At 42.2% G+C, this 215898-nt stretch overlaps 7 protein-coding genes and 1 long non-coding RNA gene across 11 annotated transcripts in view; 5 read left to right on the forward strand and 3 right to left on the reverse strand.

Annotated features, from left to right (window-relative positions):
* Positions 1-4370, forward strand: part of LOC117246783 (transmembrane protein 100-like) — a 6202-nt gene extending 1832 nt beyond the window's left edge. Inside the window, exon 2 of the mRNA XM_033610756.2 lies at positions 1792-4370. Within this exon, the coding sequence (XP_033466647.1) occupies positions 1835-2308 (474 nt within the window). The 5' untranslated portion in view covers positions 1792-1834 and the 3' untranslated portion in view covers positions 2309-4370. The remainder of the gene's footprint in view (positions 1-1791) is intronic.
* Positions 4371-19913: 15543 nt separating this feature from the next.
* smim36 (small integral membrane protein 36) lies at positions 19914-32660 on the forward strand. The gene is made up of 2 exons (XM_033610790.2): positions 19914-20607; positions 27323-32660. Exon 1 carries the CDS (start codon positions 20122-20124, stop codon positions 20467-20469), a length of 348 nt encoding a protein of 115 aa, XP_033466681.1. The 5' UTR covers positions 19914-20121; the 3' UTR covers positions 20470-20607; positions 27323-32660.
* An 8071-nt stretch (positions 32661-40731) lies between these two features.
* On the reverse strand, positions 40732-60316 carry hlfb (HLF transcription factor, PAR bZIP family member b). Of its 2 annotated transcripts, none has more exons than XM_033611604.2 (4): positions 59915-60316; positions 57208-57570; positions 46551-46765; positions 40732-43152 (listed from the first exon to the last, which is right to left on the reverse strand). In XM_033611604.2, exons 1-4 carry the CDS (start codon positions 60045-60047, stop codon positions 42937-42939), a joined length of 927 nt encoding a protein of 308 aa, XP_033467495.1. In that variant the 5' UTR covers positions 60048-60316; the 3' UTR covers positions 40732-42936. The 2 variants fall into 2 exon arrangements, with proteins under 2 accessions (XP_033467495.1, XP_033467494.1); XM_033611603.2 differs by having other exon boundaries at positions 40732-43155; positions 59915-60180.
* A 12147-nt stretch (positions 60317-72463) lies between these two features.
* stxbp4 (syntaxin binding protein 4) lies at positions 72464-151961 on the reverse strand. 2 transcript variants are annotated; one of them, XM_033610627.2, is made up of 22 exons: positions 151461-151961; positions 140101-140174; positions 139814-139909; positions 139631-139700; positions 138116-138190; positions 133687-133772; positions 132020-132173; positions 130460-130592; positions 129134-129240; positions 128287-128512; positions 127921-128002; positions 125239-125321; positions 123421-123517; positions 123099-123223; positions 119242-119331; positions 118664-118729; positions 105690-105869; positions 100329-100445; positions 99692-99741; positions 94472-94611; positions 75797-75854; positions 72464-73305 (listed from the first exon to the last, which is right to left on the reverse strand). In XM_033610627.2, exons 1-22 carry the CDS (start codon positions 151514-151516, stop codon positions 73152-73154), a joined length of 2319 nt encoding a protein of 772 aa, XP_033466518.2. In that variant the 5' UTR covers positions 151517-151961; the 3' UTR covers positions 72464-73151. The 2 variants fall into 2 exon arrangements, with proteins under 2 accessions (XP_033466518.2, XP_033466520.2); XM_033610629.2 differs by lacking the exons at positions 72464-73305; positions 75797-75854 and adding an exon at positions 93373-94312.
* Positions 148066-148766, reverse strand: LOC144459430 (uncharacterized). Its single transcript, XR_013488409.1, has 2 exons — positions 148703-148766; positions 148066-148332 (listed from the first exon to the last, which is right to left on the reverse strand). It is a non-coding gene; the product is annotated as an uncharacterized LOC144459430 (long non-coding RNA).
* Positions 151962-155597: 3636 nt separating the features above from the next.
* On the forward strand, positions 155598-159340 carry LOC117247603 (hydroxycarboxylic acid receptor 2-like). Its single transcript, XM_033612189.2, has 3 exons — positions 155598-155743; positions 156343-156999; positions 158306-159340. The coding sequence occupies exons 2-3, from the start codon at positions 156583-156585 to the stop codon at positions 158999-159001; spliced, it is 1113 nt and encodes a 370-aa protein (XP_033468080.2). The 5' UTR covers positions 155598-155743; positions 156343-156582; the 3' UTR covers positions 159002-159340.
* Positions 159341-159470: 130 nt separating this feature from the next.
* On the forward strand, positions 159471-168622 carry LOC117247016 (neoverrucotoxin subunit alpha-like). The gene is made up of 3 exons (XM_078163391.1): positions 159471-162482; positions 164019-165500; positions 165889-168622. Exons 1-3 carry the CDS (start codon positions 162446-162448, stop codon positions 166443-166445), a joined length of 2076 nt encoding a protein of 691 aa, XP_078019517.1. The 5' UTR covers positions 159471-162445; the 3' UTR covers positions 166446-168622.
* A 581-nt stretch (positions 168623-169203) lies between these two features.
* LOC117247350 (poly [ADP-ribose] polymerase tankyrase-2) lies at positions 169204-211168 on the forward strand. Of its 2 annotated transcripts, none has more exons than XM_033611859.2 (30): positions 169204-169342; positions 171632-172000; positions 173276-173391; positions 173480-173588; positions 178392-178487; positions 178614-178650; positions 179564-179639; positions 181496-181590; positions 181901-181967; positions 182960-183037; positions 183916-184024; positions 185647-185768; positions 186068-186159; positions 187248-187326; positions 187517-187688; positions 188271-188353; positions 188658-188803; positions 190568-190733; positions 190850-191069; positions 191419-191528; positions 193379-193567; positions 193787-194129; positions 194796-194878; positions 194998-195118; positions 195280-195377; positions 196945-197019; positions 198462-198567; positions 199002-199188; positions 200972-201128; positions 209945-211168. In XM_033611859.2, the coding sequence occupies exons 2-30, from the start codon at positions 171655-171657 to the stop codon at positions 210005-210007; spliced, it is 3741 nt and encodes a 1246-aa protein (XP_033467750.1). In that variant the 5' UTR covers positions 169204-169342; positions 171632-171654; the 3' UTR covers positions 210008-211168. The 2 variants fall into 2 exon arrangements, with proteins under 2 accessions (XP_033467750.1, XP_033467751.1); XM_033611860.2 differs by having other exon boundaries at positions 188274-188353.
* The last annotated feature ends 4730 nt before the right edge of the window (positions 211169-215898 follow it).

Here is a 215898-nt window from a genome sequence, read left to right on the forward strand (position 1 = left end):
GTGCGGTGAGGAGGGACTCAGGGAACTCTGCAATGAAATCAGATTAAATACAGCAGTGTATGTGAAACACTGGGTTGCTGTTTGATGCTCGCACATATGCCTGTGCTCATGTGGTGGGAGGGGCTTAGGACAGAGAGGAGAGAGCTGCAGACGGAGGGTGTGGTTTCAAATTCAGCGGGGATTCCAGATTTCTGCCTGCCCCAGCTTTAATTAGAGAAGAGGACATCTAAATATATCTTATCGTAGTGTCTGAATCTTTCATTGATCATCAGTGTGATCTGCAGACTGAGGTGGGTCAACAACGTTCAAAGCTCAACTTTGTTTAACAATCTTGATGTTTAAATGTAGTTGGTCTCGTTCCTCCTCAAAATTTCAGGGCTTTTTAGAGCATAGAGTTTGCTTTTTTTTTGGACTGCTTCCCCAGAGGTGATTGGGCAGTAGCTCCAGAGATGGTCAGCATAAACCCCCCAGTGTTGATGTCACACATCTGCATCTGTAAAACAGCCAAAAGGAACATCATCTCTCTGAAATGACCTGCGATTGGAGAAAGCCTCCCGTCATGGGCGAGATTTGCTAAAGACTGAAAACAGAGCCAAGAGGAGGTGCAGAGTTTTCTCTCAGACTACTTCAAGTAAAACATACTTTTGCCCAATGGCGCCAAAATAAAACTGCCTACCCAGCTTTAAAAGACTTGTTATAGACGCAGCCTGACTTTTAGTATTTTATCACTTCTGGGTTTTTTTTACATTTTGTCTCATTTTCATTTGATAACTTTCAAACCACAGCACAGATGATGACTCACCTGACACAGTGTCTGTGAAGTTGTGTTGGTTTCTGACCTGCTAACACACACTGTGGGTTCAGTTATTCGGGCCATTGTTACTAATTGTCCCTGGTTCATGTTTATGATCACATTTGAGTGAGACCCTCCCTGTTTGCTGATCTGCTCTTAATGAAATTTCAACGCTTCCTCCATCTGTTTCACATTAAAGTATAGTTAACAGCAGCTGAACATCATGACAGCAGCAGTCACGCTTGTAGACATTGTAGATGTGGAGTTAGAGGGAGGAGATGTTTGTCAGCGCACAGAAGTGGTGTGATGCTTCAACCTAAGTGAAAAAGTAAAATGTTACCAGACTAAGACAAAACTTGGAGGTTAAGGACTTCAAGTCAGAACCATCTTGTATGTTTGGAAATCATCTCTCTGTAAAGTCTTTTCTTCTACAGTTGATAAATGACTTAAACATCCTATTTTTTAGTTCTACTTTTGCAAAACAGTAAAACGCTCACATTACAAAGGCTGTCATTGTTATGAATACCTAAATAATACAGGTTATCACAAACAGCTTTGCACATACACTGAATGAAATTAATTTGACATATGACCCGGGCCTAATGGCAAATTTACTGGTTTTCAATCTGAGTTTTAGCAAGATAACGATATGTGGTTAGGTTTAGAAAAAAACCCATCATGGTTTGGCTTAAAATAAGTTTGATTGTTACAAAGATAAAATAATGTCACGTGGCATACATCATGTGACATATGTCACTAGCACAGCATGCTACACATCCTGCACACTACGTTGTTATTGGATTAACTTTATTGATTTTTTGGTTTCACACGGAAAAACAAACAGCAGGCTCCTGGGTGAAAGTCCAGAGTTTGGTTGTTCGTAGTCGAGTAAGTCGCTTAATATTTGTTGTAAAAGGCTCTCGTCTTGTGAAAAGGTGTCTTTTTTATGTCCTTTACAGGAACCAGAATCTTTATCGCCTCTTTAATTCTTTTTTCAGCTAGCTGTTCTGTGATTGGCTGATTGCTGACATCAGTATCAAGATGGCCCACCTCTTCCTCGCCAGTAAGATCGCCATGCCCGATGACCTCCACAGCAAAGGTGGCTCCAGAATCCCCAGGGGTGCCGTGAGGATGCCGACACCCATCTCTGCTGAGAAGCTGAGCCGGGAGAAGGCAAGAAAGGACCGCAGCATGGTTGTGACAACCCACGTCCCGCACATCAACGAGGTCCAGCTGACGGCGGCCACCGGCGGCGCAGAGATGTCCTGCTACCGCTGCACAGTACCATTCGGCGTGGTTGTACTCATTGCCGGCATCGTGGTCACAGCGGTGGCGTATACCTTCAACTCCCACGGGTCCACCATCTCTGTGCTGGGGCTGGTGCTGCTGTCTGCTGGACTGGGCCTGCTGGGATCCAGCGCCATCTGCTGGAGGGTGCGACTGAGGAAGAAGAAGGACAAGCGAAGGGAGAGCCAGACGGCACTCATGGCCAGCCAGGGATACTGCGTGGCTTGAGCGGCGTCCAGTCCTGAGAGGAGTTCAGGTTTAAGTCACACAGTGGTGGTTCACATGATCAACTTCAGGGAGACAGTGAACATGAACGCATCGCACTTACAACACAAAGTTTAACAGAGGCATGAACTGATGAACTTTGCTTATCGTAAAGAGATGGAGCTTGTACTCGCTGTAGGCAGTGATGACTCTGAGGCTGACGCCTTGAAGGAAGAGATGATGGTCAAAGTGAAAGACGGGAATTTGGACACATGACCACCTGCAGGATGATTCATTGCAGAGACTTCCCACTCCAGACTGGGGGTGCTGGATGACAGACAGGAGCTAAACTTTAGGATGAGTTCAATAATCGATTCTTCAGACAGTTGATAGACTGAAAGTATCGATTCATCCAAAAACAGTTGGCAGTTTATTTGATAATAAAAAGGTTAGTTGTTGCCCCACAGAGCTCATCCATGATGTACAGTATCTCGACCTAAAAGCTGCTAATATGCTATAAAAGACTTGTAACAAGGTACTCTGTTGTTGATGTTTCTCTTTCTGACAGTTTCTTCATCTCTGGTAAACTCCACTTGTGATCTCAGCAGTTCGTACATTTCTCGAAAAAATTTGTTTCTCTGTCTGCAAATATTTTATCTGTCTTAGCCCAGAAGGAAATGTTGGCATTGTGCGTTTCATATGTATCATATCAACAGTCTGATTCTGTCATGAGGAGATGAAGGTGACCGTTGATGGTATGATATCTAGGTGAGACAGCTGCTGGCTGCAGACCACTGCAGAGCAACATTGTTTGTTGTTTAGCGAGTCATCGCTGCATTTCCAGCAGCTTTAATGCCACCAAATGTGGGTGTTTTTAGGGCGCCACTGCTGCTTTTCTACCGGGGATAACGCAAAGAAAAGCAGTTGTTTTTTCCTGCCAGGATGGTGCCACCAAAAGGGGGTATTTTGACCAAAAATTTGATCTTGTTCTAGCCTTAATCAAGTGTTTTTTGTGCCTAAACATACCCACATGTTAACCATGGTGTTGTTGAAACATAAGGTTTCAATATTTTTGCTTCATAATAACATGTAAGTGTTATCGTATCCATGGTTTTCAGAAACGTACAATGCCAACATTCATTCTGGTGATTGGATTGTACTTTCTGGGAGAGCAGAGGACATCATGAGAATTGAGTGTCTCTTGAATGAGTCCTAAAACCCAAAAATGAGTTAGCATTTTAGCTCTCCTGGTTCCGTATCTTAGAGTCAATGAGTTTTATGTTAGATGCTTTAAATGAGGTCTGACTCAAGCTGAAGAGACTTTCATGATTTGTTCTATGACATAAAATACGTCAGTAAATATCCTTCTCATGAACTCTGAAGCTTTTAGGTGTCTTAAGGCCGGATCACACAGAAAGCGTTTTAGCAGCTGGAAGCGCCTTTTCATAATTGTTTTTAATGAGAGTAAAGCTTTTTGCTCACGGTTTTTGTGCTCTAGGTACCTGGCGTTTTTGCCAGAGCGCTCTGAACTTACTCAAAGTGGAAAAACGGCCCATGTCATCTCTTATACTCATACCCAGAGCTATACGGCCCAACAATAGACAGCAGGTTGTCAAAGTGCCCCTGAGTCATCCTAAAATATGCCTGGAAACGTCCATCATGGAGGAGAAGCTCCTGGACCAACTGGTGGTACTCCCCATGATGCAGCCTCTTTTTTAGGGTCTCATGTACCCACACAGATCTCTGTTTATCTGCTGACTACAGAAAATGTCGTCCCTGCAGTACCTTTGAAGACACAACTCATTGCTGTATAACAGGTCATAAGAGTAACGTTCTGAACACTGAGCTCACAAATGGGTTTAATCTCTGATATGCATGCCACTTTGTATGTGTAAACTAGTGCACTATGATCTAAGTGATGAAAAATAACCAAATGTATTCCACTGTATTAAGAAGTTCACGTAGCTGTTTAACTGTTTAACTGATGGTTAGCTTATAACTCTCTTTTCCCAGTCTTATTTATTCAACAGACGTATGAGTGAAATATATTTGTTGTATTAAACTCAAGATTCAAGTGCCAACGTGAGACTTCTTTTTAATGTGCTTTTTGTTTTCAGAGCAGGTTGAGGACAGGCTGGAAAGTAAGAGCAGCTCGGCTGTTATATTTAGTTGTGTTTATGTTGCCTAGCATCCTACAGACACACGACCAGATAATAAACCAGGGAGGGGGGGGTGCGGGGTTGCGTCATTTGGAGGAGGAGGTTGTGTTGACGGGTAACGGTTACGACACGTTGTCACTTCTGCAGTGCTAACTTTATCTCCACCGGAGTGCAGCATCCTGGGAATGTGAGAGGCGGGAGGGGGGAGGGAGGGGGGAGACACAGACAGAGTGGAAAGAGAGTGGATGCAGTGTTGCATCACCTCAGTGGAACCTCAGTCTCATTCCTGCAGACACTTCTGAGCAGGTTCAGTCCCTCTCTCAGTGTGACGATGGATCATCACCTGCTGATGATTTAATATCACTTCTAACTCCTCTGTCTGAACTCAGCTGATATGAACACATGAATACTGTTTATCCAGTTTGTTCCTCTCTATTTGAAAAGTGTTATTAGAGGGTTTGAACTGATAAAAGCTTTTTCATTTCCAGCTGTAAACACTGGTCCCTTTTATACCGCCTCTTCGAGGCAGGAATTTCACGCAGTTATGCCGCCTCGCCCTTCTGTATAAAAGGTACAATGGTGGAACGGGGGGGACGCGTTTGTCTCGCCTCTAAGCTGACATCTGCAAAATGACGTCTGTATAAAGAGACAACCGTCAGGATGGGCTCATGGGCGGCACAGGTATGATGTTTTGATGATGTGTTAGGAGTTGAACACATGCCACGTTTTTGCCCTCACATTCATTGTTTTCGATGTAGACACGCAGCAGGCACTCTTAGACACCTGAACGATGGTGATGTGACATTCCAGACCGACTATTTTTAAGGGTGCAACGGCTGCATCCTGAGATAAACTGAGTTCAACTTTTGGAACGCAGCAGCGTGCACTGCATGTCATGTGACGAGGACCAGCCAATCACAGCCGACAGATATCTTTCCCTTCTTTTGTAAACATCAGTCTGTGATAAGGAGAAGTTGATCATGTTGGTGCAGAGCTGTCAGAGCTTCACATCTGTCCCACAGACGATAGGCCGACACAGAAGATCAGCTCTGCATTCAGGATTTCAGGTAAATAGGCTATGATGTGGTGCTTGTTAACCTGTCGCCGCACTCTTAAAAGCTGGCACAGAAAAGGCACAAGAGTAGCACCCAGCGCCTAACCTTGCGTTTTCCTCGTCGTTAAAGATGCGGCATGTGTACAGCTCTTTTAAGGCCCAGACAAACTAAGTTCAGAGAACTAGTGACCCAAAGTAACCCTGTTGCATCGTCTAATGTCGCCCTGTCTCAGCCACAAAGTTGTGCCATTTGCGTGTCACAACATTTCAATATTAAAATGTCTTTTTTTTCCCGTACTGTAGCTAATAGCACATATAATGGTCAATCTTATTGCATTTGATTCATATTTTACTTGGTTTTTAAAGGGAGGGATTCACATAAGGCTTCATATAAGTAACAGGACTGAGTTTTTAGCATAGCATTAACAAATACATGAAATACAGCCACGCGACATCAATGCTAATAGCATGAGAACACTAAGCACCTTTAAGTTTACCAAAATTATCTGTAAGCCCCCAAAAACATAATATTATCTCAGAAATAATTAAGGCAACAGAACTGTACGTTGACTTCATCAGTCAAACTTGCAATATGTTAAAAATACAGAAAACAAGGTGAGAGAACCGACCTCTGGTCTTCCCATGGCCTTCACGAGACTTAAATGATGCTACTTCCTGTTGATCATGTGACTTATGGAAAGTACCAACGTTTTAGAGGGGGGAACAGGCCCACAGCAAAGCCAATTTTTCCCAGTGGCCATTCATGGTATTGCAGCAAAACAATGCCCTGGGGCCCAACAAGCATTTCCCCATAGACCACCATTATTAAAGAGACGTCTGTTAAACTGTTGAAAGGACACCTCCAACTGCAAACAATGTCAATTATGACTGTTTTTATTATGAACTGTTGATCCATGATAATTTATATTAGTAAAACTTTAAAGGAAACAAGAAAAGTGATTTTAAGATCTGTGATGTCATCAGAATGTGAAGTCTTATTGACTTCACATTCTGATGACATCACAGATCGAGCAGGAACTCGCCAGCACATAATCAGTGGGCAGCGTACCCCAGTAGTAAACCCGAAAGCTAGATACATGTTATCTGATATCGAATTATTATTCTAGATCTGTGAGGTAAATGTGTTAGGGTAACTGGACTGGGTGAAAATCTGAGAACATGACTGGAATCTTTATGTGAAAAAATGTTTTGTAATGTCTAGATCTGAAACAAAGACACAGAATAAAACATTAAATATTGGATTTTAATCATATTTTACATGACGTATGTTTAAATTGCAAGTCAGACAAAGTGCAGGAAACTTTGCTTGATAATATAATATGTTCAACAGATACTTTTAATGCATAACTTTGCACAGAATGTCCTGTGTACGCACTGATTTGGCAGAATGGCCGAAAAATGTGTTGCTTAAAGAATGTATTGATAATCATAATGTCAGAGGGCTCCCTTAGGATTTGATGAATGTTTGGAGGAAACTGAAGTTATACATCATATGTTGAGGATAAGCCTCATTCTTTTCTCATAATTATAACATAGTGATTAAAATGACAAGAATGTGGGTCTTTGAGGGTTAAACTGAGGAGAAAACTGAAAACCTCTTAAACATTGATCCATAAAATTATCCATTAATTAACCTCAAATTTTCATCCTAATTGAATAAATCAGCTCATTTAAGCTACAAATTAAAGTGTATTTTCAGGTTTTATTTAAAACTAAAAATATTTGTCCGTCAAGCTAGCTACGCTAGCATAGCTCAACCACCTGGGCTCAGTTGGACTTACGTGTTCTCTGCTCCTTCCTTCTTGATCCATGGTGGAAATTGGGAAATTCGCAAGTTGGTGGAAATTCGCAAGTTGAAATCGATGTGAAATCGCAACACAACGCAAGGTTGGAAATTCGGTGTTGTTTAGAGCACCACATATACACTCATCATACACTCCTGTGTGACATACCTCAGACACGGCTTGAACCCTGATCTCTACGTTGGTGGTCGGCGTCCTTAACCACTGGACCATCTCCATCACCAGTGATTTTAAAGAACCAGAGACAGAAAGATCAGACTGAAGCTGCAGAAACTTCACCTTCATCCACCTGCAGAGAAGCAAAGTTTATAGACTGAAACATGTTCTGGTGTTCTTTAAGGTTGTTCTAGTGCTTCCTTTAGGATGTTTCAGTGCTCACTGAGGAGGTTACAAGGGTCCTTTGGGAGGTTCTAGTGCTTCCTTTACGATGTTGTAGCGGTCACTGAGGAGGTTCAACAGGTCTTTAAAACAAACTAAATACTGTTGACAGTGAAACAGATTCACACTGACAAACTGAGAAACTCAGAAGACATGCAGCAAAGGGCCACAGGCTGGAGTTGAACCCGGGACGGTGCAGCAACAGCCTTGTCCATGGGGCGCCTGCTCTACCACTAAGCCACCGACACCCCAAATTAAGGTGCTTTTTAAACCTGTAATTATATGTTTTACTGCTGTAGATGCCTCTTGTTGTCAATCTTGAGTAAAGCTAACGAACTGAACCTGTATCAGTTTAAGAAAGTTTAAGAAAGACTTTCAGAGCTGAGACTGAGTCATGTCAGATTAAATCCATATTTTAGTTAAAGGGCAAGTTTTTAGTGAATTTTAAGGTATTACTATTGTTTTAAACAAAAGCCGTAGCTGCTAAATGCTAACATCAACATGCTAACAATGCTAACATGCTGATGTTTACCATGTTCACCTTCTTGATTTAGCATATTAGCATTCTAACATTTGCTAATTAGCAGTAAACACAGAGTACAGCTGAGCAACAAAATTGCAAGAATAAAAGTTGGCATTTTATGTTTCTACAAACCAGCCATCTTGCTTAGGTGTCACGCCATCCATCATCCCCTCCACCTCTTAATGTTAATTCAGCTCATAAACTATGTCACTTTAGAAACGTTGATATGATACGTACGGTTGATGTGAATGTCATTAGTTCTGCAGGTATTTGGCCATAAACCAAAGCAGTGGACACATTAAAATGTTGACCTGATGATGGCGCAAAATGGAAAATCTGACGATCTCCAAAGTTAGTGGGATTTACTGTCTTGTAAACATGGGCAACTGTACGAAATTGCCTGGCGATCCATGCAATAATTCTTGAGATCAATGCAACCGTTTCCATGGCCACAAACTGTCAGGTTCGATCACATTTCTAAGAACTCTTCCAGAATGCCCAGTTTGAGATATTTACCTGTTATAATGATGTTTTGTGGCAGAATGAACGAACAGTGACTCTTTGTGTTTCTGTGCTGCTTTGTGTCGCCGCAGGCTGTGTGAGGACGGTTCAGAGGGGAAATCCCGACCCTCCCTTCCCTTCCTGTAACCTAACACAGTGACCAGCTGAGTGACCAGAGGTGCAACACAGTGGCAGTATCACCCCCTCCTCCCCCATCCTCCCCCCTTTAAACACACCCCAGACTCTCAGCCAGAGAGGGCCTGGCACGCAAAGAGACGGAGAGTCGGCACGATGAAAAGGGATCAGCCGGAGAACAGGAAGGTGGTTTCTGTTCCTACACACCCTTTACCAAAACTTTGAAATAATTCCCCTGCAGGCGTGTGATTGTTCTGTCATCGGGCCTCAAGGTTGGCCCGAGGCTGAAGAGACCTGGTTCCACACCTCTGAATCAAGGCCCAAATAGGTCAGTCTGCTGTTGGTCATATAAAGTTTTCCTCTTACTGGGGTGGAAATAAAGTCGTCAGTTTCTACAGCTTCTCCAGTTTATCTTTTGAGCTCTCTTTAAAGATGGCTGCCTACATGATATCAGCTAGTAACAACAGAAATCTCTGTTATCGCTGTTTATCTGCAGGGGACCATCCTGTGTGGTCAAAGGTTGTTCTCATTAACTTCCTCTTTTCAAACCACAGTCATCACTGCAGTCCAGTGGAACATCCAGTGCTTGTTGTTAAAGCTGCCCCAGTTTGGTCAGACTGACCAGCTCGTTCTCACTCCCAACACATTCAATACCACTGCTTAGTCTGTGATGTCGGCGTCAAACACCGAAGCATAGAGGCACCTTTTACAACGGTATGATACGCACCAGGCGTGTAAGTTTTAGAGGCAGCAGGGAACAACTGCCACTTTGTCTGATGTCGACATCACACAGATGCACAGATGCATCCTTTATGATACCATAGACTGTTAAAATAATGGATGTAGCTACCGTCACGTCACCCAATGGTTGTGGACTCCCGTTTTAAAGCCTGGAGTTTGGCATTTTGGCTGTCCCCATCTTGGATGTTATGGAGCCAGAAGTGACCATATTTGGACAAGAAGCTGGTGCTGTGGAGGAGTAAGATGTGGATCTGAAATTAACTATAGAGACCGAACTGTTTTCTGTACCAAGCTGTAAACCAACCCATCCTCACTCTGACCTCGTCACATGTCCACATCTGGTCATGGACTTTCCACGTCCACATATGACGTCCAAGGTACCCTGGGTGTGTTGGTTGTTGATGTTCTGGGGCGCCGTGTCAACTTCAGCCTGTTACATGCATTGTCTGTTTTCAAAATACACTTCTGTTTTCACAGGAAATGTACAGTTTGCACACAGCCACGTACGTGGTTGGGTTGAGGAAAAACGAACAGGGTTTGGCATTACAATCATATGGTAAACAAACACTGGCCTCCCGGATGAAAGTCGGTAGTTGGTGGACCCATCCACCACCCTACTTGGACTTTCACCCCTTCAACTTTCATTGTTGTCCTGTTGTGTTTACCCCTGACACAGCCGGTGACTGATTGTGTATCATACCGATGTGAAAGGACAGCTTTTTTTGTCAACAGCCAACGCCAGAAGTCACTGACTAAGCACCGATATTCAATGACATCAGAGTGAGACCGGGTTGTATAAACATTGTTTTTGGTGAGGATTCTCAGTCATCCAGGTCATGGTAATCGTAAGTGTTAATATCGTAGGAAACTGGAGTCGTTGACCCACCTGGCCACCATGTGAGTCGTAAGGGTCAGGTGGGACCAGGGGTGGATGGGTGTGAAGTCGTCTGCTGAGGGATCCCAAGACTGCACGACTCACATTGTGACCTTAATGACTCTGAAACCAAGAGCTCACGTGACCCCTACGACTCTGCAAGGGTTCCCGCCCACACAGGGTTTATAGCCTGCAACTTCGTACCAGTCATTTAGAACTGAAGAAGCTTCTTGGATGAGAGGCCAAACGTCTTCAAGAAACGCAAGCAAGTCCTGTTGCCTATGATATAGCACTCATGGTATAAACATTGTTATTTTGCTCTTGGAGCCAGCCTCAAGTGGCCATTAGAGAAACTGCAGTTATTGGCACTTCAGTGTTGGCTTCATTTTTCAGCACCAGAGGTTGCTACTTGTATGATACGCACCGGACGGCAGCAGTTAGTAACGGCGCCAGCAACCAATGAGTAACCAATAACCAAACAAGTGAGAGAGTCTGTGTAGAGAGGTCGGGAGGGGTGATGGTTGTGTCAAACAAACCTCAGACTTTCAGCCCGCTGTTTTTTTCTAAACCTAAACGTGCATTTGTTGCCTAAACCAAAGGAAAACAACCTAAAATCCAAGTGTTCTACCTACATTTAAAGTTTATTTTTCAAAAAGAAAATCGAAGACTGATGCAGGAAGTTACTTAGTGTGTCATATTTATGTGTGTAGGTCCGCTGACGGGGTCTGCTCATAATTCCGACATCCCATTATTCTGACATCCCATTGTTCCGAAAATGACCCATTGTTCCGAAATCTCAATGTTTCGACATCCCATTGTTCCGATCATATTAAACCCATTGTTACGAAATCCTATTGTTCCGAAATCTAATTTTTCATTGTTACAAAATAACTGTTTCATGGTTAAGGTCTGGTTAGGTTTAGGCACAAGAACTACTTGGATAAGGTTAGGAAAAGATCATGGTTTGGGTTAAAATTATAACTTTCAACATCGTTTCTACTTCCTCAAAACAGGGCGACCGTTGTCGTCATGGCAAGAATAAACAACACGACAACACAGTCTCTTGCTGCTTTCCCTTGCTGCTTGCTTTTTCAACTTTTTGCATTGCAACATTGATATTTCGGAACAAAGGGACTTCAGAACAATGGGTTTAATATGGTCGGACCAATGGCATGTCGAAGCATTGAGATTTTGGAACAATGGGTAATTTTCGGAATAATGGGATGTCGGAATTATGACATGGCACCCCGCTGACGAAGTGGCTCTTTTTGATAAGTTGGGATGACAAAGTGTTGGACTGACATGTCATGTGATGAGATGCACCTTTACTGCTGTGACGAGACACAGTTAAAGGTTGATAAAGAAAAAGTTGCAGTCACAGTGCATCTCGCTGCACTGCAAGATTTGAAAAGCATATCCTGCTTCTGCTTCACCAGTCAACTATATACCCAAGAAAATTAAGTCAAGCTTTCTGTGGCAAGCTTTCCTCCAAATATGTAGTTTGCAGAAGAACTAGGCTTCATATTAAAATTCGAAATTAGAATCTTGCTTTTGTTGACATCTGAATGAAGTGGAAACCCATTGCTGACAAACCTACTGTGATTTTCAAATGTTACATGTAAACTGCATACATGACGTGCAAGAAGTAAAAATGGCTTCAGTATTTCTGCTCTGATGACTCATAAATAAACAGACTGGAGGATTATTTACCGACACAAGCTCAGAGTCCTTGAAGTGGTTCTGAGGTGAGAACACAGGAAACATGAGAGGAAACTGTGAAGCTGAAGATGAAAGAAATCAGGTCAGTGACAGACAGTATAAAACAAGGCAAGGTCACGCTGTTGTGATTGTTGTGAGGAGCTACAGTTCGTCCTTGTGGGGAAACCAGTCTTTAAGAAACAGAGCATTGATTCACTGTAACATCAACAAACAATCGACAGCTGAAACACTAATGAATTTCTTAAACTGGATCTGTTTGTGCTGCAGCTCATTAACGTCAGAGAGCAGGCGGAGGGTGTGTGGGTTATCTGCAGAGGTGAGCTTTAATTACCTGTCAGCAGACAAACTGCAGCTGCTGCTGACAGGTGGCTGAGGCCGTAATGAGGCTGGATGTGGAAGATGCTGTCAGTCAGAGCTGCTGGGAGGCAACGCAGCTCGTTACAGACCCAAACCCTCCTGTTTCCTGCAGCTAAAACTGGAATCTGATGGGAACACGGAGCCATTACAGGAGTCACTCACTGCTACCTGCTGATGTAACAGCTGATGAAATTAAAGGTGTGAGACGTGATGAGGTCACCGGGATCCAAACTCACAATGTAGTCGAGTTAAAAAGTTTCAGCATGTGTTCAGAACTCACAGAGAGTTAACAAATAATTCTGGTTTATCACCACTTGGAGCCTGCTTTCATGTGTCGTGTTTGATATAGTTTACAGAGGTTTAACAAACATAAATACATTCATTCACTCACTCAGATGTAACAGATGCTTTGTGGCTGTCTCTGATCAGTCATTTTAAAGTACAGCTGATCTCTTAACTAGTAGTTCAGTCAGACAACTCACTTCTTAAATGTTTATTTCAACAGCAGAACACAGTTCGAGTTTGACGTCTAGACACCGGAGCCTGCAGGTGGATGCCGGGGTGGAGGTGGGGCTGAAAGAGCGAGCAGCAGTACCGATGCAGGGCAGCAGTGGCTTTGACAAGGCAAAGGGAGAGCTGGGATAATTTTGCAGCTTAAACAGACCGCCACTTTGGGAGGGTATGTTTTGTAGATGACATACCCCTTGGAAATATCATACGCCGCCAAAGACTACACTTCCACTGTTACGCCGACGACACCCAGCTATACATCTCCACCAGATCCATCACTCCAGTCATTCTTTCCACCATCACAAACTGCCTGACTGACATCAAATCCTGGATTGACAACAACTTCCTGAAACTAAACAGCAACAAAACAGAACTCATCATTACTGGACCCAAAGCTTGCCTACCCTCTCCTCAGGACTTCTCCCACCACATCGACAGTCATGATGTCATTTCTTCCTCCTCAGTGTGAAACCTCGGGATCATAATTGACCCCACGCTCTCCTTCAATTCTTCCATCACCTCAACATTGCCAGTCTCCGCACCTCCCTCACCCACTCCACTGCAGAAATACTCATCCATGCCTTTATAACCTCCAGACTCGACTACCGTAATAGCATTCTCTATGGTCTGCCCTCTACCAGCCTTCAAAAGCTGCAACACATACAGAACTCTGCTGCCCGGTTACTCACCCGCACCCCTCCCCAGGGACCACATCACCCCTGTCCTCAAACAGCTTCATTGGCTCCCTGTCCAATACCGCATCCTCACTGACCTCCTCCACCGCCATTACCCCACCCACTGACTTCGCTCCACTGACTCCAACCTCCTGACCCCCATCACGAGAACCAAGCACCAAACCTTGGGGGACCAAGCCTTCGCCGCCACTGCCCCAAGCCTCTGGAACTCCCTCCCACTCAACACCAGAAATGCAGACTCCATACAGACTTTCAAATCACTGTTAGAAACCCATCTGTTCAAACTGGTTGTTTGGGAAAAGATCGTGTTTTGGTGGCACAATCAAGGCTGAAAATGCAGCAATGTTGCACTAAAAAACAGTCACTTTTCATGGCACTATCTCAGCAGGAAACATAGCAAAAACACACGCCTAGGTTTCATGCCATCCACCACCCCGTCCACCTCTAGATGACAAAGTCAGCTCATATTCTGCATCACTTACGAAATGTTTTGGCGACCAGGCTGCCGACAACAGAAACATAATTGTGACTCTATGCTGGACGCTAATCCTCAGACCAGGGACACCCTCTGGTCAAAGTTACAAAATACGAGCTCTCAGTTTGCACTTTGCACCACAAAATATTGATTGCAAACATTTCATGGTGATGTTAAAATGCAACACACCCTGAAGGAGCAGCAGGGTGGATGTCGATGTGGTTCAGTGTGTTGTCTGTGAGACGGAGCAGCTCCAGTTGGGTTGTGGTGGGAAAGATCCTGTGATAGAAGCTGGTTTGAGCCTCTAAAGGAGACCAGTGGGACCAACAATGACACAGAGGCCCCAGAAGGCCCCGAAAGGCCCCATTAGCCAGGGAGAGGCACTTCCTTTCATCCGTCAAATATCCATTTTTTCCCCTCAAACTTTTTCTCTGCATCTGTTTCTTTCATTTGCTGGCGTGCTGATGGATTTAGAGCCGTATTGAAATAATAGGGTGTGCGTGGAGGTCCCAGTTTGTGGTGGGTGCTGTGACAGACGGGTGGGAGGGTGCCGCCTCAACGCAGGAAGCTCACATTGTGTTTCAGAAGAATGGCAGCACCATGTTGACTGCCATCGTGGCCCGCTGTCGCTCCTTCAGTGGGTGATAAGAAGACTGAAGGCTGCTCATGAGAGCCTTAATGACTTCACTTCCTTTAAACAACACAATGCTCTGCAGCCTGTGGGCTCACTGTGAACACTCAACAACTGCTCATGAAATTAGCTTCAGATATTCATGTTTCCTTCTGGATGTATTATAATAACTTTGGTGAACCAGGCTAGCTAAGCTAACCAGCTGCTAGCTTTAGCTTTATATTTAACGTAGAGTTGTGACAGAGGTGTTGATCTTCTAATATCAATCACAGCAAGAACACATTTCACATAACGTCAACGGATTCCTTTAACTTTTAATACACGTGTATGCTCACTCACATCCCAACAGAGTGAGAGTTATACATCAGACTGTGTGTAGAAAAGTGTGTGAAAAAGAAAATTAACGGACACAATATGTAAGTTTTCTTTTGGGGCTGAATATATATAAATAAAAAAAGTGTCCCAGTTTCCTCACAAGATGATGTGATACGTTTTTTGGTCCATCTGTCGTCTGTTTTCTCCGTCTTCCATCAGGCAGGAAATAAAACCCTCTGCACATGCCTGACTGTGCCAGGAATTAGCCTGATTCCCGATCAGACTTTATCTGAAACATCTGCACACACACACACACACACACACACTGTGGCAGGATGGCCTTGCAGTGACCAAGGCTGTCTCATATTAAAAAAAGAATCACATTTGTTTTCCATGAACAGCCCAGAGCCTCTCAAACTCAAAGACAGGATCTTTGCATCGGCTGCATTTTAAGGATGCTACGTCACTGAATCCCACCAAAGGACTTATCTGATGTCTAGGATCCTTCAAATGATCCTAAGGACTGAGTCCTACATTCAGAGAAATGGTGATGAATGAGCAATCCAGTTACTGAAACCAGGGGCAATGGGTGAAACTGACCTGCTATTAGAATGCTTTAAGACTGTAGAGTGATCGACTCAAGGCGGCTGATGGTGTCACCTGACACTCACCATCTCTTTGTGGTTGTTAGAGATCAGAAGCACAGAGAGTTGTTGACTAGAGATGATACACCGTCTCGTGGTGGTCACTTCCTGTCGACGTTACAGATCAGAAGCACAGAGAGCTGTTGACTAGAGATGATACGCCGTCTCGTGGTGGTCACTTCCTGTCGACGTTACAGATCAGAAGTACAGAGAGCTGTTGACTAGAGATGATACAGCGTCTCGTGGTGGTCACTTCCTGTCGACGTTACAGATCAGAAGCACAGAGAGTTGTTGACTAGAGATGATATGCCGTCTCATGGTGGTCACTTCCTGTCAACGTTACAGATCAGAAGCACAGAGAGTTGTTGACTAGAGATGATACGTTGTCTCATGGTGGTCACTTCCTGTCAACGTTACAGATCAGAAGCACAGAGAGCTGTTGACTAGAGATGATACGCCATCTCATGGTGGTCACTTCCTGTCAACGTTACAGCAGTGATTCTTCACACTGATGCAGTACATATGAGCTGACTGTCATTGGAGGGGATGGTTGACAGCGTGACCTTGGCAAGATGCCTGCCAAGGTGCAGATCACAGTTCAAGACAAACAATAAAACCGATTTTTTCTCCACAATGTTTCCAGCAGTGTTTATGGCACCAAACCTGGGCATGTTTAACTGACCCGTCCCTGCTCTTCCAGCGGCTTTTGTGCCACCAAACCTGGATGTTTTAAGTCAATACATTCCTAATAACCAAGTGTGTTTCCTGCCTAAACCTAACCACACCTTCACGACTGCATTGTTGAGAGATCTACAAAATAATGCACAAATGAAACATATCCATGGTTTACAGAAATGTTCAGTGTGAAGAGTTGAGCCTCTGTGAGACCGGACGTGAAAGAAGCATCCTTGACTTTAAGAAGCAGTGTCTGGTTTTGGTTAAAGAAAGTGAAAATGCAGAATCTCTTATTCTGCAGCACATGATTTACATTCAGCTCCAACATCCAGTGCCACTTGTAGAATCATCACCATCATCTTTGTGTCTTGATGCAGAGATCAGTTCTCTGAGGTGTCTGCTGCTGTTTACAGCGTCTCTTACAGTTTAGTGGGTCAGGCTGATCTCATACCATCAGCAGGTCATTCCAGCTTGTTTGGGTGTCCTCTCTCTCAAGTCTAATATCCGCTTTTGCTATATATTTCCTGCTCTGTTATTTTTACCCCGCCTTTTTATTCCCCCGGCGCTTGCCATCTGCTGTCGAGGACAGTAGTTAGGTGTCCCTGGTTTGAAAGGTATTTCCTGATTCTGTTGTTTTACAACATTTTTTAAAGGGACTGGATATCCTCTTTTCATTTTTCTGTGTTTTATTTAGACAGGACCAGGGTTGAGAGGTTTACAGACAGTCTGCAGACATTCACTTCTAATCTGAGCACTTTCTGTAACAAGCCTCACTTGTTGACCTGTTTCTTCATTTCGGTCGCATCGAGAAAACATTGTGATTTGTGTTTGAGTGGAGGCTTTAACACGAAGTCTGTCTGAGACACACGAGAAGCTGCAGCTCTGATGCATAATGCAAAACAGATGCAGCATGAATTCAGGCAACATGCAGCAGCAAGCTTTAATGTGGAGCCTCGTCCTGCTCCGCCTGCACTGTAATGTGGGTGATGGGGTCACATGACATCATATACACAGTCTATAGATTCAGTGCTGTGATCTGTGGTGGTGCTGCAGCAGCTCAGGATCTCACAGACCATGTTTGTAAGCTCTGCATTACTGATGTTTGAACCCTCCAACAGGAAGCAGCTGCTGGGTTTGAATGAATAAACAGAAGAAGAAAGTAGTGAGCATGAGCAGTGAGAGCCAGCGTGGCAGATAAGACAGAGAAAAGAGCGCCACCTAAAGGAACTCAACAGGAAGTACAAAGAAGACTTGTATGATCTCTCTCCACTGTATAGATTTATTTATTCATGCTATGTAAATAATGTTTTTTCAGCGTCCTCCTCCTGCACACTGAGATAAGTAACTAAACATATGGTCTTGATACAGATTACAGAAATCCTCCTTTACTCTTTCTAATCAAATCCATACAGACTTCAGTAAGAAGCCTCTTCATCAGCAGATTGTGTTTGCAGGGGAAAACATGCTGATTTAACCCAGGACCTGAAGTGAGCCTCCCAGACTATGTTCAGACCCAAGTGCTTCAGATTACAACTGGCTGAAACCTTTCTAAGGTCAAAGGTCATACTGCTGCTTTGCATCAGGGCTTGTTTGCTGTCTTTATCTGTGATGCATTATTTATTCTATTCAAGTCTTCCTCTGCCTCACTTTTAAAGCTCTCCAGCCTCATCTAATTATGAAGACGTGTTAGAGCCACTGTTCAGGAAAAAAACAGAGTCACAATATTTGTTTTTAAAAAGATGTAATTTTGAGAAGAAGGGTTCCTCCTGGTGCAATGGGCCCTGGGTTCCTCCTGGTGCAGAGGGCCCTGGGTTCCTCCTGGTGCAGCGGGCCCTGGGTTCCTCCTGGTGCAGAGGGCCCTGGGTTCCTCCTGGTGCAGTGGGCCCTGGGTTTCTCCTGGTGCAGTGGGCCCTGGGTTCCTCCTGGTGTGGTTGGCCCCGGGTTCCTCCTGGTGCAGAGAGCCCTGGGTTCCTCCTGGTGCAGTAGGCCCTGGGTTCCTCCTGGTGTGGTTGGCTCTGGGTTCCTCGTGGTGCGGTTGGCCCAGGGTTCCTCCTGGTGCGGCAGGCCCTGGGTTCCTCTTGGTGTGGTTGGCTCTGGGTTCCTCCTGGTGCAGTGGGCCCTGGGTTCCTCCTGGTGCAGTGGGCCCTGGGTTTCTCCTGGTGCAGTAGGCCCTGGGTTCCTCCTGGTGTGGTTGGCCCCGGGTTCCTCCTGGGTTCCTCCTGGTGCAGTAGGCCCTGGGTTCCTCCTGGTGTGGTTGGCTCTGGGTTCCTCGTGGTGTGGTTGGCTCTGGGTTCCTCCTGGTGCAGTAGGCCCTGGGTTCCTCCTGGTGCGGTGGGCCCTGGGTTCCTCCTGGTGCAGTGGGCCCTGGGTTCCTCCTGGTGCAGAAGGCCCTGGGTTCCTCGTGGTGCAGTGGGCCCTGGGTTCCTCGTGGTGCAGTGGGCCCTGGGTTCCTCCTGGTGCAGTGGGCCCTGGGTTCCTCCTGGTGCAGTGGGCCCTGGGTTCCTCCTGGTGCGGTTGGCTCTGGGTTCCTCCTGGTGCAGGACCTGGCCTCATGTGTCCAGAGTGTGTAGGCAGTTCCTGGATGATGAAGGCAGTGATGTCAATGACTGGCCCTCTTGTTCCCCTGACTTAAATCCAACTGAGCACCTGTGGGACACTGCCAAGTACCACCACAGACTGTCCAGGAGCTCACTGATGCCCTGATCCAGGTCTGGGAGGAGATCCCCCAGAACACCATCTATCGACTCATCAGGTGTAATCATTACTACATGGTCATTACTCTGTGGTTTGTACTTGGAGTGTTGACTAAACTCTATATTAAATACAATGTGCTATAACTGTGTTAAAGGTTCGAGTAAGCACTGTGATTCTGGTCACCTTTCATCCAAATATTTGACTTTATTCTACAAATGAATTAGGAAGTCAGACAGGATGGATGTGTCGTCAGTCTGGGATGAAGCTCTGCCAGTAAAAAAAAAAAAAAAAACCCAGCGGTCATTACCGGGATTTTCTAACATGCTAACAACAATACTCTTAAAATCACTTGTTTCAAGCAGCCTGTTTCTGTGACGCTCTGTGCTTTTAATCTAATTTGATTTCAAATGTAAAAAAAATAATCACTCAGAGTGACATAATAAAGCAGTTGTTTAATACCTATTACATGACTCCCAAAATCTCCAAAGTGACGCTCGTGGCAAGCTGACAGGTGTGTGTTCGGGTGCCTTCCTCCATTTTGCTGAGTATCATTTTGTCACTGTGTAGTTGGGAAAATCAAAATGGTGGCTTAAGTTATTAAAACTGAGCAGCTTTAATCATTGGCTGCTGAAATTCAAGGTTGGAGGAGCAGCGGGGATTAACGTCCTTTAAAGCACAAAGCTTCATCTCCACTCTGGCCTGCTGTCACTGCCCCTCTCTCTCTCTTCCTGTCAGCTGATCCTCTCATTTCATCTCTGACACCATCCTCTGCTGTCTTTTGCTCTTTCTCTCTCTCCTGCCAGCTGTCCATCCTTCAGACATCACCAGTCTTTTTTTCTGCCTCTTCTCTTTCCCACAGCTCCTCTCTCTTTCTGTTGATTTCCCCATCATCACTTTCTGTCTCTGGATCTGGGGCGAGATATGAAGCGGCACCATGGGTTTCATGGAATTCTACCTGGAGATTGACCCCGTCACCCTCAACCTCATCATCCTTGTTGCCAGCTATGTCATCCTGCTCCTGGTCTTCCTCATCTCCTGCATCCTGTACGACTGCCGGGGCAAAGACCCCACCAAGGAGTACGCCCCTGACAACACACCGGCGCCGCCCAGCCAGTCGCCCATACGCCTGGTGGTCATGCAGAACTCGCCCGCCTCGTCTCGCTACGAGCCCAACAACACGGCTGGACACGGAGAGCTGCCGACGCCAGACCTGAGCCGGGACAGAGGAGAGAGGGAGCGGGAAAGAGAGAGGGAGAGGGAGAAGAGGAGTACTCTGGTCTGAGGAGGAGGAGGAGGAGGAGGAAGATGGACAACCATGAAGTGCTGTTGTATCACTTTGTTCAATGTTTTTAGTCCTGGACTCTTTATTTTTACTTTTTAACATCCCAGATTGAAGAGCTGCTGAGCAGATCAGCAGGAGGTAAGCAGCCAGAAGGGTCCACAGAAAACCTTTCACAACCCGACCCCAACCCCCAACCCCCAACCCCCACCTTCAAGTTAGCAAACGAATTTAAAACATTTATAATAATTTAGAAAATGAACTTACATATCCAAAAGTGTGTTTCCATCAACTGGTTCGGAGTAAAGAAATTCAGCTCTCCAAGGCATAGTCTTGTCAGAAGTTGGAGGTATAGGCTACATTTTACTCATGGCTGTAATCCGCCTGTTAAGAGAAGAAGCTTTGAAGGAAACATAAAATTATCAAGCCACCTCAACCATCTAACCCATCTATGAGAAAGGTCCTCAGGAATTTGTTTCAGTTGAGCAACTTTTACTTGTTCTTTCGTGTTGGTTAGTATTGGTCATGTTTCATGCTGTTGAAATACGAAGACATGCTATTTCATTATGGGAATATCCAGTCAGACACAGACAGTGGAAACAGATGATCAATCATACAAGTTAAACATTTGCTACATCAGAACTTACTCAGCGAAGGCGTTTCCATATTCCATTTTTCACATCAACTCAAAAACCATCTTAAACCTGTGTAAAGAAAAAGTTTTATTGAATTTTGCTATTTGTGTATTTTTCTAAGCTTTTAAGTGTCTCTACTGCAATACTTCAAAATGTACATAAAACCACATTTATGGAAACACAGCTAATGTTATTCAAAGTGCACAAAAACATAAGCAACAATTTGTTACAACAATAAACTTATTCAGCCAGTTATGGTCTGCCAATCATTTAGCAACAAAATGACAAAAGACTACTAACAATTATTTCTTATCAAGCTCGTGTTGTTAAATAATTACAAAATCAGAGTGTGTGTGTCTTTTAGTACTTAACTGGTGACCATCCAAAATGTCACTGGGTTACATCACATCCTGGGGACCCAATCGAGGTCTGCAACTAATTATCATTTTTAATTTTCATTAATACAGAATCAGAATTCGGAATGGATTTATTGCCAAGTCAGTTTTCACTTAACAGGATTTACTTCGGTTTTTGGTGCATACATTAAACATGCAATAAACATATTAAGAGGAATAAAGACACGGCAAAGTGCTGCAACACTCAAGAGGTTAAATATAGAAAAGAAAAATAAATTACAATTAAAAATGCAAAGATAACTTTAATTACTGATGAATTGATTTATCTGCAAAAAATATTTTATGAGACTCACAGTGGTACATTAAATATCCCTTACATTTGCAAAATGTAAATTAGTTATCTTTTTACTTTTTTGTTAAAAATGACCTCAATGATAAATCAGTTATCTCAATTTTCTGTCAATTAACTTATCAATTGTTTCACCAATAACCCAAACTTGACAGCTCACTGACATTGTAGGGACGTCAAGTGACATTGTGGGGACTTAAACTCAAATTGTGGGGACTCATACCAGAAGACACACTGACATTGTGGGGACTCGTGTCAGAGAGCACACTGACATTGTGGGGACTCTTGCATTCTGGGGACTCCACTACCCAAACTGTTTATTTTACAGTTTATTCTCAGTGATGAGATGAAGACTAGAATTGCTTTAGCTTTAGAATTTACAATAGATGTTGTGAGAAGAAAATCTTTCAGCTTGAGAGGGCTTTTTCGGGTTAAAGTCACACATTTGTGTGCCAGAATGTTGTTTGTTGAACACCATGCTTCAGTGACCATAACAAACAACAACTCAACACTTGTATTTACCACTCTGGTTGCTAAAGAGGCTCCAAAACAAGAACAGAAGTACAGGATGAGGGGAAACTATTTTGGCATGAAAATTGTTTATGAAAATGTACAGTCAAAGAGATTAGCTTTTTCTCTGAAACAAACCACATCTGTTAAATCATCCTGCATGCAAACATCTGTGTGTTTTCAGATATCACAGTTCATTGTGTGTCAAGGGCATCTGTTCATCCCATACATACAGAACATGTCGTGCCAGTGTTCTGTATGTTCTGTATGTTCCAACTGTAATCCATCATGCATTAGCAAATGCATGGAAATCAAATATTACTATTATGTGTCTGAGTACAAATCACCACAGCACTGAGCAGGTCTGAACAGCTGATTGGTCCCATTCTGTTATAATCAGATTAACAGCAAATCAAACCCTGATTAATTAGTGTCAGGCTGCAGTTGGTTGCTGATCTGTTGGCATCAAATGAAATGTATATGCTTTTTAAAATTCTTTACACACGTTCTCATCTAGTTCTGCTCCTGTAATTTATTCATAGTGTTTACCAACTCCTGCAGATGTAGAAATAAAATGGCAGATTTAGCCTAGAAGTCCTCATCCTTTACTTCAACATGATGGTTTAAATTACTGGAAAATGTCCAGCTGTCAATCTCCACTCATGCTGCTGCAAATATCTGAAGTGTCTTTTCAAATATTTTAATACTGTTGCCAGTACGACACCTTAACTGCAGTGCAGATATCAACATGTTCAATATCTATCTTTAAGAAATGCCCACCATTTTTCCACAACCCCTATTTTTCATTTACAACATAACCCAAACTTCTCCATACATCGGTATTAATGTTGTCAGTACCTGAAAATGCTCATTATATTTACAAGATTCTGATCTGCATCTGGAAATATCTGATCACAGTAAGACTGAAGCCCTTTTTAAATAGGATTTTTTTGTAAATTTGCAGGAAAGCCCAATCAGTCTTTTTTCAGCATTGGCAGTATAAAAACAAAATCAGGGAGTGCAGCAAAATGCCACCTGCCTACTTTTGTTTATACAGAATGTGCCTTTTTCAGGGCAATGGGGGGCGTGAGCAAGTAACAAAACGTGTAGCTCAGCGTGTGACGTAAACAGTGACGTACTCTGAGGGAAGCCGCTGAGGACAAGGAGGGCGCGCAATTCCTTGTCTCCCCAGTTGCTCATCTTTACAGTGTCTGTCAGGTTTGTGTTTCCCTCTTGCTACTAGCTGCTCACTAATTCCTGCTATCAGCTGTTTCCTGTTTATCCACCGCCAGTGGCTCGCACTTGCAACGTCATCAACAGCTCCTCCCACAAGTCATCAACAGCCCCTCCCATGGCAGAAGGGTGCCTCATTCTTTTTAAACCAAAAAGGTTCCGCCAATATGTCTACCCTACGAGGAGGAAAATTGGGCACCGCGGATCACCTTGCCAATCCGGCTCTGTGTGTCTAAACGCTCGCAGCTTGCCGGCAAAATGGCCCAACATTCGCTGAAAATCTGGCAGTGTAAAAGGGGCTATAGAGTCTTAAAAAAATCCAAATCTTGTTTGGTTGTATCTTATCTCACCCCTGCCGCAAGACAAGAACTTGCTTTGTACAATATCTATGAAAATGTTGGCATTGTACATTTCTGCAGACTTTACTAGCCTGGTGTAGGCACACATTCTGACAAATGAAGGCCTGTCTCAATTAGAAGCCAGGTCTGGTTGCTAAGCAGTTTATTTTTATAGACGTTCTTTTAATTTATGAAACCAGGTCGGGGAACTGAAATCCTTGAGTGCTGTAAAAAGAGTGTCTCATGCTCACTCTCTCTGATGTCCTGTCTGTCGTATTCATACTGGTTCATATAAACAATTTGATTGATTTTCCCATCTTTGCTGAACAACAGTTTTGCATAAATGGAATTAAAGGCCTCTCCCATATAGATCCCAAATATAGGCTTGTTACTGTGCGTTGAAACTTTACATTTCAAAAACCCTGTAGTTAACGTGTGGTTATGTTTAGGCACAAAAGTCATGTGGTTATGGTTAGTGCCCGGTTTTGGGGGCACAATCTTGGCTGGAAATGCAGCATGTCTTTGTAAAAACACAACCACTTTGCATGGCACTATCCCTGCTTGAAAAAAAAGCAGTTGGTCACAACAAAACACCCACATTTGGTGCCTAAAAGCTGCTGGAAATGTAGCAATGACTCACTAAATCACAACTGATTGTGTCGTTTGTTGGTCTTAAAGAGTGGTCTGCAGCTTGGCAGGCGTCTCGTCCAGGTGACATGGCTTCCCACCATCCCCTCCACCTCCCGCTGACAGTCAGCTCATATACTTTGACAGTTTAAAAAACACTGATAGGACACGTGAAATATTCAAATGCAATGTATCCTTGACTGCAGGAATGTACTGTGCCAACATTTTCTTCTGCTGCTTGGGTTGATGAATTTTATGGCTGAAGTATGTTTAGGGTAAGGCAACTAAAACACTTGGTTAATGTTAAGGAAATGTTCTGATTAATAAAAACTGATATTTGCAGGTCTTTGATGGGACGTGAACACCTGTTTGGTATCAAAGTCCGATGCTCTACTTTCTGTTACTAAAAACATAAGTGATTGAATACAGAAAGGAATGGATCACTTGTACCAGATCATTTATGATGTTTAAGTGTTTGTATTTCCTCACTTTGTGATCTTGAAAACTTAATTTCTGGTCAGAGGATACAGTGTTTAAAATCCACGGGCTGACGTACAACAGCTTTAATTTCCTACATGTAACAAGCCAAATGTCACATTTGCTTTGGCGGCCCCAAACACAGCTGCTCATGTTCGGCCCCAAACTGAGAAACATTTCCTGCAAGAAGGTAATTACTTTGACAGAAGAAACATCGTGTTTCAAACATGGTCTGAACATTTCTGGTAAATCACTTTAAACCTCTGTGGAACGTTTACGTAAAGCTGTCCACATGCAGCGCTACGTCAATGCCCCGCCCACTGGCACATGGTCTCCGGATGCTTTGCAGTTTAACCTCAGCAGGTGGAACTCAACAAAACTCTTCAGGTCTAATAACATCAGATTCATGCCAACAATAACACAAGAGCTCATTAGGAAACAAATGAAAAAAGATTATTGCTGTGAAAAAGATTCACGATTGACTCCCAGATCGAGTAATTTTGCTTTGCATCTTGTAATTGTGAAAAACAAAACAACTCAAGAGAGATCTTTATCTCGTCTGAGAAAGAGAAGCAGTGCTACACGTGGCTAGAGCTGAGTAAAATGAACTCTTTACCAGAACAAGAACCAGAGTTGTCTCAAAGACTCAAACAAAACAAAAAAGTGAGTGTCGACTCACGTTTCTTTTTCAATAAATGTTAATGAGACTCTTCCTAATTAGCAGTAAAGACAAAGTAGTACTCTCACTATCAGGTACACAAACAGAGTACTTCCTTTATTTATACATGGAACAAAAAAGAGGCAGCAATCACTTTTTCCTCAAAACATGTTGGTAGGATGTGAATTTAATTTATAGGAGACTGAGTTTATCCAATAGACATTGAGACATTTCACACTGGCACAAAAAAGGTGCTCGATAAATGATCACTTTCCATTAATGTTTTCAGCATATTTTGTGTCAGTCCATCTCATAGATGATAGAATATTTCGCTGGATAATTAAAAAAATTTTGACCTGCTAGTGGCACTACATTAAACGTCAGAGGACAATACAAAGAAATTAGGATTCATCGACTGGGGACCATGAATATCTGTACAAAATTACATCTCCATCTGTCCAAGAGTTATTTCCAACCCAATTGGTAGACAAACTGTTAACATTGCACATTCCTGTCATTACCTCTCTCAGTGACAGCTTACCAGCTTTGAACTATATCTGGAAACACACTGACTTAATAAAATTAATTTTAGCTGGCTCGGACCACTCTGCAGAAGGAAGGATGGCGAGGTGTCTCCCCTCCCCCCAGACTCTGGACCCTGAGGTCCCAGACTCTAAGCTCTTCGTCCTGCTGCATGAAGGTCTCAAACCAGTCTGTAAATCCTGCCTGACCCCCCCTCCCCCCCTCCCTCCATCACTGTGATGAATCTAGCCAACATAAACCCTCACTGGACAGACAAATAATGAATGAATGGACAGATGCATGCTCGTCACTCATCCCTTTGACGTATGTTGGACAGTAGGACTAACCCTTTGATGGCCTCTGAGGAGGGTTAAAGTTTACACATGTGGCAGCAGATGTTGCTGTTAACAGAGATTTGTTGGCTGGTGTTAAAAGAAGCTGAAAGAGAAACTCAGCTGATGTTTGGAGGGAAATCCTCCAGCGGAGACACAACAGCACGAAGGAAACATCATCTGTTTCTCTCATATGGAGAAAAATATTAAATATCGTTACAAGGTGAATGATTCACCCGAGGCTGGTGAGTTCTGCGGGTTATTTTTACAAAGCAAAGTATTGGCAACATTAGAATTTTGATCTGATGATCGTGCTAAATGAAAAGTCAGGAGATCACTAAAGTCAGGAGGATTCATCCTCTGGGGAGCATGCATACCTCCAAAATTCATGCAATCCATCAAATGATTGTTGAGATATTTAAGTCTTGTTCATAACATAAGTCTGACCAATTGAGGACCAACAGATCAACGTTGCATTCCCTAGAGCAATGCCATTAGCATTGAGAAACATTTAGAGCTGCACAATCATCTAAATATGTTATTCTAATAATAGAAAGACATTCAAACAGGTCCTTTTCTGAAGCTTTACATCAGTTTTGTTCAGTTGTGCATGTTTATTCTTGACTCTGAAAACGGCAGTCGAACATTTCATAGGTTTTCTAGAGCTTTGGCTGAACCTCGAGGTCAAAGTAGTTGATCAAGCGCAGTTTCTAAAGTCAATAATGGACTTTGGACATCAACCTTTATGAAAACAGACTGGCTGAAATTCAAAAGTAAAGTTATTTGGTTCAAAGTTAATTAGTATGGTCCTTTTTTCAGGTTTTTCCAGGGACTTGGCCACACCTGCTGAAAAACTCCCAGAAGCCCCTTCAGTTCCATCAGCCAGTAGACAGCCTGCATGTTCAGCCTGAACCCTCAGAGGGACTCGATCACATTGCACCAAGAGACTGCTGAGGACCAGAGGACATCCTTCACTGATCGATTTATTGATTGGTTTGTTTGAGTGTCCTGCACCAGATGTTGTCCAGCCCATATGGGCTTACAAGACACAAGACAACAACAAGTCTGACTTCAACCTGCTCACTGAGGTAGAATTATCTGCTCTGACACTGGAGACATTTAGACTTTGACTCTGCCTCATCAGGACCTGCGTGTTACCTGCAGAAACACTAACACAGGCCACAATGTGTCTGAGACCTGAGATAACTGGGACTGAGGTGTTACTGGATAGTGGTGCCAGTGGATCAGATGATGGATACAACACAGAGCAATAATATTACTCTGTTAAAGAAAGACAGATGTTGTGGTCAGTAACAACAGCTGGAACTATCACAGACAGCTGTCTGATCAAAGGTATTCTCATGATTTCACAGATACTGGGCCATATTTAAACAACCTACAGCTCATAATCTAAAGTGCAGTTAGGGTGTTACTCATTAAACGCTGCATAATCTGGATGCAAAGTTTGGCTCAAGGGGCGAAGGGGTTGTATTTAGTCTCTTTATTAATCAGAGGTGTGTTTTGGACATGACATGAATTCACAAATCACCTCCCGTTACTTTTAATATGGTGCATTTACATGGCAGATTCAGTGAATTGGAGAAGCAAGCGATTTTCTGTTGAGAGCAATGCAGTCAGAGCAGTGATGTCACTGTGGCAGATATTGTGGGACATTTAAGCAGCTAAGCTAAAAACTGCAGTTAACTTTTAACTTGTGAAATGATCAGTGAAGTTACACTGCTTCTTCTTCTCGTCTGTAATTGCACACATGGGGAGTCAAACAGCAGCTCCGCAGCTCTGCTCTGATCTCTGCTACGTTTACATTTTACAAAATGTGTCCCTGTGTGTGTAACGAGCATACATGTGTTGTGAACTTGCCTATTTAGGTACATCTCACTATCTGACTAATGCACCCAGTAAGTTTTTGTTGGTTAATGCATCAGTTGCTTTTTGCTGCCTCTAATTAGCAACATGCCAACAATGCACCTGCCCACACCTCATTTTAAGACCCACATACGAATGGGCACACAGATGGGCACAAGTACATTTGCTTCTTACACAACCTGACTGTGAAATGACGACTGCATCAGTCTGAAACTAGCAGCGACAGTTGTGCTACGCTACTTTGTCTTCCTGCAAAACCAACTGCCGCTCTGCACCGCTCTTCTCCTTCGTCACTGGATATCTGTTAAGTCCACTGTGCTAGCTGTGGCAGGTTGGAGCAGTGAGTGGAAATAATGGGTCTAAATTCTGGAAGTAACCAGTTACTGTTATGACAACACCTGACCCTGAACCCCAGGGGCCGGTAAAGCCCCAGCTTCACCTTGTGTCATTCTGTTTCTGGAAATTTGATTAACTGAAAGCTTGTCAGGGATTTTTTTCATGAAAAGGCCCTCAAAATCTAACACCTGTATAATTTAAATTTTCATTCATTCATTCAATCATTTGTTTTCTGCAACTGCTTATTCTGTTAGGGGTCGTGGGGGAGAGTCACTAATTAACCTACATGTCTTTGGACTGTGGGAGGAAGCTGGAGCAACTGGAGGAAACCCACGCTGACACGGGGAGAGCATGCAAACTCCACACAAAAGGGCTCCTCCACCCCAGGGTTCAGACCCCCACCTTGGGTTTGAACCAGGAACTCTCTTGCTGTGAGGTGACAATGCTAACCACTGCAGCACCATGCCGCCAATTTAAGTTTTCATTTCTGAATAAATGTGTTTTCATCGAATTACACAAATAAATAGACACACAAACAACCTGGGAATAGATGTACCAAGTGTATTTGTGTTTGGCAAAACCAGTCACTCAAATAAATGTTTGCATTGTGCATTTCTGCAAACCATAGAAACATTACGTTTGTATGCTCTTATGTGGCAGATATGTTGAAACAATATCTTTCTTTATGTTTCAACAGCACTGTGGTTAATGTGGTAGGTTTGGGCACAAACATTACTTGGTTAAGGTTAGGAAAAGATCAGGTTTTGGCTTAAGATACAAAGTTTTGGTTGCACAATTCTGGCTTAAAATGCAGCAAAACAGTCCCTTTTTGTGGCACTATCCCCGGTGGAAAACAGCAACAGAACATTCAAGTCTGGTGGCCAAAAAGCCGTGGGAAACACTTGCTAAAAAACAACTGATCTTGTTGTTCGTTGGTCTGCAGCTGGGCAGGCATCTCTCCAAGATGTCATGCCATCCACCATCCCCTCCCCCTCCTGATGACAAAGTCAGCTCAGATACTACAAATGTTTGTCACTTTAGAAATGTTGATATGATACGTAGGAATGTTACTTATTTGTGATTTGCATCACGCCAATATTTTCTTCTGGTGACTGGGCTGCTTTGGCTGGTGGGATATTTGGGGATATTATAGACCTAAATTTTATATATATTTTACAGTCAGGATGTCTCTGTACAGAGCAGATACAGATTTTTTTCTGACTGAATCTAAATGTCAGATAATTCTACCTCTCCACATTTGTACTGTGCACAAAAATGGCAAACTGGCTTAATCCGTCTTCCTTCCTGAAACGACCAAATCCTCCTCGACCAAAAAGACTCTCGCCTCCCACGTCAAGCCGTCCCCTCTGCTCATTGGCTCTGGCACCCTGTGACAGATGATCCAACCCCGAGTCTTTGGAGGACTTGTTCCACAGAGGCCCTCACTGGGACAAATCCTCTTACATAAAAAAAAAAAACAGCACACAGCCAGCTGAGCAAGCCACCAATGGCTGCATCCCATCCATAATATGAATTGCACAATTATCCACCCCCCTCCATATTCCATGTTTGTGGATTATATGGTGACTGCCGCAGAGTATTAGGAGCATGTATTATGTATTTGTTTTTGCCCTGTGCTTTTTTTTTGTCCGTGGGGAGGGTTACGTAAGCTTCAGGTTGTCAACAGGCTGAGATTTTGTCGTGTTCAGGCCTGACCCGACGGCTCATCTGATGCCTACATGAGGCTCAGAGACCGGGCTCACCACCGCAGCACGCAACACCCAAGATCTGACCAAAACCTGGATGAGCAAACCCCATCAGTTTGTCCGTCAGAGACATCAGTAATCCAGACTACTGGGGACAGAGTGGCTCTCTGAACGTCAGACACTCCATCACAGACACAAAGTGCTTCTGATAAAAGCTCCTGACAGTTAATGACTTTCAGACATTTAAAACGAGTTCCTTGTTTGAATGAAAACACCCAAAAAGCAACAGCTAACGTTAATCTACCAACGGCTCCACTCTTCACCTTCAGGGTGTCTTGTGAACGCAGTTGGTAATGTCTTAAAATTATTGTAACCATAGAGCACTAATGAAACCACTGTTGTGCATAAAAGATGTAAAACATGAATGTATCGTTGTGTTTGTAAACTGTCAAATACAAACTTGTTTCGGCTCAAAATCCGAAAATCTGTGCTCATGCATTAATTGTGCAAAAACCTTTTAAATTAAATCAAATAGACTGAAAATAGCTTGAATTCACATTTGTGATGTTAATGTGTGACTAGATTTGTTTTGGAAAAACACATGAAGTCACGTTTGTTGCATTTATTTGTCAAGGATCATGTGCAAAAACCATTATTGTGATACAAAGCAACTCAATCACCAGAACAAATGTTGACATTGAAACGCCACTACAAAATATGCAGTTTTATTGTTTGCGGGTCTGAAACAGTGTCTGCAGTTTTGTTTTCATATGAAAAGCAATGCACCCAAATTCATACACATCCCACGTGTTTTGAAAGGCTCTGATCATGTGACCAACACGCTGACGACAGTAAACAAACACGTAGTCTCAAGCACAGGCAGGTTGTGGTGGATGGGTCACAAAAAACAGAACTTTCCCCAGGAGTCACATGTTTGGATCCTTGTGAACTTTGGGTCGATTTAGGGTACATCCTCACCATCTTTCTTCTCCTAAACCTAACCTCCGTAACATTATGTTAATTATGTAACTTGTACAGTTACAGGACATAAAATCATTCAGGAGGCACAAATTTGTTGGATATCATACGAACTGTTCTATGAGAGAAAGTTGAGGAGTCACACCATCCACCATTCCCTCCACCCCCTGATGACTGAGTCAGGTGATATATATGTAATCAGAATTACATTAGGTTAGAAACATTGATATGAAACATGAAACTGTGATGTATTCCTGGTTTGCAGAAACACACAATGCCAACATTTTCTTCAGGCCTCTTGGCTGTACAAAGAGAGGAGATGCTTTGTACCAGATTTATGTACCAGCAGCTTCATATCTGTCGACCAAGACCGGTGTTTGGACAGCGACTTCAGGTGTCAGACACAGACAAATAAGCTGTTCTTTTACGTTGGCATGATACGTAGCTGTTTATTGTGTAATGGACAACAACGAAAGTTAAGGGGCGAACAATCCGAGTCGGGTGGATGGATGGGTCCAACAACCACTGACTTTCACCCTGTTCCCTTACGATTGTAAAGCCAAACCATGTTCTTTTATCCTAAACCCAAGTGCATGTTGTTAAAGGGAAAAAATGTCAGTTGGCAGTTGGCTTTTATTTTGAAAGAGACTGTATGCAAGCTGTACATTTCCTGTGACAACAGAAGTGTATTTTGAAAATAGACAATGCACGTAACAGGCTGAAGCTGACACAGTGTCCCAGAACGTCAACAACCAACACACCTGGCTAGCAGACCTTGAGTATATTTTTAATTCAAATTCAGTTTGAGTTTAATTTAACAACAACAAAGCCCAGTGTAAAGTGCAACAAACGTCTGTGTTGCAGAGTTACCTGTCCTGATGCCAAGTCCACTGACACATGCAACAAGCTTGTGTCATAACCTGTTCCTGTTTATTGATCTGCAGAGACAGATACATCTCCACACTGACACGTTGGTTAGCTGATATAAGAGGTGATGTAAAACACAAAACGAGCCATCCAGGGTGAAATCAACAGGAAGTGACCTGAGTCTGGGAAGTTTCATCTGATAATTCTTTAGAGTAACGTCTCTGGTTGTTTGTCTTGTTGAGTTTATCACAGATGTACTGATTAATTTGAAATATTCTTGTATGCTGCTGCTCATACTGTTGATTTCCGTTTATGTGCTGATAATATCCAGATCGAGTGGATTTCAACACCCAAATGAACATTTAGTAAAGTCTGGTTCAAACCAAGTCGTCTGACGTCTTATTGTCTTTATTACAGGAGGGCGGGGCATAACCTTACACATCTCTATCATCCTCTAAAACTGTGCTATGTGTTAGGCAACAAGACAGTTATTAAGATGATATATCAGTGACACAGACAGCTCAGTTCGGCCCAAATCGGCTGAAACACGTCCAATTTCGGGGGTCACTGTTTGGCAGTATTGAGATCAACTGTGTCACCACTTAAAGAGTCTGTGTTACACTTTACCCCGTGTCAGGTTGTGCCCTGCTCTCCTTCAGATAAAATAATGGGTAACACTTTACTTGAAGGTATCTACATAAGGGTGACATGACACTGTCATGATATTGTCATAAACATTATGTACATGTCATAAACATTTATGACTGCTGTCATTAAGTGTCATTCAGTTTTTGTAATGACAAGTTGACATTGTTTGGGTTGTCTTGATTATGACAAGTTGACATTAATCAAAGTGACATTACCAGAAGTTGTCTTTGTCATGACAATAATAATCATTATGTCAACTTGTCATAAACACAAAATAAGATTAAAGATTGTTAATGTCAAGTTGTAAGTCTGTGGATATTCTCATTTATCCAGGTCAATTCCATTCTGGCAACAATTAAATCGTAGGCAACTGGACTTTGATTTTGTCTAGAAGACGTTTCGCCTCTTATCCAAGCGGCTTCATCAGTTCTCAACGCATCAGTCTGACTAGTCCTCACTAGTCTGACAAACAGTGGAGTGGAGGTGTACACCCACCACCCTCATAAGACAATACTTCGTTAGTGGAGTTTCGCTGGACCATTGTTTGGGTCAGGTGAGTCACACTAGTGAACGACGGTCGTTAGGAGTAGGGTGGGGCCACTGGTGAGCAACAGTCGTTAGGCATGATGTGTGGTTACCAGTGAACGACTGTCGTTGTGTTTCTTTGAGCCACTTGAGGTTAGTTTCGGGCAGTCTTTGTTGTTCAATCTCTTAGGTACAGCAGCAAGGGCCGCATTGTAAATGGAGGATAGTTGGTGTCTCAGGCCACCTCCCCTGTTTAGAGACGGTTTCTCTATTTTAACGTAGATGGATTCTTTCACCCCTCGTAATGGTTAACCATTAAACAAGCGCATGGCTCAACACAGAAGGGCAAACTCTTCAGGTCCAATTTCTGCTGTTTATTTACATCTAAAGGAGAAGGCTCACTCCTTTGAGGACAGCAATGTGAAAATCTTGGACAGAGAGGACAGATGGTTCAAAAGAGGGGTGAAAGAATCCATCTACGTTAAAATAGAGAAACCGTCTCTAAACAGGGGAGGTGGCCTGAGACACCAACTATCCTCCATTTACAATGCGGCCCTTGCTGCTGTACCTAAGAGACTGAACAACAAAGACTGCCCGAAACTAACCTCAAGTTGCTCAAAGAAACACAACGACAGTCGTTCACTGGTAACCACACATCATGCCTAACGACTGTTGCTCACCAGTGGCCCCACCCACTCCTAACGACCGTCGTTCACTAGTGTGACTCACCTGACCCAAACAATGGTCCAGCGAAACTCCACTAACGAAGTATTGTCTTATGAGGGTGGTGGGTGTACACCTCCACAGAGGTTAAAAACCTGAGTCTTACTCCACTGTTAGTGAGTCAGACTAGTGAGGACTGGTCAGACTGATGCGTTGAGAACTGATGAAGCCGCTTGGATAAGAGGCGAAACGTCTTCTAGACAAAATCAAAGTCCAGTTGCCTACGATTTAATTGTTGCCAGAATTAATGTCAAGTTGTTATGACAGACATCCTCTGGTAATGTCATCCTGGTTAATGTCAAGTTGTCATAATAAGGACATCCCACACAAATTTAACGTCAACTTGTCATGACAAAGACAACGTCTGGTATTGTCACTTTGATTAATGTCAAGTTGTCATTACAAAAACTGAATGACACTTAATGACAGAAGTCATAAACATTTATGGCATGTACATAACGTTCATGACAGGCTCATGACCGTGTCATGTCATAGCTATGACAGCGTCATGTCACTCTTATGTAGATACCTTCAAGTAAAGTGTTACCAAATAATGTTTAATAAAGTTTTAAAGTTATTGTGTGAAGACGTATGTGACCACAACTTTGAAAAGGTGCATTTAGATTTTATTTTATCCGATGTAAATGGAAAAATGTGCAAATCACTGAATAAAAACTGAAAACCAAACAGTTGTGTCCAATACAGACTGATTAAAGGAAGAAGTTTTAACAGATAGGAAGTGTAAAAACAGGCAGTGAAACCTTTTAAGGCTCGTCAGCTTTGTTATTTTCTGCATTTACTGAAAACCTGCAAGGGAATAAAACACATTTAGCTCCAGTCATTAAAGAGGAAAATGACTCCAACATGTCCTGGTGCGTCAGGACTTCATTACATACTGCCAGGCTGTTCTTTCACACTTTTGTACATTTCATGTTCTCCCAGATTTTAAAGCAGCACTAAAAACTCCTCTGCTGTCACCGTGTGACACCGTGAGCTTGTAGGATTAGCAGAATATCCTAATCTGCTCCCTTTCACTTTGAGAAAATGGTATTACATAACGACAATTCCAACTCAGCGGGGTGCTAAAGAGGGTAAAATATGAGACAGCATGAATCAAAAGAGCCGAACATGTCGTGTTCTCTCTGGGAGTTAATCTGGTCACAGAACATGTTCTCTTGTCTCATGTGTTCATGTATCATCACACTTCTTCACACAATTAGAAAGATGTTTTTAGAATATAAAAGAAAGAAATTACCAGAGGTGGGACCGAGTCCTGAGTCGAGTCCTGAATTTTGAGTTTCGAGTCAAACAAATCATAATCAGCCAAATGTGACGCCACTTAACAAAAGCATAAAAACAAATTTACAAAACTCATGAATGCTTTGTAAAAAAAACGTATTTGTTAAAACAAGTTTGTTCAAAGTTGTTGCTTCTCTGTCTGAAATTTTGGACCTGCGTGTTTTGCATACTGCAATTGACTTTTAGTTGAACGACAGTAACTTTCCTCCGTCCTCCATTTCTCACAAGTTTCACTGTTTTTGGTCATTTTATGTTTATTATTTCTGAAGGGCAATGAAACACTGAAATGACCAAACAAGAAAAACAAAAGGAAAGAAGCCCAAACGTATCTGGATCATAAAGAAATGAAAATACAGAAATAACAGCAAGAGAAAATGCTGCTTTTATAAATGTGATGTTACCTTCACCTTCTGTGTAAATACATTACATCAAACATTTGATCTGCAGAGTGTCATCAGAATTATACTGATTTTAAATTAATGCAAGAACCATGAACACTGCAGAGTATGAGCTCGTACAAAGACAGCAACCAGACTTTACTGGGGGACAGACTTTAAGAGGCAGGGACAGCATCACTGCAGTGTGTCTCATCTAACAGAGGGAGAGGAAGTGAAGCTGCCGTGAGTCTGAAGGACAGAACGAGGCTCAGGTGTGTTCAGTGAAGAGAGGAGGGACAGGTGTGCAGAGTGAAACACAATCAGGTGACTGACAGAGAGACTCTGAGGACATCTGGTGGACAGCAGAGGAATGACAGAGACAGGAGGTTCTCACTGCCTGATCATTTTAACTTCACTTTGATGAGTTTAATTTATCTGCAGATACTTTTAAAATTCTGATTTCATCGCTCTCTGGAGAAAGTCATGTTCGAGGAGGGTCAACATATAAAATGACAGCTTGATCAAACTTCAAATCAGACCTCTAAAATCAGGATTGTTCCATTAAATATCAGCAGTGAATAGACGACTTGACTGAATATAAACTTGCTTTGTATTGCAACAGTCTGTTAATGTCCCTGTGTGAAATGCTGCAATGACACAACACCATATGTCCTTAAACGAGCACGTCCTAAATAACAGTGTCTTATTCCTGTTGCTAAAATTGGTCAAATTTGTTTCCATATCAAACTACAAACATTAATAAGCATAAATAAACTTGATTCAGTCGTACAATGTGATCAGGTTTTGTCCCTTGTCCGCTTTTGTGTCGAGATCGGCTGCAGACTGACTTGGCAGAGATGGTTGCCATCTTGTTTTTACATGGATTAGAGTATTGTGCTCTTACTACCACTAGATGGCACAAAGAAGTGTCCATGACCGAGGACAAGAGGTCTGAGTGAAGCAGAATGACGTATAAAATGCAGCAATCCAAGATGTAACACCCTCATATGAAGACGTAGGGTCTCAGGAGGTTCAGTTCAGTAGTTCTTGAATACATCGTCTGATGCACCTGAACACATCATCAGTGATGTAACCTGGGGTCATTGGGTGTTTCGGGTCTTTCAACATCAGACACCCTTGCTCAGACGCCCTTCGGATCTCCAGATCCAGAGCCATCTCGAGGCTTTCTCAGCTGCTTCGGTGATGTTCTTGATGGCTCTGTTCCTTGCTGTTCCCGTGATGCCCAGTGTGCTAAAGGCTTTGTGGAGTGAGTGCCCCACAAATCCTCTACTGCCAACCTCGATGGCATACATCTTGCCTTCCAGCCCTGTGCTCGGCAGTTGATGACCAGGTGTTCATATTTGGTCCTCTTCCTCCCCCAGGTGGTCCTCCCATGGCACTGTCAGCTCCGTGATGATGATGTTCTTGGTGCTCTCTGAGACCAGAAGGATATCTGGCCTCAGGTGAGGAGGTCGCTGGGCTAGGTAGGACATCATAAAGTGCCCGAATCAGGAAGGTGATGCGGTGTGGCTCAGCCTGCCAGAGATCCCTCCATGTGACTTTCCGGTCCATGGCCCTCTCCCATAGTGAGGTATTTGTACTTCACTTGAGAGTATCATTTTTCTGCTGCTTTCTACTTCTACTCCACTACATCTCAGAGGGAAATATTGTAATCCACTTTTTTACGTTAGGATTTGATGCATTTGCAAAATCGAAAATGTGCATATTGAGTCATTACAGTCTGCTGTGCTGTAAGAATATTCCAAATATCTTTTTAATTATAATTACATGTTTCAAGTACTTTCAAATTTTAATTATTGATAATTCTAGTGCAGGGTACCTTTTTTTGTCTCAAGATCGTACAGAAATATTTTTTGGAGCTGATTGAAAGAGGAAGTGAAGGAGTTTTATTTTCCACTCTGACCAGTTTCAGTCTTCCTTCTTCCTGTTTGAAATAAATATGAGAATGATTTGTGGGGAGTTGCTGCCATCTAGTGGCCATCTTTAAAACTCCATCATCCTCCTGCATGTTGGGACTCTGATGTCTGTCTGTTCTACATTTTGTTTCCTCACTTTCATCACTGTTAAATATGAGATATCACCAGTGAGTGTTGAGAGGGAGACTCTAAGGAGGGTTCAAACTTCTAACCAATAGATATCTTCTCTGCTGTAATGTGCCGGGGCAGCAGGGTGAAGACAGCTGATGCTAACAGACTTCATAAGCTCATCAGGAGAGCTGGTTCTGTCCTGGAAGTGGAGCTGGAGTCTTCAGAGGAGAATGCTGAGAAAACTGAGTGACCCTGACCTGAGGAACCCACTGGTTGCTACTAGTTGTGAACATTAAATTGTTTTCTGTACTTAGTGTTACTGTAATTTGAGGCGTTCTCTGGCACAAGAACTTCCTCATCAGTTTTCTTGTGCTGCCTCCAGACGTCTTTCTGAAGTATTTAATTTTTTTTGAAAAACATGGGAAAACGTCCAACAAATTGCAAAAAATTTATAGATTCAGAAATTAAAAAAAAAAAAAAAAGACAAGGGAATAAAGTGCAAAAACTAAATTATTAAAATTATGTTACAGATTTTTTAAAATAATCTTAAAGCTCTTCTTCCAGGTCATTTCTTTGTCATTTTCAATTGTTCTTGTTGCAAACTTCTGTCCCAGACTTGTATCAAACAGTCCAGACTGTAATCTACAGAGCTGCTTCACACAAGAACAAAACCGAGCCACAGACTGGATTTGAACCTTTATTTATTTATTATTATTTTGATCATGAGAACATAATCAAGGACAAATATAGGAAAAAATATCTTTGAACGAACAGAGGAGAGCTGCGCAGGCTCTGAAGAAGTAGAGAGATAAATCACAGCAAACAAACGGAACAAGAGAAATAAAAAGTGCTTCAGGTTGGGTGAATACATTCCTCTGGGCCAAATGAAAAAACTGTACATACGTAAGCATATGTATATATATATATATATATTTATATATATGGAGGAGAGTGTGTCGGAGCACCTGGTGCAAAAACAACCCACCAGCTGAATCAGCTGATGTAGCACCTGCACAGGTGTGATGGAGGGTTTGAGGTATTTCAACTACGCTGGGAGGAAAAGATCTCGGAGGGTTTCTGTAATGCCCATGCATCGCCCAGACTGGTCGGGCACGCCGTTTTGGTAATATTTCTGAATATACTTATATGTGTAATATACTGCTTATATTCATGTAACCCTTTCCAAAATACACAGGAAATATCTATGTAGGAAAACAGACTGTACAAAAAAACAATATCTCTGTATAAACATTAAAACCTTTAATATATATCAATATATCATTTATATACTGTATTCTTTTGGTCTGTAGTAAAGAGTACTAAAGTGATTCCACAGTAGAAGACGACAACACTCACCCAACGCACTGTTTCAAATATACATTCATGTCTCACTCGGCCACCAGGGGGCGCACTCGTCGCTCAGCTACACTTCGGAAATATGCGAGAGAAAAAAAAAGTTCATGCCAAAGCCGTGAAGAACCATCTATTGCACACGTTTGGTTTCTGAAGGAATTTCAAAAAGACCCGTTCAAACAACAGCGAGTCTTTAAACTGACTCTGTGTCGTCTGAGAAACATTTCAACGTCTGAGCTCATAAAAAACCTCTCAGGACAAAAGCAGAGTGTTTTTAAGGAGAGAAATCAAATATCACATTTTCTTTTTTTGCCTCTTGTTTTTGTTTTCTGGAGATGAAGACCTTGGTTGTGTCAAATTGTGTTTTTCCTTTCCTGTATCACGGCAGACTGCAGCCGCACTGTGGGCTGTTCATCAGCTTTCACTTTGTCCTCAACACAACACACAGACACATTAGATTCATCTGTCAAACAACATCCAAAAAACAGAGTTCTGGAAACAGCAACGTTCATCTTCCTGCGTCACTGTCTCTGTTGCATGAGGGTGTGTGACATCAGCTGTGACACCACCTGGCACGTCAGGTAACCGTTCAGTTTGTGCCAACTAGCTCAGCACTGTAGAAATCTCTGCACACGCCCTCCTCATCCTGTTTTCAGTCACATCTACCGTCCGTTAACGAGACCAGTGAGAGCGAAATACTTTGATTGTGCCAGCAGGACGTTTGGACAGTAAAGTAACTAACATGACTCACATTTTCAAAATGAGAGCAAGAAACTCAAATTAAATTTTCATATGGAGGCGGCCCCCTGAGGTCCTGAAAGATGATTAAAAGAAGATAATTGCACACACACAAGAAAATATCTTGTGCTCACAAGTCATTCTGTCGCACAGAACAAAAACAATCTTGAGCGTGCAAAATATGATCTTGTTCTTATTTTGCAAACACAAGTTATTATCTTGTTTGCACATACGATATTATCTTTAATGCGCAATAATGTTTGAATAAATTATCTCACATAAAATAAACGATCTTGTTCACACAAGATATCCTGTATTGTGCATGAAGGATACAACCTTGTTCACAAAAAGTATTTATTTGAGCTTGCGAGACACAATTTTGAATCTTCAGGGAAGAAGTTATTATTCACACAAGATATAAAATCTATGATCCTGTTTCCACAAGATATCATTTCACAAGCACAAGTTATTAACTTTAAGTTGCACAAAAACTGATCTTGCGTGCACAACTTGTTTAGGTGGGGGTCCTCTATCTGAAAATCTTGAGCATCAAACACTTGATTTCCTGCATTCTGGTTCATTTTAATAAACAAGTTTTTACCTTTTCTGCATTTATTCATGGTGTAAATGTCTTTACTAATCTACACCTACGCTTGTTTGCACAAAATTTCTTGCACACAGAAATAATCTTCTTCATACAAGACATTCTGTTCAAATAAGATCATCCAATTTTTACTTTTTCTGAATTTTGTTTTTTTTTTTTAAATCCGTGAATGAAACCTGGATCTCTACATCACTGTGATGTGTCCAACAGTTCCTCCCGGGCAGAGAGGCGGCGGTGCTGAGATTTCTACAGCGTCTGCGTCACATCAAACTCAGGACTTTAACACGTGGACAGTGAAGATTCACAAAGGTTCATAAAGCTCGTCTCCAACGCAATGAGACAAACAGATAAACGGGTCGATACAGTCGATGTACAAACACTGAAGATACTGAACTGAAGGGAAAATGTGTTGCTGCAGTCTGGATCCACCTCAGATCCACCTGTCTGTCTGTTGGCGTCCGATCGTCAGACCTGTGAGTGTGAGCTGAAACTGTACATGAGCCTGAGCCAGACTAAGAGGCTGCCGGGGGCCACCAGGGGCCCCTAAAACAAACTTAAAGTGTCGACTCTCTTTGGGTTCCTCTCTGAACTGCTTGTCATGATTAAAGTAAGAACAGATACACTCCCTGATGTTGTTACAGCACATTTGATGATTATAAGAAAAACATTTTAGGGGCAAATTTGGGTTATAACAAATCACGAGGGTATAAAAAATACATTTCGGGGGGAGCTATACATTTCTTTTGGCATTTTGGGACACTATATCAAAATCAGTGAGTGCATCTTAAAGTCATCACATCCTTTGCACTGTCCATAAATATCCATAAAAATACTGCTGAGGGCCCCAAAAAGACTTCAGTAGAGACGCTGATTGACCAATAGCAGAGCGGCAAGAGGCGGACCACATTCATATACAGAGTCATCAGGAGCAGAACGAAGGCAGGTATGTACATGTGAACAGGTGCAGTGTGGGACCTGCACACCTCGGGGGGGGGGCGGAGTCTGTGAGGGTTAGGGGTCGGCAGAGAGCGAGGCATCGGTTGTTCTAAAGTGCCATTATTGTACACTGGAGGCGGAGGAGGAGGAGGGGTCAGAGGTTAGATGTCAGGTGGGGCGGCAGTTTAGTGTTAGTGACCCAAAGAGGAGTCCATGAGGAGAATTCACAAAGAGACGTGTGTGTGTGTGTGTGTGTGTGTGTGTGTGTGTTTAATAATCCTGAATAATGGGCTCAACTCACGGCCGTCGCTCAGGAGCAGCTTTAAGCAGCTGCTGGGTGACTGTTACCATGGAAACAGATGACAGGAGTTAGCTGGGATGTTATAAAGACGCTGATAACACTCCTGGCTCAGACAGAGAGAATAATCTGGTGCCAGAGATGAACAATAAAACCCGCGGAGTCATCTTCAGTGCTGTGCTTCTTTGTTTCTTGTCATCTAAAATATAAATCTGGTGATATTCTGTGTTTCTCTTCATCTTCAGACGAACAGTGAATGTGTCTACGAAGTTCTCTGCGTGTGTGCGTCTACAGCCCGACGTTTTGGTCCTCTGTGCCACAGAGACAGGTCTGAGAGCAGCCGTGACTGGGCAGGAACCTACTGTTATGATCAGTTCGCGGGGCGCAAGATGGCGGCTGTTCAAACGCACATATTTGAAATTTTAAGATGCATGACGACGGGACAGGATTCCACGTCTGCTGATGAAATGACCCACTCAATAACGCCAGACGCTTGCAGGAAGCTAGCTAGCAAGGTCAATAGCAGCTAGCAGCCTTTTAAAGATCGAGTTGACGCAAATTGCTTTTGTTGCCGGATGTAGCCGAACACTAACTGTTCGCCCCACTTGTTTCATCACGGCTCCAGTTAAGAATCCAAACTGGTCCCGATCTATTGGAATCGTCTGCCTCTGAGCTTATCGATTCCTTTCATTGATGCCGCCATGTTTTTATGCACAACAATGACGTCAAAATTCACACATCTCACTGCTGAACACTTTCAAACAGAAGGAGTCACGGCAGAGAGGAGGTCCAAAGTGTTGCTGAGAAACACAGAGTAACACCAGACGGATCGTTTCTCTCCCTCCATGTTTACATTCATATAAACAGTGCACTGATTGGTCCACAGTATAACCTTCACCGTCATGTCAGACAGGATGAAAAGCTGAAATATATTTAAAAGTACATTTTTTGCATCTAAACCTTTCAGCTGCCGTGAGCGGAGCCATCAGGAGTGTGAAAGGAGGGTCGCTGGTGGATCAGGAGGAGGCAGGATCATCATCTCAGAACGCGTGTTGGTGTATACGTGTCTATATATATGTATATGTGTATATATATATGTGTGTTTGTGTGTCCTCACAGCGGCCCGTGCTGTGCCTCGTACTTGGCCAGGATGTTTTTGGTGCGTCCCAGCTCTTTCCTCAGCTCGGCCACCTCCTGCCTCAGGGCCGAGTTCTCCTTCTCCAGGAAGCCGGCTCGGATGGCGATCTGGTTCTCTTTGAGCCGCCTCGCGTCCCGGGACCGTTTGGCCGCCAAGTTGTTCTTCCTGCGCCTGGCCCAGTATTTGTCATCCTGCTCGAAGGACACAAGGGAGGAGAGAGGAGACGAATACTTCAAAGAAAGATAAACATGGAAGAGGAGGGAGGACTTTTGTTTTTACGACCTGGGCTAGTTTTTAGTTTGTGTGCTTACCTTACTGAAAACCTTCACAGTTTATATTTTGTGTCACTTCTTCCTACTTTTCACTGCAACTGCTGCACAACAGCTTCCCTCAGGATAAGTAAAGTTTTGTATTATCTAATAAAGATTTACTAGAAACAGTCACGAGTCAGGAGTGGAGACACAAACTCACAGGTGGTGAACTGAGGCACATTTTCCCATATAAAGGTTTTGTCAGTCTGTTCAGCACAGAGCTGGAATCAGAGGCTGCATCCCAAGTCTCTCACTTGCATCTTTTCCTTGCGTCTTAGTCCCTCATGCAAGGAAACCATGCGAGCAGAGAGGAAACGGGGTAACATGTTTTGGGAAAATATCCTTTCCTCTCAAAAGACGTCCATTTCTGATGATGGTGTCACAGCTCTGACAGCTGCACACATGTGCACTGTGCTGCAGGGTTGCAGTGATAAACCAGTTTCAAGGTATATCGTGAAATAAAAGTTGATGGTTATGTTACCATGTACATTTGCTTGTCTACGGTATTGGAAAAGTTATTTTCTAAGGGGAGACTTTTTACACAAACCTTTCTGTTTTCAGTCCTTTAAAGGGATAGTGCACCCAAAACTGAAAATTCAGCCATTATCTACTCACCCATATGCCGAGGGAGGCTCAGGTGAAGTTTTAGAGTCCTCACATCACTTGCAGAGATCCAAGGGGAGAGGAGGTAGCAACACAACTCCACCTAATGGAGGCTGACGGCGCCCCAGATTCAAACGTCCAAAAACACATAATTGAAACCACAAAATATCTCCATACTGCTCGTCCGTAGTGATCCAAGTGTCCTGAAGCCCCGACATAAAAAGTTGTTTGGAAAAACGTCATTTGAACTCTGTTTTTAGCCTCATTGTAGCCTGTAGCTCAGTGTACAAAGAGGCAGTTAGAGCTACATTTGACGTTGAATCTGGGGCGCCGTCAGCCTCCATTAGGTGGAGTTGTGTTGCTACCTCCTCTCCCCTTGGATCTCTGCAAGTGATGCGAGGACTCTAAAACTTCATCTGAGCCTCCCTCGGCATATGGGTGAGTAGATAATGGCTGAATTTTCATTTTTTGGTTCACTATCCCTTTAAGGCTCATTCTGACTGATAATAATATAAATTCTGTGATACCATGACACCGCATTTTTTCTGAGAAGGTTATCGTACCGTGAAATTCTCACCGTACTGTGCTGACATTAATAAGGGCACACAGTTATCAGTGGCAGAGCAGCAGTTTTTTCTCTCTGCACATGAAGAACAACCTTTTATATGGTTTATATGATTTATAAATTATTTGCCTCTGTATTTATTGATATTCGGACTGTAAATTCATTATTCAGTAACCCAGAATATGATTACGGTGTCTTTTGAACACTTGAAGTTATTTATTCGGCCAAAATATTTCAGGGAAAATTGAAATGATGTAACTGAAATGTCCGTGCTGTTGGGGACATTATGACAATAAATGATGAGACAGCCTCTCTCTGACTTTGATTGTCTCCATAATAAATGTTAACGGGGGAAAATAACAGATTGTGAAAAAAAACAGAAGTCATTTTTCACTGGATGGTGAATCAGAAAAAAAAGAAAATATACAACTTCGGAGTGAAACCCTCGAGTTTAATTTCTTGTCTGTCTTCACTCTGGTATAACACTCAGATGATGTTATGATGTATCAGATCAGTTGGATTAGCTGCAGCATCCAATCAATAACTGATCTAATCAGGGAAGCCTGTTGGCCAATAAATGTCCATGCTCTCATTAATGCTCAATCATCGATCCTCAGAGCAGAGTAAGAGCTCTGTGAGGGCCTTTAAGATGGAGCCAAAGAGTCACTTCTGGTTTAAGAGAGGATCGAGGCCGAGGGAATGTCAAATATGAGACTTGGGATGGACCCGGGATGTAGTTAGCTTAGCGTAACGATGGCCTGGCTCTGTTAAAGTGTAAACCTAACAGCCTCTAATGTTCACTGTAAAACACAGTTTGTGGTTTACTATTAGATACATGCTGAAGTTATTTCACGTACTGTATATGTATTTATAAGGAAATATTTCATTGTGGTTTTCATGTTTCTCATTTGTTTAAAAATAAAAGTAAAAGGTATCTTTCTGCCCCCTGGTGGTCAAACGTCACACATTGCTGCTTTAATGCAGCTCCTATAGACGAGGTGTGGAGCCTCAGCGTCTCCCTAAAGCCTCTGCAGAGCTGCGTTCACAATCAGCTCCCAGCCGCTCATCACTGGACGGCAGCCACAAACAGATCCACTTTTTATTGGAACAAATTAAAAGCTAAATCCTCTCAGCCTGACCTCACAGCGGAGGAGACGGGTGGCAGGATCACGAAACAGCTCTGCTCTCTCATTCAGTCTCATTTAAGCCTCTTAACCAGGACGACACGCCCCCCCCCCTCTCCCGAGCAGGACCAATAGCAGACAGCGAGTTCTCTTCCAGCATGCTGTGCAGGGTTAAGCTGAGTCGATAATAATCAGCACTAATGGTTCTGTCTGCATGTCAGTCAGTCTGAGCACCGGTCCTGCACGTCAGTTTCGACTCTGAGACTTTCACAGATATGTGAATGCTCCGGCCGCTCAGGATCTTCCAGTGTGACGTCTCTGACTGATGAGAGATCTCTGTCAAACTCTACAAACTAGACTTGAAACTTGAACCTTTCTACCCTTCTACCTTGTTACCTCTCCCTTCATGCAGACACTGTGTACACATTATAATATCGCACTGAGCTGCAGATAACAGAGCAAATATCGGTGTCATGTATGACGTGAACGCAGCATTAGAAAAGGAGTATTTTGGTTTTGTGATATGCATTGAAGCAAGGAGGCGTCAGTGCCAATACTTTAGTGCCTTAAACCTCAGTTCTTTCTAAACGCCAGAAAGGGGCACGGTGCAGTCGAAAGAAGAAAATGTACATTTCTGCAAACCACGGATACATTACATAAGTCATGGAGTAGTAGTAGGAGGACAAGCTGCAGGGTTGCCAGGTCCGCTTATTAGCCGAATAATTCACTAAAGTTCCTTTTATAACATCAATGTCTTTTCAGCTTTATGAACCTGAACTGTTGTAATTTCAGTGGGTTGAATTGTGTGTAGTTTTTACTGGAAGGTTGGAACACAATTTCACCCTTAAAGTGAGTCAAGGTTATGACATAACAATGCAGGCAGGAAATCAGGTTGTGTTGCATAACGAGATGATTTCAATCTTTTGAGAGTTTAAAATAAAATTCAAAAAAAGACCTTGATCTTGTCAGAACCAACTCCAAATTACCTTCAGGTCCTCTGGGATGAAGATCTTGCGAGCTTTCTTGATCATGGGCTGTGGTTTCAGCTCCTCGGCCGAGAACTTGCGTTTGCGCGGGTCGAACATCTCCTGACCCGGCACGCTGGACAGAGCCAGGTCGGCCGGGTCGGGCTCGTACCCGACAGGGACCTGGATGGAGTCTGGGTCGATGGGGCTGGGAGTGTTTCTGGAGCTCGGGAGGCCTGGAGGAAGAAAAGCCAAGGTCTTTGAATAATGGACATCAGAGCGTCACAACAAGATGCATCTCACACAAAGTCCTGCGGATCCAGAGTGAGTAACAAGGAAATGTGTCTTTAGAAAGGCACAAAACATCTTGTCAAGGGTGATCAGAACAGATGACGTTCACTGTCAGCTGAAGATACCTGAAACGTCTATCATGACCTTATAGTATAGTTAAGATCTTTTGAAGTTGGGTTGTATGAGGTACTTAAACATAGTCAGTGTATTATCAACAGTAGATGGAGGTTGGCACGCCCTCAGTTTGGAGAAGCAGACTGCAGCACCGACAGCTGCTGGTCTACCGCTGCCTCGATCAGTTAGTTAGTTTGTGTTATTGTAGATTCACCAAAGTCACACAATAACACAAACAAACGAACTGATCGAGGCAGGACTGTACAAAGAACATCATATGACTCCACTTCAGAATATCCTATCTATCCCTTTAAGTTGATATTAAATGCGTTTGATGAGCAAATAAAAGTTTCCCAAACTGAACATGTGACTTCACCACTGCTCAGAAAAGATAAAGAAGTATTGCTCTTCCTGTCTAAGGCAAAACAATCGCTGGCCATTTTTAAAATCATAATCAACATAGTGACAAACAAAAAACTAACAAGCAAACACAGAAAAACAAAACAAAACAGCTACTTAAAAATAGGAGAATATTAAAAAGGAAATTAAATGAAACTGGTTAAATTAAAAGGTTGACATCATAAGATCTCAACCCAAAGCATCTAAACCATTTAAAGTATTAACTATTACTCGATAATAGTATTAAATAATCACAAGATATAGAAGGAATATCTACATTTATATTACAAAGATATGGTATTATATTATATTCAGAGGACTTTCTGTGAGGCTGCAGTGTGGAGCTGCGGCCAGCAGGAGGCGACAGACCTGAAGTTAAACCATTAATATAAACACTGATTTTAAACCAGGTTTGTCTGAGTGAGCAGCTTCAGGTGAAAAACCAAAACTCTTTAGCCATAAAGGTGTGACAGAAATGTTTCTGGAGCAGCTCCACGTCTTTCTGTCCTTAATTGTCCTCACTGAGGAGTCAGCCCTGACCTGCTGATACATTCACTGTCTCCTCTCTGCTGTGACGAGGTGGAAAACGTGGGCAGATCAAACTTGTGAAAATCTAAAGAAGGTGAATATATATCCATTCACCTCTGTGTGATGAGGAGCTACAGACCAAAGACGTGCCATGGGTTTAAAGGACATTTGCTCTGCTCTTTTTGCAGAACAGGGAGGTAGTTAATGACATTTACAACAATGAAATCAGCCGTCACTGTGTTTTCAGTGTTCTCCGTCATCTCTGAAGACAGACAGCCATTATGTAACACCAACTGTGGGTGTCTAAATTAACACACCATTTTAGAAGCAGCAGAAGAATAAAGGCACCAGCTGGTTTTAGCTTGAAATTCAAAGGCACTGTAAACACCTCAGTTTGGTTGAATACAACTGCAGTAGAAATAAAAAATGTTTTATGAAATATTAATGTATTTTATCAGCTGTTACACGCGTGAAGTTTCCTCCAGGAAATAATCCTTGCCAAAAACCACAGTGTCTTTTCAACTGCATTGTCACATCCACATCTTTTTATTTGCTGCCACTGTGTCTATGCTGTATTATGCTGTATTAATTATTTTAGATTTATTATGATGTGACTTTCTGTATTGATGCAGTGTGATGTTTTTATTGTATCTGGTGAAACCAAAGGTGAATATCTACCCTCTGCTCAACAGTGTTCTATAATATTTTATTCTAACGAGCAGTTAATGTTGAGGGAGTTTGTATTAAAGCCCATTTGTGCCATAAAAAGAAAAAAGAGTGAGTAAATAAAAAAAATAAAAATATGAAATGACAAAAACAGTTATGGTAAATAAAATTACTGTAAGCAAGTCAGATCAGTTATAACAGGTAATAATAAGTCATCTTAATTTTGACTTAAAAACTCACATTTTCAGTTGTAAACTTGCAATTTGGTCTGAACCTGATTTATTTTTTCATGATTTCAACTGCTAAAACTTTTAATTCTAATAAGAAGTCTTAATTTTGTTATCATAGATATAACATTTTTTACTTTTATCCTTTTAAAATCTAATCTTTTTGGTGTTTCTTTGTGCAGAAAAGGACCATCCATACCGTCTTCCATGCATTTGGCCTCCAAGGGAAATTACATTTAGAAAGTACAAACACATAACAAATATTTGTTTTTATGAGTCAAATTTTAAGACAAGTGATGTCAGCGGAAACAAAAAGGTGAATAAGCTGTACACCTGAATGGAGTTGCCCCTCCCCCGACTGTCTCTTTCTCTCTATGAGCCTGAGAAGCAGTTCTTGGAAGAGACTATTTGTTTTTCCTCTCCAGCTGGTCCTGCAGAGGTCAGGGCAGGTGTGGGTGTGTGTGTGTGTGTGTGTGTGTGTGTGTGTGTGTGTGTGTGTTTTCACTTGTACTTGCTACATAGTGAGGACCAAAATGTGCTTTTTAACAACAGCGAGAGGACATTTCTTTATAAGTGTGGACATTTTGGCCTGTTAAAAGGTCAAGACTTTGTTTAAAGGTCCTGGTTAGAATTAGGTCAAGGTTAGGGACATTTAGATGTGATGGGTACAGTTAGGGTCATGGGCCAAAGATATAAGTACAGGCATGTGTGTGTGTGTGTGTGTGTGTGTGTGTGTGTGTGTGTGTGTGCACTCTTGTACGGTAATTTTTGTGAGGACCAGTTCAAGACAGTTAAGAAAGAGGACATTTTTTCAAAGTGAGGACTTTGTTTGGTACTGACTTTGGGCCACGGGAGCCCACACTGTCGTAAGCAAATGCACCACAGGGTATTCAAACACTTGAGGTCATGTTGAATACTATTTTGACTTCACATAGCGCAACTAACGAGGTAGCGTAACCGTTTCTGCCTAAACCAAACTGCAATCAAAAACCAAGCAACTGACTGAGCCTGTAGCAAATAGCATTGTCTGCCTGAACATGGTGCATGCCTGATGACAGTGCTCCAAAAATCTTTTATTTCAAACCATTCCCACAAACAACATCCTACCAGTGTGACACCTGTCATTGTGCAACCACAGAATCACCTTAGCCACAGGCCCAGTAAAGAAAAGGTTTAAAAAAGGACTGTTAGAAAATTCAGACCGGGTTACAATCAGGTTTAGGTTGATTTTAGGGTGGATTTCGATGTTTAACCGCACAATGGAATCACAGCTCCCTTCAAATGTATTAGTGACGTTTAAACCGACCGCAGCTCTTCCTCAGATTTTTGCCTGAGGACGAGCTGCAGCTGGTCCTCCATCATGTGCTTCCACATGACTGAAGCACATGATGGATTCAGGTTGACACATGATGATGTGCCTCACTGCGTCAAAACGTGATGCTGACAGACGTCCTGACATGTGTGTGTGTGTGTGTGTGTAACATGAGTGTGAGCCGCTGAGTCGTGGTTCCTGATGTTTCCCACAGAGCCCAGCTGGTCTCTGATCCCTATGTTTAGAGCTGGTTTGAAAATATACATCCTACATTACTGTTATTATTTTGAACCTCAGACAGAACCATGCTAGCAGTTTCCCCTAGCTTTCAGTCTTTATGCTAGGCCAAGCTAATCACCTCATGATTCCAGCTATGTACTGAACACACAGAATAAATCTGTTTCACAAATATTCAATTACTCCATTTAGCCAATAATTTAAACCACTGATCTGGAAGAGAAACTAAATATCCATCAGGCCAGCGGCTCCCACCTGATGGTTGGGACCCCTCCAACAGGTCACATGATAGATCACAGGGGTCTCAACAAGATAAGAATGAAGATAAAACACACTTATACTACAGAAAATGACATGTTTCTGCTTTTTTCTAACCCTTCCTACTACTCTTCCCCTTTTCAGGCCTCTAGAAAGTATTTTCTTTAATGCAGAATCTGTACAACTGTGAGCTTGTGTGAATTATTGAAGATACATTTGAGTCTTTTCACCTCTTCTTTTCTCTAATCAGAACTTGTACAAACACTGTTTTGTGAGATTTTAGTGAGTAGATGTAGAGATAAATTTCTTCTTCATCCTGCCCAAGACCAGACCTGCAAATGATGAGCTGGCAGGCTTTAATTTTCTCTTCTCGATTCAACCCAGTCAGCTGGAAAAAGCTTGATATTGTATGTTTCTGCAAATAAAAGATACGTTAAATTTGCAGGTTATTATGCAGCAAATACAATCGCAATACAACCTGATTTTCATGGCACTATCCTGGCTGGAAACGCAACAATGGGTTGCTAAAAATCAACCATGTTATGTGAGTAAAAACCAATGGAAACAAAGTGATGACTTGCTAAATAACAACTGCTTTTGTTGGCACTATCCTGGCAGGAAATACAGTGATGTCTCCATGGAAGAACAGCCATGACGTTGGTAAAAAGCCGCTGGAAACACAGCAATGACTCATTAAAACACATCAGCTTTGATCTATGTTAGTCTTGAATGGTGGTCTGGAGCCTCCAGAAGACAAAGTCAGCTCATATACTGCGTCACTTTAGAAACATTGATGTGATACATAAAAATCTAACAGGTTTGCAGAAATGTAAAATGCAAACATTTTCTTGGTGACTGGGCTGCGCAATCCTACATTTGGGGGATTTGGGTTGTGAAGTCCTCTTCAGAGCCCCAGAGAAGCTCGGTCCAGTGCCGAGTGGGATGACACCCGTGATTGAAAAAGTCACTTTAGAGTCTTGAACTATGCACTTCTCACAACAATATCAAAGCAGTTTGTGCAGGTCAGAGGTGACTCCGAGATGAAAGTGTGAGGAAACATTTCAGGTTCAGGATGTGGCTGTTTGTGCTGTTTGAGTCCGTCCTCTCTCTGGCAGTTTGTTTTTCATTACTTGCTGAACCCCGGGTAACCCTGGTTGTTCCTGCTTCCTTATCTGCAGGACAGTCACAGGGCCATGTGGGAATACAAATATGCCAGATTATGCCCATAGATTACTCAGCTATATTTAGACATGAGAGCAGCAGATTACTGCTGGCCTCTGCTGGGCTGAAGCTACAGTGTGATGCTGTGCAGGGAGCCGTGACCGCTGATGGGAGAAGTTTCAAAATCTTTCATGGGAGTCAAAGTCAGTGGAAAAGTATGAACTTTACTAAAATGTTGCAGTGGTTTCAGAGTGAACATATTAATGGGAATGTGAGTTTATAGTCCAATACAGCTGTCTATATATGTCTTTGTAAAGATCGTTAAATGTGTCAATGAGGAGGTTTTTTTCACTGTCAAGGTCTGAAGGATTACATTAGTTTAGTTTAGTTTAGTTTATTTTGGTCATTTTTCAACTTATACAACTTAAAAATACAATACTGAGACATTACTTTTGAAGCAGTGGCGACAATTGATTTGTTGTGTTAGCCTGACTAAACTCAGACTTTAAAATTTATGTAAACATGTTAGTCTGACTGAAATCGTAATAAATCGAATTTCTCAAAGTGGGACTAACACACCCAGACAATGTGACTCCTGCATGTATACAGTGAACCAGAGCAGATTAATCAGTAATCATAGAGCAGATTCTGGAGAAGCAGACGACGTGCTTTTCAGAAAAGTTTAGGAAGGAATCACAAGTGTTTTGTCCGGGAAATGTGTCATACACAAATTATTATTCAAAGCAGGATAGTTTAAAAAATCAGCTCCAGTCTCGACCTTTAAAAAACCATCAGATGAACTCCTGCAGCTGATTCTGAAAACACAAAACATGAACTCTACTCTGGACCAAGCGGAATATCCCTGTCTGAATCACACACTTTAGCCCTGTGTGTGCGCGTGCTTGTGTGTGTGTGTGCGTGTGTGTGCGCATGTGTGTGTGTGAGCCACAGGGTTATTAGTTGATGTGAGTGTAAACACAGGGCTGGAAACTTGGTGTGTGTTGATGTGAGGGTTACCGCCCCCTGGCCTACTTTTGCAGAGAACACTATGTTCTTAAAACACTGATCTCATGCAGGGACAGGCGTGCACGCACACACACAGGCGCACGCTCACACACACACCAGCCGGTCACATGTCTCTGCATGCTGCGAGAGGGCGGCTTGTTTTCTTTCTCTATAAACATGAGGAACTCAGAGCGAGTAAAAGACTTCACACGGAAGTTTTCGCCGTCACACGCACACATGTTGTTACACGAGTGCGTACAGACACACACACCCATACTGAGGCCAGGACATCTGTCGAGGTGTTGAATCTGACACCTCTCTCACTCCTGGCGTCTGGGGTGGACATGTTTTCCTCACTCTGCGCAGCAGCGCAGAGCGAGCGTTACTACTTGCAGAGTTTCCCCCCATCTGAGATGAGATCTGAGCACACCTGAGCTCCTCTCACCTTTGCACTGTTTCACTCCTTACGCAGCATTTCTCTGGCCACGAGAAGGTCAAGGATTTAAACTTTGCTCTCTCTGATCTGAGAGTGTTTTCTGTGTGTGGTGAAAGAAGGTGACCAAAGATTAGAGTGCAGGACGGTGGGGTCATGTGCAAATAAATGTCTAGCAACGACGTGTAAATGATACGAGTGGACGTCAGAATGAACGACACGGTGGCACTGACATCACTTTATGACACACTGACCTCAAGGAGCGAGATATCTTTTAGATATTTTTGGATGTCTTCCTTTATGGGTTGGGGGAAAAAATCAATACAGTAAAGTATCGCAATATTTTGTGTGGCAATATTGTATTGAACAGCAAGTATTGAAATATTATTCCATAAATTATTAATGCTGCAAATACAAATTAAACTTTTGCTCGCCTACAGACTGAAACTCTATCTTATTGGATAAAAACAGACATTGACACAGTTTTTTCTTAATTTGGAGCTAATAAAATGTAATAAATTGCAATATATATCGCAATATATGTTATTACAATACTCAGTATCTTGCAAAACATTTAAAAGCGCAATAATATTGCATCATGACCAGTGTATCATGATAATATCATCTCAGGGGGTCTCTGGTGATTCCCACCCCTAACTTCCTTTGAGGATTATAAAAGAAGCCAAAGTTGTTAAAATGTTAACGTCTGATCACGAGCAGCCGAACTAAAACTACATATCTGACAGCTGTCTGATGAAACAAGAAGTAAAAAATACTACAAATATGGCCAGACATTCATGACAACTTTACTTTTACAGGGTTTTGTATAAAGGTTTTTGACACAAGTATTGATGCGATATCTTGGTTTCGGTACCGACAGTACAACAATACTTATTAGATCCCTTGCTTCTCTACAAAAATCACGTTTTCTCTTAACAAAATAACCTGGAGGTCTTAAATGGTTACTATTATTTAAAACACAAGCACCTTTATCTAAATCAAATACTTAATAATTGGCAAACAAAGTGATTTGGCTCCAGCGTGATTACTTCTTGTTTTGTTTTTTTAACTAAACCACTGGCATGTGACAGGATTTAAAAAAACATGTACAGTAGCTAAGAATCAAGCTGAGCTCAGTAATGTCTGTTTGTCTATCTAAACTTTGCTAACGTGACTAAATAAGCCATCGTGAGACACTGGTCGTACCCGTCTGCGTGGGCTGACATGCTGCTTTTTATTTCATATAAATTCAACTTTGAATTTGTTAAACAAAGTCTTTCAAAACTTATATCATTTTTACTCAGGCAGACTGTGGTCTGTATCAAAAGAGTATAAAATGTTAATTTTATTAATTCGCAGAATTAATTGTATTTTTTATTTGTTATTAATATCTCTGGTTTTTATCATCCTAATAGTCGTCAAATCCATATATTTTTTAGTCTAAAACAACCTGGTCTCACTCACAACTTGTCAACATCAACACTTGGTCAGTGGCCCTCACCATCAAAAAACAACTCATCGAGGCACCTTTGGTGTCGGTAACAGACGCAGCGGGCGCCACCATTTTTTTGATGCTCTGAGCAACTGCCGTACCATAAAGAGCGAGAAAGGCGGAATGGTCAAACAAACTCCAGACTTTCACCCAGGAGACTGCTCTCTGTGTCCTGTGTAACAGCAAAAGTCAACCAAGTTATTCTAATATGTCATATGTATATATGTATGTCATGTGGTGTTACGTCACATTATTTAAGCCAAGCATTATGTTTTTTATCATACTCTAACCACATGTCAGGTCTGCACATTGTTTCCCTTTCACACATGTAGCACATAAAATGAGCCTGTGTGTGTCAGACCTGATCACACCTGCTGGATATACTCTGTATGGTTAAGCGAAGGGTGGTGCCTGCATGGAGCATGCAGGGTGCAGCGCATGATGCAAATTACACCGTGATCCCTTAGCGTGTTTGTAATTGTATCTTGCCATTTTATTAATTTGTCTGTTTTTGGCCCTTAACAACAGAAGTTCTTGAACCTAGCCGTTTCTCCAGTTAGACATTTTTGCTGCTAACGATTCTTCTTCTTCACCTGCTGTTAGTTTTCCTCTGGTTTTCCATGAGCCGCACACGCCTTTGCTTGCAGTGAATTCTCTGGACAATGATCTGCTCTATTCACATTAAGGACTTTGTACTCAGGAGCTGGCAGGGTTCTTTTCATTTAATGTCCGACTCAACTGATTTGGATATTTGCGTTCTCACGTACAGCTCCTCCAGGTAATGTCTAGATAATTTCAGGTTTGCAGTGTAAAAAGGCGTATAGTTCAATGTGCGGGCCGCTGCCCAAGTGTCGGTATTTGATGAGTTGGTTTGGTGTGAGACTGTGTTCTCTAAAACTGCTGAAGCCTATAAAGTACCCATTGTGTGTAAGTTTAAACTTGTAGAATCTGAACAGCCCTCAGGGTGCTAACACCAGTAGACATGACCTCAGTGTTGCTGTAGCTACAGCCCTGCTGAGAGTCCTGCTATTAGACCATCGATTTTCATCTACAGCTAAAAGTACAGAAATCATTTAATCTTAAAGCTGAACTCATGTGAACTCATTTTAACCGAATCCTCCTCCTCGGCTACGAATCAAACTGTTCCTCGAGTGAGATATTTAGCCGATTGATTTTTCTATACAAAGACCAAATCCCCCCTGCAGCCCTGAACGCCTCCTGCCTTTTTTCTGCTCAACCATCACTGCTAATCACTCAGGAGGACAAAGGCTTCTTACTCCTACTGCAGCTACAACTTATCATGAAAGATGTCCTTTTGTTTTCAGCCTGAGATAACAAAGGGGAAAACTGGTTGTTCAAAGTAATGCTTTGTAGTGGTGCTCTGGTGGTGCTTCTTTTAGTGTTGAGTGAGACATGCAGCCTTGATTTCACTGACTGCCCTGCTTTTCAAGACTGGTGGAGATTTCTGAGCCCATAGAAGAGCGTGTGATCACTTAAAAGAACATGTCTGTGTTTTAGCTCGTACAAATTACGTAACCTTCATATTTTGCTGATCATTTTAAAAACATGTTGTAGAGTTTTAGATTTCTAGGTGTATTTCTCCTTTAATTCCAGACATATGTTGTTTTCCATTCACACTGTAATGCACATAAGTCAATTAGCAGTCTCTTAAACTACAGCAGAAACAATTGGTCAATTAATCAATTAGTTGAGCGGTTGATTGACAGAAATTTACTGGGAAAAGTCAGGTTTTCTTACAGTCATATGATACTGTACTGAATATCTTTGGGGTTTTGAAACACCAAAGAACTTTCGCTGCATCTTTAAGAAAACATGCGACTGGGTTGAGAATGATGACTGGCGTTATAAGAGTATAGCTCAGTGCGTGCTAGGGAATGCGTGGTTGAGAGAGATGGTGGTGACTGCGCTGACAACACACAGGTGTTGGCATTCAGAGCAGCAAAGAAAAACTGTGGTCTATGGTGCACGGCCTCACCTAGACTCATGTGCTCGCAACTCTTATTTATCTTCCCATAAAAATAAAACAAAACAAAATGTTTCGCTTTCCGCAGCATTTATGGTAATGCTGGGCAACTTTTCATCATTCACACTTGTTCATTATTGTGTAGTTCCTCAGGGATCATCCTTGGTCCTGTTATCTTTCTCCCTAAAAATGTAATTTCGCTGCTATGCTGATGACACCCTGCTTTATCTGCAAATAAAACAAAAACAAACAGGCTTATTTACAGCTTCTAAAGGACTGTCTTTAGAGTAGGCCGTAACTTTCCTCAGCTGAATGAAACCAAGATATTTTTTGTGCCTTTACTGAACCAACTGTTGGTAACGTTCTGTAATGAACGTAAAACAGAAGTTACCTTCAATGGAAAAAATATGTCTAAAACACAGCAGTGTGGTTTGCAAATCAAATTCTCCTTTTAAGTTTATACACCAGTGGAAGTAAATGGAGTAAAAATTGCACAAACATCATCGTAAACTGAGGCTGGAATATGAAAATGAATTATAGGAGAAACGGTGTGTGTGTATTTCTGTGTTACCTGCTCTTGCGGGGCTGCTGTGCAGGCAGTTTGGAGAGACGACGCTTGTGTGTACAGAGGTGGAGGCGTGGTTGCTGAGGTCCATCACAGAGGGTGACGACGTGGGCGCGGCTTGGGACATAATTGGCGGCTGGCGTGGCGGAGCGTGTGGTTGGTGCTGGTTGAGTTGGTGGTGGTGCTGGGAGGGGCTGGAGGGGATGCCGTTCTCAGACAGGAACTCTTCCAGGTCCATGTACTCCAGCTGGAAGGTGTCTCCATCGTACGGCAGAGTCTTGTCCCACAGCGTGGGGCCGAGGAAGGCTGACTGGGGGGCGCTACGCTCCTCCTCAAGGTTCTTCTCCTTCTCCTGCTCCTTGCTGAAAGCTACACGAGGACAGAGGGAATGAATCAGTCAGTGCAACTCAAAATAAGAAAATCCTTCTGTTTGGGTATGGATCTTGGGATTTGGATTATAACCTCTTAGTTTCTCAAGTCCAATGCTAGTCCTGCCTTAAAGGAGCCCTGAAGAGTTTTTGATCACCTGCAGCTCCGTGAAGCATTTGGAAATTATATTGTTGAGCAGGTCCACATTTTGTGGCATCTCACGCTCTACTAGCACATGACACAGATTTAGAAAATGTTGGAATTGTATATTTCTGCAAACTATAAATAAGTTACATTTGCACATTGTATATCAACATTTCTAAAGTGGCATGTCACCTAGGTGAAACGACTGCCAAGCTGTAGACCAATGTTTGAGACCAGCAAATAAGTCGTTGCTATTTTTCCAGCAGCTTTTAGCCTCCAGACGTGGGTGTTTTTTAGCGACCAGTCATTGTTTTTCCAGCGGGGACAGAGGCACAAAAAGTGGTTGCATTTTACTGAGATATCGTTGTGTTTCCAGTGCCCCCAAAACTGAATATTTTGAGCCAGCACATGACCTTTTCCTAAACATGACCAAGTTTTTGCTTTGTTTTTATTTCGAATCTGAACTGCATAATAACATGCAGATGTAACATATCTGTGGTTTGCAGAAACATAATGCCAACATTGTTTCTGGCAGCTGGGTTGCCAAAAAGTCCTCCAAACTAAACAACCAAATGTGATATTTATCACTGCTTTCCAATATGAAACTCTGTACTGAGCATTTTCTGATCTAACAAGATGCCATTGTTTGTCAGTGTCTACCAACACCATCAAAATTCCAAAAATGACTCACATGACTGTTTTCTACTTGCCATGATTAAGGTTTGTTTGTGTTTTCGTATGTAAGAGTTGATTATAGTTCGGAAAAGATCATGGTTCACATTTATAAAAATATTTGGGTGAGGGCAAGAAATGAACACTTATACTGTGGCTTTATGACTGTAGATTATAATATATGGGTGTCACCCTGTTCTTGCTCTGGTTGCTACAACAGAAGCATGTAAACAAATGCTGCTTTTGTCTCAGTGACACTCAGTCCTGCTGATGATTTCATGCTGTTCCACTAATCGCCAGCTGGTGGCGGTAATGTCTCTGGAGCAAACATAATGCAAATTTTTTTTTAAAAATATCATATACATCAGTTTTGCAGCTTGAATAAATAAAGTTAACATGAGATTAATGCATCAGGTGAAAATGATGAAATTTTAGGCACAGCTCATAATAAACAATGGCACCTGGACATCTGTGTCATCCAACAAGAAGACTGAAATGCTTTTCATTAGCAGTTAAAACCTAAAACAAGAGGGATTATGGGTATAAAGAGGCAGATTTCATAATAGGAAACTCAACATGAAGTGACGAGGGAGTGTGTTTCTAGTGAGTCGCCAAAACTGGTGAAGAAGACGGTTTAGATTTTACAGTTTAGACAAAGAACTTGAAACATGTTCACAATACTTCAGACAATGTCAGACCTTTAATGTTTCCTCAGAACCGTCATGGTTCCTCACTGACAGCGAGGTGTGTCCTTGAACACAACACTGGACCTCTATCAGCTCCACAAACCCTGACCTCTGACCTTCCTATGAACAGACGCATCTTTCCCACAGGAATCAATAAGTTTTCCACTGTTTATTATTATTGATTATGAGTGTTTTTGTGACACTTCACAGACACATTTCTGCATGTTTGTCACCAAACAACCAATATTATGACTTTACGCTCCACATTTAAATATGCTTCAAATGCATGCACTGAAATATCTGCTAAAATTCCAGCAATAAAACCCAACCATTTTCAGTTAATGAAATGACAATTAGGTTGGTCACAAGTGTCTTTGGTGGGAGGGGTTTGGCTGTGCAGCTCTCTTGGCAGGCACATTTAACAAACATTAATATTATAATTACATTACAGCTCATCTGGCCTGATTTTAATATATATGGAATGAGCGTTTATAATATTTATATAAGGCACTTAATTCGCACTGCTCCTCTGCACATTTCCAAGCATATTTCTGCCTGGACTGCTATGAAAAGTTTATCTGCGTGAGACTCAGAGTTAACCTTCCCTGCAGCTTTAGATACAGGTTCAAAAAGACTAAAGAAAAGTGCAGAGACACACTCCATGCTTGGAACGCAGCTCTGACAGCTCAGCGGCAGCATGACTGAGATTCCTCGTAAATCAACTCTCTTTAAAACACCCAACACTCCATGCAGTCAACATGAACAGTAAATCACAGCCTAATAAAAGCAGACAGTAAATCATGTGTTGAAGCTCTGCGGCACCGTTTCTCTCCCAACTTCACCTTCATGATGTAGCGGCAGCTTCATCGGGTTCTCCAGCAGAGACTTGAGCACTCCGTGCGTCGCTGAGGGCAGAAAACTTGGATTGAGCGGGATGGGATGTCGGGACATTTTCTCCATCACGCCTCCTTGCATCGGGCGAGCCGGGGTCCGAAAAAACACAAGTGAAGAAGAAGAAGAAATAAAACCAAAAGGAAATGTGGGGAAGGAAAAGTGTGAATGTAGTTGGTGAGTCCTCGGCTCTGCAGCTACATGGAAACACTCAGATTATAAAATGATCACAGCCCTTAGAATAAAACCCTGTCTGCTGGAATAAAAACAATAATCGGCGCGGGACGTGTTGTGGGCGCGTGTGGCGGTGCCTGACCGGGCTGCAGGAGGCGGACAGACCGATCACCGATCCCATGTGTGAGACCGGAGGACTGCTGACGTCAAACACCCGCCTCTCTACCTCCACACCCCTCCTCTATCTCTCTCCGCCTTTCCTCACTGCTCACTCAAATCTGCAGAGCTGACCATTTATTACAGTCAATTAATTTATATCAATTATTATTAATATTTTAATTATATGTGAAGAAATATGTGATTTCTTTAAGTAACCCTAAGGAGTCCTCCCAAACCCTCATATTAATTAATAGCTGTATATACAAATTCAAGTATTTTTTTGTGTGCAGCCCAACTTTCTGTCCATTTTACGCACACAAATATTCTTTTCAAAACACAATGCCTTTGAAATCCTAAATAATCCTGACCTCACAAAATGTTATTTATCATAAATTATTAATGTGAATAATCTCCCAACTTCCTTTGATCAGAAGAGACGCGCGTGTCTCTCCTGTAAAGAGTTAAAGCGCGCAGCTGGTGACACATGAGTGCAGAGACCAGCTGACAGTTTTGTTGTCTGAAGCCTCCATTCATGAATTTATGATATTTCAATACATATTCTTTAGTTCTGGATGATTAATAAGTGAGGACACACACACACACACGGACACACACGCGCGCACAGCCTTTAGAGAGGAATGCTGAGTGGGCCGGCTTGACCTACTTTTATCCAATGAGAAGCCGCCGTGTCCCGCACTCCTCCCCCTGCTCCCCCCTGCTCCCCCCCTGCAGCCCGGGCACATTGAACCTCATGTGCTCCGGAGGAGAGGAAAACAAACCGAAAGGAGAGGAGGGAGGGAGAGGAGAGAGGAGAGGTGGGAACAAGAGAGGGGAGGAAAAAAAAGAGAGGAGAGGTGGAAACATGAGGAGAGAGGAGAAGAGGAAACAAGAGAGAAGAGGAAAAAAAAGACATAAAAGGAGGAAAGAAAAGCGGACGAGAGAGGAGACGAGGAGAGGAGAGAGGGAGAGAGGAGAAGAAAGGAAAGGAGAGAGAGAAAGGAGAGGGCAGGAGAGGAGAAGAGGGGATAAGGAAACAAGAAAGAGAAGTGAAGGAGGGAGGATGAGAGGAGAGAAGGAGAAAGGACATGAAAGACTGATGCAAAAGGAGAGGAGAGAAGGAAACAAGAAAGGAGAGGAGAAAGATGACAAGAGAGGAGATGAGGAGAGAAGAGAGCAAGGAGAAAAGGAAAGAGGAGAGGTAAGGAAAGGGAGAGAAGAGGAGATGTAGAAAACGAGGAGAAAGGAGAGGAGGAAACAATAGAGGAAAGAAGGAGAGGGTAAAGGAGAGGAGGAGAGGAGATAAGGAAACAAGAAACAAAAGTATAGGAGAGAGGATGAGAGAGAGAAGGAAAAAGGACATGAAAGAGTGATGCAGAGGAGAGGAGGAAACAGGAAAGGAGAGGAAAAAGATGACAAGATGAGGAGAGAAGAGAGCAAGGAGAAAAGGAAAGAGAGAAGAGGAGATGTGGAAAACGGGGACAGAGGAGAGGAGAGGAGGAAACAAGAGAGGAAAGAAGGAGAGGGTAAAGGAAGGGAGGAGAGGGGATAAGGAAACAAGATGGGAGAGAGGATGAGAGGATGAGAGGAGAGGAGGAAAAAGGTCATGAAAGAGGAGACAAGGAAACAAGGAAGGAGAGGAAAAAGATGACAAGAGAGGAGATGAGGAGACAAGAGAGCAAGGAGAGAAGGAAAGAGGAGGAGGGGAGAGGGAAGGAAAGGGAGAGAAGAGGAGATGTGGAAAACAAGGAGAAAGAGGAGGAAACAAGAGAGGAAAGAAGGAGAAGAGGAGAGGGGATGAGAGGAGAGGAGGAAATGAGTGAAGGGAAGAAAAAGGACATGAAAGAAAGAAGCAAAAGGAGAGGAGAGGAGGGGCCTCATGAAAACACTGTGATGGTGACACGTATGAACACTCTGTGAGGCCGTGACTTTATCAGGTATTTAACAGCAGAGAAATATTAAAGGGATATTTTAAGGTCATTACATAACAGCTAAGTGACACATGTACACTCTGTGTTTGAGTGATTGTACTGGCCCATATCATCAGACCTGTCTGTACATGTGAACATGTGAACATGAGATGGCTCACTGTGACCACCTTCAGTCAGACTCCTCTTACATCCAGCAGCCAAACACCAGATGTGACACCGGCTGGAAAAAGAAGAAGAAATCCTCAGCAGCCCTGACAAATCCCTATCAGCCCTGCTCTCATTAAAACTTCTTTAGCAACAGCGGTTGCTACAGCACGGTGATGTTGTGACGACCTTTGTGAGCGAGGAAAGTAGGACAGGGCTCAGACTCACTGAGAGGTGACTCGGACAAACGCAAAGCTCTGACTCATCCCTTTAATACGCACGGTCGATCTGTGACCCACTCGCTGTCACCACCTGCAGTGTCTGTATACATTAATGGTTACACCTGTTAGAAACACCGTCTGCTGCTCTGCAGACAGATTTATGGGACATTCTGAGCAGGTGTTCATTTTAAAGCTGCTCTAATAAATATTACACACCAACAGTACATCAAGTGACGACACATCATGTGAGTCTTCACCTACAGTGATGTTTTTACTTGACAAAATGCAGTCATGGCAGATTTGCACAGGATTGAGATCACAGATTACATCTACAATTATTACTAATGACTAGAGGTCCCCAGGTGAGACTAATCTTATGTGACAGCCCACAGTGCTGGGCTTAAAATGTGGTTAGGTTTAGGCACAAAAGAAAAACACTTGGTTATGGCTTAAAATATCCAGTTTTGGGGGCACACTCCCGACAGGAAACGGCAAGGACTCGCTGTAAGGCTATTGTGCTTCTGTGCATGTCTCATGTCTACTGGATGCTTCTCCGTCACATCACGCTCACGTCTCTCCATCATGGTTCAGACTTTCACTGGCAGACTTTCGTGAAGCAGCGTGTTCTTCAGCACAACACATAAGAGTCTGCATTACATTAAAGCCTCGTTTCCACTGAGCGGTACGGTACGGTTCAGTCCAGCATGTTTTTATTTCCATTTCCACAGTAAAAGTTGTGGATGGTACCAACAGAGCTGTTCCTTAGCGTCCCCATGTTTGGTCCTCCCTCTGTTGGGGTACCTAGCACACAGATCTGGTACTAAAAGGTGGAGCTAGAAACCCTGCAGTCTGATTGGTCAGTAGAGGACGGTCACTCTGGTTTTATGTAACCTCTGTTCATACATCAGTAAACTACAACTATAAAATGAAAGAGAAAAAAATAACTTCATTCACTGGGCCGACTGCCGGCAACTTTTAAGGTGGAACGTTAACTTGTAATGTTACTCAATGCATGAGTTGATGACGTGAATCCATCAGCACACCTTAAATTTCACTGTGACAACTTTGAGCATCACTTTAGTTTTTATATGACACACACTTTTAGTAATGACTTTAAAAATACAGATTAATTTGGAGCGGATTATGTGAAGGTCATATATTCTAATCCTCACTTCCTGTGGGCTACAGCAACACTAAACCCCTGAGCTTGCCTGAGAAGGACTAAATGCACAAAGCTGCTATTTTTAAATATCCCATGGAGAGAGACTCTCACTGCAGCCTGTTCTATTTTGTTGTGAAAATGTGGGCGTGCAGCCTCGTTCTGTGGACGATAAACCAGGTGCAGACTTCCATCTGTGTCACCGCTGATGAGGAAATACAGCGAGTGCTGGACGGAGCAGTGAGTGACAACAACCCCGCCCACATTTAAGAGGACTGTCTGAACAGACCGAGGGTCTAGGTACCATGTCTGAAGGGTCACTGCTGGTTCCAAAGGTGCTGGACTGAAAGATAACATTCCTTCCTTTGCTTCAGACAGACATAAAAAAGCAAAGATAGTTTTGTTTAACACTAAGTCAGGATCATGCTTCAAAGGTGCAGAATGCGCTGGAAAAAAATGACTGTCTTCGCTAAAAATGGTCATATTAAACATGTTCTCACCCCAACTCGTCAAATATCACTGCTTTGTCAGTGGACTTCCCCGTCTCCAGGTAGGCAGGTATCCTCCTGTGTCTGTTGCTGATGTTCCTGGACAGCGTGTCAATTTACATCTGTTACATGCATTGTGTCTTTTCAAAATACACTTCCATTTTCAACAGAAAATGTACGGTTTCTGCACATTAGATGCATAAAGTCTTTCTCTTGGTTTATTTTCTCGTGCAACAAATGCAAGTGGTTAGCTTTAGAAGAAAACAGGATGATTTGGATCAGAATTCACATGGGAAGCAAACATCGTGCTGACTAACAGAGCAGCAGTATCTGGCAAGTTGGGAATGAGAATCAGCTGTCAGTTAAAATTAAAATATGAATTTAATAGTATTAATCTGGAACATCTGGGATTAACAGAAATTCAAGGCATCCTGTCACGATCTTAAATGTTTAACAAATGGATAATCTGATGTGTACGGTAGTGCAGAGTTATCAGGATTAATTAACTGGAGATTGGAACAAATGACCAACAGACGTCACCATCTTTAGCGCCAGGACACCAGTGTGGCTACAAACACGGCTAAAACCTAATCAGTCTCTTTTATTGTCAGAACACAAAGATATTAGTCCTCGTTATGACACAGAATATGCTGTAAACATGGCAACAAGGATTCATAACTGGGTTTCTAGTTATTCTTTATCATTCGGTCAAAGTCTGGGCCACAGAGAGTCTACTGTGAAACTTCCAGAAGAGTAAATTGGATTTTCCTCCTAAACGAAGGGATTTGCCTCCAGTCCAGTTCATGCTGAGGAGCTAATTTACCACAGGAGCTCAGTTACACAGAAGCCCTTGTTTTGTGGGTCACTTTTTGTTTTTTTATAACCCACTGTAAACAGCAGTGTGGTCATGTAATCCCAGTGTGAGTGTCGTGCCTGCATTGCTCTTTGAAATTCTGATTTACATAACCAAAGCTGGCTTGAATGAGCTCAGTCAGAACCTCCTGGTACGTCTTAAGACTCAGCGTGGCCGAGCCAAGACCTGCTAGACGCTTATTAAGACCTGTCATCACAAAGAACTTAAGGAACAGAGATGTAGCTGGAGTCATTCGGGGTTTTCTGTTAAACTCATCATCAGTGACTTTGTTAGGCGGGCCAATCACTGGCTGACTGTGATCTGTTTGGGTCAAGCTTTTTAATCCAATCCTCACAGAGTTGTTGATGCCGTCTGTGACCTTTGAGTTCTGCAGGTTGAATCAAGGAAAAGAGGCTTTGCAGGTTGTGTAACTTTGCCGCTGATTTGGTTGTAAAGTGTTCAGACACGAGCAGAGAGCAGGACTGTGTGTGTGCATGAACAGATGATCTAATACAGGCAGTGTCTCGAACGCAGCTCCAATTCTCTATAAATATCTCAATGTTTTTTGTCCACCGCAGCTCTATCAGGACAAAAATCATGAACCTTTATCCAGATAACATGAGGTCACAGGTGGTCAGGATGGAAATGCACAAAGCCTGGAAGCCGCAGTAAAATGGACAAATTACTGCGTTCAATGAGCAACTTGTGCTCTCAAATTGTAAATCATCCACACTTAGATAAAAATCTAACTTAAGAATTCTGGAGCACATCTTGGTTACAGAAGCACAACATTGTAAACATAATCACTATTTCATAAATCTAAAATAATCAAATTTCATGACATTGTTGAATTTCAAACAGCACAATTTATGTGCAAAATTAGGAATAAATCAGCACCAATCCACTTACAAAACATGTTTTATGAAAGAAAGGGAGGGTATAATTTAAGGGGAAAGTTAAATTTCAAAACTTGCAGGTACCGAACAACTGTGAAAAGATTTTGTAGGACAATCAACGGAGTAAGATCATGGAACAGACTGAATGTGGAGCAATGTTCAAACATCACCCAGTTTAAAAAGAAATACAAACATATGATTTTTACAAAAAACGGGGAAGAAAGGGTTTAACTCCAAGGGTATGTAGAGATATATAGTCGCAGACATGTGTATATAGTAACTGCATTTATATCTATTTATATAAAAAAATAAAGTATATTGTGACTGTATGTATAACTATTTATAGGTAAGTTATCCGTATATATGTACCTTGCCTTTGTCACGGCGTCTGATAGCGATGCACAAGGTAACCTTTAGTGTCTCTTTGTGGAACATGTGGTTAATGTGGTGAAATGGTCGCAGTCAGGTTAAAGCAATAAAGCTACATAATGTGAGTGAAGTGAGTGCATATTGATCATACATACACAAACAACAGTCTCGAGGGTTGAAGTCTTGTTTCGTTTGACCCCTCCACCTCCCCATACGCAGACCTTCTTGCTTTTTCAGTTGCTCTCAGCGTCACATGTTGCTGCAGAGGGTTTACGCTGAAGGTAGTTATAAGCTGTGTCTCATAAACAGGATGCCTTTGTTGTCGATATCAGATGCTGAGGGGCATGACCACACAACAGCTTTTGACGATCTAGGAATGAGGACGGGCTGAATATAATTAGGCTGACCAGAAAGAATACTGTCTTACACTTGGGTCAATATGGTTTTGTAGGATACAATTTGTTATTTAAGGGAATGATGTGTGATTTTAGGACAGGAAACAAATTCAAGGACATGAAACTACTGATCAGAATTGTCCTATCCGGCTCCAAAGACTCGAGATGTTACAAATTACAAATGTAGATTTTTCTCATGCATCAGTTGCTCCACAACAAACGCTAATGTGAACTGATGTTTTCACGCCGTTAGAGATGTCTCAAACATCAAAAACAAAAGCAAACAAACCATCAACTGTGGTCATGCAATCAGCTTTGTGTTTAGATGTTTATGAGTGTGTGTGTATATGTGTGTGTGTGTCTCATGTCATTAGTGTTTCCAAGCATGGCAGATATTTATAGCTGCACTTGCTAGCGCGAAGGGAAATCAATACTTGGAGCCTGAGGCAGGAAGAATATTGGCTCGGCCCTTCCACTTCCAGCCCTCGCGCACACACTATAAATACTACCATTCACACACACACACACACACACACACACACACACACATTCACACACTCCAAGAGCGCCAAAGCCTCACACTTAATAAATGATTCCCCCAATGACTTCTTCACCCGCAGCTCAACAGTAGAATAATCTTATTATTACAGCCTTTTATTTTGTTACTTTCGAGTAAAGACGTCAGCAGAAGAACAAAACAGAGAAGAATCGGTTTAAAATCCCACATCAAATGGAAAGACCTTTTCTATATCGATCTGACTCTATGACATAACACATGTTACAATCCAATAATAACTCTAATATGTGGTACAGTGCGGCTTCTGAGGACACAGTCAGCAAATTGTTACAGGGGTTTTATGAGTTCTTTAAAATGTTTGACAGTGTACCATCGCTCTCGTCCTGAGCTTCTCAAGTTTCATTTCTCCAGGTAAAAGTGAAGAAATGAAATCAAAGAAAGAAAAATGTAACATATTTGAGAGAAATTTGGTGGAAAAAATTGTAGTTATTTGTGTCTCTGAGCCAGAAGTGAAGTGCTGCAGTTGGTTCATAAACATCAGTGCTGAGTTCATTACGACACATTACTACATTTGGTAAAGACTGTCTACAGCTTGAACACTGATTCCCTCAGTGTTCACGGCTCAGGTTTTTACTTGGAGCTAAATTATTGGAAGAGGTCTCCTCCTCTCGCAAACAAACAGATATGGTGATTTAAACTAGTAAAAACACTGAAAAAATAACTTTCATGTTACCAATCAGTGTTTTTCCAACTCTGTTCGGCTTGTCAGAGACAGGCTGCTGGTCTAATGTGTGCTCCCTCGTTTTCTCTGATAACATCCAGATGTTCAGGAGGCGAATTATATGCAACACATTCATACTACGACCTCGTCACATGTCCACGTTTGGTCATGGACTTTCCACGTCCACATATGACGTCCAAGGTACCCTGGGTGTGTTGGTTGTTGACGTTCTGGGACGCCGTGTCAACTTCAGCCTGTTACATGCATTGTCTGTTTTCAAAATACACTTCTGTTTTCACAGGAAATGTACAGTTTGCATGCAGTCTCTTTCAAAATAAAAGCACTACGTAGGTACAACACCGTGAATTGACATTTTTATTTTAAGACAAAACATGATCTTGTCCTAAACATGACCAAGTGTTCTTTGTTCCTAAACCTAACCACCTGATTACCACAGTGTTGTTGAATTAAACATCTGAGCTACATAATAACGTACAAATGTTGTTTGCAGAAACGTATATATCCAACATTTTTTCTTGAAACAAACCCGGTGGAGGAGTGTTATAGCCTTAATTAGGCTACTTTCCCCGGGTCTACCTCCTCTGTGGTAGTATAGGTAAGGTAAAGGAGGTTGTTGGGTTGGTGCGGGGAGCACCTGGGGAGACCTGGCATTGGGGGAGTGTCTCTGGGATGCCAGAGATCACTGTCTAGCCTCCTGAAGGTGTCGTGGGACCAACTAGACAAAACAGTGGTGAAAGGAGGTTCCCACCTGATGACCCCAAAGATGTGTTAGTTATCACTGTTCACTGGTCTGTATAGTTAAGCCTTGCCATGAGCGCAATAACAATAACGACAACCGGCTGCGTATCATGCCAACATGAAAAGACGGCTTTTTTCGCGACACCAGAAGTCACTGACCAAGTGCCAGTTTTTGACATCTTCGGAGTGAGACTGAGTTGGCAGAGGTCTAATCCTCTGCAAAAAAAAGGATAGGATGAGTTGAACCAGTAAAAACACTGAATACATTGAGGTTTTCCAATGCTGCCAGGCATGCTAATGAGTGCTTACCCTTTTTCCTGTTAACTTAAGATCCAGATGTTCAGGAGTTTTTTAACAGGAACCGAATTATCCGCAGAGGTCTCTTCTTCTCCCAGAAAAAATGGACCTGGTAATTCAACAGGTAAAAATGCTGAAAGAGCAGTTTCACTTAAAAAAAAAAAAAAAAGTGTTTCAACGACACTGCTCGTCACGGAGGGACTTCTAACTACAGTGGCCAACACAAAAATATCCCTGTTTAGAGCCAGTGTTTAGTCTGTTCTGGGCTACTGTAGAAACGTGGTGGTGCAACTTGGTGATCTCCGTAGACGAGGACCTGCGCCCTACATAAGCATAAACTCATTCTACGCTAACATAAACACAATGATTCTTATTTTCAGGTGATTATACACAAAAGGAAACATACTTATTACATTATATTACATTACAACCAATATTTCCCTCCAAATCCTACACACTGGACCTTTAAGTAAATCAGATTTTGTCATACTTGCACTTTTATTTTGAAGCTAAGAAGCTCAAACCAGAAGTCTGAATCTGACAGGCTGATCCTTCCATTATATTTCTACCACTTTATAAATACCACATGTTCTCGTTCTTCTGTCTTGATTATAAAAACATTAATTAAGGTTGAAAATAAACGATTGAGAACCAGCTCCATCATCTCTGTCTTATCTCCTCTGTCAGATGGGAGAGCTGACGTGTTGACTCGCCGCTGATTACTCTCAGTCTTTCTACCCTCGAGCCACGACAGAGAAGAAAAACACGTCTTGTTAGTTTGGACAGGCTTGTAGCAGCAAACTTCAGGCTCTATTGTGGCCCTGAAGAACAATTCAGAGCCAGGAATGTAGACCTTCTCAGAATAGCCTCATGCACTGAGAAAACCTTCCTGTCGCTGGGAATAAAAACATGCCGACTGTTCAGCCTGAAAGGTTGTAAAGGCTGGGAAGGGAGCAGAGACAAAGAACAGAGCACAGCTACTCAGTCCAGACAGACTCAAGTGGTGGAGAGGAAAAATGTTCGAGTCTCAAAGAGTTCTCAAGATATCTTCCTCTTAGGTTTGAATTGCATTAAATGGTGTTTATGTGATGAAGGTATCTGTGTGAAAACAGCCTATGTGACCTTTAAAAAATGATTCATATAAGTGTTTTCAGCTCTATAGTGCTAAATACCTGCAGACACTCACCGCTGAAAAGAAGTGTTATCAACATACTTATACATTATTTACAGTTAATATTCTCCTGAAAAGATTATACGAACATCTGAAGTACACTCTTTGTACTGTAGTACTGATGTAAATGCAGCTTTATCTTCCAGAAAGTATCAGGTATCTGTTAGAGAAAGTAAAGATGATTTCAGGGTTGGTGCATTACCAGTACAGATACACGTAGAAATTCCTTGCATTTTACTATTTAATTACAAAAAGCATTATTTGAAAAACCCAAATGGTTCTGCTGAACCAAACAATGCTGCAGCTATAAAATCCATCACTACCTGTCTTTTGTAAACTTTGTTTTTATCGAACTGATCTCAGTCACCATTGGCAATGGCTCCTCCTCTGTGACTCCTCTGACCTGTGGTGTTCCCCAAGGATCCATCCTTGGCTCCTTTTCTTCTGCATAAAACCAGTGAAGAAGGCAGTTTTAAACATGTTTTTTCCTGTCTGTCTGACAAAAACTGCTGAGTGTCCCAAAGTAAATCAGAAATAATCCTCTTTGGTCGTCCAAACTCCATCATTATTCTACAAAACCACCTTGGCCAGTCCTCTTTCTTTCAATGAAGAATCATCTCCAAAATCAGGTCCGATCTCTCTCAACATGATCTTGAGAAGGTCATCCATGCTTTTATTTCTTCATAGTAAGACTGCTGCAACTCCTTGTCTTCAGGGTTGAGCCAAAAAGTCATCTCACGGCTTTAGCTAGTGCAAAATGCAGCTGCTTGGCTTTTAACTAACACTGGAAAACATGACCACCTCAGCCCCGTTTAGGCCCCTCTTCACTGGTTACCAGTCAGTTTTAGAATTGATTTTAAGATTTTACTGATGACTTTTAAAGCATTTCATGGCTCTGTCCCCAGCTACATTGTTGAGATGCTGCTCCCCGATGAACCAGGGCGCAGCCTCAGATCCTCAGGCAGGGCCCTGTTGGCTGTTTCTCAGTCTTGGCTCAAAACTAAAGGTGACCGAGGCCCTTCAGTTCTGGAGCTCCCTGCCTGAGGATCTGAGGCTGCTGATCAATGACATCTTTTAAATCGCTTCTTAAAAATTAATCTGTTCAAAAAAGCCTTTTATTAGTTTTAGCAAACTGCTTATTTTATATATGTCTCATTTGATTATCTTTATTGTTTTTATCTTGTGTTGTCAGCGGTTTTGTATTCTTTTATTTATTTTATTTAGTTTGATTTGATGTACCTCAGTGCAATCGATAGGGCAATTAGTTGCCAATCTTTGCTAATCTACCTCAGTGATGGTATTTGATAAGTAAAGTAAATGGGTGAGCAATCAGTTTCTAAAGTTAAATTAGGACAAAACTGAAATTCTGCTGGTCCACCCTAGAACAAAAGCCTCAAGTCCCACATTAACAAGATGGCGACAACATCATCAACAACATCACTACGGCATGTCCATTTATAAATGCCAAAGATGCAGAGAAATTGATTTGTGTGTTTATTCCAAGCCAACTCGACTACTGTTATGAACTTTTTACCGGCCTCCCGAAAAAGCAGGAACCGCGGCGATGTCTCTGTAAAAAACAACTGCTGTTCATGGTACTATTCCCACCGGAAAAACAGCAATGGGTTGCGAAAAAACTCCCAAGTTTGGTGACTAGAAAGCCACTGGAAACATGGCAATGACACGCTAAAACACAGCCAGTTTTGTTGTTTGTTAGTCCTCAACAGTGGTCTGGAGCTTGGCAGCCATCTCGCCTTCCATCCCTTCCACAGCTCATATACTGCGTCACTTTAGAAACGTTGATATATACCTATGAAACATAGAAATGTAACGTGTCCAGAAACATTCAATGCCAACATTTTCTTCTAGCGACTGAGCTGCTAAAACCAGCAAGAGGTTTGTTGCTGGTCATCGGACCAGATTTACATTTCACCAAATTTGGACTTAAAGCAAAATAGTTGATGTCAACTTCGACCACATGAGCAACTCCACTTCTGTTGAATTTAGTTTGTAAATTGATCATGTTTTCTCACTCATAAAGGGAAGACAAAAATCTCTACTTAAGTCCTGCTGATAATCGATAACATTGATAACTGTGTCAGCCATCAATGAGCACAACACCAGAACTATTTGGATCAGAGATGTAGATGGGAACTCAAAGGTCTGGAACCAGGACAAAAAAAATCCAGCAGAAGACATCTAGCAGACAGGATGTGGAAAAGTTTTATGAATCGAGGCTGAACCACTGATGAGTTGCAGCAGAACTTTATTCAGAAACGTTTTGAATTAATATCACTTGTAGACCTAAAGGGACTGAAGCTTTACAACCACATTACTTCCTAGGGAAAGAACCAGAGACCAGTAAATCCAAATTTCCCCTGAAGGTTTTTTCAGTTAAAACAAAGACACTGTCCAACAGAGAGAGAGAGAGAGAGAGAGAGAGAGAGAGAGAGAGAGAGAGAGAGAGACATTTATGGACATATTTTAAATGTCTCAGGCATCATTCTAGACACACCTCCCCAGTATTCAGTCTGCCATATTTATTTATAGAAAAACTTAGGAAAGACTTTGATAAAACATCAATACCAATGTGAAGCTACAGCCAGCCACTGGTTAGTCTACCTTAGCATGAAGACTGGGTGCTGATAGGTGGATTTAAGTTTGGACAGAGTCAGGCTAGCTCTTTATGCTAAGCTAAGCTAATCAATCTAAACATCTGCAATAAAGCAAATAACCATTTTTTTTTTTTACCAAATGTCAAACTGTTTCTTTTAATTTAAATAATGTTCTGTGGATTTGAAACTAAACATTTTAATATATATAACTTTAATTGGGGCTATGGGAAAATGTGACCTTCAGAAAACGTGTACAGATAAAAACGTCATGTTGCTATGGTAACACTAATGACAGACAGGAGGGAGAGTCTGCTGCAGGTTTTCACATCTCCGTCTCAATGGACGGGCTGGGCTTCCGGTCGGTCACCTCGCCGTTTCTCTGTCCCTCCAGCTCTGAGGTCTCCGAAGCTGCGGGAAGCAGCGTGGTGCCGCTACTCGTCACAGGGAGGGTCCATGATGTCGTCTGGGTCACATGACTGTCACGGGTCAGAGTAACACACAACAAGGTATTGAATGTGACAGATCACCAGACAGACAGCTTCTTGAGGCCTAAACTGCTTCCTCAGACATTTCTCTGGAAGCTCAGTGGTCAGTGGAAGTTCAGTAATTAGTGGTGTGGCAACTGTCATGGAAAAAAGAGCAAAAAAGTCTGCATACGGCCACCAGTGGGAGGGGAGGTGGATGGATCAACAAACATTGTACTTTCACCAGGGAGGCCGCTGTTCGTGTCCCGTCAGAAACCAAGGGTCAATGGAGTTATTTTAATAAGCTAGTAGTGTGCTAGTCTGTTTAGCATGTTAATCTAGTGACAAATGTCACAGGACCAAGGATCACCCTTTGGGGCTGAAAAATGAAGCCAATGCAGAAGTCCCAAAAACTGCAGTTCCGCTAACGTCCACCAGAGGCTGGCTCCAAGAGCAAGTCAGTCCCCACAGACCCCCATGTTAAAACTTTACAGCAGAAATAAACATGTTTACAACCTGGTACAAAAAACAGTTTTGGTCTCTATAGCTCACCATTCAGTCAGATCCACTCCGGGCTCAACCACATTGCCAGCCTTTAGCCCAAACATGGTCACCTATGGCTCTAAAAACAACTTATTCTCACCCCGACCTCGTCACATGTCCACGTTTGGTCATGGACTTTCCACGTCCACATATGACGTCCAAGGTACCCTGGGTGTGTTGGTTGTTGACGTTCTGGGACGCCGTGTAAACTTCAGCCTGTTACGTGCATTGTCTGTTTTCAAAATACACTTCTGTTTTCACAGGAAATGTAGTTTGCAAACAGTCTCTTTCAAAATAAAAGCACTATATTGGTACGTCGGTTCTTTTCCTTTAACAACAAATGCACATAGTTACATTTAGCCAAAACACACACGTGGTTGGGTTTAGGAAAAAAGAACAGTCTTTACAATCTAACAGGAAGTGAACACCGGCCTCCTGGGTGAAAGAACATGGTTGTTGGACCCCTCCACCACCCTTCCACCTGCCCTATTCGAACTTTTTGCCCCCCTTAACTTACATTGTTGTGCAGCCACTTTTCCCCCTAACACCACCAGGCGCCATTACAGAATAACAGCGACAAGTTGAGTATTGGGAGGCCCACTATTTTCCTCAGTGTCTGACGCCAGAAGTCACTGCTCAAGGCTTCAAACTGTTAGTCCACAAACCAATGGGTGACATCATGGTAGGTACATCCATATACAGTCAATGCACATGATGTATGTCATGTAGGTCACATGATGCTATATTGCATTAGTAAAAAGGTTATTTTAAGCCAAACCATGCTTTTTTTTCTGAATCTAACAACGTTCCTTTGTTGCCTAAGCTTAAGTAAGTAACCCTAAAGCTGCAGACACACCAAACCGACATCAAAGAACTAGCGGCGATGAAAGCCAACTGTTGCGTCGTCTACGTCGCCTCACGTCGCCCTGTGTCAGTTGCATTTGAACACACTACACGGACTACATCCGACGGCCAAGTGGCATGTACGCTCTGCGCCTGCGTGAGAGAGAGCAGAGTGAGAGAGTGGTACATCCTGTCAGCCGAGGGGTTTCCTATCTGTGCAGCCGAGCACCACAGCACCTCCACGGACTATTACATCCGGACGGTCCCGGTGTTTCCTCCGCAGGCTCCACTTCACTCAGCTGCCCGATAAACCCGCTGCTTCTTCCCACTTTAACCTGAATAACAAACCAGGGCTCGGTGCTCCGGTTGGATCCAAACGGAGAGCTGGGGCTAGCTCGGAGACTAGCGGAGGCTAACTGGCTGTGCTTCCCTCTGGCAATGCTGCAGCTAACGCTCCGCTAGCCGCTCCCAGCTAGCTCCGGTTTGTTATTCAGGTTAAAGTGTGAAGAAGCAGCGGGTCTGTGGGGCAGCTGAGTGAAGTGGAGCCTGAGGAGGAAGCACCGGTTAGCCCCGGTTTCACTACAGACAGATTAACTCGCTACAGGGGTGAGGAAATAAAACCTGAACAGCCAATCAGAGTGATCTCTCTTACTGACAAGCTCCGCCGCCGATTCAACATGCTCAATTGGCCGAAAAGCCACCGATGCCGATGGGCCGACGGTGCGGGACACACCGCAAAAACTAGGGCGACAGACGCTCGCCGAAGGCCCGACTTTGGTCGATGGCTGACCGTCGGCTTCGTGTGTCAGGGCTTTAAAACACAAAGTTTATAACCTACACGTAAACTGACAAGTCATCGCTGAACATCCAAAACTGATGCAGGAGGAAACCTAGCGTATCATATTTGTATGTGACGGGCCTTTTGGCGATGTGGGGGTGAGAATGTGTTGGCAGCTGTTTTTGTCAGTGGAGTCTGGTGAATTTGAAGAGAACATAGATGAGGAACTGAAGCAGTTAACGGTTTCTCTGTCAGAAAGGGTTGTCTAAACGTCAAGGTAAAGCAGTGAAAATATTCTAAATATAGCGTATACTTCAACTGATGTCTGAGTCCTCTTACTTGATGTAGTACTTGACTCCATCTGCAGTGTAGGCCTCCTCCCAGCCGTAAGGCAGACCTGCAGGGGGGAATAAAAAGTCATCAAACCATTCAGTGGTTGTCAGGTTTATTGAGGTTTGTTAGCCTCACTTTCCACGACATTCAGACATAATCAGGCCAGCAGATCACCACACACTGCTCACACGTGTCAAGTTTCCATCCAGCCTCTTTTCCCTGAGAAGCTCCAGTATTTCACAACCCACAGCGAGAGGAGTCTTACTGTACTTTTCCACTGTCTCTCTCCGCTTACTGTACGAGCTGGAGGATGAAAAGTCTCTTAACCCCCATTCAGCGAACAAAAGGGGGCAAAGTTTCAAATGATGCCCCGCAGATATGAGCTCGTAAACTAAAACCAAACATTTCACACGTTCAGAGAAAAGAGGGATTGTGTTGAATACTGTATCAGTGACCCAATGACATGATACACAACATGATACATGACAAATGATGTGTTATGACATGTACGCTCAGCGCAGTCACCAGAAGGAAATGTTGCCAATATATGTTTTTACAAATCATTATCATATCAATGTTTCTAAAGTGACGTGATATATGAACATATGATTACATATATGAGCTCATCAGAAGGTGGAGGGGATGGTCGATGGCGTGACCTTTCTGTCACTGTTCGTGAACTCTCTCTTGCCTCCCATACTGTCCACAGGAAGTCAAATGCTCCCGTGTGCTTCATCACAATAATCTTCATGTATGTACACAGAGAGCACAATGAGCTTCTCACCGCTGGAACAAAGACACCCGAGGCGAGGCGGGAAGCTGCTTTATGTCGCTGCGAATAACAGTGTGTGAAGCTCGGCGATACATTTCACAGACCAGGTTTCAGCCCGTCAGTCTGAGCGCTGACAGGAGGGCCCAGGGACAAGAGGCAGGTGTCAGGTGGTGAAAACATGTCTGTCACAGAGGGAGATACGGTGAACTGAAGAGTGATGACCAGGTCACTCACAGGACTCGCAGGGTTCCTGGAAAACCTGAAACTCTGTACATAGGAAGGTTCTTCTTCTAGGTGAAATGGATACAGGTGTGTAGTTCTTATTTTAAAATGACCATGTGAGAATTAAAATACTCCAACACATTGAATTTAGGTTTAATTACACTGAAGGACAGAATCTGGCTGATGTGAGGCGTCTGTTTGTTTGCTTTTCAGGCACTTCAGTATTAATTAGTGTCAAATCGGATATCTTGGGGCATTTATAAATATCTGAGTGTCACAGCTGTAATTACAACTTGTATGTTGACATGGATGCAATTTGCAAGTTGGGAACTCATAATAACTCATAATTAACACCTTTTTTCAATGAACTTTCAAAACTTTTCTATAACTTTATATAAGTAGTTTAAAATAGGTATATCTATATATCAGTCAGTGTTGGGGGTTACACATTACTTTTGTAATGCTTTACAGTAATACAGTAATATATTACATTTTGGTATAAAGCCTACATCAGGTGCAGGTCTGTGCACAATGTGATGACATGGAAGACAGAAACCGTAACTTTCTGCTGCAAAAGAATGACTGGTCTAGATATTATGGTTCTGATTTTATATCCATTTAAAGGGGAACTAATGTTTTTCCAACCTGGGCCCTATTTTCCGATCTACTTTTGTCTAAATGAGTGATAGGATGTTCACTATGTGACATTTCTCCAGTATGAAGCTAGGGCTGACCTGCCTGCAGCCCGTGAGCGTGCGCTATATTAAATAATAGGGCACTCAGACAGCGTCAAACAACGTCAAAATACGTCCACTAAAAGTGCATTTTTTTCACACAGACAGGCTCGGATTGTTAGTATAATTATCTGACAACATAACGGAAAGGAGAAATGAACATGTGTGTTTACCTTTAGCTGGATTCAGACATGTTCCTCTGCCTGTTGCTGCTCCCTCTCTCTCCTCGTCCGCGCTTCAGTTTCAATGAGCTCTGCGTCCGTGTACGTCCGTGTACTCCGTGTTCAAATAAATACGGGCGCTCATCAAATTCAAATGGCTGATCCAGATCCAGCTGGTCAAAATCGGGTACAAATTCGGACATGTTTGTTGTGGCAAGTCAAAACACTCACTCAGAGAGTGAAAGTCTGGCTCTGAAATCTCACGTCTCGCGAGATTTGAGCTGTTGCAGGAAGTTACCGCTGGAGTGACCATACAAATGCCAGGAGTTAGGAGTAGTCATGGCTGAATTTTACCCAATTTTGACCAACTGGATCTGGATGAGCCATTTGAATTTGATGACTGCCCGTATTTATTTGAACGTGGACGCAGAGCTCATTGAAACTGAAGAGCAGACGAGGAGAGAGAGGGAGCAGCAACAGGCAGAGGAACAGTTCAGAACAGTGTGAACTTTGAGTCATTTTAAGGTCCTCACCATGTTTCCTAAACCTGTAAATGAAACATGGTGAGGAGTCAAAGTTCACACGTTTCCCAACAACTGTCTCCTGGGGAAAGTCCTGTGTTTTTTGACACGTCCATAGCCCCAGCTTGCCTCCCTACAGACTGCCCAGGACAGCTTCCTTGTTTACTCCCGGCAGCACATCGGTCACATGATCGCAGCTTTACAAGACACGTGGGTTATGCATGATCTCATTGAAACTGAAGAGCGGACGAGGAGAGAGAGGGAGCAGCAACGTATTTTGACGTTGTTTGACGCTGTCTGAGTGCCCTATTATTTAATATAGCGCGCACTCACGGGCTGCAGGCAGGTCAGCCCTAGCTTCATACTGGAGAAATGTCACATATTGAACATCCTATCACTCATTTAGACAAAAGGAGATCGGAAAATAGGGCCCAGGTTGAAAAAAACATTAGTTCCCCTTTAAACGGCATCACAACACAGGATGTCGACTTTTAAAGATATCATATGTTGATGATGTCACTTCTTGCCATCAGGTGGTCTTTTTGTATATTTAAAGCCCGAGTACACAGTTGTTTTTTAGAAAGGGTGGTTCTGTTTTATAAATGTCAACAGTTGCAGAACTGTGTGCACGAGACTCTGACGATAGGCAGAACTAAATGCAGACACAAACTCAATCACCTGTTTGCATATTAATATTTCTCCATGCTCCACTCGTCTGTTAGTGAAAATAAACGCAGAAGAAGGTTGTGTTAGTTCTCCAACAATACCAGAGCGTCCATTGTTATGAGGAACTAGATGACGTTTTAAAAACCAAACCATCAGGTGTAAAGAAGCAGAAGAATTAATATGTGATTAACTCCGCTGAACTGAATTCCAAGAAAAGTCATCGGGTTTATCTCAGAACATTAAACTAGTCATTTTTCTGACCCACCTGGGAGCTCTCTGTTACTTTAGATGACACAATATTCAGCATGTTTTAAAGAAGTATTTATATTTCTACAGTCAATTCAACAGTCATTCGTTCCTCTGGTCTATATCAGCAGGTCACACAGAGCCGATGGTGTTGTTGTCTCAGATCAGAGGGTGTGTTAGTATTGAGGTGCTGCCGTTCAGGTCACTTATGAATGTGTCAGTGCAGCACAGAGGCCACGGCTGCAGGAACGCTGCAGAAAGTGTCTCCAGGGAAACACATTTTCACAGCTACAAGGCTGAAGTCTCGTTACTGGACTCTGCTGCGAGTTGAAGGTGTAAATAGACAAAGCCTCACAGATCGGAGCCCTTGTGTCTGCAGGGACATTTTGAAAAAGAGATGAAGCGTCTTCTGCTGTAAAAATGTTCAATTAACATCAGAGGAAACTGGAAAAAAAATACCCCTTTTGAAAATCCTCCTTGTGGTTTAACTGCTTTAGTTGTTGGAGACCACGGCCAAAAAGCAGTGTTTGGACCTTTATATTATTTTAGTGTCTCCATTGTATTGGCATTGTCTCTTTAATAAAATCTCTCAGTCTCTGTCGGGACTGAAAATCAGGGGCTGATCCTCAGAGTGTGTAATAATAAAGGGATTTAGATGCTTGTTGTGCAGGTTAACAGGTTTAATAATGTGAAGAACAATAAATCTATTGATGACATCTCACTGAAAACCTTCGTCTGAACTCAGACAGTTTAGTACCTTTTTGGCATCTGACAAAGGAGCTTTAAAGGGATAGTTCAACATTTTGGCAAATTCGCCTATTGCCGTAATCCCTATAGTCATATGGGTAGGTACATTACCTTTAATTGTCAGTGCCTGCAGTTCTGAGATCGGTGGAGCAGAGCTGCCCACTGAAATGGAGGTGAACGGTACAGCTCCCTCTCTCCCTCAAAACTAATCAAATACACCATCAAATGACTCCAAAATGCTCTGGTGGACAACACATGGCTTGCGCATTCCCCACGCTATGAAATAATAATGTATAATTAAGTAACATTACGACACATGAAGCAAATACTCGGAACTACTTTCTTGAGTAAACCACTGGGCGGAGTGACACAGTGCGCACCTGAGACAGTGCCATAGTTCTTGCTTGTAGCCGTTTGCAGTATCGTCAGCTGGACACACCAGAAGGTTTGAGCAAAGTTTACCAGTGTTTTTGTAAATCATGGTTTACACATGCATTGTAAAAGGTTGCAGTAACAAGCAGGCAGGATGAAGCAATGGCTATTTGTGCTAGACATCGACCCCCACACGCCTGTGGAAACGGTCCGGAAAATGTTTGTGTGCTCCTGCCATTTTTTACCGGAGGACTACGCTGAAAGGATGGAGCGCAGAAGCTCAGGAATGGTTCAAACGCTTTTCTTGAAAGATACTGTCATACCATCTGTCGACATCACAAAACGAGCAGACGTGGTGAGTGATCGTTGTGTATTTTGCTCAGCAAACCCTCCACTGTAACGTTACCTCCATGTTAAGTAACATTAGCCTACAACCCAAGCATGGTAAATAAGGCTAAAATGCAAATGTTGTTGTGGTTATGTTATGGATAAGTGCTTGCCCAGAGCATATAGTGAAGTGACTGGCATTACTTCTCATTGTTGGGAATAAACAGACTGCTAGGGAACATTTTATGTTGTTGTTCCCTCAGGAATTGTGGTGATTTATGAGTGTGGAGTTAGCATGTTCTCCCCGTGTTCCGGTGATTATTTTGAGGTGTACTCTATATTTATATTGCACAGGTGTACCTAATAAAGTGGCCAGTAAGCACCACATTTACACCACCGGCTCTGGGTCTCCCCTCAGCCCCTGGTTGCTCGGCAGCCTCAGCCTCTCTTCTTGCTCTCTCTTCTTCCAAAACCTGTAACTCTTCCTCTGTATATTCTGGCTTCTTCTCAACAAACTTGTTGTTTTGATGACGGGAGTAACTGCACTAAACATACACTGTTTGAAATCACTCCGCCCAGCAAGTACTGTATGTCTGGAATGTAGTTCCGGCTCTGCATTTGGCTTCAAAACAACTCTGTCTCGTAATATTACATTATTATTTCATAGCATGGTGAATGTGTAAGCTACAAGTTGTCCACAAGAGCGTTTTGGAGTCATTTGATGGTGTATTTGATTAGTTTTGAGGGAGAGAGGGAGCTGTACCGTTCACCTCCATTTCAGCAGGCAGCTCTGCCCCACTGATCTCAGAACAGCACGCACTGACAATTAAAGGTAATGTACCTACCCATATGACTATAGGGATTACGGCAATAGGCGAATTTGCCAAAATGTTGAACTATCCCTTTAAGACAAGACCTGATTTAGCTTTAATGGGTAACTTTGATATTTTCAACACGTTCTCATCCCAACTCATTTCACGTCTAAATTTGACATACTCGGTACCCTGCTGTGTCTGAATTTATACTCATTATACGCATTGTGTCTTTTCAAAAATTTGCTTTTATTTTCACAGGAAATTTACAGTTTCTGCTCGTTAGATGCATACAGTCTTTTTCAAAATAAACTTACAGCGGTGGTGAAAAAAACAACTCGTATATAGGTTTATTTCCTTGTGCATAAATGCACGTGTTCAGAAAAAAGTTCAGAAAATAACATCATGGTTTGGCTCAACATTCACATGGAGAGCAAACAGCTGCCTCCCGGGTCATTTTAAGGTCCTCTGCATGTTTCATTTCCAGGTTTAGGAAACATGGTGAGGACCTTAAAATGACTCAAAGTTCACACGGTTCCCAACAACTGTCTCCTGGGGAAAGTCCTGTGTTTTGTGACCCATCCACGGCCCCAGCTTGCCTCCCTGCAGACTGCCCAGGACTACTTCCTTGTTTACTCCCGTCAGCACATTGGTCACATGATCCCAGCCTTACAAAACGCATGGGTTATGCATGAATTACTGGTTCATAATTAAGTGGGATATGTATGAATTTGGGTTCATTACTTTTTGTAGGAAAACGTATCAACAGTTTAAAAAAACAACTTGTTTCTCGTTAGCAAGACTTGGGCACAAAACAGACCAGACAGAGCAAGCAGAAGGTACAAAGAAAGGTTTCATTTCTCTGTAGGGTCCTTTCTGTGATGTTGCAAGACACTCATAACAGTCTGAGCCTGTCAGTGTCACAAACAAGCGCTGTTACTTGACATAAATGAATGAGGCGCGGCGTCCCCCTGAGTGGTTACTTTGCAGCCTGTTCTGCCGCTGCAGGCTGCAATAATCTCTCTCAGTACTGGACCAGTTTCAAAAAATGTTGTTCCGATTAGTTAGACACATAAACATGGGAGAGCAGGATCCAGCTCAAAAATACCACAGTTTCCCTTCAATGGCAAGTACACACACTTGTAAATCCACCTGCATGTACACACTGTACCATGGACACTGACTCATCCAGCGAGATTAACAACACACATACACACACACACACACACACACACACACACACACGCTTTCTGGCCTGATTTCGCTGCTTAGTTTCACCTCGTTCACTTCTTCTGCCTCAACTGAACTCTTATCTAATGAATTAATTAGCTGTCTGTGTTGGAAACAGTTTGATCTGTACCACTGCACATCCACATCAACAATATAAAGGCTCTTGACTGATCGTTTAACTTCAAATACACCAAGGGGTCCAGACTGTTCAGTGTGAAAATGTTCCTGGAGACAGATGTCAGAGGAGCATCAAAATATTTTGTCAGGAGGAAACAAGGAGTTAAAGAGACTGCAGATTAAACGCTGTCAAACCTGAAACTGATAAGTGGCCACAAAGAGCTTTTCTGGAGCTTTTTAAGGAGGTTTGGGCTCAAGTCTTAAAGCCGCCGGGTTTCATTGGCTCCTTATGCCTGGTGTTAATTTACTGCTTGTCTTGTCAACAAATCCAATAAAACGACACAAACCAACAATATGTGAGTCAAACAATATGTGACTGTTCTCACTTCCTGTCTGTGGCTCTCAGCTTCAAGCCCAATCGCTCCTACTGAAGATGTCAGTCTTTCAAAAAAACAAATATTTATGCTGCATTCAAATGCCCCTCGGATGGACCCATTTCCCGAGTTGGGAAGTCGTTCCTCCAACTTGAGTGTGTTCATTAAGTCATAATGTGTAAACAACATGGACGTACAAAGAGGATGTGTTGTATTTATTACTCAGAACGTTTCAACGACAAAAAACTGTCAGAAGCTTTTTTGTCCCAGACTTGTTGCTGCACCTGTACAGTCCCATAAAACCCTTAAATACTGCTTTACATGACTAACGCTAATAAATACATTTTCTTACTAATCTAGGTCACAATAGTTACAACCTAACATTGTATTACAAACTATATTTGAGCAACAAATGACATGCAATATGTAAATTAATAACATTTACTTTCGTCCCATTTGTTTCTGCGTATATGACGTCAAAGTCGGTAAATCGTGTACCCACATTTTTGTTCTGATTTGAGAGGCCGTTCATGTGAGTTTTCCAGCCTGTTCTCGTTCCCAACTCGTCAAGTGCCGCTGCTTTGTCAGTGGACGTCAGACACAAGCACACAGAGGCGCTCTTTGCAGCCATATGATACGCACCAAGCGGCGGCTATTTCTGACAAGGTGGGCAACACCTGTAGTATAAAGCATGAGAAAGTCTGCATAGGGAGGGTGGTAGTGGAGGTGGATGGGTCAATCAGACTACGGACTTTCACCTGTTTGTTTCCTGTGCAAAACCAAAAGTCACTCTAGTTATTTTAGTAACAGCTAGTTCTAGTATGTGTAAAATGCATGACGTTACATTATGTAAGTAACAAATGTTCTTATTTTAAGCCAAATCATGATGTTTTTTCTAAACCTCAATATCTGCTTTTGTTACCTCAACCTGAGAAAATCAACCGAGAAACACAAATGTATTTTGAAAAAACCCACAGCATGTAACGAGCGAAAATTGACACACCATCCCTGAATGTCCAAAACTGAAGCAGGAGGGTAGCTAGCATGATCTATTCTTACAGGTAAGTTCACTGCCCTGATGAGATGGCATCAGAAATGTGTCGGAATTTTCTCAGTCGAGGACTCATTTTTCTGATTATTCAGACACCACGTGAATGCAGCATTAGTTTTAATTATTTTAAAAAGTTTCAGTAATTTCCTCAAACAGCTGCTTGTTGTGGTTTCTATCAAACAAACAGGAGGCAAAATAAACTCCAGTGTGTGTGTTCATGGTAATGAAGGAACAACAGTGTGGCTCACTGATGTGATTTAACAGTGATGGAGGAAGACGAGATGTCAGGCTGTAGATACACACTCTGCTTTTGTTGGTTTGAGTCTGAACATGAATCAAAATGTCAAATACTCTCAGACGTTTTCAGTTATTATTTTCAGTCTGCTGTAAATCTGGTGTATTTTGTGATGCAGGTCTGTTTTAATGATGACAGATACTGGAGGTCCGGCATCACTGTCACTGATTTATACTGGTGCAGTTGTCATGGCAACAGAAACACAAAGACACTGGCTGTTATGACAGATGTACCCGACTGTGTCTGTGAACTCTGACAGTCCTCGATTTTAAAGTGATTTTAAAGAACGATTCCCTCTGGAGCTGCTTTTTTATCTGCCGCTGAAGGTTGTGTGATACGACTGAAAGCTCCAGAACGGCTACTAAATGGACCTCATGGTGAGATTGTTTTTTTCTCAGTGACGGAGAACAGAAGAAGAAAGGAGACTTTTTACTGCAGAGGAAAAACTTGAGTTGTAATGACACAGTCAGTCGAGAGTTTGACACCTTCGACAGTATCTGTCACATTATGTGATATAAACTTAACTTGTCACCTTTCACATTTATCTCATCAGATGTTTGATATCACTCACACAACCTAAAACTTTTACAAAAATAAAATTCCCCCAACCCACCCATAGTTACGTTTAACCAACACACACAGTTGGGTTTAGGAAAAAAGAACAGGGTTTGCCTTTATATTCTAACTGGAAGCTAATACCGATCTCCCGGGTAGAAGTTGGGGTTGTTGGACCCATCCACAACTCCTCCCACTCACGCTACTCAGACTTTTCACCCCCTTAACTTTGGTTGTTGACCCGCCACGTCTCCCCCTGACACCGCAGGGTGCCGTTAAACAATAATGGCGAGCAGCCACCTATCATGGCCACGTAAAAGGATATCTTTTTTCGTTGGTGTCTGACTCTGGAAGTCATCGCCCGAGCAGCAGTTTTTGACAACTTTGGAGTGAGACTGGGTTGGTAAAAACACAACTGAAGCACCAACAGGCAGACATATAATTGTAAGCCTTAAGCCACGTCAAGAGGAAGAAGAAGAAGAAGAAGAAGAAGATTTATTTATTTATTATTATTTATTTTCATTTAAAATGTTCGAATTATACGTTTCTAAAAACCGTGGACACTTTACATTTGCATGTTTCATACGTATCCTATCAGTGTTTCTAAAGTGACATAGTATATGAGCTGGCTGTCATCAGGAGGTGGAGGGGTTCGCCAAGCTGCAGATCACTAGCCATGTTTCCATCAGCCTGTTTAGATGCGCATCTAGAAGTATCGCATCGGAAAATTATGATGCCAAAATTCGAATTAAAATCCCCTGATTCGCACAAACTAAAATACGCTCGCTTTAGCTGGGTTTTGGTTGATTTGAAAAAATGTTGATTCACAAAACAGGGAAGGGAAACAGTTATGTTTGAATTAAGTCTGACGTAGCGCACTTCTCTCCATGGTGATATCCACACCCCGGGTCGGGAAGGCGGTAATGCATTTACAACTGGTTGCCAACTGCCAGAAAACGTAGAAGAAGAATGCGAGACTTGTTTTGTTTCCAGTTCTGCGGAAAACACACAGGATTCGTATTTCTTTTAATGCGCATTTCCCAATGATTCCAATCACTTTTGGATGGAAACATAGCTACTGTTTCAAACCAACAACACTGGTTGTTTTTTGATGTTTTTTAGAGGTGTTTGTGGCACCACACCTCGGTGTTATTCAGCGACCTGTCCTTGCTTTTCCACCAACTTTTGTGCCACTAAACACGTTTTTTATTTATTTTTTTAAATCCAAAACATTATCTTTTCCTAACCATAACCGAGGGATTTGGGTGCCGAAACCTCATTTAGGGATAGGGTAAAACAAGTTCACCACAATGTTGTAGAGAAACAAAGCTTAAACATATCTGCAACTAAATCATTTACAAATGTAACCTATCCATGGTTTGCAAAATAATATACACATTTTTGTGTAGGAGAAAGGCCAAAACTTATGGAAAAATCGTCATTTTCAAATATACCCATGTACGTTCAGACAAAGCCTGATGTGAGTTTGAGAGGCCGTTTACACGTACACGGTGATTTTGATAAACGGAGACATCTTCCTTCGTTTGTGCCCTTCGTTTACACGCAAACGGAGATTTCTCCTCTGAAAACGAGTCTTTCTAAAAACTCCGGCCAGAGTGGAGATTTTGGAAAACTCCGGTTGCGCGTTTGCATGTAAACTGAGATAAACGCAGATAAACGGAGTTATAGGCAGCCCACGTCACAGTATGCGCCGGAACTTGCGCCTGTGTAAAAAGTGCGACCTATGTTGCTATGGTGACAATGGGTACATGGAAGGCTTGAGCTTCTCGTTACACTGCCACCTACAGGTATGGCATGCTCTTGTGTATATATACACGGGTAAGTGTAAACGAAGATCTTTTTGAAAACGGAGACGGTGAAATGTCCGTTTATGAAAATAGCCGGCAACGTGTAAACGGCCTCTAAAAAGGTGCCACGGCTCCACCACTGCCTGAAGTCTACTCTTCCTCTGCCTGTGTGTGATTGTCTGAGTGGAGACAGGTGTGCTGGACTCAGAGCTGAGCCCCACCAGCTGCATGCCATCCTGTAATGAAGCTCTGCCACATCCACCCTGCCAGATCCTGGTACCTGCTCAGTCACTCTGTGTTTCCAGCCTGTCTAGTTCATATTTGCTCTTTGCTTGTGTTCCTTCACTGATCCTGTTTGTCCTCTCACTGCAGTCCTGTCTGCTCAGCTGCAGCCTCTTCATCTCATCACTCCTTCTGCTCTCTGCTGCTCCTGCTCGCCACAACTGGCCATCAGCCCAGTCCCCACACTTCCAGTCGTCCCTCCTATCCAGCTCACATCACATCTTTTTCAACCTTGCAATACACTATCTTATTAATTCTCCTCCAGTCTCCTTGCATCTGGTGTTTCTCCATCTTTGGTGGAAGTAAAGGGTTGTGTAGTTAAATAAGTCAACAAAATCTACTCAGAGACAAACCTCAATCAGTAAAGTAATAATGATGTTCTATCTGCAGGACGTCCACATGTTTAACAAGCAGCTGATGATTATGTATTGTGTTCATATGCAGGTGTCAGAGGCTGATTTATTAAATCAAACAAATATGTTTTGCTTTTGTTTTGTCTGGAAACTTTGTCTGGTGTGAAATATTCCAATCAATACACACTGTTCAATATTCTGCATTATTAATGTTGACAGTTCAGCAGGTTGGTGCAGTTCACGGTCACTGAGGTCGAGATGATGAATGGAGCCAGCATTTCCTCGTTAACCAGCGGGTTTAAAACTGTGAAGTCTCACAACAGCATTAGCGAGTGTGTTTACAGCCACATTAGGATCCTGGTTTCCATGTTGGGATGTGAAGTTAACAAAGAACATGAGGAACCTGGTTATTCATGTTCAACATTTTAATAATATTTCTTGGACTTTTTTATTTCTTTTTTTGGAAATTTCAGTAGTGTTTTTCAACATTTTTTCAAACATTTTAATAATATTTTTGGGACATTTATTAACATATTTTCCAACATTTTTCTGATATTTTTTGGGAAATTTCAATAGTTTTCCTTAATTCTGATAATTTTATTAATTCTATTAATGCAACCCTCTTGTGTTGTGCTTCACAGTTGAAGTAATAACCCGTGCAGCATCCTTGCTCACCCAGTCTGGGAAACTATCATACACCGTAGCCTGTGATTCAGTAGGCACTGTCATCGTACAGTCTGCAGACATCATACTTGATGTTGTACCCAAGTTTATTAGATCCATGTCGCACAGTGTAGCTGCACTAAACTTATAAGATTGCTAAAATCTCTCAGTCTGTAGGAGGATTAACAGTGATATCACTGAGCCATCTCTGATTCTACTTCTATCATTGTGGTTGAAGCTCTGCAGACGTGAACATTAATCAAAATGCATCTAAACCTCAGTTTTCTTTAGATCTTACACACAGATGAAAGGAGCAAAGAAGTGTTTCTGCTCGGAGTAGAGAACCTTTAAAGGTCAGAATCTGCAGGTTTTATCCACTTATTTCTAAATGTTATGAGCGATGAGTCAGTCGTAATAAAAAAAGGCTTTTTATTGTGTAACATTAATCAGTTGGAAACACGTTGGCGGTAAATGTGTTCGATGAAGGGAAAAAAAAAAAAAAACCCAGACAAACATTCATCATAACCTAAAAATGATTATGTTTTGGTAAGTAAGCATTGTAGTCGCATATGAGTGTGAGTTCATAGGGGACATGGTCTCCATGGAAACGGTGTCCGAACTGCTGCCTGCAACGAGAGAGAATGAGCTGGATGTGACTGAAACCGCTCCGTCTGATGGCTTATAATGCAATCTGTCAGGCAAGGAGTGTGTGTGTGTGTGTGTGTGTGTGTAGGTGGATGTTCTGCTGATCATATTAACTGGCAGTGAATGAAGACAAAGGTTCCTGCAGTTACAAGCTTTACGATTTAAAAGCAAAGGACGTATCCAGGCAACGGGGACTGTGATGACAACGAGCTATAGGTGATTGTATACACACACACACGCAGGCACACACACATGGCAGACGTGCACAAACTGAGCAAGCTGGCTCAGAATGACCCACTTTCTTTGTAACTTGGATTGTGTTGCTCCCTCTTCATTACCTCTAACAGGACATTGTGAATGATAGCGGACGTCTCCACTCGCGGCCTGTGATCCTGAATCACGGCTGTTAATTATGTAACTGTGCCCACGTCCTCCCACTGATGGAGGGAAATTAGGTGACTGTGTCAAAAACCCACATCCTGCCTGCTGAATACAAACTGTGTTGGAAGACCTTCAACATCAATATGAATTCAGAAATATATATAATCAGTGATCTCTTATTGGAACAAATGAACGGATGTATGAGAGTGTCTGTGGTCAGTATCAGTCACTGTGTTCCGTCAGGAGCACAAAGATTTTAATTACATTTTTTATTAACATTTAACCAAAATGATCATCTTTCCCTAACCTTAACCAAAGTGCTTTTGTTGCATAACCCTAAGACAGGAGTCTGGAGACGAACCCAAAGATCTGGTATCAAGATATTGAACTTTGCATACCCACCTTCCTCCTCCTTGCAAAGTTTGTGTGAAACTTGTTAACATTATCCATGGGCAGCGAGTGCGTTGCCACAGCAATGTAATTAGAAAAGTTTACGTTTTGTGACATACAAACGTAACTTCTAGTAGAGAAGATTGCATAATATTAAGTGTATTTCCATCCTGCTCTCAAACAGAAATGGTCAAATACCTCAGCTTTGTCAGTGACACCTGATGCCACAAGCCACCTTCTGTGACAGTATCATACGTGACGCGACAGTATGATACACGAACAGGTGGCGGCACCTGTCATGGCAGTATACGTCACTGGATAGAGTCAGTTTGAAACGCTGCCAGTAACAACATAATATAAGTAGCTGGGAAATCTCTATAGGGCGGCATGAGGGGGCGTGGATGGGTTCAACAAACCTTCCTGTTTGAATGTAGAGCCAAACCATGATGTTTTTTGCTAAGGGTGCTTTCATACCTGCCCTGTTTGGTTCGGTTCAATTGAACTCAAGTTTGTCTGCCCCCTCAGTGCGGTTCGTTTGGGCAGGTGTGAACACAGCAATCACACTCAGGTGCGCACGAAAACAAACTAACTGACATCACCTCTTTGAGAAGGTCTCGCTCACAAAGGAACTCTGGTGCGGCTGGTTTGTGGTGAGAAGGTGTTCCGACCTGGATGTGAACCAACTGCAGTCACATGACACATTGTTTGGGTTAAACATGAGCATGTTACAGTCCTGGAGGATTATTAATGTGCACCTCCTCCTGTACTGCCTTAATATGCACATTCAACACATCCAATGCATCAAAACATTGTTTTCTAGTTGGAGCCGCGCCTCGTTTTCAAACTGTATGGTTTGACTAAAATGAACAATGACAGCAATATAGTCCACGATGAGCAGCGCTAAAATCAACCTGCGTAGTTGTCCCTCCATTGTGACATTAGAAAGTGTCACATTTATCTTGCAAGTGTACTCTTCTTCAACGTTTGCTTTACTTCCCAGTTCCTTTTGGCTACTCATCAGCTGTGTATACCGGAAACACTTAAAATTCCCATATCCTGTAAACTACCAACTGGCCCCATCACCTCACCACCGGATCTGTATATTTCCTGGAAACCCTTCACTCTCCGAGGCCCACCAGAAATAAATGATGGCTGTGTTTATGTACTGTCAAAAGAAGAAAGACCACTCTGGAGATTTAATATTATTTAGCCAAGTGGCTCTCAACCAGAGGTCCAGGGAGCCCAAGGGGTCCTTGGGGGAGTTCCAAAGGGTCCCCAGAAAAATGGGAAAGAGTTTAAGAGTGAATATTATGATCACAGGTTTCACTCAGGTGTTAAAGCAACACTTACCTTTCTGGAAATTTGACACTTTTCTTTGTTTAGGTTAAAATGCTATTAATAAGCTGATGACACACTAAAATGTAAGTGAATTCCACCAGAGATAAAAACTCATAACTACACCATTCTCATATGGATCTAAGAAAACTCCGACCAATCATTGCATTTGGACCAAAAGGGAAATCAGTTGGCAAAAGAAAGAATAAAGCAGAAAAAGCTAACACTAAGAGAGAACTCGATGCTGCAAGAGCCAAAACTCGAGTCAACATCGGCTCTGCCTTCGAGCGATGGCGAAGACTGATGCAGCTTCATCCTGAGCTAAAAAGGCACGAGATGGTTGCAGAGTTTCTGCTGGACAGGTATTTTTAGTTTGCTTCTAATATAACATATAACATATGACAACATGGCATCCAGTTGCTAATGGCTAACGTTAGCCTACTGTAGCGTAGCCTCTGAAACATTAACGTTATCTTCCTTGTGCGTTTCCACTTACTAGTAACGTTAACGCTACTATCTAACGTTAGCACTGTAACCTTATTCTAAAACTCATCAGTCATCACTGACTCCAGTTGAGTTTTAAAACTCTGGGGTTGCATTTGACTGTCTTGGCTGTAACGTTACACTCGCTCTCCTCTTCTGTGTACCTGACGTTACCATGCCAACGCCTACATCTATCTTAGACATAATGAGGATGTAATGGAGGAGGGGGAGTTGCCGGAGAACTGTAGTTGAGAACTCTGGTCTTTATCTTATCTGACAACTAAAATCTTTTCAGGTGGAGGTCTCTGGAGTGAAATCTTATCAAACGGGGGTCCATGACCTCATGTGTATAAATTTAGAGGTCCTTAACATTAAAAAAAAGACTAAGAATCAACAATTTAGCCAGTTAATGATATATCTTTGCTGTGGATAGTTTTCAGAAACATGCTGTTCCCAGTTATCTTTGATGCTTTGAAACAGCTGAACACATATGATCCATCTGTCAACATTTTTCCAAGGGACTTTCACATGAGAAAACATTTTCTGTTGGTGAGTTCAAGGACATTTTGACATCTACGCTCTGAGTCAGCTGAACAGAAACGTTTTTAATGAAACAACTGACAAAATGATGTTTCACACTACAATTATTGTTTGTCTTCTGGCTTTGTTCTCTCACAACAGTGCAGGGATGACAATTCGTAATCAACTTGTGATGAAATGGTGATAAAATCAACGCAATATTTGACACAGTTAGAGCTTCTCTTTACAAAGAAGAAGTCATGATATGTAGATAGCTTGTTCCACAATATTTACTCAGAAAAAGATGGTGGACAAACAGCAAATAACTCCACACATGATGAAAGCGTCTAAAGCGTCCCATCGGGCTGGAACTGTCCTTCAACCCCTGCTGGTGTCAGACCACGATGGCCACATTCCTACATGAATATCATGGCTCCTTTACCCTCTGCCTTCATCCTTCCTGACTTTGTGTTTGGATGTGAGTGAGGGTTTTGGGAATTCCTCCTCTCGTATTATTTGATGATGTTTTGATTTGTTGGCTAATCTACGGCACAGACACGAGCGTTCAGCCTCTCAAACACAAAGCTAAACACTGACTGGATAACAGAGAGTAGTGAGACAGAAAGCTACAGTAAGTTGTGTTAACTTGCTCTGGTATGGATTGTTAACTACAGTAAATGGCAACCACATGATGTTGTGACGGTACAGTTTCATATTGCTTTATATTGCTTGTTATATGAAGGTATTATTGATGCTACAGACACAGAGGTTGGGATACACTGCAAGGACTACACCAACGGTTTGCCCATTGCTCACTTTACCCTCCATCTGACAAAGTTTCTGTTTTTGGTGTACAGTATACGCAAGGCGAGCAACTCGGTAGCCATCTTGGTATCCGGTATCTAGGTATAATATATCTATGGTCCGTCAACATAGACCTCCATGTTAAAGGGATAGTGCACCCAAAAAAGAAAATTCAGCCATTATCTACTCACCCATATGCCAAGGGAGGCTCAGGTGAAGTTTTAGAGTCCTCACATCACTTGCAGAGATCCAAGGGGAGAGGAGGTAGCAACACAACTCTACCTAATGGAGGCTGACGACGCCCCAGATTCAAACATCCAAAAACACATAATTGAAACCACAAAATATCTCCATACTGCTCGTCCGTAGTGATCCAAGTGTCCTGAAGCCCCGACATAAAAAGTTGTTTGGAAAAACAACCTTTGAACTCTGAACTGTTTTTAGCCTCATTGTAGCCTGTAGCTCTGACTGCCTCTCTGGGCACGGCGCTCATGTGTGCACGCTTGGACACTTGGATCACTACGGACGAGCAGTATGGAGATATTTTGTGGTTTCAATTATGTGTTTTTGGACGTTTGAATCTGGGGCGCCGTCAGCCTCCAGTAGGTGGAGTTGTGTTGCTACCTCCTCTCCCCTTGGATCTCTGCAAGTGTTGTGAGGACTCTCAAACTTCACCTGAGCCTCCCTCGGCATATGAGTGAGTAGATAATGGCTGAATTTTCATTTTTGGGTGCACTATCCCTTTAACATGTCCAACAGGAGTCAGAAATTCAGTTTTTCTCGTAAAATTATTTAGTTTTAACTGTTTTAAACCTGTTTCCCTAAAGATTTGCATTGGAATTATTGCAGTTAACTACAACTGTAAGTGCTCTGTGTTAACCAGGCTAGCAGCTAGCATTAGGGTTATCTCCACTTTCTCGTCCAAATATGGTCACCTTTAGCTCCAAACATTCAAGATGGCGACAGCCAAATTGCCAAACTTGAGGCTTCATTGGGGAATCCACAAACTAGAGGGTGATGTCACAGTGGCTACGATACCTTCCTCCATTGTGGATGGCTTAGTCTCTTAGTTTCCTCAAAGGTCAGAACTGTCGAGTTAGCTTTTGGTCAGCAGCACAATTTTTTTAACATCACGTATCCTGAAAATTTAGCAGGCAGGCCAGACAGTTTTGGTGCCAACACTGTCATCCTATAATTAATTAAGTGACCAATAGGCAAACATTTTTAAACGTTCATGGAGTCCATCAACTTTACAATGGTCTCCTTCCAGTGTTTTAACCTGTAGAAACTTATTTCAAGTCTCTCCAAAGATAAACTAATCATTGTTTCAGACAAAACGTCAGTTCAAGTGACGAACATCCTTTAAGAAAGCAAATTAAATACATGTAATCATTCCTTTTCCATATTAATCAGGTTAAAAGACTGGAATAAAACCACTGTTTGGTGGGTATTGACTATTCAGAAACTGTCTTGTGATAAATGTACAAACAGAAGAGTGTTTCATGCAGAGTTAAGACATGAGTCCATTGCTAGCAGGTACTGAGGAGATGAGGAGTTGTCAGGGAAGAGAGAGTTCAGGTTCAGCTCAGGTTGGCTGTTGATGTCCTGCAGACGTCTCAGAGCCTTGCTGACAGTTGGATCCTCTAGAAGGTCAGCACTGAAACGGGGAGGACAGTTAACTCACAGCAGCAGGTTGGCAGGATCACTTTGGTTTCAGCTTCATCCGGTGGGAGTCGCATGCAGGGCAGCACAGAAACAGAGAGGAGGAAGAGGACATGCAGACCTGCATGCGTGGAGGCGAGCAGAGATCACTTACAGTCGACCTCCAGGATGGCTCTGACAGTCCTTGTGAGCTCTTTTGCCTCCTGGGCGAGTGTGGCTGCTGTCCAGGGACTCTTCTTGTAGCGAGGGGGGAGGCTTGACGATGATGACGATCCAACTTTAACGTCTCCAGAGCTGCAAAATAAGACAAGGATTAATTAGCAGTGAAAAACAACTTTGACCGCAGACAGCCACAGGTGGAGCCATCATGGTGGAGTCGGTGGTCCTACATGATGACTATGGAGGTTTTTCCAAATAAAGAGCCAAAGTCCCAACGCCATGTCTAGGCTAACAACTGTCCGTTTAGTTTGGGCTCTGTCTAAATGTTGGCAATGTCCATTTCTTCAAACAACATTTGTACGTTATTATGTAGCTCAGATGTTGAATTCAACAACACGTGGTGAGGTTTAGGAACAAAGAACACTTTTAGGACAAGATCATGTTTTGTCTTAAAATAAAAAAGTCAATTCACAGTGCTGTACTGACGTAGTGCTTTTATTTTGAAAGAGACTGTATGCAAACTGTACATTTCCTGTGAAAACAGAAGTGTATTTTGAAAACAGACAATGCATGTAACAGGCTGAAGTTGTCACGACGTCCCAGAACGTCAACAACCAACACACCCAGGGTACCTTGGACGTCATATGTGGACGTGGAAAGTCCATGACCAAACGTGGACATGTGACGAGGTCAAAGTGGGAATGTGTTGTTGTAGCAGACCTGCAGTGGTTTGGGAGTTTTTTACAGATATCTGAGGCCAAAAAACAAAACGCTTCTTCCGCGTGTTTAGGGTTGACTTTGGGGACACAAAGCAGACCTGTCCCTGAAGATCTGAGAAGTCTGGATGGTTTGTAGTGTAGCAGGTCAGAAATGTATCTGAACATAAACCACGGAGTGCATTTAAAACTAGTATTACTAGTATTTTGAAATTGATTCTTTGAGATACAGGACGCCAGTGTGAAGACATCAGAGGGGTCAATAAAAACACCCACACTGGTGTCTAAAAAGCTGCTGGAAAGGCAACAACTGGTTTTGTTGTTTGTTGGTCTCCAACAGTTGTCTGGTAAAAGAAATGATGATATGATACATATGAAATATAACGTATCCATGCTTCGCAGAAATCTACAATACCAACTTTTTTTATCAGGTGACCGGCTCTGTGTATTTCCTGGGATCGCTCACTCATAGGCCGACAGTACACACACACTCTCAGCAACATGCTAGCTTGTGTATTTTCTGGAAATACTTCAATCCGACAGGTTCCATTGAAAAACAGTGAAGAGTCGCCAAAAAAACACCCACGTCTGGGGGCTAAATGTGGCCGGAAACACAGCAATGACTTGCTATAAAACAGTTTTGGTGTGTGTTGCAGTTTAACAGTGGTCTGCAGCTTGGTGTCACACCATCCACCTTCCCCTCCATGGTCCTCTTATACGTCACTTTAAAAATGTTGATATGACATTCATGGTTTGCAGAAACATGCAATGCCAACAACGTTTGTTTATTTTTTTTGTTTGTTTGTATGAAATGCCCAGTGCTGTATTATTATTTCAAATTCTTAAACAAGTAAACCACTATTACCAAAACCAAATCTATCGCCTGCTGAAATAAATATTTTTGTGTGTTGAGCTGCCAAGAACAAACAGAAACAGACAGTTTAAAAAAAAAACAGTTGCCACCTGTTCTGTCCATGAGAGCCTCTCGTGCTGGTTTTACTGGTTTGGAGGAGCGACTAAAAGCTTTAAATAACACTCATGAAGCTGCTTGTTGATGTGGGTTGGTCACAGCCTGATGAGTAAACTCACACCTCCAGGTGTTTGACTGATGGAGGGAGCTAAAAACACTTTCTAAAGCTGCTGAAGTGACCACGTCGCCATGGTTGCAGCTGTTAGTCGGTTCACACTCCCATCAGTAAACACTGAGGTCGCTGTAAAACACAGACAGGATCAACCTCAGGATTTTATGCTTTATTATTTATTTCTGGAAATAAAGACTTAATTTCTCCACCCTCTCTCCTGAAGGACGTTTCCTTTCCTGCACACCTCTTTCTTTGTAACAGCGCTGAAGTCAGGGTGACTAATGGCTTTAATGAGAGTGATATTCAGCATCATTAACTGGGAGTGAGTGGGCAACACAGAGACATTCATTGCCAACAAAGAGGAGCGACGCCTGCTCCCTCGATGAATCGAACCATTGGACAACCTACATTTGCTCTTATGAGTGGCCTAGAAAAGGATGGACAGGTGAATAAAAAGAAAAACACGAGCAGGGGGTCCCGTGGTTACAAAACACAAGTGGAGATGTCCCACTGACCTGGACTGAAATAAAAGGAAACCCCACAGGAGGTGTCATAGCTGGGTGACTTAATAACATGACCAATTGACCTGATTTACAGGATGTGACTTACACAACCGAGCAGAAGGTGCTGATAATGCCATGTTATGGTTCACTAAGTGCCAGATCAGAACTCAGTACAAACGAGGAGACATCACAGAGTCGTTTTACATACAGTGGAAAAAATACATTACAGGTATAAATCCTGCTTCAACAATATAACTGAAGAGGAAGTCAGAGTTAGGATGGAAGGTTAAGAGGAAAGACTCTTAGAAAAAAAATAAAGAAAGAAAGGAATTAAGGAAGGGAGGAAGGAAGAAGGAAATGATTAAGGAATGGAAGAAGGACAAAAAAGGAGGAAAGAAAGACAGAATGAAACAAAAAAGAATACCAAAGGATGCAAGAAGGCTGGAGGGAAGGGCGCTTAGAATACGGCGAAAGGTATATGATATGCAAAAAGAAGGGAAGGAAAGAAAAAGAAAGGGGGAGATTTAAGAAATGAAACAAGCAGAACGAACGACACAAGAAAACTGCAAAGACAGATGTAAATGTAAATGGTATAAGGACAGAGGGATGGAAGGATATTCAAACAATACAAGAAAGAAAAGGAAGCAATAAAAAAATCAAGGACAAGCAGAAGGTAAGAAAGGTGAAAAGAAGAAAGAAAAGAAAAACCTATAGTAAAGAATGGACAGACTAAGGAAGAAAGCAAGAAGGAAAGGAAGAAGCAACAGAAGGAAAATTAAAGAACAACTGAAAAGGAGGAAAGAAAGAAAAAGTCGCAGAAATGGAGGTTGGAGAGAAGGAAAGGAAAGATGGTAAAGGGTACTACAAGGAGACATGACAGAGTGAGAAGGTAAGGAGGCACAGGATTGAAGGAAAAGGTTCAAGTAATTGAAGAAGGACAGAGGAAAGGAAGGAAGCACGGAAGGAAGCATGGACAGACGCCCGATGTAGAGATATGAACTGTCTGACATGCATGCCTCCATGTCGGCCATTAAAAGGTGATATTGCACACCTGGTAACACCTGAGGGTTTATCTAATACCTGGAACAATCATTGGCACCCCATATGGTTCTTCACTCCTCCAGTAAATAGGAATGACCTTAGATACGACCTAGCAACGGGAGATATTCTGCCCAGCTCAGGGTGCCCTTTGGCCCAGCTATTAGCCAGAAAGCTAGCGTTATGCTAGCAAGATTCAAAGTCAATAACACTGTGTACAGTTGACAAACAGTAAATATAATTTGACAGGATGTTTGACGACAAGACTTGTTAGCTATCAGCCATGTCACTATCCCTAAATCAATATATGTCAAGATTATCATGAGTAAACGATACGCCATGTGTGACGTTACTGTCGGCAGCAGTCTGAAGTAGTGAGTTCAACAGCAGATGATTGTTTAAGTTCAGAGGGGCGGAGTTGTACCTGCAAGGTGTGTTACAGTCTCCATCCAGTCTCCCACACTCAAGGACTAACATTACTCTGTGTTGTACATCAATTGTAATCAGATTACAGATACTGATATGATTATGTAGCCGGTACATTGATTTATCACAGTAAACAAACAGTTTCAGAGGAAATACTTAGCAGGTGTCCATTATCAGTTTTTAACGGACACCCTGCAGCCAATCAGAATCGAGTAAGTTAAGGATGTGATGTTATTCGTTGGGTGCTAATTTGTAGGATATCACACGAGCCATTCTATGAGGATGCTTAGATGGAATGACAGGAAAGATATAAGAAATGACAGATTAGAGGGAAGGAGGGAAATTAAAGAAGAAAGAAAGAAAGAAAGAAAGAAAGAAAGGATAAAGGAGGAAACAAAGAAGCAAAGAAAGACTGAGAGGAAACAAAAAGAGTGCTTCTGTGATAATTAACTGAAGCTGCTCCACAGACCGCAGAAGCACGGCTCGCCTGTGAGGGCACCACGTTGCTCAACATCATTTTACATGGCTGCTCTATTTTGTTTGTTTGGGGTTTTTTTTGTTTACGTGCAGCTCCGTGTAAAACATGATAGCAGTTTGTTTAAAAATAATGACAATGAACATGTCATTGTACCCGAGGCAACGTGAAGCAGCGGAGCAACATGTTGTGTTTTCACATTTCACATGAAAATAAATCAATCAAACCGATGCATCCTGTTGTTAAATATAGTCCACACTTCCAAACTCTGCAGAACTACCTGCATTATCACTTGGTAAAACTCAACAGACACACACACACACACACACACACACACACACACAGTGAGGCTGGCAGCAACCACACACTGCGGAGACGGAGTCTGTGTAGCAGGTAAAAAAACGCCTACATGAGATGAGAAATTGAATTATGCAGGGAAGGAGGGAAGTTAAAGAAAGAAAGACAGAGAGAAAGAAGGCAATGTATAGAAGGATGTACAGACAGCTGTTCTTCTTCTTCTGTGGTGTTAGCTGTGACCTCACACTGTCACGGCAGGTCAAGACGTTTCATAACACCGCTGCACTCTGCGGGCGACCATTAACAGGAGTGTTCTACCTGTCTGAAGTGGGTCAAGCTGGACCACTGAGTGTGTGTGTGTGTGTGTGTGTGTGTGTGTGTGTGCGTGCGTGCGTGTGTGTGTGTGTGTTTAAAGTGGGCTAATGGGCTCCGCTCTCTGCAGGATCTCTCATTATGTGACTCCAACGGTGGGTCAGACAATCACACACACACACACACACACACACACACACACACACACTTGCACATACACACTGTACTAATGACCTCATAAACTCAGGTAAAGACACACGTACACACACCACCACATTGTATACTACTGTAAACACACTATTACATATACTGATCAAGCACACAGAATCACACACACACACACACACACACACACACACACACTACCTGTAGCTCTTTGTTGGTCCGTGGCTTTCAAGCAGGAACTCTTGAACGTTCTGCAGATAAACAAAAAAACAAACAAAAAATTTGACTGGAGATCTTTTATTGTTTCTTTTCTCTGCTCTTTTCAAACGCACCACAGGTCATTACATAAACTATAATCCTACTGGAGTCAGATTATAGTTTAATGGAGTAATATCTCTTCAACCAAAGCTAAACAGTCATTTGAAGTTTCTTTTCTATCAAGTGTATCAAACACAAATATTTCATCGACTGCCATCCTTCCAGGACAAAAGACATTGTCTAGATGTGACAGAAATACACACGTGGTGTAATAAAACACAAGGAGTCTCTGGTTACCATGGACACAACTAAACCTTTCGCCAAAGTATAAACTAGAAATGCTCTTTAAGTTCGAGTGACACCCTTCAATAATAGCCGGCACCCAACCATGAACCAGGCTTAATGAAGGAACATGTGACCCAGTGTGGCTCACTGATGTGATTTTATGACACAGAAGAAGAAAATCTATCAGACTATAGATACTACACTCATTAGGAGATACGGTAACGGTTGGTTTGAGTCTGAACATGAGATTTCTTGACAACCAGAACAAATACAGAATAAAAGTTAAACTGTCTACCTCCACAAAACTCAGCAGTTTTCCCGTTGACATCTCAAAACCCTTTTTGGCAGCTTCGCTCTTCCGTAGTTGACACTCCAGGACGGCCATTCTCTTCTTCAGCTCCTCCGTCTCTTCCTGGGATGAAAATGGGAAACACTGGTCTTCATAATGACGTCATGATAGTAACATGAACATTTGGAAGTTTTGAGGTGTTGGTCAAACAAAACCAGACATCTGTAGACGTCAGCTTGGACTCAGGGAAGATGTGAGGAGCATTTTTCGCTATTCCCAGACATTTTACAGACTGCTGAGACTACTGAGCAGATTAATGCATAGCACAAAGGAAACAGTTCGCCTTTTTAGGCATAACTGTACAAAACCCTCAACAAAACATTTAATGGTATGTTCTCTCACTCACTACAGCTGATCTCCTGTCCTCCCTCCGGCCTGCCCCTCACCACTGACTCTGTGCACACGGCACAGGAGGAAAGGCAGAGAACCTGCCATGGTCACCTGATATCAGACAGTCGTCAACTCGTTACAAAAGGAGTCCACATCATGAAGAGAGGAAAAATCATATTTAAAATGGAATGAAGGAGCATAAGGGAAGTGATGCCAGCTGGAGCTGAAGTTTCACTTTCAGCAGGAAGTCTGCCAGTATTGGAAGCCAGTTTGATATAGTGACCAAACCATGTAATTACAACGTCCAGGTCCGTCACATGATGCCATCAGGCCCAAAAAGCCTTTTTCCCATTGACCTACACTGGGAAAGAGACGTGTGTAAATCAGCGGGTGTATGTTTTATGCCCAGAGAAATGATTTGTTTCATCATCAGGATTTAATCCATTTGGCCTGATAACATTTTGAAAGACTCACAGAGCAGAAGGATTACATTTTTTTTATCCTCACTCAAGTTAGCGGAGTACTAAACTTAAAGTTAGCTGCTCAGTTGTCAAAGCCTCTAGTACACCTGTGCTACTGACCCCACACTGGAAGATCTGGGCAGTTTGTACCCAGGGACTCAAATGTTTTTGGCTTCATGTGTCACTGGCCCCGCCTCCACTACTGTATCCAGTTCTCTATATACATCCATGGATAAAAACATGCTGTAGTTAAAGCCAGCAGTGTTGACAGAGCTAACAGTCAGTATGTTTCCAGTCACATTAAAGTGGAGCTACAGTTACAGCTCGATTAGGACATTTAACTGGACTACTGTCCTTGTCCCAGTATACAAGCACAGAAGGGGAATCCATTTATTGAGCCAAGTATGTGCGACTCCTCTATGATAGCTGGAGATATGCCCCCTTTCAGCTTGTTAGTATTGGACCTTTTCCCTGTTGACCTATTACGTCACAGACAAACAAGTTAGCTACGGTTAGCTAGCAGCTAACTGGTACCATGGTGGACAACTTTACAGCTCTGTACATTTCAAACGTGCTTTATGCTTAACTTCCAGGTCATAGCACAGGGCAGAAACTGTGGAGCATGCTCAGAGCGCCTCGGCCAGTTTGGGTCCGATTGACGGTATACATGCAGCAGTCACATGATCTGGGTGTGTTAGTCCGACTTTGAGAAATTCGATTTACTACGATTTCAGTCGGACTAACACAATAAATCATTTTTTCTCATGTCATGTAAATGTACTGAGAGTCACCCTGGGGGATCAGGAGGGTGGGCAAGATACCTCTGCAGTACTACCATCCTGATATCGGCACACATGCACTAACATGCATGCATGGATGGACCGGCTGACCACAACAAACCACAGAGAAGCTCAGATTACAACACACACAGAGGGAGGGAGCGTGACTTCATTCTCTGCTCAGGACACTATCACCTCCAGCACCCTGAATGAACCCTGACATAAAATCTTGTGCAGAGCTGGAGGATTACTGTTGCTAAACCATGTCTTGTGATTATGCACATACTGTTTTGACACTGTCAGAAGATTTCCTCAGAAAAAGCCTAAGTCAGCACTTTGTTTTCACCGTGTCACAATATTTACAACGCAGCAGAGGAGAGGTGCATCTTTCTCTCTGCTGATCTGTTAAAGCTGATTTGGCTCGTGGCGTCGGCTCGGCTTCCTCTGCTCGCCATCAGCAGCGAGCCTGCCGCTGCTGACCTGCAGGTTGCTACCCAGATTTTTACAAAAATAACCTGTCGGAGAGATTGGCGACGTCAGAGAGGGAAGCAGCTCTGTCACTGAGTAAGACGGAGCAGAAACACTGACCCAGATTCACTGCTGAGGGCGGAGGAAGAAACCAAAATGCGGAGGGACAAAGGGAGGGCAGAGAGACAGAGTCAGACAAGGACAAAGAAAGATATTTTTGCGACGATATGCTCTTCAGTGGCTTTGCAATAGAGAGCATAGATGTCTACCATTTATTAAAAATAGGATAAACAACAGTCTGTTTCAGTCTCAGTTGTTTCCAGCAGCAGTAGATTCAGTTGAAGACAGTGGATCATTTAGCAGCTAAAAAGAAAGAGATCTTTCTCATGAGTTGGTGGAGGGTGTTGGCCGAGTGCAAAAACACAAATGCCACCTTAGCTGAGAAGCTTCAATGAAATGGCCTCATGAATCAGAGTTACTGGCCTGCAAATAACTGTAACTTGCTCTATCATTTTCAGTCACATTGACCCTGAAACACGCTGTAAGTTTTAAACTCAGTTAGACAGAGTCTTCGGTTTTTAATGATATTAGAATTCTTTTTGTAGTCCAAATATTACGCAAAATAATTGTTTGGCCCATGTCCAAGGTGAACAACTTGGAATGAAAAGGCACCAGCTAGCTTGTCATCACGCCTTTACAAGCTTCAAAATTGTTTATTTACTATGTTCACATAAAAGTAGCTGATGAAAATGTGAACTAATTCATATTGAAGGTATTTTTCCCCAAACTTTGCAAAATTTGCTTCAAACTTGCATTTTTTTCTTGACCACAAGAGGGAGCTTGCCAAACAAAAATAATAATAATAAAAAAAAAGGACGTGTCATCTTAAGCGACAACCTACAAGTTTATAAAAACTTCTGGTCAAGGATTATATGGATGTAAAGTGAAGACAAAGGGTCCGTCCCAATACTCACACTTCCCCTCAAAATTGACCCTAGCCCTTGTTTTTGCATGTTCCCGCAAAGGGCTAGGATGTCCCACACTTTCGGGAAGTGCTTTTCAGCCCTTAAAATCCCCACTTAATTTGAAGGGCCGTGCAATGCACACTTACGAACTCATCTCAACTGAGGGGAAGATTGAATTTCCCAGGTTGCATTGCCAAACTATCCAGCCAGGCGAGTTTTCCAGGAGCATGGCAGCCTCCATGAGAAAGCCATCGCACAATTTAAGTGCTATTTTCACAAATAAGCATGCAAAAATTCCAAAACATGTCGAAATACAGTACAGGCCAAAAGTTTGGACACACCTTCTCATTCAATGCGTTTTCTTTATTTTCATGACTATTTACATTGTAGATTCTCACTGAAGGCATCAAAACTATGAATGAACACATGTGGAGTTATGTACTTAACAAAAAAAGGTGAAATAACTGAAAACATGTTTTATATTCTAGTTTCTTCAAAATAGCCACCCTTTGCTCTGATTACTGCTTTGCACACTCTTGGCATTCTCTCCATGAGCTTCAAGAGGTAGTCACCTGAAATGGTTTCCACTTCACAGGTGTGCCTTATCAGGGTGGAATTTGGAGTGGAATTTCTTGCTTTATCAATGGGGTTGGGACCATCAGTTGTGTTGTGCAGAAGTCAGGTTAATACACAGCCGACAGCCCTATTGGACAACTGTTAAAATTCATATTATGGCAAGAACCAATCAGCTAACTAAAGAAAAACGAGTGGCCATCATTACTTTAAGAAATGAAGGTCAGTCAGTCCGGAAAATTGCAAAAACTTTAAATGTGTCCCCAAGTGGAGTCGCAAAAACCATCAAGCGCTACAACGAAACTGGCACACATGAGGACCGACCCAGGAAAGGAAGACCAAGAGTCACCTCTGCTTCTGAGGATAAGTTCATCCGAGTCACCAGCATCAGAAATCGCAAGTTAACAGCAGCTCAGATCAGAGACCAGATGAATGCCACACAGAGTTCTAGCAGCAGACCCATCTCTAGAACAACTGTTAAGAGGAGACTGCGCCAATCAGGCCTTCATGGTCAAATAGCTGCTAGGAAACCACTGCTAAGGAGAGGCAACAAGCAGAAGAGATTTGTTTGGGCCAAGAAACACAAGGAATGGACATTAGACCAGTGGAAATCTGTGCTTTGGTCTGATGAGTCCAAATTTGAGATCTTTGGTTCCAACCGCCGTGTCTTTGTGAGACGCAGAAAAGGTGAACGGATGGATTCCACATGCCTGGTTCCCACTGTGAAGCATGGAGGAGGAGGTGTGATGGTGTGGGGGTGTTTTGCTGGTGACACTGTTGGGGATTTATTCAAAATTGAAGGCACACTGAACCAGCATGGCTACCACAGCATCCTGCAGCGACATGCCATCCCATCCGGTTTGCGTTTAGTTGGACCATCATTTATTTTTCAACAGGACAATGACCCCAAACACACCTCCAGGCTGTGTAAGGGCTATTTGACCAAGAAGGAGAGTGATGGAGTGCTGCGGCAGATGACCTGGCCTCCACAGTCACCGGACCTGAACCCAATCGAGATGGTTTGGGGTGAGCTGGACCGCAGAGTGAAGGCAAAGGGGCCAACAAGTGCTAAACACCTCTGGGAACTCCTTCAAGACTGTTGGAAAACCATTTCAGGTGACTACCTCTTGAAGCTCATCGAGAGAATGCCAAGAGTGTGCAAAGCAGTAATCAGAGCAAAGGGTGGCTATTTTGAAGAAACTAGAATATAAAACATGTTTTCAGTTATTTCACCTTTTTTTGTTAAGTACTTAACTCCACATGTGTTCATTCATAGTTTTGATGCCTTCAGTGAGAATCTACAATGTCAATAGTCATGAAAATAAAGAAAACGCATTGAATGAGAAGGTGTGTCCAAACTTTTGGCCTGTACTGTATGTGTTATGTTTCTGCATATGCATTGTTATCTAGACGTGTTGAGTTTGAATTTGAATGCTTGAATATCGCTAATTCACGATGTAGCCCACATGAATATCTATTCCGTGCAAGAAGCCTACGTCGACAATACGCATGACGTAGGTGAATACGTCTGTTACGCTAATTTGCATGAAGTGGCGTCCCAATTCGTAGGTAAAATTCCCTACCCCTCAACACTACCCCTTCGTCACTGAGGGAAATCTATCTAGTGAGTGCACTTGAAACCAAGGGGTAAGGTCAAGGGAAGAGAATTGGGATTGGCCCAAAGACTAAACTGAGTCAGCTTTGGTTCTGACAAACAGTCACGTCGGTCACCTTGTTGGTCGGCGCCGGCTGCTCCACCCTCTGAGTCTTCAGCTCAGCGATCTCAGCCTCTAGCAGGTGGATCACCTCCTCGTAGTCCATCTCCATCCCCCTCGCCTGCTTCTGAGCCGCCTCGGCCAGCTGGATCCGAGTCCTCAGAGCACGACTCTCCTCCGCTCCCAGTTTCACTTCCTGCCGAAAGGTTGCAGAGGAAGGAGGAAGAGGAGGAGGAAGAGGAGAGAGATTCATCATCACAGCTCAACAAGTGAACAGATTACTCAGCAGAGTATCATCGGGGCCTCTGCGGTGCATTCAGGGTCCCGCTCAAAGCTTCTTAACCCTCATACATTTTTCAAGGTGCTGCAGTGGTGATTTTGAATTCTTGGTGTCAGCGTGAGTTAGTGTGATGAAGCTCTTTCACTGGATCAGCAGTCGAGTCCCAGCAGGCCTGTCAGCGCCCAGCATACTTCTATCTTTGATAAGGTTACAGAAGTTTAAAAAGATGCATCACTGAGAAACCAGAGCAGAAACAGTGATGTGTTTAACTACTGTTGCTCCTGTGATGTGAACCTGATTTTCATACATTTAAATGTGAATTTACTGTGATATGAAACAGAGAAAAGTCCTGAAATGAGAAAAACTAGAAGCAGAGAATGTTTTTTTTCTGCTTCATAAATGACGATTATCAAAATGACTTGGTCAGTTTAATAAATTTGTCAAATCCTGTACCTGCTGAACCTTTCTAAAAGCCCTTTAATCCCCCTTTAATCAGTGTTTACTAATGCAGGGTTCAGACTACACAATATTTTTGTCTGTTCTGACAGTCACTGTCAGATCAGGTGATTGTGGAGTTAAAATCTTGCTGTGACTTGGCCGACAGACATGACAGACTACACTGGTCCACGACCAATCATCTCTGGTCGTCTTTCACGATGTGCGAGATGTCATTGGATTATTCTTATCCTAGTCTTCTTATTGTTATCATCATTATTATTTCAGTTACTGTAGCTGCTGACATCCAGCCGAAATGTTATTGTAATAACGTAAAAAAAAAAGTGCCACCAGATGGGCGGAGCAACATTTAAAGTACCTTCAAACAGAATCAGCATTGGTCTGCGCAGCCATGAACTACGCGACACTGCCTCCACGATCTCTAGTGGCACAGCTCTGTTTTCATGTGTATCCGTAAGCTCTTAGAAAACATGCACAGATACACAATCAATGCAAATCTCAGATAGAAGGCTCCATCTGTCTCTGTCTCCGACTACATTCAGCATAAATGAGCCCTTACACTGTGTCAACACTACGAGCAACAACTCAACGGCATGACCAGCTAAATATTCACAGAGTCGCTGTTGAAGTGTTGCTCAAGTGCTCGGTGACACAGAAACGTCATCACGGGCTTGTGTGAGTCTTGCTTCACATCAATAGTGAACCCCATTTTAACGTCACATTTGAGGCCAATTCAACTTTGATTCGTAGTGCGTCACACCCATCTGCAGCTGGTATTACTTGTTGGGCGTCAGTTTGAAGCTTCATGTCAACAGCTTCCATTGAAAATGACTTATAGCCTGTTGATGTGTCACTCGTAGTGTGAACGCAGCATTAAAAACACAACCTGATCACTAGAATCAGACTGTTCTCACAAATTATTGATTATAAATCAATTATGTTTTCCTGCGATAAGCAATGCAACCACATGTGCTGACTAACCACTAAGCAGGCAGGTTGGGGTGGTGGATGGGTCACAAAGAAACGAACCTTTGCGTGGAACTTTTCCCTGGAGTTGTGTGTTTGAATCTGTGTGAACTTTGAGTAATTTTAAGGTACGACCTCACCATGTTTCTTTCCCTAATCCCAATCACAGTAACTTTTACTGCTTTAATTTAACCTCCGTAACTTTATGTTAATTACAAAACTGTATGTTAAGGATGTAAAGTCATTCGTGGGGAGCAAATTCTTAGGATATTGTACGAACTGTTCTATGAGAATATGTTTCCAGAGTGCATGTTGGCATTGTAAATTACTACATATGTGTTATGTGTTGAACATGTGGTGGACAAGATCATGTTTTGGCTTAAAATATCAGGTTTTCATGGCACTATCCTGGCAGGAAACACAGAGAGCATGTTTGGTGGCTATAAAGCTGCTTGAAACACAGCGCTGACTTGCAGGTTGTAGGTCTTGAACTGTGGTCTGCAGCTTAGCAGGCGTTCACTTCGCTGTCACTGTCATAGCTGAGCTGTCAGCTCATATGCTGCTTAAGTTTAGAAACGATATGAATAGTATTAAACGTATGTAACACATCTGTGATTTGCAGATGATGCCAGCATTTCCCTGTAGCAGCTGGGCTGAAAAACTATAGAAGACTAAAATACCATTAGAATATAACATTAAAATTTAAACAGTTATTTAAATTGTTCAGAAACACATATTTCATTTGTTTTAACTTGGCATTGTTATTTTATTTTATTTTATTTTATCTTACGTGCTAATTTTGTCTTGATTGTAGGTATCATACTGAAATAGTGACAGAGTAATAATGTATCTTATCCAGTGTTTTTTCACATCCATTTCATATTTGCACTTTCTAAAAGAATGGCACTGGACCAAACAAACAATTTCTAACTCTACCTGGTTATCTTTAATCACTTTAAACTCTCAGTAACTGTGTATAAGGTGGTGAAACCAGTGAAACCAGTGACTCTGTCCACGTGGTTTCAACAAAGCTCCACTTCACAGTCAGTGTTTGAGGCCAGGAGGGAAAACCAGCCCTCAGAGTGGAAGTTACATAACTGAAACAGACACCCGCAACAATTAAGACACTGTAACCCCCCTTGACTGGGAAGCAACCACTCCCAGTACTGTTGGCACACTGGCAACCAGTAACTCTAACCCTGTGGTAGTGAAACAAACACTAGAGCTTCTGCAGCGCTGCTCTCGTCCACAGTAAAGTGATCCTCAGAGGTAGCAAAAGATAACAAGGCTTTACAAATGAGTCGTGAATATTGTCATGCAGCTGAGGGAGCATGAGTCAGCACTAACACACCACTGAAGACACAGAGACGGACAGTTCTGCTCACAGTATTAGTACTGTTAATATTTCACTGTGAGTATAACTGCTGTCCACATACTTCTGTACACTTTTCATGTCCTGGTTTGGGCCCTGGAGGCTCAATTTGTCTCTTTGTTGGTTTTTCCATCAGAAAAGTTGTGGATAGTACCTGATACTTTTTTGTTATCACCTCGGTCATAGTTCCAAGTGAGCTGATCAGTTCTAGAAAGTGGAGTTTTATTCACTTGACCCAGATTTTTTTAAAAAAAGGCAACTACACCATACACTATTATCACCCACCTACAGTGCAGTCTTGGGATCCCTCCAGACGACTTCACACCCATCCACCCCTGGTCCCATCTGACCCTAACGACTCACATGGTGGCCAGGTGGGTCAACGACTCACATTGTGACCTTAACGACTCTGAAACTAAGAGCTCACGTGACCCCTACGACTCTGCAAGGCTTCCCACCCACACAGGGTTTATAGCCTGCAACTTCGTACCAGTCATTTAGAACTGAAGAAGCTTCTTGGATGAGAGGCGAAACGTCTTCAAGAAGCGCAAGCAAGTCCAGTTGCCTACGATATAGCACTTATGAATACACACATCATAACATTGTGCAAATAATGCAGCGCCACTGAAATCATCTATGTTTCTTACTGTTTTTGCTTTGTCTGTGACCCCAACGTCCCCCAGTCCACCCACACACACTTGACATGTCACCACGACACACTAAATAGCTAGCTAGAACCCAGTGTTGGGCTTGTTACTCTAAAAATGTAGTTTTATTTAGGTTCGGGAACAAAGACCACGCCTTGAACAAATCCCATTTCCGCCCAATAGTATTTAAGCACACCTGATGCATTCTCTCTCTCTTCGAGACATTTCTCACATCCCACCTGCCCAGTCCCTTTTTGCCTCTTACATCTTTTTCTCTGCTCCTTTCTGCATACAGGAACCAGTGGGGGCTCTATCTGAAGCTGAGCTCACGAAGAGGCAACTCCCCCATCCAGCCTCACTCCCGGGATCCGTCCTGCGTACCTGCGTACCGACCCAACACATTGACCATCGTGCTCACCTGCTACCCAGGAACCCAGCCTTCATCCCTCAACCCTTAAGGCCCTGGCACACCAAGTCGATGGTCGGCCGTTGACCAAAGTTGGGCCACCGGTGAGCGTCTGTCGCCCTAGTTTTTGCGGTGTGTCCTGCACCGTCGGCACTTTGGCGTCAGCGGCTTTTCGGCCGATTGGGCATGTTGAATTGCCGGCGGAGCTTGTGGGTGAGAGAGATCACTCTGATTGGCTGTTCAGGTTTTATTTCCTTGCCCAGTCCTCACTCTATATCCCTTGATCTTTACCCCGTCATCCCTAACCTTTCATTCATCTTTTCCTCCAGATTCATAATCCATCATACGCAATAAATCATTCAAAATCTTTACCTTGTTGGTGTGGTCTTTGTTAGTGAAAAATGTAATGTATTACTCGTTACTCTTTTCAAAAGTTATTTTACTTATTACTCCCTGCCAACAGTAATTTGTTACAGTACTGCTTATATTACTTTTCTGTTACACCCCCAAAAAATTGGTAATTGTGCATCGCTGGTAAGTGTAGCTGAGGCTAGATAGAGTGCAAATTATTATTATTATCATTATTATTATTATTATTATTATTATGCTGTTGTGATGTTGTATTTCAGGTCAACAGTGAGGTGATAGCAAAGTACAAGTAATTAGTTACACTACTTGTTACTGGAAAAATGAATATTATTACTGAAACGCGTTACAGGTGACAGGTTGGTGATATCTCAGATGAAGCCCAGGATGTTGGAATGACATGTTCAACAATCACATCTGGAGACAAAAGTCCAGGTGTCCACATACTTTTGGCAATATAATCTTCATTTTAGTTACTTCTGCCTTCAAATGACTCGCACTATACCAGAATAAGCTTCTAAGTTTTCTCCAAAGATCAGCATGACTGTTACCATGTGTATTTCCACAGTGTCTAAATATTTTCTCTCATTAGAGCAGCATTTAGAGGAGCAGCCCTGATGGAGGTGTGAGCTCCCTCTGTGTTTCTCTCATTGTTTTGTCGGCACACACACATGCATGAAGCAGTGATCTTGGCAGCCTCGCTGTCCTCCTGCGACGCCATCATATGTAGGGAGCGCTAACAGGACACACATGAAGCAAACGCAAGACATGTTTATTTCTGAACTACACTCGGAAATCACAAAATCACACACTGCGTGGACACACACATGCACACACTTGCACACACACACACACACACACACACACACACACAGAAGGAGTGAGAACAGTCCATCTGCTAGCTTCACTTTTCTCAGCAGGACTACGTGCAATTTCAAAATTCTGCAAATCCTTGTTCCAAGAAAAAAGGCTGTGTGTGTGTGTGTGTGTGTGTGTGTGTGTGAGGAAAGAAATGAGAGAGAGTGACTGAGAAACACAGATAGAGGAAGATAACAGAAGCCCACAGCGATGATAACTGACCAACCAAACACACGACACTGATCACGACTTCAGAGTCTGAAATGATACATTAGAAACCGGAGGTGTTCATAGCTGATTGTTTCATAATAAGAGTTGCATTATGTGCTGTTCTGACATTTTTCTTTCTGTTTCTGGCGTTTACATTTTAGTTTTTAAACGCACAATGCAACAGTTTTATGTCTGACATGCGTCAGTCCAGCGGGGTGGATAGTGTTGATTTTAAAAGAAGGAAATGGACATTAGGCAGGGCAGGGGCGGTTCGAGGACATTTGGAGGCCTCGACTTTCTTTCACATGAAAGACATCTTCAAGAAAATAATCAAAAAGCCTCTTTACTGTACATGATACATCATAATTCTCTCTCTAATATCTGTTTTATAGTGCTGTGAAAACATCAACACATTTCTCCTTCAAACAGCTGATTCATTCAAGTTTCTCACCAAAAATTACATTTTACAAGATTACAGTGAACACATCATGAGAAGGTTATAATTTTCCCAGTACTTATTTTTACTGAATAGAGCTCGAACGCTTCACAATGTAAATCAATGCAGCCTCCATGAGTTGTTGGTTGTGTCCACTGGCTGCTTAGAGGTAACAATAAGTAGCTGCTAATTGCTAACAGCTATCTCAACTAGCTCTATTCTGCCAATTTCAACACAGATTTTTTTTTCAGCATGGCAACGTCAAAAATTACATTAACACTCTCTTCTGAACTCTCCAGCAGATGGTTGCACCATCATTTGCTTGACTACTTAGTTCTGCTGTTTCAGCTGCTGATGCCTAAAGAATCCTGTATGTCCCAGTGCAGTCGCCAGAGGGAAATATTGGCATTGTACGTTTGTGCAAACCACATACACGTTACATTTGTACATTTCATATGTATCATATTAACACTTGTAAAGTGATGGTGTGACACCTAAACAAGATGCCTGCCAAGCTGCAGACCACTGCTCAAGAACAATGAACAACAAAACCAGCTGATTTCTCGTAAGACATCGCTGCACCTTCCAGCAGCTGTTTTTTTCTGAGACATTGCTGCGTTTTTTTGTCAGAATTTTACCCCCAAAACCGGGTATTTCAAACCAAACATGGATTTCTCCTAACAAAAGTGTTTCTTTTCCTTTTGCCTAAACCGAGCCACATGTTAATCACAGTGTTGTTGAAACATGAAGAAACATAAAGTTTCAACATGTCTGTGGTTTGAAAAAATTTACTGGTGCCAACATTTTTTCTGGTGATTGGATTGTAGGTCCAGAATGTAGAAAAACAAAAGCTATAAACAAAAATGTATTTGATGTCACACCAGCAGCACAATGACTCACATTTCACTCACGTGACCTCAAATGGTCTTTTTACCGACTATTTCAAGAAGAAGATACAGTTTATTTATACCCGAGGGGAAATTCAAGTTTTTTCACTCTTTTGTTTTACAAACAAGCCTGAAATACACACACATGCACAAGCAAGACCTATACATGCATTAAATGGAGGGATGTCAGAGTGAGGAGGCCGCCCTTGGACAGGCACCCCGAGCAGTTGGGGGTTTAGCGCCTTGATCAAGGGCACATCGGCAGTGCCCAGGAGGCGAACTGACACCTCACCAGCTACCAGTCCACGCTCCATACTTGGTCTGAACATGGACTTGAACCAGCCACCCTCCGGTTTCCAAGCCAAGTCCCTATGGACTGAGGTACTGCTGAACTGCTGAACTGCTATCTTAGCTTAGCTTAGCTTAGCTTAGCTTAGCTTAGCAAGGCTTCAGCAGAGGCAGAGTAGGGGTGACCGAACACATAGCAATGTCAGCATGACTACAGAGTGTGTGTATCATAGTGGCACAATATTCTTATGGAAGCTCAGCTGGTTGCAGCCATAAGAAAATGTTGCCATTGTACGTCTCTGCAAACCAGAAATGCATCAAATATGAGCGGACTTTGTCATCAGGAGGGGGATGGTGGCTGGTGTGACACCGAGTCGACACATCCACAAAGCTGCAGACCGTTGTTCAAGAGTGGGTTTTTTCCAGTGTGGTGGTGAAAAGGCCTAGAAATGTGACAGTTAGGGTCAAGTTAGAAGAAGAACATGTTTACCTAGATTGAACAACCTTGGATGAGACAGAGTGACGAGAGTAGAATGTTCCAAAACAAACATTGTGTGACATCGGAGCAGAACAAGCTGTATAAGGTGAAATAAGTGAAAGCTCTGGAAAGGTATGATGTCTTTTAACTGTTGTGTGGGGCTGTCTCATTGTTGCAGTTGTAAGCTGTGTCTTCAATAAACCCCCAGGGCTGTACGACCGACCTCGAGCCATAGAGTCTGCTTTCAACAACAGACACGACACGAGCATCCAATTGCCCCCTTTCCACTGGCCTTTGGCCTTTGGACTGAGACCACAGGGTGTTTTTTGGAAACATATGTCACATATCCATAACATGCCACTATTCTTTCTGGTGACTGGGTTGCTGTTGGAGTGTAGAGATGGAGTGTGATTGACTCTGTGTGTGTGTGTGTGTGTGTTTGTCTGGTCTCGCCTGGTTGGGTAACTAATGGATCCCAGCATGAGCTCCCTCACTCCAGCTGTGGCCTCGGGGGGTCTGTGGGGCCTGAGAGGCCCCCCATCTTGAAGCCTGACCTCCAGCTCTAATGAGGGAGCGTGTCACCCTCCAGCTCTCCCTCGCTGTGCACAAGCTGTATAGAGTGGCAGTTAAAGAGCGGCGGCTGGTTGTGTTTCAGTCCTGACCTCACTGAGAAGCGACGGTCACATTTGCATTTGCGGCAGTTTCTTGCTTTGTTTGCCTGTTATATAATACTGATGTAATGTCTCTGGCTCTGGGCTGCTGGTTTCACTGAAAGACATGACAGTGCCAGAGAAATGCCACCCTCAGAGGAAGGAATATTAAATGCACTTGAGGTTATTCAGGAGTGTGTGGACTGTGGACTGTGCATGTGTGGAACAGTAAACTGGATGCCTTTTTTTTGCACCATGTGTTTTTCTAAATTTTCCATGTGGTTCAGCCAAATACCAAAAACAAAGAAGCTCCTCTTCCTGCTGTCAGGAAGTAACCATCATGTTTTCTTGTGCACTTATGAGGATACTGCATTTACCACCAACCATTTACCAATGATTGCTTCCATCCTGGCTTTAGGCCTCAACTACTTTTGACTTGAAAAGCAACTTATAAGACCAAGGTGTGTTAGATGAAAAACTCAGACTGTTTGAACCGTTGGCTCTTTTATTGGATGTCCAGGGGTATTTGGTCTTTTGGGGAAGCTTATAAGTACCACTGCAGATGTAATGGAGATGCAATAGCCAGTGGACCCTGCAATTAAAACATTGCAAATAATAAGAACAGAATTATCCACTTTAGGTGCTCTCTTTGCAGCATTACAGGTTTCAGATCTCAGGCTAAGCAACTAAATTACTAGCTGTGAGGACCTGCAGGTATTTGGGGATGACTCCTTGAGAAATCCCCCTCAGAGGATTAAAGTTTGTCAGCTTATCTTGTCTGCACACGCTCATTAAATATGCAGAGAACACCACAGAGTGCTGAACCTGGAAGTCAGGTAGCTGTAATCTGCGTTGTGATGCAGCCCGGCTGGATTTAAGCAATTAAAAGTCACTGTTCCTGATCAACCTCTGCAGCTGACTCAGTCGCCAGAATAAATGTACGTTTCTGCAAACCATGGATATATTGTGTTTTCACTTTATACTTTATGTAACATGCTATACTTTACAATTCAACAATGCTGTGATTAACATGTGGTTACAATTATGCACAAAAACCACTCGGTTACTGTGAAAATATCACATTTTGGCTTAAAAAATACTCACTTATTGTGGCACAATCCTGACAGGAAATGCAGTGATGACTCTGTAAAAAGCAGCAGCTTTTCTTGTCACTATCCCCACTGGAAACACAGCAATGAGTCGCTATAAAAATGTTTGTTGGTCTTAAATAGTGGTCTGCAGCCGTTCTTAAACCTTCATCGTAACATGAGGTCTTTGTGTCAAATGAACAGTGTTGTGCTAGTTACTGAAAAATAGTAACTAGTTACCGTTACTAGTTACTTCATTAAAAAGTAACTCAGTTACTTAAACCAAAAAGTAATGTGTTACTGATAAAAGTAACTTTTTAGTTACTCCCCCCCCCCAAAAAAAAAACTCGACTTAGGACTCTTGTCTTGGCTCGCCATCACCATCACGCGCACTAGTGTCATCTATACTCTGAGTACGTCCTGGCTGTAGATGACTGAGTGGGGACGCTAGAGGGCGCTAGGTGCTTTTCTTTTTTGCAGTGTAGTTTTTCTAAGCCACAAAGAAGACAAACTCAGCCCTGCAGCCCAAAACATTTCCTAACTGTATTGGCTCATAGCTACATCGCCTAAGCAACGGTGGATGGAGTTTAACAAAGGGACTGTTAGACTATAACTTGACAAAACAATTGAGCGGTATAGCAAACATGCGACCGTCTTCTACAGTGGAGTCACTCGCTGTCAGGCAGCTAAACGTTTTACAACTACGGTACTTGGATACAAATATGGAAAATGAGCTAAAGAGAACATTTGAAGAGCTACATGATGATGTCAAGTCTGTCGCCCACCGCAGACATTATCTGTCCACAACAAAAGCTTCCTCGGGATAACAATGGATATCACGTCACTGGATATAACGTTACTGGGACTAAAAATCTACAGAAGCGCTACCGCTTAATGTAACGTTACAGCACTGTGGTGAGGCCAGCAGGTCGACAGTGACTTCAGAGATGGTGAGAGACGTGTTTCATTAAGATGCTCTGGTAAGAATTGTTCATATACCTCTATCTGACTTGACTATCTTTTATTGTTTAGGGTTAAAATGTTTTAGTGAAAGGGAACTTCAGTTTGTGAAGGAATACTGCATGCTGTGCGCTGTTTTAAAACCTGGCCAAAAATAACAGAGTAACGCACCGTTTGGTAACGGTAACTGAGTTACTGAATTTAAAAACTAATATGTTAGAGTATTAGTTACTGTCAAAACTAACGGCGTTACTGTAACACATTACTAATAACGCGTTACTGCCCAACACTGCAAATGAAACACTTCAGTGCCTTTTTTTTCACCCTCATGTCACAGCAAACAGACACCTGAGGACGGAAGAGTTTACACTTTCATGTGATCAAACCCTGTCCCTTCAAACAGACATCAGCTCTACATAAAAAAACACAGCCTCCTCGTTCACCTTAATGTGTTTGCATGTGACAGAGAAGCTTGAAAAAATAAGACGCTCACAGGTAAAGCTTTAAGACTGGATGCTGAATCCTTAATGTAAGGAATAATATCAGGACGGCGCTCAGATTTGAAGACTTAACAGAAAAGCTCGAACCAGCTGTGAGTTCCTTCACTGTGCAGGAAGTATTACAAATCGACTTCTACACAATGACAACCGAGGGATTAAAACAAATAAGCAAAATGGCCACAAACACCTATGTACTACACACTGAACCAGCTGAAAAGGGGTTTCAAATTTCTCATTAACTGATGTTTCTGGCATTGTGACTCTTGGAAAACTTGAGTTTCCTTCTCAGCGTGATTTTTCTTCAAATCGTTTCAGACCCAGAGAGGTTAGACTGTTCATATGTCACAATAAAACATCAAAGATTAGAGAAAAGCTGATCATAACCCTCGACTGCAAACCAGAGTGTCCTCAGCAACACCAAACTAATTCAGTAAACCTTTAAACACTCAGGAACTTTGGCGAAGAGGAGACAGAACAGGTGCATTCAAGACAGTGCAGCTGCGCACAGGACTTAAAAAAGGCCTGAACATGAAGCGTATGCTCCCTGTTTCTGCCCCTCAGATAGGAAATGTCCCGGCCGAGTCTTTGTTGCCGCGGTGCGTCTGTGAGCCGAGTCTAAATGTGGATATCGATCGTTTTATGCAACAGAATAAAAGTTGAGAGGCAGCGGAGTGGGAGGGAGCCGGAGAGGCTGAGACCCTTCAGCTGTGAAGCACAACAAACACACACACGAGGAGGAACCCTAAAAAAGACTCAACGGTCGCCTTCCACTCCTCCCACTGTCAGCCTGCTGCTGCTGTGTGAGTGCGCCTCAGCCTCCCACACACACACACACACACACACACACACACACACACACACACACAACAATAGGAAAAGAGGAAGGAAAGCTCACGGTGAGTTTAGTTGGTCTTTTACCGCAGCTTTAAGAGTGTGTGTGTGTGTGTGTGTGTGTGTGTGTGTGTGTGTAGGCATTTGTGCTTTACCTGCTGATCTATTTTGATAGAAGCACCCCTTAAGAAGCCCACACATACACACACACACACACACACACACACACACACACGCTCTCCCAGCAGGTACGAACCAACTATAGAAACCCAATAAACTCACTGCACCGTTCACACAGCATCAACATGAATGTACCTTTATGAACATTGTTATTGATGACGAGGTCGTTCTTTACTCCAGAAGGAGATTAAATATTTTTAGGAGCAAATTTTACATTTTTTTTTCTTCAGGTTTTCTGAAGAGGATCCTCTGACACCTAAATATGTTGCTCACAAAATGTGTTTATTGTTTTTATGCCTGTTTGGTGACGTTTTATCCGACATGAAATGGACTAAAATTCAAGTACGCTTTTACAGCAGACAGAAGGGTGTACAGTCTGTGTTTGAAGGATATATCCAGGATGTCAGACTGACTCAGCAGCAACAACAGGTTAAAAAGGCAAAGATAGTTAGAAGCTAAAGCCGAACTATAGGCTACAGATCACAGTGTAAAAGTGAACCACCACATCACTGCTGATCGCCACACAAGACAATGAATATAAAGGGAAACTTTGCTCCCCCTGGGGCCACCAGCTCTTGGACCTCCACCGCCAGATGGGCAGGGATCTCCAGGGTAAGTCAAACAACGTTCATCTGCACACACTGTGATGACACACAGCTGGTTGAATATGAGCAAAGTCTCCCTGCTTCCCTTCACTGGTTCCTGTACAGCAGGGTCGGTCTTTGTTTCACTGTTATAATCATTACAAAGCAAAAACAGCATGTGTATGCATTCAGTAGGCTATATCTTCAGTAGCTAGCTAGCTAACCCTACACTTTTCAGGGTTTAATTTTGGTTTTGGAACAGGGAAGAAACGTATATCTGTTTCCAACCTCTCCAGGTAACGAGCGTCATTTTGGCCAGGCCTTGCTCATAAAAGAGATCATTTGATCTCAAGCAAATCTGCCTGGTAAAATAAAGGTTAAATAGAAATAAAATTAAAATCCGAAAACACCAGCCTGAAAATGAAGCCAGTCTGGATTGGAGGGGCGGGACTTAGGGAAGGGTCAATTGGTTTGTTTTTAGCCACCTAGAAAAAATATATCAATTTCCAGAAACATGACCCGTGTCTCTGCATCAGGTATGACTCACCTGTTTCACTTTGCTGAGCTCCTCCTCCATCTGATGGTGAACTCTCTGAGACTCGACCAGCTGCTCCTGAAGATGAGGAACAAACAGGAAATCAACAAGTAGTACACAAACCACAGACTGTATAAACGTTACAGTTAACTTCCATGAACTGAAAATATACTTAAGTAGCAACAGCTGGCGCCCACCACTGAAAGTCCCTTAAATATGTACAACTTTAAGCTTTGACAACATTTAAACAGGTGACTTGTATAAAAATTCAGCTCCTGTGCAGTTGTCCTCAATGTTGAAATTATCTGTCGACACCAAACTGTTTTTGTACCAGGCTGTAAACATGTTTATTTCTGCTGTAAAGTTTTAACATGGAGGTCTGTGGGGACTGACTCGCTCTTGGAGTCAGCCTCAAGTGGACATTAGAGGAACTGCAGTTTTTGGTGCTCCAGTGTTGCCTTCATTTTCAACCCTGGAGGTTGCAGCTTTGATACCAGCAGGTCAAGGTCAGGTTATTTAAAGGTGAAATTGATTGATGTACTTCAGGTGTGTGTGTGTCCGTGTGTGTGTGTGTGTGTGTGTTGTTTTACCTGGAGCCTCTTGATCTCCCTCAGCGCCTCGATGTGCTCCTTCCTCAGCCTCTCCATCTCCTCCAGGTCCTCCGAGTCTGACTGTGACGACTGCACACAGACATCACATAAACTCTTAACCACTCAGACAACCTCAACATCTAAAAATAAATTCATTTTAAGTTATTTAAGTTACATCGCCACCGTATTTCTTTTCCTTAACCAACATAGCTTTATGTGTTCGCTGGGCGCTAACTCATTCGATATCACATGAACTGTTGTATGACGATACGCTGAATTATTTTAGGGGGGTGGAACCTTGAGTCCAAATAGAGTAATTCATTTAGGGTACACTTAATCAATAAATGTGTTTTTTATATCAAATTATTATTGAATAGCATTATAAACATGCTAAAGAAAAAAACAACAACTTTCGAGCCGCCATCAATCACTCTGACCAACAAACAGGCATTATTGAGGACTATTTTCAGCGGTGGATGAATCCACATTTGGTGCTCTGATGAATATTTGTGGCAGCAGGACAGTGTGTGTGTGTGTGTGTGTGTCAGTGTGTTCTTATTGATACTGTGTGACCTCGGTGGTGTAGAAAATCTTTACACCCTGCTGATTGGATGGTTCATGTGTCAACAGATCGATGTCGGAGCGACCACATTGATGTGACTCTGAGCAGCGTACCGGCACATCACCCACAGCTGATCGTCACACATGACGATGACAGAGGCCTGATGACTCTGATGGTGTCACTTCCTGTCATGTGCTGCATGTAGACACTCACACGTTTATTTATCCTGCTGATTAAACAGAGTTCTTAATGAACCCTCTGTCTGGTTTCTGATTTAAGAAAACAAGAAATATTTTTACACAAAAAATGACTTCAAGTGGTTTATGGTTTCAGCTGTTCTTTTATAAATTGTTGAGTTGAATTTATCACCAAACATCAGATTTCATACCTTAAAAAAAAACATTATCAAGATCAATATAAGTGCCAGGTTGCACAAAACACCTTAAGTTCAGATTTTCCTAAAGTCCTTGTTAAGGTTCCCTTAAAATAAAATCAGTTGCACAAAACACTGTTAAGTCTTCTCCTTAAGGTTTCTTGAAAATGCTCACTCACGTTTTCTCCTTGTTTCAGTCTTAAATTAAAGGAATCCCCAGACCATTGCACAAAAGACCTTAGCAACCAAAGTAAGGGGAAAAAAACCCTAAGGAACCTTTGACTTTATCTTAACTGCTTCATGACCGAGTTTGTGGTGATTAATAAAAAACTAACACATCCTGCGAAGAGTGTTCGGCAACGATTTTCTTTTCTTCCTACAATCATTTTCTGTTTTCTGTATTTTGGATCAAATTGACTTTGCAGTTTGTGCTCTCTATGACTGTCTTCCGCCAGAAGTTTAATCTTTTCCTCCTCTGACCAGTAAGATTTTCTTATCTTCCTTTCTTCTGCCATTTTTTCACTATGCCGAGCCACACAAGGGCAACTTTGTGAGACGATAACAGGCGTCACAAACGTGAGTCCAAGCAAACAAACAATCTCCATGGAAAGTGTTAACATTAAATCTCTTTCAACAAAGTAAATGAGTTAGCGTCTTTCCTTAAAGGGAAATTTCGGTTTATTTCAACCTGTCTCCTATCGTCCTAAATTTGTTTCAAGAGACTAGTGACATAAAATAATAGTTAGCATGTTAGCCGTTAGCCTAGATACAGCCGGGGCGCATAGTAGCGTCAGACCTGTTAAAACATAAGTGAACGGGCAACCTTTAAGTGCAAAGTCAGTCCACTAAACAAGCTTTTTTTTCCACAAAGACCGCCTCATATCGTTAGGATAAATGTCGGAGAACATGTAGAAAACGACATGTAAACGTGTTGTCTTACCTTACCGGTGTGCTGCCATGTTTGTTTACCATTTAGCTCTGCTTTCCAAAGCGCGGCCGAAATATATCTGGCGAGCTCTTGATAAAGCCCAGCTGGATACTACTCCAGGTGGAGGTGTCTCGTCCTCGGTCACATCCAGACCTTGAAAATAAGGCTGCAACCGGTCCCATTCCTTGCAACAGAGGCATTCCTCTTCTGTGGGCACTGGGGCACAGCATTCACAGGCACACCACCAATCTCCAGAGCTACGCAGCCTTGCAGCAGCCATTCCTCCTCTCTCGTCCTCTACCTGTTGCACCTCTCTCTCTCTCCTCCTCCGTTCTTCAATTTCACGAAGCTCTTCGTCAGTGTATTCTGGCTCAAATAAATAAGGGCGGCCATCAAACTCTGCAAAATCAAATTCCTCCTCCACAAAGTCGAAGTCTGGCAAAAAGTCAGCCATTATTCTATAAATCTTTCATAAAATAAATGAATTAACTTTTCAGGCTACTGTCCGGTTCTGCCTTCCAGCTGTTGCTGCTTGTTCTCGCGAGATTTCAGGCACGGTATGAGATCGCTGCTTGTTCTCGCGATATTTCGGCCGCGCTTTGGAAAGCAGAGCTAAATGGTAAACAAACATGGCAGCACACCGGTAAGGTAAGACAACACGTTTACATGTCGTTTTCTATATGTTCTCTGACATTTATCCTAACGATATGAGGTGGTCTTTGTGGAAAAAAAGCTTGTTTAGTGGACTAACTTTGCACTTGAAGGTTGCCCGTTCACTTACGTTTTAACAGGTCTGACGCTAATATGCACCCCGGCTGTATCTAGGCTAACGGCTAACATGCTAACTATTATTTTTATGTCACTAGTCACTTGAAACACATTTAGGACGATAGGAGACAGGTTGAAATAAACCGAAATTTCCCTTTAAGGAAACCTTTTATAGGATTCTGTGCAACTGTGCAAGTTCCTCAGCTGTGGAGAAACTAAGCCTTGAGTGTTATACGAAAGGACAAAACTTAAGGGGTTTTGTGCAACCTGTCCTTGAAATTTAAAGGCCTACTTATGGACAGTTGAGTAAACGTACTTAGTTACATTCTGCTATGAATATCTTATTTTTTCATCAACCTTTAGCCAACAGTTGAGCATCTCAGCTGTTACAGTAAGACCACCATCTTTAATTTTCACACTTTCACAAATTCAGTCACCACAATCTTTCGTTGTTCTTTCATCATCATCAAATTTCTCAGGGATCAATCAATCAATGCAAAGATTATTTAGAACATGTGAATTTGTCCCAGCCAAATAAAAACATGAAAATAGCAGAGAACTTTTATTTCAACGAACTGCTAGAACCCGACTTCTAGATGCAGCCGTGCCTCCAGTAAAGTACAATGATTGCTTTCTGCCATAGAACGGAAAGAAGATGAAGCAACTATGCGTGGTTTCATTTGGGAAGTACCATGTCATTTCCACCATACGTTGATGCAGGAAAGGCAAATAATTGGTGCATAAAAATTCACCAGAGTGTGTTTGTTGTTGGAAGAAAAAAACGTCAATTCACGTTGTCCCGATGTAGTGCTTTTATTTTGAAAGAGACTGTATGCAAACTGTGCATTTCCTGTGAAAACAGAAGTGTATTTTGAAAACAGACAATGCATGTAACAGGCTGAAATTGACACGGCGTCCCAGAACGTCAACAACCAACACACCCAGGGTACCTTGGACGTCATATGTGGACGTGGAAAGTCCATGACCAAATGTGAGCCGAAACACCAAATAAGACTGAATCTGGGGTTGGCTTCTACTTTTATTTTCACTGGCGAGCGTGTTTGCAAAAATTAACCAACAACCCTGCAGAGTATACTTTTAATAAAACCTCCCGGTTCTGGTTAAGAGCTAAACTATAGAGGTGAACTGACTCTGTTCGGTGTGTTTTTAAACCATCTGAACTCTGTAGTTTGTGACCCAGCAGCAGATCTGTAATGAGCTCTCACCTGTGCGTTGGTCAGTGACTCCAACAAACTGTACAGGTCATCAGACGTTAACCTCGACCCTGGCTGGCTGACGGTCAACTCCTCCAGCTGAGGCTTAAACAGCTCCCTGATCAGGCTCTCAAAATCTACACAAAGTACACACAAGTATACACATGTGCAATGTTGCTTCAGGGTGTTTACAGATCACATTCTTAGCAGATAAACCTCTCATCACAAACACTGGTTTAGGGTTAAATCTGTAAATGTGACTATACGTGATTTATTTCAGGTTAAACAGGGGGAATGTGGGAGTTGAGGGTGAGGATGTGTGTTGCAGTCTTACCTGTGAAGGCCACCGTCCCTGCTGAATCAGCTCGTAGTCTGGACCTGAGCGCCTGCCGCTGAGCGTCTGTGGGTTTCAGACCGAGCAGATCCAGAGCCTGCACACACACACACACACACACAGATCAATACACACAGTGGTGACGCCCCTGAAACAAACATTGACATGCTGTCACCATCTAATGAAATCCCTGTACCGCCCTGATTTAAGGTCCATGTTTGAGATGACGGGGAAAAAAATAAAACATTTTAGGAGTCAAAAAAGGAAAGAAAGTAAATCTTCAACTTAGCTGACAACATGATAATTAGCAGACTTAGATATGCATGGTTTTCAGTGGACAACAGAGGCTGTGGCCTGAGGCAGAAACTGACCTACAAGGCTGGTTTTCAAAGTATTAACACACATTTATTAACATTATAGAAACACAGCTGTTGACTCTGATCCTCTCTTAGCGTCCAAATCTTTCTGTTCAGTTACAAACAATGACATTAAATTTATAGAAAAATGCACATTACAAGTTCCCAAATCTTAAATGTTTTACTTTAACTGACCAACAATTTAGAAAACCCCAAATTATTCCTTTTAAAATGAAACTCCAATCACCACTTTGTAGTTGTGTGCACTTAACAGAAGATCTATACAATCAGCACAGTTTCAAGATTAGAGTCACCAATTCAGTATCTGACCAAATGTCTCCCCTTCTGTTCCTGAGATATGACGTTAAAACATGATGATGTCACAGTCAAGCTGACCTTTGACCTTTTGGATGTAAAATGTAATCACTTCATTATTTTATCCTGTTAAATGTTTGGGTGAAATTTTGTAGTAATTATCTGGTCTTGTGCCTGATCTGTTGGGCCGGCTACTCCCCCGCCGTTGGATGGTCTCTGGAGTAAGGAATCCCGGGTGTGCGAGAGGGTGTACGCCCCCTCATCCCGCTTGCTTCTTGATTTCAATTACCTCTTTTATCCAACGTTTGAATTTATTGGTCTCTGATGTGATTATTTTGCCCTTGTCCCAGTCCATGATGTGGTTATTTCTCCTGCAGTGATCTGTGATAAAAGAGGCAATCGAAATCAGGAAGCGGGCGAGCGGCACCATCAACCAGGATAAGAGGGCGTGCACCCTCTCGCACCCCACAGACCATCCAACGGCGGGGGGTGTGGCCAGCCTGACAGACTCTGATAGCTAATAAATGACACGTCAGCAACACGTCGGATGACACTTCTGAGGAAGACTGGAGTCACAGCTGAAACTGTCAAGCAGGTAAAAGAAACATCTCCGACACTTTGTTGTCTGAAGATAAGAAAATTCTAAATTCTTCTAAAAAGAAGAAAAAATGAATCAAATCAATCTGTTCTGGAGTTATAGCTAAAGACATGTTGAGGTCACAGTGACCTTGACCTTTGACCACCAAAATCTAATCAGTTAATCCCTGATCAAGTGGACATTTGTGCCAAATCTGAAGAAATTCCCCAAAGGTGCTCTTTGGATATCTGTATGTTCTTCACAAGAAAGGGACAGACAGGAAACCCAAACCATAATGCCTCCAACCAGAGAGTGTACCCTAAAATGTTAATCAAGTATCAGATCTGTTTTGGGTTAATATTTCTGTCAATCAACAAATCAATTGATTAATCACATCAGCACTAACAAAACCTGATGAGAGAAAATACACACAGGACTGAAAGCTACAGTGAAACAGAGGCTAACCTGGTAGTCGGGATGGACTCTGGATCTTTAAAACAAAGAGTACATATATATATTATAAATATGAAACTAAATCACACACACACACACACACACACACACACACACCTGCTCCATCCTCTCCAGTTTGAGGCGACAGCTGGTATCAAGGGAGCACTTCCTGTGAGAAGGCTGCTGACTGCTGGTCGGCTCTGCGGACAGAGATAAAACTTGCCTTAATTAAAACATGTCTATCAGTAAACAACAATAAGGTCACATCAACACAAACATGTTGTCCTGAGCAGAACACTGAGCTTTGGCCTCATAAAAGAGAGCACGACTAATCTTATCATCTTATCAAATCTTTTTTTGCTATTAATGAGCTCTAAATAATACAGATGTCATCTGTCATGATTCTGATGCAAAGATTTGTTTTATTCTGGCTTGTTTTTTTAAAGATGCCAACCCTCATGACAAAATTTGACTTTTATTGGAAACAAAAATAAAATAAATAAATAAATTCAGTCTGATTATGAGGCCAGACTGATGTCTACAGACGCTGTTGCTCTGTGAAGCTGCAGCCACCAGCCCAGTTCAAACCATGTTGAGATGACGAAAATCACCTTGCTCGGCACGATGTTACATTATCACACCCTCTCTGTTTCATCTCACATGCAGATACTTGGAGAGATAACGTGCAGAAATGTGTAGGATGAAGTGTAAACGGGTTGTGCTTCTTCAAAAATCAATAACACCAGTATTTTTGGTTCCAGCTACATTGTCATCGCAGGTCATCATCTTTCCAAGCACCAGATAATGATGGTACAGAGGTGTATGTGTGTGTGTGTGTGTGTGTGTGTGTGTGTGTGTGTGGAATCTTGCCTCAAGGCATATCTGTCATATTAAACGCCTGAATAATAGATCGCTGGAACGCTCTGTGCTACAGGAATCAGTGGTGCTGCAGGTCAGGCTATTCTCACAAATTTTTTGTATGTTTTCCTATGAAAAGCAATGGACACAAATTTGAGGTATTTTGAAATGCTGCAATCACCTGACCAATGCGCTGACAGCAGTAAACAAGGAAGCAGTCCCAAGCACTTCTAAGGAGGCAGGTTGGGGTGGTGGATGGGATGGGACACAAAGAACCAGTCTTTCGCCTGGGACTTTCCTCTGAAGTCTTGTGTTTGGATTCCTGTGGACTTTGAGTCATTTTAAGGTACGTCCTGACAGTGACATCGGCCATCCTTGAACCTCTCACACTGTGCGACATAGGACCACCATTTTACAACCACCACCAAAGATATCACCACGTTTCTTTGAACAACCAAAATTGCACACTTTGCAACCTGCTTCCACCCCAGCTCCTCCTTTTCCTGTTGTGTCTGACTTATCAATGTAATTTCTGTTTGTCACTGATGCTGCTCTGCTCTGTTACTTTGCTGGTACTTTGCTGCTGCTCTCCCTGCCTCAGGCTTTCCACGCAGGCACATGGAAGGGCAGAGAGGTTTGCTCTGTCTGCCTTAACTGTTTCCACGTGTGAAAGTTCATAGCAGTGTGGTCTCTCTGCTTTAGGTTTTCCACGCAGGCACATGGAAGGGCAGAGAGGTTTGCTCTCTCTGCCTTAACTGTTTCCACGTGTGAAAGGGCATAGCAGTGTGGTCTCTCTGCTTTAGGTTTTCTACATAGCTGCGTGGAAGAGTGTGGAGGTGTGTTCCATCTGCCTTAAGGCTTTCCTCATTTGCACGTGGAAGGGCGAAGACGTGTGCTCTCTCCGCCTTTGGCTTTCTTAGGAGAGGCAGAGAGGCCATAACAGGCCTTACTGCCAAATATAATACTGCAAATAGAAATAAAGTTTTCTTTGACTAACACAGTTACATTTTAATTAATGTAAAAATACTTTTACTTGAGTGCAATATTCTATACTCGTTCCACATCTGGAAAACCATACAAACAACACAGCATCAATGTTTGCAGTCGTTTTCCATTTCTTTTGGTTTGGGTGTCTCCTCGGTAGGAGGGGTGGGGGGTGTTTTACACTATCTCAAAATCTGTCCACTACTCTTTCTGAGGTGTTTATCTCCCTCAGGCTTCCCACAAATTAAACCAAAGCTTAATAATCCAGATATTCCTACAGACAGGTTTAGTGGTACGACTGAAGCGAATGTTGGAGGTTCTCTAACACAGGTATCTGCCCTCAACGTCCTCCATCGTCTGTACTGGAATGTCTGGTGATCACTGGTGTGACGTCGACAATCCACAGAGATGCACATATGGAGAAAGACCTCAGGATCCCTCTCACACACAGAGACAAGATGATGCTTCGGACCTCTGCGGCCAATTGTAGGCCAGACCCCCCGCCTGCCTCACTTCCTCCTCTGACAGACAGCCAACCACACGCCATCTGTCCCTGTCCTGCTGCCTCCTCCTCCCCCTTCATTCGTCTCCATCAGGACGGCTGCCCGGTTTTCATTTGCACCTCATTTACACCAGTTCTTAATGTCTTTCAGTGGGTTTTTATTCACCTGTTTTTATTTGCATTTTAAAGAAAATCTAAGCAAGAGGTCGAGTTAAAGTGTTTCCTGTCTGAGGTGTGAAGTTGATAAAATTAGTATCGGACTGAGTGAATAAATGATGCCGTATATGAAGTATGAAGCTTTGACTGGAGCTCTTTCAATCACCTCTTCTTCCTCTGCAGTGGTTTAATGGCACCGACTGGAGAATTAGCTTCACCAGATGTTTATATATAACATATTAATATTCACACAACAGGAGTGGATTATAACCATGAAGTAGAGAAAGACAGATTCATACCAGGGTTCATATCAGTGATGCTGTCACTCTCTGGTGGGGAGGACACACGTGTCGGCTCTGTTCTGACTGCAGACACTCGCACCTGCAAACGTTAACACAACATATGAATAATGGGTTGATAAGAGTGTGTTCACATGTGTGTTCATGTGTTTGTGTGTGTCATGACCTCAGTTTAGTGCAGTGAGAGCGATAATGCGCCGATTTTACAGAAGGTGGTGGTGTAACATGAAGTCACATATATTTGTAAGATGATTTAATTCAGGTTGAAAGTTGATCCTAGTCAGTGAGACCAATTTTAAGTGCTCCAGAGTTTATTCAAGACTAAACCAGTACAGCTTTTATCCTGGTCTGTACTGAAGCTCACACCTGGCTGACGTTGACCGCCGGCAGAGTCTCACTGGCAGGGTTTCTGCTGGAGGTGATTTTGGTGACCACGGCAGGCTGAGGAGGCATGGCCCCCAGCCCCGGGGGCCTCGTCTGGGGCCCACCTCCACCACCAGACCCCTGCATGGAGATGGGGCTGTGAGGCCCGCTGCTGGAGCTGGAGGAAGACCGCCGCCGGATGAAGGCGATTTCCACCGTGGGGTCTGGTCTACAATACAGAGGACAAGTCGCTGTTTATAACGTGATGCATGAAGCATTTTTAGACATCCATTCATAAAGTTCACAACAGAAACAAGAGTATTCATAGCTTTTGTTTGCAGTAGACCAAATTTAACCCTTTTTCTCACAAATATATAATACAGAGAAAAAAAGGAAAATAAAAAAAGTCAAATTTCTAATTTTAAATATTAAACACTGAAAATGATATTTCTGACTATCCAAGAAAGTACAAAATTGAAATGTAATGCAAAGACTCTTCTACCTGTCATCACTGATGACGTCACAATCATTTAGAAATTGATGTATTTTATGTCTTGTTAGACTATATTTCAAAAAACGAATTCGCAAATTAACTGCCCCGGTAAAGTCTGTGTGATTTCTGATTCACTCTAAATAAACTAATGACTAAACCTGAATCCACAAAATACATACATCCGCAAACATCCATATGCAGTGTACTATACCTGCCTTTAAGAGAAGATAATCGCTTTAAGTATGTATGTTCAGTCTGTATAAGTTTATCATGGATTTACAAATAGCTATTGTCATTGTATAGAGCCAAACTTTTGAATGATTTATGCCTTTGAAAAAGTCTCCAGGTGTGTTGGACCTGAGTTTGGTGCGTGTCAGGATGCTCCTGGCCTCCTCATATGTCACTCCAATCAGAGACTCTTTGTTGATGGACACCAGCTGGTCTCCGACCTGCAGCCTGCCATCCTTAAACAGCACAGATACAAAGAAACCTTCAGATCCTGCTGTTCAACAAGCTAACTGGGCTTCTGGGATGAAGAAAAATAATTTATGTTTTTGGTGACATTATCTGTGTTTTGTTTTGCTCTTACCCATAGTACACGGAATTACAACAATCTAAACATGATGAAATAAAAGCAGCTGTGACATTATCGATACAAGATATTTGCCTTCAGGCTGGACGAACATGGATGACCAAGTAAGTAATTCACATTTGACAAAGAAAATAAATAAATATATCATATTAATCAGTGAAAGTTAAATATTTTGTTTAAGATAAATCTGTTTGTCATCTGCATAACAGTGGTGGTGAATTTTCTGCTCGAGAAAGTTAGAAGTGGAAACATAAAATGAAACAAAAAAGTGTGGAAAAAAGAATGGAGCCTAGGGGAACACCACAGGTTAAGCAGGGTTTATACTTTTGCAGTAAATCAACACCATACCTACAGCGTAGGCTCTGCGTAGATCCATACTAGTCTATGTTGTAGCCTAACATGCACCTCCTCAATAATGTATCTCCACGTAGTGGCAACGCAGACCTCCTGTTCATTTTTGTAAACTGAAAACTATTGCCCTCGATGGAAACAAAGCCTATAATTTACTCTTATTTCACAGATAATAAACAATAAATGTTGAGACAGTACAGCCCCCACAGTATTTTAAGTGATTTGTCTTGGCTTCATATGAGTAGAGGAGATCTGCTGGCTGCTAGGCTAATTTATGCAGTGTAAAATGTAATAAGGTTATGTTAATGTAAACAACATGGGTGTTTATGAAGGAATAAAACATTCCAACATGCTCTGGATTTTCCTCATAACTTTAGTGAAGTCCGAACACAGATCAGTGATTACACTTCCTCTGTCCTCTCCACGCTCTACTCTCTCTCCCCCTTCTCTTTTTTCCCCAAGACTAAATATATTAAACTACTGTTATAACTTTTTTTAAATGTTCTTTTTTTTATTTCACTGCTTTTTATTTCATTTGATTTTAAAGGCCTTTGTCACTGCGTTTATTTTGTTTTCATAATATTATGTTAAGAATGTTTTCTTAATATAATATATATATATATATATATATATATATATATATATTATAAATGTTGTAAAAAGGAAATGATGTAACATCACACAGTCCAAATGACGTCAATACTTTTGTTCACATTAAAGCTCTCAGTGAGGACGCTGACCTTCTGGCAGTCTCCTCCAGACACTATTTCCTGAATGAACACCATTGGTCCTTCTGCGCGGTTAGCTCCGCCCTTGATGACGAGCCCCAGGCCTGTTCCCTTGGATACGCATATCAACTGAATGACACTGTCACTGGGGAGAGAGACAGAGAGGATGACACTAAGCATTATTAAAAGCCACAAAGCCATGCTGCCGCTCACATTCAATCCCACCGTGACATAATCTCTAACCCTCCTCCTCCTCCTCCTCTTCCTCCTCCTCCCCTCTATGTGTATCTCTCTCTGGTCTTCCTACACTTCCCTGTGAAATTGCTGAAGATGCTTTTCACTATTTTTAGCTGTTGCTGTTGCTCCAATGCTGCAGAAATACAATTTAACAGTTTACATAACCACCTTCTAAAAACACAAAACAATAGAGCTGTTATTTGAGCACACACTGCATGTACATGTAGTTTGATCACAGCAGTGAATCCCTGAGTGGTTTTAATTTGTTCCCAGTTTTTGTTTTATGGTCTCTTTTCCTGTTTTGGAGAAACGCAGAAAAAATAGACAATATTCATTCATCTGTGGTCTCTCAGTCAAAAGCTTAATTTAAGCCAAATTTCTATCCATGACCTCATCACATGTTTCGGTGATGAACTTTCCACGTCAAGATATGGCGTGCAAGGTACCCTGGGTGCATTGGTTGTTAACTTTCTGGGACACCAGACGTCAGTTTTCATACAGTCTCTTTCAAAATAAAAGCACAACGCTGGTACAATGCTGTAAATTGACATTTTTTTCCCTCAACAACAAACGCACATGGTTGGATTTAGAAAAAAAAGAGCAGGGTTTGGCTTTACAATCAAAAGGTAAGTCAGTGGTTCTTTGACCCATCCACCATCCTTCTGCCTGTCCTATTTGGACTTTCGTCCCCATAACTTACGTTGTTGTCCCGTCACGTTTCCCCCTGACGCCTCTGGGCATCGTTAAACAATACTGGTGAATGGCTATGTATCATGCCAACATGTAAGGAGGTTTTTATTGTCTGTGTTTGACGCAGGAAGTCACTGACTAAGTGCCGGTTTTCAACGACGTCGGATAGAGACTGGGTTGATGTATGAGCGCTTTAATTTAAAGACTTACATGAAATTTAACTCACAGTCAGAGCTGTGATTGGCCAGACTCCTGACAACTACACTATTGGCCAGAGGTTTTTTCATTTAATTGTTTACACACTGTTACTGTTGTAAAATGTTTAACTTCAAAGATGGCTGTCTTTAAATGGAAGTAATGGGGAAACTGTGAATGTTAAAACAAAAAATGAATAAACTGTAAGATGGAATTAAATCAGTCAACAAACTGTAAAGTAAACCAAACAATAAATTATTTATTAATTGACTTTACTCAAACACTGCACAGCATTTTTATTATCCTGTCGGGACCTTTCTGACTTTGTAACACTACTTTATCCAAACTTTTAGGATTGACAGAGCAGAGCAGGCCTCACTGTAGAATCCATAAGAACAGACAAGTTATTTCTATAAAGGTTGAAATGTGCTGCAGCCGTGTGATTCCTACCTGAAGGCATGCGTGGGAGTGTGCACAGTGTAGGGGGGGTTGGCAGAGTAAGAGGAGGCGTGGGTGTAGGCGGTGACCCCCTCTTTAGGACTGAGGAGCTGGGGGCTCTCTGATCTGGAAGAGGAGGAGGAGGAGGCCGTGTCTGTCAGCTTTCCTGAACAGAGACGAGAGAAGAAGAAGAAGAAAACGGGAGAGGTGAGCAGGAAGAGGTGGGAGACAGAGAAGAAGAAAGAGGGAGAGGGAAATAGAAAGAGAGTAGGAGGGAGATGGAGACGGAGGGAGGAGGTGGAGAGTGGTGGATGATGGGACGAAGAGCGAGATGGAGGTGGAGAGACAAGAGAACACAGGTTCAATCAGATCACTTTATTAATATCAGTAATCAAAGATTTCTAACTGTGGCATCAAACTAAAATCACACAATAAAGTGGAGTGACTGTCTCATATTTCTGTCCCTGTGGGGACACATGTTAAACCCTGAGAGAGAGGACAGTTTAGACACATTCATTTTGGGACATCTTTGTAAAGTAAGTCAAATAAGAGGAAATACAGTATTTTTAAATTAGGACATTTTTTGCTGAGTGAGAATATTTTTGAGAAAGGGAGGACATTTTTTGAAAAATCAGGACATTTTTGGAAAGTGAAGCCATTTTGGAAAAGATAAGACATTTTTGCAAAGTGGGGACATTTTTGGAAAAGTGGGGACATTTTTGAAAAAGTGGGGACATTTTTGGAAAAGTGAGGACATTTTTGCAAAGTGGGGACATTTTTGGAAAAGTGGGAACATTTTTGCAAAGTGGGGCCATTTAAAAAAAATGAAAACAATTTTTGCAAAGCAAGGACAAAAAGTGAGGACATTTTAAGAAAATCAGGACATTTTTGGAAAGTGAAGACATTTTTGCAAAGTGGGGACATTTTTGGAAAAGTGACAACATTTTTGAAAAAGTAAGGACATTTCTGAAAAAGTGAAGACACTGAAAATCAGGACATTTTTGGAAAGTGAAGACATTTTTGAAAAAGTGAAGACATTCTTGAAATTATAAGACATTTTTGCAAAGTGGGGACATTTTTGAAAAGTGAGAACATGTTTGAAAAGATAAGACATTTTTGCCAAGTGGGGACATTTTTGCAAAGCAAGGACACTTGAAAAAGTGAGGGCATTTTAAGAAAATCAGGGCATTTGGAAAAGTTTCCCATTTTTACAAATTGAGGAAGTTCTTACATAGCGGGACATTTTTAGGATATTTTTGTAAAATAAGGATATTTTTACAATGTGAGGTCAATTTTTAAAAGGTAAGGATATTAACTGTGTGAGAACATATTTGCAAGCTAAGAACATGATCCGAAAATCAGGATTTCGAAACATTTTGACATTTTTGCAAAGTGGGACATGTTTGGAGGGTGAGGAGTTTTTTGCAAAGTGCAGACATATTTAGAAAATGAGAACACTTTTGCAATGTGGGGACATTCATGAAAAGTCATATTATTTTTGGAAGCTGCAGACATCTTTAGGAGATCAAAACTTTTCCAGATGGTTGAGACACGTTTGTAAACTGTGGACATTTTGTGCCGTCCTCACGTCTTCAAAGCGCTGCTGTTTAGGCTTCAGGTTGGTGTCAGCTGTGAGTGACTGAAGTATAAAAGTATCTGGATGTGTAGGTGTGTTTTACCTGTGGAGAGCTGAGTAGGAGAGATTCGTCCTGAAGCTGTGATATTATTGGAGCCGTACTTTTCCATCAGCTCAGCAAACTCCCTCCTGAAGGACACACACACACACACACACACACACATGTGTTATTTTGTCTGCTTATACGTCCCTGCACGTGTCTTCACTGCATTACACAATAAAAAAAAATCTAATGTGGGTGATCAAGTTTTTGAATTAATGTACTTGTTTTGAAAAGACGGCTGTTTTAGTTCATTAAGATCTTAATAACATTTTGATACTGTAGTGAAGTTACTCCTTTATATTAATAAACATCAGGTGAAAAGACTGATGAGTCAAAGATACTGAAGGTGCAGAATAAATTAGCATCATGAAGCTTTAATGAAAGACAACAAGGATCTTTCTGCTTTTCCTCCAACATATTTTGAAGAAGAAATATTTGACTTTTTCTCTACTTCAATCTGCTAGCTGGTGCTCTGCATTAAAAACAAGAAACATAAAACATATTGCATCTCTGTCTTTCCTCATTTCATTTCCACCCTTCATCAACTGATGTCAAAACATGAAAACAAGATTTTTATCACTGCTTTTATTTTGGATGCTTTACTTTCACTAAATTATGAATCTGACTGCGGGTTTTGACAGCTGAGGTGGATGCTTTGAGGGAAGCAGGCAGATCTGTGGGTGTTTGTCTCCCTCACATGGACGTGGAGGAAACCTGAGGTCACACCATCACGGTCTGATCTGAATGTGATCCTATCGGCTGTTAATGCCTCTTAAACAGGACCTGCACGGTCACTGAAGCTAAACACTCAGAGGTCAGAGGTCACAGACACTGTGACACCTGTCTGACCAGCGAGCAGTGCGAGGAAACGTCTGGATTTAAAGCATCAAAACATTAGTTTATATTGTGTCTCATATGACAAGTTCAGACTCCACGTTTGTTTTTCTGTTTCCATCCACTGAACCTGTGAGGACGCCAGAACCAAATCCCCAAGGGATGATTTCATCAGGGTGTCCTCACAGTGACCGGCTGTACCTCCCGGGAGCAGCTGCACATAATAATCATAATTTGCTTCAAGTGTGAAACAAATCGCTGCAACAGTTGAGGTCGAGCTTTGAGGTGAATACCTGACGTGTCGACACAAAGCTGCTTTCACGCGCACACACACACACACACACACACACACGGTCTTGCCACTGCTTTGGTTGCGTAATAATGGATGAAAATGAAAGGACTCCTCTCTCTGCCAGAGGTTGGACGACCTTTCCTCTGCAGTCACAACAACACAGTCGCTTCCTATCAACTTTTTCAGCAGGCTGCACCTGAAATAACCTTCCGTTCCTCTCTCATCCACATCTGCTCATTTCCTACATTTTCCTACATTTTCTTTCTCTGATGCCTTCAGACATTCTTCTCCTTCTCCTTCACATCCTTTTTTCTTACCACCATGTCACACCTCTTAAACGAGTCTAAAACCACCAACACACACTGAAGAAGCAACATATAAAATCATTTAAAAACATATAAAACAGCGACAGGTCACTAAAAAACACCCACATGGCTGAAAAGATGCTGGAGAACACAGTATGGACTCGCTTAAACATGACCGGTTTTGTTGTTTGTTGGTCCTGAACAGTGGTTTGTAGCTTGATCAACCAGGTCTCACTCCCATGTCATCAAATACAGCCACTTGGGCAGTGACTTCTGGTGATGAAAAAAGTCATCCTTTTCAACATCCGTTGTTGTGTAACGGCGCCTGGCAGCATCAAGGGGAAACGCAGCAGGACAACAACTCAAGTTAAGGGGTCAAAAGTCCAAGTAGGATGGCAGGGAGGGGGGACAGATGGGTCCAACAACCATGGACTTTCACCCAGGAGGCCAGGGTTTGCTTCCCGTGTGTTCATGAAATGAAACCCAGTATTTGTATTTTTAAAGTTTTCATACACCCCTTATAGTCAAGAGGCATCATGGTCCCCTGTGAAGCTTAGCAACCTCTAGTCGGTGTTGCGACCCCCAGGTTGGGAACCAGTGGTTTAAACAAACAAGATATAATTAATAATAATCCAATAATCTCTGTGCACTTTAGAGGTGCTTGTAGGTGGATTTTGTCACCTTTGGACAGAGCCAGGCTGACCGACTTACATGGCATGGGGCTGTACTGTGCAGGGCAAAGTATCCTTAGGATTTAATTTATACCAGTCTGCAGGTCATGATTTACGTCCAGTGCCGATATGCAGTGCTGATGTAGAAAGTAGTGTAACCTTTATGTGTCAAAATTGTAGTCACAGTAGTAGTAAGGATGTGGAGGTGAGGGTTTGTGTTTCTTCGGGATTTAGACTTGTCTGAGTTTCAGCTTCAAGAGTTTAAAAAAAAAAGATGTATTTTGTTGTAACATGTTGATGGTTGGGAAGCAACAGTGGGATTTGTCATGTTGGTTTAAAAACATGACGATAATAATCCCAAGCGATGACCTTAAATCACAGAAAACGACTGCAGTCTGCCAAGCGTCCTGCAAAAAGTGCAGCCAGGAAGTAGCGCGCTCGCTGCTCTTTGTGCTGATCTCTGTGTTGCTTTACATCTCTGATCAGCTGGAGCTGTTTCCCTGAGCATAGACCCCGTGGACAGACAGCAGAGCGTCCCTATTGTGTCACTGTGCGTTTGTCTCAACGAGGCAGGCTGACGTGGAAAAGCACAGGGGACAGCAGAGTGCCAGGTCAGTTTACCTCCTGCTGGTGAACCACAGGAGCGCTGCCTGTCAGACGCACACGTTCACCTCAGAGTTTACACAAAGGACGGATCAAACCAGTGACATGCTTCACTTCAATGGGCAGTAAAAGCTTGAAATAAGAAGACCCGTCTCTCATGTGGCCTCTGAAACATCAGCTGGTGTCGGGGAACCATCAGATTAGGAATAAAAGATGAATCCTTGGAGAACATATTCATGAAAAACCTTTTTTTAAACACTAAAGCCGGACTCTTCCTCCACACACTCTAGGATTCTTCAAGAAAAGCTTTTGTAAGAGACAAATTTAAGAAGCTTAGAGGCTCCTTCTGATTGTTGACACATAAGTGAAATTATTTACACACACCTGAATGTGTGAGAGGTGTGCTGGAGGGAAGAACGAGTAAAGAACATCCTGCAAACATTCACTTTTATCTTTTTAAATGTTTGACAAGTCATCCTCACTGACACATTTTTGTAGTCACTTCATCATTTGATTTCAAACAAACCCACATTGAAACAAGGAACATTGTACCTGGCTCAGTTGGAAAAAAGACATGATGGAATTAAGGCCGATGGGAACAGGGCTTTGAACTGAATAATGGTGCGTCTGCGTCTCCTGCCGTAGATCGACTGTTGACTATATTAATATCCAGAGGGAAGTTTTTTAACATCACAGCAGCCAGATACATTAAAATACATTCAAAACGGAAACTGTTCAGTGAAGCTGAACCCAAAACAGAAAATTTTACACCCCAAAATGTTTGAAACTTAAAGGTCCAGTGTGCAGGAGGTATCTGCTGGCAGAAATGTAATATAATATTGTCAGTATGTTTTATTTAGTCTATAATCACCTGAAATTAAGAACTGTTGTGTTTTTGTTACCTTAGAACGAGCCGTTTATATCTATATAGGCAGCAGGTCCTCGTTCTTCGTCCTATGCTCACGGCTCGCCATTTTGCACCAGACAAACCAAACATTGGCTCTAGATAGGGCCATTCTCTTTTTTTGCATCAGCCACTGTAGTTAGAAGCCCCTCCACGATGAGCAGCAGTGGAAAAACACTGATTTTTGGTTAAAGATAAAACTACTTTATCACCTTTATTGCTTTATTCTAGCTAGGGGTTGGTAGTTCATACGTACAGAATAAAAGTTAATGGCTACTAGTGGTGTTCCTCAGGGCTCTGTCTTAGGTCCCCTCTTACTTATCATCTACCGAATACGTCTTGGTCATTTTTAATCACCTGGTCTGTTTGTTTTGGAGAGACAAAGACCTCTGTGGATAATTTGGCTCCTGGTAAAAACCTACTGAACATCTAGATCTTAAGTTTTCAAAGAAAAAAGGAGAACACACATTAGCAGGGGCTAGTCAAATGGCTCAGCCCTGACATGCCAAGCAGCATTGGAGAAACACTGATTTGTGATGTCAAACTGCTTTATTGTTGTTTTCACTGGTTTAAATCAGCAGGTGTGTTTGTTTTGGAGAGGAAGAGACCTCTGTGGATAATTCACCTCCTGGAAAAATCTTCCTGAACAATGAACACTGAAGGAATTCTAACCAGGAGAAGTTTCAGCGGGTTGCAATCTGCAGTCCTCACCACTAGACGCCACTAAATCTCCTTAAGTCTTACACACTGCTCCTTTAAAAGATCGAGAACGACCTGGGGTGTCAAAACATGACAGTGAGGTTTTATTTTTTTGTCTCACCTGGATTCATCGTCTCTGGCAACCAGCAGGGACATGTGATTAGAGAGCGAGGCTGACCTCAGGATCTCCACCGCCCTGTCAGAAAACAGGATGAAACATTTTTACCTGGCGTGCAGGTGAACATAAAGTATATAGGTAGCTCCAGCTCAGTCACCAGAAGAAAATGTTGGCATTGTACATATCTGTAAATTACAGACACGTAACATTTGTACATTTAATAGGTATGTGAGATGACTTTGTCATCTGTAGGTGGAGGGGATGGTCAATGGCCAGACCACTGTTCGAGACCAACTAACGAGACCAGTTGTTTTTTAGTGAGTCATTGCTGCATTTCCAGCGACATTTTAACCACTAAATGTGGGTGTTTTCTAGTAACTCATTACTGTTTTTCACTGGGGATAGTCCCATGAAAAGCTCCAGCCGTGGTTGTGCCACCACAAGTGTTTTCTGTGCCTAAACTTAACCACACGTTAACTGCACTTGTTGAAAAAGATGTAATATATCCATGGTTTGCATAACCTTACAATGCCAACATTTATTCTAGCTATTGGGTTGGTAGTTCATACGTACAGAATAAAAGTTAAAAGCTACTAGTAGTGTTCCTCAGGGCTCCGTCTAAGGTCCCCTCTTACTTACTACGTCTTGGTCATTTCTTCAGAAAATCTGGCATTCATTTCCAGTGCTACACTGATGACACCCAGCTCTATCTATCTACCAAGCCTACATCCACTCTTTCACCCAATTCCCTCTCTGACTGCTTATTGGATATTAAATCTTGGCTCTCGTACAACTTCCTCAAACTTAACAGTGATAAAACCGAGTTTCTCCTTGCAGATACTAACCACTCCCCTTCCTACCTGTCTGAACTCCCTCATATCTACACACCCTCCTGTACTCTTAGATCCTCCTCTGCAGTCCAGCTCACATCACCATCTGCTCTCCTGACTACCATGGGCTCTAGATCCTTCAGCTGTTTTGTCCCCACCTCTGGAACTCTCTCCATCATGACATTCACAATATTGACTCCCTGTCCTCCTTAAATCCCATCTGAAAATACACCTCTTCAAGCTGGCATATTTGGTCTGATTTAATGGTGACACACATATCGAGATTTGGCTGATGATGACTTTATGATGATGATGATTTAATACCTCATTTTTATAATTATGTTTTTTCACCATCTTAGTTAAGCATGCAAACTAGCTAATTAGCAGTAAACACAAAGTACAACTGAGGCTGATGGGAATGCCATTTTTTCTGCAGGTATGTACAGACTGAAACAAGGAAAAGTCAGGCAATCACAGACTAACATTCCTCCTCTGAGCACCATGAATGTCTGAACCAAATGTGGTGGCAATACATCCGGCAGTTGTTAAGATATTTCAGTCTGAGCCAAAGTGATGAACTCACAGATATTGTCATCCCTGAAGCCAAAAATACCTCTGCCAACACACACACACACACACACACACACACTCACTGATAAACTGCAGCTGCAGCACACGTCAAACTCACCTCTCATTGGTCACTCCTATCAGACTGATGTTATTGACATCTAAAATCAGGTCACCTGACTTAAGCCGCCCTGGAACAGAGAGTAACAATCAGACAGACAGACAGACAGATCTGTTGAGGGAGGACAATGATAACAATATTAAATTCCCCCTGTATGAGACAATTTACCAAAAAACTACCTACCATCCAGAGCTGCCAACCCACCAGCTACCACTCGCTTTATGTAGATGCCAAACTCTTCCCCTGTCAGCTCTCGGTAACCCCCGATTATCTTCACACCTGTGCACAGAGGAGCTCAGGTTAGTTAGGAAACAAATGATCTGATGATACTTTTAGCACCGCTGTCTGTTGTTTATACATATGCTGTTGTCCACACCATGTTTCTACACCCTGAGCTGCAGTTTAGAGACAACTGAGACTATATTAACTATGATCCAGAGGTCAGAGAGGTCAGGAAGAAAGATGCTCACCCAGTCCCTTCTTGCAGTCACAGAACTCCAGCCTCTGTACAGGTCGGTTGATGCCGTGCGGGCCCATGATCGTCCTGGCAACAAGCAAAAACACAACGGATTCAAAAACATATCAACATCCTGCCTCATCCAAAGCCTCTCCCTCTCCTCTCCGCTCCACTGCACAAAATAATCAAATCATCACAGGATTTTGTTATTTTCTCCCCCTCTCTCTCACCCTCCCTCCTCCACCCAGCCACATCCAAACCAATAAAATCTGTCGCCTCTTAACAGCGGTTGAACCGTGCAGTGACCTGGATGTTAGGAAGCCTCAGTAGACTTAAATAAAAATTTTAAAAAATCAAAGGAACATTACAAAGCTGTTATGATCCTTGACAGCCCCTTGGTGACACAAAGACTGTGTGCAGAGAGATTTGTGGGTGAGAAGGTTCAGATTAAAGCTGAAGAGATTCCTCAGATGAGGTTAACATGATGCTGCTGTCTGCTGGTCCTGTCCCGAGGCTCAGCTCACCGTCAGAGCAGAGCTGGTCTCACATGCTTACGTATGTTTGTGTGTGTGTATGTGTTGAGACAGCATCTACTGTCGTGGACAGACTCACTTCACAGGGCCGGCACAAGAGTGTTGCGGGGTCCTGATTAGAATTTGATTCCCCTCCACCCCCCATCCTTACAACAAACAAAATCACAAACTCGTGGCACACTGCAGAATTTTGGCAACTTCTCATAAACCCAACCCCCCAGCTAAAACGTACACACATCTTTTGTCCCAGTATTAAACAACTTTTGGTTTCACGTGGAGAAATTTAGGGGGCTTTTACCATGGGTGTGACAATCCATTCATCTGGATCGATATATCGATTAAATGATCAATGATCTAATAACATTGATGCAAAGTGAAAACATCTATTCATATCATCATCTTTAGTTTATGCCTTCATTTGGACAGTCTGTGTCACCGTCAAACAGCAGCAGGTAGATAGCAAGCAGCAGAGAGAAAGCAGCGAGGAAATACGTTCGATTTTGGAGAAAACACAAGTCAAAGGACAAAGCACATGCTGTTAAGAGATAAAATACGATGTAACGTTACCTGCCTGGCCGCACATCTCACTCTGCTAATTTTTTGCAGCAACATTAGCTGTTCTGAAGGCTGAAAGGAGAGGAAAAGTCTGCTAGCCGATAGGTGACTTGCAAAAAACAATTGACATGTCTATGAACCTTGACCTTGTTGTTTTATGGCTGTTTGGAGAAGTTTGCCTTCAGGGCCTCAAGACAGATAACCCTAAAGTTCTATGAAAAAGATCATGGTCTGGGTTAAAATGACAAAAAACAGGGCTCTTTGAAAGAAAGCTATGAAGGCTAAATTATCTTGTGCTGTTTTATGTGTGTATCAGTTTAAGTAAACTTTACTGCACTTAAGCAATTACAATTATTTACATTATGTCTGTGTTGTTTTTATCTTTTATGGCCAAAACCAAAAAAAGAAAGGGGTGGCGGCATCTCCTGTAATCTATTAGATTAAATAGGCAGATAATATCATATCGATCACAGGCCCCTGACTCACATTGAATCTAAATCACATTGTGGCAGACTTTGTAATATCAGCATATTTTATCATTGCCCAAAGAACTGATATAATGTCATATTGTGATTAAACTGGTGATTTACACCCCTCAAGCTCAAGCCCAGATCTGGGCACACGTTACCCCAAAGTACAGTTTGCGTGATTAGTGTGAACACTGTGTATCATACCCAGGCATGGTGCACCTGTACACCTGTGCTAGAGTCCACTTGAAAAGTTAGTCTAGAGTACGGTTCATGTGTTCTTCAGTGTGGTACGGGATTTGGATAAGCAAGGATGTCAGCTGAGAAGGTGGTAGGGTTCGAGCCAAAATCATGACTGAGAGAGTTCAGTTTTACTCGTGGTCTGAAAAAGGCAGAGGTCAATATGAGAAAGGTTAGAAAGAGAAGGAGAACTTATCCAATTAGGGATCAGACAAAGAGGAAAGAGTCCAAAAAGCAGGCAGGGATCAGAGACAAAGGCTGGAACGCTAAGTAGCAAGAACGTCCAGAGATCTGGCAGAGAATGAATTGAAATGTAGTGGTGTTTATACACTGCGAGGCTTAATGAGGAAGTGAGGTCAGGCGCAGGTGGGTGGAGGAGGTCAGGTGATGGGGAATGGCGGGAATACAGGGATTACTGCAGGGCAGGAGGGACTGACAGGAGCTGAAACTAACAGTAGAGTTGGGAGATGGCAGGGAAAAGACATGAGAATGTGAGTGCAAGAGTTGGCTGGTATTGTTACAAAATTTTAGTGAAGAATACCAAACACCAACCCTATAGCCAGAAACTAGAATTACCGCCCCTATAATGAAATTGGAAAATATTTTGTTAATGGAAATTTGTGTAAAAAGTCTCCCCTTAGAAAATGACTGAATTAAAGGGGAGATTCTCCGTCCAGTTGCATTTGCTCCCAAATATTGTAGATAAACAAATGTACACGGTATGCTAACCGTCATCTTTTTTATCACGGTATACCTTGAAACTGGTATATCGTTACAACCCTAGACGTATGGCACAAACAGACAGGCTGACAGGCTGACAGGCTGACAGACCAACGGACCGTCGATCGTCAGACGGACAACCCAAAAACATAATTCTACATCTCTACATCACTTTTGTACGTTATTATATACGGGTAGATAAGATGAAACTTTCCGTTTTGACAACGCTGTGTTTAACCTGTGACGAGGTTTTGGCACAAACCCACTTAGTTATGGTTCGTAACAGATCATGCTTTGGTTTAAAATATCCAGTTTTGGTGCCACTATCACTGCAGCAACACGTAGCTAAAAAGCACCGATGTTTTGTGGCTATAAAGCCGCTGAACACGCAGCAAGGACTCACGAAAATACAACTGCTTTAGTTGTTGGTCTCAAACAGTGGCGTGCAGTGGTCCGCAGCTTGGCAGGCATCTTGCCTAGGTGTCGCAGCCCTGCAGTTTACATTCACTCTTTACCAGATTGTGTATTGTGCTTCCGCTTTGGCTTTCCAGCCATCTGTTCTGCCTCTCCACCAGCCTCTGCCCGTCAGTCTGGTCCCTCTTAGATATGTTTGCCTGCCTGGTTGTGACTCCCAGGCAGGCAAACCAAACTTGATTTTTGGAGCAAATGTGAACTTTTACTCATCCTGTCTGTCTCTGAGTCGTGCATCTGGGTTCCAACCTGTTTCCTTGCTGAGCCATAACAGATTTAATGTTCATGCATCTGTTTTCCAACAGAATCCTTGTTGCTGCTCACGTTCTTTGAGAGCCTTTTGTGTCTGATCTAACTCTGCTATCAACGGTCAAATCCTTGATGTAGGCATCTCTGACTGACCCATCTTTACTGTAGTTTCATGAACCTAAATCCTGAATCTGCAAAGCAACTTGTATGTCCAGTCATCAGGTAAGTACAGAGTACAGTATTTCCCCTCTGTGGATGAAAAGTAAAAAGTCTCCAAATGGAAAACATAATCCAGAGGAATGGAGCTGTGTTCAGGGATGTTTGAGAGCTCTGATAAAGAGAGCTGTTGGCGCGGCTGCTATCAGGACCAGGTTACATACTGGGTGTTATGTAAGGGATAATGTACAGAGAAGTGGATGAATAGAGATTCCAAGGTGAGGCGGAGGTTACCCTGATCTCTCTGGAGAGGCTTATTTTGAAATAATAACATTATCCATCTTAACATACAGCCAACTACCAAATACATTATGTGACTATATAACGTCAGAGACATGGAGTTGATTTAAAATGTAAAGCCGAGACTTCCAACAGGCTGAAGGCTTCTCAAAGTACAAGCATGAGTTTCTCTCTGAGATGAGTGTCACCATCGCTTTAGATTCTTTAAACCTCCAGAACATTACCTTTTCTTTTCCGTACTTAAACAAACCTTGATTCTGAATTTTTAGCAGCGCCCTCTTCCTGTCGGTTCTCCTGACTTTTATGTTGCACTGATCACCACATTCAATTAAAGGCATCAGTGTGCTTCAGACAAAGTGCTTGTTGAATCATCTATTACCTCATTTTCACTGCATGGTACAGCACGGCTCCTTCAAACTGGACACACTCTTTTTTTCTTTGCTGTGGATGGTACACCATACACTGTGTACGCTAAGCCGTTTGCTACATCATACACTACACTGTATGCTACACACTTAACATCATACACTACACTGTATGCTACGCACATTACATCGTACACTACACTGTATGCTACGCACATTACATCGTACACTACACTGTATGCTACGCACATTACATCGTACACTATACTGTATGCTACGCACTTAATATCGTACACTATACTGTATGTTATGCACATTACATCGTACACTATACTGTATGTTACGCACATTACATCGTACACTACACTGTATGCTATGCACATTACATCGTACACTACACTGTATGCTACACACTTAACATCATACACTACACTGTATGCTACGCACATTACATCGTACACTACACTGTATGCTACGCACATTACATCGTACACTACACTGTATGCTACGCACATTACATCGTACACTATACTGTATGCTACGCACTTAATATCGTACACTATACTGTATGTTATGCACATTACATCGTACACTATACTGTATGTTACGCACATTACATCGTACACTACACTGTATGCTATGCACATTACATCGTACACTACACTGTATGCTACACACTTAACATCATACACTACACTGTATGCTACGCACATTACATCGTACACTATACTGTATGCTACGCACATTACATCATACACTACACTGTATGTTACGCACATTATATCGTACACTATACTGTATGCTACGCACTTAATATCATACACTATACAGTATGTTACGCACATTACATCGTACACTATACAGTATGTTACGCACATTACATCGTACACTACACTGTATGCTATGCACATTACATCGTACACTACACTGTATGCTACACACTTAACATCGTACACTATACTGTATGCTACACACACTACATCATACACTACACAGTATGCTACGCACACTACATCGTACACTACACAGTATGCTATGCATACTTTATATCGTACACTATACTGTATGCTATGCACACTGCATCACACACTACACTGTATGCAACGAATACTACATCATACACTATGCTGTATGCTACATCATACACTGTGCTGTATGCTACATACGTTTTATCGTATACTATACTGTATGCTACGCACACGACATTGCACACTACACCGAATGCTACGCATAATACATCATACACTATACTGTGTGCTACACACATTACATCGTACACTACAGTGTATGCTACGTATACATCATACACTATGCTGTACGCTACGCATACTACACTTACACTAAAAAAACTATGTAGTACACTACACCATACACTACAAACACCTTTACATACACTATGTTGTACACTACAAACACTACGCCATACACTATACACACTATGGTGTACACTGTGTACACTACACCGTACACACTGTACATTACGATTAATAGTGTTCTATTCACGACGTAAACGGCACCAAACACTATTTATTCTGCACTATACACACTTCAGCATACACTACATACACCAGAGCAAACACTACGGTATGCACTGCATACACTATGTTGTACACTACGTCATACACTGCATACTCTCCATTATCTCTGCTGTTACACTACACACACTAGGTCATACACTACGCACACTACACTGTACACTACGTACATGACATCATACACTATACATGTTATGGGCTTGGGTTTGGGCTTTTAGGGAGGGGCCAAAATACACCGCAGCACTGGATTTATAACACAAGACAAACTGAGAGCATAATTGTTGGAAGCCAAAATCATAATGGAAAACAAAATTTGATCAATCACAGCTCTAAAAGGAAGTTTTTTTAAAAATGTTGCAAACAGCAACACTTAAAAGCAGGGCTACACTTGTCATTTCAAATGTTTAAAACTTTTTATAATCCTTTCTTTCTTAACATACATGCATAAACTAAAGTGCTGTTGATAGAGCCATGTCATGGCTTTTGAATTTTGGAAATGGGTCCATGCACAACTCACTGTGTCCTGATGTGCATAAACCAAAGGAGACCCAATCCAAAACAGAGCTGAGGCCTGTAAGACCCGGTCTAAAATAGACCAGAGGATAATTAGATTCCCTCAGGTTTAGGACACATTGACACACAGACCTGAGACTGACTGACATTAAGAAAATGGACCTGATTATTGTTTTTGGACCCGCGTCACGTCTTGGATACGCAGAGGCAGCAGCAGCTCCCTGAGCCCCATAAACAGATGACAACAGCCGACAACGTGCACCTGCTCCCTGCTGGGACAAGAAGGAGCAATTAAACTGATCACTTAATACCTGATAATCTGCATTACCTGCCGCAAGTGATTAACATCACACGCAGGCCGGCTGCCAGGGGGAACACACACAGTAACACTACTGCAGAGCCACCAGGTCAGCATGAAGCAACACTGACCAGTCACTTTGTTTTTTAAATCTATACCACAGAGGAAGAACAAGAGCATTTATTTTATAGATTGAGACGAAGAATCAAGAGTTTCACAAATAAATATATTTGTACAGATGTGTAAATATTAGGGACGTCAATGGGTAACTGTTCATCGGTTAAGTTAAGCATGTCTGTCCTTGACAAAGTTTAATTCAGCTACTCTTCAGTTTAAATGCACTGTACACCACCCGTGCCACAAATTTGTGAATCCTAGGACAGCAAAGTAATGTCCCACTCTATGCTCTCTACGACTGGCTAGTACCTGTTGCCCTCGTTGGTTGGATTGGTTAGGTTTAACCAAGAGGAGTGGGATTAGCTCGGGCTGGAGTGTCAGGGTAAGCCGATTAGAGGCAGAGTAAGGCGGGACATTCCTTTGCTATCCTAGGATTAGAAAAATTCGCACTGGAGTGTGGTGGGAGCTAGCTAGCAGCATCGCTCATTCAGCGATTATCGCAAAGACTGTATATAAAGATGGACAACATGATAGCTACCCAGAAGTGAAGCTGAAACATCTTGATCGCCACCTGGTGGCTGGCTGCAGTATGGGTCATAAAGCCCGCCCTCTCTGTGTTAGTGGATGGGACATGGGCCAAACTAAAAACTCAAAGTACTCAAATACAGTTTCCCAAAGGTGATTTTGTCATTTAAGGTCATTTTTATCACGCTGATGTTTGTTCAAGTGTTCGTTTTTCTGATAAGTTTGGCTTTTAATAGTTTAATGCTAAAAAACGGGGATTTTACAACATGATTGACAAACTGTGTGAGCCAGTTGGTGGGCTCGCATTCAGTGGTGCTGCTCATGATTGGTCGGGGTGGGTGTATGGGCGGGAAACTTGATACTGGTGAAATCGCTATTGCACAGACTCTGGCTCCATAGATATATATACGTAGATGCTGCATTCAACGGTGCTCCTCATTGGAGCGATACGTCAACGCGGCCGCCATCTTGCCCAGGTGGAGCCGCGCTGCCTAATGCATGTATGTCTATTGAGGCAGGAGATTATTTATGATTAAAATCATCATTACTCGCTGAATTCTCAACCGATTTTCATGCGGTTTGGTTTGTTATAATTGTCAGACATGCAGTTATGATACAGGATACTTGGTTAAATAAAAAATGCAGTTGTTCATACCAAAATATTTGATCTTATGTAGATAAAGTAACAGTAATAGTTCTACAACACATTTAAACTAAACTTTCCCCATGTAATAAATATTCTTTTTTCTTACTAGATGTACAATGCCCACCATGATGTCATTTAATTATTAATTTTGACTATAAATGTTTATTCACATTTCACACAATGTGCAAAAAATAGTGTATCAGCAGGGTTGTGCTGAGCTGCAGTGCAGATTCTGATTAACAAATGTTGGTTTTGTACAAGTGAAAATAAATGACTTAGAGCTGCATGTTTACACAAAATTTTGCTTTAATCTCATATGTATAACACCACAGTGCTCATGGGAGCCTGGACACAGAACTGTTTACATTATTAGGTCATATTTACAAAAAATACAGTGTACAGTAGCTAGTATTATTTTTAGGAGTCTGCCCAGTCCTGTCGAAGTCCTCAGGTCTGAAGTGACAGCTGCAGATGACTGAGGAGTCACTCAGGACAAAGTCCTTTCTCCTCACTGCTGCTACCCATGCCCGTCTCCTATCTGTGTTTTTTGGGAAACTACACACAAAATAAGTGTGTCAGAAAAACGCAGTTCCACATAATTTGTAGTTACAATTCAGGCCACAAGTTAACTACTAACGTTATACTGCGTTATGTCACGTTGGTGCCATGAAACAGATAGTTGACAATTTGGAATAACACACACACCGACATAGCTGTTTGACAAAGGATCATAATTTTATAAGTAATATATAAATGTTAACCTTTTTTCATTAAGTTGTGTGACATAGCGTTAGCTTAATTTGGCATTAGGACCAGATCAGGACAGTTACTTTACTTGATTAGCTTAAAAGAAGGATCACTTTTTGAGATATATATCTCATTAAACATGTTCGTAACAGTAAAATATTGTAAAACAACTTCTTACCTGTGGAATGTTATTCCCTTCTGCTTGGTTTTAACACTTCTTTCGTTCGTACACCCAAATGCAGAACAAAAATGTGGCATTTTTGCCGAGTCTGACACAGGTCTGAACCGGTCAGAGCACCTAGGCAAGATGGCGGCGATATTGACGCATCCCACAAGCCAGGATGCAGCATCTATGTATATATATCTATGCTCTGGCTCTGAACGACGTCACCAGAACAAGATGGCAGCCGTATCTGGGATCTTTGAGCTTCACTTTTGCACAGTTTGGGTGAGTGGAGACGCACTGTCCGTCTTTATATACAGTCTATGGATTATTGCTATAAACACAGTCCCAACCCAAAAGTGTTGCTGTGGAAACACTGTGCCCTTTTTTTAAAGATATTTTTTGGGCATTTTTAGCCTTTATTTGATAGGACAGACTAGCGTGAAAGGGGGAGAGAGAGAGGGAGTGACATGCAGCAAAGGGCCACAGGCTGGAGTCGAACCCGGGCCGCTGCGGCAACAGCCTTGTACATGGGGCGCCTGCTCTACCACTAAGCCACCGACGCCCCACACTGTGCCCTTTTTCCGGTCTCCCATCATGTTCCCCTGGCGAGTAAGCAGCTCATTTTTTAGCCGCAAACCCCCTTTAGCATTGTTAGCACAGTTAGCAGTGTCAGCCTGACATATGCTGCTAACATACTTAACAATGCTAAAGAGGTTTTGCAGCTCAGAATGAGGCCGTTGACTCTCCAGGGCGACCTCGGGGAAGATTGGGTCACCAAGTTCAAGTTGCATATGATATAACACTTACAATTACCATGACCTGGATGACTGAGAATCTTTACCAACAAATTGGGTCACCATATTTCTGCAGTTAGTTACCAGCTGTAATCTCTGAATAAGCTGCAATAAGCAGCACCGTTAGCTAGCTCCCACCTGACTCTGTGATACACAGTGCAGAGTGGCCAAGGCTAACATTAGCGAACCAGTAGAGACTCAAGTATGGGCAATATGTTTCCGCATGTTAACATGGCTAGCTGGCTGTCTATCAGCAAAGCCCACAGGAAAAACATGGATAGTGCTTTCAAATGCGGCGCCGAATCTCACTGAGTCAGTGGAGCGCCGGGCTGAAAGGAGAGTGCCTCTTGTATTTCACATTGTACATTTTGTTTTCTCAAAAATTCACCAGTAAGGTCCTGGTTAATAGCTAACAGACTATTGGAAATAAAATGAACCAATTACTGAGCTTTTCTGGAGCTTTTAACCACATCTCCCTGTCTTTATCAGAGAGTGGAGTTTACACAGTGACCCCCACGTGACCTCGGGAGTGAATAATTTTCGAGTCCAACAAAGGGGACACAAGAACACATTTGAAGAGTTTTTAGTGTAACATTCATGTGCTTTTTTTGTTTTTCAAGGAAAAACAAACGCAACATGAAAATATGGTTTCCACAAGATGGCAGCAAAATGTTTAGAGTGTTATAATCAATATAAATAGATATCACAGAATGCATTTTTGTGCCTCCTTTGAAGTGTGTCTACATATTTAATGTCTTTCTGTCAGTTTTCCTTCCCTTCCCGTGTGCTCAAGAGTCGAAAAAAAACCAAGACGCCCCGAAAACAAGAGGGGAAAATAAAAAGACGAGACTCCCCGCGGTAAAGCGCAGCAGATGTTTTCGTAGAGATGAGTGATGCAGATGGATCCACTTGCTGACAGATTAACACAGGATGCTGTGAGGTCGACAGAAGCTGCTGCAGCTTCGGTTCAAACAGGATCACAGAGTGATCGCAGGAGAAAAGATCAATCAGTCAGTCAGCTGAGTCAGGAGCCACACCATACCAGATACTCATGGTATATACTTTGTCTTAGCTTACGTGAATGTATTCACCTTACAGTAATAAAGATTTCTATACGTTATACTTTGTTTTTTAAAAAACAAAACAAACCTTGTAGTCTGTAAAATCAGTTTGAAGAAGCAATATGGCTGCAACTAAGAATTATTTTCATGATCAATGTGTCTATCGATTATGATTTTAATCAACTGTTGAATTAATGATTGTTAAAAATGGTGGAAAATAGTTCCTGCTGCAGCTGTTGGCATTTCCAAATTACTTGTTCAATCCCATTGACTCAAATCCAAAGTTAATTAATATGTAGTGACATGACAAAGAGAAACAAACCAAATCCCTCCCTGAAACCAGAGTTTTAGCATTTTAATAAAATAATTAAGTTAAATGATTGATCAGTTATTATCAGAGTCCCTGAAAAATTAACATTTTGGAGATACACAAATTTTACCAGACGACAGCCACATCCAGCTCACGTTGAAGGTAACGTATGAATCTATGAAAAAAACGCTTTAACTCCGGCTGTCAGATAAAAGTAGGGAGTCAAAAGAACAAAATGTCCCCCTGAAGTTAAGGAGAGGAAAAACAGAAAGTCTCAGAAATAGAACTGTTCTGAATCTGAACTGGATTAAATGTAAAAAATGTTGGCATCTCCCTTTAAATCAGCTCGTACACACATGACCCAGAACTGCGCACAAGCATGTGGACTTAAAGTCTGAGGCATCTGCCGGTAAACAGGCTGTAAACCTAATTCACCTCTGAAGTCTGTGACCCGCATGAACTACCGCAGCAGGCAAGGATCGAGGACGAGGCAGAAAAACAAAAACCACATTAAAAGAGACAAGTTTCAAAAAAGAAGAGAAGGAAGGAAGGAAGGAGGAAAGTAAGCAAGGAAGGGAGGAGGAGCAGATGGGTAATTAGCTTACCAGTAGAGGAGAGACACCCTATCGAATCGATCTGCGTCCTGAGGGAGTAATGGCATCGCACAATGGTCCGAGACCCGAAAATAAAACACCCAACCAATCACACACAAACACACACAAGAGTTACGGCGCCATGAGACAGCAGCGGATGGTTCAGAGGAGGAGACGGGATGAGAGGAGACGGCGGCGGTGGTTCAAACGAGGTCGGTGTGTGTGACCGGAGTGAAGAGGAGAGGGATGGAAATCCGCCTAGACAGGGAGAGACACACGCTTACCTTTACTCACTAATCCATGCTGATACCCGTCCGTCACACACACACAACATAAGCACATGCAAACACACACACACAACATAAGCACATGCTCACGAACGACACAGAAGACGAAACTTAAAACATTTCTGAAGACGTGTCCTTTCTCCAGCTGCAAGATTAGAGCATTATAGTTAAAAACACTGGAAGGAGCTTAAATGTCTTAAAGTGTTGCCTCTTTGGAGTCTCAGAAATGCACCCGCAGAGATAAATCACCTGTAAACACGACGCCAACGAATCTGCAGCATTGCTGTTTAAAAGTATTGAGCCAAGCAGACGGCTGGATTCTGCACACATGGATTGAAATTCAAATTTCATTTGACTGAGTACACAAAAGGCTATGAATCATCAGTGGAAAATGTTTGTGAGATTAAAAAGACAGATGGGAAGCAAAGAAGGGGAAGAGGAAGGGGAGAAAGTGAGAGCTGGGCCAGCTTTAGTAGTCAGGGATGTCTTGACCCAGTCTTAAGGATCGTATTGAGTTGATCTGGGCATATTATATTGGATCAGTATCAGCTGATTAAATCCTGATCAAAATCTGATTCTTACTTCACTGAACTCGTCTGTGTTTGTTTACTCCAGTCTGCTGGTGGAAGTAGACTGAAAATAAATCTTCCATCATCCATTTTCAACCACTTATCCAAAGTGAGGTCTTGGGGGCAGCAGGCTGCGCAAAGCACCCCAGACGTCCCTCTCCCCAGCAACACTTTCCAACTCCTCCTGGGGGACCCTGAGGCATTCCCAAACCAGATGAGATATACAATCCCTCCAGTGTGTTCTGGGCCTCCTACCAGTGGAACATGCCTAAAACACCTCCAGCGGGAGGCCCCCAGGAGGATCCTGATCAGATGCCCGAACCACCTCAACTGGCCCCTTTCGACATGAAGGAGCAGCGGCTCTACTCCGAGCTCCCTCTGGATGTCTGACTCCTCACCCTTTCTCTAAGGCTGAGCCCAGACACCCCACGGAGGAAACTCATTTCGGCCACTTGTATCTTCAACCTCATTCTTTCAGTCACTACCCAGAGCTCATGACCAAAGGTGAGGGTTGGGACGTAGATGGACCCCTATTCAACACGACGTTTCAGCGCAGCGCCTGCACCACTGCAGAAGCCACACCAAACTGATCCATCTAAAGCTCCATTCTACCCTCATTCATGAACAAGAGATACTCTTCCCTGAGGCAGAGGGTGTTAATCCACTGGTTTCCAGCAGAGAACCATGGCCTCAAATTTGGAGGTGCTGACTTTCATCCCGACCGCTTCACAGTCGGCTGCTAACCGCCCCAGTGCATGCTGCATTTGTATCATGACTGTTTAATAAAGATAAACAATTTGACAGCTTCCCAAAAGTGGAATCAAAACATCTTGATGGTCCCCTGGCGGCTGGCTGCAGTATAGGTCAGTATAGGTTCCGCTGAGTCTAGGATGTCCATGCTACATTCCAATATCTCTGTTGGTGCCTCACGACAAGACCGTCATGGCATGTCCCCGACAGTAGGCGTCTGGCAGTCGGGTTCTATTGGCCGGTGACCGGTGGCCTACTGCAGCAGCGGTACGGCTATGACAGCCTCAACGGACCACTCCAACACTCTATGGTAGTAAAGTAGTTCTTACAACAGTTACAGTGGCCAAGATCTGATTGGAAAAAGTCTTGAATTACCACTCATTTCCACTGGATGTCCACACCTGGTAAGCTCAAAGAAGGGCATGTCTATGACAACCAATCACATCTGTTAAAAGAAAGCATCATACCGAGCAACATGGTCGACCACACCTCCTCACTGAGGTCAAAGTTTCTGTCCTTTCCTTGCTCAGATGTTCACACATCTACAAAGTATTTTTATATTCAAATAAACAATGGTTGTAATTATATTGTAACAAGAATATTTGTACAGTTTAATCAAATCAGTTGGTAACTATAAACTTCACTTTATCAAGATAAGGGGAAACCTGACACTGAAAAAAAACAACTGAATTGTACGGAGCCATATTTTTGAACTGTGATTCAGAGACTCTGAACAGTGATTTGCTGGTGTGTCACACATAACAGCAACAACTGTAATCCTGTGATTTCAAAACTTCCTCCACCATTTGTACATTTGTACCCAGACAGGAAACTCATTTCTAAACTTTGAGCACCGCTTGACCTGCAGTGCCTCAGCAGTGACGCATCGGGGACGTCGGTCGGCAGGAAGAAGACAGGAAGTGTGATAGGTCACTGTCACAGAAACACAAAACCATTTTATTTGGTTCCTGGTTGTCTTGAGATCTGGAAAAATTTTGTTGAATGCGAGTCTTTATGGCGGCTTTGGTTTGCTTCTTTACCTTTAACCAGTGGTGGAGACTCAAGTCCTTAATTACAGTTTGGAGGTATTTGTACTTTACTTGAGTATTTCCATTTCATGCTAATTTAAACTTCTACTCCACTACATCACAGAGGTAAATATTGTACTTTGTTCTGCACTACATTTATCTGACAGCTTTAGTTACTTTACAAATTCAGATTACTAATACAAAATATAATCAACTAATACATTAGGATGGACTATTGTTGATTAAGTATATGAAGTCATTGAAATGAGCTCGACTTTTACTAGCTGCAACATTAAAGTGATGAACACATTAATGCATCAATAATTATAATACCATCTTACTATACTGTATAATGATGAAAACTCTGTCTGTGTGTCTGTTCCATGTTTTTCTCCTCACTGACTTGGTCAATCCATGTGAAATTTGGCACAGTGGTAGAGGGTCATGGGAGGATGCCAATGAAGCAATATTACATCAATTGGCCAAAGGGGGGCGCTATAGCAACCGATTGAAATTGCAAACTTTGAATGGGCATATCTCATGCCCCGTATGTGGTAGAGACATGAAACTTTGCACAGAGATGCCTCTCCTCATGAGAGGAGATTTAGATTTTCCGCCATTTTGAATTTTTTGGATCTCTTCTTAGGAAGTTTGAGCGATCTGCATGAAACTGGGTGAACATAATCTAGGGACCAATATCTAAAGTTCCCTCTTGGCAAAAGTTGGAAAACTTACTAAAACTGAGCTTCTATAAGGCAATGAATATTGCGGAGGGCGTGGCTCATCACATAAAGGTGTATAACATCTCAAGGGTTTCACCCATCACCACGCAACTTTGTAGGCATATGACCACACATAATCTGAGGGGACCCCTCCATTATTGACCCCATCAAACAAAATGGGGGCGCTAGAGAGCTCATTTCTTATCTAGGCCTAACCGCCATATGGATTTTTACTAAACTTGGTAGATATGTATAACAGGACGCCTCAAGGTGACTGGAGAAATCTTTCAGAACGTCAACAACCAACACACCCAGGGTACCTTGGATGTCATATGTGGAAAGTCTACGACCAAACGTTGACATGTGTCGAGGTCAGAGTCAGAGGGTGTTGTTTATGTATATGACAATAAAAAGAAACCTTAAGTTAACAGAATAAAAAGCACTGTTTTTCAACACCTAAATAATATTATCAATTATGATAATAATAAATATCTAAAATAATTATAACATAAGCTATTATTATTATTGTTATTTTACGATATAGTGTTGTGTTTTTTGTTGATATTGTTCAGGAAATGCTGAGTTCACCGATGTTGATTCGGTTTAAATGTAATGAAACTCTGTAGTTGTGCATCTACAGATGAAACGAATGTATTTTATATATATATATATATATATAGCATGTTAGTGAGATTAGTTTTGCTCCTCAGCCTCTTAAAAAGGAAAAACACCCCTGGTGAAATGTCTTAAGAAATAGGCATCACGCAGGATTTCTGATCTTCAATGTGTCGCTGTACTATGTGTACCAGTACGACTGTGGTAACAGCCTGACAACTGACGGGTGATGAAAGTCGACCACACAGGAACCTCCTCCTGCAGCGGACATACAAATACACAGACGGAGGTTTATGAGCAGTTCATGAATGAAACGTCAGAGTGGTGAGTTCTGAATATTTCAGTCATTTAATGTGTGTAACCTGTATACATGAGATTAAAATGGCAAAGAGGTTAAATAAGAAATTACCTTTTCTTCAGTAGAAACTCTTTAATAAGCAACATGCTGCAGTAGATGTAATGAAAGGTTTATATATTCTACACATTTTAAATATATATTTTCATAACAGTTTGGTTGTTGTTGAAAAGTATTTTATGATTTATGGTTTTCTAATGTTTCTAATGTTGCGAATGAATATTACATTTCATCATTAAGGTTATATCCTGTATGATAAGTTTGTTTGTGATAGTTTTCAATGTCCAGAGTTGTAACTGTTTTTTAATTTGGTAAATACATTTTGGAAACAAAAAAGATGTTCAGGTGCAAATGTAAATATCTTTAAAACTGGACTTTATATTGAAAATAGATCATGATAAATCATTTTATCAAGACTTACTTCTCTTAAAATGTTCTGACGATGTTTGATATCAGAATCATGTCACTACGTTTGGTATAAAAATGCCTTTTCATCTGTCCTGTGGAGAAGTTCAACTAGGTCATGTTCATGTACACACACCAACATACTCTTTGTTTTTTTCAACAGATTAAATTCAACAGAAAAAAAGAAGGTGAAAAGAGGAAGTGCTAAATTTCCCTAATCGAGAAACTTTCCTCGGTGTGGTCACACAGTTATTTTCCTCCTACTTAGTCAACCAACAAACCCACAGCTGAAACTAAAAATAATCTCTTTCTAGTCATCTTGCCAAATTCTGCCACCACACTGAATCATCTACTCTGCTTAGAAGGAAGTTAATGATACAAAATTAAAATTCAATCAGCCAAAATGCTATCAGAGCCAAATGGAAACATCACTTCCTCAGTGTTGAACATGACGACCCCGGCCCCTGGTGGTGGTGGTAGAGGCGGCGGCTGCCCACCGGTCGGTATTCAACTAGAGGGTTTGATCCTCCCTCCAGTCCTCACCATAGACGTGGTACTGGGGCTGCTGGGAAACATCATGGCCCTGTGGATCTTCTGCTTTAAACTGAAGTCCTGGAACCCCAACAACCTGTTCCTCTTCAACCTGGTCATCGCCGACTTCCTGGCTCTAGTGAGTCTGCCGCTGAGGATCGATGCCTTGCTCAGGGGCTACTGGGTGTTTGGAGACGGCCTGTGCCGAATCAACCTCTTCCTGATGTTTTCCAACCGCTCGGCCAGCATCGCTCTCATGACCGTGGTGGCAATTTACCGCTACTTTAAGGTAACCACTAGTTCCAGGAGTTTAAGGGCATTGTTTGTTGACTGTTTCCCAACTCAACCCAATCGCCAGAACAAATGTTGGCTTTGAATGTTTGTGCAAACCACATATATATTACATTTTTGCACATTATTATGTAGCGGATACATTGAAACTTCACACTGAAACTTTACTTTTCAACAATGCTTAACATGTGGTTGTGAAAAGATCATATTTTGGCTCATAATCACCATTTTTGGAGGCACCAGCTGAAAAAGCAGCAATGTCTTGGTAAAAAACAACTACTTTTCTTGGCACTATCCTGTGACAGGTCAAAACACCCACATTTGGTGCCTACAAACACGCTGGAAACACAGCAATGACTCATTAAATCATAACCAGTGTTGCTGTTTGTCTGCAGTAAAGTACATTTACATTCAGTTAAAGCTTTGTGTGGAGTCATCCATCCACTGATGTTCAGCTGAGACACTCAAACGATAGAAAGCCAAAGTCTGCTTCATTTTCCCAGGAGCCTCCCAGGAGACTTTGAAATATTCTTTTTTCAAGTGTAAAAATAAGTCATTATATTTAATCCAGTACAGTAGCTGATACTCATTAATCTTTGCTAATTTAAATAAACCCTGTATGAGAATATTCATGCTGCTGGAACAGAAGCTGGTTTATAAACACAGCAGCACTTTGCTGTTCTTAGGCACCGTTCATATGTTTTCCTGTGAAAAGTAATGCACCAAAATTTGTACATATCCCACATAATGATGAGCCATTAATTTGTGTCTAACCCAAATTTTGGAAGACTGCGATCAAGTGACCAATGTGCTGATTAAAGTAAAGAAGTACAGACGGAATTATCCCCATAAAGGCGGATTTATAGTTGTGTGACAGCTCTACGCAGAGTTGTGGGAATTTATACTTGTTCAATAGTATGTCTGTGTCACTGCAGTTACACCTTCAAAACACTAGATGGCGGTGGGGCTACAGCATAGGGTATGCTTCTACGCCATAGATACGGCATCAATTTGACCCACAAGTAGAACTTAATACAGGACTTTCCCCAGTGGACTTGCGTTTGGATCAGTGTGAACTTTGGGTACATTGGTCACCATGTTTATTTTTCTAAACCTAACCGCTTACACTCAGTATGTAACGTCATTTGTGGGGGCTTATTCATAGGATATCATACAAACCGTTGTATGAGGGCAGGTTTCACTGTGACTCTATTCAGTCATGTGACAGTATAATATCAGCTCTTTGACACATTTTTGCTCCACATGGTGTGAAATGACGCCCCATCACTGTGCTCTTCCTCCAGGTGGTCCACCCTCACCACCGGTTCAACCGTATGACTAAACGTCAGGCTGTATTCGTGTCACTGTTTGTCTGGCTGCTGGTGATGAGCCCTCGGGTTCCCATGCTGGCTTACAACCACATCAAGGGCAGCGGCGACAAAACCCAGTGCTTCTTCTTCACCTCTTACAAAGAGGCATTGCGGGCCATCATCATCCTGGTCGGCATGCACCGGATCCTGACGGTGCTGGAGTTCTTCATCCCGATGGCCATGCTGCTCTTCTGCTCCATCCGGATCTCCAGCTTCCTGAGGAAGCGACAGATGGGAAAACCAGACAAGGTGCGAAAGGCAATGCGAGTGTGCATTGCCATCGTCGCAGTGTTCATGGTGTGCTTCTTACCCACCACAGTGACGACCATCGGGTTGTGGGTCAACCGCTCGTACTTCCCGTCGGACTGCGCCACCTTCTACACCTTCACCCAGCTCACCATCGTGTCTCTGGGGCTGAACTTCTTGAACTCGGCCCTGGACCCCATCGTCTACGTCTTCTCCAGCTCCATGTTCAGGAAGGCCCTGTGCAACTCGTTGCCCCGCGCCCTGCGCTGCAGACAGGATGCAGGCAACCAGGAGAACGCAGTGTCCTCGTCAGGAACTCAGTCCACCACCCAGCAGGAACTCAAGTCCATGACAGCCGACAAAGACAGCGAAGACATGGAATGAGCTTCTCCTAAAATAATGACTGTAGAAAACGTCTCATCTTGTTATTGATTTGTGTATTTTACAGAGTTATATCTGTTTTTGTATTTTTGATTAGGGATGCACCGATCCGATATCTGGATCGAATATCGGCGGCGATATAATCAAAATAGATGTATCAGGTATCGGAAAATGCAATCTATACCTGAGGCGATCCTTTCCCTTTAAATCTATTGCGACGTGAGTTAGGACATACGTCATGGAGCGAAGGAGAGAATCTGCTGTGTGGATGTATTTCACACTATTTCAACTGCTGTTGCACAATTGTTTATTTTTCTTAAAAATAAATAGTTCATCATTGAATTAATCTGTTTCATCTTGTTTCATTTTATCTTCCGAAAGAACTGTGTAGTCATCAATGCCTGATGCCTCTAGTCTTTTCTGTACTACAAAGTATATAGCTTTTTAGGTCAACCATGGTATCGGATTGGTATCGGGTATTGGCTGATACTCAAAGCATCAAGATCGGTATGCTTTTAACTTTGCTTTATTACTTTAGTAAGGACACAGAAAAAGGTCCATAGCATCCACATCAAATGAAAAAACAATCATCTATGTGCAAAAGTATGATATAATAATATAATATATATATTAAAAAAACAAGAAATGCCCAAGTTCATATAAAAAGACAAATTCAATAAACTGTGGCCACAAACAGGCTGAGAGCCAGTGGCCCCACATTTGACTGGCACTGCACCATCATGGAAGTTTTAGAAGCGGTCTCATTCCATCGTGAAAGGCCACATTAAGTCTTTGTTCTTCCTATAGGAGCGCCATGAGTGGGCAGTATACAGTGATGTACAAAATGCTCCATCTTCACATTAACGGAACACATGCTGAATTTGCGAGCGAGCATATTCACTTGCACGTACAACCTGTGACACTGTCTGTGGATATCTTTGTCATCAGATAAATCATTGACAATATAATGACCAAGATATTTAATCTCATTACAAACTTTAAGAGCAAGACTTCAGGAAATAATAATTTTCTGTGTGGTCATAATTTTTTGGTACTGATGTTTTATATTGGTCTGCAGTGATCCGTCAGATGTTCTCTCTCCTCCTCTCGGAGTGTATGCATTGAATTGAGTGTGACTGGATGTTGCAAGGCAGGTGGTGTGTGCTGATTGGGCTGTCCGAGGAGATTGCTGTCACTGGATTGGCCCACTGCAAGACAGAAGATTTTTAAACCACCAGCTGATCGAAGCTCTCCCTTCCTTTTCACTCTTCCACTACCAACAGAACCAGAACTTAGATTATGATTGTGAAACTGTTTGTGAGTACCTGCAGGCAAAACTTCTGAATCTGGTAAACTAGTGGGTGTATTCTGATAACTTTGTCATCTAGGAAAGTTATTTGGTCAGTTTTGAGTAGATGGGTTAATTATTTATTATCAGAGTTATTAGTGGATTTTCTTGTATTCTTTTGTTGAGCACTGTAAATAGAGCACTTTAAGCAGTTTTAGTAAGAGTGAGAAGCCCTTTTTGTTTGGCACCGCCATGTTCTCTTCTCTTGTTTTGAATGGTAGAAGTTCAGGTTAGAAAATTGTCTTTTGCTTCACTTTTTTTTTTTTTTTCGCAGGGTAAGTTTAGAGTCCATTAGTATATTTTTGTTTGTTGTTTTGGGCACTGCTCAACTCTGAAGACGAATAAACTGCTTTCTTTGTTGTTTAAAATACTGTGTAACTGGCCGTCCTTGGGAGTGGGAAGAGTAGGGAGGTTCCCTTAGACTGGGTACATAACATCTGTCTTCTTTATTTCTAACAATCATAATGTTGCTCTTTTTGGCGTTATACTTGTTGTCAAAATCAGCACCTTAGTCTGAGCAAATCTTCAACAGCTGTTGTAGGTACTGATCTTCTTAAATTCTTGATTTGCCCCTAAATTTTCCCCTCAAGGTGGGACATTTGAAAAGAAAAACTCTTATCTTAGAGAAAATGGTGCCAGAGGCCACTTGCTGTAATGTTGTGGTCTGTTGGCGGATCCCAGGCGACGCTCGTGAGGAGAAGGAAAGAAAAGTAAGGAAGTAAAGAGGTAAAGTTTGCCTCGTCAGGGCAGAGTCTGTATGCACAGGCGTGCAGTCAATTTATAATCATCCGTACTGATAAAGGGAAAAAAAATCTTTTTACTCTATCTTGGAGTTTTGCAAATTCTAAATCATTTGAAAAGGGTTCTCAGTGCATCATCATCCAGCAGCATGCAGCCAAATCAGGTGCCTCCAAGCTCAAGGACAGCGATCAGTGTGCTCCAGTCTTTTCCTCTCGCCTGGATATTAAAAATCATATTGTTCCAGCTCAGTGAAAAATTCAAATCTAAACTCTGTGGCTCCATTATTCCTTCACATTGAGGTATTCTTGTCATCTGTTTGCATCATTTTAGACACATTTTTTTCCACAAAAATCATGGTGACATATTTGGTGTCTTTGGAAACTACTTTAGGATCTTTAGGAACAGTTTTGTGATGTCCGCTGTTGGTTGAGCAGAGTTTCTGAGATTAAACAGAGAAAATGTTCATAGAAGCCAATGACAAGGTGCAGTTATCAGAGAAAAGTCTGAGTGTCAAGTTGTAATCAAAACAAAGTAAAATCTCTGGCTGTGTTATCTTCTGTTTTGTACTTCACTGCACTTAGACGTGGGCCTCATGAGTTGATGGATAATGTGCACCATCTAGTGGACAGATAATTCACTACACCAGCTGATCTTCCCCTCTCTGCTCTCTCACACGTTGAACCAGTTTGGCAGCCTCAGATCACATGAACACACGCAGACAGGAATGCTGCAGGAGAGTTATCAGTTTCTCTCTTAACGGTCCCTTTAGATTCAGTAAAGGTCTGCAACCTAATGCAGATCTGTTTTTTTATCCAGCTTGGCTTGGTTTGCTTTGTCTCTTTTGTTTTTCTCCTCTCAGGAACAAGTCCAAGCAGAGTGGAGGTAATCAGCGAGAGGAGGTTCACCTGGGCTGCTGGTCTGGGAAGTCTTTACACCTGCCTGCTCAGTCTGTCGCTCTCAGCTCCTGCATCGTCCCCTCAGTATTAGTCAGTCCTTCACCTTGTTCAGAACGCCACTGCCAGGCCCCTCACAGCTACCCCGGAAAAGAGACCATATCACATCTATTAAAGCCTCTTTCCACTATTCTCCAGTTGGAAGTTAAAACTGAGCTGATTTACACATCTTTACCAGCTGAAGACAAACTGGGTGGAGACAGTTTTTTGTCTGTATACTTTGGACTGGAAAATACTTTCAAAACTAACGTGCTCTGGCGGTTGTGACACTCATTTCCTGGATAAAAGGTTGGAGGCTGTATCACTGTACACTGACATCTGCTGTTAAATTTTTACCAACAGTGAGAAGACTGGTCCTCGATTGACATAGCGGTGGCTGCCCTGGGCCAACCATTTACCTTAGGAATGCTGTATGATGGTCGGAAAGATGAACTTATCCCAGGTAAATCTTGACTGGGAAAACGGGGAAATAAAATAATTACTTACACAGGTATCTATCTGTCTGTGAGTCACCACACCCAGCAGTGATGCTGGGTGTGGTGACTCACCCTCAGGCAACCCTAACACCTAGAAATTATGTTTATATTCACCTGATTTACAACAGCAAATATGTTTTGAAGGAAAAGTTACACCAATTAGATTACGCTTGTTATCGACATAATGAACACGTTGTTAATGAAAATATTTGGCAAGTTAAAAAAAATTGAACATTTCATTTGTTTTCAACCAAAATTTCCTTTCTTGTAATACAGTATCGTCCTGCAATGACTACAGCAATATTCAGATTTTGATGGTTATGTGAAGGCACTGGCAGCACTTGGTTGAGGGTAGGGAAAGACTGTGGTCTGGTTTAATACAAATGAAGTTAGTAGTGACTTTTGTGTTTATTATTTAAAGAAAACAGTACATTTTCATTAACCCTAACCAAAGTGCTCTGGTGCCAAAGTCTTGAGCTTTATACACTGTTCTTGAATTCCTCCACAACATGGAAGAGTCTGTTCAATTCCCACACTTAATTTTGGACCATTCAGCACATTTTAACCAAAAATAAAATGGGTTCGGAACCTGAAAGTTGGATTCCAGCTGGAATAAAAAACAGCAGGTTTTCCTTGATCTGAACAGGCAGCCTTGGCAGCATCAGTGGGCATGTTATATTCGTGGTTGGAAAGAGAGGATGGAGTCTATGAGAAGTCTACATCTTCTTTATGGTCCGCCATCTTGCTACTACTGATTACATCCATTGTGCAAGTCCAAGAGTCCTGAACAGAAGAGGTTTAAGAACCAGAGCTAATTTAGGGGGAAAGGGGTACCTGTGATTCTTTTGCAGCTGGTTCACTCAAAGAAACTTTGTTTGTGAAAATATTTCATGCAGGGATTTAGTACCATAACAACACTTCCACAGATGTAATGATTTGTTTACACTGTCAGCGGGATGAGATTGATTTTCCTTTCCTAATTCTTTTTCATTTTCTTTTTGTTGTACTTTGCAAAGACTATGCAAAGATGTCTTAAGAATGTGAACTGAATATAGATTGAGGATGGCAGATTGTAATCTTGGTAGAGCTTAAGTTGAATAGAAGCTTAATGCATACAAGACTGTCATCCACATAAAAGTGTATTACATAAAAATATAAGTGTATGTGCTTGAATTGTTTATGCAGAGTGTAAACAGAAAAGGACCTAGCACAGAACCTTGTGGTACCCCCTTATTTATCCCAATGGAAGTTGTTTTGAGATTGTATACAGATCACCTGAATTCTATCAGACAAATAAAAATATCTTTTACTGATTCTTTTATCATTTATATTGTTTTAACTTAGTTTAATGTATTTTATGTCTTCTATTCATTTTGCATATGTATTTTCAAAAGATCCACGTTAGCTCTAAACATAAGTGAATATTTACAAAATACAACTATTATTATTATTATTATATTATTATATAATTTTGCTTGCTGACACATGCTCTGTGTCTCTAGGTTTCACATTGTGGGATGAAGCAACTCTTCAGAAGAACACAGTTACAAGCTCTCAGCACAGTAGTGAATTTGAGATAACAACATCTGATTGTATTGAAGACAAGTCCTCTCAACTGGACATTGATGCCTCCCTAAAAGGCAGTTTCCTGTGTGGGCTGATCAAAGCTGAGGGATCTGCCAAGTATCTGAATGATAAGAAGAAATTCAAGAATCAGAGCAGAGTGACATGTCAGTACAAAGCTATCACCAACTTCAAACAGTTGTCAGTGACTCACCTCGCAACCATGAGCCCCCAACAGATGGATGTTCTTGAGAAGGGCTTTGCAACACATGTAGTCACCGGCATCCTTTACGGTGCAAACGCTTTCTTTGTGTTTCACAGTGAAAAGTTAGATGCCAGCAACGTTAAGGACGTCCAGTGCAGCATGGAAGCTGTAATAATGAAGATCCCCTCATGTAATGTTGATGGGAAAGTAGAGATGAAGCGGAGTGATGAGGAAAAAGACCTGACCAAGAAATTCTCCTGCAAATTCTATGGAGACTTCATTCTTGAAAGCAACCCTACAACATTTGAAGATGCAGTGAAGACCTATGTACAACTTTCAAAGCTGCTGGGAGAAAATGGAGAGAACAGTGTTCCAGTGAAGGTCTGGCTGATGCCACTGAAGAATCTGTATCTAAAAGCTGTTGAGCTGACGAGTGGGGTCAGCGTTAGACTGGTGAGAAAGGCTCAAAAAGCTCTGCAGAACCTGCATGATCTGGAAATAGGATGCAATGACTTTCTGCAGGACAAAGTAGTGAAAGATTTTCCACAAATTCATGAAAAGCTGAGCAGTTTCCAGAAACTCTGTGTCTGTTTAAGATCTGCACTCGAACAGACCATGGCAAAGAAACTTCCATTGATCAGGACAGGAAAGGAAGATGAAAGCAAATTAGAAAAGGTCTTCGATGACGGAAACAAGACACTGTTCAGTCATGAGAAATTAATCAAGTGGATGGATGATAAAGAGAGAGAATTCAATGTCATCAGGTCCTGTGTAGAGATGATGGAGGGAACAAAGATCGTCCCAGATCAGTCAGAGCTCGACAGACAGGTTCTTGCTCCAAGTGTATACGATGTTTTGTGCTTTGTTTTCACCTCCCTGGAAACTACTGACCCCTACCTTCAGAAACTTGCTCACTACGTGGATCTATTTAAGTTAGACAGAACCTCGGGTGCCATGCCACCTGCAAAAGAACAGTGGTACTTCTCAGAAGAAGTGATAACCACAATGAGAAAAAAAGCCAAAGCTTTCCATGATCTTGCAAAAGCACTGAAGAACAGCAGCAGATTCTGTTTCCTTGTAGCGGCCATTGCAAATGAGAAGTACAAAGGGGCAACCATCTACCACTACAAGAACAGCATTCTGGTCACTGAAGACTTCTCACAGCCTGATGTCACTGATGTGGAAAATGTAACAGACAGAAGAGATTTACTCTGGTGTAAGTACTTAATTTTTATTGTCAGACAAATAATAACAAATTACTCTCTTTCAGAAACCTGATTGGCCGTAACCTTTATTACTTACTGACTCTGTGATGCTTTTCTTGAAAATACTCTTGATTCACATTTGAGTTCACATTTGTTCAAGTTCGTCAAAAAATACCCACAATCCAAAATGTTCATTGGTGGCTGCAACTGTTCCTCCTGTACATACTGGTGGCAAAGAGATCACTTTCTAAAGCAATTTCAGTTAAAGGAGCTGTACATGACATTCAGAGCATATCCACAGCCCCATTTACACTGCCTGTTCAAGGCAGGAACGTCGTGCCATTATTAACTTGGACAAATGCTGTAAACTGTAATCATGACGTTTTGTTCTCTCATCAGACGTCTGCGATCTCACCCTGGACCCAAACACAGCAAACAACCACCTCGTTCTGTCTGAGGGAAACAAGAGGGCAACACATGGACCACCACAGTCGTACCCTGACCTCCCACAGAGATTCAAAAAGCTTCCTCAGGTTCTGTGCAGGGAGGGGCTTACTGGGCGCAGTTACTGGGAGGTGGAATGGAGTGCTGGCAACAATGAAGATGTTGCTGTGGGTGTTTGCTACAAAGGACTGTTCAGGAAAGGAAAAGGCAACTGGTGCAGGCTTGGATGGAATGTCATGTCCTGGTGTTTCGGCCATCGATGGTCCCCACTATCTCCAAAGGCTACTCTCTATGCAGAGTATGCTAACGAGCGCCACTCTTTCCCTTTTCCAGCTACTGGCTGCACTCGACTGGGAGTTTATCTGGACTGGCCTGCTGGCACTCTGTCCTACTATAAGGTCTCATCTGACACACTCAGTCACATTTACACCTTCTCCAGCGAGTTCTCTGAGCCTGTTTACCCAGCCTTCTTGATCTTTCATGATACCAACTATGTGTTCCTGTCTCTGTAAACTTGGCACCACACCACATCAGTCTGCGACAGATCCAAAGTCCTGCCTCCCTGAATTACGGCTAAGTCTGACAAGCTTGACATAAGGAAACATGGCCATGCCGGTTCCATTTTGCCAGGTGCTGCTTCAAGAAGCCATTAGTCAGGACTACAGTGTGCAATGGAAGGATATCTTTGTGTTGCTCCTCTGTCCCAAGGCGTCCCCCAGAGGTCGGTGCTCGGTCCTCTCCTATTCGTCCTCTACATGCTCCCCCTTGTTATCATTCACAGCCATGGTCTCAACATCCACTGCTATGCTGATGAAGTCCGACTCTACATCTACCTAAATCCATCACCACTAGAACTCACTCCACTCTGACCACCTGCCTCTTTGAAATCAAATCCTGGATGCAAGCCAACTTTCTTTAACTGAACTTTGAAAAATTTATCATGATCATCATCGTTCCCAAATCCCTTATGAAAACCACTCACAACTTCTGTCTCAGCACTGATAACTCTACTCTGCATTCCTCCTCACACATCTTCAACCTCTGAGTTATTTTCAACAGCAACCTCTCCTTCGAAAAACACGTCAGTCAAATCACCAGTACTGCCTACTGCCACCGAAAAACAAAGCTCGTCTCCGCCCATCACCCTCCCCCTCTGCTGCTGAAACTCTCGTCCATGCCTTTGTCACATCCAGATTTGACGACTGTAACTGTGGCCGGCCCGATAAAAATCAATAGCTTCGATTAAAAACTACATATAAACACAAAAAATGTTTAAAAATTAATGCAGAGACGATGCCACCTAGAGTTAAAGGAGCCCAAGGTCTTCATACAAGACTGTGTGGGCTCCTTTAAAATCAGGGGTGACCAGAGTTGAAAAACACAACTGAGGAACTAAAGAACTTATTACATAAAGCTGTAAGATGATTAAAATGTCTCTTAAAACCAAAACACCAAGATTTTCCGCTCTCTGTCTCCCTGTCCCACAATGCATTCAAATCGGTCCTTCTCTTCACTCATAAAGCCCTCCATAACCACGCCCCCTCCTACCTCACCGAGCTGCTCCAACGCCACACTCCTTCCCACAGTCTCACCTTAGCCTTCATCTTTTCTTACAAACAATAATTCATGTCATCTTAAAAATATGTCAGCGACCAACCTGTCTGTCCCCTCCAAATCTCGGGGAAAGCTCACTAAAGAAAAAAAAGGGCCTCACTGTTACTTTAGTGAACAGAAAATAAAATCATAAAAAAATATACCTCTGAAAAACGGTGAAGGACAAATACTCTTTAAAACATTTGAAACTAAATACAAAGTGCAACACCTGAATGCAGCATCCGACTCTCTGTGGTGCATTCAGGTCCAGTGCAGGTTGCTCATGCTGATCTGTGTGTGTGTGTGTGAAGCTCTGCTCACACACTGCAAACATGCGCAGAACACAGCGCTCCCTGCCGCACGACAGGAGTGCCGTCTGCAGAGCCCACAGGCCGGGGTGCGCTCGATTTCTTCTTCATATCACACAGTGGGGCGGGGCTTCCCTTTCAAAGCAATTTGGGATTCTTTAACTCTCAAAAACAGCAAAAGAAAACCAGTTCACCAGAATTATTTCTACACTTAATTAGGCTGATACCATAGATCTAATGTCAATTTCTTCATACAATTTTCTGAGTTTTAATAACATAAATATAAGTTTATCAGCCCAATATGAAGTCATATTTTATCTACACATAGATTATTATCCCTTTTTGTCAACATCCGCTTTATTCCCTCATTGTCTAGGGTCCCACAGATATTAATGATAATTTCTTGATCAAATATACACAAGAAAAGGAAGTATTTTTGTTTAATATGTTGTATGGACTTTTGACTTTTTGCAGCTCTGAGACCAAAAATATAAGTGATGTGACATTTTCAGTGATGACATCATCTGTTCCAAATCATGTTTATAAGTATTTCTTAGTCAATTAAGTATCAATCAGTAATTTTAGGTCTGTTTCAAGCTGATAAAGAGGACATGAGGGTTAACCAGGCCTCATATTTTTAAAAATGGACATACTTGAGTTACTGACTGTACAATAATTTGATTGATAATTAAACTGTGCAATACTTTTTCAATAAAACGCATTCATACTGGACATTTTAACTGATATTCTTATTTAATTCAAATTTATACTCTTCTTATTTATATTAAACACACTTACAGATCCCACTTCTCAGCATTTTTATTTTTTATTGACACTGTGGTTAGATATTGAAGTGTGATGCACGTATTTGTACTTATTTCTTATTTTCTCTTATATCTTCTACATTATAGCATATATTTATACACTTCCTATTTTTTTATTTTTGCTATTTTTCATATCATTTCTTCATGTTTATAACGCCTGTAGAGCAACTGTAACGTTATCCAGTTTCTACCTGGGATCAGTAAAATATTTCGGATTTCTGATTAAAGAATAAGTATCTACAAATTGTACTTTAGCAGGATGCTGTACGTGAGTACATGCAGGTTTTACACTGTTTTATAATCAGTGTTTTCTATTTGAGAAGATGAACAGTAGCTCCGCCCGCCCGGATAGACCCAGGTGAACAAATGAAGCCGCTCTTTGTGCTTGTTGTGGACGGGAGGGTGGCTGTTCCATACGTTGGTCCTCATCAGCTCATCTCTCTGTGTTTTAACATCCGTGTTAGCGTCTCTTCCTCCAGCCTCTCCTTCTCTCCATCCTCCCCGACGAGCCGCAGCTGGAGGCGGAGGAGGAAGATGATGGAGGACCGGAGCGTGTCCGCCTGTCTGCCGGGGAGGATTTAACGCAGCGAGGGCCAATAAACGGAAATAATATTCTTCTAATATTCCTGTAATATCCCTGTAAGAGCGCTGCAGGGTCTCCCGGTGTGTCTGCGGTGCTCCACAGTGAGTTTACATCAGGCCTTTTGTTTTGATTCCGCCTTTTATCATTATTATCATATTTAAATGCAACATTACTGCAGGTTTTCTGTCTCATCATCATAATATTTAAGGGGCTTTTAGTGTATTTGTCCTGCTCATGTTTGAATTCTAGTATTTCCTTATCTCCTGTGCGATCACAGCTCCAGTAATATCACAGTCACACTCCTGTAGTGTGATGTTGTGTTATATTTAAACCTTACAGCACCAACATGATCTGTATTCATCTAAAATCACAGCATGTTCCTGTAATACTCCTGTAATATTCCTACAGAGGCGCGTAGTGTCATTATATAACCTGGATGTGATATTCTACACCTGTTCATCTTATTGTGCCTCATGATGGGATCCTTCATCTCAGTGAACTGCACTTTACTCCATTATTTCTATTTTATAATTTATTCTTCAACTTTACAGCATTTCAAGGGGAAAAATTCCACTTTTACTTCACTAAATTGAACTAAAATGACTTTGCAGGCCATGATTTTTTTTTCATAAAGAGCATGATCCATTTGTACAATTATTTTATTTTATTTATTTAACTCATATTTAACCAGGAGAGTAACTCTAGCTACAGTCAGATCTCAGTTCAGTCAAAGTATGAGGGGAGTTACCCAGTATGGCTTTATGAATGAACAAATACCAGTGACTGAGCCTGTGAAAGGTCAAAGGTGGCCGACCCGCCCTGGAGTAAAGCGTACAGTGATGAGTGCGGGCTCTACAGTTTGTAACCAATCTCAGTGCACTATGATATGCAGCATCTAACGTGCAAATAATATGCATTGTTTATTAAAATGTCTTATGTGAGTCTGTAATGGAGCCCATTCAGTCCTATTTTCTTTAAATGCATATTTCGTAAAATTAACTTTTATCTTTCTGGACTATGGTTCAATCATGTGCCTCGTTTTTTCCTGTTTCAAGCTCCAGATGCTCATTTATAAACACCCAAGTTAAAAAAGTGCACTTAAGTACAATTAATTCAAGTATACTTAGTACACTTCCTTGAAAACATAATATAAGTGCTATTTTCGGAGTACTGGTAAAGTACTTGATATGTGTCATTAGTGCTACTAAGACATACTGAAATACAATTAAGTGTATTTGACTATTTTCTACTTCAGGTTTATTTCAGAACAGTTTTTTTTTTTGTTTTTAAATGTTTTTACAAAAATATATTAGTAATGAAATTAAATTGTGTTGAATATATCTTTCAAATTAAAATTTCTTTAAATTGACAGTAACTTCCAAGTGCACTTAAAGGTTCAGTTTGTAAAGTTTAGTGGGATTTTACTGGCATCTAGTGGTGAGGACTGCAGATTGCAACCAGCTGAAACTTCTCCTGGTTAAAATTCCTTCAGTGTTTATTGTTCAGGAGGTTTTTACCAGGAGCCAAATTATCCAAGGGAGTCATTCATTTAAAGGCATAGTTTGACATTTTATATTTAATTCTTTGTTGCTGAGAGTTAGATGTTCAGATTGGCACAACTGTCAACTTCCATTCCATTTTCAACCACTTTTCCGGGGCCAGGTCGCGGGGGCAGTGGGCTGAGCACAGCGCTCCAAGTGAAGTACTTTTGCCAAGTATGAGAGGCGCCCAGGGGGCATCCCGATCAGATGCCTGAAACACTGTACATTTAATATGAAGCAGCCATTTAGCCTAGCTTAGCATAAAGACTGGAAACGGGGAAACAGCTAGCCTGTCTCAGTCCAAAGGTAAAATCTATCTATCCAAATCTCATGATTTATCCCTGGCAGGAATGCAGCTTTAACCAGTATCCCACTATCACTAAGAACAAATTACTACAAATTATATTCAGCTACAAAATGTTGGAGAGGATACGCCGTCACGTCTCGACAAATTGATCTAAATTGGCAGGTTTTCAGAGCACTGCAGATCGGCATATTGCAAGTAGTTGCAAGTTTCAAATCATCTCATCACAAATCTTTGGTCTGAACATGTTATATGTAGTTTGTTTAATTTGCACAAAATCAAAGTGTTAAAACAACAAGTTGCGGTTTTACTAAGGTTATACAAAAATTTGCCTCATGGTGATGTCAGAACTTCCAGCCCAGCTCTTTCCCTTTTTTCCAGTCTTTATACTATGCTAAGCTAACTGTCTCCTCACCTTAGCTTCATATTTTCTGCACAGACATGGAAGTGGCATCAGTCCAAACATCAAATTCTTAGCAAGGAGTGTTTTTCAAAATTTGTTTCACTATCCCTTTAACATAGAAGTGTTTCCTGTCTCCCTGCAGGGAAGCGGAGCTCATCGTCCTGCATGGCCTCTGTGGCTGCAGGGTTCTGGGGTTCTGCTGCCTGCTGCTCACACTCCAAATTCTCCAGAACCAGCAGTCTGAAACTGGGACGAGGCCGTTCACCACCGGCCATGTTGTCCAGTCGGAGATGTTCAGGTGTGTCCGGTCTTGCGGGCGGAGCGGTGTCCCCGGGGCCAGTGGTGGCAGAGGTTGTGGAGCCAGGTGGGGGGTCGGGGGAGGCCAAGAGGGAGCTGTTTGAGGCCTGTCGGAGCGGAGACCTGGAGCGAGCTCGCAAACTGGTGACGGCCGAGAACGTGAACAGCCGGGACACAGCGGGGAGGAAGTCGACACCGCTGCACTTTGCTGCAGGTGAGATACACTGATGATGTCTTTACGTCTGTTGTGTACTTCTCTGTTTACCGTTTCATTCATGTCAGGTTTGGACATCTTAAAATATCAAGAATAAAAGCCACCTATGATCTGAATGAGAACAAAAGTTTCAGTTATATACTGACGACCTCCTTCTCTTTCTGTCAGAACTCCTCTCCTAACTCTACATTATTCATATGCTAATTATGTCAAAAATGTCTAACTGGATAAAATAATGAAGTGATGACATTTTACATCTAAAAGGTCCAAGGTCAGCTTCACTGTGACATCATCATAATTTAATATCATATCTCAGGACCAGAGTGAAGCATCGAAGATTTAAAATATGTAGCTTCTTTGCAGCATCATGCATTCTGGAAACATTGTCTACTGTATCTATCTGTCTGTCCGTCCGTCTGTCAACTGTGACTGTTTTTCACCAGCTCATGTTAAAAATCATGGAGTCATATTTGATATGTGAAGTTTGACAAACAAATCAATCAAGTAGTAAAAGTAAGTGTCACACTGCTGCGTCTCAGATCAATTCTCCGTATTTCTGACCTGGAGAAAGTCATCCACGCCTTCATTTCCTCCTGCCTCGACTATTGCAACTCATTATATTTTACTCAGTCCCATTTATCCAGTCTATAAATAGCAGCAAGAGTTTTAACAAGGTCAGAAAAGAGGGAGCCAGTTACACCCGTTCTTGCCTCCCTACACTGGCTGCCTGTTAAGATTCTGATGTTTGTCAAAGTGTTAAACCGCCTCGCCCCCTCTTACATCACAGAGCTCCTCTCCCCGTATCACACCGTGAGAGAACTGAGATCGTGTGACCAAAGACTTCTGTCTGTCCCGAGGTCCAGGACCAAGTGTTACTGGGACAGGACTTTCTCTATCTCTATCGAGTTCTCTTCCTCCCTCCATCCAGGATCTCTTTCACAATCATTTGTAATGATGTCAAGATCTTTCATTTTAAATCCAAAGTCATTTTTCAAGCAGCTGAATAAATGAATGAAGTCCTGATGTTTGCTCTAGGTGCTTCACCACCTTGATGATGATGGTTTAATGCTGAAAGAGCTTCCTCCCTGTAAAGCCTCGATCGTTACTGCAGCGCTCTGCTTTACTGTAAATTTACTGAATAATTTATTGTGATAGAACAAAACGAGACACAAAGACGTCTGAGGGCTCCGGCAGTATATGAATTATAAACTACAGAGCTTACGAATGATTTGCGACTTCTGAGAATTATCCAGTGAACTCTGCCTGTCTCCTCAGGTTTCGGTCGGAAAGACGTTGTGGACTTCCTCCTCCAGAATGGAGCCAACGTGCACGCCAGGGACGACGGAGGGCTGATATCCCTCCACAACGCCTGCTCCTTTGGGCACGCTGAGGTACAACACCTCACCTCCGACCTCCACCTGTAAATTTTCCTTCAAACTTCAAACACATTTTCAGTTTGGTCCTGCTGTTTTTGTGTAGGTGGTGAGCCTGTTGCTTCACCACGGGGCGGAGGCTAATGCCAGAGACAACTGGAACTACACTCCACTCCACGAGGCAGCTATCAAGGGCAAGATTGACGTCTGTATAGGTACACACACTCATACTGCACCAACACCTCCACGTACTTACAGTACCAGAACCTCAGAAGTATCCTGAAGTAAGGAACAGCGGGAAACTGATTTAGTTGCATGCAGTGCATTTGTGAATTCGCCAATAAACAGCCCAGTTATTAAAATGAATGTTGACACTGTACGTTTCTGCAAACCACAGATACATTAAATTTGTATGTTGCATACGCATCAGATCATATGTAGTTCTGATTTCATGTACATGAGGTGTCATCAGGAGGTGGAGGGGATGGTCGATGGTGTGACATCTAGGTAAAACGACTGCCAAGCTGCAGACCAATGTTTATGACCAACAATCAACAAAACCGGCTGTTTTTCTTAGCAGTTTATTGCCATGTTTTCAGCTGCTTTATAGGCTCCAAACATACATGTTTTTTAGTCAGCCATTGCTGTGTTTCATCCAGGGACAGTGCCACAAAAAGCAGTTGTTTTTTATCAAGACTTCACTGTGTTTCTGCTGGGACAGTGCCAAATAAGGTGGTTGTTTTTTACAGGGACATCAACGGCTTCTCCAGCTGCGATTTTGCCACCAAAACTAGGTACAATAAGCCCAAACATGATCTTTCCTAAACCATAACCAAGTAGTTTTTGTGTCCAAACCAAACCACACGTTAAACATGGTGTCGTAGAAACATAAAGTTTCAACGTATCCCCTACAATTAACTTTAGGGCTAACAAAAGCCAGAGACTGTGTCGTATTAAGTATCCGTGAGCTGTTAATTCAATACATTCGACCAAGCAGAAGAGAGAAGATAATGTTATCTCAGAGCCTCACAGTGCGGAGTCTATCTTCTTGCATGTGTCCAGCTCCCTGTACCACAGTAGCGTGAAAGTCAAGAGCACTAAGCAAATTCTGCAGCAAAATCTGGGGACCAAAATGTCACCAGGTGTACACTGCACAGCACACTGACTAAAAAAAAACAACTGCTAGGCTTAAAGCAGTCTCAGTCGACTGAGGGGTCTCCGACTGATGATTCAAATCTCCGACTTTCAAGGTGCAGCCCTCGTTAACTTCAGGACTGATTTTCAGACTCTTTTGATAACCTTTAGGGCTCAACATGGTCTGGCCCCAGTTATATAGCTGAGCTTCTGAATCACTTCTCCCCAAGTTGTGACCTGAGATCCTCAAGCCTCTCCTCACCAGTCGTCCCTGAGGCTTGTAATTCTCTGCCTGAGGAGCTAAGGTTGTTTTAAATCATTGTGTGAACATGTTTTTATAGGAAAGCTTTTCCTTTTGATGCCTGATTTGTAACTTTTGTTTTGTATTTCCTTTTGTTCTCTTTTTGCCTGTCTGCGCACAATTTTTCTGAGCTCTTGACATTGTTTTAAATGATTGTAACTGTAGAGCGGTTCACAAATTGCGTGAAAATAATACAAGAAAAATAAAGTTATTAATAACACACAAATGTAAGATATCTGTGTTTTGCAGAAAAGTATAATGCCAACATTTTTTCTGGTGTCTGGGTTGCAGTAAACCCATGGCATTACAGTTACACCACATTTTTGTGCATAAGAAGTTCATAATGCCGACCAGTGTAAATCATATCTTGTCAGTTCCAGATGTCGTTGTGTCAGACAAACATTACTGCTGGATACTGAACAATACTGTGCTTTAGTCAAGCTACAGTGATGGCAGAGAGGTGGCGCCCATGACTGGAACACACCTTTTAAGTGTCACTGCTGTTTGAAAACTGTTTTGAACTTTATTATGTTGCTGATGCCACAGGAAACCATCTGGAAAGTTTGCACTGCTCGCAATAATTAAAACAAAAGATATTGCAGGTGACAGGTAGCAGAGGGGTGGGGAATAATGTGACAGAAGGAAAATTATACAACTATAACTCAGCCAGGGAAAGAGGTTGCAGCTATCTCAGCAACAAGTGTCTCTGTGTGGAGTCTCCTCAGGACCAGCTGAGCTTCTTTTTGCTGCAAAATAAACTCTGACAGGAGGAAGGCTGATAATGTGACAGTGAGAATTTTACATGCCTCAGTCACTTTTACGAAAGTCAAAATTGCAGATGCATCGAGTGTTTGTGTCAGCCGATAAGTAACAAGACATGTTTGATGTAATTCAGAAACAGTGTCTTAATTACATGGTTTGTCCACCAGAGAGCGCTGTCTTGTCTGTTTTGTAAAAAGTCAGTATGTATACTCATGAGAAAACAAAGGGATCAGTCTCGAGAATGTATGTTCAGTGTTTATGTTAAAAAATGTATCAGCAGATACATTCAAACCACTGACAGGTGAAGTGAATAACTTTGATTATTTTGTTCCAGTGCATTGTTCTGCTGGGAAACCTTTGGTTCTGGCATTCATGTGAATACCACCTGACGTGTTCCACCCACTCAAACACCGTTGCAGACCAAGTACCCCCCCTCAAAACATCGCTCAGGAATGGCCCAAAGTGCCAACCTGGCCTCCAAATTCCCCAGAACCAAAGGTTTACCTGTCAGTGGTTTGAATGTTTGGGCTGATCAGTGTATATATCTATATCTATATATCTATATATATATCTATATATATATCTATATATATATATATATATATATATATATATATATACATATACGTACATATATATATATATACATATATATATATATATTTATATATATATATATATATATATATATATATTTATATATACACAGCCAGGTCCATAATTATTTTGACAATGATACAGTTGTCATCATTTTGGCTCTGTACACCACCACAATGGGTTTTAAATGAAACAATGAATACCTGCTTAAAGTGCAGACTCTCAGCTTTCATTTAAGGCTTTTTTCAAAAATGTAGTATGAACCGTGTAGGAATTACAACCATTTCTTCACACAGTCCCCCGACTTTAAGGGCTCATAAGTATTTGGACAAACTAACATAATCATCAATTAAACAGTCAGTTTTAATACTTGGTTGCAAATCCTTTACAGTCAATGACTGCCTGAAGTGTTGGACACATAGGCATCATCAGATGCTGGGTTTCTTCCCTGGTGATGCTCTGCCAGCCCTTTACTGCAGCCGTCTGCACTTCCTGCTTGTGTTTTGTGTGTTTTGCCCTCAGTTTTGGCTTCAGCAAGAGAAACGCATGCTCAATTGGATTCAGGTCAGATGATATGACTTGGCCATCACAGAACATTCCTTTTCTTTGTCTTAAAAATGTCTTTGGTTGCTTTTGCAATATGCTTCAGGTCAATGTCCATCTGCACTGTGAAGCATCGTCTAATGAGTTTTGAAGCATTTGGTTGAATCTGAGCAGATGATGTAGCCCCAAACACTTCAGCTTTCATCCTGCTGAAACTGAAACTAAACTAAATTTAGTTTTAAGGGTCTAGTGTCACTCATTAATTAATGCCTCTGCTAGAACACTTATTTTTATTTTATTTTATATATTTTATTAACCCTTTGAAACCTGAGCAAATTGGCTTGATTTCTTTCAAAAGCACAGGAAGAAGGCCCAAAAATTAGTGGAAAGAGAAAATTAAAAACAAGAAAATTATTTAAACAAAAAAGAAAAAAAGAAAGTTTAAAACAAACAAGGAAAAGTACTTAAAAATTCTTGATTTGAAAAAAAAAAAAAAAAATCTAACCTAATTTTGAAATATGTAGTTTTTCCCTAGCTTTGTTTAACTGGCTTAAAAAAATGGAATCTATTCTTTTTTTTGCAATTTGTGGGACATTTCTTACCAAAATGCTCATTTTTCCCCATGTTTTTGAAAGAAGCTCCGGGTTCAACGGTTTAAATACCTGCAAAATGTGTCTGAAAGCAGCACAGGAAAAGTGATGTCGCTCCAGGTTTCAAAGGGTTAATCTCCCTGAGGGGAAATTCAATTTTTTTCACTCTGTTGTCATTAACACACAGGTCCGAAATATGGGATTTGCGTCCTTAATTCAGTCACTGACACGTGACGCGTGTTATTTGTTGGTATTATCATTTTCCAGCTCCTCTTACCAGATTTAAATGATAACAATAAGTAAGCCAATCACAGCAATATGAAGGTAGCCCCTTTTTTGTTTTGTATATTGGATGTTTTTTTTTAAATTAATCTTTCACATAATAAAGCAAGAACCAGACAGGAGGTTCACACACTGTATTAGTTTTAATTGGGCAGAACAGTCAATATTAAGACACAAACACAATCGTCTCTCAGGTGACTGATGTGCTTGATTAAGAGCCAACCCCCTCTCAGGTGATACTCCCTCCCCCTCTGCATCAGATTTTGCAGCCTGCATCACAATTAGGTTATTTGCATCACTATCATTTTTAGGTTATATATGCCTTCACCATGGAGACACTGTGGTGTATTTATGTCATTTTTTTTGTACCAACACAGAATATAATATGTTTTTTCCAACACAGAACATTAATTTCAACTTTAGAATTACAACAATATTTAGCAAGTAGAGCAAGACGTGCTTTCCGGCCACCAGATGGCGCTATTTTCATATCTCATTAGAAATTGGAATTGCTGCTGAGGCTGTCAGACGATAGACTTTATTTATGATTTTATCCACTTTGCTTCAATCGATCACCAAAATTGTATTATCTGTTCCTTGTCACATTAGCCACCTTTCCTGAAAATTTCATCAAAATCCATTTATAACTTTTTGAGTTATTTTGCAGACAAACAAACAGACAAACAGACGAACGTTGGCGAAAACAAAACCTCCTTGGCAGAGGTAATAAGTTACTACATCAAAAGGGGAGGCTTGTTCCATCTATATTGTAATAAACATCTTTCGTGTGTGTGTGTGTGTGTGTGTAGTGTTGCTGCAGCATGGTGCCGAGCCGACCATCAGGAACACAGATGGTCGGACGGCTCTGGATCTGGCAGAACCGTCGGCCAAAGCAGTTCTGACAGGTGAGGAGCACAACGTGTCCTGAGTTTAAAAACACTGGTCCTCACGATGATAGAAGAACAGACTTGTAACGTGAACACGCTGACGATAAAGACACATTTTTTTGTCTGATTTTTACTGTTTTTCAGGTGAATACAGAAAAGATGAGCTTCTGGAGAGTGCGAGGTACAGTAGATTTAATCTAAATTAAGACCGTTCTCGTCTGTAATCTGGTCAGATTTAGGCTATCGGGTTAGATCAGATCTTGAAAAGATTCTGAAATGAGATTAGATCATGGAATCCGATCTTGATTTTGATCCGGATCAAACCTTCAGTTGTGTTGCTCAAAATATTTTGGTAGGATCAGGATTCCTTTGATCCAAGAAACCAGGATTATTGTTTTTGTATTTTGCACATAATTTGTTTAAAAGTAATAGTGATAAAGTAGATAAAGTTAACATTAGACTATCTGTAAAGCCTTTCAGTAAGTAAAAAAGTAAAAAGTAGTTTGTCCCATAATTCGTCCTCAGTATTAAACAAAAATGATTAAATGTTTCAATAATGAAGATATACACCCATATATCAAACATCGATCCAAATTAGTCTTCACTGAGTTCAAAAGAGAGACTGAACCATAGGGAAGTGAAAGGGTGCCCTGTGCGTCACTATGAGATGCAGAGAGGCGTGACAAAGCGTCTATGTTTAATGACCAGGGAATGAGAACGGGTCGGTATATCTCACTGTCTGAATGACTTCATATCTGAGCTGCACAGAAGTAAACAGATTTATAATGAAATCTACCTGATCAGGCTGTTTACACACACACCTCTCAGAGTGTTGTTCACTGGTTCGCTGTTATCAGAGCTGAAGCTGTTAGTCAATAAATCAGTTATTTTTCAAGAAAACAAATGTCCTCAGTGACTCCAGCTTTTCAAATGAAATGATTTACTGTGTTTCTTTGTTATACATGATGTTTTGAGGCGATATCATCTTGACACATCTACATGATTGATGGAGAAAAGAAGTGTCAAGTGAATCAGTAATGAAGGTGACTGTTATTTGGATGTTATTCATCAACATGATGCTGATGTCTGAACAGGAGCGGTAATGAGGAGAAGCTGATGGCTCTGCTGACACCGCTCAATGTCAACTGTCACGCCAGCGACGGAAGAAAGGTAAAAAGTCAACTCAGTTATTGTTTTCTTTCTTTTCATGATTAGATTTTGATTAAATTTGAGTCGCAGCAAAACGCCAGGCAGATTTTGTAGACTTTGTATAACAGTTTTACACTTTAAGAACACACCTTTTAAGAGATTTCTAAAAATGTCTCCATGTCTCCATACAGATGATGTCAAATGTTTCTGGTTGCTAGTTTGGGTCTTATAATGTGCAGACACACTTAATAAATCTAATCAGATCAAGGTTATTGCGATCTGCACAGCATTGACTCCCAGCCGGGGGTACCTCTACCAAAAAGGGTACTTCTACAGCTGGAGATGCGGAGATGCGTGGAAAGATTGTAGAACAGCTCAACTAGAATTTATGATTTGATTAAAAGAAACAAACACATTTTGAGTCCGCTGTAAAGGTGCGGACACACCAAACCAACATCAAAGAACTAGCGGTGATGAAAGCCAACTGTTGCGTCGCCTCACGTCGCCTCATGTCACCTCACGTCACCCTGTGTCAGTTGCATTTGAACACACCACACGGACTACATCCGAGGGCCAAGTAGCACGTACGTTCTGCGCCTGCGTGAGAGAGAGCGGAGTGAGAGAGTGGTACATCCTGTCAGCCGAGGGGTTTCCTATCTGTGCAGCCGAGCACCGCAGCACCTCCACGGACTATTAAATCCAGACGGTCCCGGTGTTTCCTCCGCAGGCTCCACTTCACTCAGCTGCCCGATAAACCTGCTGCTTCTTCCCACTTTAACCTGAATAACAAACCAGGGCTCGGTGCTCCGGTTGGATCCAAACGGAGAGCCCGGGGCTAGCTCAGAGACTAGCGGAGGCTAACTGGCTGTGCTTCCCTCCGTCATGCTGCAGCTAACTAGCCGCTCCCAGCTAGCTCCGGTTTGTTATTCAGGTTAAAGTGTGAAGAAGCAGCGGATCTGTGGGGCAGCTGAGTGAAGTGGAGCCTGAGGAGGAAGCAGCGGTTAGCCCCGGTTTCACTACAGACAGATTCACACGCTACAGGGGCGAGGAAATAAAACCTGAACAGCCAATCAGAGTGATCTCTCTCACCGACAAGCTCCGCCGCCGATTCAACATGCTCAATCAGCCGAAAAGCCGCCGACACCAAAGTGCCGACAGTGCGGGACACACCGCATAAACTAGGGCGACAGACGCTCACCAACGGCCCGACTTTGGTCGACGTCCGACCGTCGGCTTGGTGTGTCAGGGCCTTAACACTGAACGGCTATGTTTCCATGCTCTTGATTTAGTATAATTTCACTCGGACTAACATGTTTACATGTGTTTTAAAGTCTTGTTTTAGTCATTCTAAGTGATGCTGTAAGAAGTACATGACAGTGATTAGTTGATTATTGATTCGATTAAATATTGCCACATTATTGTTATTGTAACATTCATTTTTATATCCAGGTCTATGTCATTGACAGTCAAATAACTGTTAAAATAAACTCTCAAGTTCATCTGTTCTTCAGACAGAAACACCAGCAGGATGAAGGTGTTTCCAAAACAACAATAAATTATGGAAAATGGTTTTTCAGAGTTTTCGTTTCTTGTGTTCTGGCACCAGAGGACCCAATGTGAGCCAGTTCTGGCCTGTATATGTCCTCCAGATTTGGCTGCGAGTCAGGTGGTGCAGATTTTGGTCATTCATTCAGCTCCAGTTAGCAGGTCTCAGGCCAGTTCTGGATCAGTGTCAGCACCTAGAGTGTAGAGGATTGTCATGTCATTCATCACAGTTCTGTCACATGTCTATTAGCCAGTGTAGCTGGATGGATGTAGCAGCTGTTGGGTGAAGCAGTTTGGGCTGGTGCTTCTGAGTGTCCTCTCTGTTGTTTCAGTCGACACCATTACACCTGGCCGCCGGCTACAACCGCGTCAAGACTGTCCAACTGTTACTGCAGCACGGTGCGGATGTGCACGCCAAGGACAAGGGGTACGACTCTTTTTGTGTGTGTGTGTGTGTGTGTGTGTGTGTGTGAGAGAGAGAGAGAGAGAGAGAGAAAGAGTATCAGTGTGTTTGTGTTGTAGTACTGTCTTTGTGGGGACCATGATTTGAAACAACGTAGCGAGGACATTTCTGCACAGTGAGGACATTCTGGCCAATCCTCACAACTTCAAAGGGAAAATTGGATTTTTAATAGTGAAGGGCACAAAATTCTGCTGCTGACAAGCTTTAGTATCATCATGAGCAGCAGCAGTGTGTAAAAAGCAGCAGTATCGATACAGTGTCCTCTGTCTTTCAGAGATTTGGTTCCTCTTCATAACGCCTGTTCATACGGTCACTATGAGGTCACTGAGCTGCTGGTGAAGGTACGTTTTCTTTGTTTACCTGTTGTAATTTTTGTCATTGTTGTCATATTTGTATAATCTAGTGCATGTCCACTGGTATTTTTTCTCGAAAGGGTTTTACGGGGTTTGTTTCCAATTTCAAATTATGGTAATTGTGTGTCCCTACACTAGTAACTTGTGGCTTTCAGAACTGATTTGAAGATTTTATTGATTACTTATAAAGCCCTGAGAGGCCTCGCTCCAAGTTATATAACAGACCTTTTATTTATTTTTACTATGTGATGTGTATTTTATTTTATTGCTTTTATCTTGTTTTATTTGCTTTGTCTTTTATTCGGTTTTGTCATGCACTTTGTAACTGTTTTGAAAGGTGCTATATGAATAAAGTTTATGATTGATTTATTATTACTATTCTAAGAAATCATAAATTGTACATCGTAGAGGACTCTGGTCAGATGTATAATTTTAGATTTTTGGCTGCTTAAAAACAGTTAATTTACCTTGTTTTTATACAGGAACTGAAATTGTCCTTCACGGCTTGACAAAATACTTTGAATTTCCTGTGACTTCTCCACAATTCACATTAAAAGCCCCCATGTTTGTCCAGTTGAATTGTTTTAATGTAAAGCAGCAGCAGTAGGAAGCATTGTGTTAGCATTAGCAGTAACTTATCATCAGGAGACCTAACAGTAAACAGTAAAGCTGATTTCAATCAGATGAAATATCAAACAGTAACACTGATATAGGCTGCGTCTTTTCCTGTGTGTGAAGGCAATCTGAATCCATGCTGGAAAATGTAATACCATATATAGTATCAACATGTGGTTTGATTTGATGAGAATCTTAAGTATTATAACTTTGTTAATGATGTGCTCAATAAACTCAGTTAGACATCATGCACATGTGAAAATGATGTTAAAAGCAGAGCAGTGCAGTAATTCTGTGTGTAGCTCACAGACGACAAGTTTAATGTTTCCGGTCATTAAACTAATAAAGCTTCTCTCTGTGTGCAGCATGGAGCCTGTGTTAACGCCATGGACCTGTGGCAGTTCACTCCTCTTCATGAAGCTGCCTCGAAGAACCGTGTTGAGGTACAGGACGGCGCTTTTCTAAACCCCACTTTACTTAATTAGTTATTTAACTAATTACAACAGCCACATGATGATCCTCGCTCCACACAGGAGTCGCTGTACGCAGCAGGGTGTGTCTGATATGTTTTCAGTCTCATTTTAAAAGCAGCAGGAGTCTGACCTCACAACAGTGATCAGAGTCTGACTGTAGTCTTTAAAATGCCGGCAGGAAATTCTGAAGAAAATGTTTCATTAATTCCTGCAGCACAGTTAATAACACACATCTGTGCAGATTTGATTTACTTGGAGTTTTATTTGCAGTGGAGCAAAAAGTGTCGTATTTTCCTCTGAAATGTGCTGAAGCAGAGGCATGAAATAGCAAATTGGAAATATTCAAGTTAAATACAAATACCACAAAACTGTAATTCAGTGGAGCAGGTTGGTGAATATGCTGCGTTACATACCTTCATTGAATCTTAACATTTTTGTTGTTACTGACTGTTTAATTTAGTAATTTAAGTAATTTAAGAAACTATGGTTTCTTTTGCTAAATTAAATGTTTAAACATTTTTAATTTTTAAAGTTCCTAATTTAATAAATTTCTCAAAGTAAGGTATGAATAACACATTTTTGGTATTGATGCCACAGCTCAGATATTGTACTGGCAGTAGTATCAAAACATTTCAAACAATATCAGACCGTAGTTACAGGACATGTATGCAGTGTAGAAGTTAATATGTGTAAACCTCATGTAACAAAAGCATGTTAGTATCATCTTATTTTCTATATTAATGCCAGAATTCAGTAACAGCATGAGTTGAATATATGTATAATAAAAACACTTCCAGGTCCTTGTTCTTGTACTCTGCCGGTTGTGACTGTTTGTATTTTGTGTTTAGGTGTGTTCTCTCCTGCTGAGTTATGGAGCCGACCCCACCTTCCTCAACTGTCACAATAAAAGCTCCATTGACCTCGCTCCCACCGTGCAGCTTAAAGAGCGGCTGGCCTGTACGTTCTGTTTACCTCCATTATCTTTCTTACTATACTGAAGGGTGATGTGTGTAACTGTGCGTTTAACATGTGTGTAAATTTATTTAACAGAACTGCCTCAGGGTGCAAAATTAATTTTAGTGTAAACTGACGTATTGTACAGTACCATATTGTATCTTATCGTATAGTATGGTATTGTATCGCACCACACACCACCGCAATGCAACAATCATACTATATCCTAGTGTATCATATCTCATCATTTCATATCGTATTGTTTCGTATCATATTGTTCCATATCTTATTGTATTGCATCGCACCATACCGCATTGCACTGCACCACTCTGTACCATACCATGCTTTGTCGTATCGTACTGCACCGCACTGTACCGTATTGTACATATCTGCAGCGTGTTAGGGGCCATCCACACTGAGAACAATAACTGTGACGATAAATATAAATATATGTTTTAAAAATTGTTCCAACTCAAGTGATGCAAAGACCACACCACAATTATAACAACCCAATCACCAGAAAAAAATATTGGCATTGTACGTTTCTGCAAACTATGCATGTTACAGTTGCATGGTATTTTGTAGCAGATTGGTTGAAACTTTATATTTCTTTACATTTCAGCACAGCTGGGGTTAACTTGTGGTTAGTTTTTGGCAAAGATCATGATCATTGGCTTTAAATACCTCGTTTTAAAGGCACAGCCTCTTGAAAAACAGCAATGACTCGGTAAAAAACAGCTTGGCAGGCATCTCACCTCAGTGTCATAGCATCCGTCACCTCCACCGCCTGGTGACAAAGTCAGCTCATATCTTTACGCCACTTTAGAAACGTTGATATTGTAAGTATGAAGCGTACAAATGTAACCTATTCATGGTTTGCAGAACCGTACAATGTCAGCATTTCCTTCTGGCAACTGGGCAGGCTATAACAACAACAAAAAATATTGTTGGGATGACATTCAGAGCGATGTAATGAGCGATAGAAACACTGACAGCCACCCAAAATCCATTAAAAAAATACAGGATGTCACCTTTAGTTTTATAACGAAATATTAGGCAGCAAATTTCACATTGATAAAAGCAGTCTTTGGCCTCTTTGACAATCACCAGGATATGATTGAACTGATGCTGAAAGAAAGTATGAATAAAATTTGTCTTCAAAAGACTCCCATAGCGCTTTTTGAAGAATTTCCTGAATTCAGATCCTTGTGGATTTCTTTTTGTTTCTCTGCACAGCTTATATCAGTAACAGGTCATCAACATCCATTTTCCTAAGATGCCAGCACAGCTGCAGCGAGCAGCAGACACTCGAACGTTATTGTTCATCAGTGTGGATGCTCACATCACCATAGTTATTATTCTTGGTGTGGACGGCCCTTTAGGGATGTAAATACAGATACATTGTTCAGATATGAAGACATAACGCGGTCTGACCTGATTTGAGAAACAAAAACACCTGATAGAAACATCACATCACTTCTTCTCTTCTTCGTCATTACTCAGTCAGAGCTGAAAACACCTCGATACAATCAGAGGGATTCACTCTTTACAGTGGAGTCAGGATCTCTGACAGTCCTCTCAGTGCATCATGAATCGTTAATGTTGTTGACTGTGCTCTCTGACAGATGAGTTCAGAGGTCACAGCCTGCTGCAGGCAGCCAGGGAGGCTGACGTGCTGCGAGTCAAGAAGCACCTGAATCTGGAGACCATCAGCTTCAAACATCCACACACTCAGGAGACCGCACTGGTAACATGTAGACACACAGATGATGTAATATGGATTCATCACAGCTGCTTGCGAGCTTCAGTGCACCTTTAAAAACTGTCTGCTCCACTATCGTGTAATTATCTCAGAGCTGATAAATACCACTGGACTGCATCTTAAAATTTAAACATTTAAAGATTCACAATTAAAGTTCAACTAACTGTCTTTATTTTAATTTACTGTAAATTCTCAAGCAGTTAGTTCTTAAATGATACAGCTCATAAAATAAACACCACCTCCCACTAAAAACATGTGTACATGTGTGTGTTTCAATACCTCAGCATTGTGCGTCTGCCTCTCCGTACCCAAAGAGGAAACAAGTGTGTGAAATTCTGTTGAGGAAGGGTGCCAACGTCAACGAGAAGAATAAAGAGTGAGTATTGACAAGTCTGTGGTTTAGTTCAAGCTCAGATCACACTACACGACTTTCAAAGTTGTCATATCGCTGCACAGTTGACACTACACCACCTGCTGTCATGTAGTCAGGAGTCTGATGAACCACCGCTCAGGCTCTGCAGGTGCTTACTAGAAAATATCAAAGCTAAAAAAAATGACAAAGCAGCATTCCCAGGAAGTTATTAGGCTTATAAGTTAAAGAAAGATTACCTGCAGTAGTCCACCTTCCACCCTCTCTCTTTCTCAAACACACAGACACAAAGACACTGTGTAAAGCGTCACACCAGTGCTTGTCTCTGTCCTCAACCCGTGTCTTGCGCTGTCATTGGCTGTAGCTTGGAGATAAGGTCCCTGACAGGTTCACATATTTAGTCTGCAGTGTGTCATGAGTCTCTCGGCTTGCTTCTTTGAGCAGTTCACAAGTGGCGCTCAAGAGCCAATTTGCAAGCACCGAGCCGACGCAGTCAGTGAGCAGAAAAGCAGGGCTAGTGTCATGTTGATATTAAATAACATTGTCTGTAGATAATAGAAAGCACTGTGATGCCTTGAAAACCTGCAGCATTCTTCAGTGCTTTACAAAATGCACATATTGATTGCACCAACAAAAAATAAGAATTAGACTTGATTTATACAGAAACAATTCCTGTTTTCCTCTATCTTGTAGAAAGAAGATTGTGGAAGCAATCTGTCGTTGCTAGACTATGGTGATGTAATTTATTGCCGTGCAGCAGCCTCCACTCTTATGCCTCTAGGTGCTGTTTACCATTCAGCCCTTAGTTTTAAAACCGGAGGCAGCTGCCGCACTCATCATTGTTTTCTTTGTCTAAAAGTGGGTTGACCTTCTCTTTCTATTAGAAGAGACCAGCACTTGATTTTATTTCTTTATAAAAGACTCAAAAATTGCCCTTGTATTTGACGTCACTTATTGGCTGGAGAGCTGCAACATATAACGTGTTCACAAGAGTGGTTGGTACCACGGGCTCCTAATTATAACACAGATTTGGGAAAGATTGCTTTTAGATTCTTTGCACCTGAGCCTGTTGTGATGTCACTGTGCTCCCTCAGCCTGCTGACCCCTCTCCACATAGCGTCAGAGAAAGCCCACAACGACGTCATCGAGGTTTTGGTCAAACATGAAGCCAAGGTGAGCAACCTGAACATGTTGAGCAAGCTGAAATGTTGCTTTAACGTGTGGCTGTTAACGTTCTTCAACAATAAAAAGTTTATCTTCTTTAAACTGTCTGTTACTGCAATAAAACTAATTTGATCCCTGAAGGACAAACATTGTTAAGAACCTGAACAGATGAGGCTGACCTTCCTTCCCCTCCCTCCAGGTGAATGCGGTGGATCACCTCGGCCAGACGGCGCTGCATCGAGCTGCTCACTGCGGACACCTGCAGACCTGCAGACTGCTGCTGACCGCCGGCTGCGACCCGCTGCTCACGTCACTGCAGGGACTGTCAGCTTCACAGCTGGGCAACGAGAGCGTGCAGGAGATACTGCAAGGTGTGCGGCTCATTTTAGACACTGAGTTCACTCTGATCATCCCAGATCATTAGTATCAGGATAACAGCATTTACTAGGAGTGCACCAGTAAATTACATGTGTCAGTTTGGACATACGCTCTCAGGATCCAGAGCTGGAGTGCTGCGACACACCAAATATTAACTGCCATTGAAGTCAGGCTGACAGGGCTGTAATTATCAAACATAACTTAGATTGTAAACCTTTGCACCTGTCCGCACTGTGTTCACGTGTTGCTCTGTGATTTCAGTTTCTAAAAGCTTCTTGTCCACAGCGACTGCAGCTGAGGCTCATGGGTATCGTAGTTTTTAGAGCCATCCAACAAACTGAAGAACCTGATTTCTCGGAAACACCTCAGAAACCTTCAGTGCTTTTATCCATGAGACCCCTGTGTGTGTTTATTAGAGAACATTACAGACTTTAGATGGAAAAAAAAACTCAAAATGAGAATTAACAGTGAAAAATAAATCCACATCCAGACACTCCTCTCACTCTGCAGCTCTGCAGAGAGCCGTCAGGTGGTTATTAGTATTGTTTAATGGTGTTATATTTCTTATTTGTCAGCAGAGGGAGTTTTGATCGGGAACTCTGAGGTGGACCGACAGCTGCTGGAAGCCTCCAAAACAGGAGATCTGGACATTGTCAAGGTAAGAGAGATGTAGCTTTAACTCACCCTCTGGCAGCCATGTTCTACTGCAGTTTCATTAACTGCAGGTTTGTTTGGGAACTTGCGCCTCTTCACAACAATATTAACTGTATTGCGATGTTGTGACTTGTGTGAGGAGCAGAGGAACAGGTGTAACTCTGAGTGTCTGCAGAGGAGGAGAATAACACAGTTAGTTAAAATTACCCCTAAAAGAAGCTTCTCAGTTTGACTGTCTGACAGCTGAATGTTGGTGGATGATAAAGTTTGTTCATTTCATTCTCTTTCTCTTTCCGTCCCCTGTGTAGAAGCTCTGCACAATGCAGAATGTGAACTGCAGGGATGTGGAGGGTCGACAGTCCACGCCGCTGCACTTTGCCGCCGGCTACAACCGGCTGGCTATTGTCCAGTTCCTGCTGCAGCACGGAGCCGACGTGCACGCCAAGGATAAAGGGTGAGGACGATTATTCTGAGAGTGGTGAATAAGGCCGGCAGAGTTCTTTAAATTCTTTGTTTTTTCCATTTCGGTCCTATGTTGAGTGAGCGTGTCCTCGCTCTCAAACGGCTGTGAAAGAAACATTTCGACGTTTCTTCTCTGTGACCTGTGCTGGTGATCAAAAGCAGTATTTTCTTATATGTTAAGCAGTGTACTGCTACGGACAGGGGCAGCAGCAAAACATATGTTAGCCCCCTGAAAAAGTCAGTATGAGTTTAGTGCGCACTACATCTGGAATATTTTCTCAGCTTTACCTTAATGTCAAATAGTGATTTCTGACGGGGAGCTGACGCCATTATCTACGCTCTCTTCAAAGCCAGACTCCATTGGGAAAAAAAACAACTAATTTTGGATCGCTGAACACAGGAGCTGCACGGATCCAAACTAACCCTGTTGAAATACCAAAGTCCCCAAAGTCAATAACACAAACAAACTTAAGCCCAAAACACAATGCCGCGGGTCAAAAAATATGTTATTTTCAATGTACAACCCCACACACCGGCGGCAGCTGATGTGTGTCAGTGCACCTGGACGTGCCTCCCCTATTTCCAGCCTCACCACCCCCTGAATTAATTGCATTTTCCTACACTTTCTGCTTGTACACACCAGATCCCGTAGCAGCTCTTGCGGCAGCTCGACTCCTCTCCTCACCACTGCTTATAAAGAGATCTCTGTAGCTGTGTCTCGTGTGTGATAAAGAATGGATGTGCAGAGACTCGTTGTTAAGGTCGAGAAACATCCCGAGCTAAACAACCCACAGTCCCATCATTATAAAGACAGAGGCCAAAAAGATACTTCCTGATGAGTCATAGTTCTGGAGATCAGCTCTTCAGGTGAGAAGTCAAGTTTAATCAGTGGCTGTCCACACATGACTTTAAGCTAACGCAGAGGAGGAGGAAGTGCAGATCTGTAAGTAAAAGTAGAAATAGCTTTGCGTGGTCGTTTGTTGATGAGCGGCAGTGTGACACGTCCAGTGTGTGCTTCGTACATGACGCTTGGTGGATTTTTTTTGGGTGGCTAAAATACGTTTTGCTGCTGCTCAATTCCACAGCAGTAAATTGCTTTGCTCCTGTGTCAGTGCTCCTGGAGGAGTGCGACTGACATCTACTGTAGGTAATACACTGACTATGGACAAGTACCACATACAACCCCACTTCAAAAAATCCAAACTGTTTCTTTAAATACAGCTTTTATTTGATAATTTACAGAATGTGAAATTGAAAATACTCAGCTTAAACTCCTCTTTCTCCCGCTCACTCCGTCACTACCACTAACAGACACCCAGTGGTTTACTCCATAGCGAGCAGTTATCTGACTCTTTCGGACACTTCCTTATCATCCTCATTTTGTGCCATCGCTGACAGCTGCAGAGTCTCGTTGAGTTGGGGGGTGGTTAGCAGAAAGAAGTGTACACATACATGCCATTCATGATTTTTGAGGCTCTACATGGAGCAAACATTGACACACTCAGGGTGGACACATAAAATAGCAGAGGGTAAATATAGTGCAGTATATTCTGAATAAGGAGTTGAACGTATTCTCTAAGATTTGGCAAATTGTTCTTGAAAATAAGGTTGAAGTTAGAAAGAGAAAATATCACAGCGACAACCAGTGACCAAGGATGACTGTGTTAACTGTAAACTGTTTCACATCCCTGTTAAATTATTACATTACATACACACTAGCACAAAGTGACAGAGTGTGTCTCTGTGTGTGTGTCAGCGGTCTGGTTCCTCTCCATAACGCCTGCTCATACGGTCACTATGAGGTCGCTGAGTTGTTGGTCCTCCATGGCGCTGTGGTGAACGTGGCCGACCTCTGGAAGTTCACACCGCTGCACGAAGCTGCCGCCAAGGGCAAATATGACATCTGTAAACTCCTGCTGCAGGTATGCACACACACACACACACACACACGCACACACTAACATGGGCTCGTGCTCAGACAGGTGAGGGTTTATTGTTTCAGATCAAAGCTCTCACTAATGTTTCCTGTTATCTCCAGCACGGTGCTGACCCGACCCGGAAGAACCGGGACGGGAACACCCCTCTAGATCTGGTGAAGGACGCCGACACGGACATCCAGGACCTGCTGCGGGGCGACGCCGCGCTGCTGGACGCCGCCAAGAAAGGCTGCCTGGCCCGAGTGAAGAAACTCTGCACGCACGACAACGTCAACTGCAGAGACACACAGGGGAGACACTCCACACCGCTGCACCTGGCTGGTACTGAAACACACACACACAAAAAGCTGTTCGAAAAAGTGCGGACAAGACAAAATGTCCTCACAGTGCAGGTCTAGACCTCAATCTGGACCTCCAAAAGCTCAAAAGCTAGCACAAGAGGACACACATTCTCCTGAGTGTCCTGCAGTCTTCTGACTGGAGCTTGATGAGTAAATTATAAGCCAGGCAGACTGATACAGTTATTGCACATGTAGTCAGTTTAACTCTGCACTTGCTGGGACTAAATTATAAAAAACTGTTTGCAAATTTAACAATTTGAAGCAGGACAGACAGAAATATTTTTTTTTAATAGTGCACCTAACTCTCCCTCCCTCTGTGTGTGTCACAGCGGGCTATAACAACCTGGAGGTGGCGGAGTACCTGCTGCAGCACGGAGCTGAGGTCAACTCTCAAGATAAAGGAGGACTGATTCCTCTGCACAACGCTGCCTCCTATGGGGTGAGAGGGGATAACACACACATACAGCAATGCAACATGGTACAGTTGTTCATGACAACAAAATAGAGGGCTGTTCTTGCGGGAGCGGGCGGTTTGAACTTTGCTGCGGGCGGGAACAGGCAGCTAAAAAAACACTGTGGGATCGGGATGTAGCCTATAGCGACAGGATGGAGTTAACAAATGATGTGGAAAAGAAGCTCAAACAAGGTCTGAAGGCGCACTGAGCCCTCTACTTCCCAGCGCTCTCAAAGCTGGCGCGTTTCATCTTCAGTATCCCCGCATCCAGTGCACCTTCAGAGCGGGCCTTTAGTGTCTGTGGGTGCATCTTGGAAGAGAGACGCACGGGATTGGGACCGCAGTCGGTCAGCAACATTCTCTTCCTCCACAGCAATATTATGGCCAAGTGATTCATTTGTTAAATTCATTTGTTTCATTCGTTAACTTTGTTTATTTTATGTTATTTAGTAGTGTTATTTGAGCCACTCACAGTAGTTTTGTGTTTTCTTCACCCCGCTCCTGCCCGCTCCCGCTGAATTTCTGACCATTACCGCCCACTCCCACAAAACTCTGAGAATCTATGCCTGCACAATAACAGAGATGCATTGATTTTGTGTCTTCTCCCGTCCCGCAGGAGAAAACACGTCATTTTATAGGCTATTAATAAAGAGATTCATGGGGTTGTTTGTTTCGTTTCCCTGGCCTGCATGTCTTTTGACGCGCTGGTCAGGAATAGCGCTCCTATTTCACTGTTCTCATTTAGTTTTTAATGAAATAAAGGCTGTTTCATATTCTGTTCTCCTCCTCTGTATTTATTTATTTTTCTACCTTTATATAATCACGCAGTGATTGAGGTTAAGGTCTCTTTTCTAAGAAAGACCTGAATAAGAAACATTAATGAGATAAAGATAAAGCCTATGCTCAATAACACCGGCATCATCACGCCTCTTTATATAATTAACAAATAGCAATCCAAACACCAACCTGAACCAAACTGTGAAAACTTTCGACTAATTTTAGCTGGTTGCCTGTGGGAACAGTTTCAGTTTCTGACCAGACCGCTTCATCTTGAGGAGGGTGTTACTCAGCTCTGGCTTTGTCCTCTTTGATTCAGTCCTCTGATTGATGATCTGATGATTGAAGAGACTGAAAGTGGGCAAAAGCACACACCCTTGATGAGGAGTGAAATGATACGTGTGTGTGTGTGTGTGTGTGTGTGTGTGTGTGTAGCACTCCAGGCCTCTTGTCTAGTCCGATCAGCAGAGACTCATTTTCTTCCCTCCACCTCTCTCACAGCTCATCCTTGCATCTCTTCATCTCTTACATCACCTCCATCACAAACCACAGTTTTGTATTTTATGACCTTGAAGTTCTCTCCGTTCGTCGGCCTCTGATTTTTTGGGGGGAGAAGAACAAACAGGTTTTATTTAAACAAGGCGGCACAATGAGAGCTGTTGAGCTGAGAACAGACGTTTGAGGACTGTTTGTGTCTGAAGAAAGAGCTCATGAATGAACCTTCATTAATATAGGCTTATATTTTATCTCCAAGTGCATGTCACACACTGAGCGAGCCGCCTGTTAATGACGCTGTGGGCTAATGGGCATGTAGCTACTTCCATGTTTCAGATGATACGTCATGTTTGTAGTCGACCAATGAAGATGAGTTTACATATCACCTTGGGTTCGTCTATGTCTGTACTCCTGTCTGCTTCTCCAAACTGGAGGCGTTATGACCACACTGCTGCGCCTCACAGCAGCCTCACAGACTTTAAAATGAAACTGATGAACACGACGAAGATGAACTTTTATGTCAGACTCATTCATTCAGTTTTCTTCCTGTATTTATGTTCCAGCACGTAGACGTGGCCGCTCTGCTCATCAAGTACGACGCCTGCGTCAACGCCACAGATAAGTGGGCGTTCACTCCGCTGCACGAGGCTGCTCAGAAGGGCCGCACGCAGCTCTGCGCCCTCCTATTGGCTCACGGGGCAGACCCCACCCTCCGCAACCAGGAAGGACAGTCATCGCTTGACTTGGTCACGGTCCGCCTCTTTGATTTAAAGGGACAGTCCACTGAAAAACATACAGAATGATCTCAAGATGGATTCTCTTAACTTCTCTTCCTCCTCTCTTTTCCTCATTGTCTCCCATGTTCTCCACCCCTTCTGTATCCTTCCTTTCCTTTTCATCATTCACTCTTTCTTTTCATTATCATCTTCTGCTTGCCCCCCCCCCCCCTCCTCCTCCTCCTCTTCCTGCAGGCGGATGATGTCCGGGCGTTGTTAACCGCCGCCATGCCTCCCTCTGCTCTCCCCGGCTGTTATAAACCTCAGGTCATCAGCGTGGCAGCGTCGGCCTCTGGTGCTCCACCCATTGCCATGGTCCCACCACTTCTGTCCTCTTCTTCCTCTTCTTCCTCCTCCTCTTCCTCCTCCTCAGGTCTTGAAGCCACAGCAGCGGCTGCGACCAACAGCAGCGCCACCGCAGCTTCTAACACTTCAAGCTCGTCGTCTACACCGCAGCCCTCGTCTTCTGCGTTCCCTGAGATGTCGGCGCTGCTGTCGGCGGTCGAAGGCTCACTGGGTGCTGAGAAGAAAGAGGAAGGTGAGTGAATAAAGAAGTCCTCAAACCTAAACAACTTCAGAGTTGTTTCCCAAAAGACTTTCTGATGCCACCTCTGTTTTAACGTTTAGATCTTAGTTTATACAAAACAAACTACTTGGTCACTACTTTTACTGATTTTTGCTGGTGCACCAAAAAGGTCCCATCCTACCAGAGCTCCCGATAGCCAGTCCGACTCCGGCTTTTAACCCAGCAGATATTGGCACTTGCAAAATTAGGACGTCCTTATTTTTATAAAATCTGACTTAATGAACCTGACTCAACTGTGAGCATTCGACTCGAAAGTACAATCAAATGTCCAGAGCCTCGGGCCCCCGACAGCAAACGCTGTCCCCTTAAGTTTTCAGCCTCTGGAACAGACAGACAGACGACCTCTGCTGCCTCAGAGGACCTCAAAGTACGTCCTGGTGTGTACGGTGCTAAGAGGTTGGAGATATACCTTGGACAGAGACCATGAAGTGATCAGCAAAATCTTAAAATCTATTGTAAAAGGGAGGAAGGAAGTTCATTGCTGGTCATTGTTGACTGTTTGAGATTGAGAAGTCGTACAGTGAACGTTGTCTTTGCTAGAAAACTCCTCAGACTACATAAAGTGATAACATCAAATTACAGCTGTGTGTGTGTGTGTGTGTGTGTGTGTGTGTGTAGTTCCAGGAGTTGAGTTCAGCATCTGTCAGTTCTTGAAGAATCTGGGACTGGAGCATCTTCTGGAGATCTTTGACAGAGAGCAGGTGAGATCAGCAACACAAGAGCAGCAGAACAAGCTGTGAGCACATCATATGGCAACTTTAACAATTTCATCACTAACGCACGTGTGTGTGTGTGTGTGTGTGTGTGTGTGTGTCTACAGATCACTCTGGATGTGCTGGTGGAGATGGGTCACCGTGAGCTGAAGGAGATCGGCATCAACGCCTACGGACACCGACACAAGATCATCAAGGGAGTGGAGAGGCTCATCAGCGGGCCGCAGAGTGAGGACACACACACAGTCACACACACTTGAAGATGTAACCTTTAACACGCAGTTTAATGCACATCACATTACTCATGTCTTCTTGTCTTCCTGCATCAAATGAAAAGTGAAGTTTTATCTTGATGTGTGTGTGTGTGTGTGTGTGTGTGTGTTTGTCAGGTCTCAACCCCTACCTGACGTTGAATACAGCCAACAGTGGGACAATCCTGATCGACCTCGCAGCTGACGACAAAGAGTTCCAGTCGGTGGAGGAGGAGGTACGAGCTTTTTCTTAAACAGGTTCTACTGCTTATTATAAAAAGAAAAAGAAAAGCCTGAAATTCCACCTACTATTCAACCAATCGATCAGGCGATGGGAAAGAAAAATTATGCTTGTTACCTGTAGGTCAACTAAATGAGTGAACTGTACGTGGAGGCGTTGTGTGTGTCTGTCACAGGGCTCGACATCAGTCTGTGTTCAGGCAGGTGGAATGCCTTAGGTGAAAAATAAATGTGAGGTCTACTGTAATATTATCTGAGAATAATCTGCGAACTCCAATACTGGGGGCACCCAGCTGAGCTGTGCCTCTGTAGCCCCTTTTACACTGCCAGATTTTCAGCGAATGTTGGGCTGTTTTGTCGGCAAGCTGCGAGCGTTTAGACACACAGAGCCGGATTGGCGAGTTGATCCGAGGTGCCCAATTTTCCCCCGTGTAGGGTAGACATATTGGTGGAACCTTTTTAGTTTTAAAAGAATGAGGCGCCCTTCCGCCACGGGAGGAGCTGTTGATGACTTGTGGGAGGAGCTGTTGATGACTTGTGGGAGGAGCTGTTGATGATGCCACACGTGCGAGCCACTGGCGGTGGATAAACAGGAAACAGCTGATAGCAGGAATTAGCGAGCAGCTAGTAGCAAGAGGGAAACACAAACCTGACAGACACTGTAAAGATGAGCAACTGGGGAGACAAGGAATTGTGCGCCCTCCTTGTCCTCGCAAACGAAGAGGCCATTAACCGTCAGATGACGGGGACGGTGAAGAACGGGCCGACTTATGAGAGAATCGCTGAAGGACTGACCAGCCGCGGCTTCCCTCCCATGTCACTGTTTACGTCACACGCTGAGCTACACGTTTTGTTACTTGCTCACGCCCCCCATTGCCCCGAAAAAGGCACATTCTGTATAAATAAAAGTAGGTAGGCGGCATTTTACTGCACTCCCCAATTTTGTTTTTATACTGTGTGTCAGAAAAGTCTGACACACTGAACACTACAGAGGGTGACACTAGCGATGAGAATTTGGTTGAACAAGAGTGTAACAACTCACCATTTTCATTGAGTGATTTTTAATTGTATTTCATGCCAGCTCCTACATTTTCTTTTCAGTTCAATTTTTTTTATTGCGATTTTTCAATGTAACAAAAGTGCAGTGCTGAATGGTCATTGCAGGAATGTGAGGTAAGCAGGAGCGTGTATCAGTGGCATCTATGAATCCAAAGAAACATGGACTGATTAATCATAAATCAGGGTGAGAGAGAAAAAAATAGAAAAGTACAAAATAATCCCTCCCCAGTCACTGCCAGTGTACTGAAGATAATATTAATTAACTGTCACACTGAGAGTCTGTGTGAGTGAATGATTAATGTGCAGCGAAGTTAAGCTGCACCGAGGAGTCGAACCTTTACAGGGTCTGGAATGATCAGATACTGATTTTTTATAGACATCAATAAAATGAAAGCGCAGTAAGAATGTTGTCGGAGAGGGAATCGTCGTCCTGCCTTCTTCTTCTTGTGGTTTATCACATGACCTTCAGATGTGACCAATGAGAAGCTTGTTTTTGTTGACCAGATGCAGAGTACAATCAGGGAGCACCGAGACGGCGGCCATGCTGGAGGAGTCTTCAACAGATACAACCTGGTCAAGGTAACATTTGTTTCTATTCAGACTTTATCAAATAGAATTAAAATAACACAGAGATCACAGTTAAAGTCAGAGTGTGAACTTTGTGTTTGCACTGCTGCGAATGTCAAACACACATACAAGAAGTTCCTGTGGTAACACTTTACTTTAAGGTATCTACATAACAGTGATATGACACTGTCATAGCTATGACATGACACTGTCATGAACCTGTCATGAACATTATGTACATGCCACAAACGTTTATGACTTCTGTCATTAAGTGTCATTTGGTTTTTGTAATGATAAGTTGACATTGTTTGGGATGTCCTTATTATGACAACTTGACATTAAGCAGGATGACATTACCAGAAGATGTCTTTATGTTAATGACAAGTTGTCATAAGACAAAGACATCTTCTGGTAATGTCACTCATGTCAAGTTGTCATAATCAAGAAACCCAAACAATGTCAACTTGTCATTACAAAAAATGAATGACATTTAATGACAGCAGTCATAAATGTTTATGACATGTACATAATGTTCATGACAAGTTCATGACAGTGTCATGTTGTAGTTATGACAGTGTCATGTCACCCTTATGTTGATACCTTCAAGTAAAGTGTTACCGTTCCTGTTAAGAGTTGGAAATGTGTCACTTTACCTGCTTTGATTGATATTTTGTGTTTAGAAGAAACATTTCAACAAGACAAAACAGATCTTCTGTAACTTATTTGATTACATAGTCCTTTGTGTTTTGTGACAGTGACTCACAGCACCTCAATGAATCTGCAGTTCCTTTTTGTCTAATTCAGGCAACAGATGTACAAAAGTTTCTAAAATTCAAACTTTGTTTTGTTTGTGGACGTTTCTACTCACTCGGAGTTGCTGTTATTCACAAACTAAAGAAATGATGAGATGATTTTTCTGTACTTTTTACTGGATATTTGATGCAAACTTTGTCACATTGTTAAGAATTTTGTTGCAGAAATACCCTGGATTATCATCATATTATTTTAGAGCCTTATCACCCACCTCTAACATAGCTTGAAGGCATCATAATGTAACTCAGTACAATCCCTGGGATGATGGGGTTTTAAGTTTTGAGGACAGCTTTTTAGCCTGCGCAAAATCAATATGACTCAACAGAAAAACATCGACCACTGCAGTGAGCAGTGAATGTCATCTTATTCGTCAATAGGCCGACGGCAGTCAAAATGGCGAATATGCAGCTGAAAGTCAGTGCATCCCTACTAACATAATTAGCACTAAACACAGAGAACAGACATTAACATCTGGACAAAACCAGTAGTTAGTTAGTGGTCCGACTGACCAACATCTATCCATTCAGTCACGTGCAAGAAAACCATTTGTATTAATTAACTGATGTGTTCCTGCAGTCGCGTGATGTCCTGATCACTGTCTGCACCTCCAGTTGACCTGCGTCTGACCTCTTGTCTTTCAGATCCAGAAGGTTTGCAACAAGAAGCTGTGGGAGAGGTACACTCACCGCAGGAAGGAAGTTTCAGAGGAAAACCACAACCACTCCAATGAGCGCATGCTCTTCCATGGTCAGAATATTAACTGTATTATCAGTAGTAGCAGTAGTATTAGGGTTAGGATGAGGAGAAACAGTAATAACAATGATAATGTGTAGCAGTAGTAGCAGCCTGCAATACTAGTAGTTGTTGTAGTGATAGAAGCAATAGTGGTAGTAGAAGTGTCATAACAGTAGTACAGTTAGTCATGATAGAAAAGCCAGTAATTACAGTTGTAGTAACAGTAATACTAAATAGTGCGTGTAACAGTAGCAGTACAGGTGGTTTGGGAGTAGTGGCAATAATGGAAGTAGAAGAGTAGCAGTCATCACATTAGGTGGAGCAGTGACAGCAGTAGTACTGGTAACAGCAGCAGGAGAAGTCGTAGTAGTAGTAGTAGCAGTAGTGATAGTAATGTTCATACCAGTTGAATTTGTATCGATGGCACTGTGACGTTTCCCTCCCAGGCTCTCCGTTCGTCAACGCCATCATCCACAAAGGCTTTGACGAGCGTCACGCCTACATCGGCGGGATGTTCGGCGCCGGGATCTACTTTGCCGAGAACTCGTCAAAGAGCAACCAGTACGTTCACGGGATCGGAGGGGGGACAGGCTGCCCGCTGCACAAAGACCGCTGCTGCTACATCTGCCACAGGTGTGCCTACAGGACTCCTCCCCCTCACAGTACAGCATGTTTCACTCTTTTTGTTAGGCGTTTTCAAGTGAATGATTTAAATATGTCAGTTTAACAAGTCTTTGTCGAGATTCACTTCATTTTCAAAGCTGCCTTAGTGAGTTTCAAACATCAAAGGAAAACACACATTCTCACATTATTAACAAAACTGACCGTTCTCTAAACCCCACCTCTAATCAGTGTCTGTCCAATCATTTCCTTAGCAACTGTAACTACGTGTTAGGTGTTTGAAGGTCAGGTATTTTTTATTATTTTTGGAGACTAATTATAGTAGCCTAATCCCCAAATGAGCAGTGCCGTTAGCTAACGTTAGCTTCCACCTGACCTGGGTGGTGCTCAGTGCAGAGCTCCCAAGGCTAACGTTAGCTAACCATTGGAGACCGGGGGGTACGCAGTCAGCGAAGCCAACAGAAAATAAAATAACAGACAAAACGTTTACATCACAAAACATCTAATCAGTGTCTGTCAAATCATTTCCTTAGCAACTGTAACTATGTGCTAGGTGTCTGAAGGTCAGGTATTTTTTATTATTTTTGGAGCCTACTTATAGTAATCTCCAAATGAGCAGTGCCGTTAGCTAACGTTAGCTTCCACCTGACCCGGGTGGTGCTCAGTGCAGAGGTGCCAAGGCTAACGTTAGCTAACCATTGGGGACCAGAGGGTACGCAGTCAGCGAAGCCAACAGAAAATAAAATGGAAGACAAAACATTTACATCACAGTACATTAAAATGTCAGTCAGTGGAGCGCTTGACTACAAGGAAAGACCGCTTGTATTTCACGTCATTTTAAATTAGCAGTTTAATGCTGTCGAGATCTCTAAATCAAAATTTACATTTATAGCCGAGATGTCGTAGACTTAAATGTTTTAATGAATTCTGTGCATGTTTGGAGACAACTATGTTTCCATCCAAAAGTGATTGGAATCTTTGGGAAATGCGCATTAAAAGAAATACGAATCCTGTGTGTTTCCATTAAATGTGCGGACTTTGGTGAAAACTACGAACTTGCTCGAGTTTTCCGCAGAACCGGAAACAAAACAAGTCTCACATTCTTCTTTTTCTACGTTTTCTGGCCGTTGGCAACCAGCTTGTAAATGCATTACCGCCTTCCCGACCTGGAGTGTGGATATCACCATGGAGAGAGGTGCGCTACGACAGACTTAATTTGAACATAACTGTTTCCATCTCCCTGTTTTGCGAATCAACATTTTTTCAAATCAACCAAAACAGGGCTAAAGCGAGCATATTTTAGTTTGTGTGAATCAGGGGATTTTAATTCGAATTTTGGTGTTTCCATCATAATTTTCCGATGCGATACTTCTAGATGCGCATCTAAACAGGCTGATGGAAACATGGCTAGTGGCAAAAACAAACACTTTTAGTCAACATAAATTGACGGTGCCAACAATCCCAGAATGGTGACATCACAACCTGTTTGGCCACAAAATATTGTTCCCTTTAGTCACCTGACACAGAAACATGATAAAATATGGTACGTGTTTAAAATTCCCCTTAACTCTTGATTTGCATAGCAACTGTACAGCATGGTAGCGAATGCTTTGTTTTCCCCCTCAGAGAAGAAGAAACGTAAGCTCATGTCATCTTGAGACAAACTGTTACAATCAAACCTCCAATAAATCTAAAATCAATATGTACTGAATAAATAACTGTGTATATATCTCTCTATAGTGTTTCCACACAGTATAATGCACTTTGTGTCAGCGTCTCTTTTTGTCCCTGGCAGGCACCTGTTGTTCTGCAGGGTGACTCTGGGGAAGTCCTTCCTGCAGTTCAGTGCCATGAAGATGGCTCACTCACCGCCGGGTCACCACTCTGTCACCGGCAGGCCAAGCGTGAACGGTCTCGCTCTGGCCGAGTACGTCATCTACAGAGGAGAGCAGGTGGGTAACTCGTCTCATACATGATTATACATGTTTATTTTATTTATTGTCATGATCCTGTGTTTCTGTTTATATGCTGTTATCTCATGGACTCTGTTTCAGAGTTTTCGGTTTGTGTTCTTTGTTTTACTGTTATTCATCTATTTCCTGTTTTATTGAGTTTTACTTCCTGTCTTTGTGTGCTTTCCCGCCTGTTTCCTGTCACACCTGTCCTCATCAGTCTCGTTAGTCCTTCCCTTCACACCTGTTCCATATTAGTCTTGTTTGCTCTACCCTCCCACCACATCCTTGTTGTCAGCCAATCTGTTTCCCTCTCTTTGCCCGTGTCCACCTCCAGGGGCCTGTATCACGAAGCGAGACAACAATGGCAATTAGGATAATCGGTATCATGACGCTGGATATCAACTCGGTAACTCAACCCAGGGTTGCTTTATCAAGAGCCGTGAACGCGCATGCAGCGGACAAATCACAATCTTGAAAGAAGTGCAGCGTCACTGAGCGTCCTCACAGAGCGCTGTATGTGAGGGAAAAAAAAGTATTTCTCGTGAGGATCAGAGATTAATTCTACTAAAATATGAGGAGGAGAAAAGCAACATGAAAAGGCCAACACCGTGGCAGCTGCAGGAGGAGGAAACATGCGTGGCAACACATAACGGGATGATGTTTCGTTTTTGTTTAGATTAGTTTATTTGCACATAATGTTAAAAACAGACAGTATAAAATTTACAAGATTAAAAAAAGAAAAGTGCCGGAGAGGTTAGAAGCCACTAAAAGCTTATCAAAGAAATTCCCCTGTCAAAACATCAATGAAATTACATAATAGAGAAGGAAAAAAACGGGTCAGGAAAGAAGAAATAGAGGAGGAGAGAGGGAAAAATCAAGACAAAACAAGGTAGCAAATAAAATGATGTGTAGGTTAAATGACTCATCACTGGTTCAAGTAGCTACAGTACCTGTACCTGTACATCTGACACTGATCACACCCTTGAATCCCATGAAATCAATGCTGCGCAGATGAATTGCGTGTATTACAATTATCGTCTAACATCATTGCGTCTGATAAATTGGTCTTCTTTGTCATAACGCTATATATGCTACAATAAAGCTTAAAGCTGACGCCACAATTAAATCATATCAACACCAAATTGATAGTCTGAATAAAATCATCCTGATATTGAGCTGTGTTAGAAATTAACAGCTGCGTAAAAATATACCTAGTCTCCCTCTTTAAAAAACATAAAGGAAAATCCCTCAAACACCATGAAGTGTAGACATGATAGGCTACTTTCCACATTTCCAGCAGCAAAGCTGACAATTAGGCCCATTATCTTTAACAGGGATCATTTCCTCCAACAAAACAAAATGTTGGCACTAATTAATGGTGCTATTAAGTGTCCGCAAATGATCAGTTTCTTTCTTATGAAGGGGTGGGATGAAAGTTCCACTTCTTTCCACTCCTGTTTGAACAATCTTTTCATTGTCTGTTGTTGTTGCTTTCTTTTCTTTTTTAATGTTCAAAATAAACTTTCAAATCAAAATCAATCAAATGAATTAAACTTCCCGTCATGACTGGGCTGCATTTCTGTCAGCAGAGTCATTTTTTTCCGAACAGCTGATTGGCCAGTGGGTGGTGCTTTTTATAGGATCAGATTCAACCCTGAACTTACCCTGCTCCGGAGCAGGATAGCCGTTCAGAGTAAGTTACCATGGTGATCTACCCCGATAAGAACTGAACCGGCTTTGTGAGACCGAAAACCCAGGGTTAACCCTGAAGTTACCTCGCTAAGACATTAATCCTGCTTCGTGATACAGGCCCCAGCTGTGTCTTGTCCTTGTTATTAGTCTTCTGTGTATGTACCTGTGTCAGTTCATCTGTGTTCATCCCTGCCTTCATTGTTCTGTTTCAGTTTATGTTTTAGTTCTCCTTTCTTTCGGTTTTGAGTTACCTGCATGTTTTGGATGTTTTTATCGGCTTTATTAAAGCTCACCTTTTGGTCCAAATCCACCTGCTTCCTGCTCTGCATTTGGGCCCCTCTCTGAGCTGATACATGACATTTATTGTAATAAATAAATCCAAAATATTCACAATCTGCTTACATGAACATTAGTGTGTGCTGATTGTGGACATCCAGTCAGTTCCTCCTTCATATCCATGTTGGCAGGATGTTTATGCCTGTAAAATTGTTTGTTTTTTTACCGTTATTTTTCTCAGTGATAGAATTATTGTTATTGTAGATTAATGGAATTCAGAAGACGAATAATCAGCAAAACAGCACACTGCAGCAGAAAACAACACACTGGCCACCACAGACTGATAAAACATCTGCAGCATCTTACTACAGATGTCAAGAGATCTGAGCTTCCTCAAGAAAAAGAGGCGGCTCTGCCCCTTTTTGCAGAGAGCATCTGTGTTTAGGGACCAGTCCAACTTATTATCCAGGTGTACACCTAGATACTTATAGTTTGGCACCACCTTGATGTCCACCCCACAGGTATTCACTGGCTGAAGAGGGGGCTTGGACCTGCGGAAATCTGTGATCATTTCCTTGGTCTTTGAGGTGTTCAGGAGGAGACAGTTCTTGTGACTCCACTCACTGAAGGCTTTTATCAGGTCCCTATATTCAGACTCCTGCCCATTCCTGATACATGCCACAATAGCAGTCATCCGAGTATTTCTGGATGTGGCAGGACTCAGACTTGTATTTGAAGTCCGCCGTGTACAGTGTGAACAGGAATGGAGCCAGGACAGTCCCTTGTGGAGCCCCCGTGCTGCTCATTAATGTCCCAGAAACACAGTTCCCCAACCTGACATACTGTGGCCTTCCTGTCAGGTAATCTGTGATCCAGGAGATAAAGGAAGAATCCACTGCCATCTCTGTGAGCTTGTCTTTGAGTATGTTGGGTTGGATGGTGTAGAATGCGCTTGAAAAATCAAAGAACATGATTCTCACATAAGTGCCGGGTTCCTCCAGATGAGCTAGGGCATGGTGAAGCATAGAGGACAGCATCGTTCACTCCAGTGTATTGTTTGTATGCAAACTGCAGGGGGTTGAGTTTGTCTTTGACCTCAAGTCTCAGTAGGCGTAGAATCAGCCGCTCCAAGGTCTTCATGAAGAGCGAAGTAAGGACTACTGGTCTGAAGTCATGTAGTTCAGCTGGACATTTAATTTTTGGTACCGGCACAACACAGGAAGTCTGTGCCAAGTTGTGATCTGACCTGCCCAATGGTGGTAAGGCAGTGGCTCTGTAAGCTTCTTTGACATTGGCATACAGCAGATCAAGGGTTTTATTTTCTCTGGTTGAACAGTTAACAAACTGTGTAAATCCAGTCAGGTGATAGGAGAGGGAAACATGGTTGAAGTCTCCTGATATTATCAATAGTGCCTCAGGATGTTTAGTCTAACGGCTAAAAAGCCGTTCCGGTCAAATTGCCTGATGACAGGTTCTAAATTATTGCACTGGCTTAACTGCTAGTTTGTAACCATAGCAACAGAGACTCAGAGCAGAGGCAACAGATTACAACGGGCATCATAAGTAATTTTATCATTTTATTTAATTTATTTGGTGAATTTGATCATTTTGATGACTGGGATGCAGAAGAAGAGAGGTTAGAGAATGAAAAGAAAAGGGAAAAACGGCACAAGGAGGTGACACCGGAAGAATTAAATAATTTAGAAGATGACAAGGATGAGCCCAACATCACTTTATCACCATATCACTTTCAAATTTCACTATTAATGGTAATGTAGCATTTAATTTTAAAGGAGCAATAAGCAAAATTCATCATTTCTAGATTGAAGGAATTAAAAAATTGCTATGTGAAGAACTAGAGGTGTAACTTCATCTGGAGTATAACATGACCTCACACACCCTCTCTCTGTGTTGATCTCCAGCCCCTTGTTTACAAGCCGGTCCGGCTGTGCGTTCATGTACGTTCATGTGAACCCCCCCCCCACTTCCTCCCGGAGCCCTTGGCCCTCCCTCCCTATAAAAGGCTACAGCCAGTGAGCAGTGGCAGTGCATATTTTCGAAATGAAATGGCAGAGAGCGGAACGAAACCGGGGCTAACCGGTGCTTCCTCCTCAGGCTCCACTTCACTCAGCTGCCCCACAGATCCGCTGCCTCTCCCACTTTAACCTGAATAACAAACCGGAGCTAGCTGGGAGCGGCTGGCGAGGCGTTAGCCGCAGCATGACCGGAGGGAAGCACAGCCAGTAAGCCTCCGCTAGCTTCCCAACTAGCCCGGCTCTCTGTTTGGATCCAACTGGAGCACCGAGCCCTGGTTTGTTATTCAGGTTAAAGTGGGAAGAAGCAGAGGTAGAGGGAGGAGTGGCTCATGACACACTTTGTTTTGGTTGCAGCCACAGCCACAGCGTGTTTCCATGGCTACATAGATTAAATAGTCCGCTCAGCTGTGGCTTGTGAAAAACTCATGATTTTTACTGTGAAAAACATTAAAGCATAAATCATTTATTTAATATTCATTTCTTTGGTAAGTGACCATGGTATAAGCGGGTTAATGCCCTTCGAGGTGTCCATTATCAGGAATGAACGGACTTCCGCAAAGTTCATTCATTCCTGATAATGGACACCTCGTAGGGCATTAACCCTTACATATATTCTATATACAGTACAGGCCAAAAGTTTGGACACACCTTCTCATTCAATGCGTTTTCTTTATTTTCATGACTATTTACATTGTAGATTCTCACTGAAGGCATCAAAACTATGAATGAACACATGTGGAGTTATGTACTTAACAAAAAAAGCTGAAATAACTGAAAACATGTTTTATATTCTAGTTTCTTCAAAATAGCCACCCTTTGCTCTGATTACTGCTTTGCACACTCTTGGCATTCTCTCCATGAGCTTCAAGAGGTAGTCACCTGAAATGGTTTCCACTTCACAGGTGTGCCTTATCAGGGTTAATTAGTGGAATTTCTTGCTTTATCAATGGGGTTGGGACCATCAGTTGTGTTGTGCAGAAGTCAGGTTAATACACAGCCGACAGCCCTATTGGACAACTGTTAAAATTCATATTATGGCAAGAACCAATCAGCTAACTAAAGAAAAACGAGTGGCCATCATTACTTTAAGAAATGAAGGTCAGTCAGTCCGGAAAATTGCAAAAACTTTAAATGTGTCCCCAAGTGGAGTCGCAAAAACCATCAAGCGCTACAACGAAACTGGCACACATGAGGACCGACCCAGGAAAGGAAGACCAAGAGTCACCTCTGCTTCTGAGGATAAGTTCATCCGAGTCACCAGCCTCAGAAATGGCAAGTTAACAGCAGCTCAGATCAGAGACCAGATGAATGCCACACAGAGTTCTAGCAGCAGACCCATCTCTAGAACAACTGTTAAGAGGAGACTGCGCCAATCAGGCCTTCATGGTCAAATAGCTGCTAGGAAACCACTGCTAAGGAGAGGCAACAAGCAGAAGAGATTTGTTTGGGCCAAGAAACACAAGGAATGGACATTAGACCAGTGGAAATCTGTGCTTTGGTCTGATGAGTCCAAATTTGAGATCTTTGGTTCCAACCGCCGTGTCTTTGTGAGATGCAGAAAAGGTGAACGGATGGATTCCACATGCCTGGTTCCCACTGTGAAGCATGGAGGAGGAGGTGTGATGGTGTGGGGGTGTTTTGCTGGTGACACTGTTGGGGATTTATTCAAAATTGAAGGCACACTGAACCAGCATGGCTACCACAGCATCCTGCAGCGACATGCCATCCCATCCGGTTTGCGTTTAGTTGGACGATCATTTATTTTTCAACAGGACAATGACCCCAAACACACCTCCAGGCTGTGTAAGGGCTATTTGACCAAGAAGGAGAGTGATGGAGTGCTGCGGCAGATGACCTGGCCTCCACAGTCACCGGACCTGAACCCAATCGAGATGGTTTGGGGTGAGCTGGACCGCAGAGTGAAGGCAAAGGGGCCAACAAGTGCTAAACACCTCTGGGAACTCCTTCAAGACTGTTGGAAAACCATTTCAGGTGACTGCCTCTTGAAGCTCATGGAGAGAATGCCAAGAGTGTGCAAAGCAGTAATCAGAGCAAAGGGTGGCTATTTTGAAGAAACTAGAATATAAAACATGTTTTCAGTTATTTCACCTTTTTTTGTTAAGTACATAACTCCACATGTGTTCATTCATAGTTTTGATGCCTTCAGTGAGAATCTACAATGTAAATAGTCATGAAAATAAACAAAACGCATTGAATGAGAAGGTGTGTCCAAACTTTTGGCCTGTACTGTATATCACTTAGTCGTTGTATAAGTGGAGAGCACAGCTTGTGCTCAGTCAGTTGGACATATAATGTCTTCTGCTGAAACCCGTAGCTGTTCATAAGTGGCACTTCACGATCCAGCGTGAATAGATGTCCACTCGAGCAATCAGCGGTGCTATTAGTGTGTGGAATTACAAAGCTGATGTCTGGAGAGCAGCGGGACTGCAGAGATGTGGAGCTGCAGGCTGCTCTTCACTCAGCCGTCTCACATTATCACAGTGTCTGTTTCTCAGTCTTTGTGATTTGGTGGAAATTTTGTAGCCGGACCACTGACAACCCAGAAGATTAGACCAGATACAAAACCACATGACACAACATGAGATCACTGTTAATGACAAGGCCGAAGTCTGTCAGTTATACCACTGACTCATCGGGAGGCCCAAACATCAGCACAGTTCTGCACTGTGTCGCACCAGTTATGCATAAACTCAGATGTCACCTTGTCTGAACGTAATTTATAACTCAGGCCAGAGTTACTAACATTTTAAAGTTAGGTGAAATAAAATCTGAAAGTTACATCAGGCACATTTTACAGGTTAGAAAACACTTGTTAAAAACATGTGTAAAGATGGGGAACTACACTGATCAGCAAAACATTCAAACCAAAGTGAATTACTCTGATTATGTTGTTCCAATGCATTGTTCTGCTGGGAAACCTTTGGTTCTGGCATTCATGTGGATACCACCTGACATGCTCCACCCACCCAAACACCGTTGCAGACCGTTCTGCCATCCTACGAATGCTAAAATCAGATCCAGATATTTTTTAATTTTGCAGTAAATTGACTTTATTCTTAAGGGGGGCGTCTTCCCCCATCTTACCCCACTGAATCGTAGAGTTAGACCATTAAACTGTTCTTCACCATTTCTGTGTCCAGATTTTTTGGACAGGGCTAAAAGCCTGCCCAGTGACACAATGGAGCAACCCTTAGCATAAGCCCCGCCCCTACACTGTATCAGAACCAGAGCCCTTGCCGTTCTGTCGCAGACCGAGCAGTACCAAGTGGATTTTCAGGCAGGTCAGAGTACTCTGGCTCTAAATTTGATTCTGGCTCTGGTGGCTCAAACATTTGTGGCTGTTCTAGTCCAAAAAAGCTGCTAGATGAAGCATCCATCATAGTGCTATGATTAAAAGAGGCTGCAGCTTTCCTGTGAGTGGGCGTGGCTTCAGTGCTTCCTGTGAGTGGGCGTGGCCTCAGTGCATTCAGCGGACACGCCCCCAGTGTCTCAGAGCAGCCTATTTTTTCATGATTTTAAAACGTAATTTTATAAACTTGTCGACTTTTTTTTAAATATACAGATTTAGCCAAATTCTTAATGACACATATTTATTTTTGCTTTACCTGGACTTTAACCGTTGCAAAAATAGTTGGACATGGGAATAAGTTCACCTAGGTGCTAGGTGTAAGACCTAGGTCACTGTTGTTATTCTGGATGTAGGTTAAGGTTGTGTAGTTATCACCTAATCATAATGCTTTGTCCTTGTTTACGAACCTTTTTGTTGTTTGCTGATTAACGTTAGCATTTTTAGCCATCAGACAGAATAGTGCTTTTCACTGATTGGCCACAGGAAGTGAAAATATCATTTTCTGAGACAGTGGGTTCGGTTATATGATGACTTCTCATTCAGAATTAAATAAATCTGAATGAAATCATTCGGAATTAAAGTCTTTCCAGGTAGTTTACATGGGAAATATTCATTCCCAATGAGGGTTTACACGGGAGATCAGTTTAATCGCCTTTATTCCAGTCCACGCAAGTTTGGGGCAGGGAAGGTTTCTGATTGGATAGGGGGCGGGGCGGATGTTACGTGTTTACGTTTACCAGAAGAAAACACTGTAGTCCTCGCTCCGGATAACAAGATGCTTGACGACGCTGTTCTTAGTGCCTTTTTCGGGCTTGTTTTGCTTATATTCTTGAAGCAGCAGTACGACAACAACCTTGTTCTGCTAATGCTTCGTCTGTTGAGGAGGAGAAGGGAGGTAGAAGGTCGAAGAAGGGAGATAGAAGACCGTGCTGTGGTGAATGGAAACCGGTGAGTGCAACGAGTCTGACTGCTCTATCTCAGCCCGTTGCTACATATCAGTCACGCGCGCCATACACGTCATCGCGCCAGAAGGTCAAGGAAACGAGCATGCGCAGAAAGACCGGAATGAACTTAAAGAGGAATGAGTGTATACAAGTGCGAGAAATTCTTTCATTCGGAATTAGAAACGGAATATTCCAGCCCCTTACATCGCAATGAATTTTCAATCACGTTGGCCATTTTCATTCCGAATTAGGTGTTTACAAGATCACATTTAATAGGAATGAACTTTCATTCCGAATGAAAAGGGAATTAAACTGTCCACTTAACACCAGAGTAGCTCAGATGAACCTTAAGTCTTGGTGGTGCATCCAAAAATTTGACACAGCTTTACAATCAAACTAACTACTTCCTGTATCATTTTAGTGCGGGCTTTGCGCTTTGCTGGTGTCTTAAGTCTTTGTTTTTACTGTCAGTGAATGCCTCTTTGCTGCCCACAGGCGTATCCAGAGTACCTGATCACATACCAGATCATGAAACCTGACGAGTCTGCAGACGGATGAGGAGGAAGAGGACGATGAAGGAAGTGTCAGAGGAGGAAAATACGAAGAAATGCAGAAGAAGAGAGCTCACCTTATCCTATCAGCTGAGCCGTGGCGTTACTAACTGCATGCACAAAGAAAAACTTTATTTATACAATGTATAAAACATGTAGGTTTTTATCAGACGCCTGTTGTTTTTTTTCTATAGTTTGTTTTATGCACTTTATGAACCATGAGTTGTTTCATGATGTGACGTGATGTGACTGTTGAGTTTGTCCTTTTGTCACTAAAACAGTATCGTCCAGTGATTCGGGGTGCTGCGGCTTCAGAGAGGACATGTCACTTTTATCACATCAGTGTCATAGTTAGACACAAAGCACATCGTCGCCAACGCTTAACATGTTGTTGACAGGATATCTGGGAGTAATTCCAACCAGTAAGAGACCACTCACCTGTACTACCCAGTACTGACTGATGCCTCAGTCAAAAAAAGTCAAACATCTTGTTTTTAGTTTGACAGCTGACACCATTTTTATTTACCCAGCATGCATTTATAGGCATTAATAAAAGTAAAGATGGCCACATGTTCTTGATCCATACAGTAACATTTACTTCTTAAACTAAAGCGACTTACAGTGAGATGTTTTCACAGCTAACAGTTGTTCTCAAAAACATAAACCGTCACTGAAAGTCATTGTTTTCTGACACTGACGTTATTGGAAGTGACTCGTCCCTTCTGAAAAGTCTCTCTCTGACAAACATTTCCACAAACAACTCTTATGTGTTGCCTGGCAACATCCTAACGAGGTGAAGTATTGGTTTTATTTTACAAAGATGTTGTGTAATCTTCTTTTGTACAAGCATGTTAGTTCATTAACATTTATAATGTTGAAAAGAAAAATCTCTGCTGGGGTTTGGAGACAGTCTGAAGACGTGATTTTCTTTCTGCGGCTCTGGAGAGTTCAATTCATGAATCAGCCTTAATGAGAAGCAGCATATGATTGGATAGCACTGTGCTGATCAGCCAATCACATGACGTGAGAAAACCTGAATATGTTTATCAGCAGCTGAAACCTTTTATTAAGACATACAAATGGCAGAGATGTCCCTGATGACCCACAATGTCCCACAGCTCCCAATCAAGGGGTCATTGTTCATTTGATATTTACATTTGTATTTATTTTCCTAAATCATGTTTTTATTTTATTTATTTATATTTTTATATTATAAATATTTTATATTTTTATTTATTATTTCTTCCTTTTTGCACACTCCAGGGAATATCAATCAAACCAATGTCGGTAAATTCATTTTTAAAATGGCTGGCATTTACCTGTTTTTACAAATAACCTCTTCTCTTATTCAGTGATTCTAATACGTCTGCTGATGATTGACCGCAGTCCATCAGGACTTTGTAGGCTGTTATAAGAATGGGAAACTCAGTTTTCCATGAAAATGCCATGAAAATGATAATTTTAGTTGTGAGAGATTGACGCAGCTTTTCAGGTTGTTGTAAGTCCGGGTCGGCCGATATTTTGATAGTTGACCATATACAGAAAAACAAAAAGAGTTGCGGGCCAAACAGTTGTAAATGCAAAGTTTTCAAACAGTTACACGGCGAGAAAGTCAGTGTTTCTAGATTAGAAAAGCCCATTTGCCATAGAAAATTAATTTTCTTTGAATATTAAAATACAACACTACTAAACAGTTTAACATTTGACATTACAGTAATTTATTGGAGTTCCCAGAAGTTATCTGATGGTGGTTCGAGATGACAGCAACATTGTGTTTAAACCAGGCTGTGCGATGTACATACGGTTCAGCTTATTAGAAATATGTTATTTATGCTATTTATGAATTCACAGTGAGCCATTTAACAATGGGCAGCGGGCCACAGTTGGCCCATGGGCCGTAGTTTAGCCACCCCTGTTGTAAGTCAACCTACAGAAATAAAACCTTTTTTTTTTTTTTTTTCTTTCTAACATATTTCTTTGTCAAACGCCACATGACTGGAAAACAGCTAACGTGTCATCAGAATGAATATTTTTTAAGTGAAGGATTACCTTAGCACAGCTTTTACTCAAGCCCTCAGGACGAAGGCCAGACTTTGAAGCTAATTTTACATAGTGGCCAAAGGTGGACTTACAACATCTGGGTCTGTCATGTGATCTCACTTAAAAGAAGTGTCTGTAAATCAGTGGATACATATTTCTGAGCAGCACAACCTCCGCAAAATGACTTATTATTGTTCGGATTTGAACTAGAACAGCTGCAAAATTAAATCATTTTATCCCCAGTCAAGTTAGCAGAGTGCTAAACCAGGAGGTAGCTACTCACAGAGGATTTTATTTTTTTATCCTCATTCAAGTTAGCGTAGTGCTTAACAGGAAGCTAGCCGCTCGTACGTGATTGTATAACTTTCTCGCCATTCAGGTTAGCAGAGTTCTAAACTAGAAGTTAGCTGCTCAGGCGTGATTGAGTAATTTTATCCCCATTAAAGTTAGCAGAGAGCTAAACCAGAAGTTAGCTGCTCACAGAGGATTTAATCATTTTTTATCCTCATTCAAGTTAGCGTAGTGCTTAACAGGAAGTTAGCCATGCGCACATGATTGAATAACTTTATCCCCAGTCAAGTTAGCATAGTGCTTAACAGGAAGTTAGCCGCTTGTACATGATTGAATAACTTTATCCCCAGTCAAGTTAGCAGAGAGCTAAACCAGAAGTTAGCTACTCAAAGATGATTTTATAATTTTTTTATCCTCATTCAAGTTAGCGTAGTGCTTAACAGGAAGTTAGCCACTCACACATGATTGAATAACTTTATCCCAAGGCAAGTTAGCAGAGAGCTAAACCAGAAGTTAGCCGGTTTAGCCATCTTGGTTCATCTGTCTACTGTTCCAACACCAGCTTTGGTTTCTTAGGCTGTTTTTGGTTAAACAAGAAGGATCTTGCTCTTAAACAAAAAGGTCTATCTCTGTAGGGATCTCCTAAATGTCATCAGACACCTAGAATAACAGTGAGCCTGTCAGTGACAAAAACAAACACTTGATGGTACGAACATGCCCTGAGCTGAGTTTCACCTGTTTACAACCAGGCTGCTGCTGGAAACTACAGTCTGACAGTATGACATGATAAAATGCAAACTCACTGAACTCTCTGTGTCATTCAAACAGTGTTTGAGAGCTGATGTGCTTGAACTTTCTACATAGCTAATACAATAACTGATGAGTCTATCTGGATTTAATTTACGGTACCTTTAAAAGCTCAAACCTGACCTGATATCAGACTGAACTGCCATTTTGTTTTTGCTTCAACATTCTGTCTGACATTATCTTTGCTGTTTGTGGGGTTCGTTTCTCTCAATCAATCACCAGTGACTGACATATGACTTATGTTGATTTAAGAGTTCTTATTTCTGTGACTGACTTACAACAACCTAGACACCCATCTTATTCATGTGAGTCTGCAAGTTAGTGGTAATTATTCTGGCTCTGGTACATGGAGATGTGGACAATTCAGTTTCCCCTTAAAGTGTAATTGCACTGCAGGTATACAGACAATTTTATCAATTTCCATCTCTGCAGTCGCACAGTGACAAAGCTCATGTGGTTCACAGTTCTCAAGTCTAAGTACATTAGTGATGTGTCACAGCCTGAGATCTCACACAATATTTAATACAAAAAAATATTATTTAGTTATTCGTAGTTCTCCATGTAACCCTTTCACTGCAGTGTGGCTGAAGCATTGTAACACAAAGACAAACCTGATTTAAAAACAGCGGTTTCATTTCTTTGCTCTCCAGTCTTGAGTCGGACTGTTAAACCCACAGAGAGGGAAAAACAAAAAATGAATGTCATGTATGTAAATTTACTCTGACTGTTCTGCTGTTGTGACTTCTTCTCCTGTCGTCTGTAATGTGAAGTTAATGGGCACTAATGGGGACGTTTTGTGCCCTGATGCATGGTGCCGTGGTGCTGTCGGACTGATCGTAGGTTCCTCATTTCGTCTGTTTAGGCGCAGACTGGGAGGAAACCAGCAGCTGGGTGTGAAGTGTTTGAATCCAAAATGTGACAGTAAGCATCTCACCGACTCTGCGAACTGATTGATAGAACAAAATGGTGCTATTTAAAGGAAAGTCCTGGGCGAAATGAGATCAATGACATTTATGTCAGGATTTGTGACATTTTGGAAACAAACTTCTCATGCTGCGTGTTTGAAAGGGTCATTAATGGGAAAACATTCAACCATGAAGTGCATTAGATGTTAGCTAAATAACTGAATATGGGTGCAGGGAGTGTGGAGGGAACTTTTTGCATCTTTTAAAAAGATATGAAATACTGAACTTTCTAAATGTCAAGGAAAAAGATGTTGGAGATTTTAAACTCTATCTGCCTACCGACCCCTTTGTTTAATATATATAAATGATTATTGGTGGCTATTTGATGTGTTTCTGTTGCACTCATTTTAGATAAATGCCTGTCAAAGCATCTACTTTCAAATGAAAGGTTCACTCATTAAAGTGCTGTTTTCCTTCATTTATCATGATGTGGAGCGCAGACTGACTGACGTGATCGTACACTTGCACGATATCAACACTGAGCTAGCAGATATAAGGAACACACATTAAATTTGTGTTATATATACCCAGTCTCACTCCAAAGTCATTGAATACCAACCCAGAATGTCAACAACCAACACACCCAGGGTACCCTGTACCTTGTAGAAAGTCCTTGACCAATATGTGACGAGGTGGGAGTGCGAATGTTGGTACATGGTGTTGTATTGTTTTGAATCTGATTTCATCCATCCCCACAACATTTACAGCGTTTTCAACTTTCAAAACTTTCAAACTTTTTTCCTGTTTTGGTGACTGGTCAAGAACCAGCAGCCCTTGAGTGTGTGTGCTGCAAAATGTGGAGTGGCAGAGAAGAAACCTGGACTGAAGATGAAGTGAGATGCTGCCTGAATATTTGGGGCTGAAGAGATCATTTCTCAGTTACTTGAGAAGGTGAATAGGAACACTGAGGAATTCAAAATATTCAGTGATAAAATGGAGATTAACTCCAACTCAACACCAATCAGCAACAACCATGAACAGAACCTGACAGTGCTGCATGATGTACGATATCCAGGAGGACACTAGGAGGAGTCTGTCGTCTTTTTACCTGCCAACGGTAGTTCAACCAATAATCCAACATTACTGCACTCGTACGATGGTTACTGCTGTCAGGTTGTCGAGGAAGATTAGCTCCACCCTCTGTATCTCTCCTGGCAAACACCATAAGCTCAGTCGGCACAGTTGCTGTTCTTCCTGCTGTTTATTGAGTTAGCACCATTAGCTACTAGCCGACTCAACAACCTCCATGTAGAGAACCATGTGCACACAATCATGGCTTAAACCCTGAATCATAAGCCTCTTTTACACTGCCAGATTTTCGGTGAATGTTGGGCCGTTTTGCCGGCAAGCTGCGAGCGTTTAGACACACAGAGCCGGATTGGCGAGTTGATCCAAGGTGCCCAATTATCCGCCTCGTAGGGTAGACATATTGGCGGAGCCTTTTTAGTTTAAACAGACCAAGGCGGCCTTCCACAACGGGAGGGGCTGTTGATGACTTGTGGGAGGAGCTGGTGATGACGCCGCACGTGCGAGCCACTGGCGGTGGATAAACAGGAAACAGCTGATAGCAGGAATTAGCGAGCAGCTAGTAGCAAGAGGGAAACAAACCTGACAGACACTGTAAAGATGAGCAACTGGGGAGACAAGGAATTGCGTGCCTTCCTTGTCCTCGCAAACAAAGAGGCCATTAACCGTCAGATGACGGGGACGGTGAAGGACGGGCCGACTTACGAGAGAATCACTGAAGGACTGACCAGCCGCGGCTTCCCTCCCACGTCACTGTTTACGTCACACG

Source organism: Epinephelus lanceolatus, chromosome 21, assembly GCF_041903045.1.
Source record: "Epinephelus lanceolatus isolate andai-2023 chromosome 21, ASM4190304v1, whole genome shotgun sequence".
Classification (NCBI taxonomy): Eukaryota; Metazoa; Chordata; class Actinopteri; order Perciformes; family Serranidae; genus Epinephelus; species Epinephelus lanceolatus.

Coding starts and splice junctions, on each gene's coding strand:
- stxbp4 (XM_033610627.2), bottom strand. CDS start 151,516: ATGCCATTACTCCCTCAGGACGCAGATCGATTCGATAGGGTGTCTCTC. Junction 138,191..139,630: donor ATAGGAGTGACCAATGAGAG/GTGAGTTTGACG, acceptor GTTTTCTGACAG/GGCGGTGGAGATCCTGAGGT. Junction 128,513..129,133: donor CTGACACGCACCAAACTCAG/GTCCAACACACC, acceptor TCTGTATTGTAG/ACCAGACCCCACGGTGGAAA.
- hlfb (XM_033611603.2), bottom strand. CDS start 60,047: ATGCAAGGAGGCGTGATGGAGAAAATGTCCCGACATCCCATCCCGCTC. Junction 57,571..59,914: donor GCTGCCGCTACATCATGAAG/GTGAAGTTGGGA, acceptor GTCCTCGTGTAG/CTTTCAGCAAGGAGCAGGAG. Junction 46,766..57,207: donor CAGCAGCCCCGCAAGAGCAG/GTAACACAGAAA, acceptor TTCTTCCTCCAG/GCCTCCCGAGCTCCAGAAAC.
- LOC117247016 (XM_078163391.1), top strand. CDS start 162,446: ATGCTGTATGATGGTCGGAAAGATGAACTTATCCCAG. Junction 162,483..164,018: donor GAAAGATGAACTTATCCCAG/GTAAATCTTGAC, acceptor CTGTGTCTCTAG/GTTTCACATTGTGGGATGAA. Junction 165,501..165,888: donor CAGAAGAGATTTACTCTGGT/GTAAGTACTTAA, acceptor TTCTCTCATCAG/ACGTCTGCGATCTCACCCTG.
- LOC117247603 (XM_033612189.2), top strand. CDS start 156,583: ATGCTATCAGAGCCAAATGGAAACATCACTTCCTCAGTGTTGAACATG. Junction 157,000..158,305: donor CAATTTACCGCTACTTTAAG/GTAACCACTAGT, acceptor CTCTTCCTCCAG/GTGGTCCACCCTCACCACCG.
- smim36 (XM_033610790.2), top strand. CDS start 20,122: ATGGGTTTCATGGAATTCTACCTGGAGATTGACCCCGTCACCCTCAAC.
- LOC117247350 (XM_033611859.2), top strand. CDS start 171,655: ATGGCCTCTGTGGCTGCAGGGTTCTGGGGTTCTGCTGCCTGCTGCTCA. Junction 190,734..190,849: donor TCTGTAAACTCCTGCTGCAG/GTATGCACACAC, acceptor TGTTATCTCCAG/CACGGTGCTGACCCGACCCG. Junction 201,129..209,944: donor TCATCTACAGAGGAGAGCAG/GTGGGTAACTCG, acceptor TGCTGCCCACAG/GCGTATCCAGAGTACCTGAT.